Raw genomic sequence first — 288,358 nt, 5'->3', positions numbered from 1 at the left:
CAGGTGTTGATTCTTTATTTATTATTCCACACGTCTGTTCTCTGGTACCGGTATCGGATATAGGCCTAGTGGGACGAGCGTGGGCCTGGGCGTTGGAGGACCTGGGTTCTAATCCCGTCTCTGTCGCTTGTCTGCTGTGGGACCTTGGGCAAATCGCTTCACTTCTCTGTGCCTCAGTGACCTCATCTGTCACCCAGGGATTGACTGTGAAACTTGATCCAACTTGATTAGCTTATATCTATCCCAGCGCTTAGTACAGCCCTTAACAAATGCCATTTTTAAAAAACAAAACACATTTCTCTGGACCTGTTCCCTCATCTTTAAACTGAAGATTCAATACATTTTCTCCCTCTTTCTTAGACTGTGAGCCCCATGTTGGACATGACGACCTTACCTTATATCATCATCATCATCAATTGTATTTATTGAGCGCTTACTATGTGCAGAGCACTGTACTAAGCGCTCGGGAAGTACAAATTGGCAACATATAGAGACAGTCCCTACCCAACAGTGGGCTCACAGTCTAAAAGGGGGAGACAGAGAACAAAACCAAACATACTAACAAAATGAAATAAATAGAATAGATATGTACAAGTAAAATAAATAGAGTAATAAATATGTACAAACATATATACATATATACAGGGAGACATGGGAGGAGAAAGTAGGGGATGGGAGAGAGAAGTGTGATTTAACAAGATCATCAAGGATCACCTTCTACCTCAGTGCTTGGCACATAGTAAGTGCTTCATAAGTGCAATTATTAAAGAAAAAAAAAAGGAGGAGAGCCGGGCCTTCGATTCAGAATAGTAAAATGTGAAACGGCTTCCCTTCACCTCACGCACGTGGTTTTTGTCCCTGGATTCGGCGGGGCTTCCTGCTTGGAGGTGATGCCAGCCGTGATCTCACAGTCACCAAAGGAATCAATTAATCTATCATATTTATTGAGCACTTTCCGGGTGCAGAGCACAGTACTAAGCGCTTGGGAAAGTACAGTATAATAGAGCGGGTAGAAACGTTCCCAGCCCACAACGAGCTTGCAGTCTAGAAGGGGAGACAGACGTAAATCAAAATAAATTACGGATGTGTACCCAAGTGCTGTGGGGCTGAGGGAGGGGTGAATAAAGGGAATAACTCCAATTGCAAGGGTGATGCCAAAGGAAATGGGGGCTTAGGGAAGGTTTCTGGGAGGAGATTACAATAAGGCTTTGAAGGCTCTGGAAGGGTGTTGTGTAATTAAAGCAACGAATCACTTGTTTAGGTTCCAAACCAACTATTGGGGCTTGATGGGGTCAGTAAATAGGATGTTCTCCTCATTTATTTATCTATTTATTTATTTATTTATTTATTTTGTTAGTATGTTTAGTTTTGTTCTCTGTCTCCCCCTTTTAGACCGTGAGCCCACTGATGGGTAGGGACTGTCTCTATATGTTGCCAACTTGTACTTCCCAAGCGCTTAGTACAGTGCTCTGCACATAGTAAGCGCTCAGTAAATACGATTGATGATGATGATTGCTTTTGAAGTATCACTGGAAGCCAGTGTTCAGCGTGGCTCACTCGAAGGAGCACGGGTTTGGGTGTCAGAGGACATGGGTTCTAATCCCGGCTCCGTCATTTGTCTGCTGTGTGACCTTGGGCGAACCACTTAACTTCTCTATGCCTCAGTTATGTCATCTGTAAAATGGGGATTAATACTGTGAGCCCCACATGGGACAAACTGATTACCTTGCATCCACTCCAGCATCCCCTCCTCCACCTCTCCATCCCCCCCGCCTTACCTCCTTCCCTTCCCCACAGCACCTGTATATATGTATATATGTTTGTACGTATTTATTACTCTATTTATTTATTTTACTTGTACATATCTATTCTATTTATTTGATTTTGTCAATATGTTTTGTTTTGTTCTCTGTCTCCCCCTTCTAGACTGTGAGCCCACTGTTGGATAGGGACCGTCTCTATATGTTGCCAACTTGTACTTCCCAAGCGCTTAGTACAGTGCTCTGCACACAGTAAGGGCTCAATAAATACGATTGATTGATTAGAAAAGTGCTTGGCACATAGTGAGTGCTTAACAAATACCATAATTACCAGCACTTAGTGCTTGGCACATAGTAAGCGCTTTACAAATAGCATAATTATTATACCATCATCCCTGGTATTTATTGAGCGCTTATGTGTGAGAACATGTTTATGTGTATGGGCATGTGAAGGAATAAAAGCCAAGGGTAAGGGAGAAGTCTAGTAAAAACTTTTATTTCATAAGATGAAAATACAACACACCTCCTTGGAAGAGTAGACAAATGTACCACAAGTTCTTTCTCCTTGATTTTTGAGACACACATATGTGACATCTAAACACAACAAACTCACATGTATTTCTCTTGGACCAGACAATTTGCACAGCTGGTGTGTACCTACTATAATAAAATCTGCTGCAGCATTGAGTAGTGGAAAATGCGTGTTTCTCGCAAAGTGATAAGCACCCCCCCCCTCAAAATATCCAGTCACTGTGACTGTGGTTGCCAACTTGTACTTCCCAAGCGCTTAGTACAGTGCTCTTCACACGGTAAGCACTCAGTAAATACAATTGAATGAATGAATGGTTGATAAGCTAGTAATAAGAGTAGTAGAAGTAATACTGATGGTATTGACTAAGCATCCAGGTATTTGGAAGTAGTAATGGGATTTGGGAACATTTGGGAAATTCCAACACAAAAAAGGGACCCTTTCCCAGTGCACAGGGAGCTTACACTTTCATGGAGGAGAAAGACAAAAAAAAAAAATAGTTACAAATAGAGTATTCACAGAAATGAGGCCCTGTTTCTTGTTTTCCTAAGAATATTGTTTGAGGGGCGTGTATTAGACGTGTCACTAGAATAGAGGAAAGTCAGTCGTATTTTTTGAGTGCTTACTTGCGCAGAGCACTGTACTAAGCACTTAGGGAGTCCAACGTAACAATAAACAGACACAATCCCTGCACCCAACGAGCTTACAGTCTAGAGGAAAGGTTAGGGGATGGCAACTATTTCTTCTTTTCTTTCATTAAGATGTTTATATTGCCCCACTCGGTATCCAAATATCAGTACCATTCAGCATCACTCCTTTTGGCTCCCTCGAAAATTTCATTTGCTTCCTTCAGCCGATGCGGGTTCCCGGGGTGGGATTATGTGCATTTACTTAGGCATTCGAGGAGCTCCATCCGGATGGCGATGCGCACGTGCCAGCCCAGGGGGATTAATCTGATGAAGCGGGACACGATGGGGGGTCGCAGCAGATTCTGCACAGTGGACGCTCTATCCGAGTTCCCGTAAAATACCTGCAATGGGGAGCGGAGGGGCGTGGGGGAAAGCCGACATGTCGACGAAAGAGCAGAGGAGGAGAGACTTGAAGGTGGAACTGATCCCCTACTTGCACGTACGTGGCAAATCCAAATTCCCAGCTCAGAGGGGAGGCTCTGGGTATAGGGCATGGGCTTGGATTAAGAGATCGTGGGTTCGAATCCACTTGTCAGCTGTGTGACTTTGGGCAAGTCGCTTCACTTCTCTGTGCTTCAGTTACCTCATCGTTAAAATGGAGACTAAGACTATGAGCCCTATGCGGGACAACCTGATAACCTTGTATCTACCCCAGTGCTTAGTGATTGGCACATAGTAAGCACTTAACAAATACTATCATTATTATTATTATTATTAGAACCCAAGTCCCTCCGGCTCCCAGACCGCTTCCCAACGTGGACCTAGTGGTCTGGGCCCCCTCAAGCTTCTGATGCCCCGGGCTCTGAAGTAGACGGGGGGTGGTCTCGTCAGAGTCTAGTGCTGTGGGGTGGAGAGAGTGCCCTGTCTGGCCTCCTCCCTCCATTTCAGAATCTTCCTTCCTTTCGGAGCTGGAGAGAAAGACTGTGAGCCCAATGTTGGGTAGGGACCGTCTCTATATGTTGCCAACTTGTACTTCCCAAGCGCTTAGTACAGTGCTCTGCACACAGTAAGCGCTCAATAAATACGACTGAATGAATGAATGCCCCCCACCATCTTTGCCACCACAGACTGTGCCCTAAATCTATAGTTCCCACCTACCAGCCTCTCTCTCTCTTTGGGTTTACAGAGCTCCTCAGGGAAAGGGAAGACAGCGCGTGAATTAGGAGCCGCCCAAATAAAGCTCACCCGTCCAAACACTGTCCCCCCACTCACCCGGTTGTTGCCCGTCTGATCCTTGTAGTAGATCCAATTAAAGCTCTCGTCGGTTCTGTACTGGACGCTGTACTTGGTCATCCATTCATCCGTGTCGCAGCGGCCTTGGGTGAGGATTCCGGAAATCACTCTAATCTCCTTCAGGTCGATCTGGATCCATTGGCTGTTATCTTGGAATTTGGAGAGCCACGCGCACCTAGGATCATCCCACCGATAGCACTTATTGAGCTCCGTGTGATGATGGTGATGATGACGGTATTATGCGCTTACTATGTGCCCGGCACTACTCTAAGCACTGGGGTAGATACAAGGTGATCAGGTTGTCCCACGTGGGGCTCACAATCTTAATCCCCGTTTTACAGATGAGGTAACTGAGGCCCAGAGAAGTGAAGTGACTTGCCCAAAGTCACACAGCTGACAGGTGGCGGAGCCAGGATTAGAACTCATGACCTCTGACTCCCAAGCCCGGGCTCTTTCCACTCGGCCACACTGGGCAGGTACCATATCTACCAACTGTGTTAGGAGAAGCAGTGTGGCTTAGTGGCTAGAGTCAATCAATCAATCAATCATATTTATTGAACGCTTACTGTGTGCAGAGCACCGTACTAAGCGCTTGGGAAGTACAAGAGTCCAGGCATGGGAGTCAGAGGTCATGGGTTCTATTTCCAGCTCCACCACATGTCTGCTGTGTGACCTTGGGCAAGTCACTTCACTTCTCCGGGCCTCAGTTACCTCATCTGTAAACTGGGAATTGTGAGCCCCCATGTGGGACAACCTGATTACCTTGCATAATAATAATAATAATGTTGGTACTTAAGTGCTTACTATGTGCCAAGCACTGTTCTAAGCGCTGGGGCAGATACAAGGTAATCAGGTTGTCCCACGTGGGGCTCACAGTCTTCATCCCCATTTTACAGATGAGGGAACTGAGGCCCAGAGAAGTGAAGTGACTTGCCCAAGGTCACACAGCTGACAAGTGGCGGAGCCGGGATTTGAACCCACGACCTCTGACTCCAAAGCCCGGGCTCTTTCCACTGAGCCACGCTGCTTCCCATCTGCTGCTTGCATTTATTCCGATGCTTAGAACAGTGCTTGGCACATAGTAAGGGCTTAACAAGTACTATTATTATTATTAATAATAATAATAATAATAATAATGATGGCATTTATTAAGCGCTTACTATGTGCAAAGCACTGTTCTAAGCGCTGGGGGGGGATACAAGGTGATCAGGTTGCCCCACGCGGGGCTCACAGTCTCCATCCCCATTTTACAGATGAGGTAACTGAGGCTCAGAGAAGTTAAGTGACTTGCCCAAGGTCACACAGCAGACATATGGCGGAGCCGGGATTCGAACCCATGACCTCTGACTTCAAAGCCCAGGCTCTTTCCAGTGAGCCATGCTGCTTCTCTATTATTATTATTATTATCATTATAGTACTTTCCCAAGTGCTCAGTAAGCATTCTGCCCGTAGTAAGGACACGATGGGAGGTCGCGGCAGATTCTACATAGTGGACGCTCTCTCCGACTTCCCGTAAAATTCCTACAATGGGGAGCGGAGGGGCGTGGGGGAAAACCAAGTGGAAGTTGGAGCCCAGACTTGTCGACGAAAGAGCAGAGGAGGAGAGGCTCGAAGGTGGAACTGATCCCCTACTTGCATGCGTACGTGGCAAATCCAAATTCCCCGCTCAGAGGGGAGGCTCCGGGTATAGGGCACGGGCTTGAGAGTCAGAGGTCGTGGGTTCGAATCCCACGCAATACCATGGACTGATTACCTGCCCGCCGGCTACTGTGGTCGCGGGGCGCAGGGGGCCTGTTCTAGACTGTGAGCCCACTGTTGGGTAGGGCCCGTCTCTATAGGTTGCCAACTTGGACTTCCCAAGCGCTTAGTACAGCGCTCTGCACACAGTAAGTGCTCAATACATACGATTGAATGAATGAATGTCTATTCTATTTATTTTATTTTGTTAGTGTGTTTGGTTTTGTTCTCTGTCTCCCCCTTTTAGACTGTGAGCCCACTGTTGGGTAGGGACTGTCTCTATATGTTGCCAATTTGTACTTCCCAAGTGCTTAGTACAGTGCTCTGCACACAGTAAGCGCTCAATAAATACGATTGATGATGATTAGGTGCCTACTGTGTGCAGAGCACTCTGCTAAGCGCTTGGTAGTCTACAACTGAAATCCCGAATAATAGAACGCAGTAGGAAGAAGAACTTTAATACCTAAGCTCTTAAATATTCACCTCTGCCCCGTGGCACTTAGGTACATTCATTCATACAATCAAATTTATTGAGCGCTTATTGTGTGCAGAGTACTGTACTAAGCGCTTACACAGACTAATACTATATTAGTCTAAAAGAAGCTGCATGGCTCAGTGGAAAGAGCACGAGTTTGGGAGTCAGAGGTCATGGGTTCAAATCCCGGCTCTGCCCATTGACAGCTGTGTGACTTGGGGCAAGTCACTTAATCAATCAATCAATCGTATTTATTGAGCGCTTACTGTGTGCAGAGCACTGTACTAAGCGCTTGGGAAGTACAAGTCGGCAACACAAAGAGACAGTCCCTACCCAACAGCGGGCTCACAGTCTAGAAGGGGGAGACAGACAACAAAACCAAGCATACTAACAAAATAAAATAAATAGAATAGATGTGTACAAGTAAGATAAATAAATAAATAGACTAATAAATATGTACAAACATATATACAAATATACAGGTGCTGTGGGGAAGGGAAGGAGGTAAGATGGGGGGGATGCCTCAGTTACCTCACCTGTAAAATGGGGATTAAGACTGTGAACCCCGTGGGACAACCTGATCACCTTATATCCTCCCCAGTGCTTAGAACAGTGCTTTGCGCTTAACAAATGCCATCATTATTATTATATTGTTTCCCCTATCTATAATCTGTTTTAATGACCGTCTTCTCCTATAGACCATGAGCGCCTTCAGGGCAGGCATTACATCTACCAATTCTTATTTTATCATTTTTTCCCAAGCACCTAGAACAGTGCTTTGCACAAAGTAAGCACCAATAACTGCAATGTCTTTTTATGGTATTTAAGCGCTTACTAGGTGTCAAATTAATCAGGTTAGACACAGTCCTTGTCCCACATGGGGCTTGCAGTCTAAGCAGGAGACTGTGAGCCCACTGTTGGGCAGGGACTGTCTCTATATGTTGCCAATTTGTACTTCCCAAGCGCTTAGTACAGTGCTCTGCACATAGTAAGCGCTCAATAAATACGATTGATGATGATGATGATGAGGGAGAACAGGTATTGAATCCCCATTCTGCAGTTGAGGAAACGGGGGATAGAGAAATGAAGTGACTTGTCCATGATCAAACGGCAGGCAAGTGGCAGAGCCGCCTCCGGAACCCGCGTCCTCTGGATCTCAGGCCTGGGCTTTATCCAGCGCTCAATAAATACGATTGATTGATTGATTGATCCTCTAGGCCACGCTAACTGATTGATTGAGACAATAAAATGTGACCCAGAAGCGAGTGGGAGAAGAGAAAATGGGGGTCTAGCCAGGGAAGGCCCCTTGGAGGAGAAGTGCCTTCGATACCAAGAACGAGGGAGTTGACTGAGCGCTCACTACATCACCCCCAACCCCCTCAGGCTTACCCGAAGCCCTGGCCGTTGAGGCGTGCCTTGTTGGCGGTCCACGAGGAATACCATCCCGTGTACTCTTCCGAATTGGAGCAGCTGATTTGGTCTGCGGTCACGGCCCCTGACTCAAAGCCCAGGGGTTTGTGATACGGACATTCTGAAAAGGTCGGAACAAACGCTCTTTGGTGGACGCTCGGAACAGGGAAGATCGCAAAAGGCCGAGAACCCCGGGGGTACAACAACGTGCTTAATACAGTGCTTTGCACGCAGTAAGCGCTCAATAAATACGATTGAATGAATGAAAGTGTGCAATGGAAAAGGCAACCGATGTCCTTAGTCCCACTAAACTGAGGATTAAGGGGCCATAATGCCATTAGAAGGTCACCTTCTTCCCCTGAAGCCTGTCAGCCCAAGCCTCTTAAGATTTTCAGGTTGGCCGCTTCTCGCCTCAGGGTATTTCCCAAACTGACCATTTCTAGAGTCACTCCAATCAATCAATCGATCAGTCGTATTTATTGAGTGCTTACTGTGTGCAGAACACTGTACTAAGCGCTACAAATAATGTAAATGCAAATAATGTAGAGAAGCAGCGTGGCTCAGTGGAAAGAGCCCGGGCTTTGGAGTGAGAGGTCATGGGTTCAACTCCCAGCTCTGCCACTTGTCAGCTGGGTGACTTTGGGCAAGTCACTTCACTTCTCTGGGCCTCAGTTCCCTCATCTGTAAAATGGGGATAAAGACCGTGAGCCCCCCGTGGGACAACCTGATCACCTTGTAAACTCCCCAGCGCTTAGAACAGTGCTTTGCACATAGTAAGCGCTTAATAAATGCCATTATTATTATTATTATGTTACTATACTTGTTATTAATGACTTGGGAATGCACAACGGAGGTGAAAGACACAATCCCTATCTTCAAAGAGAATACAATTTACAGGGTGAGGAAGGCTATTTTTTCCAATAGGGAGTCAAAGTGTGAATTCAGATATTTGTGCAGAACAACATTTCTTACAGGAATAGATCACAAACAATGAGTACCATTTTTTTTTAACACAAATCCGGGCTCTTGAAACCATTTCAATTTATTAAAGTCTTTCCGATAACATATCTGCCAACACCACTTGATCTTTCATTTAGCGCTTTCCTGTATTTTCACCCGCACTTCATATATTCAGTATCTTTTTGAATCCCCCCTCCGGCTCCTCAGGTGAGACACCACAAATCAATATCTGACGAATGTACGTTTTTACACTTTCCAATTTTTGGTCCACCCTTTCATGGAGGACTTCGGAAGCGGGAAGAAACCCAGACAAGTTAACTTGAATGGAAAAACAGATCAATGTCTTAGATTTTTTCCAGCGAATCGGCCAGAATTTTGAAGATATACCTGGAGAGGAAATTTATTTTGTCCCTACCATTTCATCCAAAATCTAATCTCTTTTAAGAATGGGAAAATACTTCCTTTCAGTATATTTATCCCATTCTAGGATCTAGACTGTGAGCCCACTGTTGGGTAGGGACTGTCTCTATACGTTGCCAACTTGTACTTCCCAAGCGCTTAGTACAGTGCTCTGCACACAGTAAGCGCTCAATAAATACGATTGATTGGAAAACTGAGCACAATCAAGTGCTCCTTTTTTCACTGTCACTAATTAAGCACTTAGTACAGCGCCTGGCACATAGAAAGCACTTAACAAATACCATAATTATTATTATTATGTCACCATTCCTCAGGTCTGTCTTTATTTTTTTTTATCATTCCTTGCACACTGCGCTGTTGATTTATTTTCCCTTTCAAGTTAATTGAACATTTCTTCGAGCATGTATTACCAGAACGTAATCCTAACCTTAATTTATATGTCGTGCTAAATTTTCCTGTGGCTTCAATCAGTTCTTGAGACCCATCTTGCACACACGCATATTTCTTCTGGCAAGTTTTGTGTTCTTCCAATTACCCCAAGTACAGGTTCATGACTTCCAAAGCGGCAAAACAATAAAGTATTAAATTTTCAGGTCTTTAAATGGGGCTGCCACGCTGTCAGGTCCCCAGTAGCTGGGGAAAACCCCTGAATTGAGGAAAATTTGTGTCGTCGCACACATTCCCTTCCAGCTTCTGCGTGTCTGAGCATGTGTATCTATCGCTACTGTTTTGCATTGCATCCAGACAGAATCATGTTGTCAGGAGAACATTTTCTGATTCTGTCACTGCGTGCTAGCCCAAACATTTGGTTTAAACCCACATTACGGGTGAACTGACTGTGTTACCAGAACACTTGATTTAGAATATTATTTTTAGTGTATGAGCTGAATATATTTTTTAAAGTTCAAACTCTTGAGTTTTACTGTAAATCTACTGTGGCGTAACTCCACTTCATGTCCATTTAGTATGTTTTATACTCAATTCATTTTCAATTTTCTATTAGCTCTTTCAGTGCAGACTGCAGATGACTTCCTTCTCGTGCACTTTGGGCCGGTGTCATTTTTCATCAGCTGAGCATGTATGGTTTTGGCTTTTGTATTTCTCATCTATCACAGACTAATGCAGAATGATTCTCTCTGCTGCAGCGATAACGGCTCTTTCGAAATGGAGGATGTACATGTATTATTCAGTCACATTTATTGAGCGCTCACTATGTAGAGAGCACTGTACTAAGTGCTTGGGAGAGTACAATATAACAATAAAAGGACATATTCCATGCCCGCAAGGAGCTCACAGTCTAGAGAGGGAGACAGATATCGATATAAATACATTACAGTTATTTAGGATATCCGTGTAGTGGAAATTTAACGCCTTTCCCTTTCTCATCCTCCTGTCATGTTTTCTTCTGAACATGTAGCACAGTAATTTGGAGGCCTCGACTGTTTACAAGTGGATTTGTGTCCCACTTATTTTGATGCTTTTGACCCCTTGTGCCGCAGAACTTCTAGACCTGATGTAATTTTCCTCCGCAGATACAGTATCCCAGCAGCGAATACAAAAACACTGGAGCCAAAACCCACATCATCATCATCATCATCATCAATCGTATTTATTGAGCGCTTACTATGTGCAGAGCACTGTACTAAGCGCTTGGGAAGTACAAATTGGCAACATATAGAGACAAGCCCTACCCAACAGTGGGCTCACAGTCTAAAAATGTGGAAGTTGCCCAAACCTCTACAAGCCCGAGCGTGGCAATCAGTGGTATTTACTGAGTGCTTACTGTGTGCAGAGCATTTGTTCAGAGAAGTACAGAAGCAGCGTGGCTCAGTGGAAAGAGCCCGGGCTTGGGAGTCAGAGGTCGTGGGTTCTAATCCTGACACCACCACTTGTCAGCTACGTGACTTCGGGCAAGTCACTTAACTTCTCTGGGTCTCAGTTACCTCATCTTTAAAATGGGGATTGACTGTGAGCCCCACGTGGGATCCTGATCACCTTGTATCCCCCCCAGCGCTTAGGACAGTGCTTTGCACATAGTAAGCGCTTTACAAATACCATTATTATTATTATTATTATTCAGTCGTATTTATTGAGAGCTTACTGTGTGCAGAGCACTGTACTAAGCACCTGGGAGGGTGCAGTACAGTAGAAGTGGGACACATGTTCCCTTCCCAATATGTTCCCTATTCTCCTCAGCTCTGAAGCCTTATTGCAGGCCCATCTCCTCCATGAAGCCTTCCCTGACTAAGCCCTCCTCCCCTCTTCTCCCACTCTCTTCTGCATCACTCTGAATCGCCCTCTTTATTCATCCCCCCTCCCTGCCCCACAGCACTTATGTATATATCTGTAATTTATTTACGTATATTAATCTCTGTCTCCCCCTCTAGATTCCCTTCCCCACAGCACCTGTATATATGTATATATGTTTGTACATATTTATTACTCTATTTATTTATTTATTTATTTATTTTACTTGTACATATCTATTCTATTTATTTTATTTTGTTAGTATGTTTGGTTTTGTTCTCTGTCTCCCCCTTTTAGACTGTGAGCCCACTGCTGGGGAGGGACCGTCTCTATATGTTACCAACTTGTACTTCCCAAGCGCTTAGTACAGTGCTGTGCACACAGTAAGCGCTCAATAAATACGATTGATGATGATGATTCCAAGCTCATTGTGGGCAGGGAATGTGTCTGTTATAGTTCACTTCCCCAAGCGCTTAGTTCAGTGCTTTACACACAGTAAGTGCTCGATAAATATGATTGAATGAACAACTGAACGAGCTTACAGTCTAGAATAAGTGATCTGACACCAATTTAGGAAAACCATATCCTGGTTCGGATCTCCACGGTTTCCGTCGCCCCGAGCCCGATGTTTTTATACTGCTAAATAATAGTTGAGACAGAAATGTGGGAGCAGTCGTGTACTCAGTCACGATATATGATCACAGAAGGAAGGGCTCGGTTGTAAGAGGAGAGAATCGAATCCTTACCTGGCATACAATCGAAGGTGGTGGTTCTGGTGGGAAAAACAGAGTTGGGGTCTCCCTGGCAGTCACACGTACAAACTTTACTGTTCCACGTCTCCTCGCCGTCCCCCTGGGAGAGTATAAAGGAGTCAGTCAGTCAATCCATTATTTATTGAGCGCTTACCGTGTGCCGAGAATTGTTCCAGCGCTTAGAACAGTGCTTTGCACATAGTAAGCGCTTAATAAATGCCATTATTATTATTATTACTAAGCGCTTGGGAGACTACGATGTAACAATAAGCAGGCACATTCCCTGCCCACGACAAGTTTACAGTCTCGAGGAGGAGGCAGACATTAATAGGAATAAATAAATGACGGATACGGAAACGATTGGTGTGGGGCTGGGAGAGGGGATGAATAAAGGGAGCAAGCCAGGACGACGCAGAAGGGAGTGGGAGAAGAGGAAAGAAGCGTGGCTGTCACGAGGTGAGAGGTGGGTTGCGTATCATTTGAATTGTAGCACAGACACTGGCAAAGCCCATTTGGAAACATATTCCCTCTTCCTGTTTCACTTAAGTGGGGACTGTGAGCCCACTGTTGGGTAGGGACTGTCTCTATATGTTGCCAATTTGTACTTCCCAAGCGCTTAGTACAGTGCTCTGCACATAGTAAGCGCTCAATAAATACAATTGATGATGCTGATGATGACTGTGAAATCTGGCCTTCCCAACTGAAGCAATTTCTTTTCTGAGTTCCTGCACTACAGAAAAGTCCCAAGTGAATTTTGAGTCAGTAATAATAGCAATAATAACTGCGGTACTTGTTTAGCATTTACTGTGTGCCAGGCACTGTACTAAGCACTGGAGTGGATACCAGCAAATCGGGTTGGACACGATCCCTCTCCTACGTGCGGTTCACAGTCTCAACCCCCATTTTACAGATTACTGAGGCACAGAGAAGTGAAGTAACTCGCCTGAGGACACACAGCCGACAAGTGGCAGAGCTTAGGTTACAGATGAGGTAACTGAAGCCCAGAGAAGTGAAGGGACTTGCCCAGAGTCCCACAGCAGATGAGGCAGAGCCGAGTTTAGAACCCATGACCTTCTGACCCACCAGCCTGTGCTCTATCCACTACGCCACACTGCTTCTCGTGTTGGAATGGATCGACATTGACCGGCTGGAATCCTTGACCTCTTTTCTGAAAACTCAAGCGCGGATGTGTGTCTGTCTGAAGCAGTGAATACCTGCATTAATAGAGTTGCCTTCAGGAAAAGCAGTACGGCCTAGTGGAAAGAGCAAGGGCCTGGGATTCAGAAGAACTGGGTTCTCATCCTGACCCTGCCAGTTGCTTGCTGTGTGATCTTGGGTAAGTCACTTCCCTTCTCTGTACCTCAGTTCTCCTGTTCTCTCTCCTATTTAGACCGGGAGCCCCCCGTGGGACAGAGACTGTGTCCAATCTAATTAATTTGTACCTATAACAGTGTCCTTCACACAGTAAGCGCTTAACAAAGACCCTAACAAAAAAAAAAAAGGATCAGAAACACATCCATAATTAAACTTGGGGTTACCTTTATTTACAGTGTCACTTAATCCATCGTCTAGATAGTTCCCTATCTGTGATCCTGTGAGATCCAGCCCGATTGGATACCTGCTTTGCTTTATACCGTCTCTCTGACTTTTGAGCTTTGACTCAACAAATGCACATGATATGCTATCCGCTAGGTATGGTATTTCGAGTTAGTTTTAATCTTTAAATTGGACTAATCTTCAAAGATGACTTCCGAAATTATTTTTGGCTAGCATCCGCAAACACCGGCGAGGGAAGAGAAATCGGGTTAAATAAATGTTGGTCACGTACCTCCGTGGAAGATGATGCCAGTGTGACTGGGCATGAGAGGAAAATCAAGACCAGCCAAGAAGAAGAGAGTGCATAATGGAGTAATTATTCAATGCAAGGACTGAAATATTAAAAAAGAAGAGAGCCAAGAACCCCATTTCTAGGACATCAGTGTAATGGAGCAGTTACCCATATGTAGCACAGGGATTGAAAGTAAAATGGAACCGAGTTCAAAATCAATCAATCAGTGATATTTATCGAGTGCACGCTGTGTGCAGAACAGTTCTGGGAGCGAATATGTAGGTGGGAATTAGACATGGTATTTATTGAACACTTCGGTGTGCAGAGCACTGTTCTAAGCACTTGGGAGAGTAAGCTCGTCTCTTGTCTAAGCTATTCGTGGGCAGGGAATGTGTCTGTTCATTCAATAGTATTTATTGAACTTTTATTGTGGAAAGAGCACTGTACTAAGTGCTTGGAAAGTACAATTAGACAAATTGAGACAATTCCTGCCCAACAGCAGGCTCACAGTCTAGAAGGGGGGAGACAGATAACAAAACAAAACAGGCATCAATATAAATAAATAGAATTATAGATACATACACATCATTAATAAAATGAATAGAATAATAAATATGTACACATATACAGAAGTGCTGTGGGGTGGGGAGGGGGTAGAGCAGAGGGAGGGAGTTGGGGCGATGGCGAGATGGGGAGGAGCAGAGGAAAAGGGGGGCTCATTCTGGGAAGGCTTCTTGGAGGAGGTAAGATTTTGGTAGTTTATTGTGGCATTGTACTCTCCCAAGTGCTTGGTACAGTGCTCTGCACACAGTAAGCCCTCAATAAATACGATTGAATGAATACAGCATAACAGGGTTGGTAGACAAGTTCCATACCCACAACCAACTTTGAACCCCAAGAGGAGCTTAAAGTCACTTGGCCATATATTTGTCATAAATTTGTCTTCTAGACTGTGAGCCCACTGTTGGGTAGGGACCGTCTCTGTGTGTTGCCAACTTGTACTTCCCAAGTGCTTAGTACAGTGCTCTGCACACAGTAAGCGCTCAATAAATTGATTGATAGATCTCACAAGATTTATTCCAATAGGTTTAAAAGATGTCTCCTTAAGCCCCATATCCACTACTACCTATAAAGGTCCCCAAGTTCACGCTGACCCACCACAAAAGACAAAGCACCTTTAAAGGGATGAAATAAAATGTAACTATTAAATGTACAAATTAAACGCATAATGCTCCTATACTCGGAGCTGGTAGGATTACGATCCACCCTTTTAGCCTCTGTAGTGTATTAGCAAATCCTCCTCCTACTACTCTGAGCCTCTCAGAGTCTCGCTGAGCCTTTCAGAGATGTGTCCATGGCGTCGTTATGGTTCGGACACGACTCGACAGCATAAGACGGCAACAGTGTGACAGCAGACCTTGGTTTTAAAGTGTTGAGAGGTAGAAATCTAGACCGTAAGCTCATTAAGGGCAGGGAACGTGCCTATTAATTTTCCCAAGCAGAACAGTGCTCTGCATATAGTGAGCGCTCAATAAATATCATCAATGGATTGATCAAATTTAGTGAGGCACATGGTTAGATACCAGAAAAGCAAATCAGGATGGAGGGATTATTTTAAAACCTGAATCTACTTTTGAGTCCCTCCTTGTCTTAAGATATAAGTAAATAACCACTTCCTGATCCCAATTTAGATACATTTTTAAAGCGAGTCAGTGTTCCCTTTAGAGGTTCCGTAATTATCCTGGAAATTGAGACTGCTCTTATTAAATAATTCAGGGATTCCACTTTACATTGACTAAATCCTCAGGCTTAGCTAAACCAAACTGCTATCTATTAACGATCAGAGTTGTTTCTGAATACATCGTAATAATAATAATAATGATGGTGTTTGTTAACGCGCTATGTGCCAGGCTCTATACTAAGCGCTGGGGTGGATACAAGCAGCGCTTAGAGGAGCAGCGTGGCTCAGTGGGAAAGAGCACGGGCTTTGGAGTCAGAGGTCACGGGTTCAAATTCCGGCTCCGTCAGTTAGCTGTGTGACCTTGGGCAAGTCGTATTTATTGAGTGCCTACTGTGTGCAGAGCACTGTACTAAGCACTTGGGAATTACAATTTGGCCACAATTAAAGATAACTAAGCACTTGGGAATTACAATTTGGCCACAATTAAAGATATCTAAGCACTTGGGAATTACAATTTGGCAACAAATAAAGGTAACTAGACCGTGAGCCCGTTGTTGGGTAGGGACCGTCTCTAGACGTTGCCAACTTGCGCTTCCCAAGCGCTTAGTCCAGTGCTCTGCACACAGCAAGCGCTCGATAAATATGATTGACTGAATGAATGACTCCGTCACCTCCTCTGTAAAATGGGGACCGTATCCAACCCGATTAGCTATTGTCCACCCCGGCGCTTAGTACAGTGCCCGTAAGGCTTAACAAATACCATAAATAAATGCCTACCTTTGTAACCGAAGAGAAGAAACAGCAAGAAGGCCTGGGCCTTGTGCTCCATCTTTTCCTTCGTCCCTCTTCAGCAGCCTTGGGGCAGGGAAGTGCGGGCTCTCTTAAGTAGGAGGCGGATTAATTTGAGCGCTCGCCTCATTAAGCTCCTTATTTCATTTAGTCCTGATGGCTTTTGCCAAGGACCATCGAGCTACTTGTACATACGCAGTTTACCGCCCTTAACGGAGATAAATCTCCGATTGTGTTGAGGGCAGCTAAAGTGGGTTGGGCCGAGGCCATAACTTAGTTGAAGCAGTCTTGCTTTTTCTTTGGAAAAAGGAGTCAACTCAACATATATATATATATAAATCGTATTTATTGAGCGCTTACTGTGTGCAGAGCACTGTACTAAGCGCTTGGGAAGTACAAGTTGGCAACATATAGAGGCAGTCCAACAGTGGGCTCGCAGTCTAAAAGGGGGAGACAGAGAACAAAACCAAACATACTAACAAAATAAAATAAAGAGAATAGATATGTACAAGTAAAATAAATAAATAGAGTAATAAATATGTACAAACATATATGCAGGTGCTGTGGGGAAGGGAAGGAGGTAAGATGGGGGGGATGGAGAGGGGGACGAGGGGGAGAGGAAGGAAGGGGCTCAGTCAAGTCGTCAACATCCGACTGTTGACGACTTGGAGTGGAATTGGAACGAGCAGATGCTTGAGAGAAGTTCCTTGATAAGTGAGATTTTGGGGATCTTCATTCCCCCACCTACCGCCCTAATCTTTTTTTTTTTATAGTGTTTGTTAAGCACTTACTACGCGCCAGACACTGTTCTAATAGCTGGGGTAGGGATTAGTTCATTAGGTTGGACACGGTCCCTGCCCCTCAGGGGGCTTACTTTCTACGTAGGTATGAGAATAGAGAAATAATCCCCGTTGTACAGGAAGCAGAGGCATAATAATAATAAGGATGGCGTTAATTAAACGCTTACTATGTGCACTTATTTATTCATTTATTTATTTATTTATTTATTTATTTATTTATTTATTTATTTTACTTGTATATATCTATTCTATTTATTTTATTTTGTTAGTTAAGCACTTACTATGCGCCAGACACTGTTCTAATAGCTGGGGTAGGGGTGAGTTCATTAGGTTGGACACGGTCCCTGCCCCTCAGGGGGCTTCCATTCTACGTAGGTATGAGAATAGAGAAATAATCCCCATTGTACAGGAAGCAGAGGCAAAATAATAATGATGATGGCGTTAATTAAACGCTCACTATATGCATTTATTTATTTATTTATTTGTTTGTTTATTTATTTATTTTACTTGTACATATCTATTCTATTTATTTTATTTTGTTAGTTAAGCACTTACTATGCGCCAGACACTGTTCTAATGGCCGGGGTAGGGGTGAGTTCATTAGGTTGGACACGGTCCCTGCCCCTCAGGGGGCTTCCATTCTATGTAGGTATGAGAATAGAGAAATAATCCCCGTTGTACAGGAAGCAGAGGCATAATAATAATAATGATGGTGTTAATTAAATGCTTACTATGTGCATTTATTTATTTATTTGTTTGTTTATTTATTTATTTATTTTACTTGTACATATCTATTCTATTTATTTTATTTTGTTAGTTAAGCACTTACTAAGCGCCAGACACTGTTCTAATAGCTGGGGTAGGGATGAGTTCATTAGGTTGGACACGGTCCCTGCCCCTCAGGGGGCTTCCATTCCACGTAGGTATGAGAATAGAGAAATAATCCCCGTTGTACAGGAAGCAGAGGCAAAATAATAATGATGATGGCGTTAATTAAACGCTCACTATGTGCATTTATTTATTTATTTGTTTGTTTATTTATTTATTTTACTTGTACATATCTATTCTATTTATTTTATTTTGTTAGTTAAGCACTTACTATGCGCCAGACACTGTTCTAATGGCCGGGGTAGGGATGAGTTCATTAGGTTGGACACAGTCCCTGCCCCTCAGGGGGCTTCCATTCTACGTAGGTATGAGAATAGAGAAATAATCCCCATTGTACAGGAAGCAGAGGCATAATAATAATAATGATGGCGTTAATTAAACGCTTACTATGTGCACTTATTTATTTATTTGTTTATTTATTTATTTATTTATTTATTTTACTTGTACATATCTATTCTATTTATTTTATTTTGTTAGTTAAGCACTTACTAAGCGCCAGACACTGTTCTAATAGCTGGGGTAGGGATGAGTTCATTAGGTTGGACACAGTCCCTGCCCCTCAGGGGGCTTCCATTCTACGTAGGTATGAGAATAGAGAAATAATCCCCATTGTACAGGAAGCAGAGGCAAAATAATAATGATGATGGCGTTAATTAAACGCTATGTGCATTTATTTATTTATTTATTTATTTGTTTGTTTATTTTACTTGTACATATCTATTCTATTTATTTTATTTTGTTAGTTAAGCACTTACTATGCGCCAGACACTGTTCTAATGGCTGGGGTAGGGGTGAGTTCATTAGGTTGGACACGGTCCCTGCCCCTCAGGGGGCTTCCATTCTACGTAGGTATGAGAATAGAGAAATAATCCCCATTGTACAGGAAGCAGAGGCATAATAATAATAATGATGGCGTTAATTAAACGCTTACTATGTGCATTTATTTATTTATTTATTTATTTATTTATTTATTTATTTATTTTACTTGTACATATCTATTCTATTTATTTTATTCTGTTAGTATGTTTGGTTTTGTTCTCCGTCTCCCCCTTTTAGACTGTGAGCCCACTGTTGGGTAGGGACCGTCTCTAGATGTTGCCAACTTGGACTTCCCAAGCGCTTAGTACAGTGCTCTGCACACAGTAAGCGCTCAATAAATACGATTGATTGATTGTTGGGTAGGGACTGTCTCTAGATGTTGCCAACTTGGACTTCCCAAGCGCTTAGTACAGTGCTCTGCACACAGTAAGCGCTCAATAAATATGATTGATTGTTGGGTAGGGACTGTCTCTAGATGTTGCCAACTTGGACTTTCCAAGCGCTTAGGACAGTGCTCTGCACACAGTAAGCACTCAGTAAATACGACTGATTGATTGATTGATTGCAAAGCACGGTTGTAAGCGCTGGGGAGGTTACAAGGTGATCAGATTGTCCCACGGGGGGCTCACAGCCTTCATCCCCATTTTCCAGATGAGGTCACTGAAGCCCAGAGAAGTGAAGTGACTTGCCTGAAGTCGCACAGCTGACAAGTGGTGGAGCTGGGATTTGAACCCATGACCTCTGGCTCCCCAGCCCGTACTCTTTCCCTCTTGAGAAGCGGCGTGGCTCACTGGAAAGGGCCCGGGCTTTGGAGTCACAGGTCATGGGTTCAAATCCCAGCTCCGCTACCTGTCAGCTGTGTGACTTTGGGCAAGTCACTTCACTTCTCTGGGCTTCAGTTACCTCACCTGTAAAATGGGGATTAGGACTATGAGCCCCCTGTGGGACCACCTGATCACCTTGTAACCTCCCCAGCGCTTAGAACAGTGCTTTGCACATAGTAAGCGCTTAATAAATGCCATTATTATTATTATTATTATTATTATTTCCTTTGAGCCACACTGCTTCTCTTTGTTGGGCAGGGATTGTCTATCTGCTCCCGAATTGTACTCTCCCAAGCGCTTAGTACAGTGCCCTGCACACAGCAAGCGCCCAATAAATAAGCGCTGCCTGTCTACTTGTTTTGTTTTGTTGTCTGCCTCTCCCCTTCTAGGCTGTGAGCCCATTGTTGGGCAGGGATTGTCTCTATCTGTTGCCGAATTGTACTCTCCCAAGCGCTTAGTACAGTGCTCTGCACACAGTGAGCGCTCAATAAATACGATTGAATGAATGCATGAATGGGCTCAGCAGTCCCATTCATTCACGCATTCATTCAATCGTATTTATTGAGCGCTCACTGTGTGCAGAGCACTGTACTAAGCGCTTGGAAAGTATCATTCATTCATTCAATCCTATTTATTGAACGCTTACTGTGTGTAGAGCACTGTACTGAGTGGTTGGAAAGTATCATTCATTCATTCAATCGTATGTATTGAGCGTTTACTGTGTTCAGAGCACTGTACTAAGCGCTTGGAAAGTAGAATTCATTCATTCAATCGTATTTATTGAGCGCTTACTGTGTGCAGAGCACTGTAGTAAGTGCTTGGAAAGTACAATTCATTCATTCAATCGTATTTATTGAATGCTTACTGTGTGCAGAGCACTGTACTAAGCGCTTGGAAAGTAGAATTCATTCATTCAATCGTATTTATTGAGCGCTTACTGTGTGCAGAACACTGTAGTAAGCTCTTGGAAAGTAGAATTCATTCATTCAATTGTATTTATTGAATGCTTACTGTGTGCAGAGCACTGTACTAAGCTCTTGGAAAGTAGAATACACTCATTCAATCGTATTTATGAAACGCTTACTGTGTGCAGAGCTGTAGTAAGCGCTTGGACAGTATAATTCATTCATTCAATGCTATTTATTGAACGCTTACTGTGTGCAGAGCACTGTACTAAGCGCTTGGAAAGTATAATTCATTCATTCAATCGTATTTATTGAGCGCTTACTGTGTGCAGAGCACTGTACTAAGCGCTTGGAAAGTAGAATTCACTCATTCAATCGTATTTATGAAACGCTTACTGTGTGCAGAGCACTGTAGTAAGCGCTTGGACAGTATAATTCATTCATTCAATCCTATTTATTGAACGCTTGCTGTGTGCTGAGCACTGTACTAAGCGCTTGGGAAGTATAATTCATTCAGTCGTATTTATTGAGCGCTTACTGTGTGCAGAGCACTGTACTAGGCGCTTGGAAAGTATAATTCACTCATTCAATCGTATGTATTGAGCGCTTACTGTGTGCAGAGCACTGTACTAAGCGCTTGGGAAGTCCAAGTTGGCAACATCTAGAGACGGGCCCTACCCAACAGAGGGCTCACAGTCTAGAAGGGGGAGACAGAAAACAAAACAAAACAAGTAGACAGGCGTCAATACCATCAAAATAAATAAATAGAATTTTAGCTATCTACATATCGTTAATAATATAAAGTCCTGGTAGGTGCACGAGGAAAATCCGGCTGCTTTGCCTCTCGCCGACCCCGAAACGGCAAAAACAGAAGGGGAAAAAAAGGAAAAGAAGGAAAAAGAATAAAAAAGGAAAAGGAAAAAGAATAAAAAAGGAAGAAGAATAAAGAAGGAAAAAGAATAAAAAAGGAAAAAAATAAAAAGGGAAAAAGAATGAAACAGGAAAAAGAATAAAAAAGGAAAAAAAGGAAAAAGGAAAAAAGCATAAAAAAGAAAAAATAGAAAAAAGGAAAAAGAATGAAAAAGAAAAAAGGAAAAAGAATGAAAAAGAAAAAGGAAAAAGAATGAGGAAGAATAAAAAAGGAAAAAATAAAAGGAAAAAGAATAAAAAAGGAAAAAAAATAAAAAAGGAAAAAGAATGAAAAAGAAAAAAAGGAAAAAGCATAAAAAAGAAAAAAGAAAAAAGGGAAAAGGAAAAAGCATAAAAAAGGAAAAAGAATGAAAAAGAAGAAAGGAAAAAGAATAAAATAGGAAGAATAAAAAAGGAAAAAAATAAAAGGAAAAAAATAAAAAAAGGAAAAAGAATGAAAAAGGAAAAAAAAGGAAAAAGCATAAAAAAGAAAAAAGAAATAAAGGAAAAAGAGTGAAAAATAAAAAAGGAAAAAGAATAAAATACGAAGAATAAAAAAGGAAAAAATAGAAAATCAATCGATCAATCGTATTTATTGAGCGCTTACTGTGTGCAGAGCACTGTACTAAGCGCTTGGGAAGTACAAGTTGGCAACGTCTAGAGACGGTCCCTACCCAACGTGGGCTCACAGTCTAGAAGGGGGGAAAAGGAAAAAATAAAAAAGGAAAAGAATGAAAAAGAAAAAAAAAAGGAAAGTGAATAAAAAAGAAAAAAGGAAAGAAAATAAAATAGGAAGAATGAAAAAGGAAAAAAATAAAAGGAAAAAGAATAAAAAGGAAAAAAAAATAAAAAAGGGAAAAAGCGTAAAAAAGAAAAAAGGAAAAAGAATGAAAAAGAAATAACAAAAAAGGAAAAATAATAAGATAGGAAGAATAAAAAAGGAAAGAAAGGTAAAAGAATATAAAGGAAATAAATATAAAAGAAAAAAAGGAAAAAAATAAAAAAGGAAAAAGAATAAAAAAGAAAAAAAGGAAGAGAATAACAGAGAGAAAAGAATATAAAAGGAAAAAGAATATAAAAGGAAAAAAAATAAGAGGAAAAAAATATAAAAGGAAAAAAATATAAAAGGAAAAAAAAATAAAAGAAAAAAGGAAAGAAAGGTAAAAGAATATAAAGGAAATAAATATGAAAGAAAAAAAGGAAAAAAATAAAAAAGGAAAAAGAATAAAAAAGAAAAAAGGAAAAGAATAACAGAGGAAAAAGAATATAAAAGGAAAAAGATTATAAAAGGAAAAAAAATGAGGAAAAAAATATAAAAGGAAAAAATATAAAAGGAAAAAAATATATAAAGGAAAAAAAATAGAAGGAAAAAATATAAAAGGAAAAAAATACATAAAAGGAAAAGACGCTGGTTCCACTGGGGCTCGAACCCAGGACCTTCTGCGTGTAAAGCAGACGTGATAACCACTACACTATGGAACCGTTGCGAAAGGCGGGCGCGCGACGGCCCCTTTCAATATAGGCCACGCCCCCCTTCCCCACCGGCGCGCAGGCGCAGAGCCTCCTCCCCGTCGGCCCCGCCCCTTTCTCCCCCGGGCGCGCTCCACGTGCTGGGGCCACGCCCAGGGCGGGGCGCGCATGCGCGGGGCGTGGAGGCGGGGAGGGAGGCGTGGCGCTCGCGCGCACCTCGTGGCGCGGGCCGAGGCCTGGGCGGGCCATGGCGGCTCCTCAGCGGGTGGCCGAGGCCCGGTTGCCCACTTTTTAGCCAGCAGGCCCCTGGGGGGGAGACCCCGGCCTGCCAGGGGGTTGCCCCCACCCACCCCAAACCCCCTGGCATCTGCCAGGGGAAAAAGGCCAGGCCGGCCCCCAACCCCCAGCTCCCGGCATCCCTCACGGCCGGCCTGCTGCCCATCCCCAGGCCTCAGTTGACCAAACTTCAGCCCCAAGACCCCATCGCCATCATCAAGGCCCCAGGTAAGCGCCTCGAAAAATCACTCATTTCTCTTTCTCCTCGCCATAAACAACTATTTAACCCGTGGAACAGTAAGCGTTCAATAAGTACGATTGATTGAATGAATGAATGACCTATTTTTTAGTGCCCCTTCCCCCTTTTTTTTGTCTTGCGTTCTGTCTCTTTACCCTTAACATGAACAACTATTTTTAGTGTTTAGTGCCTCTTCCCTTCTCTTTTTTTTTCAGGTGTTATTTCTCTTTACCCTTGACGTGAACAACCGTTTTTAGTATCTCTTCCCACCTTTTTTTATACCCATAAACATGAACAATTATTTTTAGTGTTTAATGCTCCCTCCTCCCCCTTTTTTTTTTCTGGTGTTATTTCTCTTAACCCTTAACATGAACAACAATTTTTAGTGTTTTTTTCTCCTCCCTTCTTTTTTTTTTTTCAGGTGCCTCCTCCCTTCTTTTTTTTTTCAGGTGTTATTTCTCTTTACCCTTGATGTGAACAACTGTTTTTAGTATCTCTTCCCATCTTTTTTTTTTTTTACCCATAAACATGAACAATCATTTTTAGTGTTTAATGCCCCCTCCTCCCCCTTTTTTTTTTCTGGTGTTATTTCTCTTAACCCTTAACATGAACAACAATTTTTAGTGTTTTTTTCTCCTCCCTTCTTTTTTTTTTCAGGTGCCTCCTCCCTTCTTTTTTTTTTTCAGGTGTAATTTCTCTTTACCCTTGACGTGAACAACTGTTTTTAGTATCTCTTCCCATCTTTTTTTTTACCCATAAACATGAACAATCATTTTTAGTGTTTAATGCCCCCTCCTCCCCTTTTTTTTTTTCTGGTGTTATTTCTCTTAACCTTTAACATGAACAACAATTTTTAGTGTTTTTTTCTCCTCCCTTCTTTTTTTTGTCAGGTGCCTCCTCCCTTCTTTTTTTTTTTCAGGTGTAATTTCTCTTTACCCTCAACGTGACCAACTGTTTTTAGTATCTCTTCCCATCTTTTTTATAAAGGTGTTATTACTCTCTACCCATAACATGAACAACCATTTTTAGTGGTTAGTGCCTCCACCCCTCTTTTTTGTTTCAGGTGTTATATCTCTTTACCCTTAACATGAACACTATTTTTAATGTTTAGTGCCTCCTCCCTTCTGTTTTTTTTCAGGTGTTATTTTTCTTTACCCTTAACATGAACAGCTGTTTTTAGTATCTCCTCCCATCGTTTTTTTTAATGTGTTATTACTCTTTACCCGTAACATGAACAACTATTTTTAGTGTTTAGTGCCTCCTCCCCTCTTTTTTTTTTCAGGTGTTATTTCTCTTTACCCATAAGATGAATAATTATTTTTAGTGTTTAGTGCCTCCTCCCCTCTTTTTTTTTTCAGGTGTTATTTCTCTTTACCCTTAACATGAACAACTATTTTTAATGTTTACTGACTCCTCCCATTTTTTTCAGGTGTTATTTCTCTTTACCCTTAACGTGAACAACTATTTCTAGTATCTCCTCCTGTCTTTCTTTTTTCAGGTGTTATTTCTCTTTACCCATAAGATGAACAACTATTTTTAGTGTTTAGTGTCTCCTCCCCTCTTTTTCAGGTGTTATTTGTCTTTACCCTTAACATGAACACCTGTTTTTAGTATCTCCTCCCCTCTTTTTTTTTTTCCAGGTGTTATTTCTCTTTACCCTTAACATGAACAACCATTTTTAGGGTTTAGTGCCTCCTCTCCCCCCTTTTTTTAGATGTTATTTCTCTTTACCCTTAACATTATCAGCTATTTTTAGTATCTCCTCCCCTCTTTTTTTTTCAGGTGTTATTTCTCTTTACCCTTAACATGAATAACTATTTTTAGTGTTTAGTGCCTCCTCCCCTCTTTTGTTCTTTCAGGTGTTAAGCACTTACTGTGTGCCAAGCACTGTACTATTACTACTACTACTAATAATGATGGTATTTGTTAAGCGCTTACTATGTGCTGAGCACTGTTCTAAACCCTGGGGTAGGTAATAATAATAATGATGGTACTTGTTAAGTGCTTCCTATGTGCCAAGCATTGTTCTAAGTGCTGGGGTAGATACAAGGTTATCAGGTTGTCCCACTTGGGGCTCTCAGTCTTAATCCCCATTTTACAGATGAGGGAACTGAGGCCCAGAGAAGTTAAGTGACTTGCCCAGAGTCACACAGCTGACAATTGCATTCCCCTCAGTAATCTCAACATTTGTGTTCAGGTCTACTTTCAACTATTCTGATATTTCATTCTGGCGTATTCAAGGGGCGCCTTATCTGATCCTTGTACTTCACTGGTATATTTTCAAGCGTTTGTTGGTTTGTTTTTGCAAGGTAGTTCCACGGCAGGCAGAGTTTGGATGCACAAACCTACCCCATCTCGCTGACAGGTGCCAAGATGTGGAATACACAAACTTCCCCTTGTATAAGCAGAGAGCACTGTTTTTTACACAAGAATGGGTCGAGTGAGAGGTTTGAACGATAATATACGGACTTTGCGGTGTAAAACTATGGGATGAGGCTTGCAGGGCAGAGGGGATAGTGGGTGTGTGAAGGCCTGTTAACACACTCACACAAGCACACCACCCTTAAACTTGCCAGGTGGTTTTCCCTGGAAATGGGGTTGCTTCCCTGCTTCTGCCAGGCATAGGGGAGGAAGGGTTTGGGGGCTGGGGACGTGCGGCTGGAACCCGAGTACTTAGTACTAAGTGCTTAGTACGGTGCTGTGCACACAGTAAGCGCTCAATAAATACGATCGAATGAGTCCTGAGGATGCCATGAAGCCAAGTCAGGGAAGTAGCATGGCTCAGTGGAAAGAGCCCGGGCTTGGGAGTCAGAGATCATGAGTTCTAATCCTGGCTCCACCACTTGTCAGCTGTGTGACTTTGGGTAAGTCACTTAACTTCTCTGGGCCTCAGTTCCCTCCTCTGTCAAATGGGCATTAAGACTGTGAGCCCCACGTGGGACAACCTGATTACCTTGTATCCCAGGAGGCCTTCCCAGACTGAGCCCCTTCCTTCCTCTCCCCCTCGTCCCCCTCTCCATCCCCCCCATCTTACCTCCTTCCCTTCCCCACAGCACCTGTATATATGTATATATGTTTGTACATATTCATTATTTATTTTACTTGTACATATCTATCCTATTTATCTTATTTTGTTAGTATGTTTGGTTTTATTCTCTGTCTCCCCCTTTTAGACTGTGAGCCCACTGTTGGGTAGGGACTATCTCAATAGGTTGCCAATTTGTACTGACCAAGCACTTAGTACAGTGCTCTGCGCATAGTAAGCGCTCAATAAATACGGTTGATTGATTGATTATCCCCCCAGCGTTTAGAACAGTGCTTGGCACATAGTAAGCACTTAACAAAAGCCAACGTTTTTATTATTATTATTATTATTGGGAGCTTCTGCAAGCTGTGAGGCTGCTGCTTGCCTGCCCTCCCGAGACCCAGCCAGAAGAGGTAGTCGTGTGGTAATGGATGTCTCAAAACTCAAGCTCTAGCTGAATATTTTCGACTAAACCCTCTCTTTCTAAGCCTTTCCTCAAGCCGAGCATGCCGGGTTTGATTTGTGTTTTATTCAAATCCTCAGGTCGGTCAATGCAAACTGAAAATATTTCCCCGAAAGCCTCGACTTTAGTTTTTTCTGTTGTGCTGTTTTTCCCCATACGTGCTTCATGGAAGTCCCGACTCTGATCCTGTCTGGTTTGGCAGCGTAGATCAGTCATGGCCACTGTGGTTTTCTGTAGCTTTTCACCTGGCCCCGAGGGGTAGTTTTTAATCTCACATCTGCCTCGGATTGCACCGAATATAAGGTAGACAGGAATCTTAGGGTTCAGCAATGCACAGCAAAGTGACTCCAGTGGATTTTATTCATTCGACCCCTTTGGGTGGGCGATTAAATGCCATTACTACTATTTTATTTTAAGGGTATTTAAGTGCTTATGATGTGCCAAGCACTGCGCTGGAGTGGCTACGGGACAATCAGGTGGACCCAGTCCGTGTCCCACACGGGGCTCACAGACTTAATCCCCGTTTTACAGATGAGGTGACTGAGGAAGTGAAGTGACTTGCCCAAGGTCACACAGCAGACATGTGGCAGAGCGGGGATTAGAACCCAGGTCCCGTGACTTCCAGCCCCTGGGTTTTTCCGCTAGGCCATATCTCCCCCATTGGGTTGTAAGTATCTAACGCACAGAGGTGTGCCTTACGTTTCTGTTGATCTTAGCATAGTGGGTCACTCTCTTTTAGGCACTCATTAAATAGCATTACAACTACATAGAGTCTTCCCTGCCTGTACCGCACAAATTAAAGCCTTCCTGGATTTATGGGTGAAATCGTGCCTAGTTTAATTGCAGTTCTGTTTCTCCCTGCTGCCAGATAAATCCAGCCTCATCTCCCTCTAGTCCTAGTTCTGCTTTACAAGCCCATTGATCTCGATGACCACCTCTTCCCTCCCCTGCCAGAATGTATCTCTGCCAATTGCTAACAAGAAAGTGGCCCCTTTACTACTCTTCTGTGACCCATACTAATTAATGGGATGGGCAACACCCGAAGGGTTTTTGGAGGAGTGAGGAGGTGTGTGCAGAATGATAGTGTAGAAAAATGACGTGGGCAGAGGGGAGAAGGGATTATTGTATTCTCCCATGTGCTGTGTACACAGAAAGTGCTCAGGAAATATGATTCTAGACTGTGAGCCCGTTGTCGGATAGGGATTTGTTGCCGAATTGTACTTTCCTAGCACTTAGTACTGTGCTCTGCCCACAATAAGTGCTCAATAAATATGATTGAATGAATGAATGATTGACCGTGGCGGAAAAGTCATTAAGTGACGAGGGGGATTCAGGAGGCAAGCCCTGATGTGACTGAGTCCTAGAAGGGTGTGGTGGCCGCTTGGGTGGATCCTGGAAATGTTATAGAGGAACGCCGGATTTAGTGACAGACTGAATATGGGGTTGGAGAGAGAGAATATGAGGGAGAGATGGTGTGGTGGCCGCTTGCGTGGATCCTGGAAATGTTATAGAGGAACACCGGATTTAGTGACAGACTGAATATGGGATTGGAGGGAGAGATGGAGAATAAGGCCAGGGTTACCTTACACTCCAGCGGAGTCTACAACAGTCACTTAATGTGCTCCTGCCTCCCCTCAAAAAAAAAAAAAGGCTTTGACTTTGTTTTTCACCCTCGACCCAAACCTCTTTTTGCTGTATCTCTAAAAGCCTTTTCCTTGCTTTGCTTCCCCCCCAAGCCCCTCCTGCCACTCGCTCAGCTCACACCTGGCCTCCTCACAGGAGGTGGCAATCTTATGGGCATTAGCAGGCAGGTTCCCAATAAGACCTTGTGATTACGGGGGTGGGGTGAGATGGGTGCGTCGGCGTGTTCACGGGCATGCAGGGCTCTTCCTTTCCCTCAGAGCTGAGCTAATTTTAGCCCACCTGCGCCTCAGCCATCTGGATTGCCCTCATTTCTTTGTGGGTCTCAGACCGACCTTTTAGCCTGTCTGCTGTTGGGGCTGCAGGGCTCAAGAAGGGGAAGAGGAAGCCCTCGGCTAGGTGCACCTGTATATATGTATATATGTTTGTACATATTTATTACTCTATTTACTTATTTTACTTGTACATATCTATTCTATTTATTTTGTTCATATGTTCGGTTTTGTTCTCTGTCTCCCCCTTCTAGACTGTGAGCCCGCTGTTGGGTAGGGACCGTCCCTATATGTTGCCAGCTTGTACTTCCCAAGCGCTTAGTACAGTGGTCTGCACACAGTAAGCGCTTAATAAATGCAATTGATGATGATGGATGGATAGCAGGACTGCAACCAGTTTCTGATGGGTTTAACCTCTCACTCCCCCCCTTTCTGCCCTGCTCATTTAAGTTTCATTTGCTTGTTAAATATTGGGCAGATAAGGGACGGGAGAGCAGAATATATCATAGATCAGTAAAGAGGGGCCCCAACGATTTTGCCTTCATTCACCTTGCCTGTCTCAGATGACGTATACCTGTGGATCCGTCTCGTTCGTTTACTTCAGAGATCTTTTCGGCGGGCTTCCTTGGTGCTCACTGTAAACCAGTCACCACTGCCAGGGCTTAATGTTAGCCTGCTCTTGCAGGGGTGACCATGAACCCCGTTTTTCAGATGGGAAAGCGGAGGGACAGAGAGGTGAAGCAACTACCGGAAACCGTTGGCAGAGGCCCAGTCGAGATTAGAACCTGGGTCTCAGGGACCGGTTCCCAGGCCCCGTTTTACCGACCACCACCATTCCTTGAAAGCTGAAAAGCCAAAATCATGGAATCCCCGACGGTCAAGGGTAATTTTTCCTTGTGGTGGATTTTTCCGAAAGTAACGCTGCCACATGGTAAGTTCAATACCGCAAGGTATTTTTTACGTTACGTGATTGTATATGAGTGTGTCTACAGAATCCAGTGTGTCTGTCAGAAAATTGCACTGGTCATTGCAGAATTGTCAGTTTTTAGGGTGGTTGTTGAGAATTAAGAAGTACAAGTGGTTTTGGCGTGTAGGAACGTTAGGACATGTTGTGAAGCCTTCTTTGCCTTCCACTGGGTAGTCGGGGGTTACATCCTGATCCCCTCTGTGCAAGTTTGGGGATCAGAAGATGCACCTTCCACACCTCAAATCTTCCCCCAGTCCGGAAGATCCCGGACTTCTCTCTGGTCTCCCCCATGCATCCTCTCTGCCGAGAATTCGAGTTAATGTTACAGTTCTCCATCTCTTTAGTTTGTGATTTGTTCCCCTAAATCTACATAAGAAGGTACCAGGGGGTTCCTGGGCAAGCTGGGCAGTGCCCTAGATTTCATTCGGCCTGTTGTATAAAGTCGTGCATGCCGCATCTGGCTGGGGCAGCGGGAAGCCTGGGTTTGCTGGAAACCTTTCCTCTCGCGACTCGTTTGCTCTCTGCTAGCGTCATTTTGCCGTGGTACCCATTCTCCTGGGCCCTGAGGTACAGGGGAAAGTGGTCATTGCCCAGAAGGATGGCATCTCCTTGAGCACTGGGGCCGGCCAGGCATGGAAATCATTGGGCCGACCTGGTGAAGGGCAGAGGGCATCAAGCTGTTGCTCCATATTTCCTCTATTGCTCTGCACACAGTAAGTGCTCAGTAAATAACAAATGAGTGAATGGATGGACCTCCCGCGGATGTTCTTCCCTTTGTGGTTCTTGTCTATCTGTGTGGAGGAAAACTGGGGCTGGTTTTATTGCTCTGATACTTTCTTCATTTCATGTTTTGGCTTTTCACAAGGAAGGGGTAAAGATCGCCTTGTCTCCCAACCCCCAATTCTTATGAAGCCTGCAATCATCATCATCATCATCAATCGTATTTGTTGAGCGCTTACTGTGTGCAGAGCACTGTACTAAGTAAGCGCTTGGGAAGTCCAAGTTGGCAACATATAGAGACAGTCCCTACCCAGCAGTGGGCTCACAGTCTAGAAGGGGGAGACAGAGAACAAAACCAAACATATTAACAAAATGAAATAAATAGAATAGATATATAGGTAAAATAAATAGAGTAATAAATATGTACAAACATATATACGATATGCAATCCATCAGTCGTATTCGAGCACCTACTGTGTGCAGAGCACTGTACTAAGCACTTGGGAGAGAACACTTTAACGATATCAGAGACACATTCTGTACCCACAGGGAGCTTACAGTGTGAGCATCGCCCTCAAAGCTGGCCCCCCAAACGGGTGAGAATGCCTGGTGGCATCTGCTGCTGTTGAGGTCTCAGAGCTCCTCTGTTCCAACCTCACAGTTAAGTCTACACCCGATCTCCCTGCAGTAATCTCATGTTGTGTGTCGCCCCGCAAAGAGGAAGGTTCGGGTGGGAGAGTGTGGATGGCTCAGTGCAAACTGTCACCACTACTGCAGAAGCAAGTCTAGCTCGCTGGTGGTGCGTTCATTCAGTCGTTTTTTTTTTTTTTGAGCGCTTATCGTGTGTAGAGCTCTGTACTAAGCACTTGGGAGAGTACATTGCAACAGTAAATAGACACATTCCCTGCCCACAGCGAGCTTAAAGTCTAGCCATTGGTGGTTGAGCAGTGCTCATTCCGAATGGGAAGCGGCCATAAAAATTGTATTTTTATGGGCAAAGACTGCATGCATGCAAGGGATTGTCACTGTGACAAGTAAACCCGTTAATACAGTTCCATAGACAATGGGGCTATCTTCAAACTGAAGGACAGCTCTATTTAAACTTGGATATGTGTGATGGTGAGAAAATGGATGCCTTTTTGCCTGAGTACATAAAGCAACAAAAACTTCCGGCGTGGCTTACTGAAGCCTTTCGAACGATCGGTGTTTAAGCATCATTTGCCTGGGAAGGAAATACAGTGAAATCAGGCCCAGGACATTTGCAGGTCTTTGTGGCCCATCTAGTGCGATGAAGAAGAGAATTCCAATCTCAGTTCACCCCATCTCTGATTTAGGAGACCCTTAGTCGTGGTTTATTGATGCTTTACCACTCTGCCCGGCCAGTCAGGTCAAAGAACTAAGGGCCCAGGAACTGTGCTGTGCAGTTTAATTATCCGGTGTCATTACCCAGGAGGTCGTGACCTCTCCTGTCAGCGGAGAGCACCCACTGTTCACCCAAGTGAAAGGATTGGTTTTCAAGAGCTCTGGCAGTGTGCCTTGTCCGGGTTGTGTCAGTATAAAACAGAAATGGAGGTATTTGTTAGCACTTACTATGTGTCAAGCACTGAACCAAGTGTCTGGGATAAGTAGAAGATAAACAGGGTGCACACGAGGTTCACAGTCTGAGTAGGAGGGAGATATTTCTTTTATGGTATTTATTAAGCGCCTGCTATGCGCCAGGCACTTCGTACCAAGCATTGGGGTCGATACAAGGTAATCAGGTTGGATGCAGTCCGTGTCCCACCTGGGGCTCACAGTCATAATCCCCATTTTGCAGATGAGTTAAACTTGTACAACTTGTACTTCCCAAGCGCTTAGTACAGTGCTCTGCACACAGTAAGCACTCAATAAATACAATTGATGATGATGATGATGAGCTAGGTGAGGCACAGGTTGTCCCACTCCCTGGCCCGTACTCTTTACATTAGGCTACACGGCTTCAGTCGTTCCCCGGACAGAAATTCTGTACGATCCACAGGGCGTTCCTTGGGGATGTTACCACCTTGCAATTGCTGTGGACCCAGGAGCCCGTACAGAAACTGTTTGGACCAGTGTGTTTGCCCCCTGCAAGAGTGGTGGATGAAGAAACGGTGGATGGTCTTTATTCAGCACATACTGTGTGCAGAGCACTGTACGAAGCACTTGGGAGGCTACAGTCATGTTAGAATCAATCTGTTAATCATTGGCATTTATTGAGCGTTTACTGTGTGCAGAGCACTCTACTAAGCCATTGGGTGAGTTCAGTACGATAGAGCTGGTAGACATGTTCCCTACCCACCAGGAGCCTCCTAGGTTTTTTGGAGTCTGCCCTCTTCTTTTCCCTGATCAGTGACAGGAAAAAAAATATCTGGCTTTCCTAAGCATTCAGTAAATACCATTATGACTACCAGCTGTTCTCTGCCTCTATTTTAAGCCCTGGCACTAGGAGGATTATCAAGTACGTATTACAAATGATTTCTGTTAGTGTCTGTTTCCCCCCCTAGACTATAAGCTCACCGTGGGCAGGAATTACGTCTACCAGCTCAGCTCCTAAGCTCTTGGTCCCGTGCTTTCTACACAGTAAGTGCTCAGTAAATACCATTGATTGAAGGAGGGCTTGTAGTGTATGTCTATGGATGTAGCTCTATGTGAGAGGCCTTTCATGAAGAGATAGGCCCACGCATGGCTCCTTCTCCTCTCCTGGACCGCCAGCTGCTCGGGGCCTCTTGATTCTTTTCTAATTCTCCCCTGGGACTCACCGACTTGACCGCCCTTGACAAAGCGGCCCAAGTTACACTGTTTGGCAAAGCACAGAGGCGTTAATTGATATTGATTATGAAAATTAAATTGCAGCCAGCAGTTAGCAGACGCCGTCAGGGCTACCAAAGCCTTTGTGTCTCTCCCTGCATTTTCACATCTCCGCCAATAGATCGTGAGGTCCTAGAAAGCAAGAGCACGTCTCTCTTAGTACGGCAGGTCTCCCGCTCGCTCCGTAAAACGCGCTGCACATGGCAGGCACCGGATGAGGACATTGCCAGCATCGTGACGGTACAGGAGGTTGGAAAACTCATCCTGTAGGCGTCAGTTGCGGGGCGGGAAATAGAAAAAAAATCTTCATTATAAGGGTCTTTTAGCAAGAATCGGGCCAGGCCTCCTGACTCCTAGTCGCGCGGTGAGCTCCGTTAGGCCACGCTGCTTCTGTTTGTTTCCCCATTGGAGAGGACGAGAGAGTCAGCAGGCTGACAGACCGGCGAGGAAGAAGCGTGGCTCAGTGGAAAGAGCCCGGGCTTTGGCGTGAGAGGTCATGGGTTCAAATCCCGGCTCCACCACTTGTCAGCTGTGTGACTTTAGGGAAGTCATTTCACTTCTCTGGGCCTCAGTGACCTCATCTGTAAAATGGGGATGAAGACTGTGAGCCCCTTGTGATCTCCCCAGTGCTTTGCACATCGTGAGCGCTTTATAAATGCCATTATTATTTTTTTTTAGACTGTGAGCCCACTGTTGGGTAGGGACTGTCTCTATATGTTGCCAATTTGTACTTCCCAAGCGCTTAGTACAGTGCTCTGCACATAGTAAGCGCTCAATAAATACGATTGATGATGAAGTACTACAGCCAGGTGGCTTGCAAGGCCTAGGCATACCCAAAGCTTTGGGTTGTCGGTGATTTTAGGTCTCCACGGTCTTATCCAGATTTACTTTTGTTTTCCCCTGGGAACGTCTGCAAAAAGCACTTGAAACGTTACCTCTTTTGGAGAAGGTAGGGAGATATTCGCACCCAAATATAACGTCACCCAGCACTTCGCTTTTCGTAGCTAACCCACGGCCCAAGTGGATCATTGCCCAGTAAACGCTCGTTAGAGGTCAGGTGGTTGTGCCATCTTGATGTGAATTTTATCTCCTTGTCAACATCCAGTGATGGGCTCCGTTCTCCCGGTGAGATGCAGGAGGGAACGGAGCTTCCCTACTCGGTGTCCTCCAGGAATTATTTCTGGCCTGCATGTCCTCCCTGCCCCCTTTCTGTTGCCAGTTCGGCTTCTGCCAGGGAAAGCTGGCCGCCACCAATTCCTAAAAGGAAGCCGTCACCCTTAGCATCGAGGATGATCGGTGGGGGAAAAGCTCCAGGACCTGGAGTCCAGGTCTCATTCATTCATTCATTCATTCATTCATTCATTCATTCAATCGCATTTATTGAGCGCTTACTGTGTGCAGAGTACTGTACTAAGCGCGTGGGAAGTACAAGTCGGCAACATATAGGGACAGTCCCTACCCAACAACGGGCTCACCATCATCATCATCATCAATCGTATTTATTGAGCGCTTACAATCTGCAGAGCACTGTACTAAGCGCTTGGGAAGTCCAAGGTGGCAACATATAGAGACAGTCCCTACCCAACAGTGGGCTCACAGTCTAAAAGGGGGAGACAGAGAACAAAACGAAACATACAGCAAAATAAAATAAATAGAATAGATTTGTGCAGGTAAAATAAATAGAGTAATAAATATGTACAAATCAATCAATCAGTCGTATTTATTGATTCTAGCTCACAGGCTAGAAGAGGGAGACGGACAACCAAACACGAGAGCGCTCAGTAAATAGGACGATCTGACGGATTTATGAAAGCGTTCAGTAAATAGGCTGATTTTAGGGATTTACGAGACCGCTCAGTAAATGGGCTGATTTTAAAAAGTTACGAAAGTGCTCAGTCGTTACGGTTTTAGGGATTTACGGGCGCTCAGTAAATAGGACGATTTGACAGATGTCTGAAAGCGGTCAGTAAAAAGGAGGATCTTACGGATTTAGGCGCGCTCAGTCCAATAGCTGACTTTACAGATTTACGAAAGCGCTCAGGAAATAGGCTGATTTTAAGGAGTTCGGTCATGACGATTTCTCGGCGCTTACAACAGCGCTCAGCACCTAGTAAGCGTTTAACAAACACCGCCGTTGACAGATTGCCGAAAGCGCTCAGTAAATAGGAGGATCTGTCGGATTTAGGGACACTCAGTAAATAGGCTGATTTCATTCAACCGTCAAATCCGTGATTTGACGGATTTCCGAGCACGCTTAGTAAATGGACTGATTTTAAGGAGTTACGAAAGCACTCAGCAAGAGATCGTGGGTTCTAATCCCGCTTCCGGGGCGGGGTGGGGGGAGAGAAGGGGAGGGAGGTTAAGGTTAGGTCCCACAGCCACATAAGGTCTCCACGATAAGGTCTCACAGCCACAACACGACCGACAGACACCTCGGGCCCTTCTGTGAGAAGCAGCCTGGCCCAGCGGATAGAGGACGGGCCTGCGAGGCAGGAGGATCTGAGTTCTAATCCCGACTCCTCCGTGTGTCTGCTGTGTGACCCAGGGCAAGGCACTTCACTTCTCTGGGCCTCTGTTACCTCATCTGTAAAATGGGGATTAAGATTGTGAACCTCACATGGGACAGGGACTCTGTCCAACCTGATTGGCTTGTATCCATCCAGGTGTTTAGAACAATGCCGGGCACAGAGTAAACACTTAATAAATACAGCAATTATTATTATATTTATGCTTACCTCCCCTCACGACCTGCTTCCGTATTTGCTTGTATCCAACTTTGTATCCAACTATGTTGCCAACTTGTACTTCCCAAGCGCTTAGTCCAGTGCTCTGCACACAGTAAGTGCTCAATAAATAAGATTGAATGAATGAATGAATTAATTAATTAATCCACCCCACTGTTGAGAACAGTGGCTGGCATGTAGTAACCGCTTAACAAATACTGCAATTATTATTATTATTATTTTTACACGGACGTATTCATGAACATTCACCTTACTCGTTCTGATTCCATTGTTTATACATGATATTTTATTGGTCTCCCCCCTCACCTTACTCGTTCTGATTCCATTGTTTATACATGATATTTTATTGGTCTCCCCCCCCCTTGTGCTTCTGTGGGTCCTTCTCCAAGCGCTTAATACAGTTTGTCACACTCTGGAAGTGCTCAATAAATACCATTGCTGATGGAAGCAGGGAACCGCCTCAGCGGCGGTCATGGGTGAGCAGTTCGTTCTATTATCCAGTCATTATTTGACCAGGCGAGCACCACATAAACCACATAAATCTCCAAATGGTTTCTTTAAAGATGAATTAATTCTTGAGGTAGGATCGATTATATTTTGATAGGTCCGTCTCACCACAAAGCAGACATAAGGGGATAATTGTCCCCCCCACCCCAGCCTGTTATCAAATTGTTCTTATCATTAGAACCCAGGCCTTGCTTTGGACAAACTCTTCTCACACTGCTGATCATTTTCCACTTCAGGAGATGTTTTGAGCCTCCATGAAACTCATCCAGGACAGCATTTGAAACTGCAGTGTGCTGGCAAATGCAGGCTCCAAAGGACATACTGAGTGAGAAGGACCTGGGTTCCAATCTCACCTCTGCCACTTGTCTGCTGTGTGACCTTGGACAAGGCACTTCAGTTCTCTGTGCCTCAGTTACCTCACCTGTAAAAATGGGGATTAAGTCTGTGAGCCTCTTGTGGGACATGGACTGTGTCCAACTTGATTAGCTTTTATCCACCCTTATGGTTGGTACAGTGCCTGGGCACGTGGTAAGCGTTTGACAAATACCTTAAAAAAATTAGTTTGCTGAGTCAACCAAGTGTTAAAGACAGTTTAAAAAAAAAAGTCCTTTTTAGCCAAAGCCGGGAGAAATCTACCCGAGGTCACAGTGTTATTGTAAGCTCCTTGAGGGCAGAGTTCATGTCTGCTTACTCAGCTGTGGCTTCTCAAGGGTTTAGAACCGTGCTCTGCACCCAGTAAGCACTCAAATACAGTTGATTGATTAATTCCTGCTCTATAATCAATCAGTCAATCAATCAATCGTATTTATCGAGCACTTACTATGTGCAGAGCACTGTACTAAGCGCTTGGGAAGTACAAATTGGCAACACATAGAGACAGTCCCTACCCAACAGTGGGCTCACAGTCTAAAAGGGGGAGACAGAGAACAAAACCAAACATACTAACAAAATAAAATAAATAGAATAGATATGTACAAGTTAAATAGAGTAATAAATATGTACAAACATATAGACAGGTGGGACTATAAGCCACTAAATGGTATCTGTGAGACCTTAAATGTATCTCCTTAAATGTATGTGAGGTTTGAGTTGACTGAGTGATTTTAGGCGTGGGGCAAATAAAGCACCTGAGACCCTGTTTGCACCTGAACTTCTTGACATTGATAGTGATTATGGCATTTATTAGGGGCCTACTATTTGTCAAGCACTGTCCTAAGTGCTGGGGTAGATAGAAGTTAATTAGGTCCTACGTGGGGCTCGGCAGGGAATGCGTTTGTTTATTGTTGTATTTCACTCTACTGAGTGCTTAACAGAGTTTTCTGCACATGGTAAGCATTCAATAAATATGATTGTATGAATGAGCGAACTTGTCTGCCGTGTGACCTTAGGCAAGTCATTTCGCTTTTCTGGGCCTCAGTGACCACATCTGTAAAATGGGGATTAAGGCTGTGGGCCCCATGTGGGACAAGGACTGTGTCCAACCTGATTAGTTTGTATCTACCCCAGTACTTAGAAAAGTGGTTGACGTACAGTAAGTGCTTAGCAAATATCATCAGCAAGCCAAATAGTATTTATTAAGGGTTAGTGACATTGTAGCCTTTTTCTGCATCAGCCCATATCTCAGGATTGTGATGTCCTGTTATTGTAGCAAATTTTTCTGTGTAGTTATCTTTTCACTGTCCTTTTCCCAGTTGCTTGTGAGTTCATTGCTGAATAGACAGATTCTGCCTATCCAAGGCTTTCTAAATCTGTAGACCCCAAATGTGCAGCTGACACCATATTGTGAATCTGCCACGTTGCGGGAGAAAGGTTATCTTGTTCCTTTTTCCGAAGATCGTTAGTTGTCTTGTTCTCTAGATTTTTCAGAGGATCATCGCCCTGGTCCATTTCCCATCTATCATTTGGTGACATTTATTAACCACTTACTGTGTGCAGAACACAGCACTAGGCGCTTGGGAGTGTACAAGTTTAGCAGAGTTGATGGATACGTTTCCTCCCCACCATGAGCTTATAGTCTAGAGGGGGAAGGACTAGGTTAGTAGATGGAATAGGATTCCAGGGTTGTGTGAAACAGAAAATTCCTTAAGGTTCAAAAACATGAGACAGAGCTCTGAATAGCACTAAGGACTAAACTAACCGTAGGTTGATCACATCCGAATAAATTCCCGCCCTGAGGGTGGTGGAGGCCAGATTTTGTTTCAGACGTGTGCCTTGGTAAGGAAAAGTGATTCCTTAGAGATGTCCTGAATGCCATGCAGCCAGATCCATTTTAACCTTTAATGGAGATTAGGGAGGTTCGTCGGTCTGTTGCAGATACGGAAGTAAAGTGACCCAGCCAGGTCCAAGATAGCAAAGCTGAAAGAGGGAGGAAAAGATTTTCAATCTCTCTCTCTCTCTCTCTCTCTCTCTCTCTCTCTCTCTCTCTCTCTCTCTGTCAGGTGTCATTTTAAGGGTCATTGTTCTCCCCCCCCCCCCAAAAAAAAAAGCAAACATTTCACAAAAACTGCTATGGCAACAAAATGATAGTCTGAATTTTGGGGAGTCTAAGTAAGCACAGAGGCTGGGCCTTCCTCTTTTTGCACAGATTGTTTGCCTTAGGTCTGGACTGAATTCCTCTCCCCAGTTACTCCCCTCCCATCACACAAAGGCAGCGGCAGCTCCAAGATGTTGGACCCCAGTGGCCACAGCGGTCTCCTTCCCCATTTTCACCCACCTCCCTCCTGCACACTCGGTCCAATCTGGGTCTTTGAAAAGGCCGCACCCTCCTTGGCTGGATCCTTCTGGCCTGTGTGCGCTCCTTTGGAGATTATGGAGAGCGTCTACTATGCAGCCATGGCCCCTCGGGGTTCAGTGGAGCCCCCCCCCCCCGCCTTCCTCCACCCCCCAGCAGCTCTGTGTCTCATCCCTTGGGCACTTCAGGGAAAGCAGCCCCGTCTCCTCTTTTTTTTTTTTTTAGCTCAGTTCAGGCAGCCACCCAGCAGAGCACTGCAGAAATTCCAGGATGACACAAACACTGCAGTCTGAGAGCTCCAGTGCCCTAAAAAGAGCTCGAGTATTTCATTTCCTCCCAAACCCGCATTCCCATCGAGCAGTCTGAAAGGGGGATGCTGTTTTTTTTCTTTTGAAAAGACTGTGGTGAGGCAAAAAAATAAAAATAAAATCTCTGCATTGGCCAAGCCCAAGAAAAACAGGTAATGTCTGATTTTAGTTTATTTTAAGGGTTTTCGTTTTTTGGGTTTTTTTTAGAACGACATAGTGTGCATCCCAGCCATCCATTATTCAGGAAAGAACAGAGTTTGTGGTGTCTGGGGCTTATTCTGTGTTGCTTTGAAAATCAGATAACATGGTGGACTGAGTGAAAGATAAAGCATTCAGACTGGAAACCAAGTTTCGTTAGTATGTAGATGGGTCAGGTGGGTTCGTGTTCTAAAGGTTGTGGCAGTATTTCAAATTGCACACACATTCCCCCCTCGTCCCCCCCCAAATAGGGTTTTTTCTACTGCTCACAGATGAGATTAGTGTCAGGGATAGGGAATAGAAGGAATCTTCTCATGTCGGTCATCTAAATCCCCTCCAACACCTCACTTTCACTCCTGCTCGGTAGAGGTGACGTTTTGAACAATTGTAAAATCCCACAGTGTTCTACAAAGAACATGGGCCATACAGACGTCACATGATTTATTTTCAATTCATAACACGTCCCCCTCATTCCCTTGGGCGTATTCCCCGACCTTAAAACGATTTTCATCTGCTTGCAAGGAGCGAGAGGTTGGAAGCCCCTCAGGGTTGTCTGATTCTAATAATAATAATAATAATTGTGGCATCTCCTATCTGCTTACTCTGTGCCAAGCACTATACTAAACTCTGGGGTAGATAGAAGATAATCAGGTCCCACGTGGGGTTTGCAATCTAAGTGGGAAGAAGAACAGGTATTGAATCCCCATTTTGAGACAAGGGAACTGAAGCACAGAGAAATGAAGTGACTTGCCAAGGTCACACGGGTGGTAAGTGGCGAAGCCGGGATTAGAACCATCCTCTGAATCCCAAGCCGAGGCTCTTGCCATTAGGCAACACTGCTGATTCTCCAAAGTAGTTTATGGATTGTAGAGTGTGGAGCAGCTTTGGATCGGGGCCTCAGCATAAGGTGGTGTTAGGGAGAGGAGAGGCCATATTGGCTAGTGTTGATCTCCAATTTATTTTCAGATCCCTTCCAGGGAAGGTCTCCCCTTTTCACTTTCCCTTGGGACCTTCATCTGTTCTCTCGAACAGACAAACATATCATCCCGCCCTCTAGATTGTAAGCTCATTGTGGGTAGGGAATGTATCTTTTACGTTGTTAAACTGTACTCTCCCGAGTGCTTAGTCTGATGCTCTATACACAGTAAGCGCTCAATAAATACTATTGATTGATGGATTGGTCTCACTCTTCCCCCGCCCCCGGGCTATCTGTCCATAACTCATATGTCAATCAATCAATCAATCAATCAATCGTATTTATTGAGCGCTTACTATGTGCAGAGCACTGTACTAAGCGCTTGGGAAGTACAAATTGGCATCACATATGTCAATTATAAACCCAGGAGTGCCCCACTTCAGAGGCTGAAAGAGGCTTTAAGAATGCATCGTTCATTCGTCCATCCATTCATTCACTTGTATTTATTCATTCAGTCATTTATTGAGCACTTGCTGTCTGCAAAACACTATAATAAGCCCTTGGGAGAGTACAATATGGCCATAAATATAACAATAAATAGACCCATTTGCTGCCCACCACAAGCTTAAATTGATTTGTTCAGTTCATTCAGATGTATTTATTGAGGGCTTTTGGTGTGCAAGCACTGTACTGAGCACTTGTACAGTAGAACAACAGACACAATGAGCTCACAGTCTAGAGGGGGTAGACTGAGATTGATATAAATAAATAGATAAATAAATAAATTACAGGTATAAATTTCAGTCCAGTGAGCTCACAATCTGTCCGAGCAAAACGTATGCCGAGGCAGTGTCTTCGCAGGGAAAGTGATGAGAGATTATTGGGTGAATTTGATCAAAACCAACAGAAATCGTGGTTTTCCATTTCACTTAGATCACACTGCCTGAAGGGCTTCCTATTGACAGTAGTAGTGGAAATTTCCTCTGCAGTCCTGGGTTCAAATTCCCTTCTCTTGGCCTCGCTGCCCTGCAGATTGTTCCAGTTCAGAGGTAAATTTAAGGAAGCAAATGCAACTCAAGACAGGATTTCTTCTCAGTTCACAAAGCTTGTGTTTGTGCTTCTGTAAGTTGAGAAGCAGTGCGGCCTAATGGAAAGAGCCCAGGCCCAGAAGTCAAAGGACCTGGGATCTAATCCCGGCTCCACCACTTGTCAGCTCTGTGACTTTGGGCAAGTCATGTAACTTGGCTGGGCCTCAGTTGCCTCCTCTGCAAAATGGGGTTAAGACTGTGAGCCCCACATGGGCCAACCTGATTACCTTGTATCTACCTCATGCTTAGAACAGTGCTTGGCACATAATAAGCACCTAACAAATGCCATCATTATTAACCTGATGATCTCATATCTACCCCGTCGCTTAGTACAGTGCCTGGCACACGGTTAAGCGCTTAACAAGTACCATGAAAAAAAACCATTGAAATATTTTGCGGTTTTGTCTCCAGCCGTGTTGTTGTTTTGGAGTAGATCTTGGTATTCACTTCTTTTTGGGTCCTCTTGGTTAAGCTCCAAGAAAGGATAGATGTGAAAATAGCTTTTCATCGGGGTCAGTGGTGACTAGATTTCTCCAGGCTTAAACTAGTCTCTGGAAGTAGAGGGGACCCTTGTTGGAAGCTGCTTGAATTCCCTCAAACCTCTAGAGTGCCACTTCATACCTTGAAGAAGTAACCTTGTCTCTTTGCAGTTCTCCTCTAAGTTCAGAGGTGACCCTATCAATCAATCAACCGATGGTATTTATTGAGTGCTTCCTGTGTGCAGAGCACTGGACCAAGCGCTTGGGAAAGTACAGTAGACTAGAGTTGGTAGTCACACTTCCTGCCTACAAGACTAAGCTGTAAGCTTTGCACGTAGTAAGCGCTTAATAAATGCCATTATTATTATTGTGGGCAAGGAATCTGTTTATTATATCGTACCTTCCCAAGTGCACATGGGAAGCGTTCAATAAATACGATTAACTGACAGGATGGGGAGAGCTCATCCAAGCACAAGCTCTTCAGGCTTCTCCAAACTCGAGCCGTCAGTGCATACGCTGCATGAGAAAGAGGCATCCAGGCTATCAAGAGGCCTTAAGTATCAAGCTCTGGATGAATAAAAAAAGCGGCCAAGGCGATGTGACCACATCGCAGCATCCCCTGCCTGCAACGGCGAGTTTGAGGGCGGGCACGTCCCGGAGACTCAGCGGCCATTAGCCCGGCGGCTCTGGCAAGGAGCGACACCGGCCCGCCGAGACCACTCGAACGAGAATGCCGTCGAGATTTCCCTGTGACTGCAGGGAATAAAAAAGGGCCCCCGCGCCCGAAAAGCCCCTCATAACGAAAAGAAAACGAGAGGCCTAAGGACCCACGGCATCCCGCAGCCGAAGCGATCCAGGGATAGGCCGTCTGCCACCAGACGACGAACTTTTTCATCGACACTAAAGAAGCTTTCTTATTGCCCGCACACACCACCCCGTGCGCATCTCGCCGGAGAGTCCAGATGGGCCCACCCTCACCGTTGTCAAAGTGGGAATCTTCCCCAGATGGCAGGAACACTATAATAAGCTCCTGAACATGCCTTTCCACCGCTAAGGAAGAGGCCCTTTGAAGCAGGGGAAACTGGCCAAAATGGGAATATGCGATTCTTGCTCCAACTGTTGAGGAAGGGACCTGTGCAGTACAAATTAGGAAGGATGGAAAGGCACCCAGAAGGGATGGCGTCCCTAAGAAATCTAGAAGCAAGTAATAATTATGGTACTTGCTAAGCGCTTTATATGTGCCAAGCACTCTTCTAAACATTGGGATAGATACAAGGTAATCAGGCTGTCCCACATGGGGCTCACAGTCTTAATCCCCATTTTACAGATGAGGTAACCGAGGCACAGAGAAGTTAAGTGGCTTGCGCAAGGTCACACAGCGGACGAATGGAAGAGCCCGCAGTAAAACCCATGTCCTCTGACCCCTAAGCCCGTGCTTTTTTTAAGCCACGCTTCTTCTTTATCAAGGCCTGCTCCTCAGTGCTCGAACAGAACCCAGGAAGGCTCAGTTCCCCCGCAGCTCCTGACTCAAGCGCTTAGTACAGTGCTCTGCACATAGTAAGCGCTCAATAAATACGATTGATGATGACTCCAGCCTGAGCCCCACCCCCGGTAATGCCCTGCTCTGCAACCATTTGTAACCCAACCGGGACTTACCCAAGGTCACACAGCCGGCAAGAGGCAGAGTCAGGATTAAAACCCAAGTCCTCTGACTCATGGGCCCAAGCTCTTTCATTCATTCATTCATTCGTCTTTAATAATAATAATGACGGCATTTATTCAGCGCTTACTATGTGCAAAGCACTGTTCTAAGCGCTGGGGAGGTTACAAGGTGATCAGGTTGTCCCATGGGGGCCTCACCATCGTCATCTCCATTTAACAGGTGAGGTAACTGAGGCCCAGAGAAGTGAAGTGGCTTGCCCAAAGCCACACAGCTGACAATTGGCAGAGCTGGGATTTGAACCCATGACCTCTGACTCCAAAGCCCGGACTCTTTTCCACTGAGCCACGCTACTTCTTTATTGAGCGCTTACTGCTTGCAGAGTGTGTGCAGTACTTTCCATTAGGCCTTACTTCTCATCTTCAGTGGCATTATCTTTGAAGATCGAAGAGCAGTAATAACAACTGTGGTATTCAATCAATCAATCGTATTTATTGAGCACTTACTGTGTGCAGAACACTGTACTAAGCGCTTGGGAAGTACAAGTTGGCAACATATAGAGACGGTCCCTACCCAACAGTGGGCTCACAGTCTATTCGTTAAGCCCTTATTATGTGCCAAGCAGTGAACGAAGCTTTGGGGAAGATAATCAGATCGCACATTGGGCTTACCGTCTAAGCAGGAGGGAGAACAGGAATTGAATCCCCATTTTGCCGATGGGGGAACTACCACACAAAGCAGTTAAAGGACTCTCCCAAGGTCCCACAGCAGGCCTCCTCCAGGAGGCCTTCCCAGACGGAGCCCCTTCCTTCCTCTCCCCCTCGTCCCCCTCTCCATCCCCCCCATCTTACCTCCTCCCCTTCCCCACAGCACCTGTATATATGTATATATGTTTGTACATATTTATTACTCTATTTTATTTGTACATATCTATTCTATTTATTTTATTTTGTTAGCATGTTTGGTTTTGTTCTCTGTCTCCCCCTTTTAGCCTGTGAGCCCACTGTTGGGTAGGGACTGTCTCTATATGTTGCCAATTTGTACTTCCCAAGCGCTTAGTACAGTGCTCTGCACACAGTAAGCGCTCAATAAATACGATTGATGATGATGATGATGATGAAGTGGCGGAGCTGGGTTTGGAACTCGGGTCCTCTGACGCCGAACCTGCTTCATACATGCCCCAGGCACCTCTGTAGATACGAGCTCTCTTTCACACTGGTTGCCAATTTGGAATGTGATTCTCGATGTCGTGATTGTCCTAAGGCCCCGCCGTACGTGACCAGTTTGTTGTCTTTGTCTTCCAACAGGCCACCGCTCTGCCACTCTGAGGCCGTTCCACTCTGTTTTTCAAACATGGGTTCTGCCCTTTGTGCCCATTGAAACTCACCATTGAGCCCCTAAGGGGGTATCCCCACCTGGGTGTCGATCCTGACCCCTCAGATTAATGGCGAAAATGTCTCGCCTTACCTTAAGTCCTTTGATGCACCCTTCAGCTCCACAATTCTTTTGTAAATAATTTTCTACCCTACTATTTCCCCCCTCTACCTTAATGCCTCTCTCCCCATGTTGCCTGTAATCTCCCTGTGGGCAGGGAGCGTGTCTACTAATTAGAGAAGCAGCGAGGCTCAGTGGAAAGAGCGCGGGCTTTGGAGTCAGAGGTCATGGGTTCAAATCCCAGCTCCGCCTCTTGTCAGCTGTGTGACTTTGGGCAAGTCACTTAACCTCTCTGGGCCTCAGTTACCTCATCTGTCAAATGGGGACTGTGAGTCCCCCGTGGGACAACCTGAGCACCTTGTAACCTCCCCGGCGCTTAGAACAGTGCTTTGCTCATAGTAAGCCCTTAATAAATGCCATTATTATTATTATTATTATTAATTCTGTTGTACTTCCCCAAACACTTAGCACAGGGCTCAGCCCTCATTAAGCACACTCAACAAATACCACTGATTATGGAAAACCCCAAGAGGATGTAGAGGGAAGAAAATTTTTCTCTTCACCTCCTCATGGATTAACCATATGCTCACTACCTCCCCATGAAGCTGTTTTGTGCAAGAAATACAATGACGAGCCCACAGGTCAGAGACAGCTATACTCACTTCCCGGTTGGCGGGAAACCTGTAATGGCTTTTAGGGACAGGTGGTAGTTATTGACACTCTTGGGTGTTCCCGTTCTCTTTGAATTAGTTCTTAGGCAGGTAGGCAGACTGGCGTTCTTTATCCTTAGCCTAGTTCTGTTGGTAGTGAGCTCCTGGAGGACAGAGATCGCGGTGTGCTCTCCGAAACAATACAGTGCTTAATGTTATCGATAGGTTGATCCCTCTCAGTTCAGTACGAATCATGGCTTGCATTTATTTGCCTTTTTCTGTCCCATTTGATGGATGGAGGGCCTGTGGTGGGTTCTGTAGTCTTCATAAAAAGCCCATCCCAAGATAGGTGCTGGGTTCTTCCGCGCTTAAACGACCCTGCAGCCATTTTTCTATTACCCTGGTTGTAGCATGCCCCCAAACACCAGGTGATCTCACCCATAAAGTCATGCTGGCACTGCCTAGCCAGTTCACTTTGTAATTATTTACCTCTGCACCCCATTCCCGCGAACTCCCAGGGGTCGGGGTGGAATACGATTGATTGATTGATTGACTGGAATCTGCCTAATGGAGCAATCAGAGCACAATCTCGGACCTTGCTCAGAACTGGAGATGGGAAATTGGGAGACTCGGGTATCATTTTTTGCTCAACAAACTTGTGTGGACTGCTTGTCTTTCTGTAAATTGGACGCGAAAACTCACGATAGAGTTTAATTTTAGTACGTAGGAAGGAGTATGCGTGTCTTTAAATATGGCTTGTCGCCATTATGGGTATCTTTAAGTCATTTCAGTTTTAAGAGGTTTTTTTATACCTTTGCATTTCTGGTTTATTCAAATCTAGAAGCTTCGGGTGCTAAAGAATGTAAAATCGATCAATAGATATTCAAGATACGGTAGCTAGTTCATTTGATCAACAGTCAGGTGGGCCCCAAACCTGTAGGATTTTACCCAGAAAGTGTACTGAGCTAGATAATTTGTGCATCACCCTTTCCGCAAGAAGGAAAGTACAGTACTCTGAAGGCAAGTGTGCGGCTAATGGGGGTGAGATGTAAACAAATGCCTGTAAGTGCCTTAAGATTGATTCGGGTTTTCTTCCAAATGGATTGTTCTGCCGTGCAGAAGGTTTCTCCATCTGACGTGTTCAGCATGAACAAAGTCCCTTTTTTTTAAAAAAAAAAAATGTAAACGATTCCACGCCCACAGTTGGAAATGGCCTAAATGAATTATTTTTATATCGAGCCGTAGGGAAATGGACCTGGTGGTCGGTCCCAGCCCTATAATTCTGTACTGCTCTGCCTTGTTATTGACTCTGCACTGAGCCAGACTAAAGGCCGGTTGGAAAAAAATTCAGCAGAAGCTCCATGTTTCCCAGCAGCCTTAAGGAAAACTGCCTCAGCCCCCTAACGACAGGCATTTTCACGCTTCAACTCAGCTTGGAGAGGCTGAAAAGCCGTTGATTGGGGACTCTGGGTTTTTTCCTCTCTTTTGGTGTCTTGTTATGGCAGTACCTCTTACCCTGTCTGGATATCTTCCCGGTGGACGGCTACTTCCAGTTATACAATGGACATTTGTCAAACATCGAAACATAGGCCCCCCCCCCTACCCTTCATTGTCTTTTTACCATGAAGGATCAGTATTATCAAGTTGTAACTACGCAAACTCACAGCTGTAGACCAGAATTACACATCTCCCTTCAATACATTTATGCCAAATAACACGTTCCACTTTTGACCAGCCAAGGAATTCCTTGGGTTGCCACTGAATCGAGTTTTGCTCGAATGGCTGAGCTCGTGCCTCCCGATGAGCGATCATCACCTTTTCGAGCTCCTGCTTATCATAGGGAAAAGAAAGGGTCTCATTTGATTGTGCCTACTGGGAAATATTGGATGGGCTAGTGATGATGATGATGACGATGGTATTTGTTAAGCGCTTACTATCTGCTGGTCTAAGCGCTGGGGGGGATACAAGCTGATCAGGTTGCCCCACGTGGGGCTCACAGTCTTAATCCCCATTTTGCAGGTGAGGTAACTGAGGCACAGAGAAGTTAAGTGGCTTTCCCAAGGTCACACAGCTGACAAGTGGTGGAGCCGGGATTCGAACCCATGACCTCTGACTCCCAAGCCCGGGCTCTTTCCACTGAGCCACATTACTCGGTGTGCTGGGCCACCCTGCCCCCTTTATTCCCCAGAGAGATGTACTTTCCGGATAATAGAATAGAGATCGAACGGGCTGGGAGCAACGCGCTCCATTGTGGACGGAAATGCAGCGATACAGGGAGGACCAGAGTGGACATCGCAGATTTTTGTCAGATGTACAGCAATAGCAGCTGTCCAAGGTGTAAATGGCCCAGGGAATTCATCAGTTTTACCTAGCTCCCTCCTTTTCTACATGGAGAAATTGAAATTTGAAAGTCGTAGTCATTTACTGTGGCACCTTGGCTTTGAAATAGCCCAAACCAGATAATGCCCCATGACAGGTGATGTAGGAGAATCAGTCTATTACCTAAAGTGGCACTTCGTTAAAAGGTGTTTAAAAGCCTAACGATTTTGGGGTGACCCACAACGTTCAACCTTGCATTTGTGTCTCGGTTAAGATCGGGAGAACACGCTTAATCTTTTAGTAAGGGCCGCCTGCAGTGGAGCTCAAAGCCGAGCTCGGGCCGTGATTTATGTTTCGATCGAATCGGAGCCTGCCGCAATTTTCCAGCCCCCGTTGAGGTTTTGAAATTAAAGATTCATTTCCTCAGTGCCGAACGGCAAAGTTCCTCCTGTCTCTCCATTTCCCTCCGTCATCCATATGCCAGTAGCATTTGGGGCCCCGGTTGTCTCGCAACCCAGGACAATTATGTTGCGTCCGGCTTTTTGTCTGGGCCGAAGATGGGCCCGGCGAGCCGGCAGGATGAAGAGCTGCCGATCGGTTTGGGAAAAAAACTGATTATGATTTGTGAGACGATGTGGGCTCTGTTTCCACATCACGTGACGAGCAGTAACTCAGAGCAAGCATTAACGATTTCTGCTGAGCAACCCCCCGTCGATACCACATTGATAACTGGACTTTTGTTGTTTGTTTTTCTCCTCTCTCCCTCATTAGCGGCTATGCCCAAAGTGGACTCGCCAGGAGTGGTTTCTTTCATCGTGGCCAGGATATAAGGAGAGACCCTGCTGACCCTCTCAGACCAAAGGAACAGTCTGCCTACTATGAGAAGTGGAATCGGCGAGCCCACTCTCTTGAAGCCATGGGCTGCGGCACTTCTTTTCACGGGGAAGAAGTAAAGAAATCCGAACGAGGTGAGTGGCGGGAAAGTGTCCGGGTAGAGGTCTGTGGTCAGAAATGTGAAAATCCGACGGAAAGGTGGTGGCTCCCTAATTCCCTCTGTTGAGCCACTGTAAGGACTTTGGGGAAGACTCACTGGTTTTTACCTGGACGGGTGTTCTCGAGGAGCAGACAGACTCTGCAGCCCTTTCTAAGGGGTGGGGGCCGCTGCTCCCATCTGGGTGGACTCCGGAGGCACATGTTTACCGCCGGGTGATTTCTCATTTCCGGGGGAAGGTCTGCTGAGTCTAAAAACTGGGATTTAAACCTACATCGCGGAGTGTGAAATATATTGTAGAATATGGAAAGTATGGCCCAGAAGCCGTTTTGATACAGACATTTTCAGATGATAATTTTTCAGTAGTCTCATTCATTTTTGTGCTCTCCCAAGTGCTTCCCATACAGTAAGCGCTCAAATAGGGTAGAGTCTAAGGAATTTTAGCTCAAGGATCAAATTTATTCTTATCATGTTCAGCACTCTGGTGTTTCAGAAATACGAAACGTGATTAAAAAAGAATAAGCGTGTCTTCAGATTTCTTTCATTCCTCTTTTAAGAGCACTTTTTGGCCATTGCTGTGCGGATACCAAGGTCTAAATTTTTAACAAGATGGCCCGAAGGGTAAAAACCTCCCCTCATTTCCGGACTTTACCACGGGCCCTTTCAGCCAATGAGATCTGGCCACGATCCCTCGGATCCATTAAAACTGTTCATTAGTCTTGACGGGCCCAATCTCTTCAGGTTTCGGTGAGTGGAGAATTGAGGCAATCATCTGGTCCGGAAGGACAGGCGCTTCCGTTTCTGCCTAGCTTGCTTGTGGAGGGCCCTCCTCCCTCTCCCGACCTTGGAGAACTGGAGCGATTTGTTGAAGCTTCTCTGTCTTGGGCCGCCATGGATGAGCTTGGCTTCCGCGGCGGGCTCCGGTGGAACTGTCCCTCATCTCAGTAGGTTCTCTACGCGGATTCCTCGAGCAGTAGGTTAAGCCTACCGTGAAGTATTTTAAGCATAGTAACTGAAGGCACCCACATGATACTTGTATTCCCGAAACATCCTACCCGAAGCCGGTTCTTGGATTTCACCCCTCAACTCTGTTAATGTCAAGGATATGAAAAGAGAATAACTCTCCGCTTATGCTGTCTCTATTTTTGAAAAAGTTGTTTTCATCAGAACTTTTGAGTCCTAATGTAAATAATATAACTCTGGAGGTATAAAGCAATTCCCTCCTTCCAACAGACCAGATGCCCTTAGTACAGTGCTCTGCACATAGTAAGCGCTCAATAAATACGATTGATGATGATGCCCCTTTCGTCGGATTACTCTTTTGCCATTCATTATAGTCTCATTCGTGAGGTAGAAACCCCGACAAGATTCCAGGCTCGCCAGTGGAGCCGTCCACTATTCCTGGACCAGCGCGGTCTTAAATCTCTACCTGCTGATCTTTCATCTTGCCTGCGTCCAATAAAGCGTCTCCTTATGCCTCGGTGTGATTTGGCCAAATCGGGCCAGCGGAGAAACAGGCGGTGAGTCAGTTCCGATGTTCTCATGCGTTGACCTTTTTAACGCACCTCCCGGTGCTGACGGAAGCCAAGTGGATGAATACAGCAGTAAAAAACTGGCTCCGAAGGAGGTGAAGTTCTAGCTGAAAATTGAGGTTGTGAAGTCCCTGGGAAAATATAATCTCTAAAGTACAGAAGACAGGTTTATATTGTTTTTACTTAAGAGAATTTTGGATATGTGTGTGTGTGTGTGTGTATATATATGTATATATATATAGAGAGAGAGTGTGCCATTGGATTATCCCAAAAATGTGGACTGAGATGCAAAAAGAACAAGGATCCAATCTTCTGCAGTTTATTTGGAAATTTACATTTTTACAGTGAAGGGCTCTGAATTAATAATCCATTTCTTTGGAACACTTTGAGGAGCAACATTCTCTTCCTTGCTTTCTTCTTTCCCTAGAGGCCACTTAGAAATGCTTTTATTCAATCACCCTGGGGTCAGTCCACAATGATTGTCCTGCTTTGTAAGGAGGAGATTTCTATCTCTCTCTCTCTCTCTCTCTCTCTCCTCCTCTCTCTCACTCTCTCCCTTCTCCCTGCTTCTCCCCCTTTTCTCTCCCTCCTCCTCTATTTCACCCCAATTCCTTTTCTCCCCTCATTCATTCGGTCGTATTTATTGAGCACTTACTGTGTGCAGAGCACTGTACTAAGCGCTTGGGAAGTACAATTTGGCAACATATAGAGACGGTCCCTACCCAACAGTGGGCTCACAGTCACAGTCCCCTCCCGCTTCTCCCTCCACATCTCTCTCTCCCATCCTTTCTCTTCCCCTCCCAGTCTCTTTTTAAGCTTCACCTTTTTTTTTTTTTTGGCCTCAGTCATAGCAGAAAATAGGTAAAGTACTGTGGTCTTTGTTAAGCGCGTACTATGTGCCAAACACATACTCAGCACTGGTGTAGACATAAGATAACCAGGTCAGATGCAGTCCTTTTTCCACATGGGGCTCACAGTCTAAAGGGGAAGGAGAAACAGGTACTGAATCCCTCTTTTACAGATGAGAAAACTGAAGCCCAGAGAAGTTAGGTGACTTGATAAAGTTCACACAGCTGACAAGTGAGAGAGCTGGGATTACAACCCAGGTCCTTAAGAAAACTTAACCTGGGACCAGTGAAGTGTCGTCTGAGATAATGAGATTTTTCCATTTTTATTTTAAAAATCTGCGACTGTCATATACTAAATGGTACAGCGATCATTCATTGGATTCATTTCAAGGAAGATTAAAGAAAAAGGTCCATGGCAGTGGAATGGATCCTAGAAAAGGGAAACTGGGAATCCTTCTCCGGCCCATGAGATCCCGCAGACCGCGGTTTGAATGCATTTCAAAAAACGGGGCAGCCCAGCGCGTATTGTCACCTCCTTCCTTGTGGCTGGAGTAATGTAGTTTATATGATGGTGGCATTTCCCAACCAATGAGCTGATTTTTCTTTTGCTTTTGGGTCATGACCATAAGGCACATCACTAGGATTTGTATCCTTCGCTGGTCCCCTAAAGCATATGGAAGGGCCCCGTCAGAAGACACCTCCATTGGGATTCAGCACGTTCAGCCACGGCAGCTGTCTTAAGTTCGGGCAGATGAATCCGCCGCTTCTGTTCCCCACTGTCCTCCTGCAGAGGCTGCCGAAAGCTGATGAAGCAGTCGGTGGAGCCCCCTCTTTTTCCAGCGGGGCGTTTGGGAGTCCCCCCCACCGCCCAACACTTCCTGATCCTTCTGGCACATCCGTATTTTGAGGCACAAGAACAATTCTGCCTGGGAGACGGTAGTGTGAAGAAACTCTCCTTTGGTTTCCCAAGTGGCTCGGTGTCTGGCAGATGGGCCGGGAGTCGGTAGTCTGCTGTCACAATCTGCAGCTGAAACCATCACGGTTTTCGAGGCCTCCTCGAATTCCTGCTTTTATCAACCAGTCGATACTGTGTGCAGGCCGCTGAACCCTTGGGAGAGTACAGGACGATAACGCCGGTAGACACGATTCCTGCACACGAGGAGCTTTAATCCATTTAATTATTTGCAGTTGAGACTGTTGATGTAAAAATTTAACGAGAATACTCCGTAGCAGAAACTACTTAGTCAATAGTCTTTTTAGCCTCTGCCTATTAACAGCACTTGAGTAAGTTTTCTCTTAAGTGTCTTGTGATTATTTTCACACCAATGTTTAATACTACAGCAGACCTTTCGGGCTGTGCAAGCCGTAAACTAGACAAGTCACAAACTAGGCAGAGTTTGATCAGCCCGGTTTTAGCTGAGCGTATGAGGCTAGTTATTACCGAATTGAAGGCATTCCATCAGGTCCCTTCCTCCTACTTACCTACTTTCTTCTCCCGTGACACCCCAGCTCTCAATCTTAGTTTCTCTCAAGCCAAATTATTTCTTGTGCCTCGTTCTTGACTCAACCGCTGCTAACTTCTTGCACACACCCTGAAACTCTTGATAGATTTTGCCTCTCCCCATCATCAAAATTCTTCTGAATTCACGTCCCCAGGAAATCTCCCTTGATTCATTTGGAATCTCCCCGCCTTATAGACCCTTCTTACTGCCTCTTTGGCACTTCCACGCTCCCTGGACACTTTCACCCCCAGAGGTTTTATTTACCTGTTGTAATATTCTCTTGCTTTCGTCATCCTATAATTTGTTTTAGGGTATTTCTAGACTATAAACTCCTTGAGGGCCGGCATCATTTCCATGGTGTCCTCCCAAATGTTTAGTTTAGTGTTCTCCATTTCGGGAGGTGTTCAGTAAATACTTCGGATTCACCGATTACGGCACATTTCTTCCCAAGGCTGATTCTTCAGTTGAATTTTTATGCATTTGACACTGGGTTGTATACTGAATTTTGAGGTTTTAGTGGTCCAAAACTGTGGTAGCATTTAATAATCAGTTTACTTGTGCACATACTTTCTAATGCTACTAATAATCATTTGTTTAACATTTCATTTATGACAACCATAGTAATAAATGACAACCAGAAGAATAAACATTGTGGTGTTTGCTAAGTGCTTGCTGTTTGCCAAGCACTGTACTAAGTGCAGGGGTAGATATAAGATAATCAAGTCTGACACCGTGCTTGTCCCACATGGAGCTCCCAGTCTAAAGGGGAGGGTCAACAGGTTTTTAATCTCCCCATTTTACAGATAAGTAAACTGTGGCACAGAGGCACTAAATGATTTGCCCAAGGTCACACTGCAGGCATCTGACGGAGTAGGGATTTAGAACCCAGGTCCTTTTACTCTCCCTGTTTTACAGGTGAGGAAACTGAGGCACAGGGAAGTGAAGTGGCTTGCCCGAGATCACACTGCAGGCCGGTGACAGAGAATAGAACCCGGATCCTCTGACTCCTGAACCTCCACACTGCTTCCCTTGTCTTTGCTCTGCACATTGGATTGAAAGCTTGTTGGCAGCAGAAAACTTATCCCTTGCTTCTTCCCATCCTGGCTTTGTCACTTGTCTGCAGTGTGACCTTGGGCAAGTCACTTCACTTCTCCGTGCCTCAGTTCCCTCATCTGTAAAATGGGGATTAAGACTGTGCGGCCCATGTGGGACAGAGACCGTGTCCAACCCGATCAGATTGTATCTACTCCAGTGCTTAGAACAGTGCTTGACACGTAGTAAGCACCTAACAAATAACATCATTATTTTAAGGCCTAGAACACTGCTCTGCCTAGGAATTTTTCCCACCATCATTTTCACTCACTGGGGGTACGATATTTACTCAGAGTGCACACTACAAATCCCAAAGAAAAAACAATTTGAGCTTAGCTGAATCTGGACCCAAGAAACATGATGATGTGCTTTAGAGAAGGAAAGAAAATGGAAGTCATCCATTTCATGAAATTAAAGGGGCCCTGAAACTGCTCACTGAATGCCAGTTTCATTTTAAAAGGAAAAAAAGGCGGGGAGGCAGAAGTGTTTTGCTGAGTGTAAGTGACCTTGGAGCAGTGTTCCTGTGAAATTGCGTGTGTAAACATAATTGGCTAAATGCTCATAGTATGGGAGAGAGGAAACAACAACCAAAAATTTGCCTTGTGTGATTTAAGGTTTTTCTGTTAAGTGAATAAAAGTCCTGGTTAAATTGCTTAATGTACCATATTTTTAGTTTTTAATTTTAAATGATAATCGCGTTGACGAAGCTATCCCTTCGTCCGCCCACGAGGCAGCTTTTGTCGCCAAACAGATCCAGTCAGACAATCAGCATGGTACTTATTGAGCGTTTAATGTGTCCAGAGCACTGTACTACGTTATTGGGAAAGTACATTGTAATAGGGTTGGTCGGTGTGACCCCGGACCCAAGGTGCTTACAGTCTACAGTAGGAGACGGTCATGAAGATAACTTACAGACAGAGGAATTAGAGTATAAGGATCTCTACGAAAGTGCCATGGGGCTGGGGCAAATGACAAATTGCTTAAGGTGATACAGACGATACAGAAGGGAAATGACCTCTGGTCCTTTACAAATTGTGCCCCCTTTGCCCTCTCACCCCCCGTCCCATTCCCCCACCCGCCTTCGGGACCCCAGAATTTCCAAGAGTCGTCTAGCCACCATACTAGCCTCCTTTTGTCCTGCAGACCTCAGGGAGAGAAACCCACCCCTGGCCGTCTTGCCCAACTTGTAAGACATTGAGGGTGGCGGCGTCACTTCTTAACTGTGGAGTGTTTGCCTGGAACTGTGAGCGTCCAAGGAGTTCCCTCGCATCCCTCAACTTTACCTCCGAAAAATTTGGCCTTGATGATATTTATATTTTATATGAGCTTCTTTTCATTGTTTTTTCCGTGGCGTCCATTATGATTGGTGTCTTTCACCACTTAGATTGTTAGTTCCCGGTGGGCAAGGGAATGTGACTTAATTGTTCCTCATGAATTGACCCCAGTGCTTTGCAGAGTGCTCGGGACACTGCTGCCTCGTGCCTTCCAGACACTTGGGAGAGCATATAAAAAAAAAATTGGTGGTATTTATTGAGCGCCTCGTATATGCAGAGCAGTGTTCAAATTGCTTGGGAGAGTACAATCCAACAGAATTAGCAGCCGCGTTCCCTGTCCATAATGAGCTTGCAGTCTAGAGGGCCCGGTCCGTGCCCAGAAAACTGACGTCCAATGTTTCTCTTCCCCTCCCCGAAACGAATAGAAGGCACCCTTAAACGCAGAGGGGTGTGACGGGGATGCAATGTTTTTTTCTTTTCCCGGGCCTCAGATTGATTTGGCAGCAGTCATTCCAGCGTTAATTCCCTTTGGGTCACCTACCTCATGGCCTTCGTACCCACGGGACCAAAAGACCCAGGACTCAGCTAGATGACCAGAGGCTGGGGCTGTCCGGGGGATTAGTTTACCTGTCTAGCCGTTGTTCTGGAAGGCTCCTGATACAGTGTGCTCCAACTTCTGATGCCACGATTCCACCCGACCCGATTCACTGGACAGTGGTCTCAAATGGGATCAGACAGGCCCCGCGTGGTGAAGAATTGAGTTTGAAATTGGCATTCCCAAGTTCACTTTGGCCCCTCCCAAGCAAAACCCATCCCCCGATCTGGCTTCCCCTTGGTAACTTGGCCCTTGGCTGGCTTTTCTGGTTTTCTGTCTCTAGCAATGAAAGCAGCAATACTCATCCAGAAGTGGTTCCGCTGTTACATGGCTCGATTAGAAGTGAGACGGCTCTCAGCCCTGAATATCTTCCAGTCCATCGAGTACGCCGACGAGCAAGCCCAGCTGCAGGTCTGTGACCCAACATCTCTTTTCTCTTCTCTCTCTTGTCTTCTCTTGTCTTCTCTTCTCTTCTCTCCTCTTCTCTCCTCTACTCTCCTCTACTCTTCTCTTCTCTTCTCTTCTCTTCCCCTTCCCCTTCCCCTTCCCCTTCCCCTTCCCCTTCCCCTTCCCCTTCCCCTTCCCTCTTCCCTTCCCTCCCCTCTTTCCTCTTTCCTCTTTCCTCTTTCCTCTTTCCTCTTTCCTCTTTCCTCTTTCCTCTTTCCTCTTTCCTCTTTCCTCTTTCTTCTTTCCTCTTCCCTCCTCCCTCCTTCCCTCTTACCCCTTCCCTTCCCTTCCCTTCCCTTCCCTTTCACCCTCACCACTGGGATAGATACAAGATCATCAGGTTGGACACTGCCCTGTCCCACATGGGGCTCTCAGTCTTAATCCCCATTTTACCAATGAGTTAACTGAGGCACAGAGAAGTGAAGCAACTTGCCAAGGTCACACAGCAGACAGGTGGTGGTTCCGGGAGGAGAACCCAAGTCTTTTTGACTCGCAGGCCCTGTGTTCTTTCTACTTTCTACTAGGCCCTGCTGACTCCGTATTGTTGTCTCCCAAGTTCTTAGCACAGTGCTCGGCACACAGTTAGCACTCAGTAAGTAGCATTTATCGATCGATCGATATAGAAGTGGTTATTATGTGCCTACTTTCTAAGTACTGATAAATACTATACCCTCTGATTAGATATGGTTCTTGTCCCACTTGGAGTTCACAGGGAAACAGGTATTGAAGCCCCCATTTTGCAGTTGAGAAAACAGAGACATGGAGGGATTCGGTGACTTTCCCAAGGTCACGCAGTGAACAAATGGCAGAACTGGGAATAGAACCCAGGTCTTCTGACCCCCCAGGACTATGCTGTTTCCCTTGGGCCACATAACATCTCTGAGTAGTATAAAATGATCTTGTTTGGTTGGCTAACTCTAGTAATCTGTCCGGTTCTTTCTGCCGGTCCTTGCTGTATCCCTGGATGGGGAGAAAGAGCAGATATCGGTCATAAATCCTTGAAGAAGCTTCTTGAGTACTATGCTCTTTTGCCTACTGAGCACTCAATAAGTACCATTAATTGCAATGTGTGTTTGCCGCTCTTCTGGCTTCCACCACCATGGCATGACTAGAGCATATAAGGCTCTAGACTGTAAGCTCACTGTCAGCAGGGAACATATCTAGCAACTCTGTTGTATTGTGATAATAAAAATAATAACAATGATAGTAACTGTGGCATTTGTTAAGCACTTACTATGTGCCAGGCACTGTACTACGCGTTGGGATGGATCCAAGCGAATCGGATTGGACACAGGCCTTGTCCCACGTGGTGCTCACAGTCATAATCCCTATTGTATTGGTAAGGTAACAGGCCTTATTGTTTTTGTTTTGTTTTTTCTTCTAGCTTTCGGACTTTTTCTCCTTTTTGCTGGACCACTTCACGGATCTCAATAAGAAAGACTCAGGTAAGGACCCCAAACCAAACAGGGTTGCAGTGTCGTTGAAGTCAAAGCTGAATTGTCAGTGGCCGGGAAGGGGTGCGTGGATAATGGGAGATCTTGGTCGGTGGGAAGACACTCGGATAATTTCCCGGGAGCAGACTGAGCTAGAGCCCAGCAGGGAATGAAGTCAGCCCTCAGACCCTGGACCAGGCCACCGGGACCCACCTGGCATCCAGTCCAGGTCAGATCCCACCCCTCAGCTCTGCTTTATGAGGAGAGAGGAGAGGTCCGGGCCCGGAGGCTGGGCAGCTACCAGGATGCGGGCAGTGCTTTTGGGCATCTTGGCACCCAAAAGCACTAGTCCCCGCCCAGCCACAGCCGCTACCGTGTGCATAGCAGCACTCGCCTCAAGTAAGGCCTGAGTCCACATTTGTGCTTCCATCTTGAAATTCCGGGGCCCCATGGGAACCCGACGGGGCCAGGAGAGAGATTGGGCCCAGGCGGGCTCCATCACATCAGTCCGTGCGGGGTCCCAGATCCAGCGGAGAGATCCCAGCCCTACTTATTAATGTGTTGCATCCATCATTTTGGAAAGACTCTTCACATTTTAGTGCAGTGGGAAACCCAGCCTTTCAGGCTCCTTGTAAGCTCCTTGTGGGCAGCAGATGTGTCCATTGTATTATTATATTGTACTCTCCAGGCGCTTAGTACTGCATGCATTAAGTGCTCGACAAATACGGTGGATTGGTTGTCAGAGGGACAGCCACACCCTGCTTGGTTGACAGAGGCAGTAGCCTGAAGCTGTTGTGCTCTAAAATAATAATAATAATAATGGTATTCATTAAGCGCTTACTATGTGCCAAGCACTGTTCTAAGCGCTTGGGTGGGATACAAGGTAATCAGGTTGTCTCACAGTCTTAATCCCCATTTTACAGATGAGGGAACTGAGGTACCGAGAAGTGAAGTGACTTGTGCAGAGTCACACAGCTGCTAAATGGTGGAGCCGGGATTTGAACCCATGACCTCTGACTCCCAAGCCTGTGCTCTTTCCATTGAGCCACACCGCTTGTCAGCTACATCACCTGCTGGGGTGCTACGTGTCAGGGTGACCAGGCACAGTCCAAGTGTCCGCTGGATGGATGTCTTTTGCTTCTGTGACCCCCCCCAGAGTGTTTACTGTGATATTCCGCGTCCTTTGGATCCTCAGTCAGTTTTGAGTCTCTGAGTTGGTCATCATCATCATCAGTCGTATTTATTGAGCGCTTACTATGTGCAGAGCACTGTACTAAGCGCTTGGGAAGTACAAATTGGCAACACATAGAGACAGTCCCTACCCAACAGTGGGCTCACAGTCTAAAAGGGAGCATTGGTAGCATTGTCTGTCTCTGTCCTCTAGCCAGGAAGCTCACTGTGGGCTGGAAATGTGTCTTCCAACTCTGTTATACTCTCCCAAGCACATAGTACAGTGCCCTGGCCACAGCGAGCACTCAGTAAATACCATTGATGGATTTAATTCTGTCGGGCTTCCCCCCTGCATCTTCAGTACAGGCAGAGATAAACGCTTTTGTCACTCCAAATACAAGCCGGGCCATTTACGTTTGGATCAAAAATGTCTTTCTACCTGCGGCAAACAGATCCAGCTTTATTATTCCCCTGGAGTTTAGCACCAGAACCAAATTGAAATCCACCTGTATTGGCCTGAGACAACCTCCAAGCTTAAAAGCAAAAAAATTTTTTTTTCCATCTAGCAAGCCGTCGTTGACCCCCATTGGAAATGCAGAAGATATTTTAGATCTTATTTGCAGCCGGATAAAAGCCCCGTCAGAAATTGCAAAGAGGGCGATGTTTTTATGGCAGCGATTAAGAACTTTAGTGCTTCTTGCTCGAATTGATAAAAGTGACTAATGATCTGTGCAAGGTTTGGAAAAGTGAAGTACCCCCGAGCCAAGCCGAAGGGAGGGAAGACAAAAGGAGTGCTTGGCCATTTTGTAAATTTTACAGATAATTGCAGTCTGCAGATAATTGGCTGGTCTCCCTTTACTTTAGCAAAGTGGTTTCTGAGAGGAAATCTAATAATGGGGCAGTGAGAGAGTTCCGTCTGTGCCAGTGATCTTCCATTCTCTCTTTTTTGACTTTCTGGCCAGTTCATCCCAAGTCCTCAGCCTTTCAAACCCAGTCACAAAAATTGTGTGAAACTGTAACTCTTTTTCATGGGCCAAAGGGAGGAATATACAAATATTTCAATTGTTTTCCAGGATAAGGGCCGTTTGCAACATTTGGGGATTCAAGCCACAGTATCTAGTCAAGCATTCCAGATATTCGTTAGGCATCAATCTGCCTTGCTTCCACTGCATTCTCCTTTTAACAAGGTCCAGCAACCCACAGTAGGAGAAGTGAATATTCAGTAGCACTCCTTGGATGGGAGGCCCGGACTTATTTCCAGCCAGACTCTCACTCGTGTTTATTGAGCATTTACTGTGTGCAGAGAGAGTACAGTATATAAGAGAGTCAGTAGGCCCATTCCCTGCCCACAACGAGCTGACAGTCTGGAGAGTTGGCCCTAAAATGGCACCATCTGGGGCTGGTTTTGGTTTGGGCTCAGGACAGAACCAGAGCGGGCCTGTGTGAGGCTCTCCTTTGGTTTGCCCTCTTACCTCCTCCTCGTCTTCACAGTCGTCGTGGAAAAGAAAGGAGAGACTGCTGCCTCTTTTGCGTTTCCTTGCTGCTGTCGACGGTGGAACTCGTGAAGTCCTCCTTTGTTGGGATCACATTCTTCATCCCCATTTTACATACACTTTGACATACAAGTCAAAGACAGCAAAGTCAAACATTTGTGCTCCTAGGAGGAGAATAACCGGGTGGATATTTCAGCTTCGTTTTTTTCTAGATTTGCAATACCATCAAATATTCGAATGTTAGGTTCAAAGCACTCACAAATTCCCGCCCCCATTTTGAAGGGCTCTGTAGTCCGCAAAGGTTTAAAAAAAAATACAGGGTCGACTCAAGAGGCTTTGGCACCCTAGGCAGAAAGGGAAAGGTGCAGAAGGCAGGTGGACTACAAGATGAGAAAAAGAAGGCGGAAAGAAAAGAGCAGACCCCTATCTCCTCCTCCCACCCCGCCCAGTCTGATCCCATCCCCGGGAGGTTGTTGGGTAGAGTTGCAAGGTTGAAAATGACTAGTGGAAATTTAGAGTCAGAAGGTCCACAAGAATGCTTCCGGACCAGTCGGGTCCCCTATCCCCTCGGTCTTGCAGCAGCAACCCAAGAATCAAACATCCTCATTGACGGTATTTACTGAGCGCTTACTGAGTACAGAGCACCGTCCCAAGCGTTTGGGAGAGCATACTATACCAGAGTTGGGAGACACGTTCCTCGCCCACAGTGATCATACAGCTCATCTTTTACCAGAATGTATTAAGCGGGAGATGACTTGTCCCTGGGTTTTCATAATGAAAGTATTTTCTGACCCATCCATCTCTCCTTCCCAGAACTGATGTGTCGCCTATTCAGCGCCTCACGGATTTGTGATCCAGATAGCCCGGGGGACAAACTAAAGGAGTACGAGAGGATGATCGACGTGCCCCCATCCTATCACGGCCCCCGGTTGTCATTTCCCCTCACCGTCGTGGACATCAATGCGATTCTTCAGGCTTTCAAGCATCGTCAGGCAAGTCGAGAGTCGTAATGGTTAAAGGGCAGGAATTCTTCAGCCGGGGCCAGGCATTTAGGTTTCATTTCTTATTGCGGGAATGTAATCCCCGCAGGATCACGATAATCATAACGGTGGCATTGGGTAAGCGCTTACTACCTGCCAAGCATTGTGTGAAGGGCGGGGCCAGATGCGAGATAATTAGGTCCCATGTGGGGATCACGGTTTCACAAAAAGGACGACAGGTATTGAATCCCCGTCCTACAGTTGCGGGAACCGAGGCACAGAGAAGTCAAGTGACATGACCAAGGTCACGGAGCAGGCAAGTGGTGGAGCTGGGATTAGAACCCAGGTCCTCTGGCCCCCAGGCCCGTGCTCTATCCACTAAGCCACACTGCTTCATGAAGCCAGGGATCACCCCAACCCACCTGCAGTGGATGTTGGGCTGAAGCGCAGCCCGGATCCATCTGGAAACGGACATTTGGATGATGTTCGGTTACCAAGCTGAGAGTGTAGTTCCCTTTCAACCTAAACTCAGTCCCCGGAATGGGCTGGAGGGCAGGCTCCTGGGCCCAGCTGAATGTCGCCTCTGGCCCCCAAGCTATTTGCTTTCCTCGTCTTCTCAGCTCCCACTGGGAGTTGGGCATCGGAGTCTTTTTTCAGAGGGTTTCCCAGATCCAATTGGGATGGAGGAAAAGGGGGATACGGCTAACCTCTGCCTCACCTGAAGCTCCAAACTCCTAGCAGGTAGGAGATGGCCAGTATGCTGTCTCCGGGAACAGCGAGGGCTACAAATACGTTTAGCAAGGCTAGAGGATACTCAAGAAAAGTTATTCTTTTCTGGACTCAAGACTCCTACGTGGAGATTGAGTGACCTGAAGGGCTAATTTAGGGGGTCAGGCAATCAGCGAGGACCGGTAATGCACATGCAATTTGGGATTCTTAAACCCGACTGGGCTTGTGAATGGAGCTGCGTGTTCCAGAAATCAGATTCTTGCTGATGGAATTGGCTATTGGAGGATTTAAGATTTAACCCAGGAATGAGCAATTTCACGGTAAAGGGACTTCTATTATGTTGATTTCCAAAGTTCTTTACACTCATTTTTCTTCAGAAACTAGGCCAACACGCAACCCATATGAATCCACGATGAGCTGTCCAGCCCAGTCTCATCGGGTTGCATCATTTCCTCGGTGTTAAACGATACATTTTTGGTTAATACAGATTTGAGTTTAGAATCCAGAGTTCTTATTCCCAGAGTTTTCGGGCTAGATGTTTACCACACTGAGCGACTTTATTTCTCTAGGATAATTTAAAGTGCATTCAAAAAAGGTACTGCCATGCAGATTTACACAATAGTAAGGTGCATCACCACCCTTCATCCTTCTGCCAGGAACCATACCTGAGTTAAGGGTGCCTTCCTGAAATATTGAAGCGGTAATCCTCTCCAAACAGAGGGGTCTCATGGGTTATTGTCTTTTTAAAGAGCACTGAAGTCTTAAGGAGATGCAGTTGAATTACCTAATACTCGAGATCAAATTCTCCTAGGCGCCTTTGAAAGCTGCATTAAGGACAATACGCCGCCACTAACGTGCTCTTAAGACTGGTTGACTAGAAAAGCACTTGTCCACTTGGATGAGTCAAAAAATGGCCCAGCTACCGGAGAAAGAATCAGCCGAGGAATTGCTTCCTTTCAGCTGTTTCCCCGACTCGTTTGGGGGAAGCCAAAGGATGTGGCAAGAGAGGTCATGAAAAAGTGGCGAGGGGAAAGGGGCACTGAAGTTTTGGGGTATCATCAGGACTGAGAACGATGGAGGCTTTTAGAAAGTTGGGGTAGCATCAGGACTGAGAACGATGGAGACTTTTAGAAAGTAAACTATAGAGGTTTGGGGAGTTGAGTTCCAAGGCTGACGTCCATCTTAGAGTCAGGGAAACCCGTCCACCTGCGGAGAATAATAGTAATGATAATGGTAATAATAATAATGGTGTTTGTTAAGCACTTGCTTTGTGTCAAGCCCATATCTAAGCCCTGGGGTACATAGAAGTTAAGCAGATCAGACACAGTCCTTGTCCCACATGGGGCTCACGTTCTAGTTAAGCGGTAGGGCAACCTAATTGAATGCCCAGTTTTCACTTGAGGGAAGAGATGTACAGAGAAGTTAAGCGACTTGCCCAAGGCCACACAGCAGGAAAGGGGCTGAGCAGGGATTAGAATCTAGGTCCTCTGGCTCTCAGGCCTGTTCTCTTTCCACTAGGCCAGACTGCTTCCCGTGAGTCAACTTAACACTATTAATAATTCGCATCTTCGCTTTATCTCTCCCCCGTTTTTAAATGGTATTTGTTAAGCACTTACTTTGTCCCAGGCACGAAACTAAGTATTGGGGCAAATACAAGATGATTGGGTTGGACACAGTCCACGTCCCACACGGGGCTCATAGTCTTAATCCTCATTTTACAGCTATGATAACTGAGAGGCACAGAGAAGTTAAGTGACTTACCCAAGGCCACACACAGCAGACAGGTGGCTGAGGCAGGATTAGAACCCAAGTCCTTCTAACTCCCTGACCCGTGTTCTATCCACCAGGCCAAGCTACTTCTCAGTCCACCATCCAGTGCTTTGTTTCCCCTTTCATACCTTATCGAGCTTTTGTTTCCAGAATCTTAAGCAGGAAGGCTCTGGATTTGTCGACTTTGCGGTCTCCTCAGTGATAAATAAAACACACAAGGTTATTCTGTGGCCAGAGACTCCAGTTTACCAATCCGTCATCAGGGTTTTGACAGATTCACTCCCATCCCAGTTCTGCTCCCCTCAGAGTCTGGAGTGGGAGGTAGACAGGAAAATAAATCGGTGATGGGGGAATGGGAGAGTAAATGGGTAGGTTTTAAAGTGCTGTGGGGCTGAGGTGAATAATAAGGGCTCGGCTTGAAAGGTACAGTTCCGAGTGCTTAGGCAAGCAGTGTGGGCTAGTGGAACCAGCATGGGCCTGGGCCTCAGAGGACCTGAGTTCTAAACCTGCCTCCACCACTGTGGGATGCGCGCAACCATACACACCCAGCCTCCCCTCCACCGACTCCCACTGGACCAGATTTATTTCCCTGTCTCTTCTTCCTCACAGCTCCTTCATGCCCGTTACGTCCTCCAGCTGCTGCACGAAACCAAGAAGGTCCTGAAGCAGATGCCCAATATCACTCACTTATCAAGCTCCTATTTCAAGGAGATCACGGTGTGTGGTAAGTTTGGGGGCCGAGGGATAATCCTCTCCGGGTCTTTCAGCCCGTGGAATCCAAAAGTGCGGAAATAATAATAATGATAATGATGATGGCATTTATTAAGCGCTTACTATGTGCAAAGCACTGTTCTAAGTGCTGGGGAGGTTACAAGGTGATCAGGTTGTCCCATGGGGGGCTCACAGTCTTCATCCCCATTTTACAGATGAGGTCACTGAGGCCCAGAGAAATTAAGTGACTTGCCCAAAGTCACACAGCTGACAATTGGTGGAGCTGGGATTTGAACCCATGACCTCTGACTCCAAATCAATCAATCGTATTTATTGAGCGCTTACTATGTGCAGAGCACTGTACTAAGTGCTTGGGAAGTCCAAGTTGGCAACATATAGAGACGGTCCCTACCCAGCAGTGGGCTCACAGTCTAGAAGAGCCCATGCTCTTTCCACTGAGCCACACTGCTTCTCCTAAAGCCTCCCTCTAAAGCCTCTATGAAAGCCTTCCTCTTACCAGAAATCCTGGGAAAATTGTGGGATTGGGCAAAGCTCCGGCTCCCCCTCTTCTTGGGCTTGTGACACAGTGGGCATGAAGTGTTTAGAGAAAATCAAGGAGCTTGGCCCACATAATAATAATAATAATTATAGTATTTATTAAGCACTTACTATGCGCCAAGGACTGTTCTACGCGCCGAGGTAAATACAGGGTAATCAGGTTGTCCCACGTGGGGTTCACAGTCTTAATTCCCATTTTACAGATGAGGTAACAGGCACAGAGAAGTTCAGTGACTTGTCCAAGGTCACACAGCAGACAAGTGGCAGAGCCAGGATTAAAATGCAGGCCCTCTTACTCATAGGCCCGTGCTCTTCCCATTAGGGCGAGCCGCTTCTTCACCTAAATGGAGATGAAACACCCACTTTCCCTTCCTCCCTTCCCCTCTAGCTCCTTGTGGGCAGGGAACATGTCTACCGACTCTTTGGTAATGTCCAGGCACCCCAGGGGTTTGAACAGGAGAGCTTTAGAAACGGGCGGTAAGGAGTTTATGTTTGACGGGAAGGTGAATAGGCAACCATTAGGGATTTTTGAGGAGCGGGAAGATGCGAACTGAACAGAGTGAAGTATGGACTGGAGTCGAGACAGGACAAGAAGCAAGAAGGTCAGTGAGGAGGTGATGCAGTAGTGAAGACGGATGTGAAAAGTGCTGGAAACAGCATGGTAGCCGTATAGATGAAGAGAAAAGGGTTAAATCTAGAGGTGTGACGATGGTACTGACAGAATAGGGGGACGGATTGAGTATGTGAGTTGAGCGAGGGAGATATATGTCCGTCACTCAAAATTCCAAGGTCATGGTACAGGGAGGTTAGTGGTGCTGGCTACAGCCGTGGGAAAATCAGGGCAACTCCGCCTTTAAAACCCCATCCATTTCAGGTGCAATAATGCCAACGGATGGTGGGCATCGGACAGTCGTTTTCAGTAGTTTAATTTGTTCAATTGGGTGGCCAAGTAGGCGTTGCAGCGTGTGTCCTTCTGCACGTCGTGAAATTCTGCTTTTTCCTTTCTCTCCAGGTGACTTGCACGGAAAACTGGACGATCTCTTGTTGATATTCTACAAGGTAAATTTTGATCTTACAAAATGTCTTCCCTCCAGTGGGCTGAAACGCTGAACGGGGTTAATAATAATGATAGGGTTGCGTGAAACATGAATAACGTCGGTACATCTGTGTTTCTTCTTTTGCGTTTAGTAGCTCTTACCTAAGGAGTTTAAAGATTTTCGTGGGTCTGAATTCTTATTACTACTCCTTCTGCTCTACTCCTGAATTTGGGTCACATGTTCACTCCGAACTTTGAGACTTTCTGACCAATCCCCGTAACGTTAAGTGGGGCTGAGTAAAATTCCCCTCTCTTAGTTATTGGACCACAGATCCTGCAAGTTGGGAAGCCATAAATTAACTGTGGTTCAGAATCCCAGAAATGAGGGGATCTGGTCCCGGACAGGAATGGGAACACCTCTTAAATCAAACAGGAATAGAAGTTCTGGTTTGCCCTCTGCTCTCGATGAGCCCCGATTCTGGGCTGCCCCAAAGGAGATTGCAGCCCCCCCCTCCATTTTTTCTGTCTTGGGTTCTAATCCCGGCTCTGCCGATCGCTTGCTGTGTGACCTAGGTCAGTGTGCCTAGCAGGTAAAGCGTGGGCCTGAGAGTCAGAAGGGCCTGGGTTCTAATCCTGGCTCCGCTACTTGTCTGTTGTGTGACGCTGGGCAAGTCACTTCACTTCTCTGTGCTTCAGTTATCTCATTTGTAAAATGGGGATTAAAACTGTGAGCCCCCCATGGGACAACCTGATCACTTTGTAACCTCCCCAGCGCTTAGAACAGTGCTTTGCACATAGTAAGTGCTTAACAAATACCATTATTATTATTATTATTCTCTGTCCAGCCTGAATTCCTTGAATTCACCCCAGCACTTAATACAGTACCTGGCACATAGTAAGTCCTTAACAATACCACAATTATTATTATTATTAAGTCACTTCACGTCTCTAAGCCTCAGTTTTCTCAGTTGTAAAATGGGGGTCACTGTTCTCCCTCTTTCTTAGACTGTGACCCCCCCCCCCCCCCCCCGCCATTCAAGACAGGGACCGTGTCTGACCTGATGTAAATTATTACCTACCCCAGTGTTTCGAACAGTTTTTGACACACAGTAAGTGCTTAACAAATACCATGCCAAAAAAAAAAAAAAAGTTGGGATTGGAGTTGTAGGTTGGAGATACAGCAGCCAGCTCCCTTCCCCTGTTCCCTCCTCAGTCACAGCCTCCTTGTCCCTCCCCTCCTCTTCCTTCTGACTGGAAGGGGGTGTGGGTGCCGTGGTAGGAATATTTGTCGTGGGCAGGGAACTTATCCACCAACTCTGTTGTAATGTACTTTCCCAAGCGCTCAGTACAGTGCTCTGCCCACAGTAAGCGCTCAGTAAATACCCCTGATGAAAGAACATGCCGGGGAGGTGTGTCCACGTTGCCTAAAGCCCTCAAGTGGCTCGGAAACACAGGGCAGTTCTGTAAAATTCCCACTGTTTTGTCGTAGGCGCCGCGTTTCTGCAAAATGGCCTCCTCTTAAGCATTCTGAACGCGTCCTTCTAATCACCGTTATATTGCCTTCTGGGTTAAGGAAATCACGACTGTGTGAAAATGGAACCCCCGAAAATAGTTCTCTGGTCTGCCCTCTCAGCAGTTGCATTCTCAGCTTGGAGACGTAAGACATTTCCCACAATGAGTTCCAAATGGCCTTTCTTTCCAACCCACTTGACAGAGTTTCGGCTCAGCGGCTAGCCCATCTCGCCCGTGTGCTTCTGATGAGCCGTCGTTCAGCCGGCCGGAGCCGGGGTGGCCAGCTACGGGGACAGGTGGCGGGATGCGGGGAACGCAGGCTGCCCCCCTCTCAGGGGGTTGAGTCACTTCCCCTCGTCAGCTGGCGGCAGCAAGCTTGGATGCTTCGTTCCGGGAAGGCTAAATATACCCACGAAACCTGGCGATGAGACCGTTGTCCCGCCTCTGGGCGGGAGCCGTCAGTGCCCGGCTCCCTGCTTCCTCCCCTTCCTCCGGCATCGGAGCCAAGGAACCCACTGGTCAAGTGCACTTAGGCCTCAGAGTTTGATAAGGTGGGCTGCCTTGGTGCAAAGAAAGGAGTCCTGCAGGTGACTCTTCTCCCATTGCAGGCCGTCTGGCTACTGTCCCACTATAGTAGGGAAGCCCAGGTGCCATCTTACCTCCTTCCCTTCCCCACAGCACCTGTATATATGTATATATATCTGCGCATCAGGCAGAAACTCCTCACCCTGGGCTTCAAGGCTGTCCATCCCCTCGCCCCCTCCTACCTCACCTCACTTCTCTCCTTCTCCAGCCCAGCCCGCACCCTCCGCTCCTCCGCTGCTAATCTCCTCACCGTTAGGCCTCATTCTCTCCTGTCCCGCCATCGACCCCCGGCCCACATCATCCCCTGGGGCCTGGAATGCCCCCAATCCCTCTGCCCATCCGCCAAGCTCGCTCTCTTCCTCCCTTCAAGGCCCTGCTGAGAGCTCACCTCCTCCAGGAGGCCTTCCCACACTGAGCCCATTCCTTCCTCTCCCCCTCGTCCCCCTCTCCATCCCCCCATCTTACCTCCTTCCCTTCCCCACAGCACCTGTATATATGTTTGTACATATTTATTACTCTATTTATTTATTTTACTTGTACCTATCTATTCTATTTATTTTATTTTGTTAGTATGTTTGGATTTGTTCTCTGTCTCCCCCCCTTTTAGACTGTGAGCCCACTTGGGTAGGGACTGTCTCTATATGTTGCCAATTTGTACTTCCCAAGCGCCTAGTACAGCACTCTGCACATAGTAAACACTCAATAAATGCGATTGATGATGATGATATGTTTGTACATATTTATTACTCTGTTTATTTTACTTGTACATATCTATTCTATTTATTTTATTTTGTTAGTATGTTTGGTTTTGTTCTCTGTCTCCCCCTTTTCGACTGTGAGCCCACTGTTGGGTAGGGACTGTCTCTATATGTTGCCAACTTGGACTTCCCAAGTGCTTAGTACAGTGCTCTGCACACAGTAAGCGCTCAATAAATACGACTGATTGATCGGTCTTTGGCCCACTTTGGGGTGTGATCGCCGCCCCCTTCCCCGCCCTAACCCCCAGATTGGGTCGCACTCAGTCACTCGCCTGGCCTCTGCCGCTCTGGCAACCGGACGGGAAGCTGCTCTCTCTGCCGCGGCTCTCCCTCGCTGAGTCGGAGCAGCTGGAAGCCCGAGTGGCCACCAGCCAGTGATTAATTCATTCAGTTCATTCATTCAGTTGTATTTATTGAGCGCTTACTGTGTGCAGAGCACCGTACTAAGCGCTTGGGAAGTACCAGTTGGCAACATCTAGAGACGGTCCCTACCCAGCAGCGGGCTCACAGTCTAGAAGGGGGAGACGGACAACGAAACAAAACATATTAAAATAAAATAAATAGAATATGTACAAGTAAAATAGAGTAATAAATATGTACAAACATATATACATATGTACAGGTGCTGTGGGGAGGGGAAGGAGGTGACAAACATATATACAGGTGCTGTGGGGAGGGAAAGGAGGTGACAAACATATATACAGGTGCTGTGGGGAGGGATAGGAGGTGACAAACATATATACAGTTGCTGTGGGGAGGGGAAGGAGGTGGAGAGGAAGGAGGGGGCTCCATCTGGGAAGGCCTCCTGGAGGAGGTGAGCTCTCAGTAGGGCTTTGAAGGGAGGAAGAGAGCTAGCTTGGACTGATCGCACCGGGCCCCGGCGCCGGCCTCTCCAGTCACCGCTGATCCTCTCCTCCCCAGGTGACAGTGGTTGTAGCCGACTTGACTTGGCCCTGCTCCGAGACAGCACTTATCTAAGAGCCGTAGTCTGCTCTGCCCCGACATGCCCCTCATGAATTCCAATGTTTAGCGGGTTGTGTCCTCATTTTAAAAGAAACAACAAAGAACTATCAACACCAGTTAATACACGATTTCCCCGGTGTGTTGTCATACTGTTCAGAAATGGGTGTGTACAGTCTGCAGAAGGAATGCTTCATTGGCTCCCTCCCCTCCCCGTTTAAATTGAATGATGAGAATGGGGCGCCAAGGGTTTCCCATCTCCGAGACACCCCTTCCCGCCGCCCCCTGATCCCTCTCCGAGAAGTTGGTGCAAGCTCGGCCTCTTCAGCTTGTGGCTCGAGATTAGGGTCAGTCCTCCCTGGTGTGTTTCGCATAGGGATTCGTTCTCTGAAAACTTTTGTTTCTTCCTCTTCTCGTTGTGAAGTTGCGCACTCTTCCTCTCGGGGCTTGGCCCTCACGCCTCCTTGCCCTTAGAAACCAGTTGCTAGCGGTGCACATGTTCATTGTTAAAAAGGAGCACTGGCCCGTGCACCATGTGGCCTGGGTGCCTTGAGGTATTTTGTTTGTGTCACTGCTTTTTGAAAGTCCCGCAGGTAGTCAGTGAATCGTTGGTTATTTGCGTCTGTTAATGTCCTTCAGAGCTGACCTGATACACGAGAACCGTCTGATAGTAAAAGAAGTTTTTTGCTTTCAGGAAGTGTTCTGATAGACCAGGTAGCCTTGTTGAACTTGCATCGTTTTCTGTAGTAAGGAGAGAGAGAGAGGAAGGGAGAGTGGTGCTCACATGGATGTCAAGTTTGTGAGTTCTGATTTGGGACAAGGGAAGAAAGGGACACATTTCAGCCCAGTCTCCCTTGTCCAGTAATAGCCCATTATTGGGCAGGGACCATCTCTGTACGTTGCCAACTTGTACTTCCCAAGCGCTTAGTACAGTGCTCATACAGTGTAATCAGGTCAGACACAGTCCCCGTCCCACATGGGACTCACCGACTGAGTAGACAAGAGGAAAAGTATGGAATCCCCATTTTACAGATGAGTAAACTGAGGCACAGAGGCGAAGTGGCTTGCCCAAGGTTACCCAACAAGTAAGTGACAGAGCTAGGATGAGACCTCAAGTCCTCTGATCCCCAGGCCTGTGGTTTTTCCATTCGGTCACACTGCTCCCAACTTGTGCCAAGGAATCTTTTCTTGAGATTCATTCGTTCAGTCGTATTTATTGAGCACTTACTGTGTGCAGAGCCCTGTACTAAGCGCTTGGGAAGTACAAGTTGGCAACAGAGAGGGTCCCCACCCAACAACGGGCTCGCGGTCTAGAGATCCATTTCAAGCAAGAGCTCAGGGCTTGGAAAGCCAAGAGATAAGAAGCAACATGGCATAGTGGATAGAGCGTGAGCCCAGAAGTCAGGGGTCATGGGTTCTAATCCCGCCTCCATCACTAGTCACTTGAGAAAGAGCTCAACAGATACCATTGATGAGGATGATGAGAACGACGTGATGAAAATGTAACCTTCTATTATTAGAGAAGTGAGGCGGCTCCGTGAAGTTGATATGGTTGTCCACCATTCAACAGAAGTGGTATTATCAATCAGTCAATCAATCGTATTTATTGAGCACTTACTGTGTGCAGAGCACTGTACTAAGCGCTTGGAAAATATAATTCATTCATTCAATCGTATGTATTGAGCGCTTACTGTGTGCAGAGCACTGTAGTGAGTGCTTGGAAACTATAATTCATTCATTGTCGTATTTATTGAGCGCTTACTGTGTGCAGAGCACTGTACTAAGCGCTTGGGAAGTACAAGTTGGCAACATATAGAGACAGTCCCTACCCAACAGTGGGCTCACAGTCTAAAAGATTCTCTCATTTCATTGCTGTAACTTTCCTTCCTGGAAGGATAACGACGTGATGAAAATGTAACCTTCTATTATTAGAGAAGTGAGGCGACTCCATGGAGTTAATATGGTTGTCCACCATTCAGCAGAAGTTTTATTATCTCATTTCATTGCTGGAACTTTCCTTCCTGGAAGGATATGAAGGAGGGTTAGGATGTCTGCTTTTTGGTATTTCCCGTTCTGAAGGCCAACAACCCAACCTAGAGCTCTGGAGTCGCATTCTTTGAAAACAGCCTTGCCAGGTGAAGGGGTGTTATACAACTCTCTGAATCATGCGTAGGTTCTGGATTTTTCGTAAATTAGAAAAAGATTTCGGCGACTGTTTAAGGACAAGATGTATTGAAACCAATTCACTGATTAAATACTATCGATTGAGCCTGTATTGTGTGTATAGCACTGTATTAAATGTAGATGAAAATTAAACACGGTCCCGGTCACTAAGAGGCTCGCAGTCTATGACTAATAGGGGGCTTGTGAGTTGGTGATGGGCAAGTAAGCGCTCAGTAAATACGATTGAATGAATGAATGAATGAGTAAATGCCTACTGTGTGTCGAGCACTGTTCTAAGTGCAACGATGACACAAAACAGACAGAAGTAATAATCATCACAAGAGTAATAAATGAAATCCTTTATATGTGTGTCTGTGCTGGTGTTTGTGGGCCGGTATATGTCTTTTTTTTTTTTCCACCTTAGTAGTGTCTTAAGTGTTTTCAGGATGGGGGACAGTGTGAGTGTTTATCCCTGTGTCCTGGACTTCATCTCCCTTGTTTCTCAGATTTTCTCCAACTGGTGCTTGAAAGCTGGCCCTGATTTTTCAGAAACAGGAAGGGTGTGTGTGTCCATCTGTCACTCTCGCTCTCTCTCCCCCCCTTTCTTCTCCCCCACTATACCAGTGTCCATGAATTTTACATATCTGCCTGTGCTCAGGAGTTTGCAGGATTAAGACTTTCTCATCTTTCTCTGTCACAGCCTTTTGTGTGTGAAGATGCAGCCACCAAAAATGAGATTTTTATGGGCTGTGTGAGCGTATTTGATAACCAATTCAGGACCGACAGTGCCTTCTGCGTTGTGGGCGAGTAGAGATTAGTCACCCAGCCGGCCGCCTTTTTCATTCATTCATTCAGTCATATTTATTGAGCACTTACCATGTGCACAGCATTGTAGTCAGCGCTCGGGAGAGTACAGTCCAACAATAGATAGACCCATTCCCTGACCACAAGGTTCATTTCTCTTTAACCCGGTGATTAGTCACCGTGTCCCAAGGCAGTCGGCCTGTTTCTGATTGCTGTGCGTCGGATCGACCTGGTTTCTTCCAGGCTCTCCTCGCCTCCTGTTACCCCTGCTAGGGGCTCTGAGCATTCAAAAGCCCCCTTTGTCTACCCACTAGACAAGTTTACTTCCATCTGTTTAGCAATAAAGGCAGGCCCGATTGTTCAGTTCATAGGACCAGTGCCCCCCAGCCTTTCCCTTATACAGTTGAGGAAACTGAGGCCACCGTGACAGAGAATGGAAGAGGCAGAGTTAGAATCCATGAGCCCTCCGAGCAAGAATAATAATGGTATTTGTTAAGCCCTCACTATATGCCAGGCACTGTATTAAGCGCTGGAGTGGATGCCAGCTCCATTTTATACCTGACTGAACGGAGGCACAGTGAAGTGACATGTCCAAGGTCACACAGCAGACAGATGGCAGAGCCAGGATTAGAACCCATGACCTTCTGACTCCAAGGCCCTAACCACTACACCAGGCTGCTTCTCAGAGCAATGCAGCCTCCTGACCGTTCTGAGATTCAGGTCCCCACAAAGCAGCTATGGTTTGTGAATTTGTATTTCATCATCATCATCAATCGTGTTTATTGAGCGCTTACTGTGTGCAGAGCACTGTACTAAACGCTTGGGAAGTCCAAGTTGGCAACATATAGGGACAGTCCCTACCCAATAGTGGGGCTCACAGTCTAAAAGTATTTCACAGTATTTCAAACCAAATCTTCAGTAGAGCTCCATGGCCCTGGAATCCGGTCTGCCGCCTCCCATCTGCGTCTCAGAAAAAAAGTAGTTTCATCCCTCTCTAAGAACACATGCCCACGAGCATGAATCCGTCTGAGCGTTTCTCGGCTGGCACGACCAGCTCGTGGGCTGAAATGCCAACTTGGGGGTGTTCGAAGAGGCCTCTCCGTGCCGAGGCCCAGAAGAACGTCCCGAGGTGGCACCTTTCGGAGAGCACCGTTAAGGGCAAAGCTGGATTTGCCCAAGCGTCCTCTGGTCCCCTTGCAGGTTTTTGCTCTCTTGAAAGGACTCGTTTGGGCCCAGGGCTAATTAAAAGCGGGCAGCTGGCACCTGCTTCCGTTTGAGCATTTGTCTTTGTTAAATTACAAAATGTTCCCCCCCCTTCCAACACAGCCTTGAATTTTTAAATCAAGCATCGGCGAATTAGACCGTTAAATTGACACTGTGAGCGGGGGGGACCCCCTGAAGCAGAAAAGGAAGTGGTAGCGGACAAAGAGAGGCTAATTAACTCCTAACCCTGTGGGCAGTGCATTGATGGGGCCCATTGGGAACTAGACCCCCTTCCCTCCCGCCCTCCCATCCCAATTTTCTGGTTCTGTGGGTCATTCATTAGACAGCTATCTTTATTCTCTGCCTCTGACGTACCTCACCATTACCACAGGAGTTAATTGCCTTTGTTCGGGGAATTAATATTATATGCGAAAACTGGAAAAAAAACAGAGACCCAATTTAGAATTTGCAAGTGAAAGCAGAACTAAAAATAACCCAGGTGGAAATCCAGATACGATTGTCTGTGGCACCTTTTAAAAATAAACCTAGTCTGAAAAGCGCCTGGGTGTCGCAAAGACATTTTATCGGGGGATAGGTGGTGTTCCCATTTGTTCAGCCCCACACAAAGAGTAAAATTCAGGTTTCTCACAGCCGTGGCGTTTTTCTAACGGGCGTCTTTTAAGTCCCCTCTGGAAGTACCAGTTCTTGGTGCCCCCCGAGTATGCCTCCTTTAATTCCATGTGTGATGGATGGGAAACCCTGCTCCAGATCCCTGGCAGCAAACCCCAATTCCTCTGTTTTTCTTGAAGCCGAGCACCGTCGGGTGCTGTCATTATTGTGCGGGGGGTTCCCGCGGAGGTCAGAGGGCTCTTTCACGAGGTGGGCACCCCGAGAGGGTGGCATTCGCTTTCCATTGCCCACATAGTAGTAGTGGCAGTAGTAGCAGTAGCTGCGGTGGGCTCTTGAGAAGTACAGAAGACACAAGTGGCAGGTTGCCTGCCCCCATAGAGCTTTTCCTTTCTCCTCTCAGAAATCCACAAAAGCCGCATTTCGGCGGCTGGAGAGTTTTCCAGTCCTCTACCAGTCTTGGCTATGGGAGGGAGAGTCGAGCAGAGGCCTACCCATTCCATTCCTAGCTTGGGCAGTGGTTAGCGAGTGGCAGGCAATCTGAGCCCACTGTTGGGTAGGGACTGTCTCTATATATTGCCAGTTTGTACTTCCCAAGCGCTCAGTACAGTGCTCTGCACACAGTAAGCGCTCAATAAATAGGATTGATTGCTACAAATCAAAACTCACCTGTGCTGAGCAGCAGTGGCACGGGGCAGAGTCGAGGGGCAGAAACTCGAGTTTACTGCGTGGAAGGAGGCAGTGGTAAACCACTTTTGGATTTTTACCAGGAGAACTATTTGGATCCACTACCAGAACAACTGCAGATGGAGAGCGGGGTGTTCTGGGAGAGATAATAATAATGATGGCATTTGTTAAGTGCCAGCAGCATGGCTCAGCGGAAAGAGCCCGGGCTTTGGAGTCAGAGGTCCTGGGTTCGAATCCTGGCTCCACCACGTGTCTGCTGTGTGACCTTGGGCAAGTCACTTCACTTCTCTGATCCTCAGTTATCTCGTCTGTAAAATGGGGATTAAGACTGTGAGCCCCACGTGGGACAACTTGATCACCTTGTATCCCCCCCACAGCGCTTAGAACAGTGCTCTGCACATAGTGCTTAACAAATGCCGTCATTATTATTATTATTATTATTATTATTCTATGCGCTGGGGGGATTCAAGGTGACCAGGTTGTCCCACGTGGGGCTCACAGTCTTCATCCCCATTCTACAGATGAGGGAACTGAGGTTCAGAGAAGACAGATGTGTCCGTGGTGTCGCTATGGGTCGGAAACGACTCAGTGGCATAAGACAAGACAAGAAATCTCTAATCTCTTCCCAGAGCGAACCATCCATGGTCTTGGTCCTGTTGACTAATAGATGCTCAGATCATTCACTTGGTGATTATTGCTTAGAGTAGACGGAAGCGTCTGTTGCCTTTTGATCCGATGTATACGATTGGCTTCTTAGACCAATAGCTTTCCACAGTCGTTTTATTAGGTTCTTCTGTGAGCGATTTTACATAACTAATCATTAACAGCTATTTGCCGCTGGGTTTCAGGTGAGCAGCCTTGGTTGAAAAAGAGCGCATTGGTTTTCCCAAATCATCCCAAGCTTTTCCCTTCGTTGCAGGGAATCTCCATCGGCTCCCTCCACCCCCACCACAACCTTTCGTGGCCCGTTAAAAGTTTGAGCCGGCACAAACCAGATTCGGAACTTTAGCAAAAATTTTAAAAATCGCGATTTAAGAAAATGTAGTCGTAGGTGTGGCCGAATCCTTCTGTGCCGTGACCCTAATTCCCTCGTGATTTAAGAAAATGTAGTTGTAGGTGTGGCCGAATCCTTCTGTGCCGTGACCCTAATTCCCTGCACCATGGTCTGTGAGAATTGGCTCAGGCCTTAGGCAACTCACAAATCCTTCTTTTATTTGCAAGCGTGAAGCTAGATGTGACTCCTGTGGAAACTGGCCTCTGAGAGGAGGTCACCTACCTTTAGCAGTAATCCTTCCAGGGCTGTTTGAGCACTCTTCCCTGAAGGACAATCAATCCATGGTATCGGTTAAGTGCTTATTGTGTGCAGAGCACTGTACTAAGCGCTTGGGAGAATACAGTACAGAAAGCCTGGTACACCGGTGCCCATGAAGGATTTTTTTTTTTTTTTTGGTGGGGCGTTGGGTATTTGTTAAGAGCTTGCTGTGTGTCAGGCACTGAGGTAGGTACGAGGTTCTCAGGTTGGGCGCAGCCCCCGATGGTACTCACGGTCTTAATCCCCATTTTACAGATGAGGTAACTGAGGCCCAGAGAAGTGAAGTGGCTTGTCCAAGGTCACAAGCAGACCAGGGGCGGAGCCGAAATTAGAACCCAAGTCCTTCTGACCCCCAGGCCTGAACTTTATCCACTAGGTCAGGCTGCTGCTTCTCTCAGTGCCGCCTTGGAAACGGTTCCTCTGTGGGATTTTCCCAATGCCACCTGGTCCCTCCGAACTGCTCTTTGCTTCCCCCAAAGAGGATTTTCTCCTGAGATGAGCAAGGTTGGGGGTGGGTAGACCTGCTGCCCAAGTCTCCATTCCACCACCGGCTCCTGGGGCCCAGCGGGGTTGGACCGCCGGGTTCTGAAAGCGAGGTTTCATTTTGCACGCCTTTTTGCCGCCTTTGTTGTTTCAGGTGCTCTCTACATCCTTGGGTTTTGCTTTCTCTCCTCTTCCACAGAACGGTCTGCCGTCGGGAGAAAACCCCTACATCTTCAACGGCGACTTTGTGGATAGGGGAAGACACTCCATGGAGATCCTGATCATCCTCTTTGCGTTCCTTCTTGTCTACCCTAACGACTTGCATCTGAACCGAGGGAACCATGAGGATTTCATGATGAACCTGAGGTAACTCCGCCCTTGGCCTTTTTGCCTGCTGGGATCTTCCTTTCCTTTTCGATCGTTCATGTCACACGGTGAGAGGCTCCCCCTCCCCTGGTGATCGAGGCCATGCGACCCTGCTCCCGATGTCTGGCGGTCAGCTCCTCGGATTTGCCGGGTGCCTGGGGGGCCCCGGAAAACTCCCGCCTGTCCCAGGGCGGAACCGGGGTCCGTGCGGTTCCTTGAGAGCCCAGGGGAACTCCCCGAACTCAGCGCTCCAAGTCATTCAGTCATTCATTCAATCGTATTTATTGAGTGCCCTCTGTGTACAGAGCACTGTACCAAGCGCTTGGGAAGCGGTATTCAGGAAAGTTTATTTGCCATCCAAGGAGATGCGAGGTCCACTCAGTGGGCACCTGTTTACGTGTTTTGTTTTTTTGTCTGTTTCCCCCTTCTAGACTGTGAGCCAGTTGTTGGGTAAGGACCGTCTCTGTTGCCAACTTGTACTTCCCAAGCGCTTAGTACAGTGCTCTGCACACAGTAAGCGCTCAATAAATACGATCGAATGAATGAGTGACCCCCAAAACACAGACAGCCTCCCCTTCGCTTCTCGCTCACTCTCTTAAACTCTCTCTCTCCCCCCAACACACACACACATACATACATACATATATATGTGTGTATACACACACACACACACACACACACACACACACACACATATATCTCTCTCTCTCTCTCTCTCCCAGGAGTTTATTCTAGAGTTATTATTACTTCTGCTAGTAATACTATTTTTAAGTGCTTACTATGTGCCAAGCAGCGCAACCACTGGGTTAAGAGACAAGCTAATCAGGTTGCTTACACACACACACACAAACACACACACACACACACACACACACACACACACACACACACACACACACACACACACATATCCCAGGAGTTTATTCTAGAGTTATTATTACTTCTACTAGTAACACTATTTTTAAGTGTTTACTGTGTGCCAAGCAGCGCAACCACTGGGTTAAGAGACAAGCTAATCAGGTTGCTCACAGTCACAGTCTGAGGAGGCAGGAATAGAGGCATTTAATCCCCGCCTTCAACAGATGAAGAAACTGCGGCGCAGAGAAGTGAAATGACTTGCTCAGGGTCACCAGGCATGCAAGCGGCAGAGCGGGGATTCGATCCCGGGGGTTCCGACTCCCCGCCCTGAGCTCTTTTTCCCCGGCCACACTGGATTCCCGCCCAGTCTGCTGTCTGCCCTTGCGGGTTCCCAGCCCAGGACCGGAATTCCCATTTGCTCCACCTTCAACAGCCAAGATATTCCCCTGGGGGGGTCAAGCCTTGGTGGGAGGTCAGCCCGGCCTTGTAGCGGCATCTCAGGACGATCAGCCTCCTCGAGGCTCCCCACTCCTGTTGTAGCTCTGAGCCCTCTCGCTTGTCATACAGGGCTCTGCTCACAGTAAGCGCTCAATAAATACGATTGAATGAATGAATGAATGAATCAAGGCTTCAGGCCCTCTCAGCCTGTCAGGGTTTAGTAGACCGAGGTCATCATGCAGCCCACGCACCCGCAAAACCCGCTCACCCTCTTCACTTGGGGCAACCTACAAGGCTCTCCGCTCAAAGGCACCCTGGGCAACAAGTGTAAAAGTCCTCATTTTATTTGTGGAAACGGGGATTTTTTGGGTTTTTTAAATGGTATTCGTTGAGCACTTACCACGTGCCGAGCACCGTACTCAGTGCCGGGGTAAGTACAGATTAATCCCGGCTCAGCCACGTGTCTGCTGCGTGACCTTGGGAAAGTCACTTCACTCCTCTGAACCTCAGTTCCCTCATCTGTAAAATGGAGAGTGAGATTGCAAGGCCCACGTGGGACAGGGGCTGAGTCCAACCCGATTTGCTTGCCTCCACCCCAGCGCTTAGTACAGTGCACGGCAATGTAGTAAGTGCTTAACAAATACCATAATTATTAGTATTAGGTCGGACACAGTCCGGGTCGCATATGGGACTCACAGTCTAAGTGCACTCCCCTTTTGGGTGATTCGCCCTAAAGGGATTTTACCTTAGTAGAGTTTATCAAAGTGTAATTCAGTAATTCTTATTCCTGTTGCCCTTTTCAGATACGGCTTCACGAAAGAAGTTATGCATAAGTATAAGGTAAGACTTCCTCTCTTTGCCCATTTGAGTCTGAGGGTTATGTCGGAGGGGAAGGTACCGTCAGAAAGGTGGAAGGATGCTTGGATTTCAGGATGAAAAGTTAAAAAGTATTCTCAGGAAGTACGAACCTCAGAAAATGAAAGTGTCAAACCAGTTGTCCATCCGGGCCAGGTTTTTGCGTCCACTGGTGACAGCGGGATGCTGGTTCATTCATTCATTCAGTCATTAAAGTCGGATCTCTTGAGCACGTACTGAGTGCAGAGCACTGTACTAAGAGCTTGAGAGAGTACAATATAACAGTAAACGGACACATTCCCTGCCCACAATGAGCTTACAGTCTACAGGGGGAGAGGAGCTGTTCATGATTTCTCTCCTTGACACATTAATTATTGGTTAGGTTTATGCTTCCTAATATACCCTGTTCTTCCAGAACACATGTGTTCATTTGGAGTTGTGTACAGAATTCTGTGGGGGAATTAGGGACTTTCCAAGTGCTTAGTACAGTGCTCTGCACACAGTAAGCGCTCAATAAATACGGAGTGAATGAATGAATGAATGACTTCTCGCCCATAAATTTCTCTGTACCACTCTTGAATCTACTGCTCTTTTTGATTTGCACAATTCTCTGTGATAACAGATTAAATAATAATAATATAATGTTGGTATTGGTTAAGAATTTACTGTGTGGCACTTACCTGTTCTAAGTGCCTGGGATAGATAGAAGGTAATCATGTTGTCCCATGTAGGGCTCACAGTCTTCATCCCCATTTTACAGATGAGACAACTGAGGCACAGAGAAGTTAAGGGACTTTTCCAGGTCACACGGCTGACAAGCGGCAGAGCCAGGATTAGAACCCACAACCTCCGACTCCCAAATCCGTGCTTTTTCCACTAAGCCATGCTGCTTCTCTGTGCAATGTGTTTATCATCCATGGAGCTTCCTTCTGTTTTTCACATCTCTCCCCACACTTCTATGGCTGCTTTCTTGTTTTTGTTGCCCGTGTGACTTTGGGCAAGCCGCTCCATTTCTCTGTGCCCCCGTTTCCTCAACTGTAAAATGGGAATGGAGACTGCGAGTCCATTGTGGAATAGGGACTGTGTCCAGCCGGAATACTCAGAATCTACCCCAGCGCTTAGTACAGTTCATGGCACATAGTAAGCACTTGACAAATACTGCAAACAAAAAGGAGTAGAAAACAGAATTCAAAGTAAACACTTAGCAAATATAATGAAAAAAAGAGTAGAAAGCAAAATCGATGGGTTTTGGAAGATGGATGCGAGTTTGGTGATAATGGAGCATCAGAAGCCATTGAAGGTCTGTAAAGCTTGTTCAGTGACCAACTTCCTACGGGGTGGTGAGACCTGAACCCATCACCATCGGACACATCTGGTATCTTGAGCAGTTTGACCACAATCATACACCACACCAGAATGGCAGCAGGAAACAGCCAGTAACGAGGGAGGTGCCATCAGCCCTTTTTGGGGGTTCACAGTCACCTGAAATAATTTATTCTACAGTTCTGAATCCTGCCTTGGGTTTGGTCTGCAGGTCTCCTTCTCGTCCCTCTCTCTTAATAATTATAGTACCTGTTAAGTGCTTACTATGTGTCAAGCACTGTTCTAAGCGCTGATCTCTTCCCTGCCACCTGATGACCCTGAGGGTTGGCACGCTAGTAGTTTTTAATCCAGATCGCAAACTGCCAATTTGAGACTCGTGGACTGATAGTAGCCTGTAGATGTACTGTCAGTGTGTCTTGTCTACACCAAAGGAGTAATCCCCCCCCCTCTTTTTTTTGTTTAATTGGTTAGAGCTTGCTCGAAAACTTAATTTTTGCTTCTGTAGCTTGCCGTGGTTGAAGAGCGAATTGATACCCACCTGCCGTCTTTTCATGGGGGTCTAAACAGTTGCTTTGGGGATTAACATAGTTATTATTACTTAAACCTGAGTTTGAGGGGAAGAAAAAATAACTTACCAAACGCAATTTACTTCCTAGCACCATGGTGGACAGATTTTGCAGCTTCTGGAAGATGTCTATTGCTGGCTTCCACTTGCAACTGTAATTGACCATAAAATTCTGATCGTCCACGGGGGAATATCAGACACCACGGATTTGGAGCTTCTCAGCTGTTTTGAAAGAAGTCTGGTGAGTAACCGGTGGCGAATCCCAGGCTGAAAGTTTTACATTCCGGAATTGTTTAAAAGAAATGTTTAAACAATCATCCTAAGCTGCTTTTAATGCAGTGAACGGTCAGTCGATCGATCGATGGTATTTACTGAGAGCCTGTTATGTGCAAAGCCCTGTACTGAGCGCCTTGGAGAGGACGGTACAGCAGAGTTGGCAGACTCACTCCTTGCCCACAGCGAGCAGACAGTCTAGAACAGTATCAATATAGTATTTTCAGGGATATAAATGGAAGGTGTAAGTACCTTTCTGCCTCGGTCGTCCAGGTACAAACCTGCCTCACTTAGGAATGTAAAAAAGCAGCTCAGGGTTTGTTGTGGGGTCCATTACTACCCCTCTTTGGCAAGTGGGAGAAGCAGCGTGGCTCAGTGGAAAGAGCCTGGGCTTTGGAGTCAGAGGGCATGGGTTCAAATCCCAGCTCCGCCAACTGTCAGCTATGTGACTTTGGGCAAGTCACTTAACTTCTCTGGGCCTCAGTTCCCTCATCTGTAAAATGGGGATGAAGACTGTGAGCCCCCAGTGGGACAACCTGATCACTTTGTAACCTCCCCAGAGCTTAGAACAGTGCTTTGCACATAGTAAGCGCTTAACAAATACCATCAAAAAAAAAAAGTGGGAGCACCCTGGATTGACAGTTCAGTGGAGACGAAAAGGAGGGGACAGAATATTAGACCTTGGGTTTTGGCCACACGTAATGAGCAGGCTCAGGACACTTGACATTCTAGGTGACTTTGGCTCAGAAATATTTTTAACCTGCTCTGAGATGTGACCTTGAGAAGACTTTACAAGTAATGGTAAACCTGGCCTACTGTCTTTGAAGGCTTAGAATTGCAACTGCTTGAAAAGAAACTACAGAGAAGCTCATTCCCCGGGGACTATATTACATTTCTGGATTGAGAAGCAGCATACTAGTGGATAGAACACAGGCCTAGGAGTTAGAGGGATCTAGGTTCTAATTCCGGCCGTGCCACTTGTCTGCTGTGTGACCGTGGGTAAGTCACTTCACTTCTCTGGGCCTCAGTTACCTCATCTGTAAACTGGGGCTTGATACTATGAGCCCCCCGAGGGACATGGATTGAGTTCAACCCAGTTATCTTGTTTCCATCCCAGCGCTTAGTGCAATGCCTGGCACATAGTAAACACTTAACAGGTACCATTAAAAAAATCCACAAACAAAAATGGTGTAATCGGCCAATCTTTGAGTCGGTAGTACAGTAACTCTGTGCAAAGCACCATACCAAGTGGAGAGTTTAATTGGGAGAGTACAATAGAGTAAACAGGATATCCCTCCCCTCCAGAAGTGTTCAATCTAATGGGGGAGACACGCTAAGAGAAATTATAGCTAGGGCAAAGAAAGATCATTTAAAGTAATGTACGTTATCATTGGTGGTATTTATTGAGCATTTACTGCTTGCCAGTTCTTTCCCTCTCCTGACTCTCTCCTTTCCACGTGGGGCTCGCAGTGTAAATAGGAGGGAGAACGAGTATTGAATCCCCATTGTGCGGTTAAGGAAACCGAGGCAAAGAAAAGTTAAGGGACTCGCCCAAGGACACCCAGCAAGCAGTTGGCAGAGCGGAGATTAGAACCCAGGTCCTCTGACTCGCAGGCCAGGGCTCTTTCCACTAGGCCATGCTGCTTCTCTTGTCTATATGTCCACTTATTTATGCCAGACACTCTAGTTGTCATGATTTTTATGTTTGCGCCGTTTTATTCTGTATGGCCCGAGCATCTGAGAGAAACAGATTCCGAGAGTTTAGCACACCCAGTGCCGTCCCCTCAAGTGGAGGTTCTCATCCTAGAGAGGAGCGGCAGCGGTAGAAGAAGGTTAATATAGTGCTCTGCACACAGTAAGCACTCAATAAATAAGTGCCGCTTTAGCTGTGCGGTTGGTATCCTTCTGTCATGAGGCTATCAGGAAGTCAGTCAATCACTGTACCAAGCGCTTGGGAGAGTACAAAATATAACAGGCGCATTCCCTGCCCACAACAAGCTTACGGTCTAGAGGGGGAGACAGACATTAATAGAAATAAATAAAATTACAAATATGTATCCAAGTGCTGTGGGGCTAGGAGCGGGGCTAAATAAAGAAGCAGAACAGAGAAGCAGTGTGGCCCGGTGGAAAGAGCCCGGCTTTGGAGTCAGAGGTCGTGGGTTCAAATCCCGGCTCTGCCAATTGTCGGCTGCGTGACTTTGGGCAAGTCACTTCACTTCTCTGGGCCTCAGTTACCTCATCTGGAAAATGGGGATGAAGACTGTGAGCCCCCCGGGGGACAACCTGATCACTTTGTAACCTCCCCAGCGCTTAGAACAGTGCTTTGCTTGCTGCCAACCTCTCTCCCACATCCTATCTCTAGTGTGGAATGCCCTCTGTCCTCATATCAGATAATTACTCTCTCCCACTTCAAAGACTTATTGAAGGCACATCTCCTCTGAGAAACCTTCTCTGACTTAAGCCTCCTCTCCTCTTCTCCCATGCCCTTTTGTGCCGCTCTGACTTGTGTCTTCATTCACCCTCCCTCCCATCCCCACGGGTCTGTTATTTATTTACTTAATTTATGTTCATTTCTGCCTCCCCTTCTAGCCTGTGAGCTAGATGTGGGCAGGGAGTGTGTCTGTTTATTGTTCTATTGTCCTCTCCCAAGCCCTTAGTGCCTGGCACCTGGTAAACATTTAATAGAAGCAGGATGGTTTAGTGAAAAGAGCACGGCCTTGGGAGTCAGAGGACCTGGGTTCTAATCCCAGATCTGCCACTTGTCTGCCGTGTGACCTTGGGCAAGCCACTTAGCTTTTCTGGGCCTCATTTACCTCATCTGTAAAATGGGGATTAAGACTTGGAGCCCCAAGTGGGACAACCTAATTACCTTGTAGAACAGTGCTCGGTACATAGTGAGCACTTAACAAATACCATAATTATTAATTATTAGTAGTAGTAGTACAGTGCTTTGCACATAGTAAGCACTCAATAAATACGATTGAATGAATGAATGAAGTGATTCGCCCAAGGTCACCCAGCAGACGAGTAGCGGAGCCGGGACTCAAACGCAGAGCCTTCTGTCTTCTAGGTGAAATCGGTGCTGATGCCGCCAATGCCCACGAGGACAGAGAAGACCCAACTCCAAACCTACGCCAAGAACCAAGCTCTAGCTTCCGGCTTCGACAAAATGCCTCGGGTCCCATACAAGAACGCGGCCTTCATCGACAGGTGTGACAGGTCTGGAGAGTTATCCAGAAAAGAGTGGAAGCAGGTACGTAGATCACCCTGGAATTGAAGCAGCTCTTTGTTCTCAGTGCATGGAGGTAACTCCTGTTACGGGGTGGTGAAATGTAAAGTAATAACGATGGTAATTTGTTAAGCATTTATCAAGCACTGTACCGAGCACTGGGGTAGATACAAGGTAATTGGGAGTCCCACGTGGGGCTCACAGTCTTAATCCCCGTTTTACAGATGAGGTAACTGAGGCACCAAGAAGTGAAGTCGCTTGCCCGAGGTCACACAGCTGACAAGTGGCGGAGGCGGGATGAGAACCCATGACCTCTGACTCCCAAGTTGGGGCTCTTGCCATCCTCACCTCTGTCTTTCTACCCTGATAAAGGTCACTTGGTTCTAGATGTTTTACCATGGGAGGGATTTTTCAAGTGAACATTACTGCCCTAGGTATCTCAAGACAGGTAAATAGGTACTCGCAGACGAGGTCTATACTGCCTTGTGATAGAAACTGATCCGACAAAACGGTGGTTTTTCAATCTCTGTGATCAGTTTTCTTTGTCGTATTTCAAGTGCCTCTGGAGTCTACCTTCCTGGCTTTTTTTTTCTTTCTTTAGACTTCCTCCTCCTTAAGAATAATAATAATAATGAAGGATTTTGTTGAACGCTTACTGTGTACCAGGCACTGGGGTGGATGCCAGCAAATTGGGTTGGACGCAGTCTCTGTCGCATGTGGGGCTCAAAGTCTCAATCCCCATTTTACAGATGAGGTACCTGAGGCACAGAGGTCACACAACAGACAAGTGGCAGGGCCAGGATTAGAACCTCTGACCTTCTGAGTCCCAGGACTGTGCTCTAGCCACTACACCATCCTGCTTCACACGATGAAAGCATAGATTTTCCAAACAGTAGTAAATAGGAGGACAAGATTTCGCCCACGGACCTAGAAACCCTCTTAGGTGCCCCTTATGTAAAATAAGAACGGAGGTCTGAAACAGTAATCTTTAAGTTTATACACCAGAATACTTCAAAAGTTGAACAGCAAGTATGGGGCGGGGGGAGAAAAATCAGTCAGTGATATTTATTGAGAGCCTACAGTGTGCGCAGGCCACTGTTTTGTGCTTGAGAGAGTCAGATTATCATCATCCATCGTATTTATTGAGCGCTTACTGTGTGCAGAGCACTGTACTAAGCGCTTGGGAAGTACAAGTTGGCAACATATAGAGACAGTCCCTACCCAACAGTGGGCTCACAGTCTAAAAGAGATGGGAAAGGAGATGGGAAAGGAGGAGGAAAGGAGATGGGATAGGAGGAAAGGAGATGGGATACGAGGAAAGGAGATGGGATACGAGGAAAGGAGATGGGAAAGGAGGAAAGGAGATGGGAAAGGAGGAAAGGAGATGGGAAAGGAGATGGGGAAGAAGGAGGAAAGGAGAAGGGAAGGAGAAAGGAAAGGAGGAGGGAAGGAGATGGGGAAGGAGGAGGGAAGGAGATGCAACAAAGCTGTTAGGAAGGCGCCCCGCTCTCAAGGAGAAGCAATGTGGCCTGAAGGAGCACAGGCCTGGGAATCAGAGGACCCGAGTTCTAATTCCCGCTCTGCCAATCCCTCCCTCCGTGTCCTTGGGCAAGTTAACTTCTCTGTGCCTCAGTTTCCTCAGTTGTAAAATGCGGACTCAATACCTTTTCTCCCTCCTACTTAGACTCCGAGCCCCATGTGGGACAGGGACTGTGTCTGATCTAATCAACTTGTACCTACCCCCAAATTACTTTTACCAATAGCTCTTTTAAACCCCGAGCTTCCTGCTCACAGAGACGGGGGTTCTGGCGCTCTGTAAAACGGGAGGGAAGGGGATTGCGTTCCCATTTTGCAGGTTGAGAAACTGAAGAACGGAGAGGTACCTAGGCCAGCCTCCAGATCAAGATCCCAGGGTGCTTAATGGTTAGGCTGGGTGCGTGGAAAATTGGGGCAGGGGAACATTGGGTGGGGAAGTGGAGGTAAACGGTGTCCAGTCGGTATCTACCCCAGAGCTTAGCACAGCTTGCTTAGCCCATAGTAAGTGCTTAAAAATGCCACAGTTGTTATTAATAAACAGAAAGATTCCATCAATCACTGGTATTTTCGGAGCACTCAAGTAGCCTGGAGAGAATGAATGATTCTTGCTACCTGTCGATGCCGGGGGTTTAGCGGGCTGGTGAATTTTTGTGTGTACGAGGGCACCTGAATCACCATAATGCCATCGCCCCAGCGTGTGCCACATCGAGGAGAGCAACTGACCCTCGAGCCGGGTAGCAGAGCGGGAATGCCGGGGACTCTCAGCGACCCTCCCCCTTTGGTTTGCCGTTAAAAGGTCGTCGATATTCTGTGGAGCGATCCTAGGAGCAGAAGAGGCTGCTTCCCAAACACAGGTCGAGGAGGCGGTTGCTATTTTGGACCTGACGTGACCACGAAGCTGTTCGCCAAGTACGGACTGAAGATGATCATCAGGTCCCACGAGTGCAAACCGGAAGGTTATGACATCTGCCACAATGGGAGGGTAAGGGCCCGCCCCAAGTCCACTTCCTTTCACCGTCGGCTCCTGCTGGCTCTTCGGCCCTGCTTCCTGAAGTAGAATCGGGTTGACCGTCCTGGCCGGGAGGAGACTCAGGAGACTCACACGACCGCTGCTTATTGAGCACTTACTAGGCGCAGAGCACTGTACTAAGCGCTTGGGAGAGGACGGTCCAACGGAGTTAGCCGCCACTTTGCCTGCCCGTGACGAGCTCCGAACACGGGTTTCGAAGGACGGGAGTGCGGAGGGAGGCTCAGCTTCTCTGGGCTCGGGCCTGGAGGGAGAGACCACAGGACCGTTAAAGGGCCGAGCGTTTCTCCGAAGAGGCAGGATGACCTTGGGGCGGCTCCAGGGTAGAGCTAGCGCCTCCGTCTAGTCTGGGGGAAACCCCGGGCGCTGGAGGCCGAGTTGGGGGCTTCGGCAGGCACGGGGAAGATTGAGGTCGATCCACAGAAGAAGCGTGGCTCAGTGGAAAGAGCACGGGCTTTGGAGTCAGAGGGCATGGGTTCAAGTCCCGGCTCCGCCAATTGTCAGCTGTGTGACTTTGGGCAAGTCACTTCACTTCTCTGGGCCTCAGTTACCTCATCTGTACAATGGGGATGAAGACTGTGAGCCCCCCCGTGGGACAATCTGATCACCTTGTAACCTCCCCAGCGCTTAGAGCAGTGCTTTGCACATAGTAAGCGCTTAATAAATGCCATTATCATCATCATCATCATCATCACAGACTGCCAGAGGGAAATGTTAAGGGTCTTAGGGGAAACATCCCTTCCCATGAGAATGGACTTGGTCACACTGTTCCTTCAGGCCTGCTGACATGCCTGTAGGTGAAAAGGACGTTGGTTACGATGCCGCCGGGCAGCTCTTAAGCATTGATGCTTGAATGACACAGGGTCCTCTATGGTGTGAACCCCAAGTGGGACAACCTGATTGCCTACCCCAGCACTTAGAACAGTGCTTGGCACATAGTAAGCGCTTAACAAATACCATCATTATTATTATTATTATTATGGTGGTGAAGGAGACACTTCTTTGCCCCCGTAGCTCTACCCAGTGCATCCTGGTGGCTCCCACCCCTTTCTAGAAGAGTTCGTGGGTGATCTGGCCAGGGCCAGCCTAGGTGTCCCGGAGAGGAAGCCAGAGAAACAGAAGTTTCCAGAGGCACAACAAGGAAGAAGATCCACACAGGGCTGCTGGCCTTACAGGGCCATGGGGAAAAAGACAGAGAATTGAGGATTTTCCATGACAGGCTGACTTTGAGGCATGGATCGGGGCTGGCCCTGAGGAACCGAGAAAGGCACTTCCTTCTCCCCTCCCGAGCTCCCGACTTGTCACCTGTCGGCCAGCCTTCCCGTGACTCGCGCGCTCTCTCTTTCTCTTAACCAGGTGGTCACTGTCTTTTCCGCCTCTAATTACTATGAAGAAGGCAGCAATCGAGGCGCTTACCTCAAACTGAACCCGGATATGAGTCCTCGTTTTGTTCAGTACCAAGTCAGCAAGACAACACATAAGAAGACTTTCAACCAAAGGTAAGTTAGAGTTCAGCCGTATGCCGGTAGATTAGAACCGTGTTTGATCGGCGGTCTCTGGATCCACACCCTGCTCCCGGGGCTTGTTAAATAGCTGAGAGGTGAAGGAGGTACAGCCCCCCTGAAAGAGCCAGCATCGGTATTTATTGAGCCCTTACTGTATGCAGGGCCCTGTTCCATGTCTGCTGTGCTTCCCAAATAGCACTTACTGAGCCCTGCTATGGACAGAGCCCACACTGGGCCCTTGGGAGCCTGAAAAAAAAAAAATCACGGTCCTGTCCCCTAGGAGCTTCTCATCGAGCAGGGGAGGCGAACACTAAAGTGCATTTGCAGGTAGGAGGAAGCCATAGCGTGTAAAAGGATGCACACAAGTACAGTGGAGGCGTGTGAATATGCGAAGGCTTGGGTGTGACGGAGGTGTCCAGGTGCCAAGACTTCATTAACTCTCATTTCCTCACCCATTCACCCTTCCTTCTGCAGAGGTCTTTGCTCCTTAAGCCCGTTGATATTCCTCCTCCCACCCCCACTGCTTTTACTTGTCCTTTTCCTCTGCCTTTTCCCTTTTCCTGCTTGTCCTTTTCCTCTGCCTTTTCCCTTTTCCTGCTTGTCCTTTTCCTCAGCCGCTTCCCCCGCTGTCTGTTATTTAATTTAATGTCGGCCTCTCCCACTAGATTTAAGCTCCTTGAGGATCGTGTCTCATATATTATATAGCTCTGTTATATTATCCTCTTCCAAGCAGTTATTACAGCGCTTTACACAAAGTAAGTGCCCAATAAACACCATTGAGCGAAGGGTCAGCTAGGATGAGAGGTCAGGCAGGGAACGCCTCCTGGCAGAGATGTGATTTCAGAAGAAAAATAGAGAATGCTTTTACACATCTGCATATCATCCGTTGCTCAGGAGTCATGGTTATAGTCTCTGCCTATTTCCAGTTTTACGGCTCCTGCCTCATTGATTTGTTTGGGTGGTTCTTTGGGCCAGATTTTCTTCTGGACTGATGCCATTTCAGTGCCAAGAATTTACATAATATTCCAAGCCAGCTAGTGTCCTCTACTTAGACTGTGAAACCCATGTGGGACAAAGGACTGTAGCCAACGCGATTAACTTGTATTTGGACCACTGCTCGGCACATAGTAATCGCTTAAGTATCACCGTTATGACTGACCTTCCAGGAAAAGTGTCCAGTTTTCCCAGACATATCAGGAAATATGACTGCGATGTGGTAGACTTTTCACTAGGGTTCCCGGAATGTCTGGCTTTCAGTGTGGTACACCTTGCTGAATTTACGTACATATCTTGAACGAGTTGTCTACACGCGCTGCCTAGAATTCCTCAACAACAACTCTCTCCTCGACCCCCTCCAGTCTGGCTTCCGTCCCCTTCATTCCACGGAAACTGCGCTCTCAAAGGTCACCAATGACCTCCTGCTTGCCAAATCCAACGGCTCATACTCTGTCCTAATCCTCCTCGACCTCTCAGCTGCCTTTGACACTGTGGACCACCCCCTTCTCCTCAACACGTTATCTGACCTTGGCTTCACTGACTCCGTCCTCTCCTGGTTCTCCTCTTATCTCTCCGGTCGTTCTTTCTCAGTCTCTTTTGCAGGCTCCTCCTCCCCCTCCCATCCTCTTACTGTGGGGGTTCCCCAAGGTTCAGTGCTTGGTCCCCTTCTGTTCTCAATATACACTCACTCCCTTGGTGACCTCATTCGCTCCCACGGCTTCAACTATCACCTCTACGCTGATGACACCCAGATCTCCATCTCTGCCCCTGCTCTCTCCCCCTCCCTCCAGGCTCGCATCTCCTCCTGCCTTCAGGACATCTCCATCTGGATGTCCGCCCGCCACCTAAAGCTCAACATGTCCAAGACTGAGCTCCTTGTCTTCCCTCCCAAACCTTGTCCTCTCCCTAACTTTCCCATCTCTGTTGACGGCACTACCATCCTTCCCGTCTCACAAGCCCGCAACCTCGGTGTCATCCTCGACTCCGCTCTCTCATTCACCCCTCACATCCAAGCCGTCACCAAAACCTGCCGGTCTCAGCTCCGCAACATTGCCAAGATCCGCCCTTTCCTCTCCATCCAAACTGCTACCCTGCTCATTCAAGCTCTCATCCTATCCCGTCTGGACTACTGCACTAGCCTTCTCTCTGATCTCCCATCCTCGTGTCTCTCTCCACTTCAATCCATACTTCATGCTGCTGCCCGGATTATCTTTGTCCAGAAACGCTCTGGACATATTACTCCCCTCCTCAAAAACCTCCAATGGCTACCGATCAATCTGCGCATCAAGCAGAAACTCCTCACCCTGGGCTTCAAGGCTGTCCATCACCTCGCCCCCTCCTACCTCACCTCCCTTCTGTCCTTCTCCAGCCCAGCCCGCACCCTCCGCTCCTCCACCGCTAATCTCCTCACCGTACCTCGTTCTCGCCTGTCCCGCCATCGACCCCCGGCCCACGTCATCCCCCGGGCCTGGAATGCCCCCAATCCCTCTGCCCCTCCGCCAAGCTAGCTCTCTTCCTCCCTTCAAGGCCCTGCTGAGAGCTCACCTCCTCCAGGAGGCCTTCCCAGACTGAGCCCCTTCTTTCCTCTCCCCTCGTCCCCCTCTCCATCCCCCCGTCTTACCTCCTTCCCTTCCCCACAGCACCTGTATATATGTATATATGGTTGTACATATTTATTACTCTATTTATTTATTTATTTATTTATTTATTTTACTTGTACATTTCTATCCTACTTATTTTATTTTGTTGGTATGTTTGGTTCTGTTCTCTGTCTCCCCCTTTTAGACTGTGAGCCCACTGTTGGGTAGGGACTGTCTCTATGTGATGCCAATTTGTACTTCCCAAGCGCTTAGTACAGTGCTCTGCACATAGTAAGCGCTCAATAAATACGATTGATTGATTGATTGATTGATATCTGTATTTTATTCATATTAATGTGTGTCTTTAACTGTACGCTCATTGTGGGCAGGGAATGTGCCTATTGTTTTGCACTCTCCCAAGTTCTTAGTAATAATCATAATAATGTTGGTTTTTTTTAAGTGCTTATTACGTACCAAGTACTGTTCTAAGCACTGGGGTAGATACAGGATTATCAGGTTGCCCCACATGGGGCTCACAGTCTTCACCCCCATTTTACCGGTGAGGTAACTGAGGCACAGAGAACTTAAGTGACTTGCCCAAGCAGACAGGTGGTGGAGCCAGGATTAGAACCCACGTCCTCTGACTCCCAAGCCTGTGCTCTTTCCACTGAGCCACGCTGCACAGTGCTCTGCACCCATTAAGCAGCATCATCAATCGTATTTATTGAGCGCTTACTGTGTGCAGAGCACTGGACTAAGCGCTTGGGAAGTCCAAGTTGGTAACATATAGAGACGGTCCCTACCCAGCAGTGGGCTCACAGTCTAAACGGGAGAGACAGAGAACAAAACCAAACATACTAACAAAATAAAATAAATTAAGCGCTCGTGAATGATTGAATGACTCAAACACCCTCTTGGGTTTATTTCTTAAACACAGGGTGAGTTTGGTTGAGAGCACCGCCCTGCGGGCCCTCCGAGAGAGACTCATCGGCCGCAAATCCGAACTCGTCGCCGCTTTCCAGCAGTTTGACCCAGGTGACACGGGTAAGTAAGGCAATCACACCTGGCTTTTCGGGGCGCTCCACCCCCAGGCTCCCCCGGGGACGTTTGGCTTTCTTCCTAGAGGATTTTGGTCCGTGCCCTCTTTAGAGAGAGCCAGCAGGTGCCAGGGTGAAAGACGAAAAACGGAGCGCGCCGTGGGCTGCCCCCGCATTATGGAATATGGGTTACGGAGCAGCAGGCGGCACCTGCGCCCAAGACTGGCAGTTGCTGATTTTTCCCAGCCGTTGAGCCTTCCGATCTATCTGTCCAACTTATTCCCGGAGGCCCTGGGCAGGGGACTTTCGCTTCCACCCACGGGGATACCACTGGGTCCTAGCGAAATGAGCATGGGGCCTTGGAGACAGAAGGACCGGGGTTCTTAACCCGACTCTGTCTCTATATGTTGCCAACTTGTACTTCCCAAGCCCTTAGTACAGTGCTCTGCACGCAGTAAGCGCTCAGTAAATACGATTGATGATGACTCTGCCACGTGTCTGCTGTGTGACGTTTGGCAAGTCACTTAACTTCTCAGGGCTTCCGTTAACCCCATCTGTAAAATGGGGATGAAGAGGGTGAGCCCCATGTGGAACAGGGACGGTATCCAACCCGATTAACGTGTATCTACCCCACTGCTTAGAGCAGTACTTGTCACAGAGCGTTTAACAAGAGCCATCATTATCATTATTACTATTATTATTGTTCTCTGTGCTTCAGTTACCTCGTTTGTAAAATGGGAATTAAGACCGAGAGCCCTATGTTGGACAGGGACGGTATCCAACCCGATTAACTTGTATCTACCCCACTGCTTAGAACAGTACTTGTCATAAAGTGTTTAACAAGAACCATCATTATCATTATTACTATTATTATTGTTCTCTGTGCTTCAGTTACCTCGTTTGTAAAATGGGATTAAGACCGAGAGCCCTATGTTGGACAGGGACGGTATCCAACGCGATTAACTTGTATCTACCCCACTGCTTAGAGCAGTACTTGTCACAGAGTGTTTAACAAGAACCATCATTATCATTATTACTATTATTATTGTTCTCTGTGCTTCAGTTACCTCGTTTGTAAAATGGGAATTAAGACCGTGAGCCCTATGTTGGACAGGGATGGTATCCAACCCGATTAACTTGTATCTACCCCACTGCTTAGAACAGTACTTGTCACAGAGTGTTTAACAAGAACCATCATTATCACTATTATTATTGTTCTCTGTGCTTCAGTTACCTCGTTTGTAAAATGAGCATTAAGACCGTGAGCCCTATGTTGGACAGGGACGGTATCCAACCCGATTAACTTGTATCTACCCCACTGCTTAGAGCAGTACTTGTCACAGAGTGTTTAACAAGAGCCATCATTATAATTATTACTATTATTATTGTTCTCTGTGCTTCAGTTACCTCGTTTGTAAAATGGGATTAAGACCGAGAGCCCTATGTTGGACAGGGACGGTATCCATCCCGATTAACTTGCATCTACCCCACTGCTTAGAGCAGTACTTGTCACAGAGTGCAAGAGCCATCATTATCATTACTACTATTATTATTGTTCTCTGTGCTTCAGTTACCTCGTTTGTAAAATGGGCGTTAAGACCGTGAGCCCTATGTTGGACAGGGACGGTATCCAACCCGATTATCTTGTATCTCCCTCTGAACTTAACACAGCGTCTGGCCCCTCGTGAGCGCTTAACAAATGCCACAACTTTTCCTGTGCACGGGAGAACTGATAGGGAATCGAATGCCCAGTCGGGGAGGCCAAGAAGGCCAAGCCGAAGTTCTGCAGAGCAAGCACAGGGCCTGTTGCTGGGGGCAGAGATTAGCCAGATCTGCTGGTACTCCTCCTCCTCCTCCACTTCTTCTTCCTCTTCCTCCTCCTCCTCCAGTAGAAGCTGTGTGAGAAAGAGGAAAGCCAGCAATCAAGGCATAGGGCAGGGGGCACGATGCAGCTGTGAAAACCAGGTCAGGGGCCCTGGGAGGAAGAGACTATTGTGGATTGAGAGATCCCCGGCAGGCCTCCTTTGAGCCCAGCAAAGCGCCCGTTGGTCTCCCAGCTAACCGGCCGCTCCTCCGTTCTCCCTCTCGCCAGGGAAGATTTCCGTAGCCGACTGGGTCTCGGTCATGGACTCGGTGCTGAACCTTTCCCTCCCGTGGCGGTCACTGTGCACCCACCTGGCGGCCTTGGACCCCGAAGGAAGAGTGGACTACCTGTCGTGTTTCAGCCATCTGCAGGTCCAGGAGCCCGTGCTAGAGGTGAGCGGACGAGTCACGGTGTTTGGCCCGGGCGCCGCGGACGCCCTCTCACACCTCGGACAGAGCCTAGGGATCAGGGTGGGAGAGATGGTTGGAGGGATGAACCCACATCCATCGCGGGGACCTCAGGTCGTGGCACGCAGCGAGAGCCTCACACATAACACGTACCCCACTTCAAGGATTTAGAAAGGAGAGGTTCATTAGAGGAACGCAACAGCACGGTTGAAGAATTGGTGTGGGCGGGATCGTGGCAGAGAAAACACCCTTCCCCGGCGCGGTGTGGGTTGGAATCCCTGCTGACGCTTGAATACTCGCTTTGAAAATATGTTCTAGGCTCATTCAGCCTTAGTGGAAACCCTGTACAGGTACAGGTCGGACCTGGAGATCGTATTCAACGTCATCGACAAAGACCACTCAGGTAAGCCGACTCCCGTTCAGCCTTGAGAGAAGAGTTTCTCTCCAGGTGAGTTTTTTCATCGTAATTGTAGAAAGAGCCGGTCAGTCGGTGGTATTCGTTGAGTGCTCACGGCGTGCAGAGCTCCGAACTGAGCACCTGAACTAGGGTACAGTACCACCGTCTTCCCACCATCTTTCCAGGTGTTTCTCTTGTCTGCTTTCTAAATCCGCCCCCTCAATCTGGGCCTTTTCCCCCACTCCCCTCCTCATCCCACACGCTGCTCTTTTCAGTCTCTCTCGGAGGGCTCCTTCCATCCTGCCTTCACGCAAGGCCAAATCTTCCCCTCCCCGACAAGCTGTCCCCCGGCCCTAGCTCTCCGCTCCCACACCTACCCAAGCCCCGAAGAGGTGGCCTGTCCCTACACGGAATCCAGAGGAAAATCAGTAGAGAAAATCAGGTTTATGGCCCCGTGGCTCTCCAGTCACCAGTGGGCTCTGCCACTCTGTCCTAAATCCTCCTTGACCGCTCTCAGCTGCCTGGAATACTGTGGGCCCCCTTCTAATAATAATAATGATGATGGAATTTGTTAAGCGCATATTATGTGCCAGGCACTGTTCTAAGCACTGGGGCGGAACCAAGCAAATCGGGTTGGACACGGATGAGGGAACCGAGGCCGAGAAGTGAAGTGACGTGACTTGCCCAGGGTTACACAGCGGACAAGTGGCGGAGCCGGGATTAGAACCCGTGACCTTCCGACTCCCAGGCTCAAGCTCTAGCCGCCGTGCCGGGCCGCTTCCATTTCTCTTCTCCCCCACCTGCTCCTGCAGCACACTCTGAGCTCGGTTTGACTGACCTGTCCTCCTCCTCCTCCTCCTCCTCCTCCTTTGCATCCTCCGGGGAGGGGAGGTTCTGCCCTGATGAGGCTTCGGCTACTACCTGTACACAGGTGCCTCTGTAATCCGTGCCACCTCTCCTGCCCCCGCCAGCACCTGAAATGCAACCTGTCTAAAGCGGGTCAACTCCAGTCGATGACACCATCATCTCGCTGGCTCTCTGGGCAGTGGCACTTTCCGGATGTGCCCATTCCCAACTGCCTTTGGCCTCCTCACTGGTCTCCCTGCCTCCGACCTCTCCCCGGCTTCCACTCTCTGCCCAAGCGCTTAGTACGGTGCTCTGCTCGCCGTAAGTGCTCAATATCGATCGAACGGACAGACCCTTGTTGTGATGGGGGGCGGGGGGACCGTCTTGCTTCCTGCCCACTCCGAGCGAACACAGATAGGTGTGTCTTTTTCCGTGTCTTGTCTGCTTTCCCTTGTTTCTTCACTTCCCAGTGGGTGGTGGGCAGGAGATGGGAGCGGGGGAGGAGGCCCCCCACGGATGGGAGGCCCAGACTCGCCCATTCGCCCCACCCCCACCCCAGGGCTGATCTCAATGGAGGAGTTCCGCCAGATGTGGCAGCTCTTCAACGCCCACCACCACGTCGACGTGGACGACACCACCATCGACCACCTGGCCCAGAGCATGGACCGCAACAAAGACGGCAGCATCGACTTCAACGAGTTCCTGAAGGCCTTCCACGTGGTGCACCGGCACGATCCCAGGTGGAGCACCAGGGAAGAAACCCCCTCTCCCACCACCGCCGACGACGAGACGTGGTAGCCGCCGGGACCGCCCGCCCCGTCCTCCCCTCCCCGGGCCGACGGAGAAGTCGCCGGGGAGAAGAGACTCATCGCCGAGACGGGTCAGTGTCGCGCCCACGCCCCGGCCAAATCGGGCCGGGAGAGAGCGGAGCCCGCCGACGGCGTTCGTGCCCTCCGAGGCGGCCTGGCCCGGGGAAGAAGACGGAAAAAGAGGGTGAGAAGTCGAAAGCCCTTCCACTCCAGAGTCTCGTTATCGTGAATTAGAAATCGGTCAACAGTCAGAAACGGTACTTCAGACCCGCTGGTCTCCGTGTCTTCCGAGGCCCCGATGCGGCGGAACGGACTCCGTGTCCTCGAGGCCGCGAGAAAGGAGAGGGTAGGCCCCCCATCCTCCCGAGTCGCCCCCGGCCCGTACAGAAGGCACGGGGGCAGACCCCGAAGGAAGACAGTTGAGAGGGCATTTCTGGCGTTATTGCCTCAACAACCCGGTCCGGGGCTCGGGAGGCGTTTAAAGCCCTCCAGACTGTAAAGCTCCGTTGGGGCGGGGAATACGCCGACCAATGGGTTTATGTTGTACTTTCCCAAGCGCTTAGTACAATGCAGTGGACACGGTAAGCGCTCAATAAATGCCATTGATTGATCGAAAGCTTTTCTCTATATCGGGAGTAATGCTGGTGTTCTTTTCAGATCCCCGAACGGCAAATCCCCGTTGAGAAACCCTTCCGACACACTCGCACACTTGGCCAGTTTGTAGGATGGGGCGTTCCCTGATTTTTAGAGCCTCCGCTGCCGGCTGGCGCTGCAGGTCTGGAGAGTTCAAAAAGATGGGGCGGGGAAGGGGGATTGTGCCGGAGAGTTGTCTTCCTATCCTGGAAGCTCTTACGAAGGGAATGAAGATGGTGCAATCCAAATCCTGCCCCCGGCACGGAGAACACGGTCACCGTTAGTTCCCGCTGAAGGCCGGAACTAAAACCGTCCCCGGCGTCCTCACACCCGGTGACGAAGGAGGAGGGTGAGACATTGCTCACACCACCAGCAAAATCTCTTGAGACCCCAACGGCAGCACTGCCCTGCCCGAGCCGCCGTGACGGTGGCGAGGACACGGGACTGAGACTCAGGACACCTGGATTCCCATCCCAGCTCTGTCACTTGCCCGCTGCGTGGCCTTGGGCAGCTCATTTAACTGCTCTGGGTCTCATTCCCCTCATCCGTAAAATGGGGATTCAGCACCGGTTCTCCCTCCCCTTCGGTGGTGGGACGGGGACTGTGTCTGACCTGATCGTCTACTGCTTGTAGCCGTCCATCGGCCGTAGCGACGGGGCACTTAGCGCGAGCAAGACTCCATCCTAGCTGGGGGACGGATCTGTCACGGCTCACTCTCTTCTGCGGAGAAGGAGTCATTCAGTCCGTGAGTCAGAGAAAAACGCGAGCGTGCTTTTGGTCACTGTTCACACCCCTGCTGACCGAGAGCCGGGGAAGCCGCAGGGCCCCCACCTCGCCCGCTCACAGTCTCAGAAAGAGCCGAGCCCACTTCCTTCATCCTTCGCTCTTCTCCCCTTGAGCTTCCTCTCTGTGCTGCGCCATTTCTCGCTGCTGCCCTTTCCCCCGTTCGCCCACTTGTCACTTCGGCAAGACTATTTTCATCTCCTGGTCTGCCGTCAGGCCCGAGAACGCTGGATCTCGCCGCTCTGCCCTTGTTCTTCCCCATATGCCCCCGAGACTGTCGCTCCTTGGGTAGGAAGAAGCCCGTTGAAAGAACGGAAAACAAGCTTTTTTTCAGGGGAAAAAAAAAACCAAACAAATCATCAGTCGTATTTATTGAGCGCTTACTATGTGCAGAGCAAATGTTTTTCCAAGTGTCTCCTAATGTAGGAGCGTTCTCTGATTTCTCTCTAATTTTCTTGCCATCAGTGGCAAGAAGAAAACTTAGAAGGTTCGATCTTTTGGGGGTGTTAAAACCAACAGCTGTCTATCCCCGCCAAAAGATCTACCCGCACTAACCTGTTCTCTCGGTTTGATGTTTAGTAAAATGTCCCCCTCCACTCCCTCGCGAAGAGATTGGCCGTGGATGCGTTTGGGGTAAGGAGCCGGCCGGCTGTCCTTCGCCACCTGAGGAAACTGAGGCTCCAGAAGCCGAGGCTGTAGCGCGGGCCCGGAGTGAGTATGGTCAGCGAGGCTGGCGGTGGTCTCTGTTGCTATGTGGTCTAATGGAAAGGGCCCGGAAATCAAGGGGTTCGGGGTTCTTATGTTGGCTCTGTCACTTACCTCCTGTGTGACCTTAGGCAAGTCACTTAACTTCTCTGTGCCACAGTTTCCTCATCTGTAAAACTACCTGTCTCCCTCCCCCTTAGATTGGGAGAGCCCCATGCGATACAGGGACTGTGTCTGTATTAGTTATCCTGTATCTACCCCCGGGACCTAATACAGTGCTTGGCACATAATAAGCGCTTACCAAATGCCCCGGCTATCGTTATTTTCATTACTACGCTCACTCAGCCAGAGCGTCTCCAGCAAGGAAAATGAGGACAAATTAGGGGCCGATTCAGTCTCGGCTGAATTCCCGCTCCCGCCAACTTCCCAAGAAGTGTATTTTGTTTGGTCTGGCCTGAAAAATGCACGTTATGATAATAATGATGGCATTTATTAAGCGCTTACTAGGTGCAAAGCACTGTTCTAAGTGCTGGGGAGGTAACAAGGTGATCACGACTCAGTGGATTCCACCAGACGGATAAAATCGCCCCGGACAAATATTTGTTGAGGGTCCACGGTATGCAGCGGGCCCCGGGGTTTACTATCGCTTTCTCGACATTGCAGCAGCACAACGAGCCTAGGGGCCTTGTGTTTCTTACGCTCTGTAGTCGTGCGTGGCCAAAACATCGCCCCACGTTTCCATCTAAACCACTGTCACACGCAGAGAAGGGAGTTAGTAAATCGCTGCACAGCTCCCGAGGCCCAGGAGAGCCCCAGGATGTAACTTCAAAGTGAGGGAACTAAAAGACAAAGCGGTTGAATATTTTTCCTAGGTGCTCTACAGACACGGCGCTTGTGTATTCCAGCGCTTAGAATAGCGCTTGGCGCTTAAAAAACACCGTAATTATTATTATTAAAGGAGGGCCGGGTGGCAGATAGAGAATAAAAGGGCGGATCGGATTGATCGCCGCCAGCCTCAGCTGCCCTTTGGGCCCCTTTTTGTGCTGCATGACCTTGGGGAAGCCACTTCACCTCTCTGTGCCTCACTTCCCTCATCTGTAAAATGGGGATTCAGACTGTGAGCCCCGTGCACTGCATCCAACCTGATCGTCTTGTATCTACCCCAGAGCTTAGAACAGCGCCTGGCACATAGAAAGCGCTTAAATATCTTAATTATTAGTATTAAGAGGAGGAGGGGCCTGATATATTAAGACGCTTTGGACACAGTTTGGCCCTTAAAGGTAGAGGGACCTGATCTCCACAGGCAATTTAGGGGGAAGGGGAATGAGCCGAGGCGATTCAGGCTCCAGACTCTGTGGGTACGGGGAGGGTTGGCCCACACGGGGCTCACAGCCGTAGTCCCCATTTCTGCGGCCCAGAGAAGTGAAGCGACTTGCCCAAGGTCACGCAGCAGACAAGTGGCGGAGCGGGGATTAGAACTCAGGTCCGTCTGACCCCCAGGCCCGGGCCCTATCCACTAGGCCACACCTCCCAGAGACCCCAGCGGGTGGGCCCTTGTGCCCGCCACGGTTCCCCCTGCACCCCCTCTCCCTCCCAGAGCGGAGACTGGGCTGGAGCCAGGGGAAAACGGACAGGGAATAATGCGAGGATAAATGGAAGCTCCGGGCCCGTGTGATTCGCTGAACCAGTTGGAGTCATGTTCTGCTAATTTTTCCGTGAACAGTATGTTCAGAGCCTGATGTAATTATAGAACAGTATTTATCGCAGCTCCGGTGAGCCCGGGGAATGTGCAGAATCTACCGGCAAAGTGGGTTCTCGGGCAGAAAGTCCCGCTCCCAAAGACAGCGGCCATCGCCGGCGGGAAAGGCGAGCTTCCTGCCGGCGGCGTCCAAAACCCCCCAGTCCCAACGGACCCAGCCGGCTCCCCGGCCGTATCGCCGGGGAGACGGTTCTGGCGGTTTAGGGACCTGAAGGGGAAAAGGAACAGGTGCAACTGAGGCTAGAGCACGGGCCCCAGGAGTCAGAAGGACCCGGGTTCCAATTCCGACTCCGTGGAAGTCACTTCACTTCTCTGGGCCTCGGTTACCTCATCCGGAAAATGGGAATTAGCGCGAGCCCCATTTAGGCCGACGAATGCGTCCGACCCGATTAGCTTTTATCTACCCCAGAGCTTAGAACAGTGCTCGGCACGTAGTAAGCGCTTAACAAGTGCCATGTTAATTATCATCGCGATGATTATTAATTATCCTCATTATGCAAGGGAAGTGAGAAGGCTGCGGTGCGGATTGCGGTTGACCCGGACTCACCGTGGATCCCGGTGGGTGTCATGGCGGAGACCACTCACAGTCCCTATCTCTGACAGGGCTAGTGCTCCTCCTCCCTTTTCTTCCTCCTCCTTTCTTCTCCTCCTTCCCCCTCCTCCTCCTCTCTTCTTCCCCCTACTCTCTTTTCTTTATCTTTTTCTTCCTCATTCAACCTGCCATTTTTAAACCTCCTTTCTTCTCCTCCTTCCCCCTCCTCCTCCTCCTTTCTTCCACCTCCCCTCTTTTCTTTATCTTTTTCTTCCTCATTCAACCTGCCATTTTTGAACCTCCTCCTTCCTCCTTTCTTCTCCTCATTCCCCCTCCTCCTCCTCTCTTCTTCCCTCCCCTTTTCTTTATCTTTTTCTTCCTCATTCAATCTGCCATTTTTGAACCTCCTTCTTCCTCCTTTCTTCTCCTCCTTCCCCCTCTCTTCTTCCCTCTCCCCTTTTCTTTATCTTTTTCTTCCTCATTCAATCTGCCATTTTTGAACCTCCTTCCTCCTCTTTTCTTCTCCTCATTCCCCCTCCTCCTCTCTTCTTCCCTCTCCCCTTTTCTTTATCTTTTTCTTCCTCATTCAACCTGCCATTTTTGAATCTCCTTCTTCCTCCTTTCTTCTCCTCATTCCCCCTCCTCCTCTTCTTCCCTCTCCCCTCTTTTCTTTATTGTTTTCTTCCTCATTCAACCTGCCATTTTTGAACCTCCTCCTTCCTCCTTTCTTCTCCTCATTCCCCCTCCTCCTCCTCTCTTCTTCCCTCTCCCCTTTTCTTTATCTTTTTCTTCCTCATTCAACCTGCCATTTTTAAACCTCCTTCCTCCTTTCTTCTCCTCCTTCCCCCTCCTCTTTTCTTTAGCTTTTTCTTCCTCATTCAACCTGCCATTTTTAAACCTCCTTCTTCCTCTTTTCTTCTCCTCATTCCCCCTCCTCCTCTCTTCTTCCCTCTCCCCTTTTCTTTATCTTTTTCTTCCTCATTCAACCTGCCATTTTTGAACCTCCTTCTTCCTCCTTTCTTCTCCTCATTCCCCCTCCTCCTCTCTTCTTCCCTCTCCCCTTTTCTTTCTTTTTCTTCCTCATTCAACCTGCCATTTTTGAACCTCCTTCTTCCTCCTTTCTTCTCCTCATTCCCCCTCCTCCTCCTCTCTTCTTCCCTCTCCCCTTTTCTTTATCTTTTTCTTCCTCATTCAACCTGCCATTTTTAAACCTCCTTCGTCCTCCTTTCTTCTCCTCCTTCCCCCTCCTCCTCCTCTCTTCTTCCCCCTCCTCTCTTTTCTTTAGCTTTTTCTTCCTCATTCAACCTGCCATTTTTAAACCTCCTTCTTCCTCCTTTCTTCTCCTCACCCCCCTCCTCCTCCTCTCTTCTTCCCTCCCCTTTTCTTTATCTTTTTCTTCCTCATTCAACCTGCCATTTTTGAACCTCCTTCTTCCTCCTTTCTTCTCCTCCTTCCCCCTCCTCCTCCTCTCTTCTTCCCTCTCCCCTTTTATCTTTTTCTTCCTCATTCAATCTGCCATTTTTGAACCTCCTTCCTCCTCTTTTCTTCTCCTCATTCCCCCTCCTCCTCTCTTCTTCCCTCTCCCCTTTTCTTTATCTTTTTCTTCCTCATTCAACCTGCCATTTTTAAACCTCCTTCGTCCTCCTTTCTTCTCCTCCTTCCCCCTCCTCCTCCTCTCTTCTTCCCCCTCCTCTCTTTTCTTTAGCTTTTTCTTCCTCATTCAACCTGCCATTTTTAAACCTCCTTCTTCCTCCTTTCTTCTCCTCACCCCCCTCCTCCTCCTCTCTTCTTCCCTCCCCTTTTCTTTATCTTTTTCTTCCTCATTCAACCTGCCATTTTTGAACCTCCTTCTTCCTCCTTTCTTCTCCTCCTTCCCCCTCCTCCTCCTCTCTTCTTCCCTCTCCCCTTTTATCTTTTTCTTCCTCATTCAATCTGCCATTTTTGAACCTCCTTCCTCCTCTTTTCTTCTCCTCATTCCCCCTCCTCCTCTCTTCTTCCCTCTCCCCTTTTCTTTATCTTTTTCTTCCTCATTCAACCTGCCATTTTTGAACCTCCTTCTTCCTCCTTTCTTCTCCTCATTCCCCCTCCTCCTCTCTTCTTCCCTCTCCCCTCTTTTCTTTATCTTTTTCTTCCTCATTCAACCTGCCATTTTTGAACCTCCTTCTTCCTCCTTTCTTCTCCTCATTCCCCCTCCTCCTCCTCTCTTCTTCCCTCTCCCCTTTTATCTTTTTCTTCCTCATTCAACCTGCCATTTTTAAACCTCCTTCCTCCTCCTTTCTCCTCCTTCCCCCTCCTCCTCCTCTCTTCTTCCCCCTCCTCTCTTTTCTTTAGCTTTTTCTTCCTCATTCAACCTGCCATTTTTGAACCTCCTTCTTCCTCCTTCCCCCTCCTCCTCCTCTCTTCTTCCCTCTCCCCTCTTTTCTTTATCTTTTTCTTCCTCATTCAATCTGCCATTTTTGAACCTCCTTCTTCCTCCTTTCTTCTCCTCCTTCCCCCTCCTCCTCCTCTCTTCTTCCCTCTCCCCTCTTTTCTTTATCTTTTTCTTCCTCATTCAACCTGCCATTTTTGAACCCCCTTCTTCCTCCTTTCTTCTCCTCCTCCCCCGTCCTCCTCCTCCTCCTTTCTTCCACCTCCCCTCTTTTCTTTATCTTTTTCTTCCTCATTCAACCTGCCATTTTTGAACCTCCTTCCTCCTCCTTTCTTCTCCTCATTCCCCCTCCTCCTCCTCTCTTCTTCCCTCTCCCCTCTTTTATCTGTTTCTTCCTCATTCAACCTGCCATTTTTGAACCTCCTTCTTCCTCCTTTCTTCTCATTCCCCCTCCTCCTCCTCTATTGTTCCCCCTCCTCTCTTTTCTTTATCTTTTTCTTCCTCACTCGACCTGCCATTTTTACACCTCCTTCCTACCTTTAGAGAGTACTCTAGTTGGAGGGTAGTGCGAGATGGCGGCCTACGCAGTTTGGGCCTATGGACTCGGCTTTCGGTGTCTCCTCTTCCCTTTCCGGAAGAGGAAGGAGACGGTCTCTTGCTGTAGGTAAGAAGGCTACCCATTGAATGACCTTTTGATCCCACCCCGCCTCCGGCTCACTTGATTGATTTCTTTTCCCAGCAACCCCCATGGCGACTTTGGAAAACGGATTCCGCGGAGAGGGAGAAAGATGCGGGATTTTAATCCCCATCTCTTCCCGGGACACGGGTGCAGGTCTTTGTCGACTCCTCTGCTCCTATGTTGAGAAGGAATCAGACGCTCTTTCAGATCTTTGAAAGCTTTTATCTGAGGTGCACGTAAGGTGTGTAGGTTTTAGGACTGAGGCAGAAGAAGAAATCGTACTCGTTTTTCCCGGAGGAAGCATTTGGTTCACTCTCCGACTCCCAGATGGACCCCATTCCTCAGATCGTGACAAACGACGGCATTCGCATGGTAGATGGAGCACAGGCCTGGAGTCAGAGGTAATGGGTTCTAATCCTGGTGCCGCTGTGTGACCTCAGGCAAGTCACTTCACTTCTCATCTGTAAAATGGGGAATGACACTGAGAGCCCCACGTGGGACATGGACTGTGTCCGACCTGATTTGCTTGTATCCACCCCAGCGCTTAGTACAGTGCCTGGCACATAGTAAGCACTTAACAAATACCATAATTATTATTAGCAGTCGTGACATACCACAATTTGGCTGTCTACTAATTCTCCACACATCCTCCCACTCACTTCATCCGTTCACATGCTCCCCCTGCCCCCCCTCCGGCCTGAACATATTCCCATTCACTCTCCCACTCACGCTCCCACTCATGCTCCTACTCACCCACACACTCACTCTCTCACACACACACACACACACACACACACACCTTTTTTGCTGGCATCAGCAGGATTTGAACCTACTTCAAGGTCCTCATACTGAGCACTCTGTCATCCTCACCTTCACCTTTACCTTTCTCCATGTAACAGGAACAGCAATATATATATATATATATATATATATAATGTAATAATGGCATTTGTTAAGCGCTTACTATGTGCAAAGCACTGTTCTAAACGCTGGGGGGGATACAAGGTGATCAGGTTGTCCCACGGGGGGCTCACAGTCTTAATCCCCATTTTACAGGTGAGGGAACTGAGGCTCAGAGAAGTTAAGTGACTTGCCCAAGGTCACACAGCAGACATGTGACAGAGCTGGGATTCGAACCCATGACCGCTGACTCCCAAGCCCGGGCTCTTTCCACTGAGCCACGCTGCTAGAGAAGCAGCGTGTATATATATATATATAGAGAGAGAGAGAGAGAGAGAGAGAGAGAGAGACGGTTGGCTCTAGAACCTCAATGATCTAGAACCTCAGTGTGCTGGAGACGGCCGGCTCTAGAACCTCAATGATCTAGAACCTCAATGATCTGGAACCGCAATGTGCTGGAGACGGCCGGCTCTAGAACCTCAATGATCTAGAACCGCAATGTGCTGGAGACGGCCGGCTCTAGAACCTCAATGATCTAGAACCTCAATGATCTAGAACCTCAAACACCTAGAACCTCAATGATCTAGAACCGCAATGATCTAGAACCGCAATGTGCTGGAGACGGTCGGCTCTAGAACCTCAATGATCTAGAACCTCAATGATCTAGAACCTCAATGATCTAGAACCTCAATGACCTAGAACCGCAATGTGCTGGAGACGGTCGGCTCTAGAACCTCAATGATCTAGAACCTCAATGACCTAGAACCTCAATGTGCTGGAGACGGTCGGCTCTAGAACCTCAATGATCTAGAACCTCAATGTGCTGGAGACGGCCGGCTCTAGAACCTCAATGATCTAGAACCTCAATGATCTAGAACCGCAATGTGCTGGAGACGGTCGGCTCTAGAACCTCAATGATCTAGAACCTCAATGATCTAGAACCTCAAACACCTAGAACCTCAATGATCTAGAACCGCAATGTGCTGGAGACGGTCGGCTCTAGAACCTCGATGATCTAGAACCTCGATGATCTAGAGCCTCGATGATCTAGAACCTCAATGTGCTGGAGACGGCCGGCTCTAGAACCTCAATGATCTAGAACCTCAAACACATAGAACCTCAATGATCTAGAACCTCAATGTGCTGGAGACGGTCGGCTCTAGAACCTCAATGATCTAGAACCTCAAACACCTAGAACCTCAATGATCTAGAACCTCAATGATCTAGAACCTCAATGTGCTGGAGACGGCCGGCTCTAGAACCTCAATGATCTGAAACCTCAATGATCTAGAACCTCGAACACCTAGAACCTCAATAATCTAGAACCTCAATGATCTAGAACCGCAATGTGCTGGAGACGGTCGGCTCTAGAACCTCAATGATCTAGAACCTCGATGATCTAGGACCTCAATGATCTAGAACCTCAATGTGCTGGAGACGGCCGGCTCTAGAACCTCAATGATCTAGAACCTCAAACACCTAGAACCTCAATGATCTAGAACCGCAATGTGCTGGAGACGGCCGGCTCTAGAACCTCAATGATCTAGAACCTCAAACACCTAGAACCTCAATGATCTAGAACCGCAATGTGCTGGAGACGGCCGGCTCTAGAACCTCAATGATCTAGAACCTCAATGATCTAGAACCTCAAACACCCAGAACCTCAATGATCTAGAACCTCAATGATCTAGAGCCTCAATGTGCTGGAGACGGCCGGCTCTAGAACCTCAATGATCTAGAGCCTCGAACACCTAGAACCTCGAACACCTAGAACCTCAATGATCTAGAACCTCAACCTCCTCCTCCCTATACTACTACTTTACTACTACTATACTTCTACCACTATACTACGACTTTACTACTACTACTATCCTACTACTTTACCACTATACTACTACTGCTTTACTACTACTATACTGCTACTACTTTACTACTATGCTACTACTTTACTACTACTATCCCACTACTATACTACTATCCTACTACTTTACTTCTACTGTACTACTTTACTACTACTATACTTCTACCACTATACCACTATGACTTTACTACTACTACTATCCTACTACTTTACTACTACTATACCACTACTATAGTACTACTGCTACTTTACTACTATACTACATTATACTACTACTTTACTACTACTATCCTACTACTACACTACTTTACTACTACTATCCTACTACTACTTTACTACTACTACTTTTCTACCACTACACCACTACTATACCACTTTTACTACTATACTACTACTATACTACTACTTTACTAATACTACTTTACTATCCTACTACTATACCACTATCCTACTACTACTGCACTACTACTGCACTACTTTACTACTACTATACTTCTACCACTATACCACTATGACTTTACTGCTACTATACTACTACTACTTTACTACTACACTACTTTACTACTACTATACTACTACCATAGTACTACTTAACTACTACTACTTTACCACTATACCACTACTATACCACTACTTTACTACTACTACTTACTACTATACTACTACTATACTACTACTTTTATGCCACTATACCACTACGACTTTACTACTACTATACTACTACTTCACTACTTCACTACTACTATACTACTACTTTTCTACTACTATACCACTACGACTTTACTACTACTATACTACTACTTTACTACTACTATACCGCTACTACTATACTCCTCCTCCTCCTCCTCCCACTCTCCCTCCCACTTGGACTGTGGGCCAGGGGCTCTGTCCAATCTCACTGAGCACACTAGCTGACACGGAGTTATTAATAATAATAATTCTTATGACTATTAATTTCCATTCTCTAGCTAACACAGAGAAGTGAAATCAGTTGCCGCGGGCCCCAAGCCAGGTGGGCCCTGGGCCCCCACGCTCCGCCCCCGAGGCCGCACGGCTTCTCTCAGGTCAAGCCTCCCACCGGAGACTGGAGATTGGACACCAGCCCCTGGGCACAGTGACCACTTGGACTTCCTAGAGTTTTCCAATCCCCGGTGCGGTGCCCCCGGAGAGGGCAGCCGGCCGGCCGGCCGGGAGCAGGCCCACCGTCCCCTTCACCCCGTGCGCCTGCCGGCACCCACGGAGCGCACCGCCTCCACGGCAAAGCCAAAGAGTGAAAAACTTTACCATCCGAGCTAGTGTGACCCTGGGGGGTTTTGTTCCGTCGTCGCCATGAGCAAGCCGCGCACACTGGAGATTTTCTCCAGATCCATGCTCTCTACGGCGGGACTGGAGAACGTCTGCGCTGTGGCTCGCGTCGGGGGATCCTTTTCTGGTGAGGGAGAAACGGCCCAACTCCGGGGTCTCAGGCGTCGTTCAAAATACTTTTACGTATCCCTGCTCCTCTCCTATTTTTTTCCAAAGGAAAGAAAACTTGTTCACACAAATGTAAATTTCTGTTAATGTCTATCTCCTCCCTAGAGTGTCAGCTCGTTGTGGGCAGGGAACACGTTTAACCTACACTGTTGTGTTGTACTTTCGCAAGAGCTTAGTACATATTAAATGCTCAATAAATACACTGATTGAAACACAACTCAGCATTTCTCTTCCACCCCCTCCTCCGTTAGTTTGTAAGGAGCTCCCAGTGCCTTGAAGGCATTCCGGAAGTATTAGAGGAACGTGCCCTAATTTATTTTAACATCCGTCTCTCCCTACGGACTGTTAGCTCCTTGTCGACAGGCATGACGCCTATCGACTCTGTTGTACTCTCCCAAGAGCTGAGTTCAGTGCTCTGCACACAGCTAAGCACTCAATAAATACAGTGACTGGCGCAAAGTGCTTAACAAATACCATTATTATTATTATTAAGTATAACTGGTAGAGAGGACCTGCCGTGTGATCTTGAGCAAGTCACTTACCTTCTCTGCGCCTCAGGTACCTCACCTGTAAAATGGGGATCATGACTGTGATCATAAGCGCTTAGTACAGTGCTCTGCACATAGATAAATACGATTGATGATGATGACTGTGAGCCCTAAGTGTGACGGGGACTGCATCCCACCCAATTATTTTGTACCTACCCCAACGTTTAGTAAAACGCCTGGCACACAATAAGCACTTCACAAGTACCATTTTTAAAAAAAGGAAACACAAACTTCCATAACTTCCATTTCCCCAGTGCCCGAACTAAAGAAGTCCAGACAGGAGCCGAATCAAAATCGCAGGAAAGGGCACGGCCTAGAAGCAGAGTATCATCAGTTAAGGGAGACGTGAACATCTCCCCTCCTCCCTTGCAGCGTAAACTCCTTGTGGGCAGGGACTATCTCAAAAACTTATCGTTCTTTCCAAAGGCTTTGTGCAGTACAGTACACCCAGTGGGTGCTCAATAAGTAGGATTCCTCCTCCTCCTCCATCTAAATGGCAAGGAGGCCCCGAGGGCCGTAGGCCAAGCCCTTCCCAAGATCCCTGAGCCTTGGCTCCTTCTCTACGCCTACTCTGTTGTATCGTCCTCTCCCAACTGCTCAGTACAGTGCACTGCACGTAGTAAGCGCTCAATAAATACCACTGACTGATCGACTGAGTAAGGGAATCTCCCCCAGTCTGGGAAGCCTCCGAAGGGCGCCCAAGGTTTAGGCTGGGGCTTCCAGCTGGGGAAGAGCACCTGAAAGCCTGGGAATTGTACTGTATCCGGATCTCGTTCCGCCTGTTTATTTTAAATGGCCGAGACCAGTCTGTTCTTGGGGATGAGACCCTGTGCCCTTTACGAAGCCGCCACACAAAGACTTTACACGGTTTTTTCATTTCGTCGAGGAGGGGGGCCATCTCTTGGAAGGAGCGCCATTCTGGGAAGGCTAAGCCCTTCTCAAACCTTCCCAAGAAGACACACGTGTTTTCAGAGTTAGGTCGGGATTTAATTCTCTCTGAATTGAGATCCCAGGATCTGACGAGACCAATTACACGGGGTTCTTTTGTTTAAGACACACACACACACAAAAACAAACCAACCCCAAAATACAACCCTGTAGAAACGTTACCTCTGTAGAAAAGCCCGTTGAATCATCCCTAATCAGTGTGCTTCCGAGTGATGGCTTAAAGGGCATTTCTTGAAAATGGAGTTTCTCAGCGCAGCACGCTGAAGGAGCAGATTCACATCAGGAAGGCCCGCTGGACTACGCATTCGCTCAGCGATGCCATCTCTCCCAAGCACTTTGTACAGTGCTCTGCGCACGGTGCTCAATAAACGACTGACCGAATCATCATCATCGATCGTATTTATTGAGCGCTTACTGTGTGCAGAGCACTGTGCTAAGCTCTTAGGAACTACAAGTTGGCAACATATAGAGAGAGTCCCTACCCAACAGTGGGCTTACAGTCTAAAAGGGGAATGAATGGATGGAAGTGCTCAGAGATCACAAGGGCGCCCGGAGGAAGCACTAGTTAAGACTAGTTATGTTGCCAACTTGTACTTCCCAAGCGCTTAGTACAGTGCTCTGCACCCAGTAAGCGCTCAGGAAATACGATTGAATGAATGAATGAATGAAAGACCAAAACGTGCCCACCTCCGGCTGAACGTGAGGGTGAACCGTGGTAGCGACATAGGGCCGGCACGCCCTAGCCGGGGCTGCCGCTGCCCGCTGCCCGGCCTCTCCTCCTGCCCCGGGCAGACCCCGAGGCCGTGCCGGTCTCGGCCCGGAGAATCCCCCGCCGCTCGCTGACCACAGCCGAGAAGGTCAGCGGAGTCACCGCTCTCAGCGGAGACCGAGTGAGGCAGACGCTCCGTTACGCTACGGGAACAAGACCCTCTGGGACAGAGGAGGAAATTCTGGATAACGCTGAATCCTCCTGTCCTGTCAACTCTGTCCCAGAGTGCTCCGCCTCCACCTACAGTCATCCCGGTGGGGTACCCCAAGGGTTTTCTTGGTGAAGATGCAGAAGTGGTTTGCCGTCGCCTTCTTTCAAACTCACCCGTGCCGCTGCTGCCCAGCACGGGTGACTTTTGAGTTGTAGCAGATGGCCTTCCGCTCGCTAGCCACCGCCCAAGCTAGGAGTGGAACGGACAGGCCTCTGCTCGGCTCTCCCTCCCGTAGCCGAGACTGGTAGAGGACTGGAAACTCTCCAGGTGCCATCCTGAGAGGGGCGAATCCTATCATTATCCTATCCTATCTCCCCCCTCCATCCGTCCCCCCCGCCTTACCTCCTTTCCTTCCCCACAGCACCTGGATATATGTTTGTACAGATTTATGACTCTATTTTACTTGTACTTATCTCTTCTACTTATCCCGACTCCACCACATGTCTGCTGTGTGACCTCGGGCAAGTCACTTTTTTTTTTTTTTTAAATAATAGCATTTATTAAGCGCTTACTATGTGCCAAGCACTGTTCTAAGCGCTGGGAGATACAAGGTGATCAGGTTGTCCCACGGGGGGCTCACAGGCTTCATCCCCATTTTACAGATGAGGGAACTGAGGCCCGGAGACGTGAAGTGACTTGCCCAAAGTCACACAGCTGACAAGTAGCGGAGCCGGGATTTGAACCCATGACCTCTGACTCCAAAGCCCAGGCTCTTTCCACTGAGCCACGCTGCTTCTCTGCGTCACTTAACTTCTCTGCGCCTCAGTTACCCCATCTGTAAAATGGGGATTAAGACTGTGAGCCCCACGTGGGACAACTTGATCACCTTGCAGCCCCCCAGCGCTTAGAACCGTGCTCTGCTCAAAGTAAGCGCTTAATAAATGCCATCATCATTATTATTATTATTATTTTATTTTGTTAATATGTTTGGTTTTGTTGTCTGTCTCCCCCTTCTAGACTGTGAGCCCGCTGTTGGGTAGGGACCGTCTCTAGATGTTGCCCACTTGGACTTCCCAAGCGCTTAGTACAGTGCTCTGCACACAGTAAGCACTCAATAAATACGATTCATTGACTGGTATTTGTTCAGCGCCCACTACGTTCCTATGTGGACTGTCTCTATTGCTGTATTGTACTTTCCAAGCGCTTAGTACAGTGCTCTGCACACGTTATGTGCTCAATAAATACGATTGATTGATTGGTATTTGTTCAGCGCCCACTACGTTCCTATGTGGACTGTCTCTATTGCTGTACTGTACTTTCCAAGCGCTTAGTACAGTGCTCTGCACACGTTATGTGCTCAATAAATGCGATTGAATGAATGTGCCGGGCACTGTACTAGATACCAGCAAATCAGGTTGGACACTCCCTGTCCCATATACAGTGCTCTGCACACAGTAAGCGCTCAATAAATACGACTGATGATGATATAAGGCTCAGGGTCTTCATCCCCACTTTTTACACATGAGGGAACTGAGGCGCAGAGAAGTAAAGTGACTTATCCAAGGACACACAGCAGACAAGTGGTGGGGGGGGGGGGGTCAGGATTAGAACCCAGGTCCTTCTGACTCCCAGCCTTTACTGAGCGAGGCAGCTGCCACATGATCGCTCTTGCTGATGGCAAAACCCAGAAACAACCACACGAGAGCTTCTGCTTGAGACATCAGGAGGCCCACGGCCATGCTGTGCCAGCGTGATGGTGTGTGTAGGGGGGTGGGGAGGTGACACAACCAGAGCCCCCCCAACCCACCCTTCCTTCAACACAACACCCTAAGGGCACCCCTGGGAGGCCGCCTGCCCTGCTGGGCAACCCTTCCTCACGAAGGACTCCCCGTGCAATTAGGGTTGAATATTTTATTAGACCACGAACTTCCCAAAGAGCCGAATCCTCGAGTCACTGAGAACAGATCTGCAAAGCCCTAGCTGGTCTGCTTCTAAACCCAAGCCGGCAACATTACAGCGAAAGCGTGCCCGTGAAAAGAGCCATGCTAGGTACTATTCCGAAAGCAACGCGCCATTTCGCGCCGGGAACGGGCCACTGATTTTCATCTACATCCTACGACTCGCCTCTCCGTGAGCCTAAGGAAAGGACAATGGATACACATCCTCTCCTCCCCCATTGTCCAAACGGGTTCCAGATTGAAGATGTAAACTCCTCGTCTACTAACTCCCTTGGGGGTCTCCAAGCAAGCGCTTAGCCCAGTGCTCTGCACACGACAGGTGCTCTGCTTATCGACTGACAGATGCCCCACTACTAGGGCATTAGTAGCCACAAAGCCAGATGTGAAGAGCCACAGATGGGCAAACGGCCCTCCCGCTGGCTCACGGCTGCCCGCCACTCTGAGAAAGGAGGGGAGGCTTCCTCGGTCCCTGCCAGTCATCGCCCGCTGGTCAACCCTTCGAGAGGGTCAACCAGTTCTCAGAGGGGGGGGTCTAGGGTCAGGCTGGTCAACCCTCCTCATCTGACTGTCACCCGGATTAAATCTCGGGTTGTCAGGAAACCCAGATTGGACCGTTATGCCTCACCCAGTCTGCTAACTCAGCACCTTCCACGGGCGCCGCTCTGAGTGAGCTGCCAGAAGGCAACGGAAAAGCAACATTCAGCTCCGGGCCCAGAGAAAATCATGGGCTGGGTTCAGTCCCTGAAAGGCTGGACCTGTCAGACACCTGCTTATTGCTCAGGTGGAAGTCTTTCTCACCTTTAGTTGGTATTAAAAAATCAAACAAAACACAAACAACTCCGGGCTGCCGCCGGGACTCACCCCTGCCTCCGGAGTTGGAGATTTTTTCAAGAGAGTCTGCAGTCCCGTGGACGCGCGCTTAGGTCTACCGGTTGGAAACAGGAACCCGGGACGAGACGCGACATTCCCGCTTCATACCCACTCCGGCGAAAGGTCCGACGACTCCCTTCCTCCGGGCCCGGCGGATCCGGGGAGGAGGAGCCGCCGGCCCCGTCTGGTCCCGTCCCGGGAAGGGCAGGACCCCGAGCGGGCGGACCTGTCCGGTGCGGTGTCTCCGGGAGACGGTCGCCGTCACTGCACCGGGCATCCCGAGTGGGGCAGGAATTCCTGCGAGTAGGTGGCCACGGCTTTGGCCAGGTAAGTCATCGTCCCGTAGGCGCCGCTGGGCGCACTGTCGTAGAAGAGCTGGCAGATCCCCGTGGCCTGGTCTCGGTCCAGACAGTCCGCGGCCCCCAGCGACGCCTGGGGACGGGGAGGGCAGGGAGGGAGGGTGAGGAGGGCCTGAAGTTAGGCACCAGCCGGGCCACTCTGTCCGTCCGTCTGTCGGTGGTATTCATTGAGCCCTTACCGTGTACAGAGCACTGAAATAAGTGCCTGGGAGAGTCCGACAGAACAACAGAACACATTCCCTGCCCACAGTGAGCTTACCGTCCAGAGGGAGGGGTCTGATATTAATACAACCAACCAAGCCTTTTACGACCCGGGTCCACTAGAAACGCCAGTCCCCTTTTCCGGCCCTGTGTGGCCCTCAAGGCTATGTAGTCTGAGACAGTACGGAGAGAAGCAAGGAAGACCCCAGAATCGGCTTGGGCATCTCCAAGAGGGTACGGCCCCCTGAGGGGCGGACCTTCCCCACTTGCAAATATTCAAAAACCTGGGCGTTCAGGCCGTCCGGCCCCTGAATTTTACAATATCTCCTGGTCTTGACCCAAAGTTATCCCGGGCAGGGCTCTAAACGTCGGCCATTCAGTGGGGCTTAGAGTCCCACTGGACAAGGGAACGGACTATGGTCTAGAGGGACGACACCCCCCCCCCCCCCACTGGCAAACTGAGTCGAAGTCTGTTTTGGGGGGGCGGGTTTAATCAAGTCAGAAAACTTCTGATTTTGGGGTGATGGGTGTGTCATTAACTAGAGGAGTTTGACAGCTCTGAAATCAGAAGGGAACTATCTATCAATCAATCAATCGTATTTATTGAGCGCTTACTGTGTGCAGAGCACTGTACTAAGCGCTTGGGAAGTACAAGTTGGCAACGTATAGAGACGGTCTCTACCCAACAGTGGGCTCACAGTCTAAAAGAGTGGGCTCACAGTCTAAAAGACAGCCTAAAAACTAGCCCGGGGAGACGGAGAAGCTGGCCCAGCTCCCAGAAAAACACACCTCCGTTTAAAGAAAACAGAAAGGCCCGGCTCAGGGACCCCGTGGGCACCTCATCATCCGCTCGCCCCGCCGACTGGCTGCAGTCTCGGCGACTCTCTCCCTAGCTTCCCCCAGGTCCGGCCACTTAATAAAGTGTTCTGCATACAGTAAGTGCTCAATAAATACAACCGTCTGATTGATTGGCCGGGCGTCATAGCCGCGGTCCCCGAGCGTTGGGACCCAGCGGGCCGTTGACTGATCCCTGTTTGCTCGGCAGGAAAACAAAACCGGTAACGCCTGCGCTCTTTGGGACTGGGAGGCGGCGGCGGGGGGGACGAGGATCGGTGTTCCCCGGCCCGCCCCGCCCAACGCACCTGCTCCTGGCGGAAGAGGTCGTTGGCCATCTGCACGATCTGGTCCACGTGGATTATGCCCCCTATGCTGCTCGCCTCTAGGTCCAGGAGGAGGGTCAGGACGAGGATGGCTTCAACCAGCAGCTGCCTGTATTCGGGATGGGGCACGCGGTTCAACACCGACTCCACGTGGACGGCAAACTTGATCTCGCAAGGCGTCATCTGCCTCCGGTGAGCGGGGAGCGGAACCGGAGGAGAGGGAGAGAGAGAGAGAGAGAGAAAACGCAAAGATGTGTACCGAGAAACTGTGGTGGCTACCACAACAGGCCACGTGGCTCCTAGGAGAGGCCATGGTGAACCAATGGAATCATCCGCTGGGCCGCTCGCTCAGTGGCCTCTGTCAGAAACCCCTTCTCCTCCGTCCATTGAGGTGGCGAGGGAGTGGGCCGGAAAGAGGATCCGAAACACCCAATTCCACCCCCTTTGCCTTGCGCACTGGAGACGGGATGGGTGGGCAGGTGGCAAGAGGGGGTGACAATGGTCAGGAAAGACTCTCGCCGCCACCAGCCCGCTCGCCCTCCCGCAAACCCAGCGGTGAGCCATGGGCGCCCTGACCCCATCTCTTCTAGACACTCATTCATTCATTCAATCGTATTTATTGAGCGCTTACTGTGTGCAGAGCACTGTACTAAGCGCTTGGGAAGTACAAGTTGGCAACATATAGAGACGGTCCCTACCCAACAGCGGGCTCACAGTCTAGGAGGGGGAGACGGACAATAAAACAAAGCCTATTAACAAAATAAAATAAATAGAATAGTAAAATAGTAAATATGTACAAGTGGGTACAAATATGCACTCATCCCGCTGCCCCCCGTGTTGGAGTCAAAGTCCAACCCTGAGCAACTTCTCTCATCATCAGTCTCCCCCTTTTCAAAGCCTTACTGAAGGCCTGCCTCCTCCAAGAGGCCTTCCCTGACTAAGGCCTCCTTTGCTCTTCTCCCTCTCCTGTCTGCGTTGCTCCGATTTGCTCCCTTTATTCATCCCCCTTCTCGATCCCACAGCACTTCTGCACATATCTGTCATTTACTGATTTATCATAATGTCTGTCTTCCCCTGTAGACTGTAAGCTCATTGTGGGCAGGGAATGTGTCTTTTGATTGTTATATTGGACTCTCCCTAGTGCTTAGTGCGGTGCTTTGCACACCGTAAGCGCTCAATAAATACGACAATGAATGAATGAATTCAGGCAAACGACTGGATTGGACACAGGAGCCCGGTTCAGCTCTCGCCAGAGTGACTGAAACTTGAAAAACAAGGGCTTTGGGCCGTTCGCGACACAGACGTGATTAGCAAGCCGGTCTGGGACCCACCCCAGCTGATGATATCGATCCAGAGCTTCCCTTTCTCCTTCGAAAGGATCGAAAGACTGCCCGGGCAGAGCTCTGTCTGGCAAGCGGTCCCTGGAGGAGCTTACGACGTAACGGTCTACGAACTCTGGAGAGTTGCTTAATTAATATGACTACTCTCATATTCTCTAAGAGTCATGATAATAAGCACGTGTTCGAGCGCTCAGGGACTAGGAGAGACCAGGGAAGCTGACGGAGCTCGGCCGTGGCTGCTGGCCCTACTGTGAAAATACCCCGCTGCTGCTCTGGACCTGCCTGCCAGCTCGGTTGAACTGTAGTTGCCCAAGCGCTTAGTACAGTGCTCTGCATACAGATAGGACTCAGTAAATACCACTGATTGATTGACTGTTTGCACAAGAATCTATTTTTATGGAGCCAGGCTTCAGGTAGTTGCTCTAAGGCAGGCTACCCATTTGTGCATTCTCTCCCAGCACTTAGTTCAGTGCTCTGCCCTCAGTAAGTGCTTAATAAATGCTATTCCTACTATTTTTATATCTCTCTGTTTCACTGCTTCCTCCTTCTTGTAACTTACTGCAGTGTCTGTCTCCCATGCCCTAGGCTGACCATAAGATCCTTGAGGGCAGGGGCCATGTCTTTTAATTTTGCTGTGCTCTCCCGGAGGCTTAGGAAGGCTATAAAAACCAATATAACTCCAGGTCTCAGTTCATTCATTCATTCAATTCCTTCATATTCATTGAGCGCTTACTGTGTGCAGAGCACTGCAGTCAGCGTTTGGGAGAGTCCAATCAAACCCAGGGCATCACATACACCTCCCAGTGCCAATAAAGACCACACTGGAATTTTGCTACTGTACCTCTCTCGTGGTTGAAGATGAGAGCACAAAACCATCAATGGAGAGGCCATGACACTATAAACGAAAACAAAATGCAGATACGGTTGTTCCAGCTGCAATAAACAGCGTTCGCATAGAGTAAATAGTTTCTATTTCCCACCCACAAGACTCTGGCTTCTCCAAGGGGGAGTAGTCTCCAAGACTAGGCCTCAATGTTTGGGAAAAGAGTGTGGACAGGAGGAGCCCTGAAACATTCCCACAAACAGAGCTCCACCAGAGTCTTGCTTTCCCTTTAATGAGGCTTTGATGATGCACCCCCGGACGGATGAGAATTCCCAGACGAGGGAACTTCTCGTCCCCGGATGGATGAGAATTCCCAGACGAGGGAACTTCTCATCCCCGGATGGATAAGAATTCCCAGACGAGGGAACTTCTCGTCCCCGGATGGATGAGAATTCCCAGACGAGGGAACTTCTCGTCCCCGGATGGATGAGAATTCCCAGACGAGGGAACTTCTCGTCCCGATGACTGGGGAGAGGTTGAAAAGGATCCCGAGCTGCTTCCAGGGTCTCGGAGAGCAGTGGCGGAGCCTCATGACACCCCGGATCTTGGAGGGCCGGGTCTCCCCAGCCCCAGACAATTATCCCGACCGGAAGAAGGGAACACAAACGGTCAGGAAGACGGAGGCAGGAGGACCCCAGAAGCCCCCACTCTCTCCGGCTCTGCTTGACTTTTTGGTCTCATATTTCTGAGGGGAACCATCGGCGCTCACAGGGAGCTTCCCCCCGGGGAGGCGCCCACCGCCGCCGCCGCACGTCCCTCCGGCCCCCGGGGCTCTGTGGGCCCAGCTCACCTTCTGCAGGATGTTCCACACTTTCTGGTAGAAGCCCACGGGGACGCGGTTGATGGCCCCGTCCAGCCGCCTCCGGCGCAGCCACTGGCCCTGTCGGTCCCCCCAGCCGAGGTGATGGCTGCTCGAGTCCGTGGAGGACACCGTGCCGGTGGGGGACGACGGGGTGCTGCACCTCTGCGGAGGAGAACCGGGCGTCAGGGGCCCAGGGAGGCTCTCGCACACCAGAGCGAGTGTGGGACCGCGAGGCGGGATCCCGGCACTAGACCCCCCCCCCCCCCCCCAAGCCTCAGTTTCCTCATCTGCAGCGCGAAATCAGAATGCCTGCTCACCCTCCCTCTAAAGATCGTGAGCCCTGCGGGGGACAGTGTCTGGTGACCTAATGTGATGTATCTACTCCCGTGCTTAGCATAGTGTTCGACACACAGTAAGTGCTTAATCACTGTAATGATAATAATAATAATTGTGGTACTTATTAAGCGCTTACTAGGTGCCAAACACTATTCCAAGTGCTGCAGCAGATCAGGTTGGATCAAGTCCCTGTCCCACAGGGGGCTCACGCTCTAAATCCCCACTTTTCCGGTGACACGCTAAATCCCCAGTTTCCTGGTGAGGGAACTGAGGCACAGAGAGGTGAAGTGACTCACCCAAGGTCATACAGCGGACAAGTGGCGTAGCCGGGATTACGTAACAATCATCATCAAACCACAACAAGACAGGCAGCCAGAGGTACTGTTAACTCCTGCTTCTTGGGGGGTCCAGGACCATGCTTTTTTCCTGGTGACTTTTTCCAGTTATTAATGAAGATAATAATAATGATGACACTAATAACAATAATAATATAGGGCATCTGTTACGCCCTTCTATGTGCCAAGCACTGAACTAAGCTCTGGGGTAGGTACAAGATAATCCGATTAGACAAGGGTCAAGAGGGAGGGAAGAGGGAAGTCGCCCTGTCAATCAACAGTATTTACTGAGCGCTTACTATGCGCAGAGCCCTGCATTAAGCACTTGGGAGAGTCCAATACAACAGAGTCAGCCGACCCGTTCCCTGCCCACAAAGAGCTTACCAGAAGCAGACCAACTGTGCAGCCTGAAGGACGTAGATCAGGTATGAGGATGGACTTCTAGACTATAAGCGACGTGTGGACAGGGAACCTGTCTACCAATTTTGTTGTCTTGCACTCTCCCAAGGGCTTAGTATAGTGCTCTGCCCAGAAAGCGCTCAATAAATACCACTGAGGGATTGAGGGCTTAGTGGAGGGAGCACAGGCTTGGGAGTCAGAGGCGGTGGGTTCTAATTCCAGCTCCGCCACTTGTCTGCTGTGTGACCTCGGGAAAGCCGTTTAACTTCGCTGTGCCTCGGTGACCTCATCTGTAAAATGGGGATGAAGACTGTGAGCCCCAGCTGCGGCAACCCAATTACCTTGTATCTACCCAAGTGCTTAGAACAGCGCCTGGCACATAGTAAGGACTAAACAAATACCATTATTATTATTATTATTATTATTATCATTAAGCGGGAATTGAGCAGCTCGCACCCGCAAATCAGGGAGGAAGTGAGGGCGACTGGCATGGCTGAATTAACTCATTTCCTATGGAGCGATCCGGCATTTATGGTCCCGGGATAAGGGGCTGTTCAGAGTGACCACTTTCGTGGTCTGGGGGGGAAACTGGCCATTGTCTGTGTCCAGGACCCAAAGGCTATCTTCTGGACAATGGACTTTTCGCACAATTCAATCAATCAATCGCATTTATTGAGCACTTACTGTGTGCAGAGCACTGTACTAAGCGCTTGGGAAGTACAAGTTGGCAACATATAGAGACGGTCCCTACCCAACAGTGGGCTCACAGTGTAGAAGGGGGAGACAGAGAACAAAACAAAACATATAAACCAAATAAAATAAATAGAATAAATATGTGCAAGTAAATAGAGTAATAAATATGTACAAACATATAAACATATATACAGGTGCTATAATAATAATGATGATAGCATTTATTAAGTGCTTACTATGTGAAGCAGCAGCATGGCTCAGTGGAAAGAGCCCGGGCTTTGGAGTCAGAGGTCATGGGTTCAAATCCAGGCTCCGCCAACTGTCAGCTGTGTAACTTTGGGCAAGTCTGCTCTGAATGCCAGACTGACAATAAGTCAACAGGCAAATGGGTCAACATGGTCAATAGCAGAGCTTGGCCTTGAACTCAGACCTCCTGGCTTCTTTCCTTCATTCAGTCGTATTTTTTGAGCCGCTTACTGTGTGCAGAGCACTGTACTGAGCGCTTGGAAAGTACAATTCGGCAACAGAATTTCCTCAATGCTTGGTACTCCCTTATTGATTAACCCTTCCAACCCACGTAGGGAAGCAGCGTGGCCTAGTGGGTAGAGCCCGGGCCTGGGTGTCAGAGGGTCATGGCAAGCCACTTCACTTTTCCGTGCCTCAGTCACCTTATCTGTAAAATGGGGATTAAGACTGCGATCCCCTTGTGGGACAGGGACCGTGCCCAACATGGTTTGCTTGTATCCACCCCAGCGCTTAGTATGGTGCCTGGCACATAGGAAGTGCTTAACAAATATCACAATAATGGAAAGAGCCCGGGCTTTGGAGTCAGAGGCCATGGGTTCAAATTCCGGCTCTGCCAATTGTCAGCTGTGTGACTTTGGGCAAGTCACTTAACTTCTCTGTGCCTCAGTTCCTTCATCTGTAAAATGGGGATGAAGACTGTGAACCCCCCGTGGGACAATCTGATCACCTTGTAACCTCCCCAGCGCTTAGAACAGTGCTTTGCACATAGTAAGTGCTTAATAAATGCTATCATCATCATCATTATTATTATTATTATTATTATTCTTACTATTAGAAGAAGAATAGAAAATATGGAAGCAGTGTGGCCTGCTGGAAAAAACACAGGCCTAAGAGTCAGACGACCTGGGTCCTAGACCCAGTTCTGCCACTTCCCTGCGGTGTGACCTTGGGTGAGTCATTTAGCTTCTCCATGCCTCAGTTTCCTCACCTATAAAACGGGGTTCAATACTTGAACTGTGAGGCCCCACCCAGAACAGGGACTGGGCCCAACCTGGTTACCTTATATCTACCCCAGCGCTTAGAACGGTGCTTGACACATAGTCAGCGCTTAACAAATACCATTAAAATAAAAAAAAGCCCCACAGCTTTCACACTCAAAACAAGCAGCCTCGGCAGAATTGTGGAAAAGTGAGGGCACGGTGAGGGGAAGGATAAAGAGAGGACACTCAAATCCAAACAGCTCGAAAAACGCAACAGGCAGAGGATGTCGCGGTGAGTCATTTACCATGGACTTGGTAGAATGCATGTTGCTGGACATGGACTGGCTCACATAAAAGAACTACAAAACAAAGATAAAACAGCAAAATAAATCACACCCTAGAACGCAGAGCCAAGCGGAGAAGGATGAAGTGGAACATCAGAGGAAAGCGGCAGAGGAGAGCAGAGAAGCACAAAAAATTACAAAATCAGTCCATCACCGAAAACATTTCATTTTTCCACGCCCCCATCTGCCTCAAACCTGGGGCCTAACGGCCGGAGACTTTTTATCAAGGCAGAGATTTATCGTGATTTTGCAGCCCATCTCTCAAGATGTGGCACCGGCACAGCTCAGGAGCTGTCGTTGCCATGCCGGGCTGCTGGATTAACCATTACCGTTAGCAAAACAGACGACCCCGAAGCCAGCGTACTGCGTTTAATCAACTCAGAGCCGACTTACTTGGCAAACGGCTTCCTCTACTCAGTCATAAGCTATCGTCAATCAGCGCACTATCCTAAGCGTCTGGGAGAGTACAAAAGAAGAGAATTCTCGGACACGTTCCCTGCCCATAATGAGCTTATAGGCCTGGCTCTTCATTTTCATTCAGTTAAGCATAAATCCTGACAGAGGCTAGAAGCCAAGTTCATTGTGAGGCCTGGTTAAATGTCCACGGTCTCAATACATTTTCTTCTAAAAGTGACCCTCTTCTTCTAGGTCGGAGCGGCCAAATGTGAAAGCTCTAGACGTCTAACCTGGTTGGAGATCGTGGGAATGAGCGAACGCTAATGCACCACCTCTGTAGCCTTGGCTTCAGGGTCCAGAAGGGGAAACTCTTTAGGGCCACTGACTCCAGAGAACTCGTCTGGCAACAGAATTTAGGTTACATAGTCGTGTTGCCAACTAATGACTGGGCAAAGGAAAGTCCCTGGAAATATTTAGAGGGGGAGTGTCTCGGGTTTCAAAAAATGTCTTCAGTTACTTGGTTAAATTTAGTTAAAATGAGATTTAAATTCTAAAATCCCAGGGTTCGGTCTCTCTCCCTCCTCTCCATGCATCACCCAGGCCTCCTGTACCTCTAGATTCGAGGCACGATGGAGAAGCAGAGTGGCCCTAACGGGCGCAGCACGGGCCCAGGAGTCAGAAGGATCTGGGTTCCAATCCCGGCTCCGCCATGTGTCTGCTGTGTGACCTGGGGTAAGTCACTTCACTTCTCTGGGCCTCAGTTCCCTCATCTGTAAAATGGGGATTAAGACTGTGAACTCTACGTGAGTCCAACCTGATTAACTCGTATCTACCCTAGCGCTTAGTACTGTGCCTGGCCAATTATAAGGGCTTAACAAATACCACAATTATGGAAACCTAGGCTCCTAGAGGGCAGGAACTGTGTCTTTTACTAACCCTCTATTGTACTCTGGCGCTTAGTGCAATGCTCTATCCATTGCAGGTGCTCAAGAAATACTGCTGATTGACCCACTGACCTAACCTGTCCCCTTGCCTTCATGCTCGCCTTTCCTCTCCCACCCCCTTCCCCCTTTCCCCCTCTCAGATGGGGCAGAGAGCTCGGAGGGAAGACAAGAGGGAAGACGGGAGCGTATCTCATTATTTTGGCTCACGGATCTGCGAGCCCAACCTCTCCATCACAACTCTGCACTTAAACTTCACCCCCTAAGTAGAGCCGGAGAGAAGCCTGCATTTCCCCTCACTCGCTGATATTTCTTTCCCTCTTGATTCTGGATTTGTGTCCACGTGAGGCCTTGTCTGACCCTTTAGAACCTACTTAGGCAGGTTCTAGGTCTGGCCGATGCCAGGTTAGCACGCGGTACGCGATAAACTTTAAATAACAACGGGAGGAGGCCTGATCGGTTGGCGCCGTTCCCTAGAGGCCGTTTGACAAGCAGAACTGCTCCATAGGCTTGAATTATTAAAAGTCCCTGGATGGTTAGTGTAATCAATCAAATTCACATCCCACATTTGAGTTGGAAAGAAAGCCAGGCAAAAGTAGCAAACTTTAAAAAAAAAAAACAGCTCAACGCATTTCACCTGATCATCGGCACTAAACCGCCTAGCCATCTGCAATCAAGAATAGGTCATGCAATATAAAATGGTTTCAAAATGGAAGTATCCTGCATATCGTTTCTACAACAACCTCCTGTGTTAGGGTGCACCCTTCCTGCCCCACCCCAGAGGCTCGGAGAGTAGATTGGGAAGTCGCACAAGATGGATGGAACTTTTTTTTTCCCCTTTCTTCTGCAACCAGTTGGCCAGGGCCAAAGCATCTGATTTCCAGGGGGCAATTTCTCAGTGTGAAGGTGAACTGGATTAATACCTACAGAGAGGAAACTCTCCGGCTTTTGCCTGAGAATGTGAAAAATAAGGGCTAGTGGATCACCACTGCCTTCGGCCTCCTTTGGCCGTTGGGGCAACCCTCTGCTTAGCACAAACCTGGGAGCTGACCACTCATTTCCACTGTATTTCTTGGATCAATGCCCACCCCCACTGCCCAATGCTAGTGGCCTGGGGTGCCCTTTTGGGATCTCCCTCTTGGGCTAAAGGCATCACCCAGCTAAAGAGGAGTCACGGGCATCTATCCCCCCACCCCAACACTCCCCACCACCAGCCATTTTCACCCCAGGTATTCACTGGACTGTAAGCTCGTGACGGGCAGGGAATGCGTCTTTGTACTGTACTCTTCCAACCGCTTAGTACAGTGCTCTGTGCACAGTAAGCGCTCGATAAACAAGACTGACCGGCTTACAGGTGGGGAACTAAGATACAGCTCGGAGGGGCAACCGCGAGACAAAAAAGAGTCGGGAGAACATCCGTGGAACAGACGCACCTTACAATAAGTGGAAGCGGAGGGCAGTGATAAGATATGCACAATTCCACACCCCCCTCTGAGCCCTGCTGCTGGTGTGGGTGAGAGGGACGTGGAAGTTGCATTCAGAAGGACGGAACCAACAATATCTAAATGAACAAATACGTGCGGGGGATTCTTCTGAGGCAGCCATTCATTCATGGGTTTTCATAAAAGTGAAGACACATAAACGAATTCTGCTGGATGTGGGGTGAGAAGAGGGGGCAGAATGCTTTTCTCCAACCCCGTGTGGGCATCTAAGATTCCCGCTAGGCCGTGATCCGCGGAGGAGACCTGGTCCGGGGAATGTAAAGGCTGGAAATGGTTTGTTCCTGGGGAGCCCGGGACCAAGAGGAGCAAGGGTATTAAGGGCAGAGGCCCTTACCTGTTTCATCTCACTCCGGAGCCGACTGATACCGCTCCTTTCTGTTTTGGTCGCTCCGGTGTGTCCCACTTCATGGATCGAAATAGCAGGGCTGGACGTAGAGGAGTGAAGAGGTCGCACTTTGAAAGAGAAAAAGAAAAGAGAAAAGGGAGAGGCACACGTTTAGAGACAGAAACAGACGATGTTTTTAAGGGGCTGTCAGTAGTGTGGGGTCAGTACATACAGGGAAAAAAATATTATTTAGCCTGCTGAGCGTTTGCTGGGTTCCCACAGCTCTGGATTGGATGTCCTATGGAGAAAATGGATGAGCAGATAGAAGGCTGTATATTCTGAAGGGATCCAGGTGACAGGCAAACACTTGGCCACGAACCCAAAACCCCAAACACTCAGAACAGGATGTTTTTTGAATTTAAAGGGAGGCAGCATCATCTACTGAAAAGAGCCCGGGCCCGGGAGCCAGAAGGACCTGGGTTTTAATCCCGGCTCCGCCACTCATCTGCTGTGTGATGTTGGGCAAGTCGCTTTGGAGAAGCAGCGTGGCTTAGTGCCAAGAGCACGGGCCCAGGAGTCCGAGGACGTGGGTTCCAATCCCGGCTCTGCCCCTTGTCCGCTGTATGACCTCGGGCAAGTCATTTCACTTCTCTGTACCTCAGTTCCCTCATCTGCAAATTGGGGATTAAGACTGTGAGCCCCACACGTGAGACAACCTGATTACCTTGTTTGTATCTACCTCAGCTCTTAGAACAGAGCTTGGCACATAGTAAGTGCTTAACAAATACCATACTAATTATTAGCATTACGGGACTTTCTCTGTGCCTCAATTACCTCATCTGTGAAATGGGGGTTAAGACTGTGAGCCCTATTTGGGACAGGGACAATCAATCAATTGTATTTATTGAGCGCTTACTATGTGCAGAGCACTGTACTAAGCGCTTGGGAAGTACAAATTGGCAACATATAGAGACAGTCCCTACCCAACAGTGGGCTCACAGTCTAAAAGGGGGAGACAGAGAACAAAACCAAACATACTAACAAAATAAAATAAATAGAATAGATATGTACAAGTAGAATAAATAAATAAATAGAGTAATAAATATGTACAAATATATATACAGGTGCTGTGGGGAAGGGAAGGAGGTAAGATGGGGGGGATGGAGAGGGGGACGAGGGGGAGAGGAAGGAAGGGGCTCAGTCTGGGAAGGCCTCCTGGAGGAGGTGAGCTCTCAGCAGGGCCTTGAAGGGAGGGATGTGTCCAACCTGATTACTCTGTCTCTACCACAGCACTTAGTATAGTGCCTGGCACACAGTATGCGCTTAAAAAATATCAAAAACCAACAAACGACAACAAAAAAGACTCATTCCCTATAAATGAAAGTCTTCTGGAACAGAACAACAACTGGATTTTGGGTAATTAGCCCAGTGTGTTTCCCAGAGCCAAACACGGGCTTCTAGGACGAGAAACTAAGAGTGATGAGATCCTACCTTCTAGGAAAGCTACAATTCTACTTCTTAAAATAGGTGAGGCAGCAGGTATCACATAAGAAACCCACTGCTTTGAGAGTCTGGGCTTAATTCTCCTCCTTCCCCACCTGTTGTCACGCCAAGTCTGCGTAATGTACTCTCCCAAGTGCTTAGTACAGTGCTCTGCACATAGCACGCACTCAAAAGATACCATCGTTAGTATCAGACCTTAGTACCAAGGTCTGCACCTAGTAAGAGCTCAATAAATATGATTGATCATTCATTTATTCAATCGTATTTATTGAGTGCTTACTGTGTGCAGAGCACTGTACTATTGCTTAATTATATCGATCAGTTCTCACCTGCAGGTGGAGAGTTATTGGCCACATGATTCTGAACAGGATTTGTGTTAGAAAGGACATACCTCCCCCCACACCGGTACTCATCCAACACCAGTCTCGGATACTCACCGCTCCTTTCAACCCCAAACTCTTTTCCACTTAGAATGTGGTGCAGGAGATTCTTCATGTCAAAAGGGCTAAGGTTCATCAAACTTTCAGAGGCTTCTTCTCCTGGAAGGCAACACGTTTTTCAAAGGTCAGACTTGTGCCCGGTAACTACAAGGTGTGAGGGGAAGGACGCTTCAAGGTTTTAGCTGTACTAGAAGGCCTCCCTTATGTGTCAGTTGGAAAAACAGTGAGGTAGACTCCACCGCTTTTGGACTACAGACGGGGAACTCTCGAGAGTAGGTGGGTTAGGGTAAGAGGGACTATGGAGGTGGGGAAAGGGGAGACCAAAGGGAGAGGTCTTCGTGTGGCTCACTTTCCATGGTGTATTTTTAAAAGGACATATTTGGGGGGAATACTTCCCTCAGAGTGTGAGCTCCTCGGGGGCAGGGAACATGTCTTATGCATCTGAGGAGCAGTGTGGTCTACTGGACAGAGTCCGGGCCTGGGAATCAGAGGACATGGGGTGGAATCCCGCATCCGGCACTCGTCCGCTGTGTGATTTTGGGCAAGATACTTCACTTCTCTATGCCTTAGTTACCTCATCTGTAAAATGGAGATTAAATCATCCTCCCACCAGGTTGGACCGTGAGCCCCATGTGGGGCAGGGACTGTGTCCAACATGATAAACTTGTTTTTACCCCAGCCAGCACTTAAAACAGTGCTTGACACATGTGTGTTTAACAAATACCATAAAAACAAATTTACCTGAGAAAATAATTAGTTCTCCAGAGTTCCCCGTCCTAGCTCAAAAACGCCACAGACCCAGGGAATCATAATGGGGTCCCTGAATGGGGCCTTATTTAGGCTCGTGCTGGCCAGGAATGCTAACTGCCAATGTATTACGATTGGATCATTTTACTTCCTACGGATCCCAAGTCTGACGAGCCCTAGGGGGCCTGCGTCAAAACTCACCCACGGATGCTGAGCCGGGCTCAGACAATTCTCAGCTCTGAGGGGGTTTCCACTCGGGGAATGGGGGAAGTGTGGCCACAGGGATGCTGCTATCCACACCTGGATCTCTTTGTCCCCTGCGTTACGCACGTTACACACCCCAGAAGTCCCAGGGGCAGACGCACCACATTCAGGGGTGCCTCCTCTGAGGGAATCCAATGCTTTTCTGATTTGGCCCGTTCCCAAAGCAAGCCCAGTCTGGAGGCTGGATGCCGGAGGCCCAAGGTGGTTCCAGGGCAGCCCCGGCTCTCCGTTTCCAGCTCTAACCCAAAACCGAAGGACGAAACCGTCCTCGTACGATACTCCCCACCCGGATGCGATTTGGGGACACAGGGGCAGCAGCTCCCTTTGAGGTCCGGGAGAATGCCAAAGCCATCCTTCCCCTCGTTCAGTCAGTCAATCGTATTTACTGAGCACTTACTGTGTGCAGAGCACTGTACTAAGCACTTGGGAGAGAACAATGCAACAATAAACAGAGACATTCCCCGTCCACATCGAGCTTAGAGTCTAGAGGGGGAGGCACGCATTAATTGAAATAAATTAATTATAAATACGGCCATAAGTGATGCGGGGCTGGGCGGGGGGGATGAATAAAGGGAGCAAGTCAGGGTGACGCAGAAGGGAGTGAGAGAAGAGGAAAGGAGGGATTAGTCAGGGAAGGCCTCTCCTCTCCACTCGCTCCTCTCCTACGGGGGAAGCTCTAGATCGTGTCGTGTCCAGGGACGCAATTGGCAGGAAGGAAGCAAAAACTGCTTTCCGAAGCCCATACAACAATGCGCTGCACTCAGTGACTGCTCACTTGTTACTAATCCTCCTCCTCCTACATCTACAGATTTATTCAGAGTTTCAGGTTTGAATGGAGGAGATGGGGCAGGCCACTAGAAACGGGATTCTATCCTACAGAAGGCACTCCAGGGAATATTAGGTAAGCGCTCAATAAATACCGCCGATTGACGACTGATCCTCTGCAGATCATTACACACCCAGAGTTCTTCTGTTTTCTCCTTCTAGCAAGCGCAGGGATGGAGATTGTTGTGGGCAGGGAATAAGCCCGTTAATTGTTGCAGTGTACTCTCCCAAGTGCTTAATACAGTGCTCTACACACAGTAAGTGCTCAATAAATACGACTGAATGAATGGAGGCAAAACACTCGGAGCTCAGCGGGACTGGAAGGAAGAGGGTCCACCCGTTTCCCTGAGACCCAGGTCACGCTGGTCTAAGCGTTCTCACCTGAGCAGTTCAGACTCCGGGCCAGCTCGGTGGCCATCACCTGAATGATCAGCCCGATGCGGAGTCTGAGCATCTCGACGAAGAGGCCGGGCTGGGAGCGCACGTACATCGCCAGGTACACCACGATTTCCTGGAGCGGGCAAGATAATAATAATAATGAATGATAATTAGGGTATTTGTTAAGCGCTTACTATGCGGCAGGCACTGTACTAAGCGCTGGGGTGGATACAAGCAAATTGGGTTGGACGCAGTCCCTGTCCCACGTGGGGGCTCGCGTTTTCCCCATTTTCCATTTCCCACGTGGGAGCTCGCATTTTCCCCATTTTCCAGATGAAGTAACTGAGGCCCAGAAAATTGAAATGACTCTCCCAAGGTCACTCAGCAGACAGCATTAGAAACCATGACCTTCTGACTCCCGGGCCTGTGCTCTATTGTCTGCAGCGTGCTGCTTCGGGCAGCAGTGCCCTCCCTTTTCCAAGCCTGCCCTGGCTGCCTTGGCTGGACCCTAGTACTCAGTACTGGGCTAGGCACATACTAAGTGCTTAATGAGTACCACCATCATTATTCTTAGTGCCCTACAGCCCCGTGGCCAATAGAAAGGAGCCTCACCTGCGTGAGAACTGCGATGCTGATGTCCTGTCCGCTGGCTTCATAGATTAGTTTAGTCAGCTCTTCAGGGGGAAGAGGGCTGAGGAAGACAACAAGGACTGAAGAGTGAAATTCATTCCAGTGCATTTATTGAGCGTTTACTGTGTGCAAAGCACCGTACTAAGTGCTTGGGAAGGCCCAACTCAACAATAAACAGTGGCATTCCCTGCCCACAACAAGCTCACAGTCCAGAGGATGTGCCATCTCTCTCCTTCTTACGCGTCTGCTTTCTTCTCGGCTTGCATTTTTCGTTGCTCCTGAAGCCAGCAGCTAACGAATGGTACCTGGTTCTCAATTCCTCTGCCTCCATCTCCTTGCCCATGCTGTTTTTTCCCAGCCTAGAGCCCCCTCCCCTTCCCCGACCAAATCCACCAGGTCACAGTCCTCTCTTTCTTCAAAGTCCTCTTGAAAGGGAAAGCAGCACGGTCTAGTGGAATAAGCCCAGACTTTGAATTCAGGGGACCTGGTTTCCAGTCTCAGCTTCACCACTCAACTGCTATGTTACTGTGGGCATGTTACTTCACTCACCTGTGCCTCAGTTTCCTCAACAGTAAACTGGGGGTTCAATATCTCTTCTCCCTCCTACTTAGACTGTGAGACCCAGTCCCTTAGACAAGGATTGTGTCTGCCCTGGTTAGCTTCTATCTACAAGAGCCCTTAGAGAAGTGCTTGACACATAATAAGCGCTTAATAAATACCGTTAAAAAAAAAGAAATCCCATCTCTTCTGAGAAACCTTCCTCAATTAATTCCCAACACTTGAAGTTGTGTGAACCTAATGGCCACCCTGAGACCGTACGTAATTTATGCTCCTCCTCAGCGTTTATGCACCTAATTTTTATTTGGCGATCACATCGCTACACCAACTGTTATATCCTTGTTCTTCCTCCTGCTCCCATTATTTTCAACCTATTTCTGGGTATGTTGGTCTGCCCTAGTAGATGGTGAGCTCCCTGAGGGCAGGAACACACATTTTGCTTCTGGTGTATTGTCCCAATGCTATGTCCTCTTTTTAGCGGCGTTCGTTAAGCGCTTACTGGGTGCCAGGCACTGTACTAAGCACTGAGGTACATAAAAGTGAACCAAAAGTTGGACACGGTCCAAACGGGGCTCACAGCCTTAAGCCCTGTTTGAAGGCCGAGGTAACTGAGGCACGGCAAATTGAGTGACTTACCCAAGGTCATGCAGCAGACGAGTGGGGGAGGCAGGATTAGAACCCGGGTCCTTCTGACTCGCAGACCAATGCTACACCCACTGGGCCACACTGCTTCTCGCATGCCCTGAGCTTTGGACTTAGGGGACTTTGCACATAGTAAGCGCTCAATAAATATGATTGATGATGATGACAGTCAACAAGGACCAATCAATCAATCAATCGTATTTATTGAGCGCTTATTGTGTACAGAGCACTGTACTAAGCGCTTGGGAAGTACAAGTTGGCAACATATAGAGACAGTCCCTACCCAACAGTGGGCTCACTGACCTGGCCACTGCGACTCACAAGCACAGGGAAGCGGTTATGTCTTCTACCGACTAAGAGTTTGAGCTCTGAGGGTAAGGCCCTTCCTCTTCATCACTCAGGCCCTTGGCAGGGCCAACTGCGGAGGGGGTACTTACGCGCTGATGATCTTCTCACGAGGCTCTGGCGGCAGGCCCACCGTGAGCTGCTTCTGGTGGGACAGGAGGTCGGTGCATGCCTGTCACGAGCAGGGAAGGAGGAGACAGACTGAGAGACAGGCCTGTGCCCAAAGGCCTTGCTGAGACACAACACTGCCCTCCAAACTGAACTCGGGGCGAGCAGAGGGGAAGCGTGGGGACCGATTTCACGGCCAAAGCCGGCTTGGATTTGCTGATTGCCAACTGGGTGGGTAGTTTTGACCTCAGTCGTTAAAACGTGGTGAAAACGGACCGAGGAGAAGGTCGTTTCAATTCCCGTTTACACTCTGATGACCGAAAAAGAACCCAGATTCCCTCTCCCTCACAGGTGTGTGAGTTGGACTTCCAGAGCTCCTCTCCCCAGGGACCTGAACCCGTCCTGAGAGTTTCCAATCAGGGCCAAGGAGCCCCGAAATAGCAGCTTTCCGGCCATTCTTTCTTTGAGATCCGTTCCGCTCACAGATCCCACTGCCCCATAAACTTTCTGCCCGCTTTTCTCCTCTGCACACAAAATGAACGGTATTTACTGAGAGGATGGAGGAAAGGAAAAAAGACAAATAATCCTCAGAATGGATGCCTGGCCTAGGGTTCAGGGGAAAGAACATGAATTTGAGAGTCGGAGCCGGCTCTGCCATTGGTTGCTATGGGACACGTGCGACTCAGTTTCCTCATCTGTAAAACGGGGATAATAAGACCTGCCTCATGAGGACCAAAATGAGGTCGGGAATGTGAAATTGCTTGGGAAAACAGAAGTGTCCTTCGTCTAAAAGATAGCGGGCCGTCGAGTGGACGGGTGGGCTCTTCCGTCAATTAGCTACCAAACGCGGGGAGAGGGGAGGGAAGACGGGGTTGGGAACGGGACGGCGGCAGACCTCTGCCAGGACTTCCACTTTCTTCCTGAGCATGCCGGAGATGTAGCGGACCAGGCCCCACTCCTTGTTCAAGCCTGCCTTGCAGTAGAGTTGACCGAGAAGGCTGTGGACGGTCACTCCGGCCTGTCCCGACAGATTCGTATCCCAGTGGGGGCCCCTGCCAGAAAAGGAAGAGACACCTCAGGTGAGAATGTGGCCTATCAACAAGGGACCCCGGGTTTCCAAGATGGGCTGCTTGTGGATCAAAAATGTCAAGGAGCACTCCCCTGAATTCCTGGGTAACAGGAAGGCGGTGCGGCCGTGCGGAAAAAGCATACTAGGAGGCAGAAGGAAACCAGTTTGCTGGGTGAGCTTGGACTAATCACCTCAGCTCTCGGGGCCTCAGTTTCTTCATCTGTAAGATGGAGATAAGACACCTGCTCTCTGCCTCTCATACTGAAGGACGGGGGCTGCGTTCTGCTCTGATTATTCTAGATCTGTCCCAACACTTGGCAAAGTACTTGGAACATAATAAATAATCATCACGATAATAATCACATGATTTTGAATGCAGCATCCAAGATAGGGATAATAGTTGTCACATATATAACCTGCTCACAATCCTCCCAAAGTCAACCGTTTACTTAGGAGAAGATAACGATGACACGCCTTAGCAGAACCATCAGATCTAGGCTAGTGTGGAAGGAACTGGGGAATGGCTACATTGCCTCTTGAGCAAAGAAGTAGCTTTGCGAATGAATCTGCAGAAATTGACGGATAAATCACCCCTTGGTGCTTCCTCCAGCACTCGGAACAGTGCTTGGCACATAGTAAGCACTTAACAAATACCATTATTATTATTACTCATGCTCATCACGTCTCTCAGGGATCTTTCGGGACTGTTTCGAGATGACACCCGAAAGGGGAAACATCGAGGTGACCGGCAGGAAGATGGCAAGCTCCTCTGCTAGACCGTATGCTCCTAGACAGCAGGGATCTTGCCTACTAATTCTAGGTCACTCTCCCGAGCGCTTCGTACAGTGCTCTGCCCAGAGCAGGCGCTCAACAAGTACTTCTGATCGTCACAGACACCGGCCAGGAGTGCCCGGCGTGGACTTACTTCATTACATAGAGGATGTACAATATATCTGCCTGGTCCTGGAGGGTGGGGCAATCCTTCAGCTGTTCGACTAGCTTCTGGCAATCCACCTCTCCGTGGGCATCTTTGGGCAGGGAGAGGGCAGCTTCAGGCGCCTGGGGTTCCAGAGAAAGAAATAAGCGAATGAAAGCTGCCCACCCTGGGCTTCGTGCTAAATGGAGGACAGGTCGCCTCACTCCTTGGACCCCAGGGCTGGCACCCTGAGCAACGTGGATCCCGCTTCTTGACGAGGTGAGAGACCGAGTCGGAGAGAGAATGAACACCAGGACGGAGGTCAGCGGGTGGACAGAAGAAAATAAAGAGAGGGATAGAGGAAGGCAGGTGGGGGTGGGAGAGAGAGAGAGAGAGGAGGGGGGTAGAAAGAGAGAGAGACATGGGAAATTCATTCTCTCTCTCTCTGCCACTAGAAACCAGGCTGGCACCCACTCACAGAGCCCTTTTGCGTACACTCAAAAAAAACCAGAAAAAAATATTTTTGTCCACTGAACATTTTTTCCTACAATGGAACCAGTTCCTCTTTGCCCATTTTCATGCCTGGACCAGACCAAAGCTTACTCAGCTTCAGGTGCTGGAACCAGGGGGTACAGGGAAGGAAATTCCCTCGGTTTCCCCCAACTGCCCCGAGGAATGGGCACTAGCAAACAAATTCACACAAGAGGTTGATTTCTGGTGCTGCTCCAAATCAGGACTGGTAACAGCAGGAGACCGTGACGTCCGGGGGCTATCCCAGTTAGAAGCAGAATGGCCCAGGGGACAGATTAAGGGCCTAGGAGTCAGAAGGCCTGGGTTCTAATCCCGGCTCCACCACTTGTCTGCTGTGCGACCCTGGGCAAGTCATTTCACTTCTCTCCCTTACTCTGCAAAATGGGAATTCAATACCTGTTCTCCCTCCTACCTAAGACTGTGAACCCCATGTGGGACCTGATTATCTTCTATTTACCTCAGCGCTTAGTATAGTGCTTGGCTTATAGTAAGCACATAAAAATTCCACAATTATTATTATTATTATTATTGTCTTTCCCAGGGATGCTGTTTGGGGGCTCGAGGTCCTGGACAGAGAGAGATACCGAGTCAGATTCACTGCATACTATCAGTTTCCCATTCTGAGTCACCGACTTTGGAGGGATTGGCTTAAACCTGAAGTTTGAAGCAGCACAAGGTGGCCCAGAAAATACATGACCCAAGCGACTGGATCAAATTATTGATGTATACTAACGGCTGCCTCCCCGTCTAAACTCTAAGTTCATTGTGGGCGGGGAATGTGCCTAACAACTTTGTTATATTATACTCTCCCAAGTACTTAATACGTGGTTTGCACACAGTAAGTGCTCAATAAATACAACTGATCAATGGTCGGAGCTTTTGCTTCCAAAGCTCACAATCTGCCAACAAGAAAAACTTGTGTTCCTTTTGAACTTATTCTTCTCTTCCAGCCGATAATCCCCCCCACATGGAAAAGACCACATAAGGCATGTTTCCCTAGAAACCGCGATGATTATTCCACGAGTGTTACCTTTGCCGCTAGCGACTGCGGAGAGTCAACGAGGTTCAGCGATTTCCGGTGAGTGCTTAAGACTGTTGTGGGCAGAGACACGGACACACCTGGAAAGTAAAACAGATTTGCGGGTTTTATTTCAGCGGACCCAACTGTTCACAGCAGAAACACGGCCCACGGCACTGTGTTAATGATTTGGAACTCTTTACCCTGCTACGGTGCACCCGAGAAAACACCCACACGCTGATCGCTGTTTACTAATTATTAAGAGGGATAAGTGGGGAAAAAAGAAACTCATTTCAAGAGACTTCAAGGAGATGGAGTCTATTTTCAGTGCTGAGGCCCCTCTGTTCTACCTCTGTCCCGGGCTCTGCTGTCATCACTTCTCCTACACTCATAAGCCATTATGTATTCCAGTAACTATTTCTAGCCGGGAGGCAGAATGGTTTGAGGGAAAAAGCCGGGCCCTGAGAGGCAGGAGAGCCAGGTTCTAATTCACCGCCCCGGGGTGAACACCACTGGCAGGGATGAGAGTGGGAATGCGGCTGGGCAACTTACTAGCACTAAAAACAATTCTTGTGCTCAGGATCTTGGCCCCCGAGGTTCTGTGATTGGGCCTAGGCTCAGCCTTCATTTAGGATGGGAGATTCTATCAGTTTCATCTCCTGCTGTGCAAATCATTTAACTTCTCTGGGCCTTAGCCTGCTCATCTGTCAAATGGGGACTGGAACATAGTATTCCCTCCCGCTGAGATCTGGAACCCCTCCCAACATCCCCAATTATTTTTTTTACAGTATTTAAGTGCTTACTTTGTGCCAGGCACTTTTCTAAGCGCTGGGGTAGACACAAGCTGATCAGGTTGGACACCATACATGTACCATATAAGGCTCACCGTGTCCACCCCCATATTATAGATGAGGTAACTGAGGCCCAGAGAAGTGAAGCAATTTGCCCAAGGTCACACAGTACACAAGTGGAGGGATCGGGATTAGATGAGCCCACTGTTGGGTACGGACTATCTCTATATGTTGCCAATTTGTACTTCCCAAGCGCTTAGTACAGTGCTCTGCACTGATGAATCAATCAATCAATAGTATTTATTGAGCGCTTACTATGTGCAGAGCACTGTACTAAGCGCTTAGGAAGTACAAATTGATGAACCCAGACCCCCCCTCTAATCCACTAGGCCACGCTGCTTCTCAACCCCACGTGGGTCAGGGCCTGTGTCTGATCTAATTCTTTTGCATCTAACCTGGTGATCGGCTCACGGTAAAACACGCAATAAATTCCACACCTGATGAATTCCTCAATCAACTCTAACCTCTAATGCGGGAGACTGTATCTCTGGGAATTTAATCATTCATTGTCGTATTTATTGAGCGCTTACTGGGTGCAGAGCACTGTACTAAGCGCTTGGGAAGTACAATCCCAGCTCCGCCGCTTGTCTGTTGTGTGACCTTGGGCTAATCCTTCTCAAGGTAGAGAAATTCAGTCCCGGGTGAACAAAACGTGCAAGCTTGGGTCTGGTGCAAGTCAAGAGTAGAAGGAGCTTACTTGGGCCTTCCAAACCCTTGGCCTTGGCCATCATGGACAGGATATCCCGGGTGGAGTGGACGGCACTGAAAAGGTGGTGGTCTTCCCCTGACTTCGAAAGGGGAGGAAGGTGGCACTTCAGCGCTGTGCTTTGCAGCATTTGGTTGATATACTGGTCAAGTTCATCTTGGCTTTCTGTTAACAAAACGAAACGGAGTTAGAAATTTCGATCACGCAGATTGTGCACGATCTGATTATCGCGTCTCTACCCCAGTGTTTTCCACAATGTTTGGGTATGCACTCAGTCAATTCCATTTATAACAATAAATACGTCAATATCAGTATTATAATGCTATCATCTTTAGCCCGCCCACGCCTATCCCAGATTTCCCGGTTCCATCGTGCAGAATTCCTATTCTCCAAATCCCTGCTTCAGATTGCTGAAGTGCAGGGGTTTTCTATAGACGACTGTCATTTATAAAATTCTTTGTCCAGCTTGGTTTGACAGACTTTCAGGCTGATGACCCGGAAGAGTGAAGACAGAGCGTTCACTTACTTAGAACTGCCATTTTGTCGCTGAGTCCAACCTGATAGACCTGTACCTGCGCCTACAACAGTGCATGCCACATAGTAAGCGCTTAACCATGCCGGAAAAATAAGAAGTCACTGCTGCTTCTGTTTTATGTACCTAACTGACTGTCATCCTATTTTCCCTGATCCACTTATGTTAGGCGGTACCTGGATTATAGCAGTCTTCCATATATCCCTCCAGTTCGTATTCGCTGTCGGCGACAGAGCTGTGTTCGCTGTGGTCGTCGAACAGTTTCTCATCGCAGTCTGAATCGAGGAATGTCAGGTGCGTGTAGAACGAGGTGGTGAGGAATTCGGACAGTTTCCCTAACTTTACCCTGTTGGGAAGAAAATCAGACCGCTTCATCTGTCTGGGAGTCACGGACACTTCACGGGGCCCTTCAGAAGTCCTGCCTGAGCCCTCTCTGTCATTTACTCACCAGGTCGTTTCCCAGGCTAGACCCGGGAGGAGAACTGGGTCCCCCAAAAGCCAAAAACTCAGCCCCTGAAATAAAGCAGCCCAAGATTCAAAGGACTGCCGCAGTTAGATTTCTGGCTTACTCTAGCTCTGCGCCTCCTTCTCCAAAAAGTCTCGGCCGGTTCTGAAAATTCATTAAGCCCTTAGTACAGTGCTCTGCACACAGTAAGCGCTCAATAAATACGATTGGATGAATTCATCATTCACTCATTCATTCGTATTTACTGAGCGCTTACTGTGTGCAGAGCACCGTGCTAAGCACTTGAAAAGTACAATTTGTCAACAAATAGAGACAATCCCTACCTAACAATGGCCTTACAGTCTAGGAAATGCCCAGGGCTTTGGTTTTGAAGCCCGGGAAGGTGCTTTGGGGACTGAGGTAGCTCCTGAATGACTATGCAGCAGTTCCAGGATTACAAATCTCAGCAGGTCTGTGACCCACACTCACTCAATTTGTGACATCAAGGAAGGATGGGCCCATATCAATCAATCAATCGTATTTATTGAGCGCTTACTGTGTGCAGAGCACTGGACTAAGCGCTTGGGAAGTACAAGTCGGCAACACATAGAGACAGTCCCTACTCAACAGCAGGCTCACAGTCTAGAAGGGGGAGACAGAGAACAAAACCAAACATACTGACAAACTAAAATAAATAGAAATGTACAAGATAAATAAATAAATAAATAGAGTAATAAATATGTACAAACACATATACATATGAAACCGTTTCTCTCCCGGGTCCATGTCTAGTGTCATTACAGACCTTGGTATACACTGTTGGCACACATAACTGCAGTGCATCTAGATTTCATATGCTCTGGAAGGAGAAAACACCAAGCTACAAAAGCCGCATGGTCTAGCGGGCAGAGCACAGGCCTGGGAATCAGCGGGCCTGGGTTCTAAATCCAGCTCCGCCACCTGTCTGCTGTGTGACCCTGGGCAAGTCACTTCACTTCTCTGGGCTCCAGTTACCTCATCTGTAAAATGGGGGTCTGTGAATCCCATGTGGGACGTGGGCCACATCTGACCTGATTAGCTTGTATCTTCCCTTCTTATGTATCAGCTTGAGAAGCAGCGTGGCTTAGTGGAAAGAGCACGGGCTTAGGAGCCAGAGGTCGTGGGTTCAAATCCCGCCTCAACCACTTGTCAGCTGTGTGACTTTGGGCAAGTCACTTAACTTCTCTGTGCCTCAGTTACCTCATCTGTACAATGGGGATTAACTGTGAGCCCCACGTGGGACAACCTGATAACCTTGTATCTACCCCAGCGTTTAGAAAGGTGCTTGGCACATAAGTGCTTAACAAATACTATTATTATTATTATTATTATTACCCCAGCGCTTAGTACAGTCCCCGGCACACACGAAGCACTTAACAGACACCATTCAATAAATTTAACAATATCAAAACCCTGACCTCCAGCGATCACTTTGGGCAGAAAAAATTACCTCGCTCCTCCAAAATATCCGTCCTCCAATTTGCGGACAGTGGCGAGCACGGCCGAATCGATGTCCGAGCCATCGTTCGCTACGAAAGGAGAATAAAATGGGTTATTAGTTTGTTCCTTTGTTAGTCTGTACACATCTATTCTACTTATTTTATTTTGTTAGTATGTTTGGTTTTGTTCTCTGTCTCCCCCTTTTAGACTGTGAGCCCACTGTTGGGTAGGGACTGTCTCTATATGTTGCCAACTTGTACTTCCCAAGCGCTTAATACAGTGCTCTGCACACAGTAAGCGCTCAATAAATACGATTGATTTATTGACTGATTGTTCCTGCACACGTTCAAGTCTTTAATTCCCTTTTTATAAACCGCCCAGTGTGACATGCTTCCTGATACCCAAGCGAAGGAAGACATTTAACAGGGGGTCGGTGATTCAGGCTCGGCTGATCTGACTGTAGGAGTCATTTTCCCAAGCGCTTAGTACAGTGCTCTGCACTTAGTAAGCGCTCAATAAATACGATTGATGATGATGATGATGATTTTGAATGTCACCGAAAAGGGCCCCAGAGGGGTTGTTCGGCGATCCTTGCCGGGGGAGAACCAGACCCGCAAGTCCCACAAAATGCACGTTTACTGAGCATGGTGTGAGTGACGGGGAACGTGACCGTGGGTCTTCCTCGCATCCTCCAGCAGGAGCAGAGATAAGCCAGCTCGATCCTGAGCATCTCCACGATCATCTGGTTGTCCAGGGCCAGGTAGAAGTGATGCTGGTCTGTGAACTGCAGGACAGGAAACAGCCGGTGCCACCAGTCAGTCAGTGGACCGTATTTACTGAGCGCTTACTCTGTGCAGAGCACTGTACTAAGCCCTTGGGAGAGTACAAAACAACAATATAACGGATACAATCCCGGCCCACAATGAGCTGACAGTCTACAGTGGGAGACAGACATGAATATTGTGCTATCTCACATCTGTTAAGAGATTACTATATGTCAAGAGCTGTTCTGGGGTAAATACAAGATGATCAGGTCTCACAGGGGGCTCACAGTCTACATAGGGGAGAGAATCCTCATTTTACAGATGAAGAAACAGGTACAGAGAAGTGATGTGACTTGCCCAGTGTCACACACCAGGCACATGGGGGAACTGGGATTAGAACCTGGCCCATAAGACATGGACTGTATTCAACCTGATTAGCTTGTACCTACCCTAGGGCTTAGTACAGTGCCTGCAAACTAGTAAGCACTTAACAAATACCAGTTCTAAAACAATTAAACCCAGATGCCCTGGCTGTTTCCATTAGGCCACTGGAGCTCCTCATATTAGCTTCAGTTGGGTGTTGAGGCTCCTTGCCCAAATTCAGTTTCCAAATCAGTCACCTTTACTGAGCGCTTATGTGCAGAGCACTATACTAAACGCTTAGGAGAGTACAGTGCAACAGAATTAGCAGCCACATTCCCTGCTCATAATGAGCTGACAACCTAGCGCATCAATCCCCACTGATCCCCTCTTGAAAAACGAGACCGGGATCAGCAGGTAACTTAAAGGTAAGCAGGAGCTGCAGTGACACGGTGAAGATATTGAGATTTCATGTGCTTTCACTGTTTTGCGCTTCCAGCCAAAGGGAAGACAGAATAGGCGCGGGAGAGCTGAAGTGAATGAAAATCACATTTTTCTCCTGGACCGGTGAAATGGTCTGCAATGACCATCTGAACTGAAACTAGTTATCAAAAATTAAAATACATTAAATAGAGAAGCAGCACGGCCGGGTGGAGAGAGCATGGGTCCCGGGAGTCAGAGAACCTGGGTTCTAATCCCAGCTCTGCTATGTGACCTTGGACAAGTCACTTCACTTTTCAGTGCCTCAGTTGCCTCATCTGTAAATGGGGATTCAGTACCTGTTCTCCCTTGTACTTGGATTGTGAGTCTCGTCTGGGACAGGAACTGTGTCCAACCTAATTGACATCTATCTATCCCAGTGCTTAGAACAGTGCTTGATAGACAGCAAGCACTTAACAAATACAATGATAATAATAAAAATAGCCCCTCAGCACTGATGTACACATCTATAATTTATTTATATTAATGTCTGTCTCCCCCTGTAGACTGGGAGATTGCTGTGGGAAGGGAATGGGTCTGTTTATTGTTGAATTGTACTCTCCCAAGCGCTTAGTACAGTGCTCTGCACACAGTAAGCACTCAATTAATATGACTGATTGAATAATTGCACAATTAATAATGAACACTGTACTAAGCATCAGGGTAGACATAAGACAATCAGGTTGGACAGAGTCCCTCTCCTATATGGGGCTCACAGTCTGAGGAGGAAGAAGAGTTACTGAACCCTCATTTTACAGAGAAGGAAACTGAGGCATAGAGAATATCAGTCACTTGCCCGAGGTCACACAGCAGACAAGTGGTGGGGGTAGGATTAGAACCCAGCTCTTCTGACTCCTAGGCATGTACCCTTTCCACAAAGCCTTGAAACCACAAGTAAAACTATTTTTCAACAATCACAGTAGCCAGGAAGGTGAAGAAATGGATTAAAGGAAGGCATTTCTAAATCGGATGCTTCTTTGTGGGGCCTGTCTACAATGCTTACCTGAGGAGTAAAAGTAAATATTTGATTCCTAATCACATACAATTTGGATGTTCCCAGCACCCCAATGTGCCGGTACGGCCGCCCACTCAGTTTCAGGTTCTTGTTCTGCCCTGTGGGAAGAAAAGAAAAAACCCAGATTTGGACCTGTGCTGAGTGACACAAGGAGAGTTGAGGGAAACCGCTCAATCCGAAGAAAGGAAATAGGAGTTTGTGCCTCTGAATGAGCATGTGAGGACACCAGCGTCTGGCAAACGCAAGCAACTCTCACTTCAACAAACCTCTGAGAACTGTGTTTGTTAATCCACAGGGAGCGTGTCAGATAATTCGGTTGTACTGCACTCTCCCAAGCGCTTAGTACAGTGCCCTGCGTACAGTGCTTGATAAATACCACTGACTGAGTGAAAATGAGCAGAGGTGCAGACAGCTTACGGTTTAGTACTCAACTCTCAGAATGACAACTGAAAGCCACGCTAAGGCCTAGCTGAAAAAAGTCCTGACAAAAAGCCTGCCCCATTAGCGTAAAATATAATATCATTTTCAGTGATGCCAGAGAGGAATGATTGAAAGAATCAGTTAAGACAACTTCTTGGCAAGTCTGCTCCTATTAGGAGTTATTAACATTGACATCTGCTGTTTTAAACCAGACGGAGGGAAGTCAAATGATCTTGTTTCACTTTACTGAAGGGACTTTAGTTCAGGGGACAGGATGGAAGGGAGGGAGAACAAAAGATGATACCCTTTTAGACTGTGAGCCCACTGTTGGGTAGGGACTGTCTCTATATGTTGCCAATTTGTACTTCCCAAGCGCTTAGTACAGTGCTCTGCACATAGTAAGCGCTCAATAAATACGATTGATGATGATAAAGGCTTCATTTTCCTGGGAAAAACTGAGCTAAACCACTCTGATAAATATATTAGTCTTCACTTCAAAAAAAAAAGAGAGAGAGAGGCAGAAAATTGAAAAAGCAGGCAACTCATTGGCCCAAGCAGCACAGAATGGCAAGTTATCAAGCTTACCTAGCTTGGAATAGATGGTGCTGAGAATTCGGGCTGGTTGCACTCGGATGGGCTGGATGTCTGCAACGCTGTCAACATCGAAGCCATGTTTTCTGAGTAGCTTCTTGATTTCGTTTGATTCTGCCAAAATGGTCACTAGATAAAAAGGCAATGAAAAACATTCCCGTTTTGATTATACGTTTTCCACTTCTCTCGAGCCATTTTCATTTACCGCTTCATCTTCTCCGCGGCTTAACACACATCGAGCGCTCGAGCACTTGAAGAGAAGCACTCTGTCCTAGTGGACAGAGCACAGGCCTGGGGAGAGCTTACTGAGGAAACTCAGGCCCAGGGAAGTTGTTTGATTGCCCAAGGTCACACAGCAGCCAAGTGGCAGGGCTGGAATCATAAGCCAGGTCTTCTGACTCCTGGGCCCCTGCTCTTTCCATTAGGTCACACTGCTTCCTCTGATGCTCCAACACAGTGTTTTTTTTTTATCTAGACAAGGTGCTGTCACTAATCCCCAGGTGAAAATCACTCCTCTGTGACTCCTCCAGAATGTTCTCACTGTTTTAGCCAGATTGTTCCCGCCTCAAAACACCGGCACCATCAAAGTCTCTCTCTGCTTCCTCAGGAGTCAAAGAGACGGCCACCTCAGTCCTCAGACAAAGCCAACTCCTTTCCTCCTAAGTGCACCTCCGAGTCCATTTTCTCCACATGTTTTGATTAAATCCTCACTGTAAATCGTTCTGGCCCGTCCCGCCGTCAACCCTCGGCCCACGTCCTCCCCCTGGCCTGGAATGCCCTCCCTCCACACATCCGCCAAGCTACCTCTCTTCCTCCCTTCAAATCCCTACTGAAAGCTCACCTCCTCCAGGAGGCCTTCCAGGACTGAGCCCCCCTTTTCCTCTCCTCCTCCCCACCCCCCACGCCCTACCTCCTTCCCCTCCCCACTGCACCTGTATATGTTTGTACAGATTTACTATTCTATTTATTTGTACATATTTACTATTCATTTTGTTAATGATGTGCATCTAGCTTTACTTCTATTTATTCTGATGACTTGACACCTGTCCACATGTTTTCTTTTGTTGTCTGTCTCCCCCTTCAAGACTGTGAGTCTGTTGTTGGGTAGGGACCGTCTCTATATGTTGCCAGCTTGTACTTCCCAAGTGCTTAGTACAGTGCTCTGCATTCAGTGAGCGCTCAAATATGATTGAATGAATGAAGCCAGGAAGTCCACCAGTCAATCATATTTACTGAGCGCTTACTGTGTGTACAGCACCGTACTAAGCGCTTGGGAGAGTATAATATACCGATATAACAGACACATTCCCTGCCCCCAGTGACCTTAAAGCCTAGAGGGGGAGACAGACATTAATATAAATAAATATATTACAGATAGGTACATGAGTGCTGAGGGCCTGGAAGGGGGTGATGAAAGAAGGGAGCAAGTCAGGGTGACACAGAAGGGAGAGGGAGAAGAAGAAAGGAGAGCTTCAACACGGCTTTGAAGGTGGGGAAAGCAATTTTTCTGTCGGATTTGAGGAGGGAAGGTGTTCCAGGGCAGAGGCAGGACGTGGGCGAGTGGTCAACAGCAAGCTAGATGAGATCGAGGTACGGTGAGAAGGCTAGACTTAGAGGAGCGAAGTGTGTGGGCTGGAATGTAGTGGGAGATAGCCGCCCCTTCGCTTTCCCTAGTAAAGAATGCATTCAGCCACTCAACAACTATTTACGTAACGCCAGGGGAAGGCAAAGCATTTAGTCACGCTTTATCTAAGGCCTGGTAGGCTTATTAGTCAGGGCCCAATGCCAACTGGAGCATAGTTCCCTGGCACCATTTCATCAGCACTCCCTGAACCTCTCTAAGGTCTACCACCCACGATGCCTACCCTGTCCAAAAATCACCTGGCCCAGGATCAGGATGAACTAAACCCAGGGGGTGTTGCCTGGTTCCACCTACCCACACTCCCTCTGGGTCTTTCACTGACCAGGGCACGTTATTTCCAGGCCTGACAAGATGAACTCTGTCCCTTTTGCTTCCCCCAAATTTTGATTTAAAACCCTTGCTGTGCATTCCTCTTAGCAGGTGAAGATAGAAGCATCCACCGTTCGTTACTACGTATGAAACAGCCGTGCCAAGAGAACTAAATGAGGCACTTGCGAACCTACGATAAAAGTAAATGATAGGGCCCTGCCCTCAAGGAGATTTCAGTGTAATGAAAAATAAAGAGGCACGAAATGTATGCATGTTGTACACATACGAAAATGTACGGTCTGTTTCCCAACTCCTAAGGAACGCCCAGCGTCTGCCCACCCACCTCCACATCAAAAAGAAACACCTCACCATCGGCTTTAAAACACTCAATCGCCTGGCCCCCTCATTCATTCAATCGCATTTACTGAGCGCTTACTGTGTGCAGAGCACTGTACTAAGCACTTGCTTAGTACCTCTCCTGCAACCTGGGCCACACGCTTTGCTCCTCCAATGCCAACCTACTCACTGTACCTCGATCTCACCGCCGATCTCTCGCCCACGTCTTGCCTCTGGCCTGGAAGGTCCTCCCTCTTCGTGCTGGACAGACAGTTACTCTCCTCGTCTTCAAAGCCTTACTGAAGACACATCTCCTCCAAGAAGCCTTCCCTGTCTAAGCCATCTTTTCCTTTCCTTCCACTCCCTTCTGCGTCCCCCTGACTTGCTCCCTTTATTCACCACAGCCCCACAAGCACTTAGGTCCATATCAGTAATTTATTAATTTATGCTAACGTCTGTCTCTCCCTGTAGACTCACTCACTGAAGGCATTGAATGTGTCTGTTATATTATAGCATGCTCACCCAAGCACTTAGGAAAGTGCTCTGCACACAGTAAGCACTCAATAAGTACTAATAAAGTAGCTAAAATTTCTTTTCTTTCCCTCAGAGATACTGAGCTATGAAAAACTGCACAGAATCACTAGTAAACACATGTACCATGGAATTTCACTAAATTAGGAAGTAGGAAATAGCATGAAATAATAGCGCTGCTTTGCAAAGTTATACGGGCAGAGTGAAACAAGCCATCACAAACCTTGTACAACAACATCAGGTTTGACGGAAGTTGAAAACCTTCTATTTAAGGGATCAATTTCTCCAGTGGCTAAGAATCCCTAGGGAAAACAGAAAATAAAACAAGAGGCAAATGATTTTCTTGATAATTAAAAAAAAATCCCAGGGGACAAAACACAAAGTTCAGTTTAACCTTGAAATACATTTCAAACTTCAAAATGCCTTCTGAAGTGCAAAATGCCCGCTTATGACTTCAATCCATGTTGGGCATGGAAATCAAATGAAAACGGTGTCATGATTTGTAACCGCTGTGCTCTGCAATGCCACAGAATGAAATTTATACCCCTGCAAAGGTTCTTTTTTCTGGAATTCAAAAGGAATGCATTTCCTTCTGTGCGAGAGTTGTTTCTTAAGTCTGCCAGTTGGCTGGAGAGACGGTCAGGCCTTACCATTTGTAAACTGTATCTGCTAGGAGGACGTGCGAGCCGGATATTTTTTTCTTGCTCCCTGGCTTGTTCTGGGCAGGGAACAGGTCTGCTAATTCTGCTGTTTTGTACTCTCCCAAGCGCTCTGTCTATACTAGGCACTCAATATACCACTGATTGATATACTGCATTTACCTTCTAAAACGAGGCCCTGTGTGAAATTGGAGACATGGCAAACGACCATTTCTCGGTACCGGTAAGTGACCGCCCCGACTCGTCAGCAGAAGAATGTGACTCAGTTTCCCCACACAAGGTGGTGACACTGCCACACTGGGGGGGTGACAGTGCTAAACTGGGGGTGGCTGCCTCCTTTGCAAGTCCCGTACCTACCTCGGCCAAGAGGCAACTGAGGATATACAAGGACTGACCCCAGAGGTGGGGGGTCTTCCCAAGAGGAATCCGGTCCACGGTGTGAGGGTTCTTGTACTCCTCATCTACCTAGCGGAGAGAGAAAACAGCTCTCAGAAGGCCTGACAGGAAAAACACAGAGGTAGAAAGGGACACACTCTCTCTCACTCACTCATTCACTCTGTGGGATGCCCAAAAAGCCCCATTCGGGGCCTCATTCAGCCATGTTCAGGTTGTTTTTGACATCTCGGAATTCCCGCATCTCCACCTCCTTTCCACTGACAAAACTCCCACGGCACTGTCCTTTTTTAGTTTTTCACCGTCTTTGTTCAGCGCTTACGACGTGCCTGGCGCTGTATGAAGCTCTGAGATAGCCTACCTGGTTGGACAATGTCCATGTCCTACAAGGGGCTCACAGCCTTAAACCCCATTTCACAGGCGAGGCAACTGAGGCCCAGAGAAGTGAAGTGACTTGTCGAAGGTCACACAGCAGACAAGTGACAGAGTAGGGATTAGAGCCCAAGTCCCCTGACTCCAAAGCCTAGGCCACACTGCTTCTCCTTCTCCATCTTTCTCAGTGCTCCCTGCACCAACTTTTCTGGGGCTCTTGGGAGATACGAGTTGGTCACTGTTCCAAGAACTTGGTCAGATGGCCTTAAGAGGAAATGACCGCCCAAGAGATACAGGCTTGAGGACCGACTGAAAAATCATGAAAGTGTTTCCAGGAAGACATTATGATCGCAATAGTAAACCTGGTCATACTTTTGCATTTAAGCCATGTAGCAGAGTTGTCCCACAGCACTTACACATCTTTAAACTTGGTTGCGTACTTTACCTAAAATTTATTTTAAAATGTCCACCACCCGACTGCAAGCTCCTTCAGGGCAAGGATCACGTCTACCAACTCTATGATGTTCTCCCAAGCGCTTGTTAGGTACTGTTGTTTGACTAATCTTTCAGTTGCCTTTATTTTTTAACACTGCCCCTCTATCCCCAACTCGACAAAACTCTCCGTACCCTAGGCCTCTGCATATGACTGATAATAAAACCAGATCAGTGTGGCAAACTGATCTCACTTCTTTGAAAACGGGCCTCATTTTACCTGATTTTATGTTGTACTCTCCCAAGCACTTTGTACCATGCTCGGCACATAATGAGTGCTCAATAAATGCTATTCATTGATCATCACCACCGTCAGCCACACTATTTTTCAGAGGCCTAACTAGCCTAAAGCCCTGAGGGAAAGATGATGCTCCAGCTTCTTTCCTTACCTGTCAGCCAGTTGACCATCCAGGCCCTCGTGAGCCAGAGACCGAGTCTAAATCTCACCTGTGTGTTTTCTCGCCAGTGTTCTGCACCCAAAAGGAGCTTAATAAATACTATTACTACTGCCTTCCTTATTTTAAGATTTTGGGGCTCGGTGCTGGTGAAACCAGACCGCCACCGGATGATGCCGTTTTGAAAAATATCATGGAACAATGAGACACCAAAGGGAATCTACTTCACACGAAACCACTCCACGTGTCCAGCTGAGGGCCTTAATTCTGGATCTTAATGACGTGGGCCATTGAAATCAGTCCCCAAATAAAGGGAGATGATGGTCTTTTTAGGGTGGTTATATGTCGGGCTTCCTGGAAGCCAGGGACAGACGATACAGCCCCTCCCTGCAGATTCTACCCTTTTCCCTGGAGACCTGTTGTGTGCCCAGACAGAACAATCTGCCCCTATGCCCAAGAACTGGGAAGGTCTGACAATCTTGCCCCTTGAGGGAATGGGCAGGGAGGTGTGAGAAGGGGTCGGCAGGAAGGAAGTTGCCAAAAGACTCCCCGGCAACTGACGGGTTTCATCACCGGGGCTGGATGACAGTACCTGGCTAGGAGGCACGGCGTACAGTTCCGGCATCAATCGGATTCCGTTCTGGCCTCGGATTAGGATCCCCTCCAGGGCCTCGCGGTATTCTTGGACCTAGAAACAAGCCGGCGTTTCCCCAGTTTCAGCTTGAGCACCGATGTGTGGTACAACAGCACTTAGGGAGACTTTATGTCTGGCAATGATTTGGGAGTCGGTTCACTTCGGCTTGGTTCATGTCCAGGAGCGGAGGAGTCGGAGAAAATATGGTCAGAGTACGGGAAGGAGGGTAGCGACAGAGATTCAGGACCCATAAAATGATCTGCATGGGCGTTTAATGAACACCCTTTTCTTTTCTGATGGACTCCGATCTTTTAAAGCAACACATAACTCTTTTTAGGTCATTGTTTCTACTTCATCTCGCACAGTCCCCCTTTCTCACCAGCTGCTGGTTTGGGGACCAGGAGGAGTGAGTTCGGGGGGGTAAGGTCTGGTCAGGGAGAAGGACACATACAAGGTGCACTAGGGATGGGAGGGAAGGGAGGAAAATCTCCCATTCCCACTCAGGCTCCACTACCCCGGTGGGACCCTGAAACAACATTGGGTCTCTCTCATTTGAAGGAAGGGGCTTCCCTGCCCCATGTTAGAAGTTGCACATTCACCACTGAAGAGAAAAGAGCCAGACACTGAGTAGAAGGGAAAGAAACAGAGGCTGGGGAACCCAGGGCCAAAGGAGAAGAGAGCTACAGGCAGTCAAGAATCTCTTCTAACGACAAGAATAATAATGACAATAATAATAACAACAACAATAACAACACACTTGTTACATACTTACTTTGTGCCCAACACTGTACAAAGCACTGGGGCAGATAAAAGATAATCAGGGTGGACACAGTCCCTGTCTCCCATGGGGCTCGCAGGGGAAGTAGGAAGGAGTAGGATTTAATCCCCACTTTCCAGATGAGGAAACCGAGGCACAGAGAAGGTTACATAGTAGACAATGGCAGAGCCAAGGTCCTCTGAATCGCAAGCCCCCACTAGGCCACACTGCTTCTTAAAAGCAGTCCAAAGCTATAAACCCGAGACTACGATGTTGAAAGACAAGCAAACTCCTGCGTGAGTTATTTACAGAACGTTTAAATAACATTCTTACCATCTGACCCGGGAAAAGAGCAAAAACTGACGCGATTTGTTTTAAACAAATCCCGAAATGGCAATGGACTCTGTGCGGAAAGGAGATAACGCGCTAAATCACAATGGGAGAGAAGGCAAAACCACACAGCTCTCCTTTGAAGCGCCCTGTCTTTCGAGCTCTCCCCTGAAAGGGACCATTTTCCATTTTATCCTTCCCCAGCACCCCACTGGCCCAGGCGTGCCTCGTCATCTATCACCACCACGTAACGTAGCTTCTCTACCTGCACCGCGTCTCCGTTGAAGACCCCGTCTATGATGAAATACGTCCAGAACACAGGCCACTCGCACTCGATGTTTTCAAACAGCTTGAGCTCGGCGGGATCGTAATGAAGTCGCCCTGGGTCCTAGAAATCAAGCGGGAGTATGTTCTGAGGGGAACAGCCTTCTTGAGGGCACTGTATGTTACGTGGCCCCTGACCTGCAAATTAAAAGCAAATTTCCACCAAGAGGCCTTCCCCTAATAGGCCCTCCTTTTCTCTTCTCCCACTCCCTTCTGAGTCACCCTTGCACTTGGATTTGTACCCTTCATTCACCTCTCCCTTGGCCCTACAGCATTTACGTACAGAGCCGTAATTTAATTTATTCATTTATATTAACATCCGCTGTCCGCTCTTAGTTGTAAGCTCTTTGCGGGCACGCTGTGTACAGAGCACTGTACTAATAGTGCTCGGCACACTGTGAGAGCTCGATGAATACCATCGATTGATTGGATAATAATTATGGTATTTGTTAAGCAGCAAACTTAAGGGAATCAATCAGTAATATTTATTAAACGCTTGCTATGCGCAGAGCGCGATATGAAGCTCTTGAGAGAAGAAGCGTGGCTTAGTGGAAAGATCTCGGGTTCGGGAGACAAGAGGACATGGGTTCTAATCCCGGCTCCGCCACTTGTCTGCTGTGTGACCGTGGGCAAGCCACTTACCTTCTCTGCGCCTCAGTTACCTCATCTGTAAAATGGGCATTAAAAGTGTGAGGTCCACGTGGGACAACCTGGTTACCTTGTAGCTACCCCAGTACTTAGAATAGTGCTTGGCACATAGTAAGTGCTTAAAAAAAAAACATCATTATTATTATTACTATTATTATTAAGTGCTTACTGTGTGCCAGGCACTGGATGAACAGAGTTTACTGATCCACAAGGAGGGACTCAATTTGGATTTCTAAAGCACTGGCTTAGATACAAGACTTCTGTCTCCATTCATTACCGGGCCTTAATAGTACAGAACTCTACCTCCTGGTTTATTTTCGTTGCAGTTTGCCTCACAATAAAATCCCCGTAAAACAAACAAGAAATATCAGGCTGAACCCCCTTTTCCCACACCACTTTCCCCATTGTCATAAAATAAGGGGTGCAAATTTTACAAGTCAATTTCTACCGATCATTCAGTGGTATTTATGGAGTGCTTACTGCATGCAGAGCACTGTTCTAACTGCTTAAGAAAGCAAAATATGGCAGAGTCGGATCCCTGCCCACAAGCAGCTATGCAGGGTGAGACGGACATTAAAATCAATTACAGAAGTTGGAAATCGTGTTGGAGGGGGTCTTGTCTGCCCACAGAGGAAAAACTTCCAGCAGACTGGCAAGAATATTTCTGGGAGAATAGCCAGGGAGAGGCCGTGTACATACAGGATGGGCCTGGGAATCAGAAGGACCTGGGTTCTAATCCCTGCTCTACCACTTGTCTGGTGTGTAACCTTGGGCGAGTCCCTTCATGTCTCTGGGCCTCAGTTACCTCATTTTTAAAATGGGGATGAAGACTGGCAGCCCCATATGGGGCAGGGATTGTGTCCAACCTGATTCTCTTGTACCTAATCCAGTGCCTGGCAAATAGTGCTTAACAAATATGGGGGGAAAAAAAAGGGCAAAGATTGTTGACAGAAACTTTCTGTGGGCTGGCTTCAGGACTGAATTAAAACTAATCTCTTTTGGTATTGATCTGGCCAGGATGAAGCCCTCAGTTTTAAAGGAGTGTGTGTTTCCACCACACACTTTGGCTATGGCGTGACGGCAGATTTAGGCAACAATCTACCGTCACTGTGAGTCTTCTGGACAGAGGGCCATGCAGAAATGATTGTGTGTTGTGCAGCAGACATGGTCGTATAAATTTGTCAACGATCTCCAGGCCCTGTACCTTGCTTTGTACCCATCCTGAACACTTTTGTCTACAAGTTATTCAGTTGGACGTTCAGTTACTTCAATTACTCCACTTGTAAACAGGTTTATGCCTGTCGCCCCTATTAAAGTAGAACCTCTTTGTGACTAGAAAGTACCTTACACTTAGTGGGAGCTCAATAAACACTACTCCTGCGACTTGTACTACAACGACATACGTTTTCCCAAATGTGGGGTTCTGTGAGAACACCCCCACTATCTTAAATGAAAAAAAGACCCTGCCCTCTTCAGTGCACTTGACGGCTGTACTATCTAATCAAATAAAGTAAAACTGAGAGAGTGGCAGCCCCTAAGTATCCCTTATAAAACATTTTTCAGCACTACCTCTCTTGGAGTCTTGTAACCATCACGGAGGAACCGGCAACATCCGTAACGACCCTGGAAAGGAAATAAATAATAATGAGTGATCCAAGCACCCCTTGGGGTGTTGCGGGCCTGGATTAAGAGACTTCTCTACTTTCAGCCTCATTTTGTTTTTGTTCTTTTTGAATCAAGGCTTTGTACAGAATGATAGCCAAGGAGATAAAAGAGAAAACAGCAGCAGGCACTGCAAATATTGAACAAGACAACACAAGGACACCCTCTTTGGGTGCATGATGTGGTCCTGAATTGGCTTCTCCGGCCACACACGCACTCATAGGTGACTTTCATTGTCAGTGGTGACTTTTCTGAATACGACGGACATCTCTGCATTTGTTTTAAAATTTTACGCACAGCCTATGGGATTATCCTTTTGATTTTCCCACCAAAGAGCAAATGGAATAAGGCTGGAGTCTTTCTCAGAAGGGGTTGTGAAAAGCATAATTTAGTGGGTGGGCTGTCAGTTAAGAAGTGGTTGCCTTTCATGTGGGTCTACTACGGCCCCCGACTCCCGTCATACCCAAGAGTCTGAAGTCATATGGAATTCCTAGACATTCTCTTCTTGATGAGATGTGAAATGTACTGTATCGCATGCCTTAACTGAGAAGCAAATGGGTCCCGGTGGGCTTCATACAAATGAAAGGATGAAATAGAGTCAATCAAGCTGTCATTTATAGAGCGCTTACTGTGTGCAGAGCACTGTACTAAGCACTTAGGAGAGGGCAACATAACAAAGTTGGTAGACACTTTCCCTGCCCAAAATGAGCTTACAGCCTAGAGGGACACACACAACTAGATGTAGGACGTGAGAGAGCAGTTAAGAACTCACGAGAAAGGTCATTAATGGCTCAAGCCAATGGTTCACACAGACTAGGACTCTGTCTCTGACACTGGAAACGTGATATTTAAAGGTGGTTGCCCTCCACAGTATCAGAACATTAAGGAGGGCGCATCGTCCTTTAAAATTGGGAAAGGTTTCCAGCAAGATATACCCACGGTGCATTGCTGAAAGAGATGGATTGATCGACCTTTACCTGAAGCTTGGTGATGATTTCATTTTTGGTCTCGTTTACGAGGTTCATGTCTTCCACCGCGAATCCCGGATAAGAGATGATGGAGAGGAGTCCGGCATCGATCTCCTTGGAGGTGGAGGCCCTCGGGAGCATCGAGAATAGGATTGACTGAACAAAACACGAATGAAACATGGTTGTCACGAAACAGAAGCAGGAAAGGGAATGGTGGAAAATGCCATTTATGCTTCTCCAGTCTGAGGGTGAAACAGATTTCTTCCCACTGCCCCCAGGAAATATCTTCCCACTGGAGTTTCCGTATTCCACGGCCAAGGATGTGCTTGTAACCTGGCAATGTTCCACTTCATCAGGAAGGACATGGATCACCGACTTGCGTCCACCGTGGGCTCCAAAAAGATCCAGTTCATCAATAGCTTCAAGTGCTGCCTAAAAATACAGATTTTTTTTTATGATATTTGTTAGGTGCTTCCTATGTGTCAAACACCGTTCTGAGCACTGGGGTAGATACGTAATAATTGGGTTGGACACAGTCCCTGTCCAATATAATCCCCATTTTGCAGATGAAGGAAACTGAGGTCCAGAGAAGCGAAATGAGTTGCCCAAGGTCACACAGCAGACAAGTGGAAGAGCCAGGATGAGAACCCAGATCCTCTGAGTCCCAGGCCCATGCTCTTTCCACGAGGCCATGCTGCTTTAGTACCCTCTGGGCTTGAAATAAATCGGATCATCTCATTCTTTTGGCATGGAAAATTTGGTGCCTTCCAGCAAGATGAAGCAAGCACAGATGCAAAGAATCAATACAAGGAAGAAGTCTCACTTTGGCCATTCCTACAGAACTCGCATTCAACTCCGGTATGCCCTGGTTCGTCTTATCTCCGCGTTCCCACATTCCGTAATCCTGGAAAAGAGGGGGAGGGGAGGAGGGGGCAGGAGGGGGAGAACGCAAGGTAAATAGAGCAATCGGGGCCCTCGAGAAATTATTCCTTGGTGTCGTGGGAGCAGTGGTGTGTGCTTTCCACTAACACACCTTGGAAACCAAGACAACCACTCTAACACAATGTGAACACGCAAACCCACTTTCCTTCCTCATCCAGTTCGTTAGCCTGTACATTTGTTTGTTTTAATAAACCTTTAGGTGGGAAGCTCTCTGTGGACAGGGAATGTGTCTGCTATATTGCTGTGATGTACGCTCCCAAGCACTTAGTGCAACACCCTGAACACAGTAAGCGCTCAATAAATACGATCCATTGATCGAATGTGGGAAGACTGGGAAAGCCAAGAGCAGAAAAATCCCCCCGTCTTAGAATCGGACGAGAAACCGCTGGCTTGTAGCACACAGGAAATTGGAGCTTTTCTAAAAATACGGACAAGCCAAGACCAACAGCAGTCACTCCTATGCACTTGCCATGAATGTGTCCTTTTCGATGGCTTGGAATAAAGCCAGGGAGCCACGCTGACCAAGGGAAATACATTTTTCTACAAATAGCCAGGCAACAGCTCAGTTTTCACTCCACCAGGCCAGGTACTTACTGCGACTTTGTACGCAGCTTCTATGTAGAAAACGAGATTTTGTATGAAGGCCACCTCGTCCAGGGTAAAAATAATTCGCAGTCCTGGTTAAAAAAAAAAAAACGGCAAAAAAACAACGATACCACGAGTCCTTTGGCACCAGACCAATGCGGTCAAATTCCTCCCTCAAACACTTTCACCCAAATCGCTTTGTTTCCATCTCCCTTGGAGGGCCAGTGGCAGTCAGCCGGGGCTGGAGATGATGACAGTACTTGAGGCCACTATGATGCTGCAGCAGTAATAAATCTTGGGGTTGGGGTGGGTCGGGGGGGTTCCCTTCCAATTTCATGCTCTATTTAAAGAAATCAGCAAGCGCTGGAATATTAGCAAAAGCTTGGGGCTTGTTTGTGCCTACCGGGAGGGTGATGAAGGGCAACGGACTTTAAGCTGGCATCTCAATCCTGGACTTTCACCTTTAGCGCAAAAGCCCGACAGGAGAAGTACTCCTCGAACTCGATCCCAAGTCACCCCGGGGCCAATGCTCTCCGAGATACTCCTCCCAGAAAAACGGCACTCTTTAGGGGGCTTTATCCAGGCTTGTAACCGAGGCACACAAAACACTTTCAGAGCACCCCAATTAGGCCAAACAGGGGGGTTCTCATGTTCACCTTTTGTACAGGACGCTTTGGGGGCACTCCTCTGATAATGTGTGACTAACCGGCTAGAACCAGTTTGTGAAGTGGAAGAGATGGTTGTGGTCACGACGTGCGCACCGTAATGTGAGTTTTCCCTAATGGGGAAGGGAGGATGTTGGGGGGATGGGTGGGTGAGAGTCGTCAGGAATGTAACCTCTGCGCTACAGGGCAAATGAGAGGCCCCAAAATGCCCTTTGGGCATTTGGTATTCACCCCACCCTCATTCCCACAGCCCTTATATTCACATCCATGATAACAACAATAAGAAGGATACTACCAACAATAATGTGGTATTTGTTAGTGTTTACTGTGTGCCAAACACTGTACTAAGCCCCGGGACACATACAAGATAACCACGTCCCAGATGGAGCTCATAGTCTAAGTAGAAGGGAGAACAGGAATTAAATCCCCATTCTGCAGATGACGAAACTGAAGCACAGAGAGGTAAAGTGCCCAAAGCCACACAGCCAATTGGCAGATGCAGGATTAGAACCCAGGCCCTTCTGACTCCTAGGCCCACACTCTTTCGACTAAGCCATGCCTACTGGAGGACTGAAAGGCAGCCTGGACCTCCCCCTCTAGGCTGTCAGCTCTTTGTGGGCAGGGAACGCGTCTCCCATCTCTGTTGTACTGCGCTCTTCCAAGCGCTTAGTACAGTGCTCTTGCACACAGTGTGAGCTCACTAAACCCCACTGATTGACTGGGAGATTAACTAACCGCAGAACAAACGCTCGTGTGAATCCCTTATTTACACCGGGTGGCCCGGGTGAGGGGTGAGAAGTGCAAAGCGTGGCGTGTGTGACTTCACTCCGGCCTTCCCTTTGCTGGGAATCTGACGCCGGTGACCGCTCCCTACCTGAGGCCGTCATCTGTGCCAGGAACAAAAGGAAAAGCGAAGTGGCGTCGACCTGCAGGTGCCCCCACTGATCGTCTCCGACCACCGTGCTGCAGGTGGACGTGCTGTACTTGGCATGGAGGCTGTCCTTGGTGCTCTGGCTGTGCTTGAACTTTTCAACTTTATCCACCTAATAATAATAATGATAACGATAACTGAGGTATGCGCTGAGCACTTCCTAAGTGCCAGGCACTGTACTGAGAGCTGGGATACATACCAAGATAATCGGGTCGGGCACAGTCCCTGTCCCACATGGGGTTCACAGTCTTAATCCCCGTGTGAAGGATGAGGTGACTGAGGCCCAGAGAAGTAAAGTGACTTGCCCAAGGTCACGCATCAGACAAGTAGTGGAGCCAGGATTAGAACCCGGGTATTTTTGACTCTCAGGCCTGAATTCTATCCACTAGGCCATGCCACTTCTCTGGGAGATGACTTGAGTCAGCAAAGACGTCTCTCAGCACTGAAGAAGCTTCTGTGGGCCCGTACACATTCCAAAAGCACAACTGACAGGAGCAGATGGGTACATCCTTAGCTCGGACAAGGAAGGGACCCCACTGCTGGGGCAGCGCCATTCCAGTGACCTTCGTTTTAGAAAAATTAAACACCCTTCTCGAACGAAAACATTTCACCTCCCCACAGACAACCAGTCATCTTTCAAGAGGCACGTTTAAGAAAATGACTTTTCCCACATTCCAAGTGATAGGCTCTGTCCTTACCCAACGAAACAGGTATTTACTTTTCATTATGCAAACAGTACACCCCAAGCTTATTTTCTTTTTTTTTTCTGAAGAAATGGCTTAAAATTACTTTGTAGAGAGGGAACAAACATTACCAGGAGCCTGATGAGTGCTTCTGAGTTCAATGCAACCTCCAGGGTGAGGAGATTCAGTGGTTTTCATTAATACCAGAAACGAAGGTGAGTTCTTCCATTACCTGTCTCATCATGCACTGGAGAAGGCCCCGCATCAGTTTCACAACGTTCTGTAGAAAATATAGCAGACAACCTTAAAATCAGAAGCCTCAATCTCCGGAATCTCCGGATCACCATGCTTAATATCGGACACAACACTCTTACAGGGAGCTGCTATTTTTTTCTTTCTTTATTTTAATGGTATCTATTAAGCGCTTACTATGTAGACTCTAAGCTGTAAGCCCTAGACTGTAAGCTCACTGTGGGCAGGGAATGGATAAGTTTATTGTTGTATTATCCTCTCCCAAGTGCTCAGTACAGTGCTCTGCACACAGTAAGTGGGCAATAAATGAGACTAAATGAACGAATGCTGGGTACTGTTCTAAGCGCTGAAATAGACTAGACTGTAAGCTTGCTGTGGGCGGAGAATGTGTCTTCCAACTCTATTGTACTGTAGCCTCCCAAGCGTTTACTAGAGTGCTCTACACATAATAAGCACTCAATAAATACCACTGATGATGATATTTTAAGGGGGCTCCCCTGAACTCTGTTTTCTCTAAAACCCTCTACTCTCAAGATCTCTAGTACACGTTAGCTAGAAACACACGGTCCATACTTACATGAAAACCTAGATGCAGAAATAGCTGATGCTTCACTGAAATCCCCCCAACTCCTCTTTGCCAGCCCACCAAAAAAAAAAAACCAGCGCTGAGCATGAACGTTGTATGCTCCCAAGAGCCTAGTACGGTGCTCTGCACATAGTGAGTCCCATAAATACCACTGTTGATGAACTTCTTCGAAAAAGGAAGACATCCATTTCCCTGAGGGTACACATTTAGCTCTCCAGTGTTCAGCTTATAGTTACTTACAATTAGGGTCTTTTCAGAGATCTTAAGTAATAATTTTGCCATATTATGGACGAGGGGGACATCCATCCTCTTCTTCTTTCCACTTACTCTCTAGTATTCAGTACAGTGCTACCATTTATTGACTGATGATGTAACGATGCTTAGGGCTTCCCAGTGGTTTGCTCTGCTGTGAGGTATTTCATTATCACTTTCTAGCTGTCAATCGATCAGTGGTATTTATTGAGTGCAGAGTTTAGCATTCGGTACAGTGCTACCATTTATTGACTGACTGATGATGTAACAATGCTTAGGGCTTCCCAGTGGTTTGCTCTGCTCTGTGCTGTTTCATTACCACTTTCTAGCTGTCAATCGATCAGTGGTATTTATTCAGTGCAGAGTTTACTGAGCTCCTACTGTGTGCAGAGCACTGTCCTAAGCACTTAGAGATTACAGAACTGGCAGATACATTCCCTGCCCACAACGAGCTAACAGGCTAGTGGAGGAAACAGGCATTAGAGTAAATAATTCACACTATAAAACACAGAGATATGCACATAAACATATACATTCCAAACAAACATTAAAATGACTTCACGCAAGACCAAAATGCTGGTCCTTTCCACGTGGCTAATTCAGGTGTCACTGACAAAACCCTCACAGGTTGGCAGGCTGTCAGACGGACCAACGACAGGCCTGGATCACTTCCAACCTAGTACCCGCTGACAGAAGAAATAAAAAACTCCAGGAGAGAAAGAACCGCCTCCCTCCGATTGGGAAAGGCCTCCTTCTCCGCGATGATTCTTATCTAAGGTCAAGGCAAAGAAGAATTTAGTTCTCATTAACTGGAGGCTGCGGCAGCTGGGTCAGAGACCTGGTCGGTCTATGTAAGACCTTTCTTTCAGACAAAATAATCCAAATGCAAAGGCTCCCTTCAGGCTACTTGATGTCTTACTGTTCTGGAAATGAATGCTGAAATGGATCTACTGTCTCATTCGCTAATCTCTTTCTAGAGGCCTGAGGCTTTGTTGGTTTAAAACACTTGTCCTGAGAATTCTCACTAAGATGCTCAGGTGACACTGAATTATGCAAACGTGGTGTAAGGCATTTGTCTAGGCAACCAATACTTGAATATAGGGAAAGAGGTCTCTATTAAAACATAGCTTCTGCACCTTAGTGAATTTTTTGTCTGTAGTTACATTTAACTATTCTTTCTAGCTCTAATTCACAGGCAACACAAACAAGCTATTTTCAACTCTGAGGACAGACCTCTACCTACTGAACAGGTACATATATTCTCTTCTAAAGTTTCCTCATTCTCCTTCAAAATAAATAAGAAAAAAGGACAATATCTAGAGGCCTGAAAGCAACTGATAAGGACCATATGTCCCCCAAAACATTCAATGATAGTACAAAGCTAAATTCATGGGTAGGATTATTTCAGATAAAAAAATAAAGCCATTCTCTTCAGATACACGAAAGCCAACTGAAGACCTGTAGGTTAATTTGGAAGGGGAGAAATTAATGTGTTGAATTCAGCAGTCCATCATGTGGGGGCCACGGACTCAGTTGGGAGTCCCAAAAGTTCAGGAGGAGAACTTCAAAGTGGTTGAGGCATGAGGCAACTGATAAGGACCATATGTCCCCCAAAACATTCAATGATAGTACAAAGCTAAATTCATGGGTAGGATTATTTCAGATAAAAAAATTAAGCCATTCTCTTCAGATACAAGAAAGCCAACTGAAGACCTGTAGGTTAATCTGGAAGGGGAGAAATTAATGTGTTTTTTATGAGGCAGATGGAAAAGGGAAGGGGACCAGGCAGGAGAGAGGGGTGATGGGAAGGAGAGAAACAGGGAGGGAAAAAAGAAGTCTCGGGCTTTATAAAGAGTAAGAGCAGACAGGGACACTGAATTGGAAAGGGAAAGAACTGGTCACAATCTGAGGAAGTGGGAGAGAAAGAGGGTATGACAGGTGTGAGCTGGAGGTGGTATTTGAATGCAAAGAAATAACGGCTTGGCGGCAAGGAGAGGAAACCAATACAAAAATCAAGGGGGTGGTGAGCAAAGTGTAATTACATCTCGAAAGCAATTTAGTTCCAGAAATGAAAGGGCCATAATTTCAGAAGACTATAGGCTTTGTTTCCCTGGATGGTAACGTCTGCACTGCATAATGGGAGAGAGGAATTCCCAAGAGGATGAAAGATTTCAGCACCTCCAAAATGCTCTGGAAAGAGACTAGAAAAACAAGACCCTAGGGACTGCCATTAGAGAGGCGTTTGGCATCTCAAGCAGAAGCTTCAACCTATGGCTTCCCAACTGCAAGGTACCTGTTCCAGCTCATAGGCCTTGGCCTTGTCCTCATCTCGATCTGCGTTCTTGCGGTAGGCCATTCCCAGGCCCCACACGGCCAGGATGCTGTAGACATTGTCTCGCACCCAGGCATCCTTCTGTTCGTGGCTGGCGGAGAGCAGTCCCGTCACTGGGTTCTGCGGGGGGAGAGGAGCCAAGAAGCGTTAACCATCCGCGCCCGGTTCCGCTGACGCCCTTCTCCGAATGTGCCACTCTGGCCAGCTTCCACCTCGTTGAGGAAGTCGCCGCACATCTGGGCCAGGAAAACGCCAGTGTGCGAACACGAGGAAAGGATCCCATCCTGACAGAATTCTTATATGCAAACAAGCAATCCGAGTGGGAGAGACGGGAATATTAGAGGTGTAGAAAACATGCGTTTGAACTTTGGGTTTGGGGAGTCGGGATCTGCATCCAGATTTCTGATGCCATCCTCGCTTTTTATTTCACCCTAATTTAATGCGCTCCTCCAGGTCTGATTGGTACAGAGAAAGCGGGCTCAAGGAAGGGAAAATGAGTCAATGACAAATGCACCTGCCAGTCCAGAAGGGTGATTGGTAAAGGCATAGTATACATGAATTACTAAGGAAAAAAAATACAGAAAAATCAGGTTTTGTGTGACTTCAACTTGCCTGTGGCCTGGAGATAGTGGCACATTTAATGTACATGATGTGCCTGGTTTGATAATAATAATAATGATGACGATGGTATTTGTACGTGCTTACTATGTGTCAAGCACTTCAATACACTTCAATACAGCCTCACAGGAAAAGGAGAAGGTGTCGGTTTCCTTCTCCCCTCCCAATGTCCCTTTCGCACTATCCCTCCTCCCCCTTCCCTTTCCTTCCCTTCCTTTGAAGCCCACATTATTCGCCTCTACCACCCCCTCCAGATTCTTGTAGCCGGCATCTACCACCACCCCCCCCCGGCCCCACTCCAACTTCTTTAGCGATTATGACCCCTTCCTCACCTTCCTTCTCTCCTTTTCCATGCTCACGCTGATCTCGGAGCTTTCAACATCCACATGGATATCCCTGGTGACTCCTCTGCCGCCCGCTTTCTATCTCTCCTTGACGCTGCCAACCTCCTGCTTCACCCCACCTCACCCACTCACCAACTTGGTCACACCCTCGACCTCATCATCTCCTACCGCTGCACTATCTCCACCCTCACCAACCCTGAAATCCCTCTCTCTGATCATAACCTTCTCACCTGCCTCCTCACTCACACTCCTCTCCCCTGCAAATCTATATTACTATCTCACAGAGACCTCCGCTCTCTCGATCCATCCATCTTTCTGAGCACCTCACACCCCACCTCGCCTCCCTCTCCTCTCTACCCAGTCTTGACGATCAGATTACTGCTCTCAACTCTACCCTCTCTACTCAGCTCGACTCCCTCGCTCCCCTTTCCCTTCGCCGCTCCCGTACCACTAACCCACAGCTTTTATGCTCGAGCTGCTGAACGCTGCTGGCGAAAGTCTAAACACCAAGCCAACCTCGTTCACTTCAAGTTTATCCTTTCCTGCCTTAACTGTGCCCTCTCCTCTGCCAGACAAAACTATTTCTCCTCCCTTATTGACATCCATGCCCATCATCCCCGTCAGCTCTTCCGTACATTTAACTCCCTTCTCAGGCCCCCTGTTCCTCCTCCTCCTCCATCCCTCACCCCCCAACGATCTGGCCTCCTACTTCATTAGTAAAATTAACTCCAAAGTCACTCCTCCCCCTTCTCCAACCCCCCAGCTCTCAACCCCGGCTTTGATTACTGCATCAGCCTCCTCTCTGATCTTCCATCCTCCTGTCTCTCCCCACTTCAATCTATATTTCACGCTGCTGCCCAGATAGTCTTTGTGCAGAAACGCTCTGGGCATGTTACTCGCCTCCTCAAAAATCTCCAGTGGCTACCAATCAACCTACGCAACAGGCAAAAACTCCTCACTCTCGGCTTCAAAGCTGTCCATCACCTCACCCCTCCTACCTCACCTCCCTTCTCTCCTTCTCCAGCCCAGCCAGCACCCTCCCGCTCCTCTGCCGCTAATCTCCTCACCGTTAGGCCTCGTTCTCGCCTGTCCCGCCGTCAACCCCGGGCCCACGTCCTCCCCCGGGCCCGGAATGCCCTCCCTCCCCACATCCGCCAAGCTAGCTCTCTTCCTCCCTTCAAGGCCCTACTGAGAGCTCACCTCCTCCAGGAGGCCTTCCCACACTGAGCCCCCTCCTTCCTTTCCCCCTCCTCCCTCTCCCCATCCCCCCTGCCCTACCTCCTTCCCCTCTCCACATCACCTGTATATATGTTTGTATAGATTTATTACTCCATTTATTTTACTTGTACATATTTACTATTCTACTTATTTTATTTTGTTAATATGTGTTGTTTTGTTGTCTGTCTCCCCCTTCTAGACTGTGAGCCCGCTATTGGGTAGGGACCATCTCTATATGTTACCAACTTGTACTTCCTAAGCGCTTAGTACAGTGCTCTGCACACAGTAAGCGCTCAATAAGTACGATTGAATGAATGAATGAATAAACAGTAAAGGTTAAACCCTGACATTTTGGTGTTCTTAACTTAGGACCATAACTTGCTTCTCATTATTAACCAATATTTCCTGAGTTCCTCTGTGGGCCTGGCATTGAACTAAGCCCTAAGGGGGAGTGGGGTACAGAGGGAGAAGGCGACACCTCCTTCCCCTCCCCACAGCACTTGTATATATTTGTACAGATTTATTACTCTATTTATTTTACTTGTACATATTTACTGTTCTATTTATTTTGTTAATGTGCATATAGCTATAATTCTATTTGTTCTGACAATTTTGACACCTGTCTACATGTTTTGTTTTGTTGTCTGTCTCCCCCTTCTAGACTGTGAGCCCATTGTTGGGTAGGGACTGTCTCTATATGTTGTCGACTTGTACTTCCCTAGTGCTTAGTACAATGCTCTGCACAAAATAAGCGCTCAATAAATACCAGTGAATGAATGAATGAATTCACACAGAGAGTGCTTAAAAAATACCACTGATTGACTGCGATCTAAAAATGTGGCAAGACCAAGAGGATAACTTTCAAAAGGAACATGAAAAAACAAAGTGTCAATGTGCAAGTAAAAACCACTCCAAGCTGCCCTTCATTGCTCAACTTTCTGCTGCAAAATGAACCGCTAACCCTTCCGGCATGACACGCTCAACACAAGCAGCCAAACTGCCTGGAACTGTTCCAACAGATGCATACTGATTTAGATTATGCTCCCTGAAGGAAGAAGGAACCGTATTCCTTGGAAAAAAAAAAGCCCTACCAAATGGAACCTCTTTATCTTTGGCCATCCAGCCCATAGATGTCAATCAATCAATCAATCCCCTTGAATTCAAGACAATGTTCCACGACCTGCATGCTTTTCATTTTCAACAGTCCACAATGCTTGGATATTGCTTTAAATGCACAGGTGCACACGGCAAGGTATTTAAATGCAAAAACTGAATACAGAGGAGTAGATGAGTTCAGATATGCGGTGCAGACGTTAATTGGTGATTACCTCAGGACTGAGGCAATGCTTTTTACAACACCAACATCTTGGACGCCAAGTAGCTTCTATATGGAGAACTAAAACCAAGCTCGCTTCAAGCAGGGAGGGCAGGAAGACGATTGCAAAACACAGCAAAGTAGTCACAAGCAAGGTACGTGGCAACAAACTGTTGGGAGATTTTGGCTGCAAAAAGGCCAGCCTAGAGTAAGGCAGCCCAAGGGACACCAGCAAAGCAGCAATGCAAAGTACCACCTTCACACACACCCACAGGGTGGAAAAGACTGAAACCCATGAGGAACCGGGGCTGTTTTGAACCTGATTTTTCTCTGTCCATCCTAGCCCTTCACCAGTTGCTATAATTACTGTTATTATTATCAGGTGCATTTAAAGGTGGAGATGAAGAGGAAAAGTGGGAGCCGGCTGGAGAGTCATTTCAGGGGACTTGGGCTTATGATTCCGAATGTGCAAAGACGACGGTCCCCCCAATAACATTTCTGTTGTTACAAAGAACTTACTCATCCGTCTTTTCATTCTCCTCTTCCTCCTATCTGCATTTTATTTTGCATCTGTCTCTCCTACTAGACTGAAAGCTCATAGAGGGCAAGATTCATGTCTTCTACCTTTATTGCACTCCCCCAGGTGCTTAGCACAGTGCTCTGCACACAGTAGATGTTCCGCAAATAGAACTGACTAGTGCCAGACTACTTCTCCCTGATTTGCTCCCTTAATTTATCACCCCTCCCAGCCCCATAGCACTTAGGTACTGATCTGTCATTTATTTATATTGGTGTCTGTCTCACCATCCAGACGATAAGCTCACTGTGGGCAGGGAACGTGTCTGTTTTATTGTTATATTGTCTTCTCCCAAGGGCTCAGTACAGTGCTCTGCACAGGGTAAGCACTCAATAAATACAATTAGCTGACTAGGGAATGGAATGACAAGATGGAAGTATCTCTCTCAGTGGGTTGCTCCAAGGGAAACGCCTTTTTCGTCCCGTGCTTCACTGTCATTTATCTCAGACCTAAGCACCAGGCACAGGATTTCATGTTTTCTGCCCTGTTCTCCCTCCTCGCTGTCTTTTTTTCAGCCTCATCCTTGCTCTCCTTTCTCCAGCCCTGCTGTATTGACCCCGACACCCAGGTAGGGAGGGGGCCTTCTCTTTTCTTCAACACCTCCCGGCCCCACCCACCCACCCACCCACATTATGCCTCCAGCTCTTAGCTCCACCCCTCAGGACACCCCATCCCTGGCTGCTCATGGGGGCCATCCACCTCCCTAACAAACAAAAACTCCTCCCCATCGGCTTTTAAGCTCGCCATCTCCTTGCCCCCTCCTACCTACCTCACCTCTCTTCTCTCCTTCTACAACCCAGCCCACACACTCCGCTCCTCTGGCGACACTAACCTTCTCACTGGGCCTCCATCCCACCCATCTCGCCACTGAACCCTGGCCCACGTCCTCCCTCCTCACATCCGACAATTACTCTCCCCTTCCCTTGAAAGTCTTACTGAAGGCACATCTCTTCCAAGAGGCCTTCCCAGACTAAGCCCCACTTTTCCTCATCTCCCACTCCCTTCTGCACCGCCCTGACTTGCTGCCTTTGCTCTTCCCCACCTCCATGCCCCATAGGTAGTATGTACATATCTGCAATTTTATTTTATATTGATGTCTGTTTACTTATATTGATGTCTGTCTCCCCGCCCGCCACCCCAAGACTGTGAGATTGTGTGAGCAGGGACTGTCTCTCTTTATTGCTGTATTGTACTTTGCCAAGTACTTAGTACAGTGCTCTGCACACAGTAAGCACTCAATAAATACGACTGAATGAATGATTGAATGAATGGGGCCCTGGCCCCTCTCCTTCCCACCCAGCTCCACCACCCTTCCAGCTCTGTCACCAGATGCAAAACCCCTCCCCACCCTTTTTTTAGGGTATGTGTTAAGCGTTTACTACGTGCCTGGCACTGTTCTAAGTGCTGGGGTAGAGACAAGCTAATCAGATTGGACATCGTCCATATCCACTCGGGGCTTATAGTCTTCATCCCCGTTTTCCAGATGAGGTTCAGAGAAGTGAAGTGACTTGCCCAAGGACACACAGCGGACAAGTGGCGGAGCCAGGATTAGAATCCAGTTCCAGGGCCCGTGCTCTGTCCACCAGACTGCGGATGGCTTCTTCTTCTCTGGATAGCATCTTCCTCCCTGCTGGCCCAGGCCCATTTTGCAGTGGGGCGGAAAAGAATAAGACTACATTCGCCCTCAGCACTTTGTCATATCTGGACAGTCAGTTGTACGTTCAACTATTTACTCTACGTCACCCTAGCATACTCAGTCTACTTCCCCATACACTTGTTTCTACGCTCCCCGGTATCTGTACATAATTCTGTCCGTCTCCTCCATTCAGACTATAAACTTCTTGTAGGCAAGGAACCTGAGTGTTGCTTCTGTTGTACTTCCCCTAGCACTTAATTCAGTGCCTGGTACTCAGCAATTGCTCAAATACCATTTACTGATTGATTGATTAAACAGTTCCCTTTCAAGGTACGGTCTCTTCTTAAGCCTCTCAAAAGTAAAAAAAAAAACTGAATGAAAGATAGGTGTGGTGAAAAAAAGCTAGATTGCTTATAGTCTTCCTACATAAGCTGCTTACATTCAACCTGGCTTTCTAAAGGAGACCTCGGAAATGAATTTGGGGCAGACACGCTGATGGATCAACTGTGTGTACATTCTACAGCAATGACCAAAATAACCCTATTTTCTTCCTTGAACTGACAAGGATGCAGCATGGCCTAGTGGACAGAGCACTGATCTGGAGGCTGTAAGCTCTTTGTCGTCAGGGAAAGTGTCTTATTGTTTTATTGCATTCTCCCAAGCGCTTAGTACAGTGCTCTGAACACGGTAAGCGCTCAATAAATACAACTGAATGAATGAATGAGTCAGAAGGATCTGGATTCTAATCCTAGCTCTGGCACATGTCTGCTGTGTGATATTAGGTAAGTCACTTAACTTCTCTGGCCCCCAGTTACCTCATCCGTAAAATGGGGATTAAGACTGTGCACCCATGAGGGACAAGGACTGTGTCGGACCTGATTAGCTTGTATAATAAAAATAATGATGGTATTTGTTAAGCGCTTACTAAGTGCCAAGCACTGTTCTAAACCCTGGGGTAATCAGGTAATCCCACATGCTTCTCATACCCCAGAGCTTAGTATAGTGACTGACACATAGTAAGAGCTTAACAAATACCCTAAAAAAAAAAAAGGAAAAAAGAAATGGATAGGCTCTACTTTGACCTGTGCTCTCTGATGTGAAAAATGTGATTCAGGCTACGCCTCCCCAATGACAGAAGGAAATATGCCTTTTTGCAGAAATGTAAGAAGTTTGGAAGCTTCAGGTGGCAACAGTTTAATATCAGGGGAGGAGTTCCAGGCATTTCACCACGAGGCGGAAAGGCTTAAGACTGGGTTTAAAGCTTTCATAGGTGGAAATCTTTGCCGACTGCTTCGCTACCTCAGAGACTGACAAGATGTTCTGGCCAATGCAAAGGGGCTTTCACATTTTTATTTCTCAACCAGGATTCAACCAGTATGAGGGAAAACTTAATGAGCTATTTTCAGTTTTCCTGAAAGCTTCCTGAAGAGTCTAAACTAAGAATTGTGGTCTGTGTGGTTTTGGTAAAACTTTAACCCAAAGCATTATGCAACAGAGGCGTTCTTTCACTTAACGTTAAATGTTTGGTTTCAGCAGTGGTAGTGGAATATATTGAGCACCTCCCGAGAACAATGCATTGCACTGAACATTTGGGAAGATACAACACAAGTACGAGATAGGTTCCCTGCCTGCAAAAGTGCTTGCATTTTATCTATCAATTGATTGTATTTATTGAGCCCTGTTTGCAGAGCACTGTACTAAGCGCTTGGGAGAGTATGGTATAACAATGTAACAGACCCATTCCCTGCTCATAACGAGTTTATAGTTGAGGGCAGGCATTTATATAAATATATAAATTACAGATATGTACATAAGTGCTGTGGGGCTGGGAGGGGGGATGAAAAAAGGGAGCAATCAGGGCATCGTGGAAGGGAGTGGAAGAAAAGGAAAAGAGGATTTAGTCAGGGAAGGCCTCACAGAGGAGATGGGCCTTTAGTAAGGCTTGTGGGGTGGGAAGAGAGTAACAATTTCTCGGATATGAAGAGGGAAGGCGTTCCAGACGACAGTCAGGATGTGGGCAAGAGGTCAGTGATGAGATAGCTGAGATGGAGGTACAGTGAGAAGATTGGCATTAGAGGAGCCAAGTGTGCGGGCTGGGTTGGAATAGGAGAGTAGCAAGGTGAGGTAGGAGGAGGCAAAGGGATTGACTGCTTCAAAGCTGACGGTGAGGAGTTTCTGTTTGATGTGGCAGTGGATGGGCAACCACTGAGGAGTGGGGAAACGTGTCCTGAACGTTTCTGTAGAAAAATGAACTGGGCGGCAGAGTGAACTGTGGACTGGAGTGGAGAGAGTCAGGACGCAGGGAGATCGGCTAGGAGGCTGATTCAGCAATCAAGGCAGGATAGGATAAGTGCTTCGATTAACGTGGGAGCAGCTTGGATGGAGACAAAAGGACGGTCTTCAGCCACGTTGTGGATGTTGAACTGAGAGGATCTAATGAAAGATTCTAACAGGGGACACACAGGAAAAATATTTGGACAATGGAATCTGAATACATAAGTCGAATGGACAGTGATCTAATGAAAGATTCTAACAGGAGACACACAGGAAAAATATTTGGACAATGGAATCTGAATACATAAGTCGAATGGACAGTGAGGTGTGGTCTCCGGCATGCTTTCCATTTCAGGAGGCTTGGGCGTCTATATTTCCTTTATAAGCTCATAATGGGCAGGGAATGCATCTATCAACTCTGTGGGGTTGGACTACCCCAAGTGCTTAGTCCAGTGCTTGGCACACAGTAAGAGCTCAATAAATGCCACTGATTGACTGATACTTTGCCCCGCTCTTATTCCGATCAATAAATGATACATTCCATTTGCACCCTTTAGAAAATCCTGACATTCCATGGGTTGTAAGGCTTTATTACGTACAAAAGGATGAGACACAGGAAAAAGAACAGCAGCAGGGGTGAGGAAAGATGCCTCATAATAATGATGGTACTTGTCAAACACTTTCCCCGCCCTTCTAGACTGTGAGCCCGTTGTTGGGTAGGGATTGTCTCTGTTGCAGAACTGTACTTTCCAAGCACTTAGTACAGTGCTCTGCACACAGTAAGCACTCAATAAATACAACTGAACGAATGAATGAAAGTACTGAACTAACGGCTGGGGTGAATACAAGCAAATCGGGTTGGACACAGTCCCTATCCCACATGGGACTCACAGTTTCCAGTCCCTTTTTACAGATGAGGGAACTGTCACACAGCTGACATGTGGCAGAACTGGGATTAAAACCCATGACCTTCTGATGTCCAGGTCTGGGCTTTCTGAGCTCAAATGGGAGCTCTGTAGTGTAAAAATAAACACTCTCACCTCTCTTGTGCCACAACAGTGGATCCAGAGAAAGAATACGGTACAACTTTGGTGAGGGAAAGATGTAGAGAGATTTGACTGTTTTTAGTGCACATATGAAATCCTACTCCCTTCCTCTGATAATAATAGTACTTGGTATAAGCACTTACAATGTGTAAAGCACTGTTCTAAGCACTAGGGTAGATACAAGTTAATCGTACTGGACACAGTCCCTGTCCCACATGGGACTCACACTCTAAATCCCCATTTTACAGCTGAGGCAACTGAGGCCCAGAGAGGTCAAAGTGACTCACAAAGCAGAAATGCACCAGAGCTGGGATTAGACCACGGTTTCTTCTGACCCCCAGGCCCAGGCTCTAGCCACTAGGCCACACTGCTCCTCAAGACTGTCAGCCTCATGTGGGACAGAGACTGTGCCCAATATGATTAGGACAGGAACTGTGACCGACCTGATTATCTTATCTATTCCCCAGTGCTTGGGATATACTGAGTGCTTAATACCATAATAACTATTATTATGATTATTACCTGAACCCTCCCATCCTTTCCCGTGTAAGAGGAGTAGAAGGGGTCTACCCCAATTCCACCAGAGCCTGTCGAGAATATGAGCAGAGGGTGACCTTTCTTTGGGAGATGCCCCACTTGCTTCCACTGTGATGAGATTATCATCAGGAAACAGTACAGTCTGGTGAAAAGAACACAGGTCTGGGAGTTAGAGGATCTGGGTACTAATCCCGGCTCTGCCATTTGTCTTTCGTGTGTGACCTTGGGCAAATCACTCAACTTATCGGTGCCTCAGTTGCCTCGTCTGTCAAATGGGGATTAAACTCCTCTCCCTCTAATTTAGACCGTGAGCCCCATGTGGGTCAGGAATGGTGTCCAACCTAGCTATCTTGCATCTACCAGAGCCGCTTAGAACAGCGCTTGACATACAGTGACCACTTAACCAATACCAAAATAATAATGATATTATGATATTATATCTGCTTTCTAACCTAGATAAGACATGCTTTCTAAAGCTAATTTACTGACTTCTATCCAAAGGGCATAGTGAACACACATGTAATGCACCTCACACAGATAAATATCTGAAAACAGAACCAAAATATATTTTAAAAATAAGAACATGAGTTCCATTATATGTTCAAATACCAATGTAAATGTATTTCCTTACTTTAAATTCCATTCTTCTGTGTATGTATGTAAATACAATACGTAATTTTGCATCGTATTCAGCAAAAAATCACCTAAACAACTTGGACATTAAAAGGATTCATTCATTCGATCGCATTTACTGAGCGCTTACTGTGTGCAGAGCACTGCACTCCGCGCTTGGGAGGGTACAATACAACAATAAACAGGCACATTCCCTGCCCACAACGAGCTTACAGGTTAGAGGTGGGGAGACAGACATCAATGCAAATTAATAAATTACACATATGTACATAAGTGCTCATAGTGATAATAGTTAATATTTTATTCTTTCATTCAATCATATCTATTGAGTGGTTACTGAGTGTAGCACACTGTACTGAGCACTTGGGAGAGTATGATACAACAATGAACAGTCACATTCCCTGCCCACAACGAGCTTACAGTCTAGAGTGGGGGAGACAGACATCAAAACAAATAAATAAAATTACAGATATGGCCGTAAGTGGTGTGGGGCTGGGAGGGGGAAAGAGCAAAGGGAACAAGTCAGGGCGATGCCAAAGGGAGTGGGAGATGAGGAAAGTTGGGGCTTAGTCTGGTAAGGCCTCTTGGAGGAGATGGGCCTTAAATGACGCTCTGAAGCCCCGCCCATCCTTGCAACCTAATACCACAATTATTATTATTATTATTATTATTATTATTATTATTATTATTGGGAGGAGTGGAGAACAGGTGGCTGTCCCCATCAGTACACACCTCCTTCCTCCACCTCTATAAACCATCCATTTTCAGGATACAGAAAATTGCCATACTTTTTACCGGTCTGGGCCACAATAAATCTAGGTATCTACGATAGGTTTAACCGCTCGTACTAACTGGTGAACTTGAAGCGATCTTCAAAAGCCACATATGCATTTTTTTGAGTTTCTATCTTCCCTACCCTCTGTGCTCCTCTTTAGCCCAAGTCCTCCAAAAGCCCACACATAGCAGCAAGTATATTTGGCAACTGATTCCTGGAAAAATTCTTCTCATACAAAAGAATGGGAATCAGAGGGTGTTAACCTGTAATTAACTGTGCTGAATGCAAAACTCTCATCAGTTCAAAATTGTGGACTGGGGATCTTTTTTCCCCCAAAAGGGATGAATGAGAAAGAGGAAATATATCCGCACTATCGGGGGGTGATTTTTTGCCAGGCTGTGACTTTTGGCTGTGACCTTTCCTACCCTACATGCCCAGCTCGGGTTAAGATGACCTCCTAAACACCAGGCGAGACTCAGGTCTGAACTCTGACATTTTATCCTCAAGCCTGCTCTCACAGGAGACGCACGCGATACTGAAATCCGTGGACGGGTGGGTGTCAGACATGTGATACCACTGGGCAAATATTGGTAATAACTTCAGTAACTGTGGCATCTGTTAAGTGCGTACTGGGTGTCAAGCATTATAGTAAACAATAGGGTAGATACAAACTAATATGGGTCGGACACTGTCCCTGTCACACAAGGAGCGCACAGTTTAAGTAAAAAGGAGAACGGGCAGTGACTCCCCAATTGGCAGATGAGGGACGTGACTTGTCCAAGGTCACCCAACAGGTACGTGGGGGAGCCGGAATTAGAATCCAAGTCCCCTGACTCCCAGTCCCATTCTCTTTTAACTGTGCCACACGGCTTCTCTAATACAGTTATTCACCAGGAAATCTAATATGGTATCATCATATTTCAGCGTAGGTGATGAGTCTTTGCCCTTTGGGGTTTGCTTCTTCCTGGATCGGCGGTCTGACAGGTATAAAGAGGCCCAGTCTTTTCCTAATAATAATAGTAATATTAATTATGGTATTTGTTAAGCGATTCCTAGGTGTTGGGCACTGTACTAAGAGCTGGGATGGATAGAGACACAGTCCTGAATATGGGGAATTTGGGGAACTACCACTAACAAAGAAATACTCGTAACAATAAAGGCAATGTGACCTGGTGGAAAAAGCTGGGGGATGAGTTGTCAAAAGTCCGGGGGTTAGAGTCCGGGCTCTGCCAGCACCTGCTGTGTGACCTTAAATAAGTCATGTAACCTCTCTGGGGCATGGTTTCCTCATCTGTAAAATAAGGATAAGATTTCTGCTCTCTCCACCTCTTAAATGTCAGCCGCACGAGGGACAAGTCCTTTGTCCTTTGTAATTTATTTATTTATATTAATGTCTGTCTCTAGTCTCTAAGCTCCTTGTAATTGGGGAATGTATCTGTTTACTGTTGTACCGTACTCTCCCGAGCGCTTAGTACAGTGCTCTGCACACAGTAAGTGCTCCATAAATACGACTGACCATGTACGACCTCGTTACCTCACGTGGAAAAGCAGTTTGGCTCAGTGGAAAGAGCCCGGGCTTTGGAGTCAGAGACCATGAGTTCAAACTCCAGCTCCGCCAACTGTCAGCTGTGTGACTTTGGGCAAGTCACTTAACTTCTCTGTGCCTCAGTTCCCTCATCAGTAAAATGGGGATTAAGACTGTGAGCCCCCTGTGGGACAACCTGATCAACTTGTAACCTCCCCAGCGCATAGAACAGTGCTTTGCACATAGTAAGCGCTTAATAAATGCCATTATTATTATTATTTGGAGTCAGTGGTCGTGGGTTCAAATCCCAGCTCCGCCAATTGTCAGCTGTGTGACTTTGGGCAAGTCACTTAACTTCTCTGGGCCTCAGTTACCGCATCTGTAAAATGGGGATTAAGATTGAGAGCCCCCGGTGGGACAACCTGATCACCTTGTAGCCTCCCCAGCGCTTAGAGCAGTGCTTTGCACATAGTAAGTGCTAAACAAATGCCATCATTATTATTACCTGGTCTCTACTCAAGGACTTGGTTTAGAATAATTGCAGAGTTCCACAACTATTAATAATCATTTCCTGAAAGATGTAGCGGGTTGGAGAAACGAGGCACAAGCCTGATCATCTCTCACCCTCCTTATACCCTCTTCTTCCTAAAAATGAACAGCATGGTCTCGTGGTAAGATCACAGGCCCAAGAGTCCGAAGACCTGAGTCCTAATCTCAGCTCCACTAGTTGTCTCCTATGTGACCTTGGGAAAGTCATTTTACTTCTCTGTGCCTCAATTACTTCCTTTGTAAAACGGGGCAGTGGGGGGGGGGGGGTCAATACCTGCATATATCTGTAATTTCTTTCTTTCTTTCTTTAATGTCTGTTTCCCCCTAGGGACTGAGAGCTTGTTGTGGGCAGTAATGTGTCTATCTGTTGTTATAGCATACTCTCCCAAGCGCTTAGCACTGTGCTCTGCACACAGTAGGTGCTCAAAAAATACGACTGAATGCCCAATCTCCCTCTTATTTCCCTTCATAGTACGCATTTAACAAATATCAGAATTACTATTATACATGGAATAGTAGATAGAGCCTGGGCTTGGGAGTCAAAAGGGTCGTGGGTTCTAATCCCACTTGTCTGCTGTGTGACCTTGGGCGAGTCACTTCATTCAATTGTACTTAGTGAGTGCTTACTGTGTGCAGAGCACTATACTAAGCGCTTAGAAAGTACAATTCAGCAATAAAGAGAGACAATCCCTACCCTCACTGGGCTCACAGTCTAGAAGGGGGAAGACAGACATCAAAACAAGAAAACAGGCATCAATATAAATAAATAAATATTTACATGGCACATTAAAACAAGTAAACAGGCATCAACGTAAGTAAATATGTCGATTTACTCATTATTCCCATTATTCAATAAATTCTCATTATTCAATAAATCATTATTCCCTGCTAGACTGTGAGCCCGTTGTTGGGTAGGGACTGCCTCTATATTTTGCCAGCTTGTACTTCCCAAGCGCTTAATCCAGTGCTCTGCCCTCAGTAAGTGCTCGGTAAATACGATTTTCATTCATTCAATCATATGCCCTGTGTGCAGGGCACTGTACTAAGCGCTTGGGAAGTACAAGTTGGCAACGTATAAAGACGGCCCCTACCCAAAAACGGGCTCACAGTCTAGAATGAATAAACAGAATTAAAGATATATACATACATACCTCCATTCCCTCATCTGTAAAATGGGGAATTAAGACAGTGAGCCCCACGTGGGACAAGGGATTGTGTCCAACCCAATTTGCTTGCATCCACCCCAGCGCTTACTGCAGTGCCTGGCACATAGTAAGCACTTAATATCATTGAAAAGAAAGAGCGAGAGAGAGACATGGGTTCTAATCCCACCTTGGCCCCTGGCCTGCGGTGTGACCTTGGTCAAGTCCCTGCCCTTGAAGCAGTGTAGCCCAGTGGAAAGAGTCCGGGCTTAAGAGTCAGAGGTCATGGGTTCAAATCAAATCAAAGCGCTTAACAAATGCCATTATTATTATTATTATTATAACAAAAGCCATCATCATTATTATTCCAGCGCTTAGAACAGTGCTTTGCACATAGTAAGCGCTTAACAAATGCCATCATTATTATGATCTAGACTGTGAGCCCACTGCTGGGTAGGGCCCATCTCTATACGTTGCCAACTTGTACTTCCCAAGCGCTTCGTACAGTGCTCTGCACACAGTAAGCGCTCAATAAATACAACTGAATGAATGAATGAATAATAATTATTAACAAATGCCATCATTATTATTCCAGCGTTTAGAACACTGCTTTGCACATAGTGCTTAACAAATGCTATTATTATTATTATTATTATTATTATCCAGACTGTGAGCCCGCTGTTGGGTAGGGACCGTCTCTATATGTTGCCAACTTGCACTTCCCAAGCGCTTAGTACAGTGCTCTGCACACAGTAAGCGCTTAATACGATTGAATGAATGAATGAATGATTATTATAAACAAACGCTATCATTATTATTATTATCCAGACTGTGAGTCCGCTGTTGGGTCGGGACTGTCTCTATATGCTGCCAACTTGTATTTCCCAAGGGCTTAGTCCAGTGCTCTGCACACAGTAAGCGATCAATAAATACGATGGAATGAATGAATGAACAATTATTATTAACAAAAGCCCTCATTATTCCAGCGCTTAGAACAGTGCTTTGCACATAGTAAGCTCAGTGGAAAGAGCTCGGGCTTTGGAGTCAGAGGTCAGGGGTTCAAATCCTGGCTCCGACACTTATCAGCTGTGTGACTTTGGGCAAGTCACTTCGCTTCTCTGGGCCTCAGTTCCCTCACCTGTAAAACGGGGATGAAGACTGTGACCTCCCCGTGGGACACCATGATCACCTTGTATCGCCCCCCCCCCCCTCCCCCGGCGCTTAGAACAGTGCTTTGCACATAGTAAGCGCTTAACAAATGCCTCATTATTATTATTAAGCGTTTAATCAATCAATCGTATTTATTGAGAGTTTACTGTGTGCAGCGCGGCAGAGCTTAACAAATGCCATCATTATTATTAAGATTATTAGGCGCTTAACAAATGCCATTATTATGCATTATTATGAATGAAAGGAAGTCAATAAATAGAAAAGCAGACGAATGGCATTAATAAAGCAAATCCTGGTTCCGCCACTTATCAGCTGTGTGACTTTGGGCAAGTCACTTCACTTCCCTGGGCCTCAGTTCCCTCACCTGTAAAATGGGGATGAAGACTGTGACCTCCCCGTGGGACACCATGATCACCTTGTATTCCCCCCGGCGCTTAGAACAGTGCTTTGCACATAGTAAGCGCTTAACAAATGCCTCATTATTATTATTATTATTAAGCATTTAATCAATCAATCGTATTTACTGAGCGCTTACTGTATGCAGAGCAGCAGAGTTTAACAAAGGCCATCATTATTATTATGATCATTAAGCGCTTAACAAATGCCATTATTATGCGTTATAATGAATGAAAGGAAGTCAATAAATAGCAAAGTAGACGATTGGCATTAATAAAGCAAATCCCGGCTCCACCACTTATCAGCTGTGTGACTTTGGGCAAGTCACTTCACTTCTCTGGGCCTCAGTTCCCTCACCTGTAAAATGGGGATGAAGACTGTGACCTCCCCGTGGGGCAACCTCATCACCTTGTCTCCCTCCCCCCCCCCCGGCGCTTAGAACAGTGCTTTGTACATAGTAAGCTCTTAACAAATGTCACATTATTATTATTATTATTAAGTGTTTAATCAATCAATCGTATTTATTGAGCGCTTACTGTGTGCAGAGTGGCAGAGCTTAACAAATGCCATCATTATTATTATTATTAACCGCTTAACAAATGCCATTATTATGCATTATAATGAATGAAAGGAAGTCAATAAATAGAAAAGTAGACGATTGGCATTAATAAAGCAAATCCTGGCTCCGCCACTTATCAGCTGTGTGACTTTGGGCGAGTCACTTCGCTTCTCTGGGCCTCAGTTCCTCACCAGTAAAATGGGGATGAAGACTGTGACCTCTCCGTGGGACCCCATGATCACCTTGTATCCCCCGACCCCCCGGCGCTTAGAACAGTGCTTTGCACATAGTAAGCGCTTAACAAATGCCTCATTATAATTATTATTAAGCGTTTAATCAATCAATCGTATTTATTGATCGCTTACTGTGTGCAGAGCGGCAGAGCTTAACAAATGCCATCATTATTATTATGATTATTAAGCACTTAACAAATGCCATTATTATGCATTATTATGAATGAAAGGAAGTCAATAAATAGAAAAGTAGACGATTGGCATTAATGAAGCAAACCCTGGCTCCGCCACTTATCAGCTGTGTGACTTTGGGCAAGTCACTTCACTTCTCTGGACCTCAGTTCCCTCACCTGTAAAATGGGGATGAAGACTGCGACCTCCCCGTGGGACACCATGATCACCTTGTATCCCCCCCCCCCCCCGGCGCTTAGAACAGTGCTTTGCACATAGTAAGCGCTTAACAAATGCCTCATTATTATTATTATTAAGCGTTTAATCAATCAATTGCATTCATTGAGCGCTTACTGTGTGCAGAGCGGCAGAGCTTAACAAATGCCATCATTATTATTATGATTGTTAAGCGCTTAACAAATGCCATTACTATGCATTATTATGAATGAAAGGAAGTCAATAAATAGAAAAGTAGGCGAATGGCATTAAAAGAGCAAATCCCGGCTCCGCCACTTATCAGCTGTGTGACTTTGGGCGAGTCACTTCGCTTCTCTGGGCCTCAGTTCCCTCACCCGTAAAATGGGGATGAAGACTGTGATCTCCCCCGTGGGACCCCATGATCACCTTGTATCCCCCCCGGCGATTAGAACAGTGCTTTGCACATAGTAAGCGCTTAACAAATGCCTCATTATTATTATCATTGTTAAGCGTTTAACAAATGCCATCATTATTATTACGATTAAGCGCTTAACAAATGCCATTATTACGGCATTTTTAGACTGTGAGCCCACTGTTGGGTAGGGACTGACTCTATGTGTTGCCAACTTGTACTTCCCAGGCGCTTAGTACAGTGCTCTGCACACAGTAAGCGCTCAATAAATACGACTGATTGATTATTATGCATTATTATGAATGAAAGGAAGTCAATAGAAAAGTAGACGAATGGCATTAATAAAGCCAATAAAATCGAAAAGGGGGGAGGTGTCGGGGGGGGGGGGTGCGCGCGCCCGTCGGGGGGCCGCGGGCCTGAGGGGAGGCCGTGGGTGGGTGGGGGGGTTCTTGGGGGGTACCTGGCGTCGGAGGATGGTGTGCTGGACGAGGCGGGCGTAGCCGTCCAGACGGACGCCGGAGTTGCTGCGACTCCTCATCCCCACGACGACGACGACAACGACGACACGGCCACCGCTCTCCTCACGCCGCGGGACGACAAGATCGCGCGCGCGGGGCCTCGCGCCGGGCTCTCCTCAGGCAACGAAGCACGAGGGGCGCGCGTGCGCGTCCTGGGGGGGCGGGGCCTCGCGCCGGGCTCTCCTCAGGCAACGCAGCAAGAGGGGCGCGCGCGCGCGGGGCCTCGCGCCGGTCTCTCCTCAGACAACGAAGCACGAAGGGCGCGCGCGCGCGCCCGGGGGGGCGGGGCCTCGCGCCGGCTTTGCCTCAGGCAACGAAGCACGAGGGGCGCGCACGCGCGCGTCCTGGGGGGCGGGGCCTCGCGCCGGGCTCTCCTCAGACAACGAAGCAAGAGGGGCGCGCGCGCGGGGGGCCTCGCGCCGGGCTCTCCTCAGGCAACGAAGCACGGGGGGCGCGCACGCGCGCGTCCGGGGGTCGGGGCCTCGCGCCGGGCTCGCCTCAGGCAACGAAGCACGAGGGGCGCGCGCGCGCGTGTCCTGGGGGGCGGGGCCTCGCGCTGGGCTCTCATCATCATCATCATCAATCGTATTTATTGAGCGCTTACTGTGTGCAGAGCACTGTACTAAGCGCTTGGGAAGTCCAAGTTGGCAACATATAGAGACAGTCCCTACCCAACAGCGGGCTCACAGTCTAAAAGGGGGAGACAGAGAACAAAACCAAACATACTAACAAAATAAAATAAGTAGAATAGATATGTACAAGTAAAATAAATAGAGTAACAAATATGTACAAACATATATACATATATACAGGTGCTGTGGGGAAGGGAAGGAGGTAAGATGGGGGGGGATGGAGAGGGGGACGAGGGGGAGAGGAAGGAAGGAGCTCAGTCTGGGAAAGCCTCCTGGAGGAGGTGAGCTCTCAGTAGGGCCTGACCACACAGTAGAGGCTCAATACAGTAGTTTGCAAGCAGTAGGTGTCCAGTTCAGTGCTCTGCATACATTTTATTCTGACTTGACACCTGTCCACATGTTTTGTTTTGTTGTGTCTCCCTCTTCTAGACTGTGAGCCCGTTGGTGGGTAGGGACCGTCTCTAAATGTTGCCAACTTGTACTTCCCAAGCGCTTAGTACAGTGCTCTGCACACAGGCAACGAAGCACGAGGGGTGCTCGCGCGCGCGTCCGGGGGGGCGGGGCCTCGCGCCAGGCTCGCCTCAGGCAACGAATCACGAGGGGCGCTCGCTTGTCCTGGGGGGCGGGGCCTCGCGCCGCGCTCTCCTCAGGCAACGAAGCACGAGGGGCGCGCACTCGCGCCCTGGGGGGGGCGGGGCCTCGCCTCAGGCAACGAAGCACGAGGGGCGCGCACGCGCGCCCTGGGGGGGCGGGGCCTCGCGCCGGTCTCTCCTCAGACAACGAAACACGAAGGGCGCGCGCGCGCGTCCGGGGGGCGGGGCCTCATCATCATCATCAATCGTATTTATTGAGCGCTTACTATGTGCAGAGCACTGCACTAAGCGCTTGGGAAGTACAAATTGGCAACACATAGAGACAGTCCCTACCCAACAGTGGGCTCACAGTCTAAAAGGGGGAGACAGAGAACAGAACCAAACATACCAACAAAATAAAATAAATAGGATAGAAATGTACAAGTAAAATAAATAAATAAATAGAGTAATAAATATGTACAACCATATATACCTATATACAGGTGCTGTGGGGAAGGGAAGGAGGTAAGATGCGGGGATGGAGAGGGGGAGAGGAAGGAAGGGGCTCAGTCTGGGAAGGCCTCCTGGAGGAGGTGAGCTCTCAGCAGGGCCTTGAAGGGAGGAAGAGAGCTAGCTTGGCGGAGGGGCAGAGGGAAAATAAATAGAATAGATATGTACAAGTAAAATAAATAGAGTAATAAATATGTACAACCATATATACCTATATACAGGTGCTGTGGGGAAGGGAAGGAGGTAAGATGGGGGGACGGAGAGGGGGACGAAGGGGAGAGGAAGGAAGAGGCTCAGTCTGGGAAGGCCTCCTGGAGGAGGTGAGCTCTCAGCAGGGCCTTGAAGGGAGGAAGAGAGCGAGCTTGGCAGAGGGAGGGCGGGGGGGGGCAAACATACTAAAAAAATAAAATAAATAGAATAGATATGTACAAGTAAAATAAATAGAGTAATAAATATGTACAAACATATATACCTATATACAGGTGCTGTGGGGAAGGGAAGGAGGTAAGATGGGGGGGATGGAGAGGGGGACGAGGAAGGAAGCAGCTCAGTCTGGTAAGGCCTCGCGCCGGTCTCTCCTCAGGCAACGAAGCACGAGGGGCGCGCACGCGCGCGTCCTGGGGGGCGGGGCCTCGCGCCGGTCTCCCCTCAGGCAACGAAGCACGAGGGGCGCGCGCGCATCCGAGGGGGGCGGGGCCTCGCGCCCCGGCTTTCCTCAGTGCGCCGCTGCTGCGCGGAGGGCGGGGGCGCGCGCGCGCTCTCCTCAGGCAACGAAGCACGAGGGGCTCGCGCCCCTGACGGGGGCGCGCGGGCGAGGGGCGGGGCCTGGCGCCGGGCTCTCCCCAGCCCACGAAGCACGAGGGGCGCGCGCCCCGGCTTCCCTCAGTGCGCCGCTGCCGCGCGTGCGCGGGGGGGCGGGGCCTCGCGCCGGGCTCTTCTCAGGCAGCGAAGCACGCGCACCCGACAGTGGGCTCACAGTCAAGGCCGTACTGAGAGCTCACCTCCTCCAGGAGGCCTTCCCAGACTGAGCCCCTTCCTTCCTCTCCCCCTCGTCCCCCTCTCCATCCCCCCATCTTACCTCCTTCCCTTCCCCACAGCACCTGGATATATGGATATATGTTTGTACAGATTTATTACTCTATTTTATTTGTCCCTATCTATTCTATTTATTTTATTTTGTTAGTATGTTTGGTTTTGTTCTCTGACTCCCCCTTTTAGACTGTGAGCCCACTGTTGGGTAGGGACTGTCTCTGTATGTTGCCAATTTGTACTTCCCAAGCGCATAGTACAGTGCTCTGCACATAGTAAGCGCTCAATAAATACAATTGATGATGATAAAAGGGGGAGACAGAGAACAAAACCAAACATACTAACAAAATAAAATAGAATAGAATAGATATGTACAAGTAAAATAAATAAACAGAGTAATAAATATGTACAAACATATATCCATCTATACAGGTGCTGTGGGGAAGGGAAGGAGGTAAGATGGGGGGATGGAGAGGGGGACAAGGGGGATGGCCCTTCTAGACTGTGAGCCCACTGTTGGGTAGGGACCGTCCCTAGATGTTGCCAGCTTGTGCTTCCCAAGCGCTTAGTACAGCGCTCTGCACATAGTAAGCGCTCAATAAATACGATTGATGATGATGATGATGATGATGAAGCACGAGGAGCTCGCCGCCGAAGGGCGCTCGCGCCGGGTTCTCCTCAGACAGCGGCGCACGAGGGGCGCACACAAGTATGCGTGTGCATTTATACACGTGTACATAATAATCTCACTAAAGATATTTTTGTGAGCCTCTTTTGGGTAGGGAACACGTCTACCATCTCTGTTATGCTGTGCTCTCCCAAGCGCTTAATACAATAATAATAATAATAATAATGGCATTTATTAAGCTCTTACTATGTGCAAAGCACTGTTCTAAGCGCTGGGGAGGCTACAAGGTGATCAGGTTGCCCCACGTGGGGCTCCCAGTCTTCATCCCCATTTGACAGACGAGGGAACTGAGGCCCAGAGAAGTGAAGTGACTTGCCCAGAGTCACCCGGCTGACAAGTGATTTGAACCCACAGCCTCTGACTCCAAAGCCCGGGCTCTTTCCACTGAGCCACGCTGCTTCTCTATGTTCTGTACATAGACGTGCTCAATAAATGACTGATTAGAATACCTCTGCATTTTCACTTGGTGTATTCTTCCTACGTGCTTTAGAAGATTTCAGACAGTCACGCATTAAAGAAGTTGGATCGGAGGAGAATCTCAGTTGAAAGTGTTGGGGGAAGAGACCAAACGTACCGTCAGTGATCAATCAATCAATCGTATTTATTGAGCGCTTACTGTGTGCAGAGCACTGTACTAAGCGCTTGGGAAGTACAAGTTGGCAACATATACAGTCCCTACCCAACAGTGGGCTCACAGTCTAAAAGAACAGTGATGTTCAGAGGAAGACCAGGACCAAAAGGACCCAATACGGTGGCCAGTTAGTTCAGTCATTCATTTTCATTCAATCGTATTTATTGAGCGCTTACTGTGTGCAGAGCACTGTACTAAGCGCTTGGAAAGTACAATTTGGCAACAGAGACGATCCCTACCCAGCAACGGGCTCAGTCTAATTCGAGGTCCTCCCAGGTCCAATAATAATAATAATGGTATTTGTTATAGCCCTGCCTTCTTTTCATTCCCCCACTTGCAGTCCCAAGCAATCAAAGTCACCGGGAGATGAGAGTGTCATGGCTACAGATCTTTCAAGACAGGACTTTTAGACTGTGAGCCCACTGTTGGGTAGGGACTGTCTCTATATGTTGCCAATTTGTACTTCCCAAGCGCTTAGTACAGTGCTCTGCACATAGTAAGCGCTCAATAAATACGATTGATGGTGATGACTTGGCGAGCTTCCTAAGGGATTGGCGAACTTCACTGGCTCTCTTTCCCCTTCCCAATTATCTTCCTCAGAAAGGGAGTTTTCAGATTGGTTGGTGATGATGATGATGATGGCATTTATTAAGCGCTTACTATGTGCAAAGCACTGTTCTAAGCGCTGGGGAGGTTACAAGGTAATCAGGTTGTCCCATGAGGGGCTCACAGTCTTAATCCCCATTTTACAGATGAGGCCCAGAGAAGTTAAGCGACTTGCCCAAAGTCACACAGCTGACAATTGGCGGAGTGGGGATTTGAACCCATGATCTCTGACTCCAAAGCCCGTGCTCTTTCCACTGAGCCACGCTGCTTCTCTGGTGTTCAGAGTTGGCCAGAGTAATAAGACTGCCTGCAGGCCAACCAGAACATCTCATATTTTCTGTTTGGAGCAAAGGATGGTTTGGCGTTTTTAGGAAAACAATCAGCTTTGGGCAGAGAGCAAGCGTGGATTTGGCATGGGTTTGAGGACACTGCAGTGAAATAAAACCCTCTTCTCAGGGGAGGGTTTTCTAGACTTCTTCTACACGGTGAGCCCGTTGTTGGGTAGGGATTGTCTCTATCTGTTGCCGAATTGTACTTTCCAAGTGCTTAGTACAGTGCTCTGCACACAGTAAGCGCTCAATAAATTCGATTGAATGAAGGAAGGGGAGATATTCCCCCCGGATGGGGCAGGAAGGGAGGTGCTTGTGCAGTTTTGTAAGCCTTGAGCCAAGTGTTTGCCATACAAGGATCCTTTTAGACTGTGAGCCCACTGTTGGGTAGGGACTGTCTCTATATGTTGCCAATTTGTACTTCCCAAGCGCTTAGTACAGTGCTCTGCACATAGTAAGCGCTCAATAAATACGATTGATTGATTGGAACAGAAGACCAGAGTGAGAGGAGGAATCATGAGAAGCCTACCTGCATTGCGGTGTCCAGTTACCCCAAAATGTCCCGACTGATTGTACATCACACTTTTCTGTAGTTCCTTTAGCATTATCTTTCTACCGGAACTTTCTATCAAATATATGGTCTGTGCATTAGCTTTAGGAAAAAAGTTATGGAGTGCTGTGAACATTTACTCAACTGCAGATTTATTTATCACTTTTAACATTTTAAAATATAAATACAGGAGATTTAAATAACTCTTACAAGAAACGGTGCCAAGGCAACGAGCCCAACACCTCAGTCGCAGAACTACAATATTGTATTATTTCTATTTGGTACCACATTCACCTTCACAAGTGGAATATAAGCAAGATAACTTTAGTTAGTGGAGGAGCTAACTAAATGTTCCAAATCGTTCCGATGAAACACATCAATTCATGGTAATGGAAAAGATCCAGTAGGTGGGAAGCGAGGAAAAACCCATGAATTCCATGAAAAAAGGGATGTCCGACATTGAAACAAACAATAACGAGGGTGATTCCACTCTTCCAAACCACGTGCTCACCTTGATCAATATACATTCTTCAAGACATAACTTGAAAAAATAAAACCAAAATCATTCTGGCTTTAGCTTATACAGGAAACTAACGATTGTAATGTGTGGTCGCCTTGGCTACTTAAGGATGGCTGGTAGGAATATTGTTTTTGGTGTATTTCACCTTTATATCAATCACCTGCATTTCTTTCTTGGAATGGTTGTGAGGGATTCACTGACTTCCACATGAGTGTTTCAATCTACTCAGGTGCTGGAATTTCCCATTAAAGGTTTGCAGGCAGTTGATGACATTTGAGGAAGTTTTGCTACAACTGCTGGCCTGATCTATCTTTCTCTCTCTCTCTCGCTTCCTCTTCCTCCTTTTTCCTTCCCTTACTCCTCATCTTCCTCATTTTTTTTTCCTGTTCTTCGGCCTACCAGTGGCCCCAACTTTTATTTCTTACCCTCATCCTCATTTGAGATCATCACATTAAAGGACTGGAGTCTTACCTTTCCCTCAGCTTCACAGCACTTCTGTAATTTCTTTTAAGGTCTGTCTCCCCCTCTACACTGTAAGCTCCTTGTGGGCAGGGAACGTGACCATCAACTCTGTGGTATCGTACTCTCCCAAGCGCTTAGTACAATGCTCTGCGCACAGAAGGCGCTCAATAAATACCCTTGATTGATTCATATTCCCACTCCTGTCCTGACTGAATTCTGTATCAGGCTACAAAGACTTGCCTTGAGTCTCAGTCATGAGGAAGCTGAAGGGCCTTTATAGAGATTCTATGTAGCCACATTCTTAGCCAACATTTTTGTTGCCTTTGTAGGTTGCTGTATTTCGTGTGGTGTAGAAATCATCTTTAAACATAAAAAGAGGACAGTTTGGGAGTCCATTCTGTCATTTAACAGTCCTTAAAAAAGAGAACCTAATCATTTGTTTTACAAAAATGCATTTACATTATAAGAAATAAATACAAATAGGAGAAGTGGGGGGGGGGGTTATGGGCTTCAGCTTATATACAACAAAAACATCTGCTACTAAAACCTATGAATTGGCTGAAGGAAACAGAAGCTTTATATTACACTATGAAAGAGTTTAGCGTTTTTCAAAATCTAGCTTGACGTGGCCTACATTTTTACAATACTACTACGGATTATGGCATCGCTAATTATACCGATAAAGAGATGTCCGAAAACTAGTCCTCGTTTGAAAGGACGAATGAAAACGCAGATTGCAAATATACGCATGCCATGATGCGGTATTTGAAGTACCTTGTGCATAACGTTTAAAATCCTTGATTAATAACCGTTGATCTTGATGGTCCAAGGTAAGTTCTCCCAGAGGCTTCTAAGAACTGAATTAAATAAAGGTCAGTTGCTAAGTCTCACATTATGTAAAAGTTAAAATTCTGATATTTTGCACTGTAAAACATCATGCCAAAAAAAAAAGAAAGTCATCACATTTGTTCTATAAAGTGCAGGCTTCCCCTCTTTGAAGTCCTTCTGAGAGAGATCCGGTTTTTGTTGTTGCTGGCCTCATCCTTCTCATTCAGTATTAGCTGCTTTCCTGAGAAGTCGTGAAGGCACACGTCACCATTCTGAACGTTGAATGAAACCCCGTTTCTCTCCGTAGAGACGTGAACTTTATAAAAAAGCAAACAGACCCACAGATGGAGATCACGATTTACCTAAGGAACTCATTCAACCGACCACTCCTCAAGACCCCACCCGAACTATTTGCCACAAAGACACGCTCGCTCCTCAAAATCATCGAGTGCTTTCATGTGATGGATTGATTCCTTCCCTAAAATCCACCCAGACTTGAAGGGGGAGCTATTTGCAAAATTATTATTAACATTTCCCCATGGAATCAAAATGTGAAAGAAGAGCATGAAATTTCTACTAAAGAGGATTCTGTTCTAATACTGGATAAACTCTCGAGTGTCCTTTAAAAATCGCCTCTGTTTCTAGGACTACTTAAGCATTTAGGCACTCTCCTTCCCCCTCAAAACACATACACACCACTCTCTCCCCCCGCCTTTATATATTTAATACTACCTGTAATTTATTTTAATGCCTGTCAACCCAACTGGACTGCAAGCTCGTTCATCAGAGCAGGGATGTGTCCATTTAATCAGTGGTATTTACTGAGCACTTATTGTGTGCAGAACACTGTACTAAGCACTTGGGAGAGTACTATGCAACAGAGCCGGTAGACACACTCCCTGCCCACAACGAGCTTACAGCCTGGCGGGACGACGGGGGTGGAGACAGACATTAAGAGAAATACAATTTATAACGTTTAATTTATAGATACGGACATAAGTGTTGTGGGGCTACTTTACTGTACTCTCCCCAATGCTGAGTATAGTGCTCTGCAAACAGCAACCACTCAACAAAATATCACTGATTAGTTGAAAATGTTTCTTCCTAAAGGAATGAGTCCGTAGCCCAACGATCCAGGTGTGACCACAAGTTGCTAGCATCCAAGAAAACAAGGCAGATCCACATTGGGAGGCTGCACAAATAATAACAGTATTCGTAAAATCAGATCACGAACCTTCAGAATATATTCACGTACTCTGCAGAAACCTTGAGAAAAGTAAGAAGAAACCTAGCAATCATTAGCCAAGAAATAAGATTCCCTCCATGAAATCAACCAAAAAGTAATATTAAGAAGCAGCCATCTGTGACGACAGATGCCAAGAGAGTGATGAGGAAATAGCAGGTCAAGTCTTTGAAAGAGAAGAAAAAGATTGAAACGTCTATGTCAGAATTAAAAGATGCGAGAAGCATAGAGCTGGTAGCCTATTTTCATTTGGCTTAACATACAAGAAAATGATTCAATCTGAAGCATTCTGCAAACGAATCTGGACATGAATCTTGTCTCTGGGATTCAACATTCCTTTACTGGGAGAAAAGATTAATAAATAAAAGCAAACAGCAAGATGGCAAAGGCAGAGGAGGTGGCTAGTCAAAATGCCCAACAACTGGTGTAATTTCATTAAATTACTTCATTACTCATCTTAAAGAAGGATGACAGTATGGACATTAAAGAGGAGAGACTAAGCTGGGAACTTGCGCTGTTAAAAAAATTTTTCACGTGATTACCAGTTCACATCAAGTATGAAAGGTATGTTTTGACTTCAGTTTCCAGTGAAAAAACGAGTAAAAATCAGATTCATCTCATTGAAGAACACTGACCGTTGAATGGCCATTTCAAAACCTTTTAGTCCTCTCGTTACATGAATAATTGTAGGTGCTTAGCAGTGTGGTCATACGAGGAGAAATCTGTTTTTAAGAAGGCAGAGCAGCTTGAGAAATACTAACTTGAGACATACATACCGTTCCCATTTGAATGTATTGAGCAATCATTCACTAGCAGTGTGGTGGAATTAGTGGAGTTACTGTTTGATTGTAAAGAATTTGAAGAACTGGACACTCCTTGGTTTACATTCTGCTTCTTTAAACCATTAGTAGCAGTTCTACTCCAATCTACAGCAGAATAAGCATTCAGAAAATAGTGCAGTATGTTGAAGCACGAATGGAAGACTACAAATCACAGTGCCACTTTAGGTCTTACAAGCTGTATGATTTCAAGGTTTTATGACAGCATCATTATATTTGAAGACTTACAGTCCTTTTGGGTTTACAGTCTTTAGATCATAGGTTTAATTGCCTTGTAAAATAAAAAAAGGAGCTAATACTTCCTTGTGACTTCCCCACAGCACCTGTATATATATATATATATATATATATATATATATATATATATATATATATATACATATATATGTTTGTAAGTATTTATTACTCTATTTAACTTCTACATATCTATTCTATTTATTTTATTTTGTTAATATGTTTTGTTTTGTTCTCTGTCTCCCCCTTCTAGACCGTGAGCCCACTGTTGGGTAGGGACCGTCTCTATATGTTGCCAACTTGTACTTCCCAAGCGCTTAGTACAGTGCTCTGCACACAGTAAGCGCTCAATAAATACGATTGATTGATTGACTGTGACTGAAGATATGGCTAAATCTTGTCCAACATGGCAAACCTAGAATTGTGGCTTTCCCTCTCAGGCGGCATACTCAATAGCACAGTCAATGATTTATTTGGATTCTACCCTTTGTTACATCTTTTTTAATGTCCGTCTTCCCCTTTCGAATGTAAGCTCCTTGAAGGCAGGGAATGTGTCCTGTGCGCTGTACTTTCCCCAGCGCGGTTGAGTGTCTTGCACTCAGTAAGAGCTCCATAAATATTACTACTTTCGCTCTGTTGTATTATATAAAATGAAATTACACAGCGAAACTAAGACCCACTGCGATATGAATCAAAATCACTGCCCATCTAAAAGACACCAAGAAACATGGACAGTCTTGAAATGGTTCATCTGTAGAGGACCGAACACGGAGAGACACAGTGTTTTAAAAGGTAAAACTACTGCTTAATGTTTACCAGAATTTTCCGCCAGTCGGTATCGCCCACAACAAAGATACCGTCGCCACTGCTTGCGGACGTTTTCCTTGGCTACACAGTAGAAGACGAAAATGAAGAATCCTAAAAAATAATAATAGTAATAATAATGTGACCGTGAAAAAGCAGTGTCTAAAAATTCCTATTTAAGATAAACATGAATACCTTGTAAGGTGGGCCATTGGCAATATGCTACTAGCGTAAACACTTGGTCAGAGTGTTCTTTGGTAGCTTTCTTTACATTATTACCATCTTTGATATTCCAAGGTCACAGGTCAATTCAGGAGTCCAGCTGAGGAGTCCAATCCGAGTTCCACCTATACACAGCCACTTGCCTGCTGTGTGGCCTTGGGCAAGTGACTTCACTCCTCTAAGCCCCAATTTCCCCATCCGCAAAATGGAGATTAAACATCTGTTTTCCCTCCTCCTTCGACTGTGAACCCCAAGTAAGACAGGGACCATACAGTGTCCAACGTGATTATCTTGCATCGACTCCAACGTTTAATACGGTGCTTTTTTATGGTATTTGTTAAGCTCTAACTAAGTGCCAGGCTGTACTAAATGTTGGAGTCGATCCAAGTTGATCAGGTTGGACACAGTCCCTGTTCCACGTGGGGCTCCCAGCTCTTCTCCCCATTTTACAGATGAGGTAACTGAGGCGCAGGAAAGTGAGATCACAGCACGCAAGTGGAGGAGCTGGGATAAGAACCCAGGTCCTCTGAGTCCCAAGGCCCAGACTAAGCCCTTAACAAATCCCACAGCTATTATTATTATTATTGTTATTATTATTATTACTAGCACACTTTACTCCTTCCAAGCCATCTCCTGGCTGCTGAATAGCCTACTGTGCCTGAAGCCTTTTTTTTTATACCATTCATTCATTCATATCATATTTATTGAGCACTTACTGTGTTCAGAGCACTGTACTAAGCACTTGAAAAGTACAGTTCAGCAATAAAGAGAGACAATCCCTGCCAACACCGGGCTTACAGTCTAGAAGGAGGGAGACAGACATCAAAACAAGTAAACGGGCATCAATATAAATAAATTGAATGAATATATACACATCAAAACAAGTAAACAGGCATTAATATAAATATAACTATAGATATGTACATATATACACAGGCTGTGGGGCGGGAAGGGGGGGTAGAAAAAAGGGAGCGAGATGGGGTGATGTGGAGGGGAGCTGAGGAAGGGGGGGCTTAGTTTCCTTCAAACAGGAATTAAGACAAAGCACTTTAATGGGAATTTTATATGTATTCGATTTCCATCATTTCTACAGTCAGCTTACCTTGCAAGGTGTTAAAGGCGGCAAACAGGTACATAAAAATGAGGTTAACCGGTCCCCAGGCAAAAAAAGCAAAACCCCAAGTAATTCCCAAAAGGAACGTGAGTCCAGCAACACTCCTAAGGTCTTGGATGCTTGTTTTCCTCTGAGTTCCAAGTTGCTTCTTCTTTTTAATTCTACACAGCTGAATCAGCACCACAATGAACATGCTGACATTCAACAGAAATATCACACAGAAGTACCCGACGACGGTTATATAAAACACGACGTTGTTTTTGATCCAGCAACTGAAATATAAGAAACATATTTGGGGGGTGAGAACATTAGGGCTTATCTATCACACTCTGATTAAATGATCCTATTAAAACTCGTGGAAACCACAGATGAGGGTATATAATATATCTTTAATTCTATTTATTTATATTAATTCCCCTTTTACTTGTTCTAATGGGTATATATATCTAATTCTATTGATTTATACTGATGCTATTGATGCCTATTTACTTGTTTTGATGTCTGCCTCCCCACTTCTAGACCGTGAGCCCGTTATGGGCAGGGACTGTCACTCTTTGTTGCTGAATTGTACTTTATAAGTGCTTAGTACAGTACTTATTAAGCACACAGTAAGTGCTTAATAAATATGATAGAATGAATGACTGAGGAAATAAATCAAAATGAACAAGAAGGATACTTTGTTTTCAATGAATCGTGTTCCATAATGAACACAACTGAGTTAATCTCAAATCAGTTTTTGGGGGGTCCGATTCAGTTATGTCCTGCTTAGAAAGGTCACATGTCCACATACAGATTCATGAAGGTGAATTTTTACAATGATGAAATTTATAATTTATAATAATGAAATTTATAATGATGCTACTGATGTCCGTTTTCTTGTTTTGATATCTGTCTTCCCCCTTCTAGACTGTGAGCCCATTGTGGGCAGGGATCATCTCTATTTGTTGCTGAACTGTACTTCCCAAGTGCTTAGTACAGTGCTCTGCACACAGTATGTGTTCAATAAATATGATTGAATGAATGAATGAAATTTTAAATTCTTGCAACAATGACCAATTACTACTCTTCTGATATATGTACAAATTGCACAGGAGCATAAGCCGAGAGGCCCAGAATTAGAAAACCACAAAGCTGGAATAAAAATACATTCATTCATTCAATCACATTTATTGAGCACTCACTGTGTGCAGAGCCGTGTACTAAGCGCTTGGGAAGTACAAATAGGCAACATATACAGTCCCTACCCAACAACGGGCTCAGTCTATCCTCATAAATAAACTTCTCTAGTCTGTCCCCACGATCAACCTATATATCTTCTCAATTATGTCTTACCTAAAATTCAGCCACCTGAACTGCACACAGTATTCCAGATGCGGGGGTTGTAAGACTAAATATTGAAAATGATCCAAGACATCAGCATTATTCTTCAGGTAAATGATCTTCCCTGTTATCAGCTCTAATCCAGCACTTAGAACAGTGCTTAGCACCTAGTAAGCACTTAACAAATACCTTCATTATTATTATCAACCAGCAGAGCATGTGAAGGGCCAGAGAAATATTTTGTGGAACTGCTAAAATATTACCAATCAATCAATGGTATTTATTGGGTGCTTATTATGTGCAGAGCACTATGTTAAGCACTTAGCAGAGTACAATACAACGGAATTAGCAGATGGATTCCCTGCCCATAACGAGCTTACAGGCTAGAGAACTAGTAAGCGATAGTAAATGAACAAGTTATAAACGGGTAAATTGGGTAAACGCACTGGGGTAACTTCTGGGAATTATTAAATTGCTTTATTGCCACAATTCAGAACAGTGTGGAAATGCATAGTGGAAAGATTAAGGTTCTCCTGGACTCTTAGGCCAGATTTACTTTTCCACCTTCCCTAGAATTTTCATTTTTCAAGTTTCAGAGAATCTGCAACCTGCAAGAGAATCTTCCCTTTGGGATGGCCTGGCTGTCTGAACTTAAGTTTACAAACTAAACAGAGATGCAGCGCAGGCTAGGAAAAAACACGGGCCTGAGAGTCGGAGGTTGTGGGTTCTAATCTCTTTTCGGCTGGGCAACCTGAGAGTCGCTTCCCTTCCCTGGGCCTCAGTTACCTCATCTGTAAAATGGGGATTAAGACTGTGAGCCTCACGTGGGACAGGGACTGTGTCCACAGTTTTCTGTGCTGTTTGTTTCATTTTCTTGTGTCCCTTTAAAAAATATAGAGGGTACAAGGAAAAAAATCAATCTTACCATGTAGAAAAGATTAATCAATGGTATTTAATGACTGCTTACTAAGTGCACAGCACTGTACTAAATGCTTGGGAGAATACAATACAACAGACTCCACAAGGACTTTGCAGTTTAGCAATATGTCCCAAAATGATTGAGCCCATTAAAATATCCTCCCAACCGCCACTCCATCTCCAAAAATCATTAGCAGGTGCAGGGGAGAGTCCTTTTGGCCATGAGCGGGGGAAGAAATATGAAATTAAAATCAATCAATCAATCAATCGTATTTATTGAGCACTTACTATGTGCAGAGCACTGTACTAAGCGCTTGGGAAGTACAAATTGGCAACACATAGAGACAGTCCCTACCCAACAGTGGGCTCACAGTCTAAAAGGGGGAGACAGAGAACAGAACCAAACATACCAACAAAATAAAATAAATAGGATAGAAATGTACAAGTACAATAAATAAATAGAGTAATAAATATGTACAACCATATATACATATATACAGGTGCTGTGGGGAAGGGAAGGAGGTAAGATGGGGGGATGGAGAGGGGGACGAGGGGGAGAGGAAGGAAGGGGCAAATTAAAAGCAAATTTCCGGCACAAACGGCTCTTAAGTGCGCAAGGCGACAAGCCTCTGGTGCTGCAGCTGGCAATGGGGGAAGGCTGTGATAGATCCTCAGACTCCTTCAGAGAAATGGGGCTAAGTTAGGGGCTCCCTAAATCACAGACTGTGAGCCCCTTCTGAGACAGGGACGGTGTCCCATCTGACTACCTCGTGTCAACACCAGCGCTTTGCAGAGAGCAAGCGATTAATAAATATCTTAATTTTTGAAGAGGAGCTCTGATGACAGAGAACAGCCAGTGCAGTTTCTAATAATAATAATGGTGATGGTATTTGTTAGGCACTTACACACGGTCACACAGCAGACAAGTGGCAGAGCCAGGATTAGGGCAGGGATTGTCTCTCTATATTGCTGAATTGTACTTTCCAAGCTGAATGGAGGGAAAATTGTACTTTCCCTCAAGGATGTCTCTAATCTAATCTAGCGAGGTTCTCCTTCGCTAGACTGTAAGCTCCAAATTCAGTGCTCTGCACACAGTAAGCGCTCAATAAACATGATTGAATGAATGAATGAACCCATGACCTTCTTACTCCCGGGCTGATGCTCTATCCACTAAGCCATGCGCTTCTCTATACTGCTTTTCTAGACCATTAAAGCCAGAAACAGTACAATTTAAAGCTGAATAAAAATCTCTTTCAGGCAATGTCAGAGAGTAACACGTAACATGCCTTGTTTTAGTCTACATTTCATTTTAGATTGTGAGCCCACTGTTGGGCAGGGACTGTCTCTATATGTTGCCAATTTGTACTTCCCAAGCGCTTAGTACAGTGCTCTGCACATAGTAAGCGCTCAATAAATACAATTGATGATGATGATCTCCTTGATTGGCTGGGGAAGGTATTTTAGACAATACAAATCCTTTTCTTTTTTTAAGGTATTTGTTGAAACACTTACTATGTGTCAAGCACTGTTCTAAGGGCTGGGGCAGATATAGGTTAATCAGGCTGGATACAGTTCCTGTCCAAGGTGGGGCTCACAGTCTAAATAGAGGGGAGAACAGGTATTGAATCCTCATTCTGCAGTTGAGGAAACAGGCACAGAGAAAGAAATTAAGGGACATACCCAAGGTCACGCAACAAGTGAGTGATAGAGCAAGAATTAGAACCCAAGTCCTCTGCTTCCCAAGCCTGTGCTTTATCCACTAGGCCACACTGCTTCCCTTCGGAAACGAACTCCAAAAAATCAATACACGCTGCTTTTTTCGGCTTTGATACCCAAAACGAGATCTTCATTTTTGCCACAGGCTTATATGAAGATATTTTCCTTGAACAAATGACAGTTCCAGCAAACCTGGTTTTCCTCCACTTGGGAGTGTAGCCAGTTTTTGTTAGGCTATGGACAGAATGCAGCTTCTCTTGGGAAACAAAGTCATTCCCTTGAGACTATCCTGTGGAGATGTACTTACAATTCATCAGGGGATCCGTTGGGAAATCTCCCATAAGATCCTTGACCGTAGTTATCAGGTGATACGGCCAACACGATCGCAACGACAATAGCCGGAACGCCTGCAAGATGGAGAACACCCATCATAATCTGGCTAGAACCCAAAAAAATTCAGAATACCATAATTACTTCAGAGGCCTAATGCTAACTGTCCATGTTAGCTACGCACTCGCAGAATCAATTAATCAATCAATCATATTTATTGAGCGCTTACTATGTGCAGAGCACTGTACTAAGCGCTTGGGAAGTACAAATTGGCAACACATAGAGACAGTCCCTACCCAACAGTGGGCTCACAGTCTAAAAGGGGGAGACAGAGAACAGAACCAAACATACCAACAAAATAAAATAAATAGGATAGAAATGTACAAGTAAAATAAATAAATAAATAAATAAATAAATAAATAAATAGAGTAATAAATATGTGCTAAGATGTGCTAAGTATGGTTCGTATTCAAGAGTGGTGTGGACATCCCTCAAGGATGTCTCTAATTACACGTTCTCCCTCGCTAGACTGGTAAGTACAGTGCTCTGCACACAGTAAGCACTCGATAAATACGATTGATCGATTGATGTGGGCAGGGAACGTCTATTATATCATATACTCCCAAGCGCTTAGTAAGTGCTCGATAAATACGATTCATTGATTAATTGATAGATCAAGGGCCAGGATATTCCATCCAATAAGTTTACATTCATATCCTAACCTTGTTTCTCTAATCGATGTGAATCCAGCAAGTACTTTTATGACGAGAATCTGCAGCCTTGAGCTTTCTACAAAGAAGGCAAACGCTCTGATCTACGATTAGCTAATTGTGGGCAGGAAAAATGTTTTCCAGCTCTGTAGTATAGTATTCTCCCAAACGCTTAGTACAGTGCTCTGGGCACAGACAACACTCAATAAATACCAATAATGAAAAACAGGTCAATATCTTCTCTCTTTGCAGGGAACCAAGATAAAGGAGCCAAAGCTTGTCTCTAGAATGTACACTTGTCTCTAGACTGTCACCTTGTTGTGGGCAGGGAATGTGTCTGTTTATTGTTCTCTTACTCTCCCAAGCACTTAATAGGGTGCTCTGCACACAATAAGCACTCAATAAGTATGATTAAATGAATTCAAAACCAATTCAGAAAAACTGTAGTAAGCAGTGGTTCTCAAAAGGGACTAAATACAGTGTCTGGTGGAGCACTGGGAATTTTCTGAACGCAAAGGTGTGTGAGGGAGAATTCCCTCGGTCTAACTTCCATTTGATCATCTCCCCACCCATACACTTGGGAGACTTGGGATTCCCCAGAAGTACCGTCCTTACCCCAGCCGACGATGCAGAATTTGAGGATGTATTTCCGGATATAGGTGTTAAACACTTTAACGAGGGCCAGGTACATGTGGAAGGCTTCCAGTCCCATCCAAGTGAAGGAAACCAAGAGGAAATAGTGCAGGAATACCGCCACTGAGATGCAAAGACCTCGCACATTGTACAGAGCAATCCACGAGTCCAAAAGGAACACCAGGTTCAAGAGGAGTAAGGCGGCACAAAGCTGAATAAGGATTTTGGAAGGGTAGTCTCTTCGCACTTTCCTAAAAGAGAAATAAAAGTCAATCATGCCGTCAAATGCTTTTCTTCCCAGGCTTCTTCCTGGCACATCTATAACTTGTGGCCAAGAGTAATTATCGTTTTCATTCCCCTCAGGGACACTTCTGAGTGAGGTTCAAAGATCATTAATTGAATATCATTTGAGAAGTGGCATGGCCTCATGGATAGGGCATGGGATTAGGACTCAGAAGGACCTGGGTTCTAATCCTGGCTCTGCCACTTGTCTGCTGTGTGATCTTGGACAAATCACTTCTCTTCTCTGTGGCTCAGCTACCTCATCTGTAAAATGGGGATTAAGGCTGTCAGCCCCATGGGGGACATGGACTTTGTCCAACCTGACTAACTTGGGCCTACCCCAGCGCTTAGTACAGTGCCTGGCACATAGTATGTGCTTAACAAATATCACAAAAAAAAAACTGAGAGAAATGGCCTAAATGGTTTTGAAACTTCTCAATGCTACTCTCCATCCCCTCCTTCTTACCTTCTTCCCTTCCCCATAGCACCTGTATATATGTATATATGTTTGTACATATTTATTACTCTATTTATTTATTTATTTATTTTATTTGTACATATCTATTCTATTTATTTTATTTTGTTAGTATGTTTGGTTTTGTTCTCTGTCTCCCCCTTTTAGACTGTGAGCCCACTGTTGGGTAGGGACTGTCTCTATATGTTGCCAATTTGCACTTCCCAAGCGCTTAGTACAGTGCTCTGCACACAGTAAGCGCTCAATAAATACGATTGATGATGACGATAACCAGCTTGAACATAGTCCCTGTCCCACATGGGGCTCACAGTCTAATTAGGAATGGGTAGGATTTAATCCCCATTTTACAGGTGAGGAAAATGAGGCGCAGAGAAGTGAAATGACCCGCCCAAGGTCACACAGAGGAGCCAGGATTAGAATCCAGGTGATCTGACTCCCAGGACTGTGCTTTTTCTGCAATCAATCAATCAATCAATCATATTTATTGAGCGCTTACTGTGTGCAGAGCACTGTACTAAGCACTTGGGAAATACAAGTTGGCAACATATAGAGCCAGTCCCTACCCAACAGTGGGCTCACAGTCTAAAAGGGGGAGACAGAGAACATCTACAAGACCATGGTTTTTCACTCTGGCTTTACCTCTTTTTGATTTCACTAATTCCCTAGAAGTCATGTCTTCAAAATTCTGCCCAGTGACCTGTTTTGCCGATTGACCGAACAAAGCTGAGCTGCGTAAGGTAAGCAGACCCTGGTTCCAATAGCTGAGTAGCCTTACGGAAAATTATTCTCACCCATAACATTCCCAAGGACATACTGGGACCTAACTATTCCCACCTGGCATCCGGACTTTCCAACTCGAGATTGTACCTTGAAATTAATTCCACACTCTTTCGATTAGTGTGAATCTTTGCTCGTCATTATGATTCATTCAATCATATTTATTGAGCGCTTACTGTGTGCAAAGCACTGTACGTAGCGCTTATGATGCTATCCACTTCCCATCTTCCAACCAAACGCTATGGAAAGGGGGTTAACTGCTTGGTTTGTAGGTAGCGGCGTGAATGACAAATTACGACAAAGCAATGCAATTCTCCTCAAAAAAACCCAAGCAAAAGAAAAATTCTTCCCAAAGGCATCTAATCTGTGTAGCCACTCTAAGGACATGCTATTTATTTAGCCAAACAATCTAGTTCGCGATGCAAGTTAAACGGGGAAGGTACTCACTCGAAGGCTATGTATGTTACCAGGGTAACAGAAAGAAAAATAGCCGATAGGCCACAGCCTATGTAGGTAATAAATGTAAGAATCAGTACTTGGATGGGAGGTAAAGGTGGTCTAGACAGGTCCTGAAAAGAAAAAAAGAAATTCATTTTCAAATACTAAATATTTTTAGGTCATAAAGTTTGATGAAGAAATCTTTAGTCATTTGCAATTATTTTTAATTGTTCTGAGCTTTCTTGACTAATTTTAAGCCACACAGCTTTATGCTCCAGTAAGATCTTTTTAAAATGTCTTCCGTTACCAGCAGGACTCCAAAACTTGTGAGATGGTTGCATGTGCACACGGTTTCATTGACTTTTCTGTCTTTTACCATGCAGCCTTCAGAAGCCCAACCTCCTTCCCCATCTGGAACAAAACAGCAGGAAAGCCTATCATGGAAATGAACCCTTTACTGTCTACAAAGACAATGACTTCCCTCGAGGAAAACGGATACGGATGGGGGATAGGACAACTTACCATTTTTGCTGAAGTTCCAAAATGCACATTTCACAGATGAATTATCCTAGAGTGGCATAAAAAAACACGTTTTATAAGAATGGCGTGTTTTATAAGGTCCATGGTTATTTCCCGACAAGCTTCTGATCTTCATTCACTCATTCATTCATTCAATCGCATTTATTTGAGAGCTTACTGTGTGCAGACACTGTACTACGTGCTTGGGAGAGTACACTATAACAATAAACTGACACATTCCCTGCCCACAATAAACTTACAGTCTAGAGGAATGAGTTTACAGCTTCAGTTCACATTTATTTCAATATGACCCTGATTAAACTATTTATCTCTCCCCTAGCCTAGGGCATAGCAAACCAGTAATCCTATCTTGAACCAGGGTTCTTAATGCAAGGATTATAGCTTCCACAAATTAATCCCCGTAAAAATAAATAATAAACACAGTCATGGGGCTGCATGGATTCAAGATTCCAAAAAGTTTCTCTATCTCCAAATATCTGGTCTTTCTAGTGCTGTCTTTCTCTCTGCCCTTACTTACAGGACAGATTTTCAGCTGAATCTTTGCGGAAAGAACATTTTCATCCACGGTTATTTGAGCGCCCACTCTGTGCAGAGTATTGTGATGGGTACATTGCAAAAGAAGATTAACATGTGATTCTTGCTATGGGTTTTCACCGGGAGCTTTGATTAAACAATATCTTTTCATGGGCTCAAATTACTGACACCTTTCCCTTCCCCTGCAGTCCCTCAGTTAGCACTGCTAATTGGTTCCCTGAAAAAAGAGTGTTAAGCAAAAAGCTGCTAAATGGAGTTCAGTTCCTCTTAGGATATAATGTAAAGTGCTTTACTAAAATCCAAAGAATGAAAATAAATATTGTATTTAATCTAAGCACTGGGATAAATACAATAGAATTAGATTAGGCACAGCCCCCGTCCCCAAAAAACTCACAACCTATGAGGTGGGGAGAGCAGATATTTTATCCCCATTTTACAGCTGAGAAAACGAAAAAATAAATATGCAAAATGATTGGCATGAGATCAAACAGCAATCAAATATGTGTCAACAAAAAAAGACTTTGAATTAGATATTATTATGTGTCTATGTAAGGACTTGATTTTCAAAATGTAATCTCTCCCTATTTATTCAGCAAAAACAAACGTTGTGCTGACACGCTAGAGATCTGTTTGTGCCTATTGCTAAATACATAGATAACAAAAAAAATCTGTTGAAATGGCATTTAATCTTTCTAGTCAAGTCAAAGCACTTCAAATACTGAGTGGGATGGGGAGGGAGGTGATCGACCCAAGTCAAGGCTTCAAAATGCCTGAGAGTTTTCTGGAAGTGAGGCAGCACTCTAATAATAATAATGATGGTATTTGTGAAGCACTTACTATGTGCCAAGCACTGTTCTGAGCGCAGGAGGAAGACTGATATTAAAACTACCAGAGGCTATAATGAAAGAATGACCCTAGGCTCTGAGATTTCCACTTGGAGAGCTTGCGAGAAGGAACTGATTGTGATGCTAGGGCTTTGAGCAGTGCACACTTCCTTCCTTTGCAGGCACGTTCCCGTTGAGGCACAGAACGCAGTGAGTAAGCAGGCAGGCAAAGGTTACACACCCTCAACGTTGAATGTGAAGGAACTGCAGTCCAAAAACATTGTAGCCATGGCAATAACATAATTGCCATGTTAATAAATGTATATTAAAAAAAATAACATACTTAGTTTACAAGTCACCGCAAAAAGTGCTCATACCTGGTTTGGGCTGGTGTTCTGTAGTGTGACAGTAACATTTTCTGATAAGTTTTTAATTGTCAAGTTAGCCACACTGGATGATATGACGTAGCTGATCAGAGAGAGATTCTGCAGTGAGGGATCCTAAGAAGGGAAAAGGTCACTGGAGTTATAATTTACCAAGTGAAAATAAAATTGGACAGCAATATTTAGCCACTTGAGTACTAAGAGGGAAATCACTCTTGAAAGGGCAAACGGGTAAATGATCTGTTTTCAATGAATTTAAGAATGCTCAGAGGGAGCTGAAAGAGCAAACTCAAAATTCACCTGGAACAAAGTGGTAGTTTCATAAAAGTTGAATTGGATTCTAGAAGCTAACTCCATATCTTTGGCTGATAAGCTGCTCAGCAAGGATGAAGGAAGTGTAATTGTTCCAATACTGTTTGCAGAAACTTGCGTTCCCAGAGTAACCTGCATATTCAACCAAAAAGACATAAATGATCCTTGTAGCTAATTTAAGAAAAGAAGAAATGGAAAAACTCAGCAACGTAATTAGTGGTTTAAAAACTAAGAAATGTATCAACGTGGCAGCATGGCATTGTGAAACAGCAAGGAAATGGGAGTCAGAATCAGTCAATGGTTTTATTAAGTGCTTACTGTGACCAAAGCTCTGTACTAACTGCTTGGGAGAGTACAATAATAATAATAATAATAATAATAATAATAATAATAATAATAATAATAATAATGGCATTTATTAAGCACTTAGTATGTGCAAAGCACTGTTCTAAGCGCTGAGCACTCAATACAACAGAGTTGGTAGATATGTTCCTTTCCCACAGGGATCTTATAGCCTAGAGGGTCAGAAAACCTGGGTTCTAATCCCAGCTATGCTCCTGGCCCTCTAAATGACCCTGTGCAAGTTTTTTCATCTCTGTGGGCCTCAATTTTCTCAGCTGTAAAATGGGGATAAAATATCTGCTCTGCCCACCTCGTAGGTTGTGAGTTTTTTGGGGACGGAGGCCGTGCCTGATCTAATTCCATTGCATTTATCCCAGTGCTTAGTACAGTGTTTGGAACCGATTAATGACTTAATAAATACCACAATTATTGTTATCGTTACCAGATTTCCATAAACTGCAGATTCTGGGACCAAGATTGTACCCTCATGCCACTACACAGATAGCCAAAGATTGGATGAGGAACCAAAATGAAGAATAGCTCATCTTTATTTCCCAGTCACTTTCTCGAGTCATCATCTGACCATTCCTAGAAAGAATAACCTCCTTCATTTTCTTAGAAGCGGGAGTAGTATTTTTTGAGCACACACTTAGTGCGGTGCAATGTGTAGTGTGGCTCAATGGAAAGAGCCCGGGCTTGGGAGTCAGAGGTCATGGGTTCTAATCCCGGCTCTGCCGCTTGCCAGCTGTGTGACTTTGGGCAAGGCACTTAACTTCTCTGTGCCTCAATTACCTCATCTGTAAAATGGGGATTAAGACTGTGAGCCCCACCTGGGACAACCTGATCACCTTGCATCCTCCCCAACGCTTAGAACAGTGCCTTGCACATAGTAAGTGCTTAACAAATGCCATCATTATTATTACTAGGTACTTGGGAAGTACAGAATAAAGCATTTTTTCCAATGCTTCCTACATGTTAAGTCCTGAGGTAGAAGCATGATCATTAAATAGGCCTTGAAAGACCAACTTCTGCATTAGGAGAGCTGAAACTTTCTGAACAACTTGCTCTGAGAAAAATGACATTTCTGATGCATAAGAATGACAAATATTCACTGAAAAGAACAGTTCAATGTTCTCCACTCTACCCTATGCTTCAAAAAATTTGGACAGTTAAACTTTCATTGATTTATAAAGATGTCAAAAGCACCATTTATTTGCCTGTTAAAATGCTTTATAAAGGCCACTTCAAATGCTCAAGCTCCCAAGCGTTGAATAATAATAATAATGGTGTTAAGTGCTTACTATTTGCAAAGCACTGTACTAAGCACTGGGAGGATATAAGGTGATCAGGTTGTCCCACGTGGGGCTCACAGTCTTAATCCCCATTTCGCAGAAGAGGCAACTGAGGCACAGAGAAGTTAAGTGACTTGCCCAAAGTCACACAGCTGACAATTGGAGGAGCCGGAATTCAAACTCATGAGCTCTGACTCCCAAGCCCGTGCTCTTTCCACTGAGCCACGCTGCTTCTCTGATAGTTGAGTAGCTCCTGATTCTGAGGGAGAATTCTCCCTTCAAGGCCCTCCTGAGAGCTCACCTCCTCCAGGAGGCCTTCCCAGACTGAGCCCCTTCGTTCCTCTCCCCCACTTCCCCCTCTCCATCCCCCCCATCGTACCTCCTTCCCTTCCCCACAGCACCTGTATATATGTATAAATGTTTGTACATATTTATTACTCTATTTATTTATTCATTTATTTTACTTGTTCATATCTATTCCATTTATTTATTTTGTTAGTATGTTTGGTTTTGTTCTCTGTCTCCCCCTTTTAGACTGTGAGCCCACTGTTGGGTAGGGACTGTCTCTATATGTTGCCAACTTGTACTTTCCAAGCGCTTAGTACAGTGCTCTGAACACAGTAGGCGCTCAATAAATACGATTGATTGATTGATTGATTGATTGAGCCTTCTGGCCCTTTCCTCCTTTTGAGGTACCACTCCCCCTGAATGCTTAGTTGGTGAAACGTTGACAGATGTTGAATTGGCAGGGTCCCAGGATACACCATGCCATAAACAGATCGCACTTGATTCACAACTATAATCCACTCACATTTTCTGAAAACGGGAGATATTTCCCATATTAAATGACGGTCACCGTGCTAAATACCTGAAGATCTGAAGGGCCATGGGCAGAGAAGGAGGTTTCCTTGAACATGCTGGCGTTGACTTTGACCACGCTCAGAGCCAAAGAGGGAGAGGTAAAATTTATGACCTCGGTAGAAAAGTTCAGTTTTAAGCCAATATTATCCACCAGTTTCATCAACCTGTTTAAATAAAAAAATAACAGCTAAAAAGCTAAATTCCAAAAGTGGATATTTATAGAAAGGACCTACTGAGGAGAATGAAAAAAAAAAAAAAAGGAAGGTGAGGTGAAAATTTTCAGGTGGTCTATTCAAGCCTCCCAAGGGGCAACGTGGGGCAGGATTTCCTGAGTGTGGATAGGGAGGCTGTTTCTTACGGGAGAATCCCCTGGCCTATTTTGAACCTATGATTCGCACCTCAAATGCCCCTCGAGTGAAGTCTTCACTGGCAAAGTGCAAATCTCATCAGGACCTTCCTTTGAGATAATAATAACGGCGGTATTTGTTAAGCGCTTACGGTGTGTCAAGCACTGTTCTACGGGCTGGGGTTGAGACAAGCTAATTAGATTGGACACAGTCCCTGTCCCACCTAAGACTTACAATCTGAGGTAACTGGGGCTTGGAGAAGTGAAGTGACTTGTTCAAGGTCATGCAGCAGACAAGGGGCACAGGTGGAACTAGAACCCAGGCCCGTGTTTTATTCACTAGGCTACGCTGATTAACCAGAAACCTCCTGCTCATCACATGGCAACGGCTCACCTTTTGGCCCGAGGGGCAAGCAAGGCTGGTGGGGCATGTAAGAGATGGCTAACGTTGGTGACCATTTTCCCCGCGAGGTCTGGCTCCACGTCCCCCAACGCTACAGCCCTTTCCATTTGCGACAGAATGTTCTCAATTTCCACAGCATTCACATTAGGGCTGGTGACATTTTCTAGGCAAAAACACAAAACACAGAAACCTTAAAAATACTGATCCATCTACAGGAAAAAAAAAATCAACAGTATTTATTGAGCTCCTGAGTGCCCAGCACTGTGTTAAACACTTTATTGAGCTCCTGTGTGACCAGTACTGTGTTAAACACTTGTGAAAAGCATAAGACAAGATTCTTGCCCTTAAGGAACTTACAATCCAGAGGATACAGCATGGGAGTCATAATGACCTGGGTTCTAATCCCTACTCTGCCACTTTTCTGTTGTGGGCACTTAACTTCTCTGTGCCTCAGTTCCCTCATCTGTAAAATGGGGAGTAAGAGACTGTGAGCCCCATGTGGGACACAGACTGTGTCCACCCTGATTTCCTTGCATCCACACCAGCGCTTAGAACAGTGCCTTGCACAAAGTGCTTAACAAATAGCATTAAAAAGAATGAATAAATAAAATAAAATTGGCACAGCAAAAATGAGATCGCAGCAGAGGAAAAAATCTGGCTCCCAGTCTACAGAGCCAAGAAAGAGGTCCTAGAAGTTCTACGGAGTTCACCAGGCTTCTCTTCCCACTCTGTTTGGCAATGCTAATAATACTTTTTTATGGAAAAGTATTAATTCCCATTTTATGGATGAAGGAACTGTGGCAAGGAGATGTTTGGTGACTTGGCCGAAGTCACACAGCAGACAAGTTCAGCGTGGTTTCGTGTGGAGAGCACAGGCCTGGGGGTAAGAAGGACCTGGGTTTTAATCCTAACTCCCACATTTTTCTGCTGTGTGACCTTGGGCAACTTACTCTTCACTTTTCCGTGCCTTGGTTCCCTCATCTGAAAAATGGGGATGAAGACAATCGGACCCATGTAGGTCCGATTTATTTTGTTAATGAGGTGCATTTAGTTTTAATTCTATTTGTTCTGACGACTTGACACCTGTCCATATGCTTTGTTCTGTTGTCTGTCTCCCCCTTCTAGACTGTGAGCCCATTGTTGGGTAGGAACCGTCTATGTTGCCAACTTGTACTTCCCAAGCGCTTAGTACAGTGCTCTGCACACAGTAAGCGCTCAATAAATACGACTGAATGAATGAATGAATGAACATGGACTGCGTCCAGCCTGATTAGCTCGTATCTATCTCAGCCCTTAGCACAGTGTCTGGCACATAGTGAGCACCGATTTTCTCCACTCTAAAGATTTCCAGATTCCTATTTCAAGTAAAGAGACCATGTCCTTCAATATTCCTGCATTTTGGAAGGATCACAGTTTCTTGGAAGCCCAGCTCAGATAAAAGTTATTGCCATTCCATTACAATTTAATTTGACTTCTTCTAGGTAAGCCATTTGGCTCTAGATTCAACTTGTTGTACCCCTCCTACCAGATAAGGAATTAGTTTTGCTTATAACTGTAATTGATGGGGACACCATAAACAAAGGTGGTGGAGCTGGGATGAGAACCCAGGTCCTTCTAGCTCCCAAGCTCGTGCTCTATCCTCTAGGGCAAGCTTCTCTTGTCTTACTTTGTGCCGTCGTCTCCGACTCCGCAATTCCATGGACACATCCCTCCCAGAATGCCCCACGCCCATCTGGAATTGCCCTGGTAGCGTATCCCTAGTGTTTTCTTGGGAAAAATACACAAGTGGTTTTCCATTGCGTTCTTCAGCGCAGTAAACATGAGTCTCCGCCCTCGGCTCTCTCCCGTGCCGCTGTTGCCCAGCACGGGGGAGTTTTGACTTGTAGCAGATTGCCTACTTCCCGATATTTGAAGCCCAAACAAGTCTCCATTGCACCTCAGCAGAACAAAACATCTCAACTCTCCTGAAGAATATGATCCTCGCCTTGGGTTGTAGGGAACCCAATAGGCGTGGCTATTGTCACCAACCTTTCATTTTCATTAAGGGGACAAATTTAGGACATGATTTCTTGGCCGTGTTCTGGGGGCGGTTTCCTGTCAGTCTAATGTATTTATTGGAGCGCTTACAGTGTGCAGAGCACTATACTAAATGCTTAGGAGAGTAGTTTACAGTCTAGAGGACTTCCTAGGGACTTCCCCCGTCCTAGAAGGATGTAAAGCACCGGCCCTTAAAGTTCTCAATTTGGCCCTCAGAGCCGGGGGGAAAATGGGAAATCTGGCTCCAGACACCAGTAAGAACTCAAACCGTAAACTTCACCGTCAAGATGCTACCATGAAAAAAGAGGCCTGGTGTGCTTGAATCACAAATGTGGCTAAAGGTCTACACTGCAGTAAGTGCCCAATAAACGCGGTTGCATGAATGAATCCCAGATCATTTACATGCCAATCTTTGCACGTTTACCTGTGTTTATATACGGGAGGCTGGTCAGTTCTTCACTGATGTTAGCAGAGTTGACGGAAGGCGAGCCGGGAGTCTGAGCAGGAGGCGTTGAGGGGGTGGAAGTCCTAGTTTCCGGGGCAGTTGGAGTGGCAGGACTAGGCTGAGGTGGCAGAATGATGGTTCGAATGGAAGGCGTGATCGTCGAAGGCTGCGTAGGCGAGCCGAGAATCTCCCAGGTGGAAGATGAAATGAGCGGGGTGAGAATCTGAGTCACGGTGGGAAGGATCTGAGGGGTGACCAGAGGCACTGCACTCGGAGAGCTGAAGGGAAGAGTGGGAGAAGGAAGTGCAGGGGTAGGTTTACCAGGAGGAGGAAGAGCTGGATGTTCTGAATGTTCGGAGCCACCATCGCAGACAACTGGATCTTGTTTATCACTAAGAAAATCAGAGAAAAGAACAATGGTCAGAGTCTTCACAGAAGAGATAATAGTAATAATTATGGTACTGCTTAAGCGCCTTCTACCTGCCAATCACTGTTCTAAGCACTGGGGTGGACATGAATGAATCAGGTTGGACGCAGTCCCTGTCCCTCCTGGGGCTCACATTCTTAAGCCCCATTTTACAGATGAGATTACTGAGGCCCAGAGAAGTGAAGTGATAGGCCGAAAGTCACACAGCAGAAAAGTGGTGGAGCTGGGATTAGAACCCGGGTCCTTCTGCCTCTCGGGCCCAAGCTCTATTCACTAGGTCAGGCTGCTTCTCGTAAATAAATGCCATTCTTCTCGTCAATGACTATCATTGGCTGATCGAAGAAGGAAATGAAAAGAATACCAAAGAGACACTGTCTGCGGTGGGAAAGTTTCCTGCCCTTCAGCTATTAGGTAGCTAAACAAACGGCAATGAGTTCCACTGCATCAGACAATGTGACACACGCTGTACAATGCACACTCTTCCCTGAAGATCTGTGTCCAACTGGAACACAACTGTGAGCTATATCTAGGCTGAAAGCTGGACTTTTATGTGCCTTTTTGGCTTTGGCCACCACCTTGGTTCTGTTCTGCTGGAGGTGTGGGCCAGGTTGCTTTGTGACCAGCTCTGGTCTCCCCTTCTAATCAATCAATCAATCAATCGTATTTACTGAGCGCTTACTGTGTGCAGAGCACTGTACTAAGTGCTTGGGAAGTACAAGTCGGCAACGCATAGAGACAGTCCCTACCCAACAGCGGGCTCACAGTCTGGAAGGGGGAGACAGAGAACAAAACCAAACATACTAACAAAATGAAATAAATAGAATAGATATGTACAAGATAAATAAATAGAGTAATAAATATGTACAAACGTGGGGAGTGAATGTGTCTGTTTATTGTTCTTTTGTACTCTCCCAAGTGCTTAGTACAGTGCTTTGCACACAGTAAGTGTTCAGTAAATATGATTGAATGAATGGATGGATGAATGAATGAATGAATGAATGAATGAGTAGGCCAGCTGTTCTTCCTGTGAGAGAAGTAGGGCTGGGGCTGGGGTAGGGGGAGAGCATCGGGCAAACAGAGCAAAACTCCCTCTCCTCCCCCAGTTATTCTGTAGCTAAACTGCTCTTCAGGGAGACAGGACCATGAAGGGAGAAAACACAGTGATGACACCCATGGGGCCCGGTGGTACGTGTAATCTTTTCCTTCCCCTACTTCCCAGCATAGAACATGGGCCCAGTTCTAATCCTGACTCCACCACTTGTCTGTTGTGTGACTTTGGACAAGTCACTTCACTTCTCTGTGCCTCAGTTACCTCATCGGGAAAATGGGGATTAAGACTGTGAGCCCTGTGTAGAACACGGACTGTGTCTAACCTGAGAAACTTGTACCTACCCCTGCGCTTAGGACAGTGCCTGGCCTAGTCATTCAATCGTATTTATTGAGCACTTACTGTGTGCAGAGCACTGTACTAAGCGCTTGGGAAGTACAAGTTGGCAACATATAGAGACGGTCCCTACCCAACAACGGGCTCACAGTCTAGAAAGTAAGTAAGCTGCTTAACAAATACCACAATCATCACAATTTAATCACTATTCCTGCTCTCAGCCAATCGGGCTATTTGGTGACGGCAACTCAGGCAACAGGATTCATTCTTTTTACACACACACACACACACACGCACCACCAATTTGTTAAACTTTCTACATACCACTCCAACTTTTCCAGCTCATCAACAGTTGAAGGACAACATTCCTTGGAAGAACAGCAGCAGTGTTCTAGAGTAAACCAAAAGGAAATGAGTGCTACATTTTATTCTCTGCAGGGCAATCCCACAGCTCATATTTTTGCCTACAAAACCTACATGCTAACACTTCATTCTGCAGAAAACTTGGAAATGCAGTTGCACGAAATAGGCATGTGGCTCTTAACTAAAATGTTCCCAAATCTTTCGTTTCATTATGGTGTAGTGGATAGAGCATCAGTCTGGGAGCCAGCAGGTCATGGGTTCTAATCACAGCTCTGCCACTTGTCGGCTGTGTGACCTTGGGCAAGTCACTTAGTTTCTCTGGGCCTCAGTTATCTCATCTGTAATATGGGGATTGCGCCTGTGAGCCCCACGTGGGACAGGGCCTGTGTCCAACTCGATTTGCTTGCATCCATCCCAGCACTTAGTACGGCGCCTGGCACATAGTAAGCGCTTAACAAATACCATCATTATTATTATACATGCAGTGAAAGTGCAGTGAAAGCAAAGAAAGCTCCACTCTGAACCAAGAGCCCCCACACAGAATATGGAATTATGGAAATGATCACAATTAAACAATATTTTTCCTCTCTGAATATGCCCTTGTTTGAAGAAAAAGGCAATTCCTTATCTCATTCTGGGTATTTTCCACAATAAAGCCAATTAGTAACACCCAGCTTTCCACTAATAGCTTTCAGTACCAACTATCTTTCAGGTATTTTATTTACCAAGCACCCAAAAAGTATACTTGGAAACTTCTTTCTTGTGATACAAAGTTATGGGGCAGAAAACAGCACAACTTACCCATGGGACGTATCTCAGCTTGCCTTAAAGCAACCACTAAATTGCATATGTCCGCTGTCTTATTCACTTTTATTTTGAAGGTGCAATTTGACACGCTACCATGGTGGGGATAAAAAAGGGAAAAAGTGCTGACATACGATCATCACATCCAATCCAAATATCCAACTATTCTGTAGGGGTGTCTTTGTGCAACCTATGAGAGCACTGGCAAATTCTTCTAGATATATCTTACAGTCTCAAACCCAAGTCCAAGATCCATGACCTCACTCACTTGCCACTGAAAAAGGGTAGGGCCATGAGCATGTGTAAATGGGTGGAAACCCCTTTCTCTTTCTCAGCACAAAGGAAATGATTCTCCCAGTGCCATTTTTAATTGCAGCGCATATAGCATTTAAGAGGCTCCATGTTGAGCGCCCAGGAACCACCATTTTCTAGGAAGGACTTCCTTTCCCCTTTCCCCATTCATGCCCAGACGGATGAATATTATCCATCTGATCCAGGATTCTTTCCTGGAAGTGACAGCAGAAAGCCTGGAAACCAAATGACTGTTGTCTAACCCACCATCCAACCCAATACCAACCACCAAACATTCCAAACGCTTTCCCCTCCGCATCCCCAACTTTCCCTACATTATCTCGGTCTTGAATGCTTGTCCGGGAATTGATCCAAGCTCCCGGTGAACCTACAGAGATTTCTGGCCTGGGCAATGAAGAGTGGTAATCGACTCCCTATATTCACTTGTGCAGCTCGAGCTCATCTATCTCGCCGTCGACCCCTCGCCCACATCCTGCCTGTAGCCTGGAACTCCCTCCCACTTCATATGTGACAGACAATCACTCTCTCCACCTTCAAATCCTTATTAAAATCTCCCTTCTGCATCACCGTGCACAGGATTTATACCTTTCGTTCACCCCACCGTCAACACAAAGCACTCGTGTACCTATCTGTAATTTACTTTAATTACTATCTCCCCCCTAAACTGTAATCTCCTTGTGGACAGGGAACATATCTATCAACTCTGCTAATGCTGTTCTCTCCCAAGCACTAAGTACAGTGCTCTGCACACAATCTCTGCCCGATAAATATCACTTATGTATTGAAAAACTATTTGCCTTTGTTTGCCCTGAGCCTATCACCTCCAAGCTTCTTGGGGGTCTCCTTTCTTGGGAATTTGGGGATTTGGTGAACCCCAAATTGGTATTAAGCCCCTGCAAACAGCCTTCCCAACTTTAAAGCTTTTCCATTATCCCCTCATCAGAAAAGGAAGTTGATCGGTAGCATTTGTTATAATCTATCAATCAATCAATCGTATTTATTGAGCGCTTACTATGTGCAGAGCACTGTACTAAGCGCTTGGGAAGTACAAATTGGCAACACATAGAGACAGTCCCTACCCAACAGTGGGCTCACAGTCTAAAGTCTACTACATCCCACCTCCGCAAAACAAGTAGGGCAAGCGATGCAAGGACTAGCTACCTTTGTGAATCCTCTGCCAGTTTCTCAATCTGTAAAATGGGCATAATATTATCTCCCTCTCTCCCTTTTGGCATAGATGAGACAGTATGCAGGAAAATGTGTTATGCCCTTAAAGGAATAAAGTTGAAGTCCATGGTATGATTAGTTAGCCAGGAAAATTCCTCTAGACTGAAAACTCGTTGAGGGCAGGGAATGCATCTACCAACTCTGTCGTACTGTTTTGGGAAGCAATGTTGTCTAGTGGAAAGAGCAGGAGCCTAGGAGTCAGAGGACATGAGTTCTAATCCCATCTTCGCCACTCGTCTGCTGTGTGACTTTAGGCGAGTCGCTTCAGTTCTCTGTGCCTCAGTTCCCTCATCTATCAAATGGGATTAAGACTGTGAACCCCATATAGGACAAGGACTGTGTTCAATCCGACTATCTTGCATCTACCTCAGTGCTTAGAACAGAGTTAGCATAAAACAAATAACACAATTATTATTATTATTACTCTCCCAAGTGCTTAGTCCAGTGATCTGCACACAGTAAGTGCTCAGTAAATACCACTGATTGAAAACTGGGTACTTCCAAGCCAGATATGGACAGAAATGATAATATTCATCAAAAATTGAAAGAGTATTAAACGATAAGGAAGAAAATATCAGAAATACCAAGTTACTGACCTGTAGTTCTCTGCAGCACACATTATGTAATAAAACTGAAAGAAAAAATAAAGCTCTTTCACAACATGAAATTCTGGGAACTTAACCCAGGAGTGATTAGAGATAAAGTATATCAATAGGCATAGCGATTGGTACATTTCCCAATTGAACAGAATTACCTCACTCAGGCTTTTCAGTGTTTTGTTGAGTCCTGAAATTCTGGAAAATAAGATTTAAAACCAAATCGCGATTAAAAACAACTATTATCATTCAAAAAAGGCCACATGAATCAGCTTCAGTTGCATCATTTGCCAAAAAGAATCCCTGAGGGACCCATAATAAAGGAGACAATCATGACTGGAATAAAAGAAAAGATATGACAATGGAGAATACCCTTCTGGGAAGATCCTGTCAGGGGAAATGCAGACAGCTGAATTCAAAATGAAAATTGAGCCTAGTCATACACTAGAATGATGAAAGTATAATCTTGGGAGTCCCCCGGGGAGCCCTTGATAGGAGACATCTCCACCCCCCGCATCGTACCTCCTTCCCTTCCCCACAGCACCTGTATATATGTATATATGTTTGTACAAATTTTTTTACTCTATTTATTTATTTATTTATTTAATTTGTACATATCTATTCTATTTATTTTATTTTGTTAGTATGTTTGATTTTGTTCTCTGTCTCCCCCTTTTAGACTGTGAGCCCACTGTTGGGTAGGGACTGTCTCTATATGTTGCCAATTTGTACTTCCCAAGAACTTAGTACAGTGCTCTGCACATAGTAAGCGCTCAATAAATACGATTGATGATGATGATGATAGAAAGTCCCCTGCCCATTTCAGGATTTGGTCCAACATCAGCTCTGGGGATCTCGGTGATTTCTACCCCAAAACCTTGCCCGTAAACTCACTGTGGGCAGGGAATGTGTCTATTGTATTGCTATTTTCTTCTAAACCATAAACCCCGTGTGGGCAGGGATTGTCTCTCTTTGTTGCTGAATTGTACTTTCCAAGCACTTAGTACAGTGCTCCATACACAGTAAGTGCTCAATAAATATGATGGAAAGAATGAATGAACTAATATTTTGTACTCTCCCAAGCACTTAACACAGTGCACTGCACACAGTAAGCGCTCAATAAATACCACTGATTGATTGACTGGGGAGGAGAAGAAGAAGGATATCCCCAGACAACTAAATTTCTACTGTAGTTTATCAAAGCTATAGTTCAATAATCACTACCAATCAATCTTTGTACATATGAAGTTCAGTATATCGTCAAGCTCTGAAATATTCATTCTCCTTTTATGTGCATTTTCCCTCTTTGAGTTCCATTGTTAATAACGGGCTGAAGAACCTGGGGCAGGAATGACACTCCATTAAGTTGGTTCCTGTCCAGGCCAAGGCGTTTGACCCATAAAAGGTCGGTCTCCTATTTTCGGTCTGCCGCTTGGTAATAATAATAATAAGAACAATAATAATAATAATATCCAACCTTGACAGAGCCCTTTCCCGCCAGCCACGCAGGCCTTTTTATGGCATGGGTCTCCCACGGTCAATTGCTACGTTGCTTATCTGAGATTGTGCTTCACCTTTAAATGCTTATTCTTTTATGTGCCTGTCATATTGCTGTGATGTCCTCTCCCAAGCACTTAGTGCCGTGCCCTGCACACAGTAAGCTCTCAACAAATATGATGGATTGACTGATTCTGCCCGATTTACTTATGCGTGCTTCTTTTCAGTGGACCATTCAGTAGGAGAAGCTTGGGTGTCCTGCTGTCATCCATTCTCTTCACATGCCCTTGAGAACCTCGTGCTTACGGCGAATACACAGTCCACGTGGTGGGTGATATCGTCTTATCTCACTGCCGACCTCTCGCCCACGTCCTGTCTCTGGCATGAAATGCCCTCCCAAATCACATCTGACAGACAATTACTCTCCTCCCTTTCAAAGCCTTATTGAAGGCACATCTTCTCCCTAAGCCCTCCTTTACTCTTCCACCACTCCCTTCTCCATCACCCTCACTCCCTTGATTTATCCCCCATCCAGCCCCACAGCACTTACATCCGTATCTGTCATTTATTTATTTATATCTGTCCTCCCCTCTAGACTGTAAGCTTGTGATGGGCAGGGAATGTGTCTTTTTTTCTATTATACTCTCCCTAGCCCTTAGTACAGTGCATAAGCGCTCAATAAATATGACTGACTGAATGAATGATTCCCCAGGGGGAGGGAGGAGCTACATAGTGGTCAGCCTTGCTTTTGAAACTATGTTTTGGCCTCCCAGCTGGTCAGAGAGCTGACGCCATAGAGGCTCTGTGCCTTCTTTCTTACGCTTCCAAATTGTCGTGTTCTCTGTGCACAGGGGATGCTCCAACTCTGAATGGCAAATGAACAGATCTTCAATTTAGGGTAGTACTCGTCCCATTTTCACTCCATTCTCTGTCACGTGCTAAAAGCCGTGCTTGTCTATTTGATTCTGTTTCTACGTCTCCCACTGTGGATCACTGGATACTTTCCGGTCCAATCAGCAGAACTGGTGAAAGGGTTAAGTGCTGTGTTGCTGATAAAAATCTTTAGTTTTTGGTGGGGTCTGTCATTATTATAATTATTATTAATAACAATAATAATAATAATAATAAGTGGCACTGTACTGAGCACTGGGATGGTTACAAGCAAAATCAGGTTGGACACAGGCCCCCTCCTGCATGGGGTTCACAATCTTAATTTTACGGATGAGGTCACTGAGGCACAAAGAAGAGAAATGACTTGCCCGAGGTCACACAGCAGACAAGTGGCAGAGCCGGGACTAGAACCCAGGTCCTTCAGTCTCCCAGGCCTGAGCTCTATCCACTAGGCCACATTGCTTCTCTAGTTCCTGGATGTAGACTGGATCATGCCTTTGTTTTTCCTTTTTCTATGGTATTTCTTAAGTTATTACTATATGTGAAACACCATTCTAAGTGCAGGAGTGAATGGGTGAATTAGTTAATCAGTGAGTTAATTAGGTTGGACATAGTCCTGACCCCGCATTAGGCTCACAGTCAATCAATCAATCAATCAATCGTATTTATTGAGCGCTTACCATGTGCAGAGCACTGTACTAAGCGCTTGGGAAGTACAAATTGGCAACACATAGAGACAGTCCCTACCCAACAGTGGGCTCACAGTCTAAAAGTCTAAGTAGGAGGGAGAACAGGTATTGAGTCCCCATTTTACAGGTGAGGAAACTGAAGCACGGTGAAGTGAAGTGACATTCATTCATTCAGTCGTATTTATTGAGTGCTTACTGTGTGCAGAGCACTGTACTAAGCGCTTGGGAAGTACAAGTTGGCAACATATAGAGACGGTCCCTACCCAACAACGGGCTCACAGTCTTGACTTGCTCAAGGTCACCCAGCAGACAAGTGGCGGAGACGGAATTCGAACTCCGGTCCTTCTGACTTCCAAGCCCACGCTCTATCCATTAGGCCACACTGCTTCTCACTTGACTTATACCTTCACTAACGTGCCTGGATATTGAATATAAGCGGGGACAAAGCTGGTCTGAGACCTTGGTGAACCTATTGCAGCGTAAATGATCTCTCGTTTAGTGGCAGTAAAGCAAGAATATTAAGCACCTAAAGACCTGACTGTAACCATGCCCTCCCCTCTCCCACCCCAGAGAAAGCACCACTTAGCGTTAATCAGAAGATAATCGATGTTAAACTGCGCTAAGAATTACTCACTTTAATTCACTTGAAGGCAGGTTTTCAGTTAAAGTGCCATTGGCCACGTCCTTACTCTACCAGAAGCAAGAAAACAAAAAAAAAAGAGTTCAAGAAAATAAAACCTCTATTAAGCTTCATTTCTAACCCATTAACCAAGGCCTAGTCCCTGGGGTTTTCAAGATATGAGATCATGGTGCGGACGGTTCTTTACGTAATGCTGGTCCTAAAAATTTACAGTTAAAGGAGTCATGGGAAGGGCGAGGCTCTGAACAGCTGTTTCGAAATAGGGAGGTCCAGGAGGCTACTAAAATCCCTCTCCTCACTCCAGTAATCTTTTTCTAGCCGAGGCAATCGCTTCCCGGCTCTGCCCAGTGGATAATTGTTTCCATGACCAAATTAAAAGCACATAACAATAATAACTGTTGTGGCATTTAAGTGCTTACTATGTGCCAAGTGCTGTGTTAAGCGCTAGGATAGATACAACCTAACCAAGTCCCACAGTCCAAGTCCCACATAATAATGATGGCATTTGTTAAACGCTTACTATGTGTGAAGCACTGTTCTAAGCGCCGTGGGGGGATACAGGGTGATCAGGTTGTCCCACAGGGGGCTCACAGTCAATCCCCATTTTACAGATGAGGGAACTGAGGCCCAGAGAAGTGAAGTGGCTTGCCAAAAGTCACACAGCAGACAAGTGGTGGAGCTGGGATTAGAACCCACGACTTCTGACTCCCAAGCCGGTGCTCTTTCCACTGAGCCACGCTGCTTCTACATGGGGCTCACAGTTTTAATCCCCATTTTACAGCTGAGGTAACTGAGGCCCAGAGAAGTGAAGTGACTTGCCCAAAGTCACACAGCAGACAAGTGGTGGAGCTGGGATTAGAACCCACGACTTCTGACTCCCAAGCCGGTGCTCTTTCCACTGAGCCACGCTGCTTCTACATGGGGCTCACAGTTTTAATCCCCATTTTACAGCTGAGGTAACTGGGGCACAGAGAAGTGAAGGGATTTGCCCAAAGTCACACAGCAGACAAGTGGTGGAGCTGGGATTAGAACCCACGACTTCTGACTCCCAAGCCCGTGCTCTTTCCACTGAGCCACGCTGCTTCTACATGGGGCTCACAGTTTTAATCCCCATTTTACAAATGAGGTAACTGGGGCACAGAGAAGTGAAGGGATTTGCCCAACGTCACACAGCAGACAAAAGCGAAGTTGAGATTAGAAGCCACGTCCTCTGACCCCCAGGCCCGTGCTCTGTCCACTAGACCACGCTGCTTCTTAATTAATTAATTAATGATGGCATTTGTTAAGCGCTTACTATGTGCAAAGCACTGTTCTAAGTGCCGGGGGGGATACAAGGTGATCAGGTTGTCCCACGTGGGGCTCACAGTCTTCATCCCCATTTGACAGATGAGGGAACTGAGGCTCAGAGAAGTTAAGTGACTTGCCCAAGGTCACACAGCAGATATGTGGCGGAGCTGGGATTCGAACCCATGACCTCTGACTCCAAAGCCCGGGCTCTTTCCACTGAGCCACACTGCTTCTCTGCTCTTCTGTATTCCCTCCCCTTCAGGCTGCTCTCATGCCAGGACAGGAACCAACTAGGAGCTTTCATTCTGGCTTTTTAGATCATGGGATGAAAAAGTTTGGGAACCAGTGGCAGGACGGTGTAGTGGCTAGAGCCCGGCCCTGGGAGTCAGAAGGTCATGGGTTCTAATCCTGGCTCCGCCACTTGCCTGCTGTGAGTCCTTGGGCGAGTCTCTTCACTTCTCTGGGCCTCAGTTACCTCATCTGTAAAACGGGGTGTGAGAATTTGAGCCCTAAATGGGACAGGGCCTATGTCCAACCCGATTTGCTTGTACACTCAGCGATTTCAGTGCCTGGCACATAGAAACTGCTTAAATAATACAACTATTACTATTATTACAATATCGAAACTTCCAAGTTGGGCATCTTACATGGCAATTTCTCACTAAAGGCATTGAAAAATCTTGCAATGTCAATGGTGGGGGATGGGGGAGAAGGCAGTCACTTGCTGGCCTCTGAATTTTCAAATAATCTGCTTTAGAAATACCCTCTAATGTAATACCATAAACACTTCAGCTTCAGGTAGTATTTTCTTGATTTAGGACCAACAGTGTTTTAGATATAAGGCCAATCATTCTGAATAAGGAATTTCATCATCTAAGATTTGGAATTAAAAACAATAGGCTACGTATCTAAAAGTAAATCAATGCTCAAAAATAATAAATCTTGAAAAGAAAACATTTCAACTTCCAACACTTCAACAAGATAAACTAACTCCCCAGAACTTAAAAACTTACCATTTTGACATCCAGAGTGGTATTGTTTTCTTTATTGTAGTGAAGCATTATCTCACCCACATAGAACACTGAAAAACAAATTCCCCAAACCCATTAATCATTTCATCTTTAAACCGAGGAGACAGTTACAATTTAAATCATTGAAGTGGACAGTCACATTTGAAAGGTGAATTTCTCTTTTATTCCTGGGTACCACCCTGCTCCATCATTAGGTGACTGAACAGTCAATCATTCTTAAATACAGTAATCATCGTTCTTAGCCCTACCAAAAATAAAAGCCATTATAATGAACCTACAAGTATTAGAAAGTCCAAGCACTCGGATCCTTCGAAACAGCATGGTGTAATGGTTAGCGCACAGGCTTGGGAGTCAGAGGAACCTAGTTTCTAATCCTAGCTCTGCATAATGATAATAATAATAATAATAATAATAATAATAATAATAATAATAATAACAACAATCCCACCCTTGTCGTTAGGAGCTTATTTTCCGGGGCTTAGAACAGTGCTTTGCACATAGTAAGCACTTAATAAATGCCATTATCATCATCATCAACAACAACAATGGCATTTGTTCAGCACTTACTATATGCCAGGCACTGTACTAAGCTCTGAACTAAGCATTCCCTGCCCATAATGAGGTTACAGTCTAAAGAATATCTAGAGAACAAGTAGACTGCAATACTAAGGAATATCTAGTAAGGAAAAAGAAGTACAAAACACAAACCTGAATCATTGCAGATAGATGATAAATTGCAAAGAGTACTCTGGGATTTCACTCCTGCACAAAAAAAGCAACAGCAGACTTCATTAAGAGTAACAACACAAGTTTCTATGTCACAGTACTCTTTTGAAAATTCAAGAGCTGCCCTGAGCCAGGCTATATTTTCATAATGATGGTCTTCGTTAAGCTCTTATTATGTGTCAGGCACTCTCTTGGACTGTGGGGTAGGTACAAACTAATCTGCTCAGACACAGCCCCTGTCACAATAGGCTCCAGGCACAATAGATAGCCTCTGATTTCAAAGATTAAAGACACAGAGAGGTTAAGTGACTTGTTCAAGGTCACAGAGCGGGCAAGTGGCAGAGCTGAGATAAGAAGCCAGAGGTTTTGACTCCCGTGCCTATTTTCCACTAGGCCACGTAGCCTCCCTGTAAACGGAATTATTCCCTCTAAAAATGGAAAGGGAAAGAGAAGCAGCATGGCCTAGTAGATAGAGTATGGCCCGAGAGTCAGAAGGACCTGGATTCTACTTCGGATTCTGCCACCTGTCTTCTGTGTGGCCTTGGGCAAGTCCCTTAACTTCTCTCTGCCTCATTTAGCTCATCTGTAGAATGGGGATTAAGACTGTGAGCCCCGAGTTGGACACGGACTGTATTCAACCTGATAGTTTGTATCCACCCCAGCGTTTGGTACAGTGCCTGACAGAGAGTAAACATTTAACAACTACAACTAAATAAACCAACAATTGTCAGTAGTCAATAGCAGGAGAGAAAACTCTTCATGCTGGAAAGGGTAAATCAAAGGCCAACTAGAAGAGGACACCCATCCCACCCCAACATGATGTTGATTGCCTTGACTGCAGTTTCTGAAAAGGAAATAAAAAAATATTTTCCTAAGCAGTAATAGTGCACAGTAGGGTAGGAGGGGTAGACATGTGCTAAAGCCATGGATCTACTCATCCATGGTAATTATTGAGCACTTAACTTTGTGCAGAGCACGGTGTTGAGTGCTTGGGAGAGGACAGTACAAAAGAGTTGGGAGACCAGTTCCCTGCCCAAAGTGAGCTTCCAATTGTGGAGAAGTCTTGATTTCCAAGGCACACGAGCCTCTTATACTTGCCAAAGCTAGGCTCCCGAAAGAGTCAGTGAATTCCCCCAAGTGTCTGACTTCACTTACTCCATCAATAATATTGATTATTGGCAAGGGAGATAAGTTGGGTTTTAAATCTGCCAAGTTGGTCTGAGCTCTTGGATCAAAGATATACAGGTATTTATTTATTTTACTTGTCCATATCTATTCTATTTATTTTATTTTGTTAGTATTTTTGGTTTTGTTCTCTGTCTCCCCCTTTTAGACTGTGAGCCCACTGTTGGGTAGGGACTGTCTATGTTGCCAACTTGTACTTCCCAAGCGCTTAGTACAGTGCTCTGCACACAGTAAGTGCTCAATAAATACGATTGATGATGATGATGATGAGGTATCCCCTACTTGCCTTTCATCGACTTTGCAAACTGAGCCCCATTTTACATAATAAACTGGGGACTAAGCTCCAGATTTCTCCCACCCTACAAGTGAGTACACTTGATTTATTGAGTGCTTACTGTAGGCAGAGGATATGTACACACGTGAAAAATCCATGTTAAAAGAGCTAGGGTTTAAAGCAAGAACTATTTTGGTATTAACACTAAAGTCTCAGCTAAGTTTCCCATTCGATAACTGACTTTCTTTATAGGAGGAATTGAAGCCCAATTTCTAACACCAGACCCAGTCTTAATTACTGAATTTGAAATGAAGGAAAAATAGCTTGCAATATTCCAACCTAGTTTTTAGTCATCTCTATCTAAAATTTTTTTTTTAATCCCAACAGTTCAGTAGTCATCTACATATTAATCTATACTTTGGGTGGCTGAAGTAAAGCACCAGTAGTTCTGATTCAACTATGCTAAAACCAATTTATTATTATACGGACCATTGCTTTTATGTTTGAAAATGTTTAGCCACATTCCCAAAGAAATTGCATGTCTGCTTTTTTTTTATCCCATTTGTCTTCCGCCCTCAAGAACTAACTGCGAGCAGTGTTGTGTGCTATGACACGATTCTAACTAAGGGCCTTTATTTGAATTATTTGCAGTGTGGATGGTTAATGTTGCAAAATTAGTCCTTTTTCTCCATTCTTATAAATCCCCAAGGCAAGTCTGTTAATATGTGGTAATTAATAGAAAAGACTTTCCTCTGGACACCTTCTATGGATGCCTAGCAATTTCAGTGGAAGACCAGAGAGTGTAGGAATAGACTGATGAGTTAAATAAAAATCTATTGACAAAGTACACAAGAAAAGAAGAGCACCTGTGATACAAGTCAAGAGAATCCACTAAACCGAGGAAGTGACGTGAACGGTGAAATGTAGAACGTATGGACTAACTTTCATTAAAATGTAGTTACCTGCGTCGCTTAAAGTGGACAGAACACTTGAAGTCCCAGCTAAAATGGAAAAATATGAGTTTAAGAATAAAATTCATCCACAGAAGATGTCTAATGCTCTGTCAAACCACTAAAATATTTCCCTTCAGTTCCAGATACTACAGAATGGGGTCAAAGATCTGTTCCAGAGACAAATAATGATACTTATCAGCTTGTAGCATTAAATGTAAATGCCACTTGCCTCTGTACAGCAGTCAAATCTTTATGTCTTAAACTGCTCTAATCACCTGGGTCAAACACTCCTGCCCTTGGACTGAAAATCCAGTTGCTCCTTTAGAGGAAGATGATGTAAATCCCATCCAAGGCGAGTGAGCATTTTCTCAGTGAAACTTCCCGTTAAGCGCCCACAGAGCACCGATTTAAAAGGAAAACCAAATTAGAATTTCTATTCCTGGCTGTGGTTCGGAGAATGTGAAAAGCGAGAAGACGACTTGTGGCGGAATATGTTTATGTCACTATTTTTCACAAAGGGCCGTGAAATGGACTTCCAAAGGTGTGGTTACTCAGGATGGGATCACAAGCCTCGATCTTCCTCCGAACCTGTCGAAGGAGTTCTGGAACAATCTCACATTTTCAGTTCAATTCTGGCTCACTCCCTCTGCACAGTGTGGACATTGGCCAAGCCTGATCATCTTTACCGATACAGATGTCTCCCAAGGACTGTTCCCAGTGAACGGGGTTGAAGTCATTTCCTTAAGAATTCATTCATTCACTCAATCGTATTTGCTAATTTAACAATAAATTTATTATTTATTTATTGGAAAGTACAATTTGGCTGCAGATAGAAACAACGTGGCTCAGTGGAAAGAGCACGGGCTTTGGAGTCAGAGGTCATGGGTTCAAATACCGGCTCCGCCAACTGTCAGCTGTGTGACTTTGGGCAAGTCACTTAACTTCTCTGTGCCTCAGTTACCTCTTCTGTAAAATGGAGATTAAGACTGTGAGCCTCACTGTGGGACAACCTGATCACCTTATAACCTCCCCAGTGCCTACAACAGTGTTTTGCACATAGTAAGCACTTAATAAATGCCATTATTATTATTATTAATCCCTACCCAATAACTGGCTCACAGTCTAGAAGGGGGAGACAGACACAAAACAAAACAAGTATATCACTGACTCCCTGGTGAGTTGCTACTTGGAATGAATACAAGGATTGGGAAGAGAGCGAGGTTGGATTTGATGGAAAGGAACGCTATCGAAGGTAAAGGGGGCAGTTCCTCCCCACCTGACAATGCCCAGAAAAAAAGTCTTCTCATCCACTGTCCCTGAACTTCCCTCTTCAATAGTAGGACTAAAGATCCACTTTTCACTGCCTGTCAACAGCCTGAACGCATCTCAAGAAGTCAAGCTTTCAAAGCTTGGTACTCAGGATGTGTCATGTGCTCCCAAATACTACTAATAATAACAACATAAATATATATATTTATATATAAAATAATTAGGATGGCATTTGCTCTGTGGTTCCTAGGCATCAAACACCATCCTAAGCGCTGGGGCACATACAAGCCAACCGGGTCAGAGAAAGTCCCTGGTCCATGGGAGGATCACAGCCTGATTAGGAGGGAGAACAGGGATTGATTCTCCATTTCACAGATGGGGAAACTGGAGCATAGAGAAGTTAATAATGACTATTATTATTACTACTACTAATAATAATAATTGTGGCATTTGTTAAGTGCTTCCTATGTGACAAGCACTGCTCTAAGCGCTGGGGTAGATACAAGGTAATCCTGTTGGACACAGTCCGTGTTCCAAATGGGGCTCACAGTCTTAATCCCCATTGTACAGATGAGTTTAACTGAGGCACACACAGAAGTGAAGTGATTTACCCAAGGCCACACAGCAAACAAGTGTCGGGTTTAGAACCCAGGCCTTCTGATTCCCAGGCCTGTGCTATTTCCACTAGGCTACTGCCCAAGCAAGAAAGTGAACTTAAATTGAGAACACCAAGTGGGAGAGGGACTGTGTCCAACCTAATTAACTTGTATCTACCCCAGCGCTTAGAACAGTGTCTGACACATCAATCAATCATATTTATTCAGTGCTTATTCGTGGGTTCTAATTCCAGCTCCACCACTTGTCTGCTGTGTGACCTGGGGCAAGTCACTTCACATCTCTGTGCCTCCGTTCCCTCATCTGTAAAATGAGGATTGAGACTATGAGCCCCATGAGGGACAGGGACTGTGTCCAATCCAATTTGCTTGTATCCACCCTAGCGCTTAGTATATCCACCCAGTAAGCGTCTAACAAATACCACAGTTCGTAATTGCACTTACTAATGAAGAAGGTTCAAAGGGCTCAGACTCTTGTCAGGATTGTTTTGATTTTTACAGAAATGGTTTTTGCAGTAGGGTAATGGGGACTTTGCAGTCAATCTAGAGTTTCAAATGTATCTACAGTGTTCACACCTCGGGGGTGTATATTCAGGCAACCCTACTGCCTGAATTACTATTGCCTGAATTACTATTCTATTTATTTTATTTTGTTAATATGTTTTGTTTGTTGTCTGTCTCCCCCTTCTAGACTGTGAGCCCGTTGTTGGGTAGGGACCGTCTCTATATGTTGCCAACTTGTACTTCCCAAACGCTTAGTACAGTGCTCTGCACACAATAAGCGCTCAATAAATACGATTGAATGAATGAATGAATGAATAAATATGATTGAATGAATGAACGAACCCCTTTAATTAGCTACTCGGACACTTGGGTTTTGTGAATTACACACTGTGGCTGATGGGTCTCTTTTCAAAGCTGGTCGGTCAAATTCTTACCTTTGAGGCTTGTCGGTTCGACTGATGTCACCTCTGAGAAATAAACACCGTAAGAGGAATGAAACGCCAACACAGAAGTAGATATCAAGCTAAGTGTAAGAAAATATAACAAAAATCTTGCCTGGAGCATTATTAGGGATTGTGATAAAAGTGACAAGGGAGGTGTCCTCTGCTGGGAAAGAGAGAGAGAGAAAAGGAGAGAGAGAAGCTAATGAGTGTTCCGAAATAATCATGAACAACATTTTAGGGATCTTTCATAGTTTCAAAAAGATTATGACTGCAGAGTGCTCAGTTAAAGCACATTTTTTCTCAAGTCCATTATTTTCTCTGAACCTTGAAAAACCACCTTGACATTCCTCTAGACTGTGAGCTCGTTGTGGGCAGGGAATGCATCTGTTTATTCTTATATTGTACTCTCCCAAGCGCTTAGCATAGTTCTCTGCACACAGCAAGTGCTCAATAAATACGATTGACTGACTGACAATCCAGTTCGGGGGATTTTCCTGATGCCAAAGTTCCTACTTAATGGGGAGACTTTTATTTTTCCCCCCATGTACTTGCCTAGAGAAAAGGAAACTGGAATGGAAATGGGAAAGTCTTCACAGAGCTAAGTATTCCCTAAAGCCTAAATTCTCACCAGTCAATCAATAGCATTTATTGAGCACTTACTGTGTGCAGAGCACTGTACTGAGCCCTTGGGAAAGTGCAGTACAAATGAGTTCCTCTCTAGGTGGTAAGCTCATTATGGGCAGGGAATGTGTCTACCATCTATATATACCATACCATACCATATATACCACCTGTATATATGTTTGTACATATTTATTACTCTATTTATTTATTTATTTATTTTGCTTGTACATAGCTATTCTATTTATTTTATTTTGTTAGTATGTTTGGTTTTGTGCTCTGTCTCCCCCCTTTTAGACTGTGAGCCCACTGTTGGGTAGGGACTGTCTCTATATGTTGCCAACTTGGACTTCCCAAGCGCTTGGTACAGTGCTCTGCACACAGTAAGTGCTCAATAAATACGATTGATTGATTGACTGATCTCTTTTGTATTGCAATAATAATACTACTAATGGTATTTGTTAAGCACTTACCATGTCTCAGGCACTGTACTAAGTGCTGGGGTGGTTACAAGCAAATCAGGTTGGACATGGTCCCAATCCCCATTTTCCAGATGAGGGAACTGAGGTCCAGAGAAGTGAAGTGACTTGCTCAAGGTCACACAGCCGACGAGTGGCAGAGCCGGGAGTAGAACCCACGACCTTCTGTCACCCAGGCCCGGGGTCTATCCAATACACCACACTGCTTCTCTACTATATTGTATTATCCCAAGCACTCAGTCCAGTACACTGTACATAGTAAGCGCTTAATAAATACCATTGATTGAGTTGATAGACATGTTCCCTGGCCACAACAAGCTTACGGTCCAGAGGGGAAGACAGACAATAATACAAATAATTTATGGATATAGACATAAGTGCTGTGGGGCTGAGGGTAGGGTAAATGCTAGTAAAGTTCTAGATTTCAAGTACATTTAAAGCACCTTTCAAGCCTAAATGCAAAAAGAATCAGGGCAACTTTAAATTGGGAGTGGCAGGTAAATACGGTTGCCTTAGAAGCCCACAAAACAGTTTTCTAAAGAGATGAAAATATGCAGAGGAAAGTCTTGAGCAAACACTTCTTATTTTTCCTTGAGGAAACACAATTTAATACAAAAATAAACTCACCTGGGACTGGAAAACACATCATTGCAAGGGTTTGCTACACAAACTGTCAAGTTACTATTTGGGACACAGCTACAGTACATTTTTCTATGGTGACTGCAGGCACTTTTTACCAGCTCAATCTTGATGGACATGAGGGGAGTGCCTAGGAAAATCAGCTGTGGTCTAACTAGTTTTTCCATTTTTTTTCCCCTCTTCAAACTTAAATTGAGTAGGTGCTCTTCAAACATTCTGTCTGTCTTATCACACCTTCTCCCTATTAAGAAAAGCCCTAGACATGAAATCAAAGTAGTTTATATGGCACCTGCATTTCCAATACTCTTCTATTTGTTAGAAAAATATCCAAAAAAAGGCACAGTGACTGACTTTTCTATCAATCAATCAATCAATCAATCAATCGTATTTATTGAGCGCTTACTATGTGCAGAGCACTGTACTAAGCGCTTGGGAAGTACAAATTGGCATCACATATCAAGCCCGTCAAGATTCAAATTCTGCACCGCCTCTCTCAATTTATCCAGCACTTCTAAGTCAGTGAGATTGCAAATTAAATTAAAATGATTCTTGTGACTTATTTACAAGGGAACTATTTTATTTGGATATCAATTCATCATTGCTTTATTATATTAAGCGTGTAGCATTTTACCACAAAAATGAGCTTTTAATTGCAACATCACATGACGGGGGTTGTGCTTGTCCGTGAATAAAGACAATTTTGGGTGTGGCAAGACATTCGACTGTCCCCTGGGTCTCAGAACCCTCACGATGTGCACACGTTGGCTGAAATAAAAACCGCACATCTTGATATGTGCTATTATTTTCATATTTTGTCACTCAACTCACTTTTGAAAAATCCCCAGAACAGGGACACTCTTAAGAACAGACAGTCCGCAATGAACAAACTGCCAAATATGAGCCAGATTCTCCCTGTTGGTCCCGATTCAAAAAGTCAAAGGCAGAATTCCTTTCTTTCAGGGAATACCTACGTGAAAGGGTTTAATGTTCATTGAAGCTGATGTTACCAGCCTATTATGATTGAAATTTTCCACTGTAAAGCTTGTTGTGGGCTGGCCATGTGTCTGTTTATTGTTGTATTCATTCAATCGTATTTATTGAGCGTTTACAGCACTGTACTAAGTGCTTGGAGAGTACAATTCGGCAACAAATAGAGACAATCCCTACCCAACAACGGGCTCACAGTCTAGAAGGGGGGGGGAGACAAACAAAACAAAGCAAAACAAGTTGACAGGTATCAACAGCATCAAAATAAATAAATAAAATTATAGATATATACACATCATTAATAAAGTTGTATTGTACTCTCTGCACACAGTAAGCGCTCAATAAATACTACTGACTGAATATTTTCCTCCGGAATGTACACTCATTAGGAAGTACACTCGTTAGGATGTAAGTGCTTTGATTGTACGGCATATATACAGTCGATCAGTCAATGGTATTTACTGAACGCTTACTGTGTGCGGAGCACTATACTAAGCGCTTGGGAGAGCTCGCTATAACGGAGTTGGTAGGCAAGTTGCCCAAGTGCTTAGTTTAGTGCTGTGCGCTCAGCAGGTATTCAATAAAACCATTAATAAAGGGAAAAGGCCAGCCTCGGGTTAGCGGAAATATGGAAAATTAACACGCATTTTAATACATTTATTCAGCTCTCTGGCTTGTGTTTTTATAATCAACGTATGTTAGAATCGTTTGAGAGAGGCCCTGGAAAATAATTTGAGATTAATAAAACTATTTCCCTAATCTCTCCCTTTGCCAAAAGCCATTAAACCCTGTTCTCCAGTACAAAGCTCACTGCTTCCTTGTGAGCTTTGGAAGTTGAATACTAATTCTCTTACCCCACTAACCCTTATAATCTGCAGGCACGTCAAGAAAAGAATCACTTGCCAAAAACGAGCTCCCTCCTCATCCACTCTGCTTCTATACTCCTCTTTCAGACATGGTGGGGAGAAGGGCGGTTTTTTATGGTATTTGTTAAGCTCTTACTATGTGTTAGGCACTGCTCTAAGTGCTGGAATAGATCATCATCATCATCATCAATCGTATTTATTGAGCGCTTACTGTGTGCAGAGCACTGTACTAAGCCCTTGGGAAGCACAAGTTGGCAACATATAGAGACAGTCCCTACCCAACAGCGGGCTCACAGTCTAAAAGGGGGAGACAGAGAACAAAACTAAACATACTAACAAAATAAAATAAATAGAATAGATATGTACAAGTAAAATAAATGAATAAATAGAGTAACAAATATGTACAAACATATATACATATATACAGGTATATATATATAGATGCGAGATAATCAGTCCCTGTCCCAGATGGAGCTCACAATTTTAATCCCCATTTTATAGCTGAGGTAACTGAGGCCCAGAGAAGTGAAGTGACGTCCAAGATCACACAGCAGACAAGTGGTGGGGCTGGGATTAGAACCCAGGCCCTTATGACTCCCAGGCGTGTGCTCTAACCACTACGTCATGCTGCTTTTTGAAAAGAAAGAAAGCATCGGAAAGTATTGGAAAGAAAACGGGGTGAAAGTGTGCGGGTGAAACTGGGACCTTTCCTATCTCATTCATTCAAATGCATTTATTGAGCACTTACTGTGTGCAGAGCACTGTACTAAGCACTTGGGAGAGTACAACAGAACAATAAAGAGATATATCCGTGGCCCTACCATGTTTCTGGGCCCAGTTTTTCCTGTCTTTGGCGTCAAAGTTAAGATGGAAGCTCTAGAGGCCTGCCTAGCCTAGGCCTCTGCGCTGAATCTCGTCGTGGGCAGCCAATGTGTACTTCCCAAGCGCTTAGTACAGTGCTCTCCACACAATAAACGCTCAATAAATATGAATGAATGAATGAACTTAACTTCTCTGTGCCCGTTACCTCATCTGAGGTAACAGGAGAAGCAGCTTGGCTCAGTGGAAAGGAGCCCGGGCTTTGGAGTCAGAGGTCATGGGTTCAAATCCCGGCCCTGCCCATTGTCAGCTGTGTGACTTTGGGCTAGTCACTTCACTTCTCTGGGCCTCAGTTACCTCATCTGTAAAATGGGGATGAAGACTGTGAGCCCCATGGGGGACAACCTGATCACCTAGTATCCTCCCCAGCGCTTAGAACGGTGCTTTGCACATAGTAAGCGCTTAATACCAAAATTATTATTATTATTATTATCTGTAAAATGGGGATTAAGACTGTGAGCCCCCTGTGGGACAACCTGTTCACCCTGCAACCTCCCCAGTGCTTAGAACAATGCTTTGCACATAATAGCGCTTAATAAATGCTATTATGAAGATGATGATGTGCCTGTTTATTATTATACTGTTCTCTCCTAAGCACTTGGTACAGTGCTCTGCACAAAATAAGCCCTCAATAAATATGAATGAATGAATGAATGAACAAACGGCAACTCCACCTGACGGTGCTCAGTCTGTGGGATGGTTTAAAACGTTCCTCCCCACCTGCCCTGCCCCATGAAGGGTTCACATGTCCCCCCGTACCAAGCCCTGAATGTACATCTGCCCTTCTAGCTCAGGCCCGCGTGTTCCCCTTAACATCCACGGATGTCCTGCCTCACAACTACCCAGGCACCAGATAGTAAACCCTGGCACTGAAGACCAAATCAGCAAGGATCTGCACCCTCTGTTCCAACCTGGTGGCCCACAAAACGATGCTGTTCATAATTTATGCCCCACATCTTGCCACTCACGAACTTCGGATACCCTCTTGATGACTCTGTCTCACGGTGCATCATATAAAATACTGAGCAACTAAACATTGGTGAGGGAGTGGTAGTCTTACCAGTCATGGTCACCAGAGTTGTTTCAGCGGGGGAGGTGGAATTATCGGCATTCACTGGAGAGGGGGGAAAAGAACATCAGATTAATTAAATGGATGCTGGTGGTTTCTTAAAAAGTTTCTTTTTATGATTGAATGTAAGGTGAAAGTTTCCAATGGTCACCAGGAGAGGGCAACATTGGACTAACATTAAATTATTTCAAATTTTCTTAGAAGAATATAAACAAAAACCCTCAGGAAAAATGTGAATCTTGAGAGATGAAGTCTCTGTCCTCATAAAGACGAGCACCTGATCACCCTGTCACCTCCCCAGCACTTAGAACAGTGCTCTGCATCATCAATCGCATTTATTGAGCGCTTACTATGTGCTTATCTGCACACAGTAAGTGCTTAAAAAAGGCCATTATTGTTATTATTAACCTTCTGTCTCCCGCCTCACCCCTCTCCAGGCCACAATTCAGGCTGCTTCCCTTTTAATTCATACTGTATGGGTTTCTCCACTCCCCCAAAATTTCCAATAGTTGCCTATTCCTCTCCACATCAAATCAAAACTTGGACCCCTGACTTAAAAGCGCTCAATCGGCGCTCTCCTTTCCCACTATCATCGTCATCATCAATCGTATTTATTGAGTGCTTACTGTGTGCAGAGCACTGTACTAAGCGCTTGGGAAGTACAAGTTGGCAACATATAGAGACGGTCCCTTCCCAACAGTGGGTTCACAGTCTAAAAGGGGGAAAGCACTTTATTAAGCACTACACCCCAGATTGTATGTTTCATTCCTTTCAAGGTAACCTACTCATTTGACCTTGTTTTTTTCTCTCCCTCTCATTACCTACTGCTCACGTCCTTCCTCCTGCCTGGAATTCCTTCTCTGTTCACATTCAACTGACCACAGCTCTCCCACCTTCAAATCCTTCCTGAAATTACATCTCCTCTTAGAAAGCATTCAATCAATCCTACTACATCAATCATGTTTAGTGAACGCTTACTATGTGCGGGACGTTGTGCTAAGCACTTGAGAGAGTATACGAACAAGTAATTCCCCAGGCAATCTCTAATCTCCCCACTTTAAACCCTCCAAATGCTACCCAGGCCCATTATGCCATCTAAATACAAATCACCACAATCCCCATAGCATTTACGGACATATCCTATTATTAGACATATTAGAGAAGCAGCATGGCTCAGTGGAAAGAGTACGAGCTTTGGAGTCAGAGGTCATGGGTTCTAATCCCTGGAGCCCCCCGTGCGACAACCTTATCACCTTGTAACCTCCCCAGAGCTTAGAACAGTGCTTGGCACATAGTAAGTGCTTAATAAATGCCATCATCATTATTATTATCATTATTATTATTATTATTATTATATCCTATACATTCTATTTCTCCATTTATCTGTAATTGAAGCCTCCTTCTCCCTTACTAGAGTATAAAAAGCTCCTTAGGGGAAGGGAATCGTACCTTCTAACTTTCGTACTCTTCCAGGCGTTTAGTATAATGCTCTGTTTAGTACTGCTCTTTATGGACTAAAGATGTGATAGGAAATATTCAAAATGACAGCAAACCTAAGCGTCTAGGGAGGTCTCCTCTATGAACCAAAAGTGCCTTCATGTATTTTCTTGTTTCTGCAGCCAAATCTTTGAGAGTACCATTTTAGGGAATAGTGAATGTTGCAACAGGTCCAGAGAAGTCAATAGGAAAACCAAAGAGGCAATTTTACTTGGGCTTCTCATGCAATAAATATTATTTTGGGGCGGTGGCTTATTTTTAATCATTTCTCAGTGGAGCAGTAGTTAAATCCAGAGAAAAATAGCCACCAGATTACTATTTCAAGTCCCAAAATGGTACACTTGACAAACTAATATGGCACCTCAAATTTGCCATCTAGTGAACTCTTTTTATACAGTTTGCACTTTTTGGTTCTGTTGCACTTACTGCCCAAAGAAAATGACATAACTCTATATTTTACAGTTGACATACAACCTGCATAAACTGAAACAAAGCTGGAGAACTCAAGCCAGAACTTTCCACCAACAGCTGGATTTGATTTCTTCCTCCCTCTGTAATCTTTATTCCCATTTTTAGCCACAGGCAAAAAACCCCACCTTTTCACACCATCTTTATTACGTAACTCATTTTGTAACGCATTTACGGAATTTCTTATACAACCGTTTGGATATTACACATAGCCCCTGACGTCCTTTTCGATGGATGTCAGCGCTGATATAGTGGATGTCTTCAGACGATGCTTGCTTGCACAAGAATGTTCTAAATTCACTTGGGAATCGTAGCAGTTGCAATGGCACAGAGATGGAGCATCCCCCTGAAATCCTGGAAAGGATTAGAGAAGCTGTGTACCCTAATGGATAGAGCACCGGCCTGGCAGTCAGAAGGACCTGGGTTCTAATCTCGGCTCTGCCACTTGTCTACTGTGTGACCTTGGGCAAGTCAGTCGGATTTATTGAGTGCTTACTGTGTACAGAGCACTGTACTAAGCGCTTGGGAGAGTACAATATAACAATAAACAGACACACTCCCTGACCATAATGAGCTTAGAGTCTAGAGGGGGAGAAGTCACTTAACTTATCGGTACCTCAGTTATCTCATCTGTAAAATGGGGATTAAGACTGTAAGCTCCATGTGGAGCTTACACCTGTATATATGTTTGTACATATTTATTACTCTATTTATTTATTTATTTTACTTGTACATATCTATTCTGTTTATTTTATTTTGTTAGTATGTTTGGTTTTGTTCTCTGTCTCCCCCTTTTAGACTGTGAGCCCACTGTTGGGTAGGGACTGTCTCTATATGTTGCCAACTTGTACTTCCCAAGCGCTTTGTACAGTGCTCTGCACACAGTAAGCGCTCAATAAATCAATCAATCGATTGATTGATAAGTGCTCAATAAATACGATTGATTGATGTGGGACATGGACTGTGTCCAACCTGATTTGTTGGTATCACCCCAGTGCTTAGTACAGGGCCTGGCGGGGAGCTCCCGGCGGGCAGGGAGAGGGGTTCTGAACCCGGAGCCCCACGCTAGGTTCCTCAGTTTACCCCCCAACCCCGATCCCCCTTCCTGTCTGTCCCCTAAATCTCAGCTTCCCTCAACCCTGGCCTGCCTTGGTTTCCCCAAGGGGATTTGGCCTACTCTTTTAGACTGTGAGCCCACTGTTGGGTAGGGACTGTCTCTATATGTTGCCAACTTGTACTTCCCAAGAGCTTAGTACAGTGCTCTGCACATAGTAAGCGCTCAATAAATACGATTGATGATGATGATGATGATGACCATCAAATGCCACCGAGTCATTTCCGATACTGAGTGACTTAATGGGTTTATCCACAGAGTTTTCTTGGTAAAAAAAAATATGGAAGCGGTTTACTGTTGCAGTCTTCCACATAGTAAAAACCCAAGTCTCTGCCATTCTCTTTGATTAACATTTTGATCACTTGATTATCCACCTTTGACTCATTCCCATGATGCTGCTGCTGCCCAGCATGGGTGAATCGATTTTGTCTGATGCTTCAGCTTGAGAACTTTCCATTATGGGTAACCCTGTCCAGGGAATCTCTCTCAGTGGCATAGCTCTAAGCTTCACTGGCGTAAGCAAACACCCCTGCCGAGATAAGGCGTTGAGTTATAGGAGAGCTGATGCATTGTAAGCACTAAATGCCATTAAAAAAAAAAGAGGAGTTTATGCAGTCTGAAAATAGCTTTGGATTACGAGAGAGTCTCACTTCTATATTTTTCCTCAAGATGATTCTAGAAGCCTTCATCAAAATACATCTTAACCACATTATGGACTAAAACCCATCACCAGGGTCTTTGGTCTCCAAATTCCATCTCCTCTCACACCCAACTCGATTCCATCCTCTCAAGGTGATATAAATGACACTCGGAACTTATCAAAATGAAATGTTGTCCCCTAACTCTAGGAACTCTTCCACACATTTAGCCGTAGTGCTCTCCCCATGGTTAGGCACTCAGCAAATATTCATTCATTCATTCAATCATATTTATTGAGTGCTTACTGTGTGCAGAGCACTGTACTAAGCGCTTGGGAAGTACAAGTCGGTAACACATAGAGACGATCCCTACCCAAAAAAGGGCTCACAGTCTTGAAGGGGGAGACAGACAACAATACAAAACATGCAGACAGGTGTCAAAATCGTCAGAACAAATAGAATTAATATAAATATGACTGAATTGATGATTGACTGATTTGATTGAATGAATAAATGTCCTAACATAACACCTTTCAAGAACTACTGACGTGGCTGGATTCTGCAAATGGCCTAGCAAATTTGGGATTAGCAACGGACATGGCAGTGGATGGAGAGCTGGCTCAACCGGATACTCACCTTTAACTAATTAGGAATATTTGCATTGAAACACCTCATAAAACCAATTGTTCACCACAAACTCACGATCTGGAGAATGACATAATACTGCCTCTTTTAGCTTCCATAAATTCAGCTCCACAGCTCTGCAACGTTCTCCTCTTTAACAAGTCCCGAAAGCAAGAATTTTTGTTGGCACCAAAATGCATTATCTGGCACCAACAATACTGCGTAGGCGAGCCACTCAGAGGGAATACACAAATATCTTTGCACATAAAATACAAGAAAGGTGGAGGGAGATAGCATCATTAAAGGTTATTTCCAAACAAATGTTTTCATTCCTAAACCCGCAGGCAGATTCCTAAAATCGCCGACAGGCCGGGTCTGGTCTGTGAAGCTGGGGGGGCTGCCAAAACTAATCCATTAGACTTGTTCAACTAACTAATTCAAGTGGTCTTGAAAAATCTCAAATTCTTGATGGCGTCAGTCATCCTTGGTTCATTTTCCACAAATCGTTTAAACACTCTCTGACTTCTTCTGAAATTTCAGTTAATTTAAAATTAGAAATTCTGCTTTTTCTGTTCGGTTTCTGCATCCTAATTGTACACTGAAAGGGACTGGGTGCAAGTGCTCTGGCAATGAGGAAATCTGACGCTTACACTTCTTCTTCAAATGTTAAGAGTCAAATAATACCATTTATTGTGTGACCTTGGGGAAGTCACTTCACTTCCCTGGGCCTCAGTTCCCTCATCTGCAAAATGGGGATTAAGACTTTGAGCCCTATGTGGGAAAGGGACCTCGTCCAATTTCATTAGCTTGTATCTACCCCAGAACTTAGAACAGTGCCTGGCACATAGTAAGCATTTAACGAATACCACAGTTATTATTATTATTATTCATCTACCTATCCATCCTTCTTTTTCCCTTTCCTTGTATCCGTAAACTATTCTGTGTCTGTTTCTCCTACTAGCCCATCAGCTCCTCCAAAGCATGGATCATGTCCTCTAATTATTTTGTAACATCCCAAACGTTTACTTCAGGGCTCTGCACGTGCTGGTTGTCAATAATTACTATTGATTAACCGATTGGGCAAAGAAACAGTTAACTAACGCCCTGAGCTCCCTGGCTCAGTCCAGCAGCTGGGACTAGAAGTTTTCAACGGAGAAATAGACACCGTAAATCAGAAACTGATTTAACTAGGAAGCAGGTAGGAGTCCGACCTGAGCTACGGTGTCTATTTTCTGAATAATAACATGATCAGCCCTGACTCCACATGAAAATCAGGTAACAGTGTGAATTACCTGAATGTTCATCCCATTTAAAATGCATTTTCTCCTCAAGTTATGGTGCTGGATGCTTGGATTTGCCGCCGATATAAAGGTTTTATCCTTGTTAAATCCAGCAGGCTCACTTCACTCGGAACACATGCCCAACATAAACCCATATAAAATCAAGTGAATATCAACATTTACATTCCTCAAATCCCTCTTCAGCCTAGCCCTGTGCCTTTAGGGTCTAAACCCATCCAGGAAGAATGAGTCACTTGAAAATTTTACTCAAAGGCGATTTCAGATTGCTTCCAGGAACGGGCTTCAACCTTCAAATCTTATCCCAGAAACGAGGTAAGAGTGACTGCCTTTCCTCCATTCATCGATCTTAAAATCTATCAGTGGTAGTCACTGAGCGCCGTGTGCGGAGCCCTGTACTAAGCGTTTGGGAGAGTATAAAATAACAGACCTGGTAGACATATTCTCTGCCCACGACCTACCCCAGCGCTTAGTACAGTGCCCGATACATAGAAAGCGCCTTACAAATACCATGATTAGGGAGCTTACATAGGAGTCTGAGGCTGGTTGGGATTGTCTGAGGTCACCCGGCCTTGGGGTTCCTTGAACAATCTGGAGTTGGCAGACAAAATCCCTGTCCATAAGGAGCTTACGGTCTATAAGAGGACTTATAGAGTGATTTTTTTTTATCCTTATCAAGTTACTTATTGCCTTGTGTCCCCTCGATATCCCTGTAAGATCGGGATGAAACTGAAGCCCAGAGAGGTTTAGTCACTTGCCCACGGTCATGAAGCAGATCAGTGGTGAAGGCAGGTTTAGAATCCAGAACCCAGGTCTCTTCTCATTAGGTGAATGAGTCTTTTAGACTGTGAGCCCACTGTTGGGTAGGGACTGTCTCTATATGTTGCCAATTTGTACTTCCCAAGCGCTTAGTACAGTGCTCTGCACATAGTAAGCGCTCAATAAATACGATTGATGATGATGATGATGAATGTTGGAGAGGACTAAATGGAGGACTGGAGAGATGGATGCAGGATACTACCATCACTAGCACCATGTGCACCTGGCAAAATTAGCCACAGCACAATCACTCAGGTACCAATCAATCAATCGTATTTATTGAGCGCTTACTGTGTGCGGAGCACTGTACTAAGCGCTTGGGAAGTACAAGTTGGCAACATATAGAGACGGTCCCTACCCAACAGTGGGCTCACAGTCTAGAAAATTCTATTCTATTCTATTCTATTCTAGTCTATTCTATTAGTCACCAAAATTCTATTAGTCACAACACATCACTGACAAATCTACTGAACAAAACTCGAGTTAGGAAAGAGCCTGCAAAGCCACCTTCCATTTTCAGTGAACCTTTAGTTTTTCTCTTTTCCTAATCTCCCATTTACTCACATGCCTATCAGTACTACTACTACTACTAATAATGATGGTATTTGTTAAGTGCTTACTATGTGTGAAGCACTGTTCTAAGCGCTAAAAAGCAACAGGGTTTCGTGGAAAGAGCCGGGGCCTGGGACCTGGCTTCCAAATCCTTCTCTGCCACTTACCTGCTGTGACCATGGGCACATCACTTCACCTCTCTGGGCCTCAGTTCAAATGCAGATTCGATACCTATTCTCCTTCCTACTTAGACTGTAAGCCCCATGTTGGACCTGATTATCTTCTACCTACCACCGAGAATACAGCTGGGAACATAGGAAGCACTTAAAAACGAAATTATTATTTTTATCATTACTAGATCTATTTTAAGCTAGATCTATAAAAGTAAATGAAGTTTTAACATTCAAGCAGTCTCAGCTGTGTGCAAAGCACTGTACTAAGTGCTTGGGAGAGTTCAGCGCTTAGAACAGTGCTTTGCACATAGTAAGCGCCTAACAAATGCCATTATTATTATTATTATTATCATTACAATGCAACAGAATTGGTAGACATGTTAATACCAATACCAATAATAATTAATAATAATAATAATGGCATTTGTTAAGTGCTTACTATGTACCAAGCACTGTTTTCAGCACTGACTAGATACAAGGTAATCAGGTTGTCCCACCTGGGGCTCACAGTCTTAATCCCCATTTTACAGATGAGGTAACTGAGGCACAGAGAAGTTAAGTGGCTTGCCCAAGGTCACACAGCAGACAAGTGGCAGAGGTAGGATTAGAACCCACGTCCTCTGACTCCCAAGCTCATGCTCTTTCCACTAAGCCACACTGGAAGAGTGTTTCCTGCCCAAAAGAAGCTTAGTCTTGAGGGATAGTAAGCACTTAATAAATACCATCGCTATTATTCATTCATTAAATCGTATTTATTGAGCACTTACTACGTGCAGCACACTGTACTGAGTGCTTGGGAAAGTGCAACAGAATAAGACAGTTCTAGGATGTGCTTTTCCAGGCTGCTTCTCACCTAATCCAATCAATCAATCAATCAATCAATCGTATTTATTGAGCGCTTACTGTGTGCAGAGCACTGGACTAAGCGCTTGGGAAGTACAAGTTGGCAACAGATAGAGACAGTCCCTACCCAACAGTGGGCTCACAGTCTAAAAGGGGGAGTCGGAGAACAAAACCAAACATACTAATAAAATAAAATAAATAGAATAAAATAAACAGAATAGATATGTACAAGTAAAATAAATAGAGAGTAATAAATACGTACAAACATATATACAAGTAATATATGCATATATATTATATTATATTATATTGTATATTAATATATACAATCCAAGGAATCGCAGTAGAACAACTAGTCTACAGCTAGTCTCGCCCCACCGGCACCCCACACTGTAAGCTCATAAATAGAATAAAATAAATGGAATAGATATGTACAAGTAAAATAAATAAATAAATAGAGAGTAATAAATATGTACAAACATATATACAAGTAATATATACAAATATATTATATTATATTATATTGTATATTAATATATACAATCCAAGGAATCGCAGTAGAACAACTAGTCTACAGCTAGTCTCCCCCCACCGGCACCCCACACTGTAAGCTCACCGTGGGCAGGGAATGTGTCCGCTTTTGGTTGTATTGTGCTCTCCCAAGTGCTTAATACAGTGCTCCGCACACAGCAAGGCTCAATAAATACGATTGAAGGAATGAATGAATGAATAGCGAAGAATGCTCATTTCATTTATTTCTCAACCTGCTTTCCTCTTGGGGAAATGTGGGAAAAACAAATGAGCAAAAGGGGTGATCTCCCTGCTTAAATCACGCTAAGTGTTCCTGAAGTCAAGTCTTGGAGTATAATAGGTTGCATGTGTATTGTGAGGGGACAGAAGGGACGAATCAAAGCAAAATTGGAGGATTACAGCGCATGAGATCACAGTGCTGGCTGAAGGGTGCAACTCTTTCCCACTGGGGAAGCCAACCTTGCAAAAATGAAGTCACAACCATCTTTCAGCGTTAAGATCATTTCAGACCCCCCGGGACAGCATTACCTAAGAGCAGTCAGAAAACAAAGTCCCACATTAAATCCTAAAGGGAGCTACAGGGTAAGTGGGGGGAAAAGTTCTTGCACTCAGAGTGATTGCCCTCAATGCGAGAAACGGAGCAGAATCAGAATAATAGTCATATTAATGGCATTTGTTATTATTATTATTATGGTATTTGTTAAGCGCTACGTGCCAGGCACCGTACTAAGTGCCGGGGAACATACAAGCAAATCGGGTTGGACCCAGTCGCTGTCCCAAATGGGGCTAACAATCTCAATCCCCATTTTACAGATGAGTAACTGAGGCAGAGAGGAGTGAAGTGACTTGCCCATGGCCACACAGCAGACAAGTGGCAGAGCCATGATTAGAACCCATGACCTTCTGATTCCCAGGCCCATGCTTTATCCATTACACCATGCTGCTTCTCCAATTATTTACTCTGTGCTAAGGACTGTGCTAAGTGTTGCCATACATCAATCAATACTATTTATTGAGCACTTACTGTGTGCGGAGCACTGCACTGAGCACTTGGGAGAGTACTACATAACAGAGTTGGTACACATGTTCTCCGCCCACAAGGTGCTTTCAGTAGAGAGGGGTAGATAGACATTAAATAAAATACAGTGCTCTGCACACAGTCATTTGTTATAATAATAATAATAATAATAATGGTATTTATTAAGCACTTACTATGTGTCAAGCACTGTTCTAAGCCCTGGGGTAGATATGATTTAATCAGGTTGTCCTACGTGGGGCTCCCAGTCTCAATCCCCATTTTACAGATGAGGGAAATGAGGCACAGAGAAGAGACTTGACCAAGGTCACGCAGCAGACATGTGGCGGGGCCGGGAGTTTTGTGTTAGTTCATTTGGAAAAATCTTGTTAGACAAAAAAAAACCTTGTTATTTTCCCCTTTCCCTCTCCATCAGATAAAGAGGCAGCGATCAATATTATTTACTTAGTGCTTACTGCGTGCACACCTCAAGGAGTTTACTATCTAAAAGGGGAGGCAGACACTGAAGTAAATGTCACTGCTTACTGTTGTATTGTACTTTCCCAAGCACTTAGTACAGTGCTCTGCATAGAGTACGTGCTCAATAAATATGATTAAATGAATTGAATGATTGAATAAAGCACTTTCCTTTAACATTTTCTTATTGGTACATATAAAGATGGCTTTTCTATTTCTTTTCTACCGGAATTTGATAAGTGCTTATCATGTACCAGGGACTGCACTATCCCTTGAGGCAGCTACAAGGTAACTGGATTGGACACGGTCCCTGTCTCACTTTGGGCCCACAGTCTTAATTCCCATTTTACATTCATTCATTCATTCATTCATTCAATCGTATTTATTGAGCGCTTACTGTGTGCAAAGCACTGTACTAAGCGCTTGGGAAGTCCAAGTTGGCAACATATAGAGACGGTCCCTACCCAACAGCGGGCTCACAGTCTAGAAGGGGGAGACAGAGAACAAAACAAAACATATTAACAAAACAAAATAAATAGAATAAATATGTACAAATAAAATAGAGTAATAAATACGTACAAACACATATACATATATACAGGTGCTGTGGGGAGGGGAAGGAGGTAAGGTGGGGGGGGAGGGGGAGGAGGGGAAGAGGAAGGAGGGGGCTCAGTCTGGGAAGGCCTCCCAGGTTACAGATGAGGTAACCTAGGCATGGAGAAGTGGAAGCAGCGTGGCTCAATGGAAAGAGCCTGGGCTTTGGAGTCAGTGGTCATGGGTTCAAATCCCGGCTCCGCCACTTGTCAGCCGTGTGACTTTGGGCAAGTCACTTAACTTCTCTGGGCCTCAATTCCCTCATCTGTAAAATGGGGATTAAGATTGTGAGCCCCCCGTGGGCCAACCTGATCACCTTGTAACCTCCCCAGTGCTTAGAACAGTGCTTTGCACATAGTAAGCGCTTAATAAATGCCATTATTATTATTATTATTAAGTGAGTTGCCCGAGGTCCCACAGCAGACAAGTGGCGGAGCCGGGATTAGAGCCCAGGTCCTCTGTCTCTCAGGCCAGCGCTCCTTCCACTAGGTCATGACAGTGGAAATCACGGCACGCGTTCATTTCATTCCATATCCTACTTCAGATATTCCAAGTTAATTCCTTTTTCCTTCCGCCCCTTTTTTTTTTTTGCTTTCATATTTCCGTTTCATCTCTTTGTGCAGATCTTTGTTTCTGAGGTAAGAAAATGCCTTTTCTTGTGCACGCAATCTAATTACCCGAAGAAATGGCTGGCTCCCTTGGAACTCTGTTCTTTTATTTGGTACCTAAGAAGTCAATCGATCAATGGGATTATGGAGCGCTTACTATGTGTAGAGGTCTGTGCTAAGTGCTTGGGAGAGTACAACACCAACCGAGTTGGCTGACACATTCCCTGCCCACAATGAGCTTACTGTCTAGAGGGAAAGACAGACAAGAACGTTATATTGTACTCTCCCAAGTGCGCTGAGTTCAGTGCTCTGCATCATCATCATCATCATCATCAATCGTATTTATTGAGCGCTTACTATGTGCAGAGCACTGTACTAAGCGCTTGGGAAGTACAAATTGGCAACATATAGAGACAGTCCCTACCCAACAGTGGGCTCACAGTCTAAAAGGGGGAGACAGAGAACAAAACCAAACATACTAACAAAATAAAATAAATAGAATAGATATGTACAAGTAAAATAGAGTAATAAATATGTACAAACATATATACATATATGCACACAGTAAGCACTCAATAAATGACTGAATGAACACATAATTTATAATAAATAATTTAAAGATACGTACATATATATCTCAAGAGAATAGTACCAGTTCTGTCAGCTTACAAACTTAACTGCTTAGTTCTAAACCTTTTAGTTGTCTACAAGATACATAACATAGATTGTATTAGAGCTCTGGGATTAATAATGAAGTTCTTAAGAAGAAGACAATTCGCTGTCAGTTTACAAATGAGTAACAGACCTTAAAAATCAAACATGAAATCAACATAAATACAGGCAGACAAACCAGTAATCACAAGAGTGATTTAAAAGAGAAAGATGGCCCCAGAATCGGGCAAAGGAATGGTTGCTTTTAAATCAGGAAATTTCTCGGAGGAGGTGATCTGTTTTACTAATTTCCCTCTTTTCGGGAACTTATTTTATTGGACAAACAATTAATCGCTCCATCAGCTGCTACTGGTATTGCTGCTTTAGGATCCGATTCAAATGAAAACAGATACTTACCTTTATGGGAGGTAAGAAGAATCAAGTGAAGCCAGGTGACGGCAAGGAATATATTGCAGTTCAATACAAGTTCTTCATCTCTGCCGACACAGCAGCCCCGCCTCCCAGAAGCAATCATTCTAGAAACCACAAAGAAAAACCAAGTCCATAATCATAATGACACTTAGAAAGTGGTCAGGATTTGAGAGGAAGAGCTCTGGGAACAGACTAATGGGGTATTAAGAAAAAAAATTAAAAACGCCAAGTAATTAGCTGACCCTCAGGCTTCAGCCAAGGATTCCGCACAGCTCCGCGACTCAGATTGGCTCCTGGCTCCAAGAATGTTTATCCTCAATAAATTATCCTTCAAGGCCCTACTGAGAGCTCACCTCCTCCAGGAGGCCTTCCCAGACTGAGCCCCTTCCTTCCTCTCCCCCTCGTCCCCCTCTCCATCCCCCCATCTTACCTCCTTCCCTTCCCCACAGCACCTGTATATATGTATATGTTTGTACATATTTATTACTCTATTTATTTTACCTGTACATATCTATTCTATTTATTTTATTTTGTTAGTATGTTTGGTTTTGTTCTCTGTCTCCCCCTTTTAGACTGTGAGCCCACTGTTGGGTAGGGACTGTCTCTATATGTTGCCAACTTGTACTTTCCAAGCGCTTCGTACAGTGCTCTGCACACAGTAAGCGCTCAATAAATACGATTGATTGATTGATTGATGGCATTTGTTAAGCGCTTACTGTGTGCAAAGCACTGTTCTTAGACGCTGAGCATTCTGTGCAGGAAATATGGCTCCACAGCTGGGGCCCCTCTCAGACTAGGAAAAGGGGCTTTCCAAGCCCCCGGGGAACTGGCTGCATCGTGGGGGCTATGGTACAGCATGGCCTAGTGGATAGAGCACGGACTTGGGAATCAGAAGGACCTGGGTTCGAATTCCAGCTCTGCCACTCGCCCGCAGTGGGACCTTGGGTAAATCACTTCACTTGCCTGGGCCTCAGTTTCCTCATATGGAAAATGGGGATTAAGACTGTAAATCCCATGTGGTGGGACAAGGACTGTGTCCAACTGGATTAGCTTGTATCTGCCCCAGCGCTTCCGAAAGTGCTTGACACTTATCACCATCATCATCAATCGTATTTATTGAGCGCTTACTATGTGCAGAGCACTATACTAAGCGCTTGGGAAGTACAAATTGGCAACATGTAGAGACAGTTCCTACCCAACAGTGGGCTCACAGTCTAAAAGGGGGAGACAGAGAACAAAACCAAACATACTAACAAAATAAAATAAATAGAATAGATATGTACAAGTAAAATAGAGTAATAAATAAGCACTTAACTTAATAAGCACTTAATAAGCACTTAACAAATACCATTATTATTATTATTATTATTCCTGGCTGGTCTGGGCTGAGCTACTTCTCTGGCTTCCTCAGATTTTAGGGCTGGGCAAGGACGACCTGGGTTCTAATGCCGGCTCTGCCACTTTCATTCATTCATTCAATCCTATTTATTGAGCGCTCACTGTGTGCAGAGCGCTGTACTAAGCGCTTGGGAAGGACAAGTTGGCAACATCTAGAGACGGTCCCTACCCAACAGCGGGCTCACAGTCTAGAAGGGGGAGACAGACAACGAAACAAAACATGTAGACAGGTGGCAAAACACGTAGACAGGTGTGTGGGCTGTGTGTGCTTGGGCAAGTCACTTAACTTCTCTGTGCTTCAATTATCTCATCCGTAAAATGAGGATTGAGGCTGTGCGCCCCACATGGGATAGGGGCTGTGCCCAACTCGATTAGAGGAGCAGCGTGGCTCAGTGGAAAGAGCACGGGCTTGGGAGCCAGAGGCATGGGTTCTAATTCCAGCTCTGCCATATGTCTGCTGTGTGATCTTGGGCAAGTCACTTAACTTCTCTGAGCCTCAGTGACCTCATCTGTAAAATGGGGATTAAGACTGTGAGCCCCACGGGGGACAACCTGATCACCTTGTATTCCCCTCCAGTGCTTACAACGGTGCTTTGCACATAGTAAGTGCTTAACAAATGCCATCATTATTATTATTAGCTTGTATCCAGAGCTTAGTACAGTGCCTGACACACAATAAGCTCTTAACAAATACCATCGTTATTATTATTGTTCTTAAGAGGCTCCCATGAGGTCAGGTCAATAGCTTTCTCTGTCTCCAGCCAAGCTTCAGTGTGCAACTGAGCTCTTTACGCTCACAAGCTCCAACTACGGCTGGGACTCCCTGGGACTCTTGGAGGCTTTGTGCCCTGACTAGGAGCTTCGTTTATCCATCAGTGGTATTTGTTGAGCGCCTTCCGTGCACTGGGCACTGTAGTAAGCGCTTGGGATAATATAATGCAAGACTGTTGGTTGTCTCGGTCCATGAAGACCGAGATAACCCTCCTCTGTGCATGGAGCCGGATCAAGGGCTTCCGTCTCCCTCACCACGGAGTCTGCATCCAGGTTGTGCTTCGCTTGGGGAAGCAGCGTGGCTCAGTGGAAAGAGCCCGGGCTTTGGAGTCAGAGGCCAGGGGTTCAAATCCCGGCTCCACCAATTGTCAGCTGTGTGACTTTGGGCAAGCCACTTCACTTCTCTGGGCCTCGGTTACCTCATCTGTCAAATGGGGATTAAGACTGTAGAGAAGCAGTGTGGCTCAGTGGAAAGAGCACGGGCTTGGGAGTTCTAATCCCGGCTCTGCCACTTATCGGCTGTGTGACCTTGGGTAAGTCCCTTAACTTCTCTGGGCCTCAGTTACCTCATCTGTAAAAAATGGGGACTAAAGCTGTGAGCCCCATGTGGGACAACCTGATTACCCTGTATCTACCCCAGTGCTTAGAACAGTGCTTGGCACATAGTAAGCGCTTAACAAATACCATCATCATCATCATCATCACTCCGCTCCACCAGGTTCAAATCCCCCGGGGTGCACTGTCGTATGAAGGTGTTTTTTGTGTTGACAGTAGCCTCTAGACTCTAAGCTCGTTGTGGGGAGGGAATGTGTCTATTTATTATTCTATTGTGCTCCCCCAGGCACTTAGTACAGAGCTCTACACACAATAAGCGCTCTATAAATATGACTGAATGAATGATTGCTCTCCCACCACGTCACAAGTGGGCTTTCCTTCCCCTCAGTGGGGGTCTCCATCCCCTGAAAACCACAGCCACCGGAAGCCACAACCTACCTTCTTTCTGCTATTTATTTTGAGTAAATACTTGAAGCGGAAAAATAAAAGAAATGTTGATTAGCTCTAGACTTAACAGTAGAGAAGGAAGAAACTTTTAACAGCAATGATAGTTTTCAATTAAACAAGAAACAGGATTAAGGAGGCAAGATGAAATGCATTGGGAATAGTCAGCCTGGAGCAGGGAAGACTGTGTGGAAATCTTCCCATCGCATTGCTCTGCACATAGTAAGCACTCAGATACCACTGCCAACTTGTACTTCCCAAGCGCTTAGTACAGTGCTCTGCACACAGTAAGTGCTCAATAAATACGATTGATGATGATGATGATGATCAGATGGTACAGGAGTTGAAGAATTCTTAAAGTTGGATGATGACAATTCTTTGTCTCTAGTGATGAAAGAACATTGGGACATTGTTGCGGGCAGGAAATGTGTGTTGCATTGTTACACTGTACTCTCCCAAGCGCTTAGTGCAGTGCTCTGCACACAGTAAGCACTTAGTAAATATGATTGACTGACTGGACTAAAACTGCAGCAAGGTAGGATATGGGAAAGTTGAGGGAAAGGAGAAATTCAGCTAAAAAAAAAAATAAAAATGGGGCTCACTGACCTGATGGAAAAATTATGGGCTTGGGAGTCAGGGGCCCAGGGTTCTAATCCCAGCCCCGCCACTTGTCTGCTGTGTGACCTTGGGCAAGTCACTTCACTTCTCTGTGCCTCATCTGTAAAATGGGGATTAAAACTGTGAGCCCCATGTGGGTCATGAACTGTGTCCAACCTGATTAGCTTCTATCTACCCCAAAGCTTAAAACAGTGCCTGGCACATAGTGAGTACTTCTAGACCACAAAAAAAAGAGTAAAACTTGCTGAGTGTCCGTGCTGTGAAGCTTTGAAACTGATGATAGCATCATCTCTGTCTTATGATCCTATGATCACAGCTGCTCGAAGACATCAGCAAGAAAAATGTCTTTGCTTGAGATTATCATATCTGCCAAACACATGTGGTCGCTCTCCTAAATGAAGGTTTGCTACATTTTTTCCATAATACAATAGAACTTGAAAACTGTATTGCCAACTACTGCTGACAACCCGGTAAGAGACTTTAGTGAGCAACTACAGCAAGGGAGAGCTTTAATCCTTTCACTTAGAGAAACAGACCTTGTGAAAGAGAAAGAAATCACTGGCAATTCCCTGCAAAAGAGAGAAAGCCTTAAATTTCAGAATAACAATTAGAGTTCAATGAATATTTCTTTTTTTATGGTATTCGTTAAATGCTTACTATGTGCTAAGCACTTAATAAGCGCCGGGGTAGATACAAGCTAATCAGGTTGGACACGGTCCATGTCCCACATGGGGCTCACAGTCTTAATTCCATCAATCAATAATATTTAATGAGCGCTTACTGTGTGCAGAGACCTGCACTAAGCACTTGGCAGAGTACAACATAACAGACGCATTCCCTACTTACAATTCCCGTTTTACAATGAAGCCACTGAGGCACAGAGGAAGTAAGTGACTCACCCAAGGTCACCCAGCAGATGAGTGGCGGGGCTGGGCTTGGAACCCAGGTCCTCTGATTCCCAGTCCTGAGCTATTTCCACTACGCCACATGGCTCCCCTTGTCTCCATAAGCCCCATTTTAATTTTTTTTAACGGGCCTTCTCCCTTTTCAAGCAAAAACACCATTTCAAGAGCATACAGTGGCCCTAGCTGATCCTTGCCCATAACTTTTGAACAGGTAAGGCACCAGCCCGTCCTAAAAGCCAGAAAATCCGGGTTGCTTTCAATGGAGACGAGAAAAGTTTCTCTCCGTGAAACTCCGTGGAAAGTGCTCGGGGCTTCCTTGGAATTCAGACAAGAGTGTTGTCAGCTGGAGTGTTTCTATCCATCTATTCCTCCACGAAGCTACTCTCTAAAATAAAACTCATTTAAAGGATCAGGCTGCCATCAGTTAATATCGAGAACTACGGTATTTCAAAGCAGCAGCGGAGAAAGCATTCAGAGGTCGAAGGCTCCAGGCTCGAGTTGTTATTTCCCCTAGTAATAATAATAATTATGGTCCTTGTTTAAGTGCTTACTACATGCCAAGCACTTTGCTAACCGCTGGGGTAGATGCAAGTTAATCAGGTTGGACACGGTCCCCGTCCCACATTGAGCTCACCGTCATTATCCCCATTTTTTACAGATGAGCGAACTGAGGCCCAGAGAAGTTAAGTGACTCGCCCAAGGTCACACAACGGACAAGTGGAGGTGCCAGGATTAGAACCCATGACCTTCTGAGTCCCAGGCCCGTGCTCTAGCCACTACACTATGCTGCTTCTCCTGGTCTCTGAATGGAGGTGGAGGTTCAAATCCCGCTTCTCCAGTGATTAGTACAGTGCCCATCGCGTAGTACAGTCCCTGGCACATATGAAGCGCTTAACAAATACCATTATTAGCACCCAATGCAGTCTGCAGGAATCAATCGATCAATTAATGGCATTTAATGAGAACTTACTGTGTGCGGGGCACTGTACTACGAGCTTGGGGGATTGCAAGGCAAAAGTGTTGGGAGACATGTTCCCTGACCACAGCGGGCTGACAGTCTTCTCTGCCAAGAATTTACAGCGATCGGAGAAAACTCATCTACTATGAGATTGTCCCGGAAAAAGTCTTTCAAAGATAGTTCCAAAGACCTTTAATATGAAATGCTGGAAAGGTGCTAAGTGAACGTGGCATAAATAATAATAATAATAATAATAATAATAATAATGGCATTTATTAAGCACTTACTATGTGCAAAGCACTGTTCTAAGCGCTGGAGAGGTTACAAGATGATCAGGTTGTCCCACTGGGGGCTCACAGTCTTCATCCCCATTTTACAGATGAGGGAACTGAGGCCCAGAGAAGTGAAGTGACTTGCCCAAAGTCACACAGCTGACAAGTGGCAGAGCCGGGATTTGAACCCATGACCTCTGACTCCAAAACCCAGGCTCTTTTCCACTGAGCCACGCTGCTTCTCTAAATTTTTAAACTCCATGGCCTAAAGGATAGCGCCCAGGCCTGGGTTTCGGAAGGACCTGGGTTCTAATCCCGGCTTTGCCACTTGTCTGATGAGAGAGACCTTGGGCAAGTCACTTAACTTCTCTATGCCTCAGTTACCCCATCTGCAAAATGGGGATTAAGACTGTGAGCTCCATGAGGCACACGGATTGTGTCCGACCTGATTAGCTTGTACCTACCCCAGTGCTTAGTACATAGAAAGTGCTTAACAAATCTATTCTATTTATTCTATATTCTATTTTCTATATTCTATTTATTCTATCTATTCTATTTATTTTATTTTGTTAGTAGGTTTGGTTTTGTTCTCTGTCTCCCCCTTTTAGACTGTGAGCCCACTGTTGGGCAGGGACTGTCTCTATATGTTGCCAATTTGTACTTCCCAAGCGCTTAGTACAGTGCTCTGCACACAGTAAGCGCTCAATAAATACGATTGATGATGATGATGATTTTGTTAGTTTGTTTGATTTTGTTCTCTGTCTCCCCCTTTTAGACTGTGAGCCCACTGTTGGGTAGGGACGGTCTCTATATGTTGCCAACTTGTACTTCCCAAGTGCTTAGTACAGTGCTCTGCACACAGTAAGCGCTCAATAAATATGATTGATTAACAAATACTGTAAAAAAAAAACCCAAACTCCATTTTATGCATTTCAGAGATCATCTAAATAGGCAAGTCACGGTTCGACAATCAATACGTGGGAGTTAAAATCCAACCCCCTTCCTGTGTCTATTTGCAACAACATTGTGAACATGTCTCAGGGGCTGAGCCATAAGATTTCAAGCTTTTTTGCATTCTAGACTATAAGCTTGTTGTGGGCGGGGAACGTGTCTAGCAACTCCGTTGTTGCTGTTGTATCACTCTCCCAAGGCTTTAGTACAGTGCTCTTGCACGTAAGCGCTCAATAAATACCTCCGATTGGGTGAATGAAAGGTTTTGACTGCTCTCAAAAAGAAAAACCTGAACAAGAGGGTTTTGAACATGAGGGTTTTGAACAAGAGGGTTTCAACAGAAGGTTGAAACTGAACAGTTTCAAACTTGGAAGCGTTCTGTGGATTAAAACGTCCAACACACAAGCTACCAAGTTGATTGACACTTTCAAAATCCGACTGTGGCAGTTGGGGCAGAGAGCCCCGCATATTGGCCAGCAGCGAGGCTGAGAACAGAGTCAGGACTCATCAAGTGTGTGAGGATCCTGAAGTTGCTGAAAGGGGCTGGATAAAAAGAAGGGCTTGGCTTCCCCAAGGCTCACAAGACAGGAGAAGCAGGATGACACAGTGGGTCGAGCACTGGCCCGAGAGTCAGTATGTGGTGGGTTCTAATCCTGCCTCTGTCACTTGCCTGCTGTGTGACCTTAGGCCAGGCAGTTCAGTTCCCCAGGTCCCAGTTCTGTAAAATGGGGGGAAAAACTGTGAGCCCCATGTGAGACGGGGACCTCATTTGCTTATATCCACCTACACGCTCAGTATAGTGCCTGGTATAGTAAGCGCTTAACAAATAGCCTGTTTTGGAGAAGCAGCAGGGCGTAGTGGAGAGAGCACAGGCCTGAGAGTCCGAAGGTCCTGCGTTCTACCTCCGACTCTGCCGCTTGTCTGCTGTGTGACTTTGGGTAATTTGCTTCACTTCTCTGGGCCTCAGTTTCCTCATCTGTAAAATGGGAATTAAGACTATAAACCCCAGGTGGGACAGGGGCCATCCAACCCTATTTGCTTGTAACCACCCCAGTGCTTAGTAGCTTAATAAGTGCTTAACAAATATCATCATCAACATCAATCGTATTTATTGAGCGCTTACTGGGTGCAGAGCACTGTACTGAGCGCTTGGGAAGTACAAATTGGCAACATATAGAGACAGTCCCTACCCAACAGTGGGTTCACGGTCTATTATTATTATTATTATTATAATTATGAGATCTGGGAGACTTTACAGAAAGAGCTGGTCACTGAGACAGGCCTTTCCTCCTACCAAGGAGAGGGTTTTCTGTTGTGTTGCTCGTCAGGCAGAGTTGCCTAATCTAATCAGTGAGCGGTCCAGTGGAGACAGCAAAAGCTGGGGAGTCAAAAGACCTGGGTTCTAATCTCACTACTGCCAGTGACCGGCTGCGTGACCTTGGGCAAGTCACTCAACTTCCCTGGAGTCCGATAATTCTCTGGGTGGAGTCGGATAATCCTCTAATTCCAGAAAATGGGTCCCCAATTTCAGGGGCCCTGGGCTCCCCTAAAAGGTCCGGCCCCCAAGGGGTTGCACTAGCCCCACTAGCCTGCTTCTCCACTATCCCGGACCAGGGAACAAGAAAGCTTTTGTTGCGCGCTCGAGTTAATTGAGACGGTGAGGCCTGTTGGTATCCGCACCGAAATCCCTTAAGTCAATCTTAAAACTTGATGGAATCAAGGAAACTTGAAGAAGTGCAGGAAAAAAGAAGCTGTTGTCAACGTCCATGGAGGAAATTTAGGAAGACCGAGATCGCGAGGGACTAAAGCCAACATTACTGTGGTCTGAGAAGCAGAATTACACATTCCCAGGAAATTCGCTCCTGGGAGATCATGAGTAAGTACTGGGTTTGAATGGCCGTCTTTGCGAGGGGAATACTGAAAGGCGACCAAAAGCTTTTTGCACTCTAGGTAAAAATGGCGTGATGCACAGTATTCTTAATATACATTTGTATATGCTAATTAGAATATATTGTAGTAAACTATAGGGAACGTGTCGGCTAATTCGGTTGAAGCAGTGTGCCTTAGTGGAAGGAGCCCAGGCTTGGAAGTCAGAGGTCGTGGGTTCTAATCCTGACTCCGCCACTTAATAATAATAATAATAATAACAACAATAATAATAATAATAATAATGGCATTTATTAAGCACTTACTATGTGCAAAGCACTGTCCTAAGTGCTGGGGAGGTTACAAGGTGATCAGATTGTCCCACATGGGGCTCACAGTCTTAATCCCCATTTTACAGATGAGGGAACTGAGGCCCAGAGAAGTGAAGTGACTTGCCCCAAGTCACACAGCTGACAAGTGGCGGAGACGGGATTTGAACCCATGACCTCTGACTCCAAAGCCCGTGCTCTTTCCACTGAGCCTTGCTGCTTCTCACTTGTCAGCTGAGTGACTTTGGGCAAGTCACTTAGCTTCTCTGTGCCTCAGTTACCTCCTCCGCAAAATGGGGATTATGACCGTGAGCCCCACGTGGGACAACCTGCTGACCTTGTATCTACCCCAGAGCTTAGAATAAATACCATAATTATTATTATTATTATAGTAGTAATAATGATATTCATTAAACACCTACTGTGTGCAAAGCCAGGCTATGCATTGAGACATGAATGACTAATTAGACCCAGTTCCTAACCCTCAAGGGGCTCACAAACTCTAAATAAGGTCGGAGAGGGTGTAGGGAGCTGGCGGCGGACTCATAAGGAAAGATGAAATGATAAACATACAAAAAAAAATCAGAAAGACCAGGAAGACAATAAACTTCCAAGAACCTTTAGAAATTGGGGCTAGAAGAGTGGAGTTTGGGGCTCCTTGCTGCTCAAATTCCAATATTCACAACAACCATAGTCACAGATGCAAGAAAAACCATCCTACTCTCTGTTTTGCAGTGAAAGGAGAGAACAGTAAAAACTTGACAAAGCTAATATTTGATGAAGGCAGGGCTTTAGGAGAGAGATAAAAAGAGAAGAATAAAACAGCTACAAGAAGGAACTATCAATCAAGCAATCAATCGTATTTATTGAGCGCTTACTGTGTGCAGAGCACTGTACTAAACGCTTGGGAAGTACAAGTTGGCAACATATAGAGACAGTCCCTACCCAACAGTGGGCTCACAGTCTAAAAGGGGGAGAACTAGTTACCCAGAATAAAAAAGAAAATAGAGGAAAAAGGAAATGTGAAAGTACCACGGACAAGTGGATAAAGCACGGATCTGGGGAGGCAGAGGGTGTGAATTATAATCCTGCCTCTGCCACTTCCCTGCTGGGTGACCCTGGACAAATCCCAACTCTGTGCCTCAGTTTCCTCTACTGCAAAATGGGGATTCAATACCTGTTATCCCTCTCGACTGCGAGTCCCGTATCTGTATCTCGACTGTATCCGGCTTGACGAACTTGTATCTATTCCAACGCTTAGCCCCGTGTTTGGCCCATAGTAAGCGATTAACGAATGTCATAAAAAACCAGAATGGATCTAATAATCCAGTCACAATTCAACTACAGAAAAATAGTGATACTTACCTGACTGAATGAACACTTGACCACGATCTAGGAAGGCCTCTGACTTGGAGAATCTAAAAAATGAAGACAGAGTCAGGTGAGGGAAAGGCGCTATATTTTTCTTGGAATTGCAAAAGTGTTCTATTTTCAAATGCATTAAAATGGGTTCCTGGATCCCCGCAACATATTGGTGATTCGATCGGTCAGTTGGTCAGTCAGTACTTGGACTCAGGATACTGTACCCCTAAAGTGTTGGGCAGAACGTTATAAGCAGAACGTTAATAAATAATTATTAACTAATAAATAAATGAATTTATTAATAAATAATAATAATAAATAAAGGAAATAAAGGGCTAATAAATAAAGAAAAACACATACTAAATCCTAAAATAAAGCTAAATCCTTCACCTACACACAAACCCAAAATGCAAAACCCACACTCAACCGACTAGGGTTGTAAGGAGAAACACCCTTAAGCTATGCTTCCAGGCAACTGGGAAGGGTAAAAGATGGGGGAAACAGTGGGAAGAGTAATGGCCTCACTCCGGAATGGAAGTGGGTCTCTTGGACTTTCTAGAAAGACAACAGGTCACGGTTTGCTGAAGAGGAGTGGTGGGAATGGGATAAGTAATGGGAACGGGATGTGACTGTGGGAGAGAGTAAAGTATGACTTGGGGACAGTGAAGTGCTTGGCTGGGATGGGGAGAATTCCTCGCCAATATGGTGATTTCCTTTAGCATCTCCCTTACCACTTTGATTTTTTCTAGCCTCAAAGGAATTTGCTCAGACCTAATGATTAAAGAACACCATAATTAAGTTTCCCTCAAAAAGCATATTTACCATGACTTCCCAAAGTCAGTCTTAGATGGCACTAAATAGGGTGTTTCACACAACCCAACACATGATATTAACTATGACTTAGTAGAGAAACATCTTACATATGGTAAATACCGGTCCACGCACGATGAACCAGCTCAGATTTCAGTAAAGAATGGTCGCCCTCCATAGAAATCGGGGAACAGTGAGAGCTTTTATCCTCAAGACATTATCCCAGCTTGTATCAACCCCAGCGCTTAGAGCACATGGTAAGTGCTTAACAAATACCACAGTTAGATCTCGCCCCAGCAAAAACAGCCAGTGGTGGTAGAGCCAGAGGGGGTGGAGGCAACTGCTTTAGGCCTTTTGTTGTCATGGAGACACTTCATATTTGCTCTCACAGGGGCCAGAGACAGGGTCAAGGTCAGCGGATCCCAGGAAGCCCTCGATCAATACCGACGATTGATCGATTATCAGACCCCAAAACACCGCTCTGCTAGAACAGAGCTCTGCTTGAGTCTGGAACTGGAGACTACAAGTCACCCTCCGAGGAGCAGGTACCGCTCAGCTGCTCGTGGCAATAATAGTGTATGTAATAAATGCTATTTGTTAAGCACTTACTATGTGCCAGCCACTATACTATGCACTGGGGCAGATCCAAGCTAATCAGGTTGGGCACAGTCCCTGTCCCACACGGAGCTCACCGTCTTAATCCCCATTTTACAGAAGAGGGAACTGAGGCACAGAGAAGTTATGTGACTTGCCCGGGCCACACAGCAGACAAGTGGCCGAGTCAGTGCTCTATCCACTAGGGCAGATGAGAACCCAGACCCCTTCTCCCCGCTCCATCTTGCGAAACTTATTCAGAGAAGCTGAGGCAGACAAGGGACCCTTAAGGAGGGGATTAAACAAGCTGTTAAGTCTTTAGCCTTGTATATAAACCTGACATTAAAAGGCATTTTGATCAATTTATAAACATCATCATCATCAATCGTACTTATTGAGCGCTTACTGTGTGCAGAGCACTGTACTAAGCCCTTGGGAAGTACAAGTTGGCAACATATAGAGACAGTCCCTACACAACAGTGGGCTCACAGTATAAAAGGGTCACAATGGAGGGCCCGTTCTCACATTTTAATTAAAATATTTGACAAGGTAAAATGGATTAAAATAAGTACCTGAATTCCAAGTAGGTCCCAGAACGCATATTGACCGTACTTTGCAGGCATTTTTTTTAATAAACGGCAATTTCCATTTCTGTCTGAGCCGCAATAATATTTGGCCCTTTCCTTCGGTTTACAGAACTGGAGATGGTGATCGGGGCAAAATTTGTAATGAAAGGGAATACCGTTATGAAGGTGCGATCTAAATAGCAACAAACTGTGGGAGAAGGGTCCGTGACATCTACACACAAAGGCACAGTAACGGGAAACTGGTTTATATGCGTTTACTCTAATTTTCTTAAACCGATTTTGTTTCACAGCCTAACAGCCTCAGAACTGCAGGTAGGAATATTTCCCATCTCCAGTTACACTGACCAACAAGTTTGCCTTTGGGAAAACCTTCTCGGCAGCTGGCGCAGGGTAGCCAAGAGTTAACCGAATGTGCTTTGAAAAGCAGCCCTTAAAAGTCGAAAATAATATTTACCGGGTTCGCCCAAGGGCAACCACAACTGCCTGGAATGGACGGGGCTTTCATAGGCACTGAACAAGAAGGCCTTCCATTACAGTGAGGAGGCCATTTCATTCATTCATTCAATCGTATTTATTGAGCGCTTACTGTGTGCACGGCACTGTACTAAGCGCTTGGGAAGTACTTGCCCTCCATCAATAAATGGTGCTGGGCCGGAGATTTTGAGAAATCCCGTCCAATTTAAGCCTCAATCGTGCACAGAGAAAATGGAGGGTCACGATGGTTTCGATCTAAGGTGGTCTGGAGTACAAGTGGCCTGGCGGTAATGTACTGCGGATTTTAGTTTTGATGCAACGGTTGAATTTCCCTGACCCTTTTTTTATGGGATTTGTAAAGCACTTACTATGTGGAAGGCACTGTACTAAGCACTGGGGTCTTGTCTTATGCCGCCGAGCCAACTCCGACCCATAGTGACTCTCCCCCTCTCTCTCCCCCTCTCCATCCCCCATCTTACCTCCTTCCCTTCATCATCATCATCAATCATATTTATTGAGTGCTTACTATGTGCAGAGCGCTGTATATATCCCTTCCCCACAGCACCTGTATATATGCCTGTACATATTTATTACTCTATTTTACTTGTACCTATCTATTCTATTTATTTTGTTAGTATGTTTGGTTTTGTTCTCTGTCTCCCCCTTTTAGACTGTGAGCTCGCTGTTGGGTAGGGACTGTCTCTATGTGTTGCCATCTTGTACTTCCCAAGCGCTTAGTACAGTACTCTGCACACAGCAAGCGCTCAATAAATACGATTGATTGATAGTGACTCCATGGACAGATCTTTCCTAGAATGCCCCACCTCCGTCTGCAATCTTTCTGGTAGTGGATCCATAGTTTCCTTGGTAATAGGGAAGTTCTTTACCATTACCTTCCTCCCCGCGTTAAGCTTGAGTCTCCACCCTCGACTCTCGCTGCTGCCCAGCACAGGTGAGTTTGAATTTGTAGTGGATTGCCATCCACTTAAATGACTTGCCCGAGGTCACACAGCAGATACATGGCAGAGCCGGGACTCGAACCCGTGACCTCTGACTCCAAAGCCCGGGCTCTTTCCACTGAGCCACGCTGGGAGAGTACAGGAAACTCTCTCCAGGTGCCAGTCCGAGACGGTGGTGCTGGGTAGATACAAGATATTTCTTGGACACGGTCCCTGTCCAACATAAGGCTCACAGTCTTAATCACCATGTGGGAACTGAGGCACAGAGAAGAGACTTGTCCAAGGTCACACAGCAGACAAGTGGTTCATTCATTCATTCATTCAATCGCATTTTTTGAGCGCTTACTGTGTGCACAGCACTGTACTAAGCGCTTGGGAAGTACAAGTTGGCAACCTATAGAGATGGTGGAGGCGGGATCAGAACCCAGGTCTTTCTGATTCCTGGGCAAGTTCTGTATCCTCTAGGCCATGATGCTTTTCAATCCATCGTATTTATTGAGCGCTCACTGTGTGCAGAGCACTGTACTAAGCGCTTGGGAAGTCCAAGTTGGCAACATTTAGAGACGGTCCCTACCCAACAGTGGGCTCACAGTCTAAAAGGGGGAGAAATACCTACTTTTCTACCTACCTCACAAGGGTTGTTGTGAGGGGGGCAAAACGGGAGATAAGCGATGTGAGAGTGTTTAGAGAATGAAAGGGCTATTCCGAAACAAGATATTCTTGTTACTTTCCAAGTGCTCAGTACAGTGCATTGCATCCCCTTCTAGACTGTGAGCCCACTGTTGGGCAGGGACTGTCTCTATATGTCCCGATGTTAGAACTGTAAGGGTCATATCGCCTCACATCTCTCTTCTGCAGGTCCTATTGCCTCAATAGTCCAACATTAAAGAAGCAGCATGGCCTAGTGAATACAGCCCGGGTCTGAGTCAGAAGGACTTGGGTTCTAATTCTGGCTCCACCACTTGTACACTGTGTGACCTTGGACAAGTCACTTGGCTTCTCTGTGCCTCAGTTACCTCATCTCTAAAAAGGGGGTTAAAGCTGTGAGCCTCACGTGGGACATGGACTGTGCCCAACCTAATATTCTTGTATCTACCGCAGCGCTCAGTACAGTGGCTGGCACATAATAAGCATTTAGCAAACACTGTAAAAGAACCCCAAAACATCATGAGAGGACTTTAAGCAATCCGACCACTGGCATTTGTATCTCCCCCTCTAGACTATAAACTCATCGTAGGCAGGGAATGTGTCTGTTATGTTGTTATTTTGTACCCTCCCAAGTGCTTAGTAGAGTGCTCTGCATGCAGTAAGCGCTCAATAAATACAACTGACTGACTGAATGACTTCTCTCCCTATTACATAATCAGCATGCCCTTAGCTCTCCCAAACTGCATGTTCTCTCTCTGCTTTGGACGGAATGTGGAGGCAGAATTAGGGAGCATTCTTTTGACAACACACATATGTCTGGATACAACACGACAAGGCCTTGGAAAAAATGATTATGCTTGCAATCCCAAAGGAGACAGAGATGGGCCCTAGAATAATAATAATAATGATGGCATTTGTTAACCGCTTACTATGTGCAAAGCACTGTTCTAAGCGCTGCGGGGGGATACAATGTGATCAAGTTGTCCCACGTGGGGCTCACAGTCTTAATCCCCATTTTTACAGATGAGGGAACTGAGGCTCAGAGAAGTTAAGTGACTTGCCCAAGGTCACACAGCAGACTTGTGGTGGAGCCGGGATTCGAACCCACGGCCTCTGACTCCAAAGCCCGGGCTCTTTCCACTGAGCCACGTTTTCATTAGCATGAGGTACTGCAAGAATGGAATCCCCATGTCCTTGGAGATCTGGGTGTACTGAGCCGAAGTTTGGAGATATTATTCATTAGGACACCCAGAAAGCTTAAATCAATCCATCAATCAATGGTATTTACTGAGCGCGTACTACACGTCAAGGGATATTAAAGTGATACTTGCTTTTTGCATCATAGAAATGGATCATCAGGGCAGCACTGCTATTGCAGGGAATCAGTTCAATCAGAACCAGAAGCCATCAGAAAGTCATTTCTTAAAAAACATTTTCAAAAGTTGCTTTGTTTCCTTTTCAAACTGTAGAATAGCATTGTTTTCAATTTGTCTAGAACCTTTTTCCCAAATTATGTTTTTCCAAGTTTTCTTTTTTTAAGTTGACTTTTCCATTCATTGGTACATTCTGTCATTCACTTGTGAAACTGGAGGCCTACGATACAGCAGACAGTAGAGAGGAGGTAATAAACCGTTCCTCTTCACTTCATAGATGTTTTCAATCACAACTCCTGGCTCCTTTCTTCCCTGGGAGTGTTCCAACCGAGTGGTTTTGATTTTAAACAAGAAGAAGATGAGAACTGCACAAATTCAGCTCCAACAAGTACCAACATGCGACTAACAAAATTCTCAAATGGCTCCACCAGGAACTGAATCAAACCCCACTCTGAAGAAATCAGTCAATCAATGGTATTCACTGAGCACTTACTGTGCACAAAGCACTGCACTAAGCGCTTGGAAGAGTACAATACCGAGTTGGTGGACAGGTTTCCTGCCCCAAACGAACTTGCAATCAGTCAAATTACTTATTGAGCGCTCGCTATGTGCACGGTACTGTACTAAGGGCTTGGGATAGTACAATATAACAATAAACAGTCACATTCCCTGCCAACAATGAACTTATAGGCTACAGGGGGAGACAGACATTAATAAAAATCAATAAATCACAGATATGAACAGAAGTACTGTGGGGCTAGGAAGGGGGATGAATCATCATCATCATCATCATCATCAATCGTATTTATTGAGCGCTTACTGTGTGCAGAGCACTGTACTAAGCGCTTGGGAAGTACAAAATTGGCAACATATAGAGACAGTCCCTACCCAACAGTGGGCTCATAAAGGGAGCAAGTCAAGGTGACACAGAAAGGAGTGGGAGAAGAGGAAAACAGGGCTTAATCACGGAAGGCCTCTTGGAGGAAATAATTTGTCATTTTCTGCTTGTCTGTTACTCTTTGCTTAATAATAAAAATAACAATAATCATAATTATGGAGCACTTTCTAGGCGCCAAGCGCTTTTCTAAGTGCTGGGACAGTTAATCAGTTTGGACACAGCCCCTGCTCCACCCCCGTTTTACAGACGAGAAAACCGAGGCATGGAGAAGTGAAGTGACTTGCCCATGATCACACAACAGAAAAGTGGCGGAGGCGGGATTAGAACCCAGGTCCTTCTGACTCCCAAGCCTGTGCCCTTTCCATGAAGCCACGCTGCTAAAAGGTCAGAGCTCTTACTGTCATCCAGGAACGCGTCCCTTCTCACTCTGCTCGGCTCTTCCTAGTCTCCCAACCCTCAATTTCTGAGAGTCCAGTTGTTAGGTTCGGTTTCCCTGCTCACTTGCGATCCAAAATCGTAATCGTCAACTCTTCGGCCTGATCAACTTGTATCCACCCCAGAGCTTAGAACAGGGCTTAGTGCATAGTAAGCGCTTCACAAATACCATGATGACAGCAATGATAAGAAGCCCAGCAATTCCACAGGCTACAATTTTACCCGGTATGTCATCATCATCATCAATCGTATTTATTGAGTGCTTACTATGTGCAGAGCACTGTACTAAGTGCTTGGGAAGTACAAATTGGCAACATATAGAGACAGTCCCTACCCAACAGTGGGCTCACAGTCTAAAATACTGTCAAATAAATCTACACCTGGAAGACAGAGAGAGTGCCTGTTTTAAGCACTGCTCCCCCCACCCCACCAGACTCTTAGATAGTAGGAAGACTATCCTAAACTGCATAGTTGCTAAACCACAGTAAATATTTTTAATAAGGAAACAAAAATACTCCCTATGAGATAAGGAACTGAACTAAGAGAGAGAGTGCCTGTTTTAAGCACTGCTCCCCCCACCCCCCCAGACTCTTAGTAGGAAGACTATCCTAAACTGCATAGTTGCTAAACCACAGTAAATATTTTTAATAAGGAACCAAAAATACTCCCTATGAGATAAGGAACTGAACTAGGTGGTTTCAAATAGTGACGTTCAGTTCCATTATTTTTCCTTACTAGACTGTAAGCTTGTTGTAGGCAGGGAATGTGTCTATTGTCCTCTCCCAAGTGCTTAGGACAGAGCTCTGCACATAGTAAGCGCTCAATAAATAGTATTGACTGACTGAATGATTGACCTAGCCAGACAAATGGTGTTGGTTGTTGGAGCAGGGGTTGGGAGACATGGGGATTAAAGGAGAGGAGGAAGAGGTAAGTAGGAAGAAAAGATGGGGAATAGATACATGTCCACTTCATCCTCATTCACGTCTCCCCTGGAGCTTTTTTTAAACATCCCGTCCAACTGGTCTCCACGTGACAAGCTAAAAAGTTGTTTGCACACTTCCTACCAAAGGCCTTGGACTGTAGAACCACTTGCATTACGGTAGACAACTCGTGACCTGGAAATCTGAGACTAAATTCCGAATTTTAAGTCCTGCTACCATTATATTGCCATTTAGAGGGGTTTTTTCTTTTTTGGGGGGGGGGGGGTTGTAAGGGAATGTAAGGGTGGGACTCTTAAAAGCATTTCTTCTTCCTCCATCCCTTTCTAGAAACTGATTTAGGCTCCAACCTGAGTTAACTCCAAGAAAATAAAGTGCTGACCACAGGTATAATTACAATCATTACCATAATCGACCACATTTAGTGAGAAGCAGCATGGCCTAGTGGCTACAGCACGGGCCTTCGGGTCAGAAGGTCATGGGTTCTAATCCCAGCTCCATCGCTTGTCTGTTTTGTGACCTTGGGCAAGTCACTTCACTTCTCTGAGTCTCAGTTATCTCATCTGTAAAAGGGGGATTGGGACTGTGAGCCCCAGGTAGGACAGGGACTGTGTCCAATCTGATTTGTCTGTATCCACCCCGGCACTTAGTATAGTGCCTGGCACAGAGTAAGCACTTAAATACCATAATAATAATAATCACTGTTATTACCATCATCGTTATTATTATTATCATTCAGCGCCTAGTGGGTACAAAACAGTTCAAGAGGTGCTTGGTAACATTTAATAGACGATAAAGGTCTTGCCCTCAAGGAGCTTCTAATTTAAAGAGACGGACAAATGCATAAAATTTATTTTATAATCCAGGAGTTGTACCCCAGAAGAACCTATGTTCAAGAAAATTCAATTCATGAGACCCACCCCACAGGACATGTCAGGTTTTTTCACACGACTGTTCCAGGTGCACACTGTAGGAAAAACATGTCTTATTTTAGCACTGCATTCTATCCAAAATGCTTGGTGAAAAACCACTCTAGCCGAACCGAGTGCACGGCAGTAAGTAAAAAAGGAAGAGTACAGATAGATATAAATAATAAAATTACTTTTTCAGTCCTAGATGGCCCCGACTTTTTCTCCATCACTCGCCTCTAGCCGCTGCTTCCCTCAGCCTCTCGTTATAATTTCCCCAATTGGCACCCCCAGAAGGCAAGGCCGGGAGGCTATTTTTAAACCTTGGATTGAGCGAGGTAGCAGCAGAAGACGTAATGGGGAGGATTCGGATGATGGAAACTTTTATATCACTGTGGAAGTTGGCTCCCAAGCCCTTCGCTGAGCTCACGGCCGAAGCAGCGCTATTCTTTTCAAACAATCTTGCTATTTCCTTAGCATGTTTTTTTTCCAGAGGGGAGTAAATAGGATAATTTGACAGCTAAATGGGTTTTCATGGTTGTCCTGAATAGATTTCTCTGAAGGTTGCTGAGCGGGGCTCAGTGGAAGAGCTGAGACCCTGAAAGTCAGAAGATCCGCTGTCTATTTTATTTGTACATATTTATTCTATTTATTTTATTTTGTTAATATGTTTTGTTTTGTTCTCTGTCTCCCCCATCTAGACTGTGAGCCCGCTGTTGGGGAGGGACCGTCTCTATATGTTGCCAACTTGTACTTCCCAGGTGCTTAGTACATTGCTCTGCACACAGTAAGCGCTCAATAAATACGATTGAATGAATGAATTAATATTTAGTGTGTGGTCTTGGGCAAATCACTTAACCTCCCCAAGCCCCACCTTCCCCATCAGTTAAAAGGGCACAGCAATACCTGAACCCTATCTCTCAGGGGTCAATCAATCAATCAATCAATCAATCGTATTTATTGAGCGCTTACTATGTGCAGAGCACTGTACTAAGCGCTTGGGAAGTACAAATTGGCAACACATAGAGACAGTCCCTACCCAACAGTGGGCTCACAGTCTAAAAGGGGGAGATTTTGTTGTGAGCCGTTTTGGGGTCTGTGTATTGCTCTGTTGCACTCTCCCAAACACTTAATACAGTGCTCTGCACACAGTAAGTGCTCAAAAAATACGATTGAATCCGACTGACTGACTGCCTAGAGAGTTTCTGAATCTTTTTTTTTTGGTTAATGGTATTTGTTACGAGAGAATCGAACTCCCGAAGTGCTTCAGATGCTAGTGTTACGTGTATAAATGAATCACAGAGCTTCTCTTTTCAGAAACCACAGTTAACATCCAAGTTATTTTACCTTTATGATATGGAATGCAGAAATCAATGAATACTACCGAGTGCTCATTCTGTGAAGAGCTCTTGAGATACAGAATTAGTAGACAGGAGCCCTACCCTCAAGGAGTTTACGATATGATGACATGCTCTTCCCTTCTAATATCTATCCTTCCAAATCAGGCTGGGCTTAAGGGCCAAGGAGCCCTGATTAAATTCTGAATCCTTTTAAGAGTCCAATCAACAGTATCACATAACTTCCACTTAAAAATCGGGTAAACTCCCTGAAACCTTGAGAAGCAGCGTAGCTTAGTGTCAAACGCATGGGCCTTAGAACAGTGCTTGACCTATAGTTAGCACTTAATACAACAATTATCATTATTATTAATATTCCCGGGCTTTAAAATTTTTCTCCCCAAAGATTTCATAAGTGCATAGAGAGCCTTCTACCCATAAAACTGGGGATTTATTTGTCCATATTTTCTGGATTATGTTCTCCCTCTGCAGTTTCACAAATAGTCTAGAATTTCTTGCAACAACTCAGTTTTGAGGAATAATAATAGTAATAATAACAGCATTTGTTAAGCACTTACTATGTGAGAGGCACCATACTAAGCGCTGGGGCGGATACAAGCAAATCGGGTTGGCCACAGTCCGTGTCCAACGCGGAGCCACAGTCTCAATACCCATTTTACAGTTGAGGGAACTGAGGTACAGAGAAGTGAAGCGAGTTGCCCAAGGTCACACAGCAGACAGGTGGGGAAGCCGAGATTAGAACCCACGACCTTCTGATTCCCAGGCCCGTGCTCCATCCACTATGCCATGAGGAATATGCTACGATGATGATGATGATGATGATGGTATTTGTTAAGTGCTAACTATGTGCCAAGCACTGGTAGCCTCCAGTGCTGACGGAGTTCTCCATCTGCCACCACACCATCGGTTTCTGTACCCATATGATTAAGCAAAATTATTCATTCAACCATATTTATTGAGTGCTTACTGTGTGCAGAGCACTGTACTAAGCGCTTAGAATTAGAAATCAGAACAATTGGGCTTGGTTTTCTCATTCATTCATTCAATCATATTGACTGAGCGCTTACTGTGTGCAGAGCACTGTACTATGCGCTTGGGAAGTACAAGTTGGCAACAATTTGTCTTTCTCATCTTTTGAAGAGTGGGAAAGTTCAGTGTGTGACACGGTATGGGGAAAAGTTTTTATAAACTGGATCAACTGCTGTAAACCACGATGATTTCCAGATCCAAGCCCCGCCTCACACCATGCCGCGGAGGAACCTTCAGGACCATCTCACATTCCTTTTCCTCATTGTCTACCTAGACACACATCACTCTAACTTTTTTTTCTATTCAGGATAAATATGTATGTTTTCAGGGAGAAATCAACAGTTTAACCTTAACCCCTAATCAAGGGTAAGACAGAAATGCAGATCTATTGGGGAAATGCTAAGTGATGTAATAATTATCATGAAAATTACCGGCTAGCCATGATACCACCATTAAAGAAGTAGTGTGACCTAATATATAAACCAGGGCCCTGGGAATCAGAATTGTCTGCTGTACGACCTTGGACAAATCACTTCACCTCTCTGTGCCTCAGTTCCTTCATCTGTAAAATGGGGATTAAGACTGTGAGTCCCATGTGGGACATGGACTGTATTGGATCTGATTGGCTTTGGATCTACTCCAGCGCGTAGAACAGTGCCCGGTACATAGTAAACACTTAACAAATACCATTTTAAGAATGACGCCAAAGGGGTAAATATTAAAAGTCACGTACAATGCTAATTGGAGTCAGGGAGACCCCAATCACGAATTCGGGGGAATTTTTGCCCAATGAAAGGAGTATCAAAGCAAATGAAAATGTGTCATTAAGTTCACAAGAGAATCTTTAAATTATATCCATGTGAGGAAAACTATTTGAATATAAGTACAGCACATTTCATCCTGTGTTTAAGTCAAAGTAGTCAAGCCAGGTCTTTAAAACGCTACCTCCCTCTACTACTAACCCTGAATATGCATTTCAGGCATGCACTAAATTGGATAGCATTCCGTGTATTATAACAATAGATTTCACCATGAGGGCTACAGACCATCACATTCGCGGTAACGGGATCCAAAGCTAAAGTTCACATGGAATGAGTCTCTCACCTCTTCGCACAATCATTCCACTTTTGGGCCTGGCGCGGAGAAGCTGAACATCCCATGGGAGAAACACTGCAAGCTTCTTAACCCAACGGGCTAGGAGAAATACAGGCCGGTAGACAATACAACTAATTCCTTTAAGGGACAAGATGCAAGAGGAGCAAATACTGTTTGTGAAGATGTTGATCACGATTCAACCCGATTCTATCGTTATTATATCGGAAACAGGATTATGACAGAAGATAGGACGTTCTGGAGGAAATTTATCCGTAAAGTAGCTCTGAATAGGAAATGACTCGATGGCATTTGATTCATTCATTCAATCGTATTTATTGAGCGATTACTGTGTGCAGAGCACTGTCCTAAGCGCTTTATATATATACAGATATAAATATAATAATAATAATGTTGGCATTTGTTAAGCGCTTACTATGTGCAAAGCACTGTTCTAAGCGCTTGGGGGGATACAAAGTGATCAGGTTGTCCCACGTGGGGCTCACAGTCTTAATCCCCATTTTACAGATGAGGTCACTGAGGCTTAGAGAAGTTAAGTGACTTGCCCAAGGTCACACAGCAGACATGTGGCGGAGCCGGGATTCAAACCCATGACCTCTGATTCCAAAGCCCGGGCTCTTTCCACTGAGCCACGCTGCTTCTAAATAAATATGTATATTTGATATATGTATTGGAAAATACTTTGGACCTTCACATCTTGCCTTAAAGGAAGCAGTTGGTTTATGTATGGGTAGTTACGTTACAAATTCTCAGTCAATGGTATTTACACACGGTATTTGCACACAGTAAGCACTCAATAAATGAATGAACGAATTTACTGAGCACATATTGCGTGTCGAACACTGTGCTAGGCACTTGAGAGAGAATACAGTAGAAACATGTTCCCTTTCCACAAGGAATTTACAGTCTAGAGACACAGTCTTGGACAGATTAGCTTAGTCGCTTTCACACACAAAACCACCACCTCACCTCATCATTGACAGGGTCATCTCCTGAACTGAAGGACAACTCCCTATTTGAGGATTATAATTCAACCACTGCACTTTGTGTTCTGACTCTAAATGAATAGCAATTAACAGATCGACAAGTATGTTTACACTACATAAAGCATTTTGGGCCTCTGCTCTAAGTTGCCCCCAAACACTTTACTTCTAACTGAAATTTAAAAAGGCAGAGAAAGTTGAGTGAAAAGACTACAAAGGAAAATATGTATTAAGTTCCAAACCTTAGTGCCCACTAGAATGAATTGGGAAACTAAATCAGAAGAGTTTCTTTCAGGGTAGATGCTAAACAAATAATTGCAGAATATTATTAAGTATTAAATACCTGTTCTCCCACCTACTTAAACTCTGAGCCCCATGTGGGAGAGAACTCTGTCCAACCTGATTTACTTGTATCTACCCCAGCCTTCAGAACAGTGCTTGACACATAGCAAGTGCTTAATAAGTGCCACTATTATTATTTGTCTATATTTAGGACTTAGGTGTATTTGGTAACACTGGTAAATATTCCTGAGTTCCGTACATGAACTGACAAATGCATCGAATGCAAAATTTGCGACATGTAGCATCTCCTACAGTGTCTTTTTGTCTTTTTATTCAAATATTTCAAATTTGTAACCGGTGAGGAATTGGAGAATAAGACTTTTTCTGCATTACAAGACCTCTTCTCCACCTCTGAATCAAACAGCAGCTGCTTATCTTTGGCTTTAAAGCACTCAATGCCCTTGCCCCCTCCTAAGACACCTTGCTACTCTCCCACTACAATCCAGCCAACACATTTCGCTCCTCTAGCGCCAAACTACTCACCCAAGATAGATGGACAGATTGATCCATCTATCTGGCCACCAAACTCTCACCCAAGTCCTGCTTTGCTCTTGGAACACCCTCCCTCTTAACCAACAATGATTCTCCCCACCTTCAAAGTCTTACTAAAGGCACACCTCCTCCAAGAGGCCTTCCCTGACTAAGCCCTCCTCTCCTCTTCTCCAAGTCCCTTCTGCGTCACCCTGATTTGGTCCCTTTATTCACCCCTCACTCAGCCCCACAACACTTAAGTCCACATCGGTGATTGATTGATTTATGTTAATGTCTGTCTTCCCCTCTAATAATAATAATGATGGCATTTATTAAGTGCTTACTATGTGCAAAGCACTGTTCTAAGAGCTGGGGAGGTTACAAGGTGATCGGGTTGTCCCACGGGGGGCTCGCAGTCTTAATCCCCATTTGACAGATGAGGGAACTGAGGCACCGAGAAGTGAAGTGACTTGCCCAAAGACTGTGAGCTCACCGAGGGCAGGGAATGTGTCCACCAACTCTGTTATATTGTACTCTCCCAAGTGCTAGAGAAGCAGCGTGGTTCAGTGGAAAGAGCCCGGGCTTTGGAGTCGGAGGTCATGGGTTCAAGCCCCGGCTCCACCAATTGTCAGCTGTGTGACTTTGGGCAAGTCACTTCACTTCTCTGGGCCTCAGTTACCTCATCTGTAAAATGGGGATTAAGACTGTGAGTCCCCCGTGGGACAACCTGATCACCTTGTAACCTCCCCAGCGCTTAGAACAGTGCTTTGCACATAGTAAGCGCTTAATAAATGGCATCATTATTATTATTATTACAGTGCTCTGCACACAGTAAGTGCTCAATAAATACAACTGAGAATGTTTACCTGCTACTTTCTGACCCTGGGTAGGGACACATCAGTTTCTTGCAAATTCAGCACATTCAATGAAATGGAAGAAAGGTTTGGCTGGTTCTAGGATCGCTTCGGCGATCAAGAAGCCCCTTATTTCTAAAACATCGATCTTCATAAAGTGACCAATAGTTTTCCAAAGCTATTAGGCTCACAAAAATCCAAATGGACTAATAATCATAATTATGGTACTTGTTAATTAATCAATCAATCGTATTTATTGAGCGCTTACTGTGCGCAGAGCACTGTACTAAGCACTTGGGAAGTACAAGTTGGCAACATATAGAGACAGTCCCTACCCAACAGTGGGCTCCCAGTCTAAAAGGGGGAGACAGAAAACAAAACCAAACATACTAACAAAATAAAATAGAATAGATATGCACGCTCAATAAATACGATTGATTGATTGATAAAATAAACAAATAAATAGAGTAATAAACACTTACTACGTACTTGGCACTGTTCAAAGTGCTAGGGTAGAGACGAGTTAAGCGGGCTGGACACATTCCCTGTCTCACATGGGGCTCACACTCTTAATCCCCCTTTTACAGATGTGGTAACTGAGGTACAGAGAAGTGAAGTGACTTGTCCAGGGTCACACAACAGACAAGAATTATTAGACCTGGGATTAGAACCCAGGTCCTTCTGACTCCTAGGCCCGAGCTCTATCCACTAGGCCATGCTGCCTCTCTCTGGAATTTTCCACGTTTACCAAACCCATCATTTCGCCACCAGTCCATTCCTTCCCTGTTCCTCATATTGCTCAGCTAAGAGAGAACAAGAAGGACCAGAGGGCATTGCTTTTTTAGGTGCAGGCAAGAAATCCAAGGACCCCGGGGCAAAATTCTTCCCTTCCATCCTTCCTAAATTGTACTTATCCCTGCCCGGGCCATTTTAATTCCTCAGAGGCACCAAAAGCTAGTATAAAATGCTACCTAAATGACAAGACGGTTATGTAGAATGCCAAAGGACAGTACACCCTAAGCCTTCCTAGACCGTAAGCTCGCTGTGGGCAGGAAATGGATCTTTTATATTGCTGCACTGTTCTCTCCGAAGCACTCAGTCCAGGGCTCTGCACACAATAAGCGTTCAATAGATACGACTGACGGCCCAACTTCCATGGGGCCGGGGAGTTGAGGGCAGCTGCTCTTCTACCCAGTGATTAAGTGCTTAGTACAGTGCTCTGTACACAGTAAGTGCTCAATAAATATGAGTGAATGAATGAATGAGTGACCCAAGTCGTGTGGGCATGGGCTTATTTTTATAACGGCCCCAGGGCACTCTAAATTAAATCTCTTGCTTCCAACCAGCTAACTGCTCCGTGGTCTAAGGGAAATGAGACGCTTGGCTGTAATTTCCTTTTTCATTGGAGATACCACAATGACAAGAGGCACAGAGAGTACGATGTTGTCTACGTTCTTCAGATACCACACCGGGACAGTGTGATTTTCTCTTAAATTGCTCTGCTCCCTCTAAATCTAAGATACTATATAATTTCTCATGTGCTTCTCACGAGCAGCATGGCTCAGTGGAAAGTGCACGAGCTTGGGAGTCAGAGGACGTGGGCTGTAATCCTGGCTCTGCCGCTCATCTGCTGTGTGACCTTGGGCAAGCCACTTAACTTCTCTGTACTTCAGTTACCTCATCTGTAAAATGGGGATTAAAACTGTGAGCCCCACGTGGGACAACCTGATTACCTTGTGTCTACCCCAGTGCTTACAGTAGTGCTCGGCACGTAGTAAGCGCTTAACAAATACCATTATTATTATTATTGTTATTAACAAAAAAAGAAAAACAAAAGGAAAGGCCTGTTTGCAGGACTGACGCATGACTGATGCATGCCAACTTGTACTTCCCAAGCGCTTAGTACAGTGCTCTGCACACAGTAAGCGCTCAATAAATACGATTGATGAGGAGGAGGAGGAATCCTTCCCTCCTATTTTCTCAGCTGCATCACCCCTTGTTACACTTTGGTTGAGTTTTTTCATTTCTTATCCTTTACCTAATTTTAATCAGGTTGAAAAGTAAACAATGTCTCAGAAATTGACTTTGCTAAGTAGAAAAAGGGTTACCAAGGCTGGTCTGGACAGCAGAACAACCAATCAAGATGTACCATTACTAGTTTATACTGATTTACAGTCCGACTGCCACAACTATAAACACCATGCATGGAAAGTTGCTTTTTTGTTTTTGTTTTTGTAATTTGGCCACAGTTCAAACCTGAATAAACTTTCTTTATAATTGATACAGGGCTTTGATGGTTAAAATTAAAGGAAGTAGGGACCCGATACTAGATTTCCACCTATGAAAACAGACAAGAACACATGTCCCAGCTCCCCTTCTCATACCAACCGAAAGATATAAAATCACATATTCTGTGAGTGTTCCACATTTGGAGACTCAATGATGCTTTCCTTTAAGTCCTCTCTCAGTATTTTATCTACTTTAAAAACCCAGTGCGGTCATAATAATTTCACTGACACAACATTACATTTAGTGCCGTAACGGTGTTTTAATTCCCTTCTTGCTCGTCTTCTACCTAAAAAATCATCAATGTCACCTTGCAACCATAAGAAAACTTTAACAGCTCTGGGAATCTGAGCCGTTTTGCTTTCCTCCCCAGACCACTTAAGACAAGAATCCAGCAGAGCTCAGAGGTTTGTCTAGATAATTCTTTCACTTTGCAAAAACAGCAAAATCATGCAGTGTGCAAATAAAGCCAGCTCTCTGTCCCTGGGTATGCTAAGTTTATGAGATCGAGAAAGAAAAATCTGTTTCCCGAGTAAGCCATGTGCAGTCTTTTTTCCATTTAAATCAGCATACTAATCATTATATTCACCGTTAGTGACATGCCCGGCATTAAAACGACTAATGATTCAGAACTACGAACTTGTGAAACAAGAGTTAAAAATAAAAAACCTTTTACCCAAATCATCAGAAACATTCCTGAGTTTCAGACATACCTGCCTCACTTCTTGAAACAACAGGGCAAAGCATGAGACAGAGGCTCGCAGTAGCAGCGATGAAGCACCGAGTCTTCAACTTCTAATCTTTACATCAGAGTACAGTGGCAACGTCCTGCTTCTCGTCAAGCCAATAGATTTCCGATCAGTGGAAATACTCACTAAGTCACCCGTCTTTTTTTAAAGAAAAATGAAATGTCGTTTCCTCTTGCCGTCGGAGGTGAAAACAATGATTCGAAGGAGAAAAATCTAGTCGAAATCTTAAAGGCGTGCCTCTCCGCCACACCTGAGTTTGCTCTGTTAAAGTTCTGGGCGTCCCAATTTATTGGGCTCTTTGCAGAGCAGAACGTGGCTCATAACCCCTTTCCAATCGCTGTCGTTTCCGGGGAAGCAGCGTGGGCCAGTGGAAAGGGCGTGGGCCTAGGAGTTGAGGGACTTGGGTTCTAATCCTCGCCCTGCCACTTTAAGTATCTGGGCCTCGGTTTCCTCATCTGTGAAATGGGGGTGTATTACTAGTTCCCTCTCCCACTGTGACTGTGAACCCTAAGTGGGTTGGGCACAGTCTCTCAAATGTCTTATTGCACCTTCCCTGGCGTTCAGTACAGTGCTCGGCACACCAAATACCACAATTACTATCGTTATTATTCTCTTCCAGACAACCCAGCCATCCCACCTTCAAACTTCAAACGCAAGAAACCCAGGGAGGGGGGAACTTCTGTTTCGCCCACATCTTTCCCCAACCCATCCTTCCTGATTTTGACTGTCCTCCCAACCTCCTGCCTCAAATCGGGGCGTGGGTGGGCCTGAAAGCCAAGTTGGCCCTGGCTATTTCCATTTGGCTGAAAGACTTATATATATATTTTTTGCTTTCGGCTCTAAAGAGGGTGAAATCCTACCGTCCATTCAAATGAATCTCTGTGGTCCAGGTTAAGATGACATCCCTGGTGTGAACCTAGGGAAGCTGCAGCCAAGTGGCAGAGGCTGGACTGGTCCATCCATTGCCCCCAAGTCCCAAAACACACTCAGCTCCCTTGGGTTGGAGGTAGAAGACAGATGAGATAAAAATAGCATTAAAATAGCCGGATTCCACCTTACCCCAATGAGTGCTGCTCGCCAAATTCTGGATCCCTAGAACACCTCCAAGTCCCTTGCTCTACCCCCACTGGAGGCTTCTCCTTGCTTTGTCCTGGCTAGGATAGGGCCAGGACCAAGGAGCAAGGAGAGGGAAGGGAAAGGAGAGGGAAAGGGAAAGTGAGGGGAAGAAAAGAAGAGGGAGAGGGAAGGAGAGGGAAGGAAAAGAGATGGAAAAGGAAAAGAAAGGAGAGGGCAAGAAAAAGAAAAGGAAAGGGAAAGTGAGGGAAAGGAAAAGAGAAGGAAAGAAGAGGGAGAGGAAAGGAGAGGGAAGGAAAAGAGATGGAAAGGGAAAAGAAAGGAGAGGGCAAGAAAAAGAAAAGGAAAGGGAAAAGAAAGCAGAGGGAAGGTAAAGGAGAAGGAAAGGAGAGGGAAAGGAAAAGATAGGGAGAGAAAAGGAGAAGGAAAGAAGAGGGAAAGGAAAAGGAAAGGAGAAGAAGGGGGAAAGCGAGGGAAAGGAAAAAAGAGGGAAAGGAAAAGAGAAGGAAGGAAGAGGAACAGGAAAAGAGAAGGAAAGGAAAGAGAAAAGGGGAAAGGAAAAGAGAGGGAAAGAAAAAGAGAAGGAAAGGAAAGGAAAGGGAAAGGAATGGAGAGGGAAAGAGGGAGAGGGAAAGGAAAGGAGAGGAGAGGGGAAGGAATGAAGAGGGAAAGAGAGAGAGGGAAAGGGAAAGAGAAGGAAAGGAGAGGTAAAAGGAAAAAAAAAGGACAGGAGAGAGAAAGGAAAGGAGAGGCAAGGAAAGGAGAGGGAAAGAGAGGACAAGGAAAAGCGAGGGCACTAAAAGGCGAGGGCAAGGGGAAGGAGAGAGAAAGGGATGGAAAGGAAAAGAGAGGGCAAAACCGGGAGCGGGCAAGGAGCGGAGAGGGGCAGAAGGGGCAAGGCGTGGGGCGGGCTTGGGGCTGGGGTGCCGGGGGCCCTCTGGCTCTGGGGCCGGCCCGCCTCCGCCCCGCAGCCCTCCGCCCCGCGCCTCCCCCCGGCTGGCCGCTGGCAGCCTCCGGGACCCCCCCCCCCGCCCATCCCCGCCCATCCCCGCCCACCACCAACGGACCGTTGCTCTCTCCCCGGACCTCGGCAATCAGTCACAATTCAGTCACTTAGTGCAGATTGATCGATCATTCATAATCTGAGTTCGGATTTTTGCGAGGGGCTGAATATGGTGTCAGGCCCTGTACTAGGCGCTGGGGTGGAGCCCGGCCAATCGGGTCGGAGCCCAGGACCTGTCCCATTCCCGTTCTCATTCATTCATTCATTCATTCATTCATTCATTCATTCAACCGAATTTATTGAGCAATTGCTGTGTGCACAGCACTGTACTAAGCGCTTGGAAAGTGCAATTCAGCAATAGAGGCCACCCCTACCCAACAACGGGCTCAAAGTCTGCGGGAGGGGGAGAAAGACATCAATACAAATAAACGGCCATCAATATAAATAACATATAATAAATATACATAATAATATAAATAAATAAATGTTATTACTCTATTTTATTTGTACATATTTATTCTATTTATTTTATTTTGTTAATATGTTTGGTTTTGTTCTCTGCCTCCCCCTTCTAGACTGTGAGCCCACTGTTGGGTAGGGACCGTCTCTATATGTTCCCAACTTGGACTTCCCAAGCGCTTAGTACAGTGCTCTGCACACAGCAAGCGCTCAATAAATACGATTGATTGACTGATTGACACAGTCCCTACCCTAGGTGGGGCTTATGGTCTAAATAAGAGGGAGACCAGGGCTTGAATCCCCATTTTGCAGGTGAGGAATCAGAGGCACAGAAAAGTTCAGTGATTTGCCCAAGGTCACCAAACAAGCAACAGGTGGGGATGGGGTTAGAACCCAGGTCCTCCAACTTCCAGGCCCAAGCTTTTTCCATTAGGTCATGTTGTTTATCAAAAAGATCAATGCTGTTTTCACCAACAATATTTATTGAATGCTGACTGCAGGCAGAGCACTGTTCTAAGCAATGGGGCAAATACAGCACAATCCCTCAAGGAGTTTTCAATCTAATGTGTGAGACTGCCCTTTCTGCCACTTGGCTCCTTTCTCAACCAATCAATGGTATTTATTGAGGGCTTATTATTTGCTCAGCACTGTACTAAGCACTTGGGCGAGTACACTGTACATCAGAATTAGCAGACACGTTCCTTGCCCACAACAAGCTTACGGTCTAGAGGGAGGTTACTCCCCTTAAGCATCAGAGGGTCACCTCTCCACGGTTTTAGTGCTTTAGTGCTCAATCAATCAATCAATCGTATTTATTGAGCACTTACTGTGTGCAGGGCACTGTACTAAGCGCCTGGGAAGTACAGGTCGGCAACACATAGAGACAGTCCCTACCCAACAGCGGGCTCACAGTCTAGAAGGGGGAGACAGATAACAAAACCAAACATACTAACAAAATAAAATAAATAGAATAGAAATGTACAAGTAAGATAAATAAAGAGTAATAAATATGTACAAACATAGATACATATATACAGGTGCTGTGGGGAAGGGAAGGAGGTAAGATGCTCAATAAGCACGACTGAATGAATGAATGAGTGAAAAACCCTTCTCCCACTTTTCCTTCTTCCCCCTTCTCCCTCCTGACAGAGACGATGAAAGGAGAGACAGGAAAAAGCAAACCGCGAGACTTTTTAAATATTCAACCCAGTTGCCTAGAGCAGCCAAGTCTATATTTAGTCAGTCAGTCAATTGTATTTATTGGGCACTTACTGTGTGCAGAGCACTGTACTAAGCACCTGGGAGAACACACTATAACAATAATCAGATGCATTCCCAGCCCACAAAGAGCTTACAGCCTAGAAGGGGAGATGGCCATTAAGATAAATAATGAAATTAGCTACAATTACTGTTTAGTGTAGGTCAGTTGCCCTGGATATAGGAAAAAAATACAGAGAGTTTCCATTTTTCCTTAAGGAAAATACAATAAAATATTGGAATCCCATATGGCTTTGATGTCTGTTAAAAATGAAAACAGAGGAGAACTAGGCTGACACCATGGGTTCTTCATGGTAACATCTCTGCAAATAACCCTGTGAGCCAGAGAGGGAACTGCCGTTTTTAATTAAACCTTGAAACTGTTTGCGAACATCCAATCGTTAATCTTCTAAACATCCCGCGTGAATAAGGTTGGAAGTGTTTTCTGGCCCTTTTGGGGGAAAGGAACATGATGGCATATGGAAGTTCAGTGGCTTCGCCCCCAAAATCACACAAGCCTGGAGCAGGGCTAAAGAGGAAGAGCAGAAAACTGCTGACCCTCAATCAATCAATGTCCTGAAATTCCATCCATTTGACTGAAGCCGGGGCTCTCATCCACATTCCACCTGTATATATATATATACCTGTATATATGCATATATGTTTGTACATATTTATTACTCTATTTATTTATTTATTTTATTTGTACATATCTATTCTATTTATTTTATTTTGTTAGTATGTTTGGTTTTGTTCTCTGTCTCCCCCTTTTAGACTGTGAGCCCACTGTTGGGTAGGGACTGTCTCTATATGTTGCCAACTTGTACTTCCCGAGCGCTTAGTACAGTGCTCTGCACATAGTAAGCGCTCAATAAATACGATTGATGATGATGATGATGATTTCATGTTCTCGAAGTAGTAGCAGAACCCAGGGTGAGGGAGAGTCCGGCAGAATGAAGAGAAGCAGTGTGGTCTAGTGGATAGAGCACAGGCCGGAGAGTCAGGGGGACCTGGGCTCTAACCCCAGCTCTGCCACTTGTCTTCTGTGTGACCCTGGGTACCTTGCTTAACTTCTCTGGGCCTCAGTAACCTCATCTGTAAAATGGGGATTAAGGCTGTGGGCCTCAGTAACCTCATCTGTGAAATGGGGGTTAAGACTGTGAGCCCCACAGGGGACATAGATTGGATCCAACCTGAATAGCTTTTTGTATCTACCTCAGCGCTCAGTCCAGTGCCTGGTATATAGTAAGCACTTAACAAACACCATTAAAAAGTGGGGAAGGAGATAAACTCACACTTACACCCATTCCACCACTCAGCCGCACAACCACCCTCAGCCGGCCACCCACACTCTGCCCCATACAGATGTGTGGGAAAAATGAGATGTTTCTGCAACAGGAAGAAAGATGGCCTGCAAAATGGAAGGAGGGACTTGGGCAGTTCTTTGGGTCAATGCCCCGCAAAAGGGGATGCACATTTACCTCGGCCTGCAACTGACTGACATCTTTCAGAAAGGCAGGTCTGGGAATAAATGCCTCTGTGAGAGAAAACACAAGGGAGAGAGAGAGAGTCACACAAAGAGAAACCTCACATGAGACAAAGAACCCTCACACAAGAGTGTTTATTGTTGTATTGTACTTTCCTGAGCACTTAGTACAGTGCTCTGCACACAGTAAGTGCTCGATAAATACAATTGAATGAACGAATGAATGAAATTGTCCCCAACAGGAGAGAGAACACATCTGAGAGAGAATGAGAGAGAACTAGCGAGTGAATGAGGGAGAGAATGAGAGCAAGGGAACATGTTGTGCGTGCATCACACACGACTGTCCCCCTAAATCCATATGACAATGTTTCTGGCGGTAATGTGGGTCGAGAACCCAGACTTTCAGTTCAGCACCTGCCCACACACCCAAAATCACTGAGCCCTAGAAGCTGATGACTTGACACCTGTCCACATGTTTTGTTTTGTTGCCTGTCTCCCCCTTCTATTCATTCAATCGTATTTATTGAGCGCTTACTGTATGCAGAGCACTGTATTAAGCGCTTGGGAAGTACAAGTTGGCAACATCTAGAGACGGTCCCTACCCAACAGTGGTAGACTCACAGTTCTAGACTGGGAGCCCGTTGTTGGGTAGGGACCGTCTCTAGATGTTGCCAACTTATACTTCCCAAGCGCTTAGTCCAGTGCTCTGCACACAGAAAGGGCTCAATAAATACGATTGAATGAATGAATGAATGAATGAATGATGGCAGGCAAACAATGCCAGCCTGCCCCATGAAGTCCTGGCAAGGGGCAGAAAATAGGAGTCAGGGTCAAAAGTTCCCACCACGCACACCTCCACCGATCGTGGGATTCAACCGACAGGGCTGCATGGACATCCTTACATCTATCCCACTAGGATCCCGGGCTGGAATACAGGTTGGGATCTTAGTACAGTGCTCGGCACACAGTAAATGCTCAAATACCACCAATGGAGATTGATAATGATGATAAGATACTTTCTCTTCTGTGTCTCATCTGATTTACCCTGTGTCGACCCCAGGATTTAGCACAATGTTTGGTACAGAGTAAGCACTTAATAAACAATGATGATAAGATACTTTCTCTTCTGTGTCTCATCTGATTTACCCTGTGTCGACCCCAGGATTTAGCGCAATGTTTGGTACAGAGTAAGCGCTTAATAAACACCATCATCATTGTTTGTGCGAGAGGTATAGCACTACCACCAACAAAGGGTATGGTGTAGAGGATAGAGCATGGACCTGGGCATCAGAAGGTCATGGGTTCTAATTTCTCCTCCACCGCTTGTCTGCTGTTGACCTTGGGTAAATCACTTGAGTTCTCTGTGCCTCAGTTAACTCATCTGTAAAAATAGGGATTAAGTAGAGGATACAGCATGGACCTGGGCATCAGAAGGTCATGGGTTCTAATTCCGCCTCCACGGCTTGTCTGCTGTTGACCTTGGGCAAATCACTTGAGTTCTCTGTGCCTCAGTTAACTCATCTGTAAAAACAGGGATTAAGTCTGTAAATCTCATGTGGGACAGGGACTATGTCCAACCTAATTTGCTTGTGTCCATCCCAGCGCTAAATACGGTGACTGGCACATGAAATACCACAATTATTATTGTTATTATTATTAATACTAATAATAACCAAATTGAAATCAAGACAAAATTATCAACAAAATCCTTGGAAATCATTAGTAGCTGCATCATTTATATTTAGAGCTCTTTTCTCTGCTAGTTGTCACTGCACTCCGGATTAATAACTCCATCCAGTCAACAAATACACAAACTCCACGGAAAGGCAAGCAAAAAACCAAAACCTCCAAAAAACTGCTCTCTTAAAATGAGCAGATTTGCATGGAGCATGATCATCTATGCCAGTGGAAGCTTTCACTCAGCTAGAATGAAAAATGAAACCAGACTTTGGACAATCTACAAGATTTTGGGCAGTGGGGTTCCACCCACTCTTAAAGCATGTTCTAAGTGACTAGGGAAGGGCTCCTATTGAAACGGAGCCAAAATAAATAAAAACTAACTCACTCTCTCTGGAAACTAGGGGAAGCCCAGTGAGTCTGGGTTTGGGAGATTACTCTGGGAGACACATGGAATCGAGTTATTTGGTGTATAGTTATACACCAATATTTGGTGTATATTTGGTGAGAAGCAGCGTGGCTCAATGGAAAAGAGCCCGGGCTTTGGAGTCAGAGGTCATGGATTCAAATCCCGGCTCTGCCAATTGTCAGCTGGGTGACTTTGGGCGAGTCACTTCACTTCTCTGGGCCTCAGTTCCCTCATCTGTGAAATGGGGGTGAAGACTGTGAGCCCCACGTGGGACGACCTGATCACCTTGTAACCTCCCCAGCGCTTAGAACAGTGCTCTGCACATAGTAAGCGCTTAATAAATGCCATTATTGTTATTATTATACAAATTGGAGCATCCCCGGAGGGCTTCAGGATAATCTGGAATACACTAAGCTGGCTGGAACAGGTGAAACATCAAGGGGACCCTGTGTGCAGAGCACTAGTACAGTGCTCTGCACACAGTAAGCGCTCAATAAATACGATTGAATGAATGAATGAATTCAGAGGGGGTGGACAGGAGGCAGGGCCCAGGCAGGCTTCTTCAAGTCCAGTCCTCTGTGAGATCCCTGTTGCCCAATGGAGGGAGTGTGGCCTAGTGGAAAGAGTGCAGGGGTGGGAACCAGAGGACCTGAGTTCTAGTTCCAGCTCCGTGACTTGACTGGGGGTGATCGAGTCACTTCACCTCTCTGCGCTTTAGTTTCCTCACCTGTAAAATGGAGGGAAAGTACCTGTTCTCTCTCAGACGGGGATGCCCCTTTAACAAATCATCATCAATCGTATTTATTGAGCGCTTACTATGTGCAGAGCACTGTACTAAGCGCTTGGGAAGTACAAATTGGCAACATACAGAGACAGTCCCTACCCAACAGTGGGCTCACAGTCTAAAAGACTGTGCCGTCATTATTACATCATTATTATTCCATGCCATCATTATTACAGTTATATGTAATCCCTTAATAGGAGTTGGATCACACACATATCATCAACCCTGTATGCGGTTATAAAGAGAACAAGCACAGTCCTTCAAACAAATGAACCAAGTCCGCGGCTTTTTTGCTTCTGCAGACTTCTCTCCCATTTCACCTGTCTGCAGTTTATTTTAACGTCTCCTGCGTCCGCTAGAATGCAAACTCCTTTAGTGGGGGGGTCATGCCTACTAACTGTCAGATTGTGCTTGGCTCAGTGGAAAGAGCACGGGCTTGGGAGTCGGATTCATCATCATCATCAATCGTATTTATTGAGCGCTTACTGTGTGCAGAGCACTGTACTAAGCGCTTGGGAGGTACAAATTGGCAACATATAGAGACAGTCCCTACCCAACAGTGGGCTCACAGTCTAAAAGATTCATGGGTTCTAATCTCAGCTCCGCCACTTATCAGCTGTGTGACTTTGGGAAAGTCACTTAATTTCTCTGTGCCTCAGTTACCTTGTCTGTAAAATGGGGATTAAGACTGTGAGCTCCACTTGAGACAACCTCATTACCTTGTATTCATTCATTCAATCGTATTTATTGAGCGCTTGTATCTACTCCAGCACTTAGAACAGTGCTTGGCAGATAGTAAGTGCTTAACAACTACCATCGTCATCATTATTATTATTTATCAGGCTCTTAGTATAGTGCTCTGCACACAGTAAGCACTCATAACTATATTGTATATATGTATATATGTTTATATTTGTGTATATGTTTGTACATATTTATTACTCTATTTATTTATTTTACTTGTACATATCTATTCTATTTATTTTATTTTGCTAGTATGTTTGGTTTTGTTCTCTGTCTCCCCCTTTTAGACTGTGAGCCCACTGTTGGGTAGGGACTGTCTCCAGATGTTGCCAATTTGTACTTCCCAAGCGCTTAGTACAGTGCTCTGCACACAGTAAGCGCTCAATAAATACGATTGATGATAAATATGACAATGACTAAATCAATCAATAAATACGACTGCTTGAGTGCTTGTTCAGATGGCAGCAGGGGTGTTTGCTAACTCTGGTATTTATTAAGCTCCTGTGTGCCAAATGCTGTGCTAAGCACTGGGATGGAAAAACAACAATCAGAATGGACACGGTTCCTGTGACACATGCTTACAAGTCTAAGAGGCTGGGGCGACAGCTGAAAGGCAATCACCTCGGCCCACGCTCTGAATTGGCCGCTCCAAGTTCCAACAGAGCCCATGACAAGAGCTTCTAATCATATTGTACTCTTCCGAGCGCTCAGTACACTGCTCTGCACGCAGAAAGCGCTCAAAAATAGACAAGGCTAGAGTGGATAAAGCACAGGCCTGAGAGTCAGAAGGACCTGAGTTCTAATTCCAGCTCCTCCACTTGAATGCTGTGTGACCTTGGGCAAATTCCTCTGCTCCCCCCTGCCCCCATCGCCCTCACTCATTCCCTCTGCTCTACCCCCGCCCCCGCCCCACAGCACTTGTGTGTATATATGTGCATATTTATAATTCTATTTATTTTATTAATGATGCGTATATATCTATAATTTTATTTATTTAAATTGATGCCATCGATGCCTGCTTAGTTGTCTTGAATGTCTGACTCCTCCCTTCTAGACCATGAGCCCGTTGGGGGCAGGGATTGTTTCTATTTTTTGCTGAATTCTACTTTCCAAGCACTTAGTACAGTGCTCGGCACACAGCAAGCGCTCAATAAATACGACAATGAATGAATGAATGTCCCTGAGATTGGCCTTGTGAATAAGAGTCTGGGAATCAGAAGAAGCTGGGATCTAATGCCATCTCTGCTGCTTGCCTGTTGTGTGACCATGGGCAAGTCACTTCACTTCTCAGTTTCCTCATCTGTAAAACGGGGATGAAATACCTGTTCTTCCTCCTACTTCGACTGAACCGTATGTGGGACAATGACTGTATGAACTGATTATTATTTTGTATTTAAGCTCTAGGGTGGGCACCCAGGGATCATTTAAATACCACAATTATTATCATCATCATCATCTGCCCAAGACGTTCCTCCTTTTTCCTTCACTTCTCAGTTTCCTCATCTGTGAAATGGGGATGAAATACCTGTTCTTCCTCCTACTTAGACTGAACCCTATGTGGGACAGTGACTGTCTGAGCTGATTATTATTTTGTATCTAAGCTCTAGGGTGGGCACCCAGGGATCATTTAAATACCACAATTATTATCATCATCATCATCAGCCCAAGACGTTACTCCTTTTTCCTTCATCATCTGCCCAAGACGTTCCTCTTTTCCTCCTTTCCTTAACCTGGAACCTTTTTGGGATGTCTAGAGAATGAAATCGATGTCCCGATGCACTGAGAACAAGGAAGCAGAGTGGAAAGAACTTGCCAACCTCCCTCAGGCGGAGAGCTTCGGGCCGGCTCTCTGGACCGTGGTCAGCAATTGCCACACTTCTTGGGTGGCTTCTAAGCAATTTTACGTTGCGTTGCTGAGGTTGAAAAACAAAACAAAACAAAAAAACAACCCCCCCCAAAAAAAACACCGAGAGATTTCTTAGGCTTCCTCAGGATTGATTTTGAAAAACAAATGCCATTCTTTTGAAACTCCAAATGGCCACCTCCTGGTATTTTCATCTATTCTTTCATTTAATAGTATTTAGTGAGTGCTTACTGTGTGCAGAGCATTGTATTAAGTGCTTGGGAGTGTTAATCAATCAGTGGCATTGGTTGATGACATTTATTAAGGACGGAAGCTTGGGCCAAGCACTGTGTTAAGCATTGGGGTAGGTAGAAAATAATCAGATTGAGTTCCTACCGAGAACTAGGCATAAAACTAAGTGCTTGGGGGAAGATGATAATCACAAGACATGTTTCCATTCCTCAAGGAGCTTGCAATCTAACGGATGAGCCCGGGCTTGGGAGTCAGAGGTTGTGGGTTCTAATCCCGGCTCCACCTCTTGTCAACTGTGTGACTTTGGGAGAGTCACTTCACTTCTCTGTGCCGCAGTTCCCTCAGATGTAAAATGGGGATTAAGACTAATCTTCTAGACTGTGAGCCCACTGTTGGGTAGGGAACGTCTCTATACGTTGCCAACTTGTACTTCCCAAGCGCTTGGTACAGTGCTCTGCACAATGTAAGCGCTCAAAAAATACGATTGAATGAATGAATGAAGACTGTGAGCCCCACATGGGACAACCTGATTACCTTGTATCTACCTCAGCGCTTAGAACAGTGCCTGGTACATAGTAAGCACTTAACAAGTATCAATCAATCAATCAATCAATTGATTGAGAGAGGGAGAGGGAGTACCATTATTGGGAAGCAGCGTGGCTCAGTGGAAAGAGCATGGGATTGGGAGTCAGAGGTCATGGGTTCTAATCCCAGTTCTGCCTCTTGTCAGCTGTGTGACTTGGGGCAAGTCACTTTACTTATCTGTCCCTCAGTTATCTCATCCGTAAAATGGGGATTAAGACTGTGAGCCCCACGTGGGACAACCTGATCACCTTGTATCCCCCCCCCAGTGCTTAGAACAGTGCTTCGCACATAGTAAGTGCTTAACAAACGCCATCATTATCATTATTATTATCACTCTCAGCCCCACTACCAATGTGCCTAAGTGCTATCTTTGGCACTGCTATTTAAGGGGAAAAGGAATTAAAGATACTAAAATGGAGAGAAAAATTCAGAGGAAATGAGGGGAGAATTGAAAGCTCACTGGAAAGTAAACTCACTGAAGGCAGGGATGTCTACCATCCCTATTTTATCAATCAGTCGTCGTATTTATTGAGCACCTATGTACAGGGCATTGTAATAAGCCCTTGGGAATGTAGAGGGAATGCCCCCTCTAGACTGTAAACTTGTTGTGGGCAAGAAACACACGACCAACTCTGTTATACTGTACTCCTTCAGATAACAATAACAATAATAATAATGGTATCTGCCAAGTGCTTACTTTGTTCCAAGCACCGTCCTAAGTGCTGGAGTAGATAATCTCCTCACCGTACCTCGTTCTCACCTGTCCCGCCATCGACCCCTGGCCCACGTCATCCCCCGGGCCTGGAATGCCCTCCCTCTGCCCCTCCGCCAAGCTCGCTCTCTTCCTCCCGTCAAGGCCCTGCTGAGAGCTCACCTCCTTCAGGAGGCCTTCCCACACTGAGCCCCTTCCTTCCTCTCCCCTCGTCCCCCTCTTCATCCCCCCATCTTACCTTCTTCCCTTCCCCACAGCACCTGTATATATGTATATATGTTTGTACATATTTATTACTCTATTTATTTATTTATTTTACTTGCACATATCTATTCTATTTATTTTATTTTGTTAGTATGTTTGGTTTTGTTCTCTGTCTCCCCCTTTTAGACTGTGAGCCCACTGCCGGGTAGGGACTGTCTCAATACGTTGCCAACTTGTACTTCCCAAGCGCTTAGTACAGTGCTCTGCACACAGTAAGCGCTCAATAAATACAACTGATGATGATGATGATGATGATGGTACAAGGTGTCTTCCTCGTTAGTATAGTGGTGAGTATCCCCGCCTGTCATGCAGGAGACCGGTGTTCGATTCCCTGATGGGGAGGAGAATATACATTTCTTTCCTCCTTCCTCTCCCTCTCCTCCCCGTCCCCATCCCCCCCGCCTTACCTCCTTCCCCTCCCCACAGCACCTGTATATATGTTTGTACGTATTTATTACTCTATTTATTTATTTATTTTACCTGTACATATTTATCCTATTTATTTTATTTTGTTAATATGTTTTGTTTTGTTGTCTGTCTCCCCCTTTTAGACTGTGAGCCCACTGCTGGGTAGGGACTGTCTCAATACGTTGCCAACTTGTACTTCCCAAGCGCTTAGTACAGTGCTCTGCACACAGTAAGCGCTCAATAAATACAACTGATGATGATGATGATGATGATGGTACAAGGTGTCTTCCTCGTTAGTATAGTGGTGAGTATCCCCGCCTGTCATGCAGGAGACCGGTGTTCGATTCCCTGATGGGGAGGAGAATATACATTTCTTTCCTCCTTCCTCTCCCCCTCGTCCCCCTCTCCATCCCCACCATCTTACCTCCTTCCCCTCCCCACAGCACCTGTATATATGTTTGTACGTATTTATTACTCTATTTATTTATTTTACCTGTACATATTTATCCTATTTATTTTATTTTGTTAATATGTTTTGTTTTGTTGTCTGTCTCCCCCTTCTAGACTGTGAGCCCGCTGTTGGGTAGGGACCGTCTCTAAATGTTGCCAGCTTGGACTTCCCAAGCCCTTAGTACAGTGCTCTGCACACAGTAAGCGCTCAATAAATACGATCGAACGAATGAATGATCAGGTTGTCCCAAGTGGGGCTCACAATCTTAATCCCCATTTTCCAGATGAGGGAACTGAGGCACGGAGAAGTTAAGTGGCTTGCACCAGGTCGCCCAGCAGACAAGTGGCAGAGCTGGGATTAGAATCCACATCCTCTGACTCCCAAGCCTGTGCTCTTTCCACTAAGCCACACCGCCTCTCTTCAGATGCTTAGTACAGCGCCCTGCACACAGTAGGCGCTCGGTAAATACGACTGATTGAATCTAACAGCACTGGTAGACATGTTCAGCCTCCCAAGTGCACAGTACAGTGCTCTGCATGCAGTAAAACCACAATGCATACCTTTGATTGTTTGAGAAATTAAAATTTCCAAGGGACACCCCCTGTTTTCTACTCTCTGGTCTTATTCTTCTCATACTCTTTCCTCTCCCTCACGCCTCCTTTTTCTCCCCCACCTCCTTTCCTTCCACTCTCCTTCAGCCTTCAGGCTGGCCCGAACTTGAGAAACGACTCGGATCGGGGCTAGGCAGAGGGTGTTAGTCATCGTTTTAGTGGACACTTGGAAGGAGACGCAGAATAATGAAACCCGCTGGACACGTTGGAGCAGAGAGTTACAACCCTGGCCAAACTCTGAAAACCCAGCACGCCGTGTGACCTCTCACCTCTCACACTGCTTTTAGACTGTGAGCCCACTGCTGGGTAGGGACCGTCTCTATATGTTGCCGACTTGTACTTCCCAGGCGCTTAGTCCAGTGCTCTGCACACAGTAAGCGCTCAATACATACGATTGATGATGATGCTGCTTTGCCTGCGAAGGAAACTCCAAGGGAAAACCCAGCCAAAGCGCTCCGCAAAACTAAACAATACGCAGGGGACCTTCAGAATCGCCAAAGATGTTCCATCCACGGGGGAACGAGAGCCGAAGTGATTCAACGGGTCCGACGGGGATTCGTTTAGTCACAGCAAAAAATGTTATTTCCCCTGGATGGGCCAAATCAGCACACAATTGCCTCTTTCATATGAATCACTCAAAACAAGCGGTCCACTGTGTTGCATTCCCAAATTTTCCCAGTTTGCGCGTTCTAAGGGCAGCTTCTGCCACAAGGTCATTGGAAGGTGTTAGAGCTCACTTGGGGTTAATGGGTTATCTTACTTTTAGTTAATGCTCATCAAGAGGGTTTTGGCTATGGATACAGGTGTATCCTGATGCTTTTTTACTCTGCCTCTTTGATCCTTCTCTGCTGTGTGATGGGTAAAATCATTTCACTTTTCAATCAATCAATCAATCGCATTTATTGAGCGCTTACTGTGTGCAGAGCACTGTACTAAGCGCCTGGGAAGTACAAGTCGGCAACATATAGAGACAGTCCCTACCCAACAGTGGGCTCACAGTCTAAAAGGGGGAGACAAGCGCTTCCCAAGCGCTTAGTACAGTGCTCTGCACACAGTAAGCACTCAATAAATACGATTGATGAGACAGAGAACAAAACCAAACATACTAACAAAATAAAATAAATAGAATAGATATGTACAAGTAAAATAAAGACATAAATAAATAGAGTAATAAATATGTACAAACATATATACAGACCTCAGTCTGGGCCTCAGTCACCTCACCTGGAAAATGGGGATCAAGACTGTGATCCCCATGTGGACAGTGGCAGGGCCCAACCTGATGCTCAGTGTGGCTTAGTGGAAAGAGCCCGGGCTTGGGAGTCAGAGGACGTGGGTTCTAATCCCGGCTCCGCCACTCGTCTGCTGTGCGACCTTGGGCAAGTCATTTAACTGCTCTGTGCCTCAGTTACCTCGTCCGCAAAATGAGGATTAAAAATTTGAGCCCCATGTGGGACAACCTGATTGGCGCTTAGAACAGTGCTTGGCATATAGTAAAGTGCTTAACAAATACCATCATTATTATTATTGCCTCAGCGCTTAGTACGGTGCTCAGCACAGTAAGCGCTCAATATGATTGATTGATTGATAGTAAGCACTTAAAAGATATCACAATCAGGAATACTACTGCCGGGTTCAGAGGAGCGCAAGCCACACTGCGCAAATCATCAGCTCCTTGTGGGTTCTTTGTCCTGAAGATCCTGATGGGAGCTTCCATTGTTTATTTGCAGGGTATATTTTCGATGCTGCTTGAGTTGCCAAATTCAAATAAATCTAACAATTTATCCAGAATGAATACAAATAACATTCAATAGGTACCTCCACTGTGCAAAACAGTGAACAAAGTGCTGGGGAAAAACAAAGTACCTGTGTAGACTTCTAGACTGTGAGCCCACTGTTGGGTAGGGACTGTCTCTATATGTCGCCAACTTGTACTTCCCAAGCGCTTAGTACAGTGTTCTGCACACAGTAAGCGCTCAATAAATACGATTGATTGATTGATTGATTGTGTGAGAATTAGACAGTCTCTGGCTCTCAAAGGGGCTCATGATCTAAAAATAAGGTGAGGGGTGGGGGAATGGAGACAGATGAATAAGAAGGGATGAAAAAAAATCAACATGCAAGAAATATGAAAGGGGGAAAGCAGCGTGGCCTAGTGAAAAGAGCATGGGCCTGTAGTCAGAGGACTGGATTCTAATCCCCCCTCAACCACTAACCTGCAGTGTGATCTTGGGAAAGTCACTTCACTTCCTCTGTGCTTCAGTTGTCTCATCTGCAAAAAAAAATGGGGAATCAGCACCTCTTCTCTCCCCTAATAATAATAATAATGGCATTTATTAAGTGCTTACTATGTGCAAGGCACTGTTCTAAGCACTGGGGTGGTTACAAGGTGATCAGGTTGTCCCAAGGGGGCTCACAGTCTTAATCCCCATTTTACAGATGAGGTCACTGAGGCCCAGAGAAGTGAAGTGACTTGCCCAAAGTCACACAGCTGACAAGTGGCGGAGCCGGAATTTGAACCCAAGACCTCTGACTCCAAAGTCCACGCTCTTTCCATTGAGCCACGCTGCTTTAGACTATGAGCCCCATGTGGGGCCTGATTATCCTGTATCTACCCCAGCGCTTAGGAGAGTGCTTGACACACAGTGAGCGGTTACCAAATACCGTGATTATCAATTATGTCGACAAAAACAAAGATTAATACCAAAAAACAAAATAATCACTAGGGTCCCAAGGCTATAAAGGAGTTGAGTTCCAGGCTTTTCAGGTTTGGGTCCCAAATTGACAGTCACAGTAGCAACCCCCGTCACTCCATCTACTGCGGTCTTCCTATCACATTAAATCTTGGGGAGACAAGGGGGTCCGCAGTGGGCAATCATCATCATCATCATCAATCGTATTTATTGAGCACTTACTATGTGCAGAGCACTGTACTAAGCGCTTGGGAAGTGCAAATTGGCAACATATAGCGACAGTCCCTACCCAACAGTGGGCTCACAGTCTAAAAGGGGGAGACAGAGAACAAAACCAAACATACTAACAAAATAAAATAAATAGAATAGATATGTACAAGTAAAATAAATAGATAAATAACTAGAGTAATAAATATGTACAAACATATATACATATATACAGGTGCTGTGGGGAAGGGAAGGAGGTAAGACGGGGGGATGGAGAGGGGGACGAGGGGGAGAGGAAGGAAGGGGCTCAGTCTGGGAAGGCCTCCTGGAGGAGGTGAGCTCTCAGCAGGGCCTTGAAGGGAGGAAGAGAGCTAGCTTGGCGGATGGGCAGAGGGATTGGGGGCATTCCAGGCCCGGGGGAGGACGTGGGCCGGGGGTCGATGGCGGGACAGGCGAGAACGAGGTACGGTGAGGAGATTAGCGGCAGAGGAGCGGAGGGTGCGGGCTGGGCTGGAGAAGGAGAGAAGGGAGCTGAGGGAGGAGGGGGCGAGGTGATGGACAGCCTTGAAGCCCAGGGTGAGGAGTTTCTGCCTGATGCGCAGATTGATTGGTAGCCACTGGAGATTTTTGAGGAGGTTCATGATTTTCCACTTCCACAAGGGAAAGTCTGAGTCTCCTGAGGGAACCAACCAGGAAGCTGCCGATTTAGGCACCTAAATATCAACTGCTGAAATTGACCCAATTACATTTTCCAGTACATGCTCTGTTTATTTTGGTTGAATGAGCTAAAAAAAAATTGCTCATGTCCTCCTAGGTTCTGAGCCTGGGTTCATTCATGGGTTCTATCGCATTTACTGAGTGCTTACTGTGGACAGAGCACTGTACTAAGTGCTTGGGAAAATAGGATAAGAATAATAATAATAAGATGGCATTTGTTAAGCGCTTACTATGTGCAAAGCACTGTTCTAAGCGCTGGGGAGGTTACAAGGTGATCAGGTTGTCCCACGGGGGGCTCACAGTCTTTATCCCCATTTTCAGATGAGGGAACTGAGGCCCAGAGAAGTGAAGTGCGCAAAGTCACCCAGCTGACAATTGGCGGAGCCGGGATTTGAACCCATGACCTCTGACTCCAAACCCCGGGCTCTTTCCACTGAGCCACGCTGCTTCTCAATATAGCACGCTGCTTCTCAACAATACAGCAATAAAGACACATTCCCTGTCCACCGTGAGCTGACAGACATTATTATATAAAAAAAAATACAGATATGTATATGAGTGCTACAGGGAGCGAGGCAGGGTGACGCAGAAGGGGAGAAGAGGAAAGGAAAGCTTAGTTAAGGAAGGCCTCCTGGAGGAGATGTGCGCCTGCAATTAGGGCTCGAAGCGGGGAAGAGGAACTGTCTGT

General features: G+C 46.0%; 4 protein-coding genes and 2 non-coding genes across 7 annotated transcripts; 1 reads left to right on the top strand and 5 right to left on the bottom strand.

Moving 5' to 3' along the window:
* Positions 1-3,166: 3,166 nt before the first annotated feature.
* Positions 3,167-16,780, bottom strand: RS1 (retinoschisin 1). Its single transcript, XM_038756993.1, has 6 exons — positions 16,706-16,780; positions 16,499-16,576; positions 12,207-12,312; positions 7,813-7,954; positions 4,191-4,386; positions 3,167-3,319 (listed from the first exon to the last, which is right to left on the bottom strand). The coding sequence occupies exons 1-6, from the start codon at positions 16,778-16,780 to the stop codon at positions 3,167-3,169; spliced, it is 750 nt and encodes a 249-aa protein (XP_038612921.1).
* Positions 16,781-23,064: 6,284 nt separating this feature from the next.
* On the bottom strand, positions 23,065-23,137 carry TRNAV-UAC. The gene has a single exon. It is a non-coding gene; the product is annotated as a tRNA-Val (tRNA).
* A 243-nt stretch (positions 23,138-23,380) lies between these two features.
* On the top strand, positions 23,381-98,473 carry PPEF1 (protein phosphatase with EF-hand domain 1). Its single transcript, XM_038757079.1, has 17 exons — positions 23,381-23,629; positions 49,359-49,555; positions 56,705-56,832; positions 58,253-58,313; positions 61,778-61,956; positions 65,053-65,167; positions 66,725-66,771; positions 78,042-78,208; positions 80,308-80,344; positions 82,339-82,488; positions 85,591-85,773; positions 88,082-88,267; positions 89,669-89,811; positions 93,331-93,437; positions 95,523-95,686; positions 96,020-96,104; positions 97,504-98,473. The coding sequence occupies exons 2-17, from the start codon at positions 49,504-49,506 to the stop codon at positions 97,740-97,742; spliced, it is 2,043 nt and encodes a 680-aa protein (XP_038613007.1). The 5' UTR covers positions 23,381-23,629; positions 49,359-49,503; the 3' UTR covers positions 97,743-98,473.
* A 13,596-nt stretch (positions 98,474-112,069) lies between these two features.
* LOC119937904 lies at positions 112,070-112,207 on the bottom strand. Its single transcript, XR_005454275.1, has one exon. It is a non-coding gene; the product is annotated as a small nucleolar RNA SNORA7 (small nucleolar RNA).
* A 1,551-nt stretch (positions 112,208-113,758) lies between these two features.
* On the bottom strand, positions 113,759-179,206 carry PHKA2 (phosphorylase kinase regulatory subunit alpha 2). Of its 2 annotated transcripts, XM_038757086.1 has the most exons (33): positions 179,018-179,206; positions 161,191-161,349; positions 158,040-158,087; positions 157,068-157,236; positions 155,538-155,620; positions 154,825-154,905; positions 154,335-154,433; positions 154,011-154,157; positions 152,941-152,994; positions 150,665-150,787; positions 149,271-149,366; positions 147,384-147,491; positions 146,591-146,669; positions 143,544-143,678; positions 142,527-142,636; positions 140,559-140,703; positions 139,930-140,008; positions 138,172-138,341; positions 137,455-137,628; positions 135,919-136,007; positions 134,367-134,500; positions 133,268-133,424; positions 132,357-132,436; positions 130,702-130,780; positions 130,093-130,222; positions 127,873-127,974; positions 125,942-126,060; positions 124,743-124,772; positions 122,730-122,783; positions 119,424-119,597; positions 118,592-118,645; positions 116,393-116,593; positions 113,759-115,122 (listed from the first exon to the last, which is right to left on the bottom strand). In XM_038757086.1, the coding sequence occupies exons 1-33, from the start codon at positions 179,093-179,095 to the stop codon at positions 114,952-114,954; spliced, it is 3,711 nt and encodes a 1,236-aa protein (XP_038613014.1). In that variant the 5' UTR covers positions 179,096-179,206; the 3' UTR covers positions 113,759-114,951. The 2 variants fall into 2 exon arrangements, with proteins under 2 accessions (XP_038613014.1, XP_038613015.1); XM_038757087.1 differs by lacking the exons at positions 122,730-122,783; positions 124,743-124,772.
* A 5,547-nt stretch (positions 179,207-184,753) lies between these two features.
* ADGRG2 (adhesion G protein-coupled receptor G2) lies at positions 184,754-271,160 on the bottom strand. The gene is made up of 28 exons (XM_038757202.1): positions 271,094-271,160; positions 252,229-252,281; positions 241,782-241,900; positions 229,454-229,507; positions 224,035-224,085; positions 223,914-223,946; positions 221,102-221,140; positions 218,663-218,716; positions 217,937-218,004; positions 215,631-215,686; positions 212,078-212,117; positions 211,920-211,954; positions 209,782-209,876; positions 208,942-209,008; positions 206,786-207,198; positions 204,316-204,487; positions 203,583-203,739; positions 201,069-201,212; positions 200,763-200,885; positions 199,010-199,055; positions 198,795-198,898; positions 198,497-198,618; positions 196,498-196,766; positions 195,150-195,249; positions 190,877-191,160; positions 189,565-189,666; positions 188,452-188,601; positions 184,754-186,748 (listed from the first exon to the last, which is right to left on the bottom strand). Exons 3-28 carry the CDS (start codon positions 241,897-241,899, stop codon positions 186,564-186,566), a joined length of 3,081 nt encoding a protein of 1,026 aa, XP_038613130.1. The 5' UTR covers position 241,900; positions 252,229-252,281; positions 271,094-271,160; the 3' UTR covers positions 184,754-186,563.
* Positions 271,161-288,358: the final 17,198 nt, after the last annotated feature.

This window comes from Tachyglossus aculeatus, chromosome 15 (assembly GCF_015852505.1).
Source record: "Tachyglossus aculeatus isolate mTacAcu1 chromosome 15, mTacAcu1.pri, whole genome shotgun sequence".
Classification (NCBI taxonomy): Eukaryota; Metazoa; Chordata; class Mammalia; order Monotremata; family Tachyglossidae; genus Tachyglossus; species Tachyglossus aculeatus.
This window is presented reverse-complemented; position numbering and strand designations above follow the sequence as displayed.

Bases quoted from the DNA above. Each gene is read 5' to 3' on its own strand.
- ADGRG2 (XM_038757202.1), bottom strand. From the start codon at position 241,899: ATGATTGCTTCTGGGAGGCGGGGCTGCTGTGTCGGCAGAGATGAAGAA. The intron at 229,508-241,781 runs GTAAGTATCTGT...CCCCCTCTCCAG, and splicing joins TCTTCTTACCTCCCATAAAG to TGAATGCCGATAATTCCACC. The intron at 200,886-201,068 runs GTGAATTTTGAG...TTCCCTTCTTAG, and splicing joins AAACTACCACTTTGTTCCAG to GATCCCTCACTGCAGAATCT.
- PHKA2 (XM_038757086.1), bottom strand. From the start codon at position 179,095: ATGAGGAGTCGCAGCAACTCCGGCGTCCGTCTGGACGGCTACGCCCGC. The intron at 154,434-154,824 runs GTGAGACTTCTT...CTGTATTTTTAG, and splicing joins GTTCTGTAGGAATGGCCAAA to GCAGCACTTGAAGCTATTGA. The intron at 122,784-124,742 runs GTGAAATGCGTT...TTTGTTTTGTAG, and splicing joins GGTTTAGTGCCGATGATCAG to TTCTTTTATGTGAGCCAGTC.
- PPEF1 (XM_038757079.1), top strand. From the start codon at position 49,504: ATGGGCTGCGGCACTTCTTTTCACGGGGAAGAAGTAAAGAAATCCGAA. The intron at 78,209-80,307 runs GTAACTCCGCCC...TGCCCTTTTCAG, and splicing joins GATTTCATGATGAACCTGAG to ATACGGCTTCACGAAAGAAG. The intron at 88,268-89,668 runs GTAAGGGCCCGC...TCTCTTAACCAG, and splicing joins ACATCTGCCACAATGGGAGG to GTGGTCACTGTCTTTTCCGC.
- RS1 (XM_038756993.1), bottom strand. From the start codon at position 16,780: ATGGCCTCGGCCCAACCCACTTTAGCTGCCCTCAACACAATCGGAGAT. The intron at 12,313-16,498 runs GTAGGCATTTAT...ATACTCTCCCAG, and splicing joins TCTTCTCTTCGGTTACAAAG to GGGGACGGCGAGGAGACGTG. The intron at 7,955-12,206 runs GTAAGGATTCGA...CGACCTTTTCAG, and splicing joins CACCTTCGATTGTATGCCAG to AATGTCCGTATCACAAACCC.